The sequence below is a fragment of the Schistocerca nitens genome, chromosome 7 (genome assembly GCF_023898315.1).
Source record: "Schistocerca nitens isolate TAMUIC-IGC-003100 chromosome 7, iqSchNite1.1, whole genome shotgun sequence".
NCBI lineage: Eukaryota > Metazoa > Arthropoda > Insecta > Orthoptera > Acrididae > Schistocerca > Schistocerca nitens.
The window spans coordinates 357,077,061-357,365,418 of record NC_064620.1 but is presented as its reverse complement, the minus strand read 5'-3'; the positions used below and the strand labels follow the sequence as shown (position 1 = coordinate 357,365,418).

Here is a 288,358-nt window from a genome sequence, read left to right as displayed (position 1 = left end):
GAGAGGCTACAACCCTGTCTCACTCCCTTCCCAACCACTGCTTCCCTTTCATGTCCCTCGACTCAAGATAAAATAACCGAAGTATTTGTGGGTCTGACACAACAGCAGCACTCGTCTACCTTGAAAATTTATTCAAGAGACGCAACTGCCAGACAGTGCGCGGTGGAACACTAAGGAGGTACACAAAAAGTTTATCCTCGCTAGCTGGAGCGCACGCGAGGCTGTGCGGCAACGGTGCAGTGTCGCCAACCTCACGGCGTGGAGGCAGCGTGCTCGAATATCGTCCGTTGGCCCCTGAGCCGGTCACGGTGTTTGCGTCCAGGAGAGCACGATGCTGCACAGGGCAGCCACCCGCGACGGCTACGGAAGTCAGGCGCACTTTTCCCTTTAAATCGAGTGTTGTAGTACTACTCAGTCAAACAACTTCCCCAGAGATAGCACTTTTACAGTAAGCGATCTCCAGTCGTCAGGCTGCATTTGTTGGTTTGTTTCACGTATGACCGGTTTCGAGATATAATTGGTCACATTCGATACCTAAATAAAACTGCCCCCCCCCCCCCCACCTGAAACATGCACCGGTGACGTGCACACTCGCTCCAGTCTGAACATTTACGCGGTAACAAACAATTTCGATTATCCTCCGGTCGACAGTAGAGTCGAATTCACCTGCGCTGTTTTTATTACACACACATTCCGGTTAACCTGTACATTATGCCGTAACTTAATAGGCAATACTTAATTACTTAACAGGCAGTACTTCGATTTTCATTTTGAAATCGGGTCTCTCAAATTATTAATTTTACCGTTCATGTGCCAAACTGGACAGCATACAGCACTCGCAATAGGATATTTTCGTGTGTTAAAAACATAGTTTGAATTGTTGTTATTTTGATTGATTATAGCATTTAAATAGCATTTACGCTCAATATTCTCATAAAAAATTGTTATTTTTATGTAATTAGAGCATAAAAATCATTAAATATCAATATCTAGTCACGTGATCGAAAACGCTCTGTTAATGGCTGACGCTCTGGTGACGTCACTGGCTAGGAGTAAGACGAAGCTATACGTGTGATATAGAAGCCTTAGCTTAACTTACGAAGTTTTTACGTACCTTTTCTACCAGCAGTTTAGCTATTTAGTGATGAAAAAGGCAATTACAACTTTTAAGTAAAATAGAAAGGAATTTTATGAGTGCTGATAGTGGAAGCCTTGCGAAAGTTGATGCGTTTATGCTTCATCCATTTAGAGCGGAGATATGTGCAAAGACGGACATTCGTTTCCCTGCTCCCTGCAACATCATTAAGCTCGCTCAAAGATAAGAAATTCTAGAACAATGCAAATGGACCCGTATATTATAACTAGAGTGTCGACCTTCTGTCATGAGCTACGACCCAATGTACAATAAAATCATTCGTGACAACACTTAGTTCAGATTTCTTGTGTAGAACTCGCTTAGCATTTATCTGTCCCTAGTAGGCGATCGGTGGCGCAACCGATAACCCATGAGTGCAGCTAAATAGGTAATGTGTCCGAATACTGGTAGAGTCATGTATTTTTAAAAGTTTTACATGAAATACGAAAATAGCGTTACAAGGAACTGATTGTGGCAGTTGTTTCGATTATGGGATGTATTATATATGCCAACACATTAGTCTTGAGCTGAGAAATGGACAACAGAACATACATCCATGTACTTTGCGAACAAACAGTTCACTTTTTTCGAAAGCATTGCTAGTAGCGAATATATTACCATATCCCTACAGTACAACGAGGTGTCGGACGATGAGGTTATACGGAAAGATGTAAAGCGTGTACAACGTACATGTGACACAGACGTAAGGGCTGAGATGTTTGTGAATTAGCACATTTACTTCATCTTTATGTAAGATGATGAAACTGCAAATGTTTAAACAATAAGGGTCCTAGCTCGACAGTAAGAAGATAAAAATATTGTTTGTAATAAAGCAAAAAGTGCGTGGAGACATTAGCTAAAAAATATCGTTCATATGAGAGGACTGTCGAGTCCTTTTACAAATAAATTAACATTTTCTGTCGGGTTAGATTCGAACCAGCGATCTGTGGACACCGTATTATAAAATTCGACTCTACCACATTAACACCTGAGATGCCGAATAACCAAGGTGTAATTGGGTAAAACGACAATTTTCACTAAGAGTTTAAGTTCGTTGAATGACTCTATCACTCGTTTAACAGTGGGCGAGCGTATCTCGTAGGTAAGTTAATGTTAACTTCACAGTGCAACCTATTTTTAATTAAGTTAGTGAACTTGTTCGTCGACGTGGTGGCAGTTTCCCGGTACAGTGCAACCACATTTTATGCATCTTATCATACCCTGGAACACTCAAATACAACTTTTCAGGAGTCTTTATACACGTATTTGTACAGTATGATACTACACAAAATTTTGTAATCCATTTCCCGAAGAGTAAATTCGGAAACAAAACATTACTATGAATTAGCATTATGACAGTAGGAGTAGCGAGCTAGCCAGTGACGTCACAGGCATCACATGATCCGAATTGAGCGTTTTAGCGGGCTTTCAAATTATTTGAATTTCATTTCCATTTTCATATAAGAATACTGCCATTCGAGAGGAAAAAGCATGTTAGGAGCATAAAATGCCATAGTTAATCATTTAAGACAATTTTCAGAGAACAGTCAAATACCCTATTTTGGCGGTCTCATGTGAACAAAAAATACCTTGCCCTGTTTTAGAGGAAGCTCTCTGCTAGGATCCGGGCAACCACAGAGATGTGATTATTGGTAGTTGGGAGCTCCAATGTTAGGTGCGTAATGAAGCCCCTTAGGAACATGGCTGTCAAGGAGAGGAAGAAATCCAGTATGCATACTGGGAGAGTCATCCAAGATGTGGAACGGGTCCTCCCGGATGCCATGAAGAGCATAGTGTGGAGCAACTGCAGGTGGCGGCTCATGTCCATACTAATGATTTGTACCACTTTGGATCGGAAGAGACTGTCTCTGGTTTCGGGCGACTAGCTGAACTGCTGAAGATGCGACTTGCGTGGGAGATGAAGGCAGAGCTCACCATAAGCAGCATCGTCGACTGGGCCGATTGCAGACGTCTGGCACAGAACCGAGTGGAGGGTCTGAATCAGAAATTCTGTCTCGAAATCTGACAGAAAATTCGAAGAGATTCTGGTAGTGTGTGAAGTATATCAGCGGCAAGACAATCAGTACCCTCACTGCGCGATAACGATTGTATTGTTACCGATGACAGTGCTACTAAAGCGGAGTTTCTAAATACATGCGTTTTTCCGGACTCCTTCACCAAAGAAAATGAAGCAAATATTCCCGAATTCTCGGTGTAGAGAGCAGCTTAAATCACTTAATAAAGCTAAGGCCTCCGGTTCAGATTGTATACCAGTTATATTCTTTCAGAGTACGCTGTTATAATAGCTTCCTAATTAACAATCAGATACAACCGCTCGCATGACGAAAGATCCGTACCCAAAGACTGGAAAGTCGCACGAGCCACATCAATACTCAAGCAAGGAAACAGGACTAATCAGATGGGAAATGATCTTTTGACACATAGTCAGCACGTATTCGGTTTCTTATGAAACACGACTAGCTATTAATTCTCATGACGTTTCGAGTTTTATTGGCAAGGTATCTGAAACTGATTCCATATCTATAGGTTTCGAAAAGGCTTTTGATACTGTCCCTCAAACCGGCTTCTAAGCACATTGGTTGCTTGTGGAGTATCATCCCAGTTGTGCGACTAAACTCTTAATTTCCTGTCAGGTCACAGTTCTTCCTAACTGACGGAAAGTCATCGACTAAAATGATGGTGATACCTTGCGTTCCCCGAAGAAGTATTATAAGCCTCTGCTGTTCCTAATCTATATAAACGATTTAGGAGACAATCTAAGCAGCCCTCTAACATTGTTTGCAGATGACGGTGTCATCTATCGTCCAGTAAAGTCATCAGAAGATCAAAACCAATTGCAAAATTCTTTTCCAAGATATTTTTATGGCGCGAAAAAGCTGCAATTGACCATAAATAATGAAAATGGTGAGGTCATACACATGGGTAGTAAAAGGACTCTGTTAAATTTCGGTTACACAATACATCACGCAAATCTGAAGGCTGTCAATTCAACTAAATACCTAGGAATTACAATTACGAAAAACTTAAAACTAGGACGATCACGTAGATAATGTTGTAGGGAAGACAAACCAAAGACTACGGATTATTGGCAGAACATTCAGAAGATACAACAGGTCTAGTGAGGAGACTGCCTACACTACGCTCGTCCTCCGCATGCTAGAATATTGCCGTGCGGTATGGGATCCTTACCAGGTAGCATTGACCGAGGACATCGAAAAAGTTCAAACAAGGGTAGCTCGTTTTGTAGTATCGCGAAATAGGGAAGAGAGTGTCCCGGATGTGATACGCGAATTAAGGTGGCAGTCATCAAAATAAAGCCGTTTTTCATTGTGGTGAGATCTTTTCACGAACTTTCAAACTCAACACTCTCCTCCGAGTGCGAAAATATTTTTTTGAGATCCACCTACATAGGGCGAAATATGAGAAATCGCAGCTCGCACGGAATGATTAAAGTGTTCGTTTGTGCCACGCGTTAGAGAATGAACGGACAGAGAAACAGCTTAAAAGTTGATCGATGAACAATCAGCTAGGCACTTAAGAGCGAACTGCATAGTGAGCATGCACATAAAGATGTAGACACGGGCGAGTCTCACAAGGGAACCTCCCCATCGCACCCCCTCAGATTTAGTTATAAGTTGGCACAGTGGATAGGCCTTGAAAAACTGAACACAGATCAATCGAGAAAACAGGAAGAAGTTGTGTGGAACTATGAAAAAAATAAGCAAAATATACGAACTGAGTAGTCCATACGAAAGATACGCAACATCAAGGATAGTTTGAGCTTAGGAGCGCCGTGGTCCCGTGGTTAGCATGAGCAGCTGCGCAACGAGAGGTCCTTGGTTCAAGTCTTCCCTCGAGTGAAAAGTTTACTTTATTTATTTTCGCAAAGTTATGATCTGTCCGTTCGTTCATTGACGTCTCTGTTCACTGTAATAAGTTTAGTGTCTGTGTTTTGCGACCGCACCGCAATACCGTGCGATTAGTAGACGAAAGGACGTGCCTCTCCAATGGGAACCGTAAACATTTGATCGCAAGGTCATAGGTCAACCGATTCCTCCACAGGAAAACACGTCTGATATATTCTATACGACTCTGGCGACGGCATGTGCGTCACATGACAGGAATATGTCGTCGACCCACCTAACTTGTACACTTAGCGAATGGGTAAAAAGATTCTTCTATCTTGCCCGATTTAGGTTTTCTTGTGGATACATACTACGGCGCAGTTACCTCGCATCGGACGGACGGACGGACAGATAATAACTGTCTGAAAATAAAAAATTAAACTTTTCACTCGAGGGAAGACTTGAAACAAAGACCTCTCGCTCCGCAGCTGCTCACGCTAATCATGGGACCACGGCGCTCCTAAGCGCATACTGTCCATGATGTTGACTATCTTGCACATGGACTACTCAGTTTGTATATTTTGCTTATTTTTTCATAGTTCCACACAACTTCTTCCTGTTTTCTCGATTAATCTGTGTTCATTTTTTCAAGGCCTATCCACTGTGCCAACTTATAACTAAATCTGAGGGGGGGGGGGCGATGGGGAGGTTCCCTTGTCAGTGCAGAAAGAATACTCGAGGCGTGTTGCAGCAGGCTCAGTCGCAACGAGTTGTCGATCGAGACCAAAAGTAGCTCGTGTAAAAAGATCTTAAAGGCGAGGAAATCGGCGACAAACAGATCAGGATTCAGCAATTGGCCATTCGGGAAGGTTACAGTTTCCGGTTGCCTTAACGCCGGACGTTACGTGAGCCGCCGCCGGTGGCTGATCTCGCCAGTTAGCTGCGGCGAATCGATTGTGGCGGACAGCGGCAGCGGCAGTCGAGATGTCGCGCTCGCATTCCAGGTGTTCCACCAGCTCTGTCGCTTCCGGCCCGTTGTTGCTGGAAGCCCTTCCGCGTGGGGCGGGCTGCGTGTATTGCGTGTCCGCTGTCGCACAACGCTTCCACCAAACTATGCCACCCTCAGTCCAGCCCTGTTATTTTTCTGTAACGAAGCGGCTATCCGCCTATTAGCTCGCGGGAAGCACTGCCACAAAATTATTGATCACAGAGAACATCGGAAAGTGTGTGAACTAAATGAAATGCACGCATACGTTCTTCCTCTTTTATGTTCACTGAATCCCATGAAGAGACCTTTAAGCGTTATGGAAACAAACACGAAGTTGTAGTTGTCTTCAGTCCAGAGACTGGTTTGATGCGGCTCTACATGCTATTCTATCCCGTGCAAGCATCTTCATCTCCGAGTAGCTACTACAACCTACATCCTTCTGAATCTGCTTAGTGTATTCATCTGTTGGTCTCCCTCTACGATTTTTACCCTCCACGCTTCCCTCCAATACGAAACTGGTGATCCGTTGATGTCTCAGAACGTGTCCCTTCTTCTAGTCAAGTTTTGCCACAAATTCCTCTTCTCCCCTTTCTATTCAGTGCCTCCTCATTAGTTACGTGATATCGCCGTCTAACCTTCGACATTTCGAAAGCTTCTAGCTATGTTGTTCTCCGTTGAATGCATAGACAGAGTGCCCAGGGTGGTTTGAAACTTCAACACTTACAGCCAGTATGAACTTATCTGGCCACTCGTACAATTGTATCTGACTCAAATAACTTTCACTAGATTGCGCTACCGTACGACGGTGACTTTCGAAATGATACATATATTAAATGAAACAACAAGTTCACTGTTACCAGTCACCGTTTTATTTTTATTTCCACGACGCGTTTCGAAGGTTTAAACCTCCATCATCGGGTGGATTTACATTAGGAAGTATTATGTTTGTGTGTGTGTTGTGTTACGATTTTTTGGAGGAACTTGTGGCACTGCCTAGTGGAGAAACGAGACACTATTTCAGAATATGGTTTAGGATTACTTTTGACGAAAAATTAAACTGATATCTAATGGTAAACATTAAATAAGTAAACTACAGTACCTTCAGTAATCACAGGTTCCTTTTGCTATCGTAACACATCACATGCATACTGCCACATTTGTAAACAAATATGGCGTCTGGAATCAGCTGGGTGCAAGGTTCGTATAGCAGAAGTGAAGACATAATCGCAAAGTGCAAAGAATATACATCATAACAATATTATTACAGAATAATTGCTTTAAGCATTTGGCGGTGTTTGTTTTGAGGTGTCAAATATATGTGTGTGTACTTCAGGTGGTATATAAATCCAATTCTGACAATTATAGGCCTATGTCTAAACTGTTTATCGACCATATTTTACTTCCATACATGGCTACACTCCATACAAATACTTTTAGAAAGAACTTCCTGACACTTAAATACTCGACGTTAACAAATTTCTCTTCTTCAGAAACGCTTTCCTTGCCATTGCCAGTCTACATTTTATATCCTCTCTAATTCGACCATCATCAGTTATTTTCCTTCCCAGGTAGCAAGACTCATCTACTACGTGAAGTGTCTCATTTCCTAATCTAATTACCTCAGCGTCACCTGATTTAATTCGACTACATTCCATTATCCTCGTTTTGCTTCTGTTGATGTTCATCTTATTTTTTTCAAGGCACTATCCACCTCGTTCAACTACTCTTTCAGGTCCTTTACTGTCTCAGACAGAATTAGAAACCTCAAAGTTTTTAATTCTTCTCCATGGATTTTAATTTCTACTCCAAATTTTTCTTTTGTTTCCTTTACTGCTTGCTCAATATAAAGATTGAATAACATCGGCGATAGGCTACAACCCTGTCTCAATTCTTATTCACTGATACCCTTTCGTGAGCCTCGACTCTTATAACTGCCATCTTATTTCTGTACACATTGTAAGCAGCCTTACGCTCCCTTCAGAATATGAACGAGTGTATTCCAGTCAACGTTGTTAAAAGCTTTCTCTAAGTATGCAAATGGTAGAAAGTAGGTTTACCTTTTCTTAACCTATCTTCTAAGATAATTCGTAGGATCAGTATTGCCTCGCGTGTTGCAACATTTCTACGGAATCCAAACTGATCTTCTCCGAAGTTGGTTTCTACCAGTTTTTTCATTCGTCTGTAAACAATTCGTGTTAGTATTCTGCAAGCGTGATTTATTAAGCTGATAGTTCGGTAATTTTCACACCTGTCACCACTTGCTTTTTTTGGGATTTGAATTAGAATTATTATATTCTTCGTGAAGTCTGAGGGTATTAGGCCACGAAGACAAATTCAAAATAAACCCCGTCCTGTGACATATAATATTGAATGCCCCACCAAGCTCTGTCATCTGCAAGAACTATCTACACTGATTTTAATCGTACAAGAAAATGGTACCAGCAAAGAATGTTTAGTCCGAACTTCACAAAATGCAGAAAAGTTGTATACTATGACTACATTGCCAACTAATCACTATTAGAATCAGTCAAATCATGCAAATGCATAGTCCATTTAATAAATAACCGGAAAAGTTGTATACAAAATACAAAAATTAGACGAAGTTTGTGTTTTTTTGTGTCCTAGAACTATAGTCACTTGCCTCGTGAACGGGATGCCGGGGATCAGTGAAACAATATGGCCGATCAAAGCTGTTTACCGGAGCGTGACTCGAACTTGGGATCCTTAACTTGCGCGGGCGAGTGCTCTATCGACAAAGCAACCCAAGCAGAGAGCTTTACTTCGCCGATACCTCATGTCCTACCTTTTCGACTTCACAGATGAACTACATACATTAGAAGGTAGGAGATACGGCACTGGCGGAAGTAAAGCTGTGATAACGGGTCGTGAGTCGTGCTTCGATATCTCACTCGACAGATCAACTTCTCCGCTACAAGAATGTCTGAAGTAACTAGCTATGTTTTCTTGTACATCATAAACACTGTTAAAACATCACTACCCTCCTCACTGATTCTGCAAGTTTGTTCATAATTTGCGGTTAGTGGGAGCTATATGCCCCTGCACACTTCGTAGAGTGTAGAAAACATTGATAGGTGACATGTCAGAGCCATATCGAAGGTTTTTTGTTGAAAATCTGTCAGTGATATTTCGTGTTTTTTTGTTATGAGAATAAATTTGTTTTGGTAGTGATTTGTATACTTTTTCCATATTTGCCATTCAGATAAAGAGTCTACTATAAAAAAATTTAAATTTTACTTTCTTAGGTTCAACTGAAAACATCCTGGGACACATGTTTTTCCACCTTCCCGATTTTCAGACTCGGTTAACTAAAAAAAAAGTGTGGTAGTGGAAGTGTATTATTGATCATAACGGGAGATCGTTCTTTATCTTTTATTTCCTAGATATGTGTAAAATTTTAACTACGAAGGGGTTTAATGGGCTGTTCAATTTTTTCCTTCAGAATAGCATATCTGAATGAGACGAAACTGGTGATGTAACTCATTTGCAGATCTGACAAGAAACTTAGAAGTGAAAATATAATATATTCTAGCAAAAATATTCTTGTGCTTTATCGCAGTCATTTGAACGACACGCATCCCAAATCGAGTGTGGAATCAACAACACGTATCGCGTGGTTCAGTGGCGCTAGTTTACGTGGAGAGTGGTGTAGTCTGTTCCAACGGTCGCAACAGTGGAGTGGGCTACGCATCTGAACAGCTACGACCAATAACGGAAAGATAACCAGTTCATTGTCAAACAGCAAAGTGAGTCTTTAACAAGAAAATAATATATTTTATGCAACACTGTGTAGCCACTGGTGCTTCTCTTACGTGCCGAAACCTAACCACCTGGAACGTGAGGTAACGTAAAAGTACTTCATGGTTATTTTACGCTTGTAATTAAAAAAATAATTTTTTTCTTTTAAAAATACTCATAATTAGGAGAAAACGTGACAAACGTGGAATGTTTTTGTTATCTTTTTGAATTTGTGTAAATAATCAACGTCTCGTTTTATAAGGTAGAGTAGGAACCACTGCAAAGTGCATAAGCCTTCTTCCACTCTTTTTAAAGGTCATAAAGTGTTTGGAAAAATGTCTTTGTGACTTTTATGGTTACAGCGAATGTCATATAGGTCTGAAAAAAAATTGCGCAACTGACTATCGCACTCGAGATATATGGAGAAGAGAGCGTAACTTATCCAAAGCATATTGAAACGAACCAGGAATTCCATTGATCACTCTGACAGCTCGTTTGTGTAGAGCAAAATGCTTTGAACTATTGCGGCATTTTCTGAGAATATTATTCCGTTGCACAGCAGAGACTGAACGCGCGGACATGGAGACCGTGGAACAGTTGTTCTCCTCTGTCGCTGTAATGTGGGACTTTTCGACCTTGAATTTCACCATGCACCCCGAGGAATTGCTAGGATTTTAGAGCCAGCCTGCTCATCAGAGCGCAGATAATATTCTGATTTTTTTTTTTAATTTTTAGCATCATTGAAAAGACTGTGCTAGTTCGATACTGTACTGGTTGGCACAAAGTCGTCGGTATTCATTGTCGCAAGAACTCGGAACGATTGCGGGGCTGTTTACATAAGTCAGCGGCTGCTGACAATGCAGTTTGCCCGTCAGCAGTGCGACCAGAGTCAGCAAGACGCAAGTACTGCTACTGTACCCACGCCAGAAGTCGGAACAGCTTGAAGGCTTGTCAGCTGGCGACGACGCCACAGCCTGAACTACCAACACTGGTCACTTACCACGGTCACAACGAGGCGACTGGTGTTTGCATCTCGTGTGTATAGAATGCGCACAGGCCACCAGCCACTAACTTAAACCGTGCCCCTCGCGGCATACCCTGGCGTTATGACACTATACAGGATGGTCCATTGATCGTGACCGGGCCAAATATCTCACGAAATAAAAGTCAAACGAGAAAATTTCAAAGAACGAAACTTGTCTAGCTTGAAGGGGGAAACCAGATAGCGCTATGGTTGGCCAGCTAGATGGCGCTGCCATAGGTCAAACGGATATCAACTGCATTTTTAAAAATAGGAACCCCCATTTTTATAACATATTCGTGCAGTACGTAAAGAAATATGAGTGTTTTACTGGGACCACTTTTTTCGCTTTGTGATAGATGGCGCTGTAATAGTAACAAACATATTGCTCACAATTTTAGACGACCAGTTGGTAACAGGTAGGTTTTTTAAATTAAAATACAGAACGTAGGTACGTTTGAACATTTTATTTCGGTTGTTCCAATGTGATACATGTACCTTTGTGAACTTATCATTTCTGAGAAAGCATGCTGTTACAGCGTGATTACCTGTAAATACCACATTAATGCAATAAATGCTCAAAATGATGTCTGTCAACCTCAATGTATTTGGCAATACGTGTAACGATATTCCTCTCAACAGAGAGTAGTTCGCCTTCCGTAAAGTTCGCACATGCATTGACAATGCGCGGACGCATGTTGTCAGGCGTTGTCGGTGGATCACGATAGCAAATATCCTGCAACTTTCCCCACAGAAAGAAATCCCGGGACGTCAGATCCGGTGAACTTGCGGGCCATGGTATGGTGATTCGACAACCAGTCCACCTGTCTGAAATATGCTATTCAGTACCGCTTCAACCGCACGCTAGCTATGTGCCGGACATCCATCATGTGGGAAGTACGAGTACATCGCCATTCTGTCATGCAGTGAAACATCTTGTAGTAACATCGATAGAACATTACGTAGGAAATCAGCATACATTGCACCATTTAGATTGCCATCGATAAAGTGGGGGCCAATTATCCTTCCTCCCATAATGCCGCCAAGGTCGCTGATGTTCCTCTTGTCGCAGCCATCGTGGATTTTCCGTTGCCCAATAGTGCATATTATGCCGATTTACGTTACCCCTGTTGGTGAATAACGGTTCGTCGCTAAATAGAACGCGTGCAAAAAATCTATCATCGTCCCGTAATTTTTCTTGTGCCCAGTGGCACAACTGTACACGACGTTCAAAGTCGTCGCCATGCAATTCCTGGTGCATAGAAATATGGTACGGGTGCAATCGAAGTTGATGTAGCATTCTAAACACCGACGCTTTGGAGATTCCCGATTCTCGCGCAATTTGTCTGCTACTGATGTGCGGATTAGCTGCGACAGGAGCTAAAACACCTACTTGGGCATCATCATTTGTTGCAGGTCGTGGTTGACGTTTCACACGTGGCTGAACAGTTCCTGTTTCCTTAAATAACGTAACTACCCGGCAAACGGTCCTGACACTTGGATGATGTCGTCCAGGATACCGAGCAGCATTCATAGCACTCGCCCGTTGTGCATTTTGATCACAATATCCATACATCAACACGACATCGACCTTTTCCGCAATTGGTAAACGGTCCATTTTAACACGGGTAATGTATCACGAACGAAATACCGTCCACACAGGTGGAATGTTACGTGATACCACGTAGTTATACGTTTGTGACTATTACAGCGCCATCTATCACAAAGCGAAAAAAGTGGTCCAACCAAAACATTCATATTTCTTTACGTACTACACGAATATGTAATAAAAATGGGGGTTCCTATTTGAAAAAACGCAACTGATATCCGTTTGACCTATGGCAGCGCCATCTAGCCTGGCCAACCATAGCGCCATCTGGTTTCCCCCTTCAAGCTAGACGGGTTTCGTTCTTTGTAGTTTTTTCGTTTGACCCTTATTTCGTGAGATATTTGTCCCGGTCACTATCAATGGACCACCCTATATAAAACACAAATATGGAAACACCGCGATAAATGCGTGCTGGAACATAAATGAAGATTCTAGACAAGCCTGCAGGTTGCGCTGTTGTGTTTCACTACGAACGGCAGCTGTGCAATGTCCTCAACATATTGCAAGGGTCAGTCGCGGTCAGAACAGCGTCCTGTGTAGTTGTGAGTGCATAACGCCACAGCTAAGTGAATTCGAACGTGGGCAAATTGCTGGTGGTCTTGTGGTGGCTGCTTTCTCAACCAGACTAGCCGAAATGTTTGATGCTTCAGGAGGCAATGTATCGAAGGTTTATACTGCATGTAAGTAAAGCGAAATAACATCATCCGCTAAGTAACAACTCGGTTCAAAATGTGTGTTGAGCGATCGTGTCAGACGACCATTGAAGAGCATTGTGACGAAAAATAAGGGGACGACAGCTGCAAAAGCCACGACAGAACTGAATGTCGCATTCGCGAACCCTATCAGCACCGACAAAGCACGAAGTAAGTACAGAATTGCAGGGCGAGCTGGAATTCCAAAACTACTCATGAGTGATGCAAATGCCCGTAACAGGAAAACACGGCGCTGAAGACAAAAAAATGTGGACAGTGGAAGTAATGGAGCAATGGAACAAAGTCGTCTTGTCGGACGAGTGATATTTCATACTGTTTGCTACTTCAGACCTAGTTCATGTCCGAAGAGTGATACATGGCGGAGGTTCGACGTTTATTTGGACAGCCATGTCGTGGTCACGAGCCCCACGGTTAATGAGCATGGTCGAATATTTTTAATGATTTTGTCACTATTTTGACTGATTTGATCCATCCATTGCTACAGTGTTTGTTCCCTAATGGTGATGCTAAGTTCCAAGACGACAGGGCCCGTATTCACACAGCTCGCATCGTCCAGGACTAGTTTCGTGAACACATGGATGAATTGTCGCATCTCCACTGGCCACCAAAATCACCAGATCACTGTGGTATTGTGCTTTTGTGTCCTACTTTGGAGAGAGGTGTACGTGACTGGTATCCAGCTCCATCGTCGTAAACTGAAATTGCCAGTATTTTGTAGAAAGAGTAGCATGAGATTACCTTGAAAACCGTACAGTTCCTGTGTGTGTGTGTGTTGTGTGAGTTCTTAAGGGGCCAAACTTCAGAGTTCATCGGTCCCTAGACTTACACACTATTTAAACTAACTTAAACTAACCTATGCAAAGAACAACACACACACCCATGCCCGAGGAAGGACTCGAACCTCCGGCGGAAGGGGCCGCGCAGTCTGTGACATGGGGTCTCTAACCGCGCGGCCACTCCGCGCAGCGTACAGGTCCTGTATTTATCCATTGCGAGACGACTGGAATCTCGTTTGAACGTCAATGGGTTTCGTATACCGTATTAGGCATAGTAATATGTAGTGTTTCTGGTTCAAAAATGGCTAGGAGCACTATGGGACTTAACATCTGAGGTCATCAGTCCCCTAGAACTTAGAACTACTTAAACCTAACTAACCTAAGGACATCACACACATCCATGCCCGAGGCAGGATTCAAACCTGCGACCGTAGCGGTTGCGCGATTCCGGACTGAAGCACCTAGAACCGCTCGGCCACTCCGGCCGGCAGTGTTTCTGCTGTTTCCATATTCTCGTTCACCCCTTCTGCAATATAGACTTCTGGCCATTAAAACTGCGATACCTGGAAGGATAACAAATAACCAAATTTTAGTTAGTATCTGTATATAAACGATCTTGTCACATTAATGCGACCAACTCATTTGTTCAAAGTGCAATAACCACTCGCAGGTGGCAGCACTAGCAATCGAGGGTAAAGCGTGTCCCGGTGACGCGGAAAACAGTACAGTCGTTGTCGTGATTTGGAAACTGAGCGATTCATGTGAAGTTCAAAAGGACTTCATCATTGTCTTTCTGGCCAGGGGTGGAAGCACTTCCGAAACGGCTATGTTTGTAAACTGTTCGCGTGTCGCTGTGGTTAAAGTATGTCGTGTTTGGCGCTATCCAAAACCGGCGCTGAGTGGTGCATCAGGGGTCATAGATGACAAGGGTAAACGACAGCTGCGGAAACGTGCACGTGTGAAAACACGTGCAACTGTTAATTAAATGTCCACCCAGATGAACCAAGGGGAGTTCAGCGAATGTTGCTGTTTACCGGCATCCGCAGCTAGGTCTTAGTTCACGCACCATGCTGACTGTCGTATATATCGGCGACGAAATTGCACGCCACTACCGCGACTGGGCATCCATTGTGTGGCGACAGGTGGCCTTTTCAGATGAATTACATTTTATGCTCCATCGGATAGAGGGCCTTAGCGTATACGGAAGTGAAACGTTTGGAAGCAAACGCCCTGCAGTAACCGTCGGAAGCGTCCAGGCCAGAGAAGGGAGCGTGTGACCTGGCGAACGTTTTCGTAGTATTCCGTGGATGATCTCGTCATTCTGGAAGGCACAATGGATCAACACCAGTATGCATCTATCTTCAGGGACCCCGACCACTCCCAAATACAGCGTGTTTTTCGTCGGCAATATGGCATCTACCAGCCGGACAGTGCAACGTGCCACACGGCTCGCAGTGTACGCGCGTGGAACGAAGAGCACCAGGATTAGTTTACCATACCCTCTGGTGACAAGGTTGAAGTGAAGGGAGGTTCCCTATTTATCGAAAGTCGGACATGGAGCATATCTCTGTATGGAGTCTTGGAGGTAACCGCATCTTCACTGACCCACACGTATTAACGAGTGAGACTTGTCAATATATCACAGACACCGTCCACTCACATTTATGTGACCACCTGTCAAAAGCCTTAATAACCAAATTTGGCACCGCGGTCCGTTGCGAACGTGCAAAAAGAGAGCCAGTGAAGCTCTGGATGGTACCTACAGGGATATAGACCCATGCCGACCCAAGTGTTGTGGCCAGCTGCGTTAGATTTCCTGGTTGAGGATCCGTGGTGCGAACAGCCCGATCGAGTTCGTCCCGCAGATTCTCGAATATATTTAAATCCGGGGAGTTTGGTGGCTAGGAGAGTACGGTAAACAAACGTACACTGTGAGCTGTGTGACACGTAGCAATGTCCTACTGGTAGATGCCTTCTGCTGAGGAAAACCAAACTGCATGTTGGGGTGATCTACACTTCTATTGATACAGTTTGCCTCCCAGAATGACGAGATCACCAAGGCAATACCACGAAAACACCACTGGCCTGGAGCTTTCCAATTATTGTTGCAGCGCGTTCGTCTTCAGACATTTCACCGCGTTAACGCCAGTGGCCATCTGTCCGATGGAGTATAAAACATAATTCATCTGATAAGGCCACCTATCGCCACTCAGTGGACTTACAGATGCGGTACTGACGTACAAATTGCAGCCTTCGTCGCCGATAAACAGCAGCCAGCGTGTGTGCGTGCACCGCCTGCTGCGCAGACCCACCCACTAACAACGTCGCTGAACGATCGTTGACGGGACGCTGTTGGTAGCCCATTGGTTCATCTGGGCGGTCAGTTTCTCAGCATTTGCACACCCATTCCCCCGTACATATCTCTGCAGCCGTCGTTCACCCCTAACATCTATGACCCGTGGTGCACGAAAGTTGCCTTGCTGCCAGTCTTGGATAAGCGCCATTTTGCCATGCACGGTATACTTTGACCACGGCCTCCCACAAACATTTTCCAAACTTAGCCGTTTAGGAAATTCTTCCACCCTTGACCCGGCAGTGAATGATCATGCCCTTTTGGACGTCAGATAAATCCTTTCGTTTCCGAGTTATGAAAACGACGTTCCTGTGGCCCGCGTCCTCCTGAAACGCTCCACTGCTAGCACTGCCGCCAGCCGTCAGTGAGTGGTGATTGCATGTTGACGTCGAGCATATGCGGTGGTCACTTTCATGTGTCTGGGTCTGGATATTATTATTACATAGTATAAGCTAATTGCGCAACAACTGCTTTTAAACACAGTACTCTATTGACAAACAGTCAACATGGGTTTAGAAAACGTCGTTGCTGTGAAACACATCCAGTTCTTTATTCACATGAAGTGTTGAGTGCTATTGACAAGCGATTTCAGATCGATTCCGGACTTCTGGATTTCCGGAAGGCTTTTGACACTGTACCACACAAGCTACTTGTAGTGAAATTGCGTGGTTATGGAATATCGTCTCAGTTATGTGACTGGATTTGCGATTTCCTGTCAGAGAGGTCACAGTTCGTAGTAATTGACGGAAAGTCATCGAGTAAAACACAAGTGATTTCTGGCTTTCCCCAAGGTAGTGTTATAGGCCCTTTGCGGTTCCTTATCTGTATAAAAGATTGAGGAGACAATCTGAGTAGCCGTCTTCGGTTGTCTGCAGATGACGCTATCGTTTATCGACTAATAAAGTCATCAGAACATCAAAACACACTGCAAAACGATTTAGAAGAAATATCGGAATGGGGCGAAAAGTGGCAGTTGACCCTAAATAACGAGAAGTGTGAGGTCATCCACAGACCTACTAAGGAGACTGCCTACACTACGCTTCTCCGTCCTCTTTTAGAATACTGCTGCGCGGTGTGGGATCCTTATCAGATAGGACTGATGGAGTTCATCAAAAAAGTTCAAAGAAAGGCAGCACGTTTTGTATTATAGCGAAATATGGGAGAGAGTGTCACAGAAATGATACAGGATTTGGGCTGGAAATCGTTAAAAGAAAGGCATTTTTCGTTGCGACGGAATCTTCTCACGAAATTCGAATCACCAAATTTCTCCTCCGAATGGGAAAATATTTTGTTGACACCGACCTACATAGGGAGGAACGATCACAACGATAAAATAAGGGAAATCAGAGCTCGTACGGAAAGATATAGGTGTTCCATTCTTTCTGTGCGCTATACGAGATTGGAATAATAGAGAATTGTTCAAATGGTTCAAATGGCTCTGAGCACTATGGGACTTAACCTCTGAGGTCATCAGTGCCCTACAACTTAGAACTGCTTAAACCTAACCTAAGGACATCACATACATCCATGCCCGAGGCGGGAATCGAACCTGCGACTGTAGCAGTCGCGCGGTTCCGGACTGAAGCTCCTAGAACCGCTCGGCCACTTCGGCCGGCATAGAGAATTGTGAAGGTGTTTCGGTGAACTCTCTGCCTGGCACCTAAATATGATTTCCAGAGTATCCATGTAGATGTAGATGTAAAATGTAAAATGTTGTATTAGTTTCATCTAGTTCCATTTTTAGTTGTGTAGTGTTCAAGGTGCTGGGGGGTGGGGGGCTTATAAATAAAGCATAAAACGGCAGTGGACTGACTCGACAGCCAGCCTTGGGAGGCTATGTGGCCAGTAACTCGTATAAAGTGCCAGAGATGGACGTGTGAAGTACCACACTATAAGTAGGTTAGTTCAATAATACTAAAACAGCATTGTCTAGTAATACCAACAGATCACTGAAATTGTTGTTTAGATAGCTCTGCTTGGAACTTAGTGTAGGAAATGAACATGACCGTGTGGATTCTTACGTTATGTTCCAGACTCAAGGTGTGTGACGTGCATGTACGAGGTTGCTCGTTGTATCACTGATGGAGGCATTGTCGTCGGGTTTCATTCCACGTGCTGTGTGTCATCGTTTTATGCTCAGGAGTGTTGTCGGCTGGGCACGTTGGAACCGGCGATAAGCAATGGCACATTGTCCGTCGCGACCTTTGCGATGTTTCTCAAGTACATGCTTTGACGCGTTGGTATTCGGGAGAAAGTTCGTGGGAGTCCCATTCGCCTTCAGCTCAGCCACCGTCTTCATTGCACCAGTAAGATGAGCGTTACCACCTTGTATTGTTGCACTGTCGAGAGGCGATAGCACGCTTAACTAGTCAGATACGGCCTGGTGGATCTTATGTTTTAAGCCTGCTTCATACGAGCTACTTTCTGGTCGAAACTGACAACTCATGACTTGTGCGCCTCGCACGCCAGCGAGTAAACTGGCCGACACCCACGTTTCGAGTGGGTTGGTGACGTCAGTGACTGAGCCGAGTGTAAAGTTCTAAAATCCTGAGTATGTTGGAGGCTGCAAAAATTAAGAAACGGTGGATTATGGCGTTGTTTGCTGACATAGGGAGGTAACCAATTCTCACTCACCTTATTACAATGGATTTCATACTTTTGGAATTCTATTTCATTATTTACTAGCCGGCCGGGTTGGCCGAGCGGTTCTAGGCGCTACAGTCTGGAACCGCGTGACCGCTACGGTCGCACGTTCGAATCCTGTGATGTCCTTAGGTTAGTTAGGTTTAAGTAGTTCTGAGTTCTAGGGGACTGATGACCTCAGAAGTAAAAGTCCCATAATGCTCAAAGCCATTTGAACCATTTAGCCATTATTTACTTTGTTTTCGTGACACATTGATGTTTTTCTTAAGAGTGTTCCCCCACAAGAGAGATCAAGTACCTGAAGGCAAATATATGAATAAGAACAAAATATACAGAATACCTTTTTAATGACAATTGAACGTCATCTCTATTGAAGGGTGAAAATAGCTCTAGATTAGGAGGTCTCAAATTTTTCCTCTGACGGAAAACTTCGAGAATCCTGGTACTTTGCTGAACACAGTGTTTGTTCAGAAGGTCAGTAAAATTTTAAATCATAACAAAGTATGTAGGGCGTTCAGTAAGTAATGCAACACTTTTTTCTCGACCACATTCGACTGAAAAAAATGCAGGATTTTCATAGCCTTCAAAATGGCTTCTGTAATGGAGATGCGTTCCAAGCAGAGAGCTGTCATTGAGTTTCATTTCGCGGAAAACCAGAGCATCGCAGAATTTCATAGGCTCCTGAAGAATGTGTACGTAGAGCTGGCAGTGAACAAAAGCACGGCGAGTCGCTGTGCGAGTCTTCTCTCATCGCAACAAGGTAGCGTAAACCTTTCCGATCATCAGGCAGTTGTGAATTCTGCACTGTTGGAACGTGCGGACACTCTGATTCTAGGTGTTCGGCTGGTCACAAACACCTCACCTTGCTGCTCAATTGGACACCTCTGTTGGTAGTGCTGAAACACTCGTCCACCTTTTGGGGTGCTCAAAGGTGTATATCCGCGGGATTTCTCGTCGTCTGACAGAAGACCATAAAGAACAACGAAGGCTATCTGTGCGGAACTACTGACGCGGTACGAGGCTGATAGTGATACTTTTTTTGTCGAACATCGTCACAGGCGATGAAACATGGGTTCATCACTTCGAATCAGAAACAGAAACGGTAATCCATGGAGTGGTGGCACATCACCTCACCTCCGAAGAAAAGTTCAAAGACGCACCCTCGGCTAGTAAAGTCACGGCGACGGACTTCTGGAACTCCGAAGGGATTAATCTGTTTGACGTCCGCCCTCATGGTGCAACAATAAACTCTGAAGTGTATTGTTCTTACCTTCAGGAAACCGGAGCAACTGCAAGAAAAAATGCAAACGATCTTCTCCTCTGCGACAACGCAAGGCCGCACACAAGTCTGCGCGCGGGAGTAATACGGAACTCGCACCTTCCGATTTCCACCTGAGTGGCACAGTGAAGGACGCAGTACACGGGAAACAGAGCGGTGATGAAGGCGAGGTTACTTATGCGGCAATACGTTGGCTCCGACGTCGACCAATGCGGGGTACAGGCCATCCAAGTAAGGTGGCGTAAGGCCGTCGCATTGAACGGAGATTGTGTTGAAAAACATGTTTTTGTAGCCAAAAGAGTGGAGAATAATATGGTATTGGAATCCTGAATAAAACCAACCTGCTTTCAAAAGAAAAATGTGTTGCATTACTTACTGAACCACCTCTCGAAATAAGTATCGTCAAAATGTCGAGAGAAAGAAAACGCCATGTCAATAACAGATTTTCTCAGGCCACTTATTCACTTTCCACGGAACACCAGTGTTCCGCGAACACAGTTTGGGGCACCCTGCGTCTAAGCGTTATTGGCACTTGAAAATAAAACAAAACACAAAGAATAAAGTAAAAAAAAAAAGCATTTTGGTTTGTCTTATACACTGAAAAGCCAAAGAAACTGGTACACCTGCCTAATATCGTGTAGGGCCATCGCGAGCACGCAAAAGTGCGGCAACACGACGTGGTATGGACTCGACTAACGTCTGAAGTAGTGCTGGAGGGAAATGGCAACATGAATCCTGCAGAGCTGTCCGTAAATCCGTAATACTACGAGGGGTTGGAGATCTCTTCAAAACAGCACGTTGCGAGGCCATCCCAGGTATGCTCAATAATGTTCATGTCAGCAGAGTTTGGTGGCCAGAGGAAGTGTTTAAACTCAGAAGAGTGTTGCTGGACCACTCTGTAGCACTTGTGGACGTATGGGACGTCGCATTCTCCTGCTGGAATTGCCCAAGTCCGTCGGAATGCATAATGGACATCATGAATGGATGCAGGAGATCAGACAGGATGCTTACGTACGGGACACCTGTCAGAGTCGTATCTAGACGTATCAGGGGACCTGTACCACTCCAATTGTACACGCCCCACGCCATTATAGAGCTTCCACCGGCTTGAACAGTCCCCTGCTGACATGCAGTGTCCATGGAGTCATGATGTTATCTCCATACCCGTACACGCCCATCCGCTCGATACAATTTGAAACGAGACTCGTCCGACCAGGCAACATGTTTCCATTTATGAGCAGTCCATTGTCGGTGTTGATAGGCCCAGGGTCCATGGATTCATGTGGTTGTCTCCATACGCGTTCACATTCATCCGCTCGACCGACTAGGCAACATGTTTCCAGTCATCAACAATCCAATATCGGTGTTGACAGGCCCAGGCGAGGCGTAAAGCTTTGTGTCGTGCCGTCATCAAGGGTACACGAGTGGGTCTTCGGCTCCGGAAGCCCATATCGATGATATTTCATTGAATGGTTAGCACGCTGACGCTTGTTGATTGCCCAGCATTGAAATCTTCTGCAATTTGCGGAAGGGTTGCACCTAGGTCACATTGAACGATTCTCTTCAGTCGTTGTTGGTTCCGTTCTTGAAGCATCTTTTTCCGGCCGCGGCGATGTCGGAGATTTGATGTTTTACCGGATTCCTGATATTCACGGTACACTCGTGAAATGTCGAACGGGAGCGGCGGAGAGACTCGATTGGCCGGCCTACAGCCCCGATATTGCCACATCGGACTTTCACCTGCTTCCTGAATTGAAAGCTACACACTTGGGATGACACTTCCAAATCAGTGCTGAGATGGGGCAGGCTGTGCGACAATGCCTTGCTACGCAAGGGACCGAGTTCCATCTGACTGGTTTCTAAAAACTGATTGCAACCTACAACACATCTCAGAATTTCAATAGCGGCTATGTCGATAAATGGTGCTAGGTGTATATTTCATGACGCCATGGTGTATTTGTTTTTGGCAATAAAGTGTCTGTATGAAAAACATTTATTTCGCGAATAGGTGGTTGAGACAAGCAAGTCGCTTTTGTAAAAGAGGCATTAGGAGCCTGCTAGCGACGTGTGAGTGGACGCACAGAGCGTATAAGATGACACCGGACAGCGCACTTCCGCTAGAGGAAACAGCGGGGCTCTCTCTGCGGAACATGGCCGCTTTACTTAGTTTCGCCAGGCGACAAACCCACTGAACAGCACGACTGCGATGGTCTTTCCCACGGAGATTTACCGACCTGCCAGGTCAGTGGCATTGCTCTTTCTGGTTGAAATACTGTTCCAATTTAAACCTGCGGCCTCTTTAAAGACCTCGCAGACAGAGTACGCGGCAAGTGGAAAGAGAACTGTTAGGTCGGTGCATAAGTTCGTAGCGTTTTTGTTTTGCAAGCTGGTATTCCGGTTGTTAAGGGTTTATTTATGGACTGTCATCTTTTATTTGTAGTTCACTGTTGCTATTTGAGTTTACATATTGTCATTTTGTCATTTGGAGATACCGTGTGGAGCTGTGGACGCTGGAAAATGGAGTGCCAAGTGAAGATATTGGAACATTGCCGGAGTTCGAGAGAGGGTTGACATCAGGGGAGGCAGTCAGAAACCTTCGCGTCGTGACTGGGGATAATGCCATTGGACAGAGCACGACAAGAAATGGTTTGGTCGTGTTAATGAGGATCGTTTTGACATTAGTGACTCTCTAAGTTCAGGAAGACCTTCAGGGTTTGACGAAGATCGTTTAAGCGCATTAATCCACAGTGATCCACGTCAGTGGCAGATATTATGAACTATGGTCATACCACCATCCTGCTACGTTGGCAAGCAATGGGGAAGATTCAAAAATCGGGTATGTGGGTACCGCATACTCTAAGTCAAAATCACACAAATCAGAGGCTGGTCATGTGTACATCTCTACTTGCTCGTCATCAGTTGGCTCGTGAACATAGCCGACCATTCCTATCCTACATCGTTTCTGGTGACGAGGAATGGTGTCTTTATGCTAACATAAGGAAAACAAAGAACGGTTTAGCTCAAATAAAGCAGCAGCTTCTCGTACAAAGACCTGCGCACATCCACAAAAGATATTGCTATGCATTTGGTGGAACAGCAACGGTGTGTTGTGCAACGAATTGCTTCCCCGAGGTGTAACCATCACTGCTGGCATTTACTGTCAACAAATGACACGTCTTGCAGACGCAATCCAAGTGCAACGACCAGGACAATCCAAGAACAATGACCAGGAAGGCCGGCCGCAGTGGCCGCGCGGTTCTGGTGCTGCAGTCTGGAACCGCGAGACCGCTACGGTCGCAGGTTCGAATCCTGCCTCGGGCATGGATGTGGGTGGTGTCCTTAGGTTAGTTAGGTTTAACTAGTTCTAAGTTCTAGGGGACTAATGACCTCAGCAGTTGAGTCCCATAGTGCTCAGAGCCAACCATTTGACCAGGAAGTCTGCGGGAAGTGATGCTATTCCACGATAGTACCCGCTTTCATTCTGCTAGACTGACAAAAACTTTACACAGGGGTTGGGTTGGGAAGTCATTCCGCACCCACCTTATTCACCTGATCTTGCACGCTCAGATTTTCGCCTTTTTCGCTCTTTATCGAACAGTCTTCAAGGGAATTTCTTTCCGGGTGAAAATTCGCTCCGTACATGGCTCGACAAGTTCTGCGCCTTAAAACCACGTGATTTGTACAGTTGTGGAATCGGAAAGTTACTCCAGCTTTGTCAGAATGTTGTAAACACTGAAGGAGAACATATTATTGACGACTGAAGTCTCTGTTATGTGTATCTTTGTGTTTATTAAACTTATGGAAAAACGTTGTGAATTTATGCACCAGCCTAGTATTATTAGCAATGAGTAAGAAAATGAATAAACGCAAACTAAATCAAAGTGATGGTTACTGGTCAGTCTGGGTCAGTTAACAGAACGTATGTACTAGTCGATCTACAAATGCTGCTCCTCAAATTGTCTATTTTCATAACTAACAATAACGTACGTGGTGGTTCTTTTGGTTAAGTAATGCGAAGATATGCGGTTCGTATCTCGTTTATTCCCATTGAGTCCCTCGGGGTGGGGTGTTTGAGGGACAGGGGGGGGGGGCGGCAAGAGGGGGCACGTGTCCTCCCCCCCCCCCTCTCTCTCTCTGTGGAATCCTGGTACGGGATATGTTCGTTATATAATTCTCGCTAATACCTAACAATGATTGCCTACAAACCAACAAAACTTCCATTTATAGTGCGGAAGGTGCAGTCAACTCGGACCAATGATTTTGGCATGCTTGTAAAACGTGTAGCATGGAACCAAAATGAACGGCTATAGGTCTGAATTTAGCCCTCCGTTTCCGTTGCCAACGTAATTGGTATTGATATGATAGTCGGATGCTTCTATAGGCCACCTGCATCAGCAACCGTAGTAGTTGAGCGCCTCAGAGAGAACCTGCAGAACGTCGTGAAGAAGTTTCGTGATCATACTATTGTAATAGGGGGAGACTTCAATCTACCAGGTATAGAATGGGATAGTCACACAATCAGAACTGGAGCCAGGGACAGAGACTCTTGTGACATTATCCTGACTGCCTTGTCCGAGAATTACTTCGAGCAGATAGTTAGAGAACCAACTCGTGAAGCTAACGTTTTAGACCTCATAGCAACAAATAGACCGGAACTTTTCGACTCCGTGAATGTAGAAGAGGGTATCAGTGATCATAAGTCAGTGGTTGCATCAATGACTACAAGTGTAATAAGAAATGCCAAGAAAGGAAGGAAAATCTATTTGCTTAACAAGAGTGATAGGGCACAAATCGCAGAATATCTGAGTGACCACCATCAAACGTTCATTTCTGAGGAAGAGGATGTGGAACAAAAATGGAAAAAATTCAGAAACATCGTCCAGTACGCCTTAGATAAGTTCGTACCGACTAAGGTCCAAAGCGAGGGGAAAGATCCACCGTGGTATAACAATCATGTACGAAAGGTACTACGGAAACAAAGAAAGCTTCACCATAGGTTTAAGAGTAGTCGAATCATAGCTGATAAGGAAAAGCTGAACGAAGCGAAAAAGAGCGTAAAGAGAGCAATGAGAGAAGCATTCAACGAATTCGAACATAAAACATTGGCAAACAATCTAAACAAGAACCCTAAAAAGTTTTGGTCATATGTAAAATCGGTAAGCGGATCTAAATCCCCTATTCAGTCACTCGTTGACCACGATGGCACCGAAACAGAGGACGACCGAAGAAAGGCAGAAATACTGAATTCAGTGTTCCGAAACTGTTTCACTGCGGAAAATCGTAACACGGTCCCTGACTTCAGCCGTCGCACGGACGCCAAAATGGAAAATATTGAAATAAACGATATCGGAATTGAAAAACAACTGCTATCACTTAGTAGCGGAAAAGCATCCGGACCAGACGAGATACCCGTAAGATTCTACAGTGATTATGCTAAAGAACTTGCCCCCTTTCTATCAGCAATTTATCGTAGATCTCTGGAAGAACGTAAAGTACCTAGCGACTGGAAGAAAGCGCAGGTCGTTCCCATTTTCAAGAAGGGTCATAAATCAGATGCGAATAATTATAGGCCTATTTCACTTACGTCAATCTGTTGTAGAATAATGGAACATGTTTTGTGTTCTCGTATTATGACGTTCTTAGATAATACAAATCTCCTTCATCATAACCAACATGGATTCCGCAAACTGAGATCATGTGAAACCCAGCTCGCCCTATTTGCCCAAGAAATTCACAGTGCCGTAGACACTGGCGAGCAGATTGATGCCGTATTCCTGGACTTCAGGAAGGCATTTGATACGGTTCCGCACTTACGTTTAGTGAAAAAAATACGTGCTTACGGAATATCGGACCAGGTTTGTGATTGGATTCAGGATTTCCTAGAAGAAAGAACACAACATGTCATTCTTAACGGTTCAAAATCTGCAGATGTAGAGGTAATTTCGGGAGTACCGCAAGGAAGCGTGATAGGACCTTTATTGTTTACAATATACATAAATGACTTAGTTGACAACATCGGTAGCTCCGTGAGGCTATTTGCAGATGACACGGTTGTCTACAAGAAAGTAGCAACATCAGAAGACTCGTACGTACTCCAGGAAGACCTGCAGAGGATTAATGAATGGTGCGACAGCTGGCAGCTTTCCCTAAACGTAGATAAATGTAATATAATGCGCATACATAGGGGCAGAAATCCATTCCAGTACGATTATGCCATAGGTGGTAAATCATTGGAAGCGGTAACGACCGTAAAATACTTAGGAGTTACTATCCGGAGCGATCTGAAGTGGAATGATCACATAAAACAAATAGTGGGAAAAGCAGGCGCCAGGTTGAGATTCATAGGAAGAATTCTAAGAAAATGTGACTCATCGACGAAAGAAGTAGCTTACAAAACGCTTGTTCGTCCGATTCTTGAGTATTGCTCATCAGTATGGGACCCTTACCAGGTTGGATTAATAGAAGAGATAGACATGATCCAGCGAAAAGCAGCGCGATTCGTCATGGGGACATTTAGTCAGCGCGAGAGCGTTACGGAGATGCTGAACAAGCTCCAGTGGCGGACACTTCAAGAAAGGCGTTACGCAATACGGAGAGGTTTATTATCGAAATTACGAGAGAGCACATTCCGGGAAGAGATGGGCAACATATTACTACCGCCCACATATATCTCGCGTAATGATCACAACGAAAAGATCCGAGAAATTAGAGCAAATACGGAGACTTACAAGCAGTCGTTCTTCCCACGCACAATTCGTGAATGGAACAGGGAAGGGGGGATCAGATAGTGGTACAATAAGTACCCTCCGCCACACACCGTAAGGTGGCTCGCGGAGTATAGATGTAGATGTAGATGTAGATCCAGCACTACCTTTTACGCTACCCCGCACGTCCGATAGCGAACGAAGAGGAGGATTATACGGTACCAGGGTTTTCTTCGTCTGAGAGTTCACTTTATGTTTACTCTGAAAAGTTCCTTTGTGTCATCCTCCATTTGGTTCAGACCATTTTATTTGCCTCTTAGCTCTGCCATCCAGGTATTCACCTTGCAACTGATGGAGACAACCAGTGCAAACTTTATTTGGGACGGCTTTTGGTCGTATTACTCTTTTTATTAGCTATTATCATATGTGAATGTGTTAAGTCCTGGTTTGTATTTGTTTCTTTCGGTGTCGTAATTTTATGTTTACTGCTCAATTGCTGAATGTTTGTATCGTCGTACATAGGGTCATTTGCTGTGGCGTTGTGCAGTCTTCCAGCTATCCGTAAGTTCCGGCGGTTGAAAGACGCTTCTCTGTCATACTGGAATGATGACCAGAGACAAGCGCCATATTCCAATAGAGCCTGTACTAAGGCTTGATATTTATGGATCACAGATTCTAGGCTGGTGTCTCCGCATCGTGATCGTAGCATTTTGACTAGATTCATTCTCTGTTTTGCTTTGCTGATGGTTGCGTCTGTGCGCAGTTTCCAATAAAGGTTGTTGTCTGATACGACTGCCAGGTACTTGGCACTTTGTATTGGTTGCTCTCTTTGTTGCCAAAGTGTTACATTTAGGTTTCTGTGGTGAGCCTTGTGTGTTAGATTTGGTATCTGAACAATAGCATTTGACTCTTCGTTGGGTTCGGTTTTAGAGGCCATTTAGCCATCCATTGTTCTAGTTTTGTAATGCAATTACCTGCTGTTCTTTTCGCATCCTCGATCTATGGCGCCGTACGTACACCAGTAGGCGGTGCCATGCGCCTAGAGAACGAAACTTTCGCATTATTTTCCAGGTCGCGGTATTTCCGCCACGTAGAAGAGGTGAGAGGAAGTCTGGAAGCAACGAAAATTAAACACAAAGAAGCAAAACAAAGTTGATTTATCGTGCCCCCTTTAAATGGTTATTGGAATAAATAACTAAATAAATAACCAATTCTATTAATTTTCTTTCATTTAAAAGCAGTGAAAATCATAAAACGTTTTGTTATCAAAATTAAACAACTTTGTTCACAAAACTCGTCTGTAAAAAGTATGATTTTCGTCTTCTATGACAAATTTAAACAATTGTTTATTCGAGTAAGAATCACGCGCATTTTTGGGTGTTTTGAAAATGTCGTCATTTCACTTTCAATTTAGCGTCAGCATCGATGTTAATGATGCACTTTATCGATACCTCATAATATTTTTGCCATCTGTGTCTCGGGCTGTAGGCGCTGAAATGCAGGCCCGCCATACGCTTCCTCGAGACGCCCCACCACTGCTGCCGAAATCCTTCGAGGTCGCTGACCGCAACCACCTCCTGTGTGCGGAGTTCTTAGCCGACGCGACTGTTATTCTAAGAAATCTCGCTCTTGCCCTCGTAATGCGAGATATTCACATATTTGACGTGTTCCTCGAAGTTAGAATGCGTTCACTTTATCCGTTTCGTCAGTGATGCTTCCCTAAATACATAGAGGAATGCGTTTCATGCGGATAGAACGACGGGGGAAATCACTGGAACCTAAATAAACACCCTACAGAATGTGACGAGCGTGACGCAGTGTAACGGTGCTTTTTATCCGACGTGACGCTACTTCGGCGAATTGTGCATCAGTTTCACAGGTTTTACGCTGCAGCAGCTTTTCTTTCGGCCTCATGAGGCAGGGTGGATCTCCTTCCAGACCTTTCCACCAAAGAAAAATTTGAGATGGTCACTGGGAAACAAACCCGGAACAACCGCGTCACTAGGCAAAAATGCTAACCACTAGAGCACTTTTTTAGCTTTCATTATCATCTTATAACTTTATAGTTGATTATGCAGTAGAAATGTTCTGAGGCAGTGGCGACATAAAGGGATAATCAAAGAGATCTCACAAAATAAACATGATGGGTCGATTTCACTTATGAGCAGTCTTTCAAATTCCATGTTCAGTATCTTTGTCCGTTGGCGGACAGTGTTCCATTGTGGATGGGTGTTCGTGAGAAGCCGATTCCGCATAGAGCAGGAGTTTCCAAACTTTTTCTATGACGAAACACTGTGATAATCCTGGTACTTTGGTGGAATGCCTTCTTTATTTCGAAGGATAATAAAATTTTAAAAAGTGAGAAAAACTTGTTTTATTCAGTGATTATTTCAATTTTAAAACATAGCTAATAACATAGAAATCATAACATAATTTAATACTATAAAAACGCCACGTTACGAATAGTTTTTCGCGGAGCATTTATTCACCTCATGCGGACACACAAGTGTTCCGCAGAACACAGTTTGGGAACTCATGATATAGAAGTGTGCCTCGTTCGTCTGAGTAGTGCAACCTTCTTCCCAGGCCTTTACGCGCTGTGTTGCTGTGTTCTGGTGTTGATAGGAGCCCGTCGGTTTGGTATTGTTGTTAAACTGTTTGTTGGCCAGTGTGATTACTGTTATTCGACACAGTTTTTTTCAAGGCTGTGCTTAACGCTACGATTATGAAGTTTGGAATAATTCCTCACACTCGCGGACGCAGCGAGAGTAAGTACGAAAATATTGCAATTGGAATATGGAGTTAACTAAAATGAGTAATTTCCTGAAGAACAACAGGGATTTGTGTGAGCCATGAGCACGTACGTCTTGGAACACTACATGCGGATAAAGAACATTTGAACAGCATAAGCATGTGAAAATGGGGACGAATATAAAATGAAGGGATAAGTAATCGATAAAGCATGCTGCTGTGAGAACATGCTTCTAAAATTGGGTGAAGACTCGTGCAACGGCGAGGGAAATAAGTAAGATAAGAGTTTAACATCCGATCGGCAACGATACTAATAAATTCGTGTGATTCGTACGTGATGAACGACCGAGTAACAACAGTACGCGCACTCTAGAAAGACTGCCTGCGAGGAGAGTGATATGAGCATTTCCGTCTATAGATATCGATTATTACCAACCATTATTAATTGATTTTTGGTCGGTGCCATCGTTAGCTAGCATAAAACACTGATTTTAGTGCGTCTATGTCTACAAATACAAAAGTGACATGCTTAGTTAACGATCGCAGAAATGTTCTATGTAATTGAAATTTAAATAATCTTGTCCACGTGCCAGATGCTTTTAAGTACTGTTTCGTCTGCTAGCTAAAACTGTTAACGACCAGAAATGAATTCAATACCAGTCAATATGCTAAATGCTATACCAGTCAGTTTCTATCGATTCTGCAAATTCGAACAACCACCCCGCTTAGAGAGTTTTAGAGTCGGTTGCAAAAGGTATGGGAGCACGAGCGAAGAGTATTCGATCGTGTTCGGTTGACATTCAGGAATGCTTGCTGGTGTTCCGTTCTTTCGACAGATTACCTAAGAAGTTCGTGTGCTCTCAGCTTCGGCATTCGATTCGGTACGAAAAGCATAGAGAGCGCTTTCGCATTCTCCTGTTTTGCGCGCGAACTACTTTTGTACGGAACGGCATTGCGCGAGCGATAGAATGGTGAGACGAGAATGTAATTTTGCTAAGACAGGAATGTACGAGTAGACATAAAACATGGTTGTGGGATCCAATAATGATTACACCTGTCTGAATTTCCTGACGCTAAGTCGGATTAAATTTTGTTGGAAATAGGCCAAACTCTTATGCGAAATGGTGTGATCAAGATTTTTGAGCTTAGAATTAAAAATTCATCGGATCTGATCTCAGAAACTTTCTAATACAGCAGAGTAACACACTATCCAAACAGTTGCTGACACCGTGAAAATGTTAGTATGTTAATGTAAAAACATTTATGATACGGAACAACGTTGACGCCTAGGAAATATTTACACAGAAATATTTATTCTCACATTATGAAATATAATGCTGTGGATTTGCATTTCTCTGTTTCTTTTAATCGATCTATGTCTTTCAGAGCGTGAGTGGCTTTTTAGATGGTGTGCCGCTGTGTGAGTGTGTTGCTCCGTGAGCTCTACCCAAGATTTTTTTAATTTTTTATTTATTAAATGTAGGCGCAAAAATCCGCACCACACCGTGTCGTATTGGAATAAGATATATTAAATTTAATTTAAATTGAAATTAAACTTAAATTTAATCTGCCGATTTACAAATAAAGTAACACTGACATTTTTACTTTACAGGATCATTCAAAATAAAAGAATGGCAACTTTCTACTTCTTTATACATAAAAATTGTATATGAATTTTTATTGATGTTATTTACGAGAATGAAATGTAAAGAACACAATTTTTTTTAGCATATGTAAATTTACAATCTCAGTGTTTGTGCTTCACAGTTTTATGACTGTATCTAGCAGATAATATGCGGTTTATAAAATTCTTACCATTATTTTGTATAAATTTCGAGTAATTCAGTTCCAGTAAACAATCTCTCTGCTTGGGTTGGTTCAAATGGCTCTGAGCACTATGCGACTTAACTGCTGAGGTCATCAGTCGCCTACAACTTATTAGAACTAATTAAACCTAACTAACCTAAGGACCTCACACACACATCCATGCCCGAGGCAGGATTCGAACCTGCGACCGTAGCGGTCGCTCGGCTCCAGACTGTAGCGCCTAGAACCGCACGGCCACTCTGGCCGGCTCTCTGCTTGGGGGTTTGCAATGTTAAAAATAGTTCATTTCATCCAGGATAAAAATATGGAAACAAAACTTAGTATTTCGATTATAAAGATTTCCCTTCTTTGTGGAATGAATCAGACAAACATTATTGCAATAAGGATGCTGGGAATAAAGCTTTCGACAGACATAACAGCAAAAACGGAGGCAATTATGAACTAATAGAACCTGAAGCTAATGTGGCAGCAGGGTAAAGGAAATTGGAGACATTGAGTAAACCTCCACCCCCGACCTCATACGTGTAAAATAGCTTCAAGATCCTGATTACATCATAAATGGTTCAAATGGCTCTGAGCACTATTGAACTTAACATCTGTGGTCATCAGTCCCCTAGAACTTAGAACTACTTAAACCTAAGGACATCACACACATCCATGCCCGAGGCAGGATTCGAACCTGCGGCCGTAGGGGTCACCCGGTTCCAGACTGAAGCGCCTAGAACCGCACGGCCACACTGGCCGGTTTACTTCATAAATGAATTAATGTATTAAATACAATAAAAAATTTAAAAAAATACATCGACGCGCAGCGAAGGAATTGTCCAGATGGGGTGGAAATCTATAAATGTACATGTACAGATAAACAAATGATTACAATTTCAGAAAAATTGGATGATTAATTCAAGAAATGAACGTATGGTATTGATGGCCAGGCGTCTCCACCCGGGGATATTCGACTGCAGGTCTTTTCAGTTGACGCGACACTGAGCGACTTGTACGTCGATGATGATGAAATAATGAGGACAACACAGCACCCAGTCCCTGAACAGAAAAAAATCTCTGACCCGGTCGGGAATCGAACCCAGGCCCACTTCATAGCAGTTAAACGCACTGACCACACAGTTAATGGGCCGGTTATTCATTCTACAGGAAGAGCTCCACAAATTGAGCAAATCAATAAGGCGTTGCTCCACTTTTGGCCCTTATGCAAGCATTTATTCGGCTTGGCATTGATTGATGGAATTGTTGGATGTCTTCCTCAGGGATATCGTGCCAGTTCTGTCCTATTGGCGCGTTAGATCGTCAAAATCCCGAGATACTTGGATGGTCCTTCCCAAATGTTCTTATTTGGGGAGAGATCCGGAGACTTTGCTCGCCAAGGTAGGGTTTGGCGTGCACGAAAACAAGCGGTAGAAACTCTCGCTGTTTGCGGGCGGGTATTATCTTGCTGAAATGCAAGTCCAGGATGGTTTGTCATGAAGGACAACAAAACGCAGCATTGACTACTGTCACATACTGCCGTGCTGCAAGGGTGCGCGGATGACAACCAAAGGGGTCCTGCTATGAAAAGAAATGACACCCCAAATCATCACTCCTGATTGTTGGGAAGTATAGCGGACGCCAGTCTGGTTGATATCCCACCACTATCCAGGGCAGCTCCAGACACGTCCTAGGCTTGGAATCTCATTGACTGGAGTTGAATTGTCTTCAATTCCAAGGCAGCTCCAGACATGTCTTATGCCTGGAATCGCATTAACCGGAGTAGAATTGTCTTAATTGTTGAGCCCTTCTTCGAACTGAGCTCCAATGACCTGCAAAGACATGTCTGAAGACACCCCAGACAGCGGTGGGATAAACTGTAGTAAGCGATAAATTGTTTTCCTTTCATTGTTTTGTGGAGGTTGACAGCGAGAAAAAGTTTGAAATTATGAGCAAAGATTGCTGGAAGTGTCCAAGTGCTCCCATTCTCAAATATTGGATGAGTATAGTATGCGTGATTTTTGTGCGTTAGTTGCTCTGCCTCAAGACATATTGGGCGTTAGAGGGTATAAGTTTGGATATTTTTATTGGTGACTGAGGACAGTGTACGGAACACTGCTACATCAGTATTTACTCCATTTGCATACTAATAAGTTTAACTATTGGGATTAGTATGTTTTTAGGTTGGGTAGTACCTCAGAGTACATGTGGCAAGAGCAAGCCGTTAATGCTTATACTTCCACGGGCAGCAGGTAAGATGTTGAAGTGTGGACGTATTGACGCAAAACGGGTAGTCTATTATGACTTAGCGGTGTAACTACGACTGTACAGAAAACATCAGGTAATACATTATGTGTTGCTTTTACGGGAAGACTGTTAGATGCAGAGCAAAAATAACTAACACACTAAAGTGGGTACATATTAGTGTACCAGTGATCACAATATTTGCACTTACATACCTAACACCCTGTGTAAACAGTTTCTCACTTTTATATTTCACTTCTTGTGTTAAACCATTAGGATATTGTTGTGCCTCTTAATGAGTAGCTTATGACAGCATTTTCAATTTTTATATGTGATCACTAATTGTATGAAATACTGAGAATTAAATTTTTGTTGCTCCTGGAAGCCGAAGATAGGCAACCTGTAACTAGGTCTTACTCGATGAACGACGTTCGAGGTTTAGTACCGTTGATACAGTTTGCAGCATTTTCTATTCTGTTTCAGAATATTTTATTGTAAAACAGACAAAAGATTTTCGATACCTGCGTACAACATTCTCAGAAAGTTTTTAATCTGAGCGAAGTCTTCCAATTTTTCTTCATTCAATAGATTTTCTTGAGAATTTGAATAAGTGCGCCTATGCATCCATTTCTTCACCCAAACCATTCTTTCTTCTTAACCTTATGTTTTTCGTCACGATTTTCCATCATTAATAATAATACAACAGCGGCGGCTGCTCTGATTTTTAAGCAAGATACTGTTAACTTCCATTTGCGTGTCTCACAACGAAACTCTTATGGAAACACTTCTGCAAGTACTTGCAGCCAGCTCCTTGGGTTGACTTGCCCAAGGGACCTGCAGAAGTAAAGTTGCGCAAGTTTTTGTCGTGATGTACACACATCCTCAAGTGCTTGCAAAAGTTACTTGCGGGAAGTTACTCTCTAGTGGAAGCACACCTTTATGTACGTCTAGCAGTGATATCAGCGCGATTCTGATTCTCTTTTCTTTCCATAAAACACGAGGCATGGTCGCGTCTTTCTTTCACATAAAAAAAATAAGGCACTACAACTGCACGTCTGGCTGCCGCGTCAGACTGTGCCGACCAAAAAGTATGGACTGTAGGGCGCTTAAGGGTTGTCGTTGCCCATCAGCATCGCCACTGAAAAACTGGCGGGCCCGTCCGAAGTTTAGCCTACAACTGGGCAGAGCGCTGTGAACGAAACAATGGCAGACCAGCGCTGGGTGACAGCGGTTGCGTAAAACACAGCTGGCGGCCAGCTCAGAGGCGTGGCGCGTCAGCTAGCCAGCGTGTGAATCACGGCGTCTGCCGCAACTGTTTGCGTGTGCTCGCACCGTCCCAGCCACGCGGGTTCCGCGAAAAGCACTTGCTGCTCTGGCCGGAAGCGTACCCTGTCGCAGCACACTGCGTCACGACTGCACACAGCTCGTTCGATGCGCGCCACTAGCTGACAAGTTTCCTGAAGTCAAAATTGCCACATTTCTTAACCCGAATTCTCACCTTAGTCTCCAGTAAAAGAGGCATAACGGCACGGTCCACTGCTTACAACAGAATTCAATCACGGATCCATATCTACATGTTTACGAAAACCAAATAGCACTTTTCTCACGCCGGCCAATGTGGCCGAGCGGTTCGAGGTGCTTCAGTCCGGAGCCGCGCTGCTGCTACGGTCGCAGGTTCGAATCCTGCCTCGGGCATGGATGTGTGTGATGTCCTTAGTTAGGATTAATTAGTCTAAGTCTAGGGGACTGATGACCTCCGATGTTAAGTCCCATAGTGCTTGGAGCCATTTGATAGTGCTTGGAGCCATTTGAACCATTTCAACTTTTCTCACATGCCCTCCTGAAAGCCATGAATCAACGCAGGCGCATGCAGTACATATTCACAAAAAGCATTTGGCGCAGTACCACAGATATGCTTATCAGTGTAAAAATGGTTCAAATGGCTCTGAGCACATTGGGACTCAACTGCTGTGGTCATAAGTCCCCTAGAACTTAGAACTACTTAAACCTAACTAACCTGAGGACATCACACACATCCATGCCCGAGGCAGGATTCGAACCTGCGACCGTGGCAGTCGCACTGTTCCGGACTGCGCGCCTAGAACCGCGAGACCACCGCGGCCGGCTTATCAGTGTAAGTACAATCATATGGGATACCAATAAATTTTTTTTTACAGAGTAGGGAGAGCGCTACATTCTACGAGGGACGTTCCGATATTAAGTTTCGTCATTGTTTTTTATAAGGACACTTTTTGCCAAAAACAAATACACGATGGCGTCATGAACTATAGCAACGATTTTCGATATTAAGTTTCGTCATTGTTTTTTATAAGGACACTTTTTGCCAAAAACAAATACACGATGGCGTCATGAACTATAGCAACGATTTTCGACATAGTCGCCACTGACATTGTGACATTTGTCGTAGCTTGCAATCAGTTTTTAGAACCACTCAGATGAAACTCGGTGTCCTGCGCGGCAAGGAATTGTCGCACAGTCTGCTCCATCGCAGCATTGATTTGGAAGTGTCATACCGAGAATGCAGCTTTCAATTCATGGAGCATGTAAAAGTCCGATGTGGCAAGATCGGGGCTGTAGGCCGGGGGATCTAATCTCTCCTACCCGAAGGCACGGATCTGATTCTGTATGAGCCTTGCTCTGTGTGGTTTTGCGTTCTTGTCCAACAGCACAACACCTTCACTCATGAGCACTGGTCTCTTTCGTCGAATGGAGAACTTGAGTGTGGTGAGGGTTAGTATGCAGTGTGGACGCTACGCATGACGCCGTTATGTGCCTGTCCGCTAAACCTGTACTCTAGCAGTGTTGTAATTCGTGGATGTTGAGGGACGTCCATTTCGGTCTTCATCCTTCATACTCTGCCTTTCTTCTCTGAACATGCAACACCAGCTACCAACCATTTTACGAGACATGACCTCTTCACCATACACGGTCTGTAGGCTTTCATGAACGGACACACTAGTCCCACTTGCCCATTCTTACTGAATATCAGCACGTACTTCCATACAAGACCAAATTGTCAGTACACGTCTGTCTGCCATCGTGAGCCGGCCGGAGTGGCCGAGCGGTGCTAGGCGCTACGGTCTGGAACCGCGCGACCGCTACGGGCGCAGGTTCGAATCCTGGATGTGTGTGATGTCCGTAGGTTAGTTAGGTTTAAGTAGTTCTAAGTTCTAGGGGACTGATGACCTCAGAAGTTAAGTCCCATAGGGCTCAGAGCCATTTGAACCATTTTTTTAACATCGTGACGCGTACTCGGATGACATCGGGGACGTCAGTCTGCTGCTACTCTCAACTTCGGCGTTCTGTGCAAGCGTCATTCCTCGTTCAAGAGCAGTGACGAATCTTACTTTTGGAACTTCCTTCGTATTTTTGATGGAACGTCTTCTACTGATGTAGAAGTAGCTTCAGGTGTGCCTCAGTTGTATTGGGACCCTTGCTTTTCATGTTGTATACTGGCGATCTGGAAGACAACATTATTAGTTACCTCATATTTTTCGCAGATAAAGTAATTATCTACTACGAAGCATATGTGAAAATAGCAGCATATCTATAAATTCGTATCCTGAAATCATTTGAAATCGGGGCGAAGATTGATAATGCGTTTAAATCTTCAGAAATGTAAAACTGTGCACTTCACAAAAAGAAAAAATGTAGTCTCCCTTGACTACATATCAGTGAATCACAGTTGGAATGGTCAGCTGATATAAGTGTAAGGTGTCAGGCAAATCCAACACCTTCAAAAATGGTTCAAATGGCTCTGAGCACTATGGGACTTAACATCTATGGTCATCAGTCCCCTAGAACTTAGAACTACTTAAACCTAACTAACCTAAGGACATCACACAACACCCAGCCATCACGAGGCAGAGAAAATCCCTGACCCCGCCGGGAATCGAACCCGGGAACCCGGGCGTGGGAAGCGAGAACGCTACCGCACGACCACGAGATGCGGGCTCCAATACCTTCCATGAAAACCTTGACATGATAAGCAAATCCAGTAGTATGTCACATAGCTCCGAATAAATCGTGACATTAAATTAACCAACGTAATACGAGTAACGAGTGAGCAAATGGAATACCACAGACTAACACAAGAATGCCTAAATGCATGTCATACCTTCCCACCGTGAGACAGACGCAGTTCCAAGGGGAGAAACGAGAACAGAAGCCAAGAGCAGAACCGTGTTAAAGCTAGAAGGCCCTACGATAAGGGACAGACACCCACGTCGCCAGCGAACCACCAGGACCACCCCCAGCCCATGTTAAAAGCTAGAGCCCTCCAGAAGAACAGTATAGATCTTACTATAACACTATAAGGGCCACACCACCCGCAAGTTTTAGCGTGAGACTTTTTCGCGTCTCTGTTACGTTGCAAACTTTAAAAACATTGCCCCACCACGAAAAGTATAACGTTTCTCATTGGATAGACAGAATTTTTGTAGGCGGAGCTTAAGGTTAACATTGAGACCCTGATTGGTCAGATGAAAACACAGCCAGATAGTTTTTTTTTAAACCAACTTTGGTAAATTGTAGTAAGGAGAAGTTAGGAGTAGAGTTGCTTCCGAGACGGCGAGCTGTAGGGAGCTGCGCCGGCCGCCGCCCCCTGACGAACATCGACAAGGTAATGAACGCACGCGATGCCGCATTTTTGAGCGCATAAGGCTTCACTCAGAACTGCAGAAGTCTTATCTGTTACATCCCCTTTTTACGTAATACTAGTGTCGATCGTCAATTGAAGCTCATGGTATTCACATTTGCTACGTAAGTTAAAATCTGAAACGCGATGATTTTTCTGTTATATAATTATTGAGAAGCCACTGTAATTTACGACAAGTTAGATAAGTAATTAAAGATAATTGAGGGTCACTGTAGACCATTTTGATAGTTTTCTCTTTTGTGAAACTTAATTTAAACCTAGATTACAGATGTGATATGGCATAAGGTCACCCTTCGATCCATTGTAGAACTTGGAAACCCACTCATGGAATATTCGTTCACATTTTTGTTGAACGCAGTTGGTTTTTATCATCCTGTATTAAAACATTTCCTTCTATCAATAGTGCAATTTATAAACAATGTTTTGTGAGTAGAATAAAATTTCCAATGGTAAACTTAATTGCTTTTTCGACGTTATTTTACCAGCTAACTAAAAATAGGAAAGCCTTGAACCCCTTCCACTAAATTTAGTTAGTATTACGATTCTTTTACAGGGAGTGCAGTGGAGCTGACGCTGAAATCATTAAGTATTTGGTTATATCATCGCTAGTCTCACTGAACTCTTCTGAACTCTACATGTCATGTGTGGTCTGGCGTCTCCTTACCAGCAACAAGTCCCAGGTTCAAACTAGTCAATTCCCTAAAAAACACGCTCAGAGCATCGTTGCGCGAAAGTGGTAGGGAGACACGACATAGAAACCACGCAGAATGTTAGACAAGTACGTACTTGGGTATGAGAATTAGTAGGGAGATGAAATAGTATGGTCACATAGGCTCTCTCGTAGGTAAAACAGGTGGCAGACTTCGATTCATTGATAGTATATGGGGAAGATGCTATCTGACTACAAAGCAGACTAATTACAAAACATTCGTGTGACTCATCCTATAATATTTCTCAACTGCGTGGGATCTGTAGCAAATACAATCAACAGGGGATGTTCAACATGTACAAAGAAGGGTGGCACATATTGTCACATATTTGTCTGACAGAATGAAGTCTTCGCTTCCAACCACCTGGGCTCCTGAAAACATCTGTCGTGCGAAACTCAACTCGTGTTCTTCCAACAATTCTTCCTGAAAGATATGACATGGTCGAGACAGTGAGTTGGATGCAACATTTCTTGTCCTTCGATCATTGAACTCAGTTAGACAATATTAATTCACTTCATTGTAGTGCACTAAAATAAAAAAATGTTTTTGACTTGTTTCCGTATTCCAGAGACCGTTCTCAGCGGGAGTCGTGCAGTGACTAATGTAATGTGAGCGAATGGTACTGCCTTACGGCACATCAGCGATGCTTTCTGGGGACTAATAGCGAGCCTGTGAACGCTGGTTGTGCTCGTCTTTACCGCCTTTCCACAACGTGAGTGCGCTACCACCTGAATCACTGAACTTTTTAGAATCTTGTGCTCTTCAATGACCTTTTTATTTAGTACTACGCTACGGTATGGCTTCAGTCGATAGCGGTCGGATAAAACTGTTTACTCTAGTCGCGTACAGCGATAAAAGCAGGCACTCGTGCGGTGTGCTATCACAGGCTGGGATATAGCAGAGCTTATCAGGACAAACCTGGGCTGGAGTGATTCACCACCCGGCGCTACCTTATCGCAGTGATCCATCGATCCTTTCCCCGGAAAAGGTCTCGGTTGCCCAAGCACGGACTTGGCAGCTTTGTAGAAGGATTTTTCTTTTTTTATTCAGAAATACAGCTTTTGGCCTGTGGCTGACATCTTCTCTGTCTCCTTGGCTGGGTAGGAAGTCAACGGCGTGGCTTCCACTTCGTGGCCTAAGAAGCAGCTACTGTGCAAAATTGTACCAACCAAGGATCATGTGTCACCAAGTGCGCACGGGGATATTCCTTCCTTGTCTCGCTCGCTGTGTCAGTGATTGTAAACTATATTTACTAGCGGAAAAATGCTCTTATTGGAACACCAAACAAGGCGAATATGCTGCTGTGTAGAAGACTATCTGAAAAGTGGGGTACCAGCTGCCTCATTCTTCCCTACTCGGCGTCTTTAAAAGTTTTCTCGAAAAATTTGGCATTTGTATTCGCGCTCTTTTAAACATGCAACTCACCTCTAACTCGCACAATCTCCCGTAACTGTAACTCGCTCACACCCACTAGTCCACTGCTGTAAGTCGCTCATACCCAGCCACACCCTCTTGCCCGCACTCACTCACTCATTCAGCCCAACTCGTTGTCATTATCCCTTTGTGTCTCTATATGTGTCACTGCCTCCACTCTCACAGCCACAGTCTCCTTCGTTCTGTCCTACTACCCCTGTCTCTTCTCACTCTCATTGTCTCCCTCTTGCTCTCTCTTACTGCTACTGTCTCACTCATTCCTTCCCACTGCTATTGCTTCTGTCTTTTCCTACTGTCACTATCTCTCTCTTTCTCGTTGTCATTATCATAGACTCTTTCTTACTATCACTGGCTCTCGCCCACTTTCTCCTCCTCTTTATTCCTCTCCCACTGACACTGTCTCCTTCACCCTTTCCCTCGCACTGTTCTGCCAACTGTCAACTATGTTCAACTGCCACTGCGTCCCTTTCTTTTTCTCACGCTGCCATTGTCTTCTTCACTCTTTCTGTACCACTACTAGAGTCTACTATCGTGTATACCAGTATTTATCACTTCTCCATCTCCCATTGCCACTGTCTCCAGTTCTCTCAGCATAAAAAAGCGCGAGTATATTCGCATGCGAAAAATCTTCGAAACATTTTTAAAGGTTCTGAGGAAGGCAGAATGAAGCAACTGGTACCTCATTTTTCAGTCAGAGTCCCCCTCAGCATATTCGCCTTTTCTGTGCTTAAATATGAGCATTTTTTCGCTGGTTATCCTCTTTTCCCTACCGCAGCAGGGCATGTCAATCACATGAAAAGGACTTTATGGGTAAGAAAAATTGTGATAGGTTACTTAGGTGAAATTGAAATAATTCAAAACTAATTTTATACCTGAGAAAGGATTGTACGTGCACAAATATTTTACATGTGCTTCAGTACTACAACATTGCGTTCCTAGAATAATTCTGTTGATAACGGAGACACTTAACAGCACATTTCTACGGGCTACGTCTCTTCATGAACTGCGTTTTCGCTGCACACTGTATTTTACGTGCGTGTTTTACGCGTACAAGAAGTCTAACTTTGAACCTCTGTATCTCAAAAACGGATAAAGATATCAAGAAAATTTGACATGTTGTTCGAGATCGTGATCCTAGGATTACATCGGAAAAATTTCAGTCATTTGATGTGCAAAGGCGTCTTGGAATCCGCGGCTCGGTTTTGAGGTGTTTCTCGATAACGGATAAATATTTTTGAAAACGGGAAAATGGTACTTGTAAATAGATGCCTGCAGAATGCACCGTTAAAATTTCATCAATTTGCTGCTGTTATTTATTATTCAAATTTCGTCTAATACCGGATTTTACGTGCATATTTTACGTGTAGGTGTAGGGTAATGAGTGGGCGTCTGTATCATGGAAACGGATAAAGATATCAAGAATATTTTCAAGGTTGTTCAAGATCGGGATCTGAGAACTATATCGTAAAAATTACAGTCATTCACTATACGTAGCCCTCTTCGAATCAATCTACAGCTCGGTTTTAGTACCCAGAAGCAAAGGTTTTCGGATTTTCTCACGCAACATCGATGAACTAAATGGTGCCTCCGTAAGTCCCTTAAGGCGCACGACAGACCACATATAATGAAAAAAAAAAAAAAAAAAAACACTAACCGATCTGCTTCATTTGTCTAAGCTGGAGGAAGTGTGTAATATTCAAACTATTGCCCTGTACTGGAGGATAGTTACAGTAAGATGATAGTTCTGTTGGATATCCAAAACGACCCTGCCTTCTATTACCCGAGATATGAGCCCAGGAAATATCCCGGTTTTATGCGCGGCGTTTTGGAACATATTAGATAGCGCTAAATATATAATGCTAGCACGTGTACGACTGTGTGGTAGCGAATCAAAACGTCCGCACCACTACACCCGTACTCGTGTGCCGTCCGGAAGGAAGCGTTCCTTTCGGTTTCGCCTGACAGAGCGGTGAGTGTTGCGCGTGTGCTGGCAGTCCCTCCGGCGGCACTTTCCCCAGCTAACCTGGCGAAAGCACCGCTACCGTCCCCGCCTATTGGGTCAAGGATGCTGCGAGCCGCTAACGCTAACCTGTGCCATCGACACCCCACTGCCAAGTGCTGCACAGGTCGCAGTCTCTGAGAGAAGCGCCGACCAGCCACTTCTCAACACCATCGCCCAGACAGTACCTGTCACTGACGGTCACATTCTCTTCAGTGTCAACAGTACCAGCGTTTTAAGTAGCACTTGCACCTTGACGTTATTAATTATTTGTTGGATGTATTCCAATCCCTGTCGTCCCCCTGCAATAGCATTTAGTACCTGACGTCTTACCGCACGTTCTACCGTTGCATCTCACGTGTGTAACAGTTTGATGACAAGTGTTGTCGGAGAGCACAAAGAGCAAATGACAAACCTATAATAATCATGTAGGGGAAAATGGGTGGAAATACTGTATAGGGTGCTCAGTTTGCCTAAAGGCATTGAAATATCTCGAAAACTACACAGTCGGATCCAAACAATTTACAGTCAAAATTTGTTTCGTCTCGGAGGAGGACCTCCAATGATACCAAACTCGACTCGACTCCTGTGTGAGGATGGGTGGAAAATTTCCAAATCTTAAATGGAATCCCCCATTTTTATTAAAGATTCGTATTCTACAGAAAAATACATATGTTTTGTCTGAAAAATTTTTTTTTCCGTTCGCGACCAATGGCGCTGTAATCGAAAAAATGAAAATGGGTAGAAAATCGTATGTTTCAAAATGCTATCCTATGATACTTGAGTTAACCCCACCTCCACGCTGACAGGCATTATTTCGTAACTTTTAATGGGAAAACTCCATTATCCACGTTGTATTCCTCCGACAAAACGAAAAGGGGACCGCTTAACGCTTGACTGTGGCCGTACAGTGAACTACGACTTCCCTTAACAGGCAACGCAGTCACATTAAAAGTTGTGAAATAATTTCCTCTCCCACCCTCACAACATGGAGGTGGGAGATTTATATAAGTGTCATTGGGTAGCATTTTGAAACACGATTTTCCATCCATTTTGGTTTTTCAGATTACAGCGTCATCGTCACGAAACGAAAAAAATGTTGCAGACAAAACTTATGTATTTGTTTCTGTGGAATCCGAATTTTCAATAAAAAATGGAATTTTCCATTTAACATTTCAAAATTGCTCCCCCTCCCCGCCCCCACACACGAGGTGGGTTGCGGGAGGGGGGGGTTGTTTTGTAAACCCTCGTCGCCAGTCGTGCAAAGATCTCGTCGCCACTGCTGTGGAGGCCGAAATACCCTGTTGTTACGGTAGGCCGAGTTTGTGAGTTCGTGATGATTGGCTAGTGGAGCGTTCAACTGCGCGGTCATCAGCGTCCGTACAAAGTCCCAATTTTTTCACAATCCAATTTTTTTCACAGTCGAATCTAGCCACTGTCACGAATGAGCATGATGATGAAATGATGAGGACAACACAAACACCCAGCCTCCGGGCAGAGAAAAATCCCCAACCCGGCCGGGAATCGAACCCGGGACTCCTGCTCCAGAGGCAGCAACGCTAGCCTCTAGACCACGAGTTCGTGAAACGGCTTCTGGTCCAGTACACCGCTAAGACAATTCTCCCTGCTACTGTTACACAGCTACGCCCTAGCGTCAGGCAACAGGATAGGAGAACGAAGGTTCTAAAACATTCCAACAAATTAGTAATGAAGTCACTGAAATGAGTTACAAAGGTTTATTTATCTTTGTGACTTGTTGAATAATGAAGTCTGCAACACTGTAATATAACACAAAAAAGGCCCTCAGTGGCTAAGTGCAAATAAACGTAGGTAAACTTCACAGTTCATAGCTAATGCAATTTACAACAAGTGTCTGTTCACGTCTAAGAGTTCATTAAATGACGTTGCCTGTCTAAGTCAGTCCTGGACGATGATCTATAATCGAGTGGGCGAGAGCTGCTCTTTTATGTTCCGAGTAGGCTTTTGTTCTTTTGTCGTCCGGTCATTCCCGAATAGTACTCGGCCGGCAGTTGGCCGAGGCGAAGTCGATATCTTCATCCACAGCGCCGCCCGTGGCGCTGCTGTAACTCGCGCAAGTGGCGAGTCTCTATGGTACTGGCACCAGCTCGCATCTTTGAACCTGTGGTGCTTTTGCCCTGGCTGTGTCTTGTTTGGACTACACAGTAGGTTTGAGTGTCTCGAAGACTTCTTAAGTAACAGAACCCAGTACGTTGTCCTCGATGGTGAGTATTCATCGGAGGTGAGGGTATCATCTGGAGTGCCCCAGGGAAGTGTGGTAGGTCCGCTGTTGTTTTCTATCTACACAAATGATCTTTTGGATAGGGTGGATAGCAATGTGCGGCTGTTTGCTGATGATGTTGAAGTGTACGGGAAGGTGTCGTCGTTGAGTGACTGTAGGAGGATACAAGATGACTTGGACAGGATTTATGATTGGTGTAAAGAATGGCAGCTAACTCTAAATATAGATAAATGTAAATTAATGCAGATGAATAGGAAAAAGAATCCTGTAATGTTTGAATACTCCATTAGTAGTGTAGCACTTGACACAGTCACGTCGATTAAATATTTGGGCGTAACATTGCAGAGCGATATGAAGTGGGACAAGCATGTAATGGCAGTTGTGGGGAAGGCGGATAGTCGTCTTCGGTTCATTGGTAGAATTTTGGGAAGGTGTGGTTCATCTATAAAGGAGACCGCTTATAAAATACTAATACGACCTATTCTTGAGTACTGCTCGAGCGTTTGGGATCCCTATCCGGTCGGATTGAGGGAGGACATAGAAGCAATTCAGAGGCGAACTGCTAGATTTGTTACTGGTAGGTTTGATCATCATGCGAGTGTTACGGAAATGCTTCAGGAACTCGGGTGGGAGTCTCTAGAGGAAATTTAGAGAACCAGCATTTGAGGCTGACTGCAGTACAATTTTACTGTTGGCAAGTAACATTTCACGGAAAGACCACAAAGATAAGATAAGAGAGATTAGGGCTCGTACAGAGGCATATAGGCAGTCATTTTCCCCTCGTTCTGTTTGGGAGTGGAACAGGGAGAGAAGATTCTATTTGTGGTACGAGGTACCCTCCACCATGCACCTTATGGTGGATTGCGGAGCATGTATGTAGATGGTATAGATAGATGTCCCACTCCGTGATGAACAAATTTTAATTACATTTTTTTTGGATCCACTGTGTTTTTATCGAGATATTTTAATGTGTTCAGGTAAATTGAACACCCTATGTAATCCTGGCACAAATGTGACCGTAGACGAGCAAATGGAACCTAAATTTAAAATTGTAATAACTTAGATATTTATGAGTATTATGCATTTAAATACTAACCAGGTTATTATGACCGGGAAGAGCACTACATGTGTAGCTTTTTTAAGAAAAGGAACTGAGTGAGCAGCCAATGTTTCCTAATTGTCGAGAGCACAGCTGTCTTCAGACACTGCAGACTGCTGTGGCGGGCTGAGCTGACATTTTGTCGCGGTTAGCGCAGACCTGGTGTGTGGGAGCGCACCTCGTTACGTAAACTATCAGGGCGTGCGGGCAGCCATTGTCTTGGCGGGAGGCTGCAGCGAGCAGCACGTCCTTTCAGCGGATCGCGCGCTCTGGGTTGGGAGAAGCTATTTAAGACGTTCCAGCTTTTACAGACTATACGACTATATTCTATGAGTATCGAGATACATTCAAGTCCAAAGCCATGTCACTTTCTGCGAAAATGAATATCTGCAACGCCGTTATACGCCTCATTGTCTGTGGTTCAGAATACTGGTAGCTAAGAGGGAAACGCAAAAGCTCGCAATGAGAAGAATATGGGGTGCGGGGAGAGACAGAGACACTTGGAGACCAAGAAAGAATAATGAAATTTGTGGGATCATGAACCACTCCAGCGTTTAACGATATCAAGAGAGCAGACACCTCCAGTGGGCAGGTGATATAATCCGTATGCCAGAAACCCGACTTTCTCAGCCAGCTTTCACTGCCCACATTACAACAAAAAGACCCTTGGATAGGCCAGAATGCAGTGAAGACTGATTGTTGATGCAGCGCATGGTCTACATGTTTGAAGACCGCTGGATCAGTAAGTAAATAAGTAAGTATATGGCGATACTGAGATGTGACACAATTGTTTCAAAATTTATCATTTGTTATTGATAAAACAATGGCGGCTCGGATATTGGGCGAGTAATTTGTCTACGGTAAGCGTTTGAACAAACAGCCTTGTGAAAAAAAATTAAAATTTCACATAAAGATTTTCTTTGCATAATTTTTTATGGTTTTCATGAGGGCGTAGCTCATCTATAATCAATGGAATTGCTCCATTCAACTTTTGATAACCAAGCATCTTCAGAAAAAAAACTTTGCTATTGGTCTTGTAGAATTTCGTCTTAGCTGTGCTTCCGCCAGCAATGAATTTCGAGGACGTCGTCTAAAATGGTTTGTTGTGTACAACATGATCGAAGAGGACCGCCACGTGACTTTACCGTTACAGGCATCGTTAGACATTTTGAAGACTGCATGAAAGTTTAGCTGTGGGAAACAATTTGTAGAACTAATAGTTTGCGTTTTTCGAGCGAGAGAAAATGAAAATCTTGCGCATGATTTTTGAAAACGTAGTGGGTTACATAAAAGCCATATGGAGGGGCAGATGAATGAGTTTTCCAAGAGCAACGATTTTAAGTTAGATGTAAAACTTCCTTTGCTACCTGTCAGACATTTTATGTTGCTGAGTAAATGATCAAAAATGTTTGCTTCTGCATACTGAACTCCTTTCTGAGCCACTGACAGCTTTAATAAGAGTAATAAAGATCAGTTTACCGTCTAGTGTTGTAAATATGGACATTAATATTGTTCTGAAATTGTGGCGGATTATGACGAATTCTACTATGGAATAATATATGAAGACATGCGCGGGAAAACGGGCTAACCTCAAACGTAAAAGCTTAGAGGTAAGTGTTGCCATTTGTTGCTGTGTACGGGAACTGTGAAAATTGACATTGGTCTCACCCCTAAATATATAAGTGATATTTAGGGGTGAGACCAATGCTAATTTTCGTAGTACTCATACCCATCAACAGATCTCAACACTAATCTTTTACATTTGTGGGTTAGCCCGTTTTTCCGCGCATGTCTTCATATGTATTGTGGCGGCACAGTTAAAATACTCGGGTAGAAGAGGCACCTACTTGACGTCACGTTTACGGGAGTGAATACCACAATTTATTCTTACTGTTCGCTTCTTTGCAATCAATACTCTTTTTCTAAGTGATACAGATTTATTCCATAAAACATTATTGAGTGGAAATATGCAAAACATGACAGGATGTTGATTCGTCTGTTACCAAGTTTAGCAGTTTACGAAGAGCAAAGGTAGCTGAAATTAATTGTTTGAGAAGCTCCGTAATATGCTTCTCCCTGTTCCAATTATCATGGTATGTACACTCTATAATTTGTAGCCCATTAACCTATTTACTGACTCTTGTTCATGTGCTACGCAAATAGTTGGTAGACCCTATTTGTTGTACAGAGCTGAATATATTGTGGTTTTTCTCAAAATTTTGGGAGAGTCCATTTTATGAAAAACAGTTTATAATTCTTTGGAAAATATCATTTACCATGTAAAATAACTTCACGGAGACCTCGAAGACAGGACACAGCTACCGGTCTTCACACGTCAGAAATGTAACGGCTGATGCTCAAAATACCGACTATGCGAACCATAGGTGACAGTGTTGTGTAACCAACAGCAACTTACATCACGCCAGGTGCCGGGCAAGACGACGATGGCGAATGCACCGTGGCAACGTTCGTTCTCCTCGGAGCCTTCCCACGAGGATACCTCCAACTTTGGTCGTCTGAATAGAGAACGTCGTGATACTCCTGTGCAACATCGCACCTGTCGAGCTCCAATACATAGGTTAAATTTTATTTAGGTAAGAATTACATGTAGGTTAGAATCGACCCAGTCACACCTAGGATAATGACATACAATTTAACGAAGAAATTACATTAACTTTTCATAAGTAGACATAGACAAACCAAGCACATGCAATACAACCGGGCCGCTAGATAACATACGAATCAACCTCTAACTATGAATTAGAAAATTACTTCAAATGAAAGCTTGAGCAACCTAGATTCCATCCGGACCGGGGTTTCGGTGGTTTCCCCTAGCCGTAAGGTGAATACCGGAATGTGCAAGAGATACGAGGGTCACTCCAAAAGAAATGCACACTATTATTGTAAAAATACAGTTTTCATTCTGCATGTCTGAAAGTTTTACAGTGTGTAGATACATCCTTCCCTCTTATTTTCAAATTTAGTTCAACCTGTTCCCGTGAGTGGCGTCATCACAGCATGTCTTCAAGATGGCTGCTACACTTGACGTTCGTCAGAAGCAACGTGCTGTCATAGAATTCCTGTGCTGTGAAACCGAGACAGTGGGAAACATCCCCAAGAAGTTGAAAAATGTGTTTGGAGATGCTGCTATCGATCACAGTACAGTTAGTCGGTGGGCAAGCAGGTTACGTGATGAAAGCGGGCACGGCAATATTGAGGATTGTCCTCGCAGCGGCAGGCCTCGTAGTGCACGCACTCCAGACAATGTGCAGAGAGTTAACGAATTGGTGACTGCTGACAGACGCATCACAGTGAACGAATTGTCACGCTACGTTGGGATAGGGGAAGGAAGTGTTTGCAGAATACTGAAAGTGTTGGCGTTAAAAAAGGTTCGTGCGAAGTGGGTTCCCAGGATGTTGACAGTGGCTCACAAAGAAACAAGAAAAACGAGGTGCAATGAACTTTTGGAACAGTACGAGAATGGTGGGGATGAATTTCTTGGAAGAATTGTGACAGGTAATGAATCATGGCTCCTTCAGTTTTTACCAGAGACGAAGAGGCAATCAATGGAGTGGCATCATGCAAATTTACCCAAGAAAAAAAAATTCAAAACCACAACTTCTACTGGAAAAGTTATGGCTACGGTGTTTTTCGATTCCGAAGGACTCTTGCTTGTGGACATCATGCCAAGTGGAACCACCATAAATTCTGATGCATATGTGACGACACTGAAGAAACTTCAAGCTCGACTGAGTCGTGTTCGACCACATCGGCAAAAGCAGGATATTTTGCTGTTGCACGGCAATACATGGCCACATGTCAGTCAAAAAACCATGAAAGCGATCACAAAACTCGGATGGATAACACTGAAACACCCGCCTTACAGTCCTTGCCTGGCTCCATGTGACTAACATCTCTTTGGGAAACTGAAAGAATCTCTTCGTGGAACAAGGTTTGAACATGATGACTCCCTTGTGCACACTGCCAAACAGCGGCTCCAACAGATTGGTCCAGAATATTACCGTGCGGGTATACAGGCGCTGGTTCCAAGATGGCGTAAGGCAGTTGAGAGGGATGGAAATTATGTGGAGAAATGAAAATATTGTTCCTAAAGGATGTATCTACACACTGTAAAACTTTCAAACATGTAGAATAAAAGATGGGTTTAAAAAAAAATAGCATGCATTTATTTTGGAGTGACCCTCTTAGAAAACAAGTGAAATGGCTTGAGCCGAAACAGAGAAACAAATTATGCAGAATTTCCCCCTAATTGAAAAATAAATGGTGCCCAACAGGACACCGCCACCCCAGGCACACAAGGGCGTGAGAACTAAATAGCCGCCATCACCTGGCGTGGCAGTCCTAAGAAAAAAAGTGAAAGAAAATGGAGGGAGCACCAGTGCTGCCTGCCCCTCTCTCTGCTACCGCGTTAAAGGAAGCCGCAACTAAGAGGCCGGATCACCGGTTCCGAGAACTGCGGCTAACAGTCGGAAGGTCGCGTCTCCACACACGCACTGGCGGGGACTGCAGGTGTTGAAGGATCCGTTGGAAATATCTGTGGCCCCCCGCTGAAAGCCGCCCGTGTGTGGCCAGCTAATGGTCGCCGCACTAACAGTCTTTGTGTTGCAGACATAGTCGCACTGACCGTGTGGATGTTTTCCTTGCTGCAATCAACCCCATTTCTGACACAACTCACGTAACGTGACTCTAAGATCCTATAAAGGCGATCGAACAATGCCCTGTTCAGCGATAGCAAGCTGCTGTTGAGATCTTCCAAGATGCTATTCCAGGCGGGTGTAAAATGAATGTGCGCAACAGAGAATATTAAACGCTAAAATGAAGATTTGTCCCTGTCTGACTACCCCCTGAAGCAGATCAAAAAAAAAAAAAAATGGTTCAAATGGCTCTGAGCACTATGGGACTTAACTGCTGAGGTCATCAGTCCCCTAGAACTTAGAACTACTTGAACCTAACTAACCTAAGGACATCACACACATCCATGCCCTAGGCAGGATTCGAACCTGCGACCGTAGCGGCCACGCAGTTCCAGACTGAAGCGCCTAGAACCGCTCGGCCACATCGGCCGGCCTGAAGCAGATCTTAGGATCTCTTAATTCTATAAACGACAATCTAAACATTAATGAATGATGAAGGCAACTAATCCTACTAAATGATAAACGTTGTTCCTGCTTATATATTTATTGTAGATTAAAAAAAAAACTTATATTACAAAGTTTGAATTTCTTAAGTAAAATTACTGATCAATTGCCCAACTCTGCCCCTTATTATGACTGTGCTATCTAATATCAATAACGCGAAATGACTGACATCATCTACGTACCAAACACTAGAAGACACTACTTTCAAAGATGATCTACGGTAGTGTGGAACCTCTGTGGAAATAAACTAAAGTGATCACAGGTGTTTAGCTTTTATAGCCATAATAAGCCGAGGCAATTTGCGATATCGCTGTATGTACTGCGTCCGGTGCGTCGAAGTGATGATTCTCGTACTCGTCTGCAACGATGGAAGAACTGGAGCCACAAATAAACTCTGTCAAACAATAGGACGGCAGAAGGCGGCCCTCTGACTAATATATCCTAATACTGCCTTCTCCTCTTTGTATTCTACAGACGAGAAACGCGAACTGCCAATCACAAGATCGGAGTTCAGATAACGTCTCAACGTAACTGAAGAACCCGCTCCGTAATCTTTCCTTATATACAGAGTGTACAAGGTGGGCAAAATAAAACTGGCTTGGAAAAGATTTCATGTAACTCAAGTTAGGCAACCCAACGTACAACATTCGCACGTGGGTTGCCTATCTTAACATGTCCATGGGAATCTTTTCCGGGCCAGACTCATTAATGTGACCACCGCCTATGTTCGACGTCAACCAGAAAGAACCAATAACAGGCCGCAGGTGGCAGGGTATACAACACGTGTCGGGGGGATGCGGTAAGCAGTGCAGTCATTGTCGTAATGCGGACACGGAGCAATGCAACTGACGGCCAAAAGAACATGATCATTTCGGGACAAGAATGAAAGCATTTCTAGGCGCTACAGTCTGGAACCGCGCGACCGCTACGGTCGCAGGTTCGAATCCTGCCTCGGGCATGGATGTGTGTGCTGTCCTTAGGTTAGTTAGGTTTAAGTAGTTCTAAGTTCTAGGGGACTGATGACCTTAGAAGTTAAGTCCCATAGTGCTCACAGCCATTTGAACCATTTCCGAAACGGCTAAGTTTGTAAACAGTTGGCCACTGCATGCTTAAAGTATACCGTGCAGGGCAAAATGGCGCTATGCAAAACCGACGCCGATCAACTGTGGTGCACCATGGGCCATTGTTCATACGGTTGAACGAGGGCTGCGGAGATATGTACCGGCGAATAGACGTGTAACTGTTGAGCAAAGGACCGCCCAGAAGAAACCAAGAGGCTACCAGCAGTCTCTCCTCAACAACAGTTCGGCGGACGATGCAACGTATAGTCTCCGCAGTAGGTACTTTATTCATGCAAGCATGCTGACTACTGTTCATCGGCGACGACGGTACTGGAACTGGACGTCTGCTGTGCGGGGCAGACGAGCTTTTCAGATGAATCAGTTTGATGCTCCATCGGACATATGGCCGTTGCCGTGCGTGAAACGACTGAAAGCAAACAGGCTGTAACAGTCGTCGAAAGGGTCCAGGCTGGAGAAGGAAGCGTTATTATCTAGGGAATGTTTTCGTGGCATTCCCTATTCGACACAAACCCCTACACGGAGTTTGTTTTTCATCGGCACGATGGCATCTTCCAGCAGGACGATGCGACGTGTCACACAGCACCCTGGACCTCCAACTTCCCGGATGGAAAACATAGTCGAGCATGTGCTGGGCCACCTCCATCGGGTTGTATGCGACATGGATCCTCCACCGAGAAACGTATCGCATCTGGTCACAGCGCTGCAATAGGTACCTTCCAGAGCCTCAATGACTCTTTCCCTTGACGTCTCGCAGCGGTCCGCACTACAAAAGTTAATTGTTAAGGCTTTTGACAGGTGGTCACATTAGTGTTACGGGACCAGTATATTTTGCACAGTCTGTAGTTGGCTTAATTTCTACTTACTATGTGTAGTTGCACAGAAATGCCAATGATTTGCGTACCCAAGCATATAGTAGTACACTTCAAGCCAGTGTCACGTTTGTGGTATGTCGCTTTAAAGAGGTTGCAATTTTTATGCTTAATGGTGTACTACGTACCACCAATAGGTTTGGCGTTAACACTTTTTTCTGTCTTCGCCGCAGTTTATCGCTTCTTTTTCTCTTTTCTTGGCCTCTGTGCAATACAGGCTGTGCGCAGCTCGCTGTATGTGGGTTGTCCGCCCTGCCCCTCCCCCACCTCCACGCTTGGGATCAGCCGCCTCCAGTGGTCGCTTCCGACGCCCACACGGCGTGGCTCACGTGGATCTTAAAACAGCTGCGTCATATCGCTACTCCCAGCTTATGTTCTGAGTTCAAATGCGAACATTTTAGGTTAGCCTTCACCGTGACTGCTATTGACATTAAATGAAACAACAAGTTTAGTGTTACCAGTCGCTGTTTATTTATCTCCACGACGCGTTTCAAAGTTTTAAACCTCCATCATCAGGTGGATTTACACTGGTTAGTATGACGTGTGTGTGTGTGTGTGTGTGTGTGTGTGTGTGTGTGTGTGTGTGTGTGTGTTGTGTTATGATTTTGTGGAAGAACTTGTGGCACTGTCTAGTGGGAGAAATAAAACTATTTCAGAACATGGTTTTGGGTTTCTTCTGACAAAAAACCAAACGTATATCTAATGGTAAACATAAAATAAGTAAAGCTAGAATACCTCCAGTGGTCACAGGTTCCTTTCACTACCGTAACACATCACATGTATACTGTCATGTGTTGTAAACAAAGGATCATATAGCAGAAGATAAACAAAGAATGTACATCGTAACAACGTTATTACAGAATAAATTTTAAAGGATTTTGGAGATCCTTATTATGAATTGTCGAATAAATGCGGCGGAATAAATATTTCTGTTGTGAGACCTGTCACATGCTGATCAGGTCTGGAGTAAAAGTGAGTCGCCACCTACTGGCTTTCTGTAACGTGCACAGTAGAGCAGGGTTTTCTAAACTGTGTTCCGCGGTAAGTAAACAAATGCTCCGGCTCAAATGGCTCTGAGCACTATGGGACTCAACTGCTGAGGTCATTAGTCCCCCTAGAACTTAGAACTAGTTAAACCTAACTAACCTAAGGACATCACACACATCCATGCCCGAGGCAGGATTCGAACCTGCGACCGTAGCGGTCTCGCGGTTCCAGACTGCAGCGCCAGAACCGCGCGGCCACTTCGGCCGGCAAATGCTCCGGGAAAAACTATTTATGATAATCAATTCAATATTTTATGATGGGTTCTGTTTTATTAGTTATGAATTATAACTGGAGAAATCATTGAATAATACTAGTTTTCTCATTTTCTAAAATTTTATTGATCTTCAAAATTAAAAAGACGTTCCATCTAAGTACCAGGATTTCAAAGTGTAGCGTCAGGGGAAACTTTCGCGAATCCCTGTGCTGGTGGAAAATGAAAAATGAACACCTCCAAAGAAATGACACAGGAACACTGTAGTTTCACAGGAACGCTGACACAAGACAACAAAGGCACAAAACGAAATGCCCATACTGTGAACGGTGTGTGAACAACATACTGAGCACATAACGACTTCATCTGATAAGTTTTGCAACAGCTCATCATTATCATCAGTAACGATTCGACATTCCCTAATGGATAAAAGTCTCGTATAGACTTTTTTGATGCCATTTGCCCACTTTCCTGAGGGGAGGGGGATGCGGCGGGTGCTTGGGGAGAGTGCTTCTCCCTCGCCCCCCCCCCCCCTCCCCGAATAACATTTAACTAAAATCCCTTCTTTTTTTGCGTATAACAATTTAAAAATTTCTCAGCCAACATGCGGAGAATAAGGTATCGGAAATGGCAAGGATTCTACAATATTACAAACTGTGTTTAACCCAGGGTACTTTTTAGTTGCTTGCCTGAGGGCTAGCCACGTGGATGAGACTGTAGCTTGACTGCGTGTGGAAAACATTCCAGCTAGGAATGAGTGCCCGTTGAGAAGCTTACCATCACCGCTCCCAACAACAAATCCGAGACCGTTCGTGAAATCACAAGTAGAATCGACAAGTCGCAGGACGTTGAAGAAGTCTGACTTTTCCCAAACGGAAACGACAGAAACAAACAGCACTTCCCATCATTTACACGCTCGCATAACCACAGTATGCAGACCTGTGTTCACAATCCACTCGGTCCAGACTCATTAATGTGACCAAAGTTTATGTTCAACGTCAACGTACAATAACCAGGTGGCAGCACTAGCAGTGGAGGAGCCGGCCGGTGTGGCCGAGCGGTTCTAGCCGCTTCAGTCTGGAACCGTGCGACCGCTACGGTCACATGTTAGAATCCTGCCTCGGGCATGGATGTGTGTGATGTCCTTAGGTTTGTTAGGTTTAAGTAGTTCTAAGTTCTAGGGGACTGATGACCTCAGATGTTTAAGTCCCATAGTGCTCAGAGCCATTTGAACATCACCAGTGTCGTTACGTGATCAATAACAACCTCACTCGCGGATGTTGAGGACCTACATGAACGTGCTTCACTCTTCACTGACGGGCGGCCATCTTTGAAGCAATAGTACCACTCCTTTATCTTCGTGGTACCCATTTCTTCGTCCCCAAACACCAGTTGAGTCTTGGGGATTCACCGAGCTTAAAACAAGCCGTGAAAAAAATCAGGCATGCGCGCTACGTATGCCTACAAACGTAGAGAGGCCTCCCCCCCCCCCCCCCCCCCCGCCTAGATATCGTTGCTGGTTTCAATAAAAAATCAAGTCTGATATTTTTGAACAGTCCTCGTAGTAGTTCGCAAGGAGTAGAACGTCAGCGTAGTGTAGCTGGTAGGGACGCCAAGTCAAGAAAACGTGGGTAGTGTGTTCGTGTCCTACTGTATGTACTTTTTTTCCCTCCTCCTTCGCGTTTTCTAAAATGTCATTGGAGTTACTTATTAAATTAATATAAATAATTTCAGTAACATTTGATGTTATGTAAACATAAGCGCTCTCTCTCCCAGAAGTGAGTTTGTACCATTTTGTGACCTTTTATAAGCTGCTGTCCTTACTGACCGGACATCTTCCCTTTCTGACTTATTACATGTTCGTGGATGTTGAATCTGTTAGTCATGTATGCTACAGACAGAACAACGTGACCAGCAAATGAACAGGAAGTAAACGTGCGTTTTAGGAGAGCTAACGTAGGAATCTTACGCGCATCCATTCTCGTAAACAAACCGTGGTTTGCGAGACAAATGAAGCCGACAGCTGCCACTGGAGAGCGCTAAATCACTTAAATCAGCTCGTCTCGTGTGCCGACGGCTCTATGTCTCGTCGATGACCGATTTCCCGTCAACGTTAGCTGTCTCGTCTCGTGTGACGACGGCTCATGGACCGCCTGCCTTCTAGGTAGTGAAGGAGGGCCAGGCAGTGCCGGGGCGAGTTACGGCGTGGCGCTGCCGCGACCTCGGCGCGCTCAGGTCATGCGTGCCGGCCTGCTCCAGATGGACACTTCCGACGCCCACGCTGCGCTCCCTCCAGCCAGAACACGTGTCGTGATCCCACATACAGGCTGCCCTGTACCATTAGGACAAAAACTACACAGGCACTACAGGATCCGAAAATGAGTGACTATAAAGTTTATTTCAGTTCGTGCCCACAAAAAGTATCCCTTTCACCACATTTTATTTTCGTAGTGAAAGATATCAACATGTAGTTATATTAATTAATGCCACAGTCATGCTAAGCAGATAATAACAAAAGCTTATCAAGACAAATTAATTACATATGTCGAACAACATTACATGGAAAACAGAACTGTGCATACAGGGTGTTTCCATAAAAGAGTGCAAAAATGTAACAGGACATAGAGAATGCTCCACTGAACAATTTGAGGTAGGGAACCTGGGGTCGGAGAAACCAGCTTAAGGTGATATGAAAGTAAGCTTGCCTACCACTTTGTCTAGCATTACTGTTTTCCAGATTGTTTACAACTAACATCCGTACATGGTTACATGCACTGTGCTGTTTATTTACACGTACATTCTTTATTTCCTGCAAGAAAAAGTGGAAGACGAGTGTGATTATTATGGAGTACTCCCTGATCGCTGGATTGGAAGGGGAGATGCTATTCCAGCCTGCGAAGTCACTTGCCCTGAATCCCATTCATTATTTCCTATGGAGATATCTAAAGTCACTAGTGTGTGAAACCCCAGTGGATACGGAGATGGAATTACTTGCCAGAATTGTAGCTGCTGAGCTGATTTGAAACGCACCAGAGATATTTGTCAGGGTGCGTCAGAATCTTGATCGCCAATGTCATGCTTACATTGACGTTGATGGCCATCAGTTTCAGCACATTTTGTAAGGTACAGTACAAATGGTGCTTTGTTTGTGTAAATGATGGTATTCGTATTCAGCTGTAACTAATGTAAATAAAAAAGTACACAGTGCCGTGATTTTTTTCCTATTATCTCCTTAAACTGGCTTCTTCGACCCAGATTCCCTACCTCAAATTGTTCAGTGGAGCATTCCCTATATCCTGTTACATTTTTGCACGCTCTTAGGGGAACACCCTGCATAAATATTAAAGAATTTGAATCAGTTAGAAATAGAGTATGGTAGAATTAACGTAATTAATGAAGAAAAGTGGATACAACATTATAAGAATTTATTGTATCGTGCAACCGCTGCAATAAATACAAAATACCTAGCACTCAATTGTAACAAGACTGCAAAACCTTCGAAGTAATTTCTGTTCTCAAACATGGCCAAAGAAATACATGTGACAGTTACAGGGGTGCAAGTCTCAGGAATACAGTTTATAAAGTATACACAAAAATAGTAAACAATTGCTTCAAAGTAATAACAGACGCCTGTTTGACAGAAGAGCAAAGTGGGTTTGCCAAAGGACACTCATGCAGCGACAATATTTTTAACAGCAGGAGAATTTTAGAAAAACGACGAGAAACAGATGTTGCTTGCATAAGTGAGCAAACATTGTGGTCGCACTGCATTCCAAAGCCGTGTAATCACGTTCAGTGCGGGTGTAGCCCCACAATGTCCTTGAAACGTCCATTGGTGTTAGCAGTGTAATGGGTTGCCAAGAACGTTGCCCTATTACTTACTCATCGCACGTGAACTATCGTTATCGTCCGTGAAATGTATGAGAATCAACGCCCCAAGGAAAGAGGTGGTTTTATTGACGCCCTTAGTGCCATTCCTAGAGGCCTTCTCGTGTCTGTCCCGAACGGCGGTGTGTCTGGATGTTTTCCTAGCACATCCATAAGAAAACCACGTGATTTCAACGCTGGGCGTCGCGGTTCTGACCTCCATCGCAGAGGCGTCAAAAGAGGGGATGAAACGTGAGTAAGACGAGGTTTGACACGTTCACGGTGGTGTTGAGCAGAATTGCAGTGGAATTTGGAGCCGTTGTGACATCATTAACCGACCTTACACGTCACATGAACTGCTGCGCTCTGGATCTTTTTTCGCATGTGTCGACTCGTTGCAGTTCGAAACATCGTCGAGTCCGATGGTTACGTCGCAGGGCGTATGCTTTTGCAGCATTACAGAAGAATGTTGTAGCACCTCTGATTCAAATTTCAAACTTCCATGTCACAATGTGAGTTATCGAAAAAGTAATCCTTCAATCCTGTTGCGCTAACTCAAAAAGAAATCGGCAGGTGTGATATACATGTACAGACAAACAAATGATTACAAATTCAGAAAAAAATGGATGTTTTATTCAAGAGAAAGAGCTTCACAAATTGAGCTAATCAGTAACGCGTTGGATCACCTTTGGCCCTTATGCAAACAGCTATTCGGATTGGCATTTATTGATACAGGTGTTTGATGTCCTCCTGAGGGATATGATGCCGATTTATGACCAACTGGCGCGCCAGATCGCCAAAATGCCGAGATGGTTGGAGGGCCCTGTTCAAACGTTCTCAAATGGGGAGAGATCCGGTGATCTAACTGGCCAAGGTAGGGTTTGACAAGCACGAAGGCAAGCAGTAGAAACTCTTGTCGTGTGTGGGCGAGCATCATCTTACTGAAATGTAAGCCCAGGATGGCTAGGCATGAAGGGCAACAAAACAGGGTGTAGAATATCTTCGACGTACTGCTGTGCTGTAAGGGTGCCGCAGTTGACAACCAAAGGGGTCCTGCTATGAAGCGAAATGGCACCCCAGGTCACCACTCCTGGTTTTCGGGCTGTATGGCTCGCGACAGTCAGGCTGGTATCCCAGCGCTGTCTGGGGCGTCTCCAGACATGCCTTGGTCATCGGGAATGAGTTCGAAGTGGAGTTCATCACTGAAGACAATTGTGCTCCAGTCAATGAGATTCCAGGCCGAGGACGTGTCTGGAGACGCTCAGGGCAGCGGTGGACTACGAGCCTGTCTGTCACCCACCATACGGCTCGACAGTCAGAAGTGATGGTCTGGGATGCTTTTCTTTCATAGCAGGACCCCTTTGGTTCTCATCCGCCTTACAGCCCTTCCAGGCAAGCGATCCTGGACTTAAATTTCAACAAGATAACGCCCTCCCGCACACGGCTGTAGTTTCTACTGTTTGTTTTCGTACTTGTCACACCCTACCTTGCCAGCAGGGTCGCCAGATTTCTCACCGGTTGGGAGCATCTTGAACATTCTGGTCGGGGTCCTCCAATCACCTCGTGAGTTTGACGATCTAACGCGTCAGCTGGTACAATATCCCTGAGAAGGACATCAAACAACTGTATCCGTTGACAGCAAGCCGAATAACTGCTTGAATAAGGGCCAGAAGTGGACCAACGTATTATAACCTTGCTCAGTTTGTGAAGCTCTTCTCTTGAATACGTCACTCAATTTTTCTGAAATTGTAATCATTTGTTTGTATGTACATGGCCGGCTGGGGTGGCCGAGCGGTTCTAGGCGCTACAGTCTTGAACGGTGCGACCGCTACGGTCCCAGGTTCGAATCCTGCCTCCGGCATGGATGTGTGTGATGTCCTTAGGTTAGTTAGGTTTAAATAGGTCTAAGTTCTAGGGGACTGATGACCTCAGAAGTTAAGTCCCATAGTGCTCAGAGCCATTTGAACCATTTGTATGTACATGTAAATCACAGCTACCGATTTCTGTCCTATTCGGAGAATTCCTACGTGGTGCGTCGTTTTTTTTTTCTTAGAGTGTAATTCTGTCTCTCACTTTCTGTCACTTATCGCTTCCTTCGCCTCTGGCAATGATAAGAGTACGTGCATAATGAAGCGTCATAACGTTATTCGGACTCCACTTGAGACTGTAGATTCCTCCATAAATGGCTGAGTAAGTCATCTGGAACGTCAGCGGAAGAAAGGCAAGGGCATATCACCTGTAGCAGCACCGTGCCTAGCGTTCTGCCGCACAATAATTAACGGCAAATTTGATCACCTTATCGCACCGAATGGGAGCTGAAGGAAATATTGGTAAAAACTTGATCTTCGACCGGAAACAACAATGAAATAAATGTAAGAAGTGTACTATTGTGTTCAAATGGTTCAAATGGCTCTGAGCACTATGGGACTTAACTGCTGAGGTCATCAGTCCCCTAGAACTTAGAACTATTTAAACCTAACTAACCTAAGGACATCACACACATCCATGCCCGAGGCAGGATTCGAACCTGCGACCGTGGCGGTCGCGCAGCTCCAGACTGTAGCGCCTAGAACCGCTCGGCCACCCCGGCCGGCCTACTATTGTGTTCAAAATCTAAACTTGAAGTACGCCTTCGGGCTATGGTCAGGTTCACCTATCTGCTGCAGCCTCACTTCATGGTACTCATTACACTGGGAAAATTAATTTACAGACATAATTCGCGAAAGACATTTGACAGTTTTAAATTCAATGTTTTATTTAGCCAGTGAACTCGTTGTAGGCCACACAAGTAAATACGACGCCGATTATCGAAATTCGAGTTTCATCTTCCACAAGATCTCTTGTATGTGAGGGGACAGCCAGAGGCGACAATGTTTCGGTAAGCGGCAGCGGCGGCGCCTTGAGCAGGAAGGAGTAGGGCCGACTCAGCAGGGTCGGGTGTCGCGGTGTGGGTTAACTGCCGGGAGACCTCTGCTCCGCCCTCGCACGCACTCACCACGGAAATCCAGTTAACTCGACACTCTCTCTTTTTTGTGTTCCATCCTGTTGCCCTCTAAATCTGCCCACTGTGTAATGTGCTATCTCTTCGAACGCTGTTGGTAACGTCAACGGATTTCAGTGTTTCACTGTGAGAGAAAGGTGACCAGAACACAGAGACGCGAAGTAACACTGTAAACTCGAGAAGGAACTGACAGGAAATACAGGGTGATCCAGAAAGAATGCCCCTTATCAACTGTTTTAAAAAAATTATTAACACAAGTCTTAATGATTTACAAATTCGGATATGTTGGTGGGTCTTTAGACTTTCATACTTTATATAGAACTCACTTCTTAAAATCACGTCACTCAGATGAGCACTGCCTTTGTCGGAGCACTCATGTAGACGAGCTATGAAGCTGCTACGCAAAATTTGTCGTCTCTACGGCGTTTGGCCTCCAGCGCCTGGAGGTTTGCAGGATAATTTTCGAAAACTCTGGACTTAAGGTACCTCCAGAGGAAGAAATCGGGCTCCGTCGCATCGGGTGAACTGATGCTCGTACACAGACCATGTTTTCACCTGTTCTCACATATCGGATCATCCAGGAGGTTTGCTACCGTGCACTGACCCATCCCTGCGTCACCAAGCTATCCAACGCCATATGGTATGACCATCCGGGACGTGTCTGCCATGATATAGTCAGAGGAAAGCTGGTAGGATCGCTACTATTGACTTCGTTTCAATGGAAAGTGTGGTGTCACCGCCAGACACCACACTTGCTAGGTGGTAGCCTTTTAAATCGGCCGCGGTCCGGTTGTATACGTCGGACCCGCGTGACGCCACTGTCAGTGATAGCAGACCGAGCGCCACCACACGGCAGGTCTAGAGAGACGTCCTGGCACTCGCCCCAGTTGTACAGCCGACTTTGCTAGCGAAGCTACACTGACCAATACGCTCTCATTTGCCGAGACGATAGTTAGCATAGCCTTCAGCTAAGTCATTGGCTACGACCTAGCAAGGCGCCATTACCAGTGTATAGTGAAATGGAGATTATATCTGTACAAGAGCGATGTACACCGATTATGGATTAAAGTTAAGTATTACAAGATTTTCGTACTTTATTGCAATTCTCAAGACATTGTCCTGTTCCAGACCTCAAGCCGGTCTGCGTGTATTTAAACGTGTGCATTTCGGCCTCCTCTAACAACACAGTGTTGGCTCTTCTGCCAACACTACACAAAGCTCTACCACACGGACACGATCTCTCACACTACACTTCTCCATCGTAACTGAATTTCTCACTCCCTTCCAACGCTGCTAGCGCTTTACCGACTACTGAAGCGCTCATCCACAGTCACAAAAGCTAACTGAAGAAAAGGACGTTCTTTCCGACTCAGCCTGTACTTCGGTAAGCCAGAGAAGAAAAATACGAATATAAGATGGATGAACAGAACAGTGCCTCAGCCGGCCGAAGTGGCCGTGCGGTTCTGGCGCTGCAGTCTGGAACCGCGAGACCACTACGGTCGCAGGTTCGAATCCTGCCTTGGGCATGCATGTGTGTGTTGTCCTTAGGTTAGTTAGGTTTAACTAGTTCTAAGTTCTAGGGGACTGATGACCTCAGAAGTTGAGTCCCATAGTGCTCAGAGCCATTTGAACAGTGCCTCAGTCGTTTGCGACACTGCATAAAATAACGGAAAGGGTACAGTTCAACGTGAAATCCGTGCCAGGTGTCGTTCTCGGTGAATCTTCACATCAATGAGAGGTGAAAGCTAAGTCAATTTCCATGGTTCGACCGCATTTCGATCCCATGACCTCTCAGGTTCCAGGCGCACGTTTTACTACTAGACCACCAGGCCCGTCACAGTAATAATAATAGGTACACTTAATGTCTTGTGAAATATACGTTAAGGACTGTTTGATCATCAGTGACAGATACGTATGTTGTAGTAACTGCTGTTGTTTGCAGTCTAAAGACCGGTGAGATGCCGTTCTCCAAGCTAGTCAGTTCTGTACATCCACTTCTGTGCCATGCAAACCGTCTTACGGTGTGTGGCAGAGAATACTTCTGTTACCACTATCTTCCCCCCCCCCCCTTTCATCCTCCTACTCCCCTTTCCCCGTTCCTGTGGTAATTTCGCGAGACGTGTGCGAGAGATAGCAATTTGTTCCTCGGTTCTTCCTGGAGCCGCGTGGAGTGACCGCGCGGTTAGAAGCACCATGTCGCGGATTGCGCGGCCCCTCCCACCAGAGGTTCGAGTCCTTCCTCGGGCATGGGTGTGTGTGTTGTTCTTAGCCTAAGTTAGTTTAAGTAGTGTGTAAGTCTAGAGACCGATGACCTCAGCAGTTTGGTCCCTCAGGAATTCACACACATTTGAACATTTTCTTCCTGGAACGTACTCTTTGGAATTTCAGTAGGTGATGTTGACCATTGTCTTCCGACAAGGGAAAATTCTGATACCTTCAAAGATGGATCTGTCACGAGGTAGGAGTTCGTGACATCATGATTTTGCCAGAATAAATTGGTGTTGAAGTCGTTGAGTAGTTTGGCGACTGTTACAGGTGGATGTCTTGATTTTAGTGTCAGTTGCTGCCGTGTAAGGAAATCTGCATCGACATGAATGGGAATGGATGATTTCGCATTACATTTTTCAACTGCGATTTGAGGGGTGCCAAACGTCCAGCTTCGAGAGGTGCGATATTACTCAGTAATGGTAGCCATAGGAGCGGGGTGGTTTTAATAGTTCCAGTTATGGTTCGCATTGTCTTGTTTAGAATAAGGAAAGCTGTCCTTGTTATTGCGAGCCTGCATTTTTACACCCTCCTTACTTCGATCCACCCATCTAATTTGCAACATTCTTCTGTGACACCACATTTGAAAAAAATTGTTCAAATGGCTCTGAGCACTATGGGACTTAACATCTGAGCTCATCAGTCCCCTAGAACTTAGAACTACTTAAACCTAACTAATCTAAGGACATCACACACATCCATGCCCGAGGCAGGATTCGAACCTGCGACCGTAGCGGCCGCGTGGTTCCAGACTGAAGCGCCTAGAACAGCTCGACCACAACGACACCACATTTGAAAAGCTCCTACTGCCTTCTTGTCTGGACTGCTTATCGTCCAAGTTTCACTTTCGTACAGGTTGCTACACTCCATACAAACACCACCAGGAAAGATTACTGCTTGTATTTGTATGTAGTGTTAACAAACACACACTAAGACAAAACGAGACGACGCACCACGAAGAAATTACCTTAAAGGGACGGAAGGCGGTAGATGTTATATGCACGTATAGACAACGAAACGATTTCAATTTCTGAAAAACTGGATGATTTGTTCAAGACAAAGAGCTTCACAAATTGTTGTTGTTGTGGACTTCAGTCCTGCGACTGGTTTGATGCAGCTATTCATGCTACTCTATCCTGTGCAAGCTTCTTCATCTCCCAGTACCTACTGCAGCCTACATCCTTCTGAATCTGCTTAGTGTATTCATCTCTTGGTCTCCTTTTACGATTTTTACCCTCCACGCTGCCCTCCAGTACTAAATTGGTGATCCCTTGATGCCTCAGAACATGTCCTACCAACCGATCCCTTCTTCTAGTCAAATTGTGCCACAAACTCCTCTTTTCCCCAATTCTATTCAATACCTCCTCATTAGTTATGTGATCTACCCATCTAATCCTTAGCATTCTTCTGTAGCACCACATTTCGTAAGCTTCTATTCTCTTCTTGTCCAAACTAGTTATCGTCCATGTTTCACTTCCATACATGGCTACACTCCATACAAATACTTTCAGAAACGACTTCCTGACACTTAAATCTATACTCGATGTTAACAAATTTCTCTTCTTCAGAAACGCTTTCCTTGCCATTGCCAGTCTACATTTTATATCCTCTCTACTTCGACCATCATCAGTTATTTTGCTCCCCAAATAGCAAAACTCCTTTACTACTTTAAGTGTCTCATTTCCTAATCTAATTCCCTCAGCATCATCCGACTTAATTCGACTACAATACATTATCCTCGTTTTGCCTTTGTTTATGTTCATCTTATACCCTGCTTTCAAGTCACTGTCCATTCCGTTCAACTGCTCTTCCAAGTCCTTTGCTGTCTCTGACAGAGCCAATAACGTGATGGTCCATCTCTGCCCCTTAAGCAAGCAGTTATTCCGGTTGGCACTGATTGACAGAGTTGTTGGATGTCCACCTGAGGGATATCGTGCTAAATTATGTCCAACTGGAGTGTTAGATCGTCAAAATCCCGAAGTGGTTGGAGGGCCCTGCCCATAATGTTCCGCACGTTTTCAACTGGGGAGAGATCTGGAGACCTGGCTGACACGGTAGGGTCACGAAGACAAGCAGTAGAAACTGTTGCCGTGTGCGGGTGGACATTATCTTGCTGAAATGTAAGCCCAGGATGGCTTGCTATGAAGGGCGACCCAAGGGCGTATAATATCGCCGACATACCGCAATTCTGTTAAGGGTGCCACAAATAACAACCAAAGGGGTCCTGGAGAAAGGATGATCTTTACCCAAGGTTAAGTCTAACTTTGGCTCAGAAGGGGGTAAATTATGCTGCCACAAAAGTCTTTGGTCACTTACCTAATAGCATCAAAAGTCTGATAGATGGCCATATAGCATTTAAAAGGAAATTAAAAGAATTTCTTAATGGAAACTCCTTCTACTCATTAGATGAATTTTTGGATATAGTAAGTGGGTAATTTCCCCAACCTCCACAAAAAATATTAAAAATATTAAGTGTCATGTAATACCTTGTGCAATGTAATATCTTGTATAGAGACCTTTTATTAACCTGACACGTTCCCCATCATTACTAAGTGTCGTATTCATGATCTATGGAACAAGTACTAATCTAATCTAATCTAACCTGCTATGAAATGAAATGGCACCCCAGACCATCACTCCTGGTTGTCGGAGAAGACAATTCTACTCGTTTCAATGAGATTCCACGTAGAATGTGTCCGATACCTCTGCGCGCGGGCTTATTGATATACCGAGGTCAATGGTACCCGGTGCAAGAGGTGCAGTGAGCTCAGGTCCCTTTCTGTGAGCAGCTAATAACGGCCCTTGTGATCACTGAAACACCAGTTGCATATCGAATCGATGATAATGATGAATATAAGGCTGTGAGCGCCTATCTGACGACTGCTGGTTTGGTTGAGTATTTGACTGATTTGGAGGAGGCGACCAAACAGCGAGGTCATCGGTCCCATCGGATTAGTGGTGGGCAAGGAAGTCGGCCGTGCTCTTTGAAACGAACCACCCCGGCATTTGCCTGAAACGATTTAGGGAAATAACGGAAATCCTAAATCAGGATGACCAGATGCGGATTTGAACCATCGTCCTCGCTATTGCGCGTCCAGTGTGCTAACCACTGCGCCACCTCGTTCGGTGTCCTTATATTCTGTTGTCTCTCTTTGTCGGCCGCTTCCTTTTTTTGACGCAGTGTTCGGCCATGTTCATCCATTCCCGTCAACATCTTCGAATAGTGTCATCCTCCTGTTCAAATGTCGAGCGATTCGCCGATCACTTCTCTGAGCCCAATTACATGTCATCTCTCAAATGCCGACATCTGCGTACATTGTTTACGCGCCTGTCTGCGAGGCATAGTTACTATCCAGCTGAGTACACGGAATGAAATTCACAAAGAATTTGTGCTTTGGTATCGAACATGTGCCCCGTTTACTGTCCTTGCCAGCTGCGCGGTAAAATTGCGCGGCAGCGTCACACATTCATATATCGGCCGCGTAAGTTTACAATTTTGCATTTTTCTTCGATACCAGTGTGAATATCAACTTGTGACCAGTTTGAATAACTCATTCGTGCTGCGTCCTTTTTTTTCCCTTAGAGTGTAATATAAACCGCTTAAGTACTTTCGAATCACTGTAGTGTGCTTTTAGTACGTCATACTTGTCCAGAGGGGTAGTTCTTAATTACTAGATGAAATTCTTTTATGGAAGAGCAGTAGACCTCACTAACTCTAAATATGAAACATGCAGCAGCACGTGGATGCTGCTCGCTGAAGACCACAATACTGGTATGCGAAAGTCTTGAGGATCTGATAATGATGGTGACGTTGATAACATACTACCTACATGTATAACGCCTGAACGTGTGACAGATTGAATTTCATCCGAGACGGACTTGTGATTAGTATTTTCAGAGATGGATATTTTGTTAGGTTTCAGAATTAAGGTATTTGTTTGAAATCCGGACCCCTCTTTTTACCGACACGCAAGCGGTGAATGCGCAGGAATCCTTCCAGGAGGAACATCTGTCGGCCGACCTTGGACTACACAAGGAAGGACGAGAACGCCCGGTAACCCTGAACCTCAACTTCAGGAACAAGTAGAAGGCTCCGACTAAAAGTAGGCCCCACCTCACAGGGTTAAGACCATCGCTACTCGAGTAAAATCGTTAAAGAGCTGATACTGAGAAACAGTAAAATGGTAATGTCGGCAGAATGCGCAACAAGGACGTCAAGCCACAGCAAAACTGAAAAAAAACGGTAACTATATACTTGTAAAAACTACTAAACTGTCGGTGCATGCTAGATCTCTGAAAAGGTATGTCTACACGATGCCTTTCTCCTCGTGCTCAATCGCAAACAAAGGGAATAAAGGCGCATGCACAAGACTTAATAGTAAGACACATGTAGGCAAGCGTTTTTCCGGGTCCACACGTTTCCTCATTGTTCGAGGAGTCTGCTACGCAGCCATTTCCTTGCTCGACAATTTGTGATGCTTTCATTGTAATGAAAGGCAACAGAAAAAGAAAACACACGGCGACTATGGACAAAACGATATAAAATAACAAGATATACGAGAAATACAGAGTGGCGGGACGTTTTGTTTGCAACTTTAGGAAGAGTGTCACAGCGAGATTTTAGATTTTCTGCTTGGGAAAAAAACTGCAATAAGACTGGCAATAACATTTCCTTAGCTGGCAACAAGTTCGAAATATTTATTTCATATTTCAAAACAAAGCAGTTCAATGATTATTCCTGAAACTGAGAAATCCATAAGGAGGCTGTTAATCGTTATGTGGAGGTTATTGACTTTTAATACGTCAGTTGTATTTCATTTTGTAAAAAGTATTTACACAACTTCAGTCAAAAATGATCCTCAGACTCGACAAATTCGGGAATGCCATACACCCCAAAATCCATTAGAATGGAGGCTGTGTTTTCCAGTTTTGTTTATTTATTTATTTTTTTGCATCATTAGTGCCCGTCATTTCAGTTTCTAGTAGTTTTTCGAGGAGCTTCACCTATATCATCTTTTCTTTTGTTCAGATTTCAGGTTCCTCAATTGTGCTATTAAGTCGCCATAACACAAATATTTGTCCACAGCTTTCATACCCACTCTTCATAAATTTATTGGCTTGGTCTTTGTTTTCCTACTTCGAGACTTATATTATTCTTCATACTTAATATGATCGGAGACTTTTTATATTATACTGGACGCCGCGTGGTCTACGGCGCCTTGCAACGGTTCGCGCGGCTCCCGCCCCTCCCCCTCCCCCACCTTCAGAGGTTCGAGTCCTCCTTCGAGCATAGGTGTGTGTGTGTGTGTGTGTGTGTGTGTGTTGTTGTTGTCAGCGTAAGTTAAAGTTAGATGAAATAGTATGTAAGCCTAGGGACCGATGACCTCAGCTGCTTCGCCCCATAGGAACTTACCACAAATTTCCAAAAATTATACTGCACGCCCAGGGCCATCAATTCTCAAATTTATATTCAAATAATGTGTTGAACTGAATATGACTTCGCTTAGTCTGTAATCACTTTCAAATTTTCTTCGTTCTTTCATTGGAATCAACAAACATTATTGCACATAAATCGCTTCAAAGCATAAGCTAAACGAAGCACACCCTCGGGTTCCAGCTACTTGTCGTCTCAAGGGATTCCCAGCGAACCCGGGAAGCAACGCTCTATGACACACGCACGCCCTAAAGTTAGAAGAAATTACGCATGCGCAAAATTCATCTGAAAACAAGCATCTAAAGACCAATTACTGCGTTTTAAAATATCCTACTTACACTGTTTTTACAATAAATATGTCAATTTCCAGTCTCGAAATAAAATGAATTATCCTTTTTTCGGTGTTCCTAATATACAAACATTGACCAGTGGCGTACACGCAGTGCACTGTGTCCCGATATGAAGGTCTTCGTTCTCAAAGAGGAGTGGAGAAATGCAGTTCACCATATGCCGCAGGCTCGTCCACTGAATTGGCATCTCCCGTGCCGTCGATGTGGCGATGTGGAGTCTTTATTACTAATGAAAATGAGTAAATGTAGAATTGAAATTTTTCATCACCAGCAATGGACAATTGATTGGTCATTCAGTTCTTGAATCGAAATTCAAATGGCTCTGAGCACCATGGGGCTTAACATCTGAGGTCATCAGTTCCCTAGACTTAGAACTACTTAAACCTAACTAACCTAAGGACATCACACACATCTATGCCCGAGGCAGGATTCGAACCTGCGCCCGCGCAGCCGTGTGGTTCCATACTGAAGCGCCTAGAACCTCTCCGCCACCGCGGCCGGCTCTTGAGTCGAAATAATTTCTGAGGGAACATTGGCGTGATTCTTCATTCGCTTTTTTCTTACAATCTTTTTCCAGTTTTACGAACGTCTTGGTACAGAAATCAATATTTTTTCAGACAGCGCTCGATTCGAACCTATATCCATCGAATACAAAACCATTCTTATTTTCGTAATGGCAAAGAATAAATATCTCACGGAGCGTCTATAATGAATTCATTTATCTCTCCTCAGCAAGTAACTTCACACTAGTATGTAGGGTTTATCGTCCATGTTTCGCATACGTACAAGGCTACACTCCTCCTTCAGGAAACACGTAAATCTATGTTTGTTTTTTACCGTTTCAGAAACAATTTTCTTGCCATTGTCGGTCTACATTTTAGTACCCTGTCTATTCCGGCCGTCGTCAGTTATTTTGCTGCCCGCAATACTGTAGGATGGGTAGGCAATGTCCTTTGTCGACTGACCGCATTTTCCCAGCGTCCTACCAATAAACTGCATCTGCTACATGCCTTACGTACCCTTTGGTCTACTGTATATGATCATTCCCTTTCATACACCCACAAACTATTAAAGACAGGTATTTGTACTAGTTGACGAACATTGTGACTCAGTGATTTGTCAGGATGCCGCATTTTGGCGTATTTTGAAGTCCACAGTTTAACAGTTCTAAACGTTCGAATTAAACTGTCAGTCTTTGCGCCACTTCGAAATCATATCAAAGTCGGAGTGAATATTTTTGTAGCTTTTTTCAGATAGTACTTCATGGTAAATAACAGCATCGTATACAAAATGTTCGAGAGTAATATTAGTATTGACTGTCAGGTCATTACCCTCAACATGCAGAGCGAAGGTCCCAAGATGCAGGGTGGCGCACGAAAAAGTGGCCCCGAGAACAGACTACTCGCCAGTTTCTCACAAATTGCTGCCTGCCACGACAGATACAACAAAAAATAGATAAATATGTGATAATTAGATAATAAAGAAATAACAAGCTAATGCAAAGGTCTAGTTTTCTGAATATTTAATTGTCTTTTACATTACATTAGGTGCTGAAAACGACCTCCTTGTGCTTCAGCACACTTTTGCGCGCGCCCCAACATGTCAATATACACTTTGCGTAACCCTGCCTCATCAATCCTCAAAATTTCGTTACGAGTACTATCCTTCAAGTCATCTAACGTTACTATGTTATTTGCGTACACCTGTATACTGCCACACAGCAAAAGTCACAAGTGGTTTGGTCTGGCGAACGCTACGGCCACAATCCCTCACTGAGAGTCTTTCTTCCGTGAATCTTTCACGCATACTTGATGAGACTGACTCGCGTGAAGTGCGACAGGTCGCCCCGTCCTGTTGAAAGACATCATATGTACGTTCTTTGGGGGGGGGGGGGGGGTCAACTGTGCGTCAAATTCCTCGCAGATTCGCATATACATACACACAAGAGTGTTTGCTGTTGCTTCAGAAGAAGAGGTTCCTCATTAATTGTATAGGGGTTGTTTGTTGACCAGTATCTGGTGTTCTGGGAATTCATGTGTCCTGTCAGATGGAACCAGGCTCCATCACTCATGAAATACTGCAGCGGATCCAACATTCCACTCTCAGTTGTTTGACATAGCCACGTACAGTAATATACACGTTTTGCCTTATCTTCGTCCTTAATTCTTGGACATATATAATTTTGTAGGGCTTCATCGCTATATGGTGTGTAATACACGTTGACAAGACCTGCGGGAAAAGTTCACTTGTTGCGTCAACTTACATGTCGACTTCTTTGCACTGTGGATCATTTCAGCCCGAGTATCCGCGATCAGAGCAGGTGTAGGAACGAACGGGTCTCGATCCTCTTTTGCATTTGCAACTGACCCTGTAGGACGCCATTTCGTCACAAAATCCTGTATACTGCCCTTTGCTGGTATGGAAACGTCAGGTAACTTCTAGATGTCCCGCATGTCCTTAAATGAATCGGTAGACATGCCAAATTGCCAATCATTACGCCACTTCGAGATCTTATCAAGATCTGAGTAAATATTTCTGTAGTTTTTTTCAGACAGTGCCTCATTATAGATAAGTGCTTCATATGCAGGAAGTTTGAGGTGCCAAGATACTCTGCTATGCCACGCCTGATGTTACTTTTGCATCTATCAACGACTTCCTGTCCAGTCGTAGATTTCGTTTGACACACCATACGATAATGCTTTCGTCGATTGTCGTTGTTGTGTCCCGAGTCAAAAGATTTTTGGGAGTCAAGAGATCTGCATCTACCTGTTTGCCTAGACACGTCTTTGATTCCATTTGACGAGTGCGATTTAGGTTTCGCACGGACAGTGTTTTCGCAATCCGTGCAAGTTGGCATGCAGGAGATACCTCATTACATTTGAGCTCAGAATGTGTTCTAGGATTCTGTAACTAGCGACAGGAAAGAATCGTTTTATTTTATGGCCAAAGTCGGCGTTATTGTGTGTCAAATTCGATGTTTCTTGCCAGATTCGTTGTTATTTTTGCAAAGTTATTTTTTTTTCAAATTCATTGTTTTGCCGAATTCAGTGTCGTTTTGCCAAATTCGGTGTTATTTTTCCCAAATTCGGGGTTATTTTTTCCCAAATTCGGTGTTTTCTTACGAATTTGGTGTTTGTTTTTTGCCATATAAAATGGTATTTTTTTACGGAACTCGGTGTTATTTTTTGCTAAATCCAGTGCTATATTTTGATAATTTAGTATGTGTGCCAATTTCGACGTTATTTTTGTCTTCTTTGGTGTTATTTTTTGCCAAATGCGAAGTGGTTATTTGCTCAACTCGGCTTTATTGCCAAAGTCGATTTTTTTTTTTTTGCCAAATTCGATGTTGCTTTCTGCCATTTTGCTATTTCCATCATCACATCATAGTTTGTTACTCTGGAGTTGAATTGTTGCTTTGAGATTATCCACGAGCCTTGAGGAGATAAGAAGACAAAATGTAATTTAAACATTCAATAACAGTCAGTTACGATTAATAGTAAACTGCCGTCCTCAAATTATAACGTGTTTTAACGGCAAAATTACATGTTTCGTGACATTTCGTCAGAATCGCCGATTTCGGGTTATTTCGCCAAATCCGGTTATTTTTCGCTTTATCGTTTTCGCGAAATTTTCCTGTCGAAATCAGTAACGGATGGCTGTCAGTAACATTGTCGATCACAATGCTACCCTTCTTGTAGACGGAAGTGACCCGTGGTTTCGTCCAGCCACCGGGTACAGTTTTCTGTTCAAGGAGTATAATAGACATTGTTTGAGAAATGTTGACATTGTGTTGGTAATATGTTGGGCATATGCTGCAAGCCTATGCACAGAGGAGAGTACACGGCGCGAACTAATGGCTGCTTTGTTGGAATTGGAAGCTTCCAGCTTTTACCTGCTTCCTGGGCTGCTCTCACATCAGTAGCCCCCGGTCACGTGGTTCCTCTGGAATGTGTGGACACCTGGGCCCAGGCCGTGCTGGGGAACGACGTTCCCTGTAGCTCTTTGTCGCGGCGCCCTGACGTACACGTCACAGGATGGGCATTTTTGTGGAACTGGAGAAGTGCCAGATGCTCCATAAAGCTTGCATTGCGTTTTTCTGTCAGAATTTCACGTTACCAACAACCATTAACGCAGCAACTCATCATAGAGAAATACAAGCCGTCTTCGTTCACCTCATTATGCCAAATATGTGATGCAGGTGCTGGAGGCTGTTGAGGGGTACTGGTTTCCCATGGTATAGTCTGTCGGTAAACTGAAGAGCGAGCGAGCGAGTCCCCACTCTGCCAGCCCAGCTACGTCACGAGGCGCTTCTACAGGCCGTTTCACAACGCAGTACCGGCCCTGCCACGGTGCGCGATTTAAATCTGTGGCGACTCCGGGTACAGGTACGTCTCGGTGTATTCATTTTTGGACAAATGCATTAAGACTACAAGGAATAAAAAAACGATAGATTCTTCCGAAACACAACAAAATAGAGTAAATATTATTAACATAAGAACGGAAGTCAGGATTATCCTACAAACATAGAACCGAATGCCTGTTCATGGTCCTCTATTGCTATTCGTAAAACGAGCCCCATATAATGGAATCAGTGTGTAGAATTTAAGGCCTGTTCTTAATTTGTGTTTCTACTAAAAGGTACAAGTTTTCTTTCAAGGACTACATTGAAACTTAACAATTCTTGCAACACGAAGAGTGTTTAAAATGTAAGCAGAAATTTATAATTTTCTGTGTTGAATTAGTCCGATCTGCACTATTTTTTTGTCACTGTCTTTGTAAACATGCCTGAAAAGTATGTGTACAATGTTATGCGTATTGGGTATTTACTCTGTTGTCAGCTGTCAGAAAGGTTACATGTGTTTTGGTAGCATCAACGATTATTTGTTTTGTATAAAAATAAATTAAAGAATCTAATTAAATTTTGTTATAAGAATGGAATAAAGTGTATGAAATTTTTAGAACTGGTAAATATTGCTTTTGGTGAGCCTGTTATGAGTAAATCAAGGGTAGACAAGTGGTATAAACGTTTCAAAGCAGGCCTTAAAGGACAGTGGTTTTACAAGCATCGATAAGATTAAAAATGCACAGTTAAGAGACGTATAAACTGTCCTGAAGAAACAACTCCTAAAGTGTTTCGGGAATTGGAAAAAGCACTGGCATAAGTGTATAGTATGTATTGGGGAATATTTTGAAGGGGATAAAAGTGGTTCAAATGGCTCTGAGCACTATGAGACTCAACTTCTGAGGTCATAGGCACCGCTCGACCACTCCGGCCAGCTTTTCTCCCAAAATTATGAGTTTTCCTTCGTGGCGATTCCAGTAAACCATACGGCTTATTTTTCCGTTCCTTACTTATGTGTCCTATGGGTGAGGCTGACGTTTGCATAGTTGCAGCCCTTTAATTGGGCCTGGTAATATTAGCTAACAGTTCTTTTGGGCCGCCTCTTTAACACACGCTGTAATAACATTACAGACGATCGAACGATCGTTACTCCCCAAATACCTCCACTTCTTCGTATGCTGCATATTTTCTTGCAATGCTATACAATTATTCATCACTTCCGGATATCGAAGTGGCTCGGCTCTGAGCACTATGGGACTTAACATCTATGGTCATCAGTCCCCTAGAACTTAGAACTACTTAAACCTAACCAACCTAAGGACAGCACACAACACCCAGCCATCACGAGGCAGAGAAAATCCCTGACCCCGCCGGGAATCGAACCCGGGAACCCGGGCGTGGGAAGCGAGAACGCTACCGCACGACCACGAGATGCGGGCGATATCGAAGTACATCAGTAAGTATACAAAGTTAACTCACTGACACTGGCAACTAAGATCCCACGAACAGAAACGACGTATATCACTGCACTCCGATCTACGCCGCTAGACCGATAACGGGCAATAGATTTTGGGTGCCCCTGTAGGCCGGTGGCAACGTTCTTCCGGGAAAGGCCACTTCCCCCACCAAAAGCGCTGCTCGCTCTTGAGTTTACAGACAGACTATAGTCAGTAGAGAAAGAAGGTAGTCTGGGCACAAATTTCTTGAATCTATTTAGATCTTCTTGTTTCGGTTTACCTTCGTTTGTCACTTACTGGCAGTCATTCGCGAGAACAATGTCACAGCCCCTTGACTGTATCGCATTACGGCGTTGACCAAAAGCATGACACTCTCATACAGCATAAGCTGCAGTTCGTCCTACAAATCTTTCTACCTGGCTGGTAGCAACAGCATAGAGCGTCTCCATTTTTGTCCATCGAATGTTTAAGTGCAATTGTCAAATAGATTGTTCCCTAATGCTACCCATAACCAAGAAAATTCTCGACAATAATACGGACAGTTTCAGCAGAGAGTAAATGTGGCGAATAGTGAAAAATGTTGTAGAACATTGTTTAAAAAATGGGGACTACACAACCAAATTTGCACATTCACCTTTCAGAGAGATACGGTTCCGTTAAGAAACAGGCCAGAGAAAGAGGGTTGATTGTGCAGATCAACCTTTGCACGACCTCACGCCATAAAAGCTACGAACGCAGCGAAATCCTACAATGAAAAATTGAAAAATACGAAATAATCATATCTGCAGAAGCAGCTGATCTCTGAACTGTGATAAAAATTCTTCACTGAACAGTTGCCAAGAAAATACAATATTACGATTAGAATTTCCTAGTTTCATAACATCAATCTTTTATGCGCCAAAAGACAGTAGTCTCATTCACCTGTTTATTTAATAAATAATGAATCGAAGAATATGAAACACATACAGCTTTCGTCTCTATATTTATTCGGTGTTTACAGATGGGGATATAGCAGTAATTAAAAGTTACATAAAATGATTGAAAGTTAATATATTACATTAAATTTTTGAATCATATTCTAGTCTTTACAGATTCATAGGACATGAATAATATATTAAAATATTGATTGATGCCATGGCCAGTCATAAAGTAAGGATAAATGCACAAAAAATAAAACCAATGATGACAGATACAGGACGTCCTGGAGGAATCGTCAGTATTCACGGATATGACAGGTAACGATCATTCGGAGAAAAAAAAGTCTAGTGAACATGGACTATAAAATGCATATCTAAGGAGCGATGAGCACTTCTCGCCTTCAATACTGTAAAACAAACCTCTTCTCCTGCAATCTCTTTGCTTTCCGTATTCTGACAGACGGTAGTCCGGACGAAAAAAGAAAAAAAAGTCTAGTAACCAGTAGCTTAATAGCTATGAGCACTTGTTCATCTTGGCTACAGTATTGTGAAACACTTCTACTGAACAAATGCTCATAGGTCTTAAGGTATGTACTTTAGAGCCCAAATATACTAGGTATTTTTTTTTTATCCGTACAGCCACCTCTCAAAATATGGAGAGAGCTTGCAGTTGAAGAGTTTTGTTTCAAATTATCGAAGATGAAGGAAGTGCTCATAGCTCTTAAGATATGCATTTTAGAACCTATGTTTATTAGGTTTTTTTTTATGACCAGATGTGTCACATCCCTGAATGTTGGAAATTCCTCCTGCGACTCCCTGTGTGTAGAACAGGCTTGTGGCAATAAAAATTATAAGAAAGAGAACTCTGAAAGTAGTAAGCAAATTCTGCTGCTTCGATGGTACAGTAACTGGTCATAAGTCGATGTTAAAGGCAGTATTGCATGACCAAATTAGCCTTCACAAATAAAATTAATATCTTAAAAAACAGTCACCCTAATGGTGAAAGTAGTACGAAATTTGTGGAGGCATATATTTGGAGTACTTGCGAAAGCTGTACTCTCAGCGTAAAGCACAGGGAAAGAAATAGGATCAATAGAGTTTTAGATATCGGTAAGTCACATAAATATTGTAAATTGAAAGAAAATTCGATGAGGAAATATTACAAAAAAATGAAAGTCATTAATGAACACTATAGTTGAAATAAAAACTACAGATTAATTGGACAGCTGAAAGCTGCAACGACTTGATGAATAACGTCTTGGAAGGAACAGAGCTGAGTAGAACACAAAGGGGCAGCCTGGAAAATGCGCGCTGCAAAGCGTAATCAGTGTAATGAAATGTACCAATTCCAGATGTACACCAGACAAGGCAAGAGGCAGCAAGATGAAAACATAAACAAGACCTTGTTTTTAGTGGATGTTGATGGTACTGCCCTGAGAACGAAGTTCGTACACCTGCCTGTGGTATTGATTTTCCGCGATCGATAGTACATTCGGAATTCTGTGAGTCAGCTGGCACCAAATGAATTGGCGGAGAGGAGATACGTTTAATGTTGGCACATGCATTGACAATGCGCTGACGCATGTTGTCAGGCGTTGTCGGTGGAGCACGATAGCAAATATCCTTCAACTTTCCCCACAGAAAGAAATCCCGGGACGTCAGATCCGGTGAACGTGCGGGCCACGACATTTTATTTCGGTTGTTCCAATGTGATACATGTACCTTTGTGAACTTATCATTTCTCAGAACGCATGCTGTTACAGCGTGATTACCTTTGAATACCATATTAATGCAATAAACGCTCAAAAAGATGTCCGCCAACCTCTATGCATTTTGCAATACGTTTCTCTCAACAGCGAGTAGTTCGCCTTCCGTAATGTTGGCACATGCATTGACAATGCGCTGACGCATGTTGTCAGGCGTTGTCGGTGGATCACGATAGCAAATATCCTTCAACTTTCCCCACAGAAAGAAATCCCGGGACGTCAGATCCGGTGAACGTGCGGGCCACGACGACCAATCCACCTGTCATGAAATATGCTATTCAATACCGCTTCAACCGCACGAGAGCTATGTGCCGGACATCCATCATGGTGGAAGTACATGACATTCTGTCATGCAGTGAAACATCTTGTAGTAACATCGGTAGAACATTACGTACGAATTCAGTTTACATTGCACCATTTAGATTGCCATCGATAAAATGGTGGCCAAGGTCGCTGATGTTCCACTTGTCGCAGCCATCGTGGATTTTCCGTTGTCCAATAGTGCATATTAAGCCGGTTTACGTTATCGCTGTCGGTGAATGAAGCTTCGTCGCTAAATAGAACGCGTGCAAAAAATCTGTCATCGTCCCGTAATTTCTCTTGTACCCAGTGGCAGAACTGTACACGACGTTCAATGTCGTCGCCATGCAATTCCTGGTGCATAGAAATATGGTACGGATGGAATCGATGTTGATGTAGCACTCTCAACACCGACGTTTTTGAGATTCCCGATTCTCGCGCAATTTGTCTGCTACTGATGTGCGGATTAGCCGGGACAGCAGCTAAAACACCTACTTGGGCATCATCATTTGTTGCAGGTCGTGGTTGACGTTTCACATGTGGCTGAACACTTCCTGTTTCCTTAAATAACGTAACTATCCGGCAAACGGCCCGGACACTTGGATGATGTCGTCCATGATACCGAGCAGCATACATAGCACACGCCTGTTGGGCATTTTGATCACAATAGCCATACATCAACACGATATCGACCTTTCCCACACTTGGTAAACGGTCCGCTTTAACACGGGTAATGTATCACGAAGCAAATACCGTCCACACTGGCGAAATGTTACGTGATACCACGTACTCATACGTTTGTGACTATTATAGCGCCATCTAACACAAACCGAAGAAAGTGGTCCAACTAAAACATTCATATTTCCTTACGTACTACACGATTACGTAATAAAAAATGGGGGTTCCTATTTTAAAAAAATGCAGTTGATATCAGTTTGACCTATGGCAGCGCCATCTAGTGGGCCAACCGTAGCACCATATGGTTTCCCCCTTCAAGCTAGACGTGTCTCGTTCTTTGTAGTTTTTTCGTTTGATGCTTATTTCGTGAGATATTTGTTGGTCCGGTCACTATCAATGGACCACCCTGTATAAGCAAATAAACAATATTACCGTAGTTTACGTGGATCTACGTGACAGTGTGATAGCAGAAATGTTAAGGGCCACCCTTAACATTGCTTATGTGCTATAGTAAGGTGAGATTGAAATTAATTTTATATTGTGCTGAATCATAGATTAATTTTGTGAGGTGTTATACTTTATTATTGCAAAAATTGGTAATACAAATTTTAGTATAATAAACTGAAAAAATTTGGACTTTTTCAATTTTTTAAAAAAATTTGGTGGGTTTACAGTAATGTTTCGTTAACTTGGCTAGTAAGTAAACAATGGTAAAACAATGCAAACTAATGTTAACTGCATTCAGTTTCCAAGTAAACAATGTTAAGTACCCATTGACGAACTTTTAAGAATAAAATTTTGGATAGAATGAAAATCTGACAGTATACTGTACGACAGAAACCGAAGTATGTGAAACAGACTAACAACCACACGAAGTATCGGTGTTCCATTTCCGGTAACAGCAAAGAGAAGTACGGAGTAAACAAACATGGACTCGCAAATTTTCGAATAGCATTAACTTCTGAACCAGCTCTGTCTCTACGTGAGCCCCTTGGTCTTCCCAATCATGGCCTAAAATTACTGAGGTTTTCATGTCTTCGACGTAGCCACGTAGTGGGCGCTGGACAGTTGTCAGCCATCTCTCATAGAGTTGATATAGTCTTCTCAGTGCCTCTTATGTTCTGTGGAAGCTTCCTACTCACTTCAGTGGTTATCGTAAGTTTCTCAGTTACTTCTCAGATTTTGGGCAGTTTTGGAGGAGATTTTCTTGTGGATGTTAGGGAGCCTTTCACTTTTCTACATGTTTTATGTAGAGGCTTCTGCCATGCCAGTAATGCCCTGCGACACTGACCAGGCAAACGTAGTCAAAGAAAAGGGAAACGCTAAAGTAAAATAGGGTTAACAGGTGCATCCAGTTCTATAGTTTCAAGAAGAAATTAATATAAACTATATATTTTTCTTAAGGAAGATATTTTTTCGTGCACAACCATAATAAAATACACTATAAAAATTGACCAACAAAACCCGTCATTGGTGTATTACCGTAATCTGTTTTTTATACAGAAAAATACCAGTACGATTTTTTCGAATAAAATGAAATAAAATCCAGGAAGCAAAAATCAAGTACAAATAGAACGAATAGACAAGATGAATTCCTGCACGACCTCAGCTCATAAAGCCATCATAAGCCATCGAACTCCTGCTCTGAAAAAAAACACGAAAAAATTAGATCTATGAGGCATTTGGTATTCGTTTGTGCTAAAAATTCTCAAGAAAATTCAGCATTATTCATCGAATTTGCATTTTTCACGACCTCCAATACTTTATATGTTTTCATATTCTTCAATACTTTATATGTTAATTAAACAGGTGAGTGACAATATTGTTTTTCATCGCATAAAAGACTGAAGATATGAAACATGCAAGTTCTAAGAGTAGTACGGAATTTTCTTGGCAATTTTTTCAGTGAAGAATTTTTATCACAGTTCAGAGAGCAGCTGCTTCCGCAGATCTGATTATTTCGAATTTTTCATTTTTCATTGTAGGATTTCGTTCCTCTCGTAGTTTCTATGAAGTGAGGTCGTACAAAGGTTGATCTGGTCAATCTGTCGAAGATTTTTCGGTACTATGTTTTACGGTTGTACCCAGATAATATTATTTTTCTCAATGAAAGTGCATGGATATGGAAGTATCGGATTAGATGCGATTTTGCGGGTTAATTTTTGTAGAGAAATTTAATCTCTTACTAACAAAAACAGTATTAATGGGTGACTTTCATGAAATTTTTGAAAATGGTGGTGCCTGTAGTGAATGTTAATTTGTTGCCTTAAAAAAGAATCGTATTTTTCTTGTAAAAAAGGACTAATTTTGATGAAGTTCTTGAAAATGATCAGAAACAACACCAAAAATTCGAACAGGACTGAGTATTAGCAATAAGAGCGGGAGGTCGAAGTGCTCTGGTTGCCAAATGGCGACGCAAGCGGGAGGTAATGTTGGCCTCGAGCACTCCAAATCAAGCAGCCGGCGATGCTCGTTGCTTTCCTTCTGATTAGGTTGACCTCCGTTTAATGAGCACCACGGCACATCGGGAAGACCGTGACGATTCAGCACGTATTACTGGATGAGATGACTGTAAACTGAGGTTGGACAAATAACGTTAACGTACTAGAATTATCTATAAGATTGAACTGAGTAGCATTTGCTATTGATACGAGGTGTGTTTTGTAAGTAAGGTGCGTTTTATTGTAGACACTACTAGTTCGCGTGCGTACCGCAACGAGCGCGTGCATCGTGTACCGGCATGCCGCGGGAACAACTGTGCTCAGTTTCAGCTCTGTAGCTAACCTGTGTGGATCTGTTGTATGCTTTCAATATGTTTAAGACTATCAACTCGCCCGCCGCGTGTGAGGTTCGCTCAGTGATACGGTTTTTGTCAGCAAGGAACCTGTCTGCTTCAGAAATTCATCGACAGATTTGAGAAGTGTAGGTGATACTGTTATGAGTGAAAGCAAAGTGCGTAAGTGAGTACGAGAATTCAAAGATGACCGTGACAACGTCCATGATGAGGATCGCTCCAGTCGCCCTTCTTTGATTACAGATGATTTTGTGGCTTCATTTGAAGCGAGGATTCGTGAGAATGGGCACTTCACAATAACAGGTCTCTCAAAGGAATATCCTGACGTGTCGAGATCATTGCTTTACAACAATGTTCCTGAACACCTAAAGTTTAGGAAACTGTGTTCCCGTTCGGTCCCGAAACTTCTAACAGAGGACCACAAAAACCAAAGATCTTAGTGTGCGATGAGGTTCTTGACTCGTCATCACGAAGAAGGTGACGACTTCTTGAGTCAGATCGTAACTGGAGACGAAAGAGTTTTGCATATCGCTCCCAAATCGAAGTAACAGAGTGTAAAGGTGAAGGCAAAACAGACTGTCCCAGCACAAAATCATGGCGCCGGTGTTTTGGGATAGGCATGGTGTTTTCATGCAATGAGGAACCACTATTAATGCAGAAGCATACTGGCAAACCGTGAGATAGCTACGCAGAGCGATTAAAAACAAAAGACGCGGCATGCTGACAAAGGGAATTGCCCTTCTCCGTGACAATTACGACCTCACACTGCAGGTCAGACCAGAGATTTATTGGACAGTTCTCGCTGGGAAGTTTTGGACCACCCACCCTACAGCCCTGATCTTGCGCCGAGCGATTGCTATCTGTTCCTCCACCTCAAACTACACCGCAGTGGCAACCGTTACAGCGATCACGACGACGTGAAAACGGCAGTGAACTCTTGGTTATCGGAGCAGATGGAAAGTTTTTATGAAGAGGGTATTTTAAAATTGGTTGAGAGGTATGATACGTGTTTCAACAAACTTGGCAACTCTGTGGAAAAATAGACTGAAGTATGTACTTTCTGAAATAAATTTACTTTTTCGAAATAACCTTTTGTTGTGTACTTATGTTCAAACGGACCTTACTTAAAAAAACACACCTCGTATTATCGCGCCTATTTGTGAAAAAGAGGCAACCAGAGTGGCGTACTGCTGTTATTTCCATTCACTTACGATTTGCTACATTTTATTGTGGGTAATCAGCTTCAATCACAGAGAGCTTCAACTTTTCAAAAGAAGGTCACTAGAATCGTGATGAGAGAACATCCCAGGCTTTACTGCAGGGATTTATTCTAACAGTTGGCAAGCGACACAGTGCTGTGGCACACACACTCTTTTGCCAGTTCTTTTGTTGTAAAAGAATAAAACATATTACTGATAGATGAGTGCACATTATCAACACGATACACAAAATAATCTAGAGAGAAAGAAGCTGCCTCAGCATGAAACACAAAAGGGTACATTACTCAAGCCTTAAGATTCATACACTGTTACATTACATTAATGAGACTACCTGTCAAAAGCCTGAATAACCACCTTTTTGCAGCGCAGACCGCTGCGAGGCGTGCAGGAAAAGTGACAGTGAGGTTCCAGAAGGTACCAACAGTGGTGTGGAGCCTTGACAACTCCAGTGCCGTGGCCAGCTGCGCTAGGTTTCTCGATTGAGGATCCATGGTGCGTACAGTTCGATCGAGGCAGTCCACAGATTCTCGATTGGTTTTAAATCCTGGAAGACTGGCAACAGGAGGAGTACGACAAACTCATCCTGGTGCTCTTCGAACCACGCACATACACTGTGAACTGTGTGACACTTAGCATTGTCCTGCTGGTAGATGCCATCTTGTCGAGGAAAAACAAACTGCATGTACGGGTGGACATGGTCCCCAAGGATAAATACGTACTTGTTGTTGTGGTCTTCAGTCCAGAGACTGGTTTGATGCAGCTCTCCATGCTACTCTATCTTGTGCAAGCTTCTTCATCTCCCAGTACCTACTGCAACCCACATCCTTCTGAATCTGTTTAGTGTATTCATCTCTTGGTCTCCCTCTACGATTTTTACCCTCCCTGCTGCTCTCCAATATTAAATTGGTGAAACCTTGATGCCTCAGAATATGTCCTACCAACCGATCCCTTCTTCTAGTCAAGTTGTGCCACAAATTTCTCTTCTCCCCAATTCTATTCCATACCTCCTCATTAGTTATGTGATCTACCCATCTAATCTTCAGCATTCTCCTGTAGCACAACATTTCGAAAATTCTATTCTCTTCTTGTCTAAACTATTTATCGTCCCATGTTTCACTTCCATACATGGCTACACTCCATACAAATACTTTCAGAAATGACTTGCTGACACTTAAATCTATACTCGATGTTAACAAATTTCTCTTCTTCAGAAACGCTTTCCTTGCCATTGCCAGTCTACATTTTATATCCTCTCTACTTCGACCATCATCAGTCATTTTGCTCCCCAAATAGCAAAACTTCTTTACTACGTTAAGTGTCTCCTAATCTAATTCCCTCAGCATCACCCGACTTAATTCGATTACATTCCATTATCCTCGTCTTGCTTTTGTTTGTGTTCATCTTATATCCTCCTTTCAAGACACTGTCCATTCCGTTCAGCTGCTCTTCCAAGTCCTTTGCTGTCTCTGACAGAATTACAATGTCATCAGCGAACCTCAAAGTTTTTATTTCTTCTCCATGGATTTTAATTCCTACTCCGAATTTTTCTTTTGTTTCCTGTACTGCTTGCTCAATATACAGATTGAATAACATCAGCGATAGGCTACAACCCTGTCTCACTCCCTTCCCAATCACTGCTTCCCTTTCATGCCCCTCGACTCTTATAACTGTCATCTGGGTTCTGTACAAATTGTAAATAGCCTTTCGCTCCCTGTATTTTACCCCTGCCACCTTCAGAGTTTGAAAGAGAGTATTCCAGTTAACACTGACAATAGCTTTCTCCAAGTCCACAAATGCTAGAAACGTAGGTTTGCCTTTCCTTGTAGGGTCCGTATTGCCTCACGTGTTCCAGCATTTCTACAGAATCCAAACTGATCTTCTCTGAGGTCAGCTTCTACCAGTTTTTCCATTCGTCTGTAAAGAATTCGTGTTAGTATTTTGCAGCTGTGACTTATTAAACTGATAGTTCGGTAATTTTCACAACTGTCAACACCTGCTTTCTTTGGGATTGGAATTATTATATTCCTCTTAAAGTCTGAGGGTATTTCGCCTGTCTCATACGTCTTGCTCACCAGATGGTAGAGTTTTGTCAGGGATGGCTCTCCCAAGGCTGTCAGTAGTTCTAATGGAATGTTGTCTACTCCTGGGGCCTTGTTTCGACTCAGGTCTTTCAGTGCTCTGTCAAACTCTTCATGCAGTATCATATCTCCCATTTCATCTTCATCTACATCCTCTTCCATTTCCATAATATTGTCCTCAAGAACATCGCCCTTGTATAGACCTTCTGTACACTCCTTCCACCTTTCTGCTTTCCCTTCTTTGCCTGGAACTGGGTTTCTATCTGAGCTCTTGATATGTGTACTTATATTGATTCATTGTGTCTTTCAGAATGGTGAGAGTACCCAGGAATGCCACGAAAACATTTCCAACACTGTAACACTCCCTCCTGCGACGTGGACCCTTCCGATGATTGTTGCAGGGTTTTTGCACTCAGACGTTTCACGCCTTACGTGATGGAGTATAAAACATGAGTCATCTGAAAATTCTGGCGGTGGCTTATCAGTGGACGTCCAGTTTCGGTTTGTCGTACAAATTCCAGCCTTCGTCGCCGGTGAACAGCAGTCAGCATGGGTGCATGAACCAGACGCCTGCTGCGGATACGCATATGCATTAACGGTCGTTGAGGAGACACTGCTATTAGACCGCCGGTACATCGTGGCGGTTAGTTGCTCAACAGTTGCACGTCTTTTCGTCCGTACACACATCCGCAGCCGTCGTTCAGCCCTGTCATTTATGGTCCGTCAGTCCCTGGTGCAAATGGAGACGATGGTACAAACCTAACCGCGAACTCTAGGCTGTCCAGTAAGATCTTCAAAGCAGCCAACAAGAGTAAAGCAACTGGATCCCCGTGAAGCAAGTAAATAGATAAAAGCCTTGCAGAACATATCAGGCAGGACTAACAAGGGTGACTACCATTTAGGTATTGAAACCAAACCCTTCCTAACAGCCGTTACAGGAGTAAGCGACCATGAGATTAGGAAATGCTCTGCGGAAAATAAAGAAATGCCTGGCTAACAGCAAAGCTTAGAGCATTAAGAATAACAGCTAATAAACTTAATCAAGAACAACAGAAGTGGCAGACGACTGTAACACAGCAAAAACATAAGCACGGTGGTCCACAGATGGCCCGAAAGCGTTGAAAAAAATAATACCAAGAAAGTCCATGAAGACGCGTTTTGTAGTCAAAATACACAGAGTAATCGAAATACAAAGCGGGACAAGTCTGTAGCTGGATACTGAAGTATGTTATCTGTTTGTCTCCGCCTCCGTATAGTCGTAGTAGAAATGGGACCCTGCCGCTTCACATTCAGATCTGATTGACATCAGATCGTCGATCGCTCCATATGGCGAAGTGGAGACGACGAGACGTGTATCCTGTGCAGTGGTTTATAAGTGTAGAAACATTGTGTCTGCTGCAATTTTGAAGATGCACCCTAGACCTATGAACTGGAAGACCAAATTTTTGAATTACCTCCGTGTGTATTATCCCCCACACGTCGTGAATCGCTTACGATCCCCACCTTCATAGTCGACCAACTCGCGATGGAATGATAACTACACACCTATTCGTAGCATACTGTTACAGTAGCGCCGTACGCTGCATCTAGCTGAAACAATCCGGTGTCATCCGAATTGCGTTGGTCAAATGGGACAACCCTTCTCCATGACTTTCGGCCACTCAAGTTGCCTTTTATGAGGAACGCACATTTTGCATGTTTCGTCGACATGTACAAATAATGCACGATCGCGTGGTACGTGTTATAATTGTGCTGGAGGTTCGCCTATATCGGGAAGCAGGTTGCAGTTTGCTGACTGTCCGCTCTCTCCGCCTTCCAGAACCGTTAAGCCGATCGCTGCCCCTCCCTGTGGCAGAGGTCGCCTTTCTCCGTCTCAGCGATCACAGCACCTACGCGGGTGACTCCTCTGTAGCCACGGGCATTGCATACATATTACTGTGATATTACCGAATCAACGAAGTTCTTTGCCGCCGGATACTAAGCGAGAAAGTAACGGGAGAAAAGGTCTAATGGCAGTTAATATAATTTGTTCAAATGTGTGTGAAATCTTATGGGACTTAACTGCTAAGGTCATCAGTCCCTAAGCTTACACACTACTTAACCTAAATTATCCTAAGGACAAACACACACACCCATGCCCGAGGGAGGACTCGAACCTCCGCCGGGACCAGCCGCACAGTCCATGACTGTAGCGCCTTTTGAGACCGCTCGGCTAATCCCGCGCGGCAATATAATATGAAAGGACAACACGTATGCGATATTACTGAAGAGTCTAACGGGAGGACTAGAGGATGGTGGAAGTGGGCGGGTTATAGTTTAATGTCTCATCGCCAGCGCTGTCATTAGACATGTAGAGGACGGTGGATGACGTGATGAAAGGATGCTTCGGAGAGAAACAAATTCAGCTGTCTGTGTACTTGGGGTAGATTACAAATAAAAAACAAAGTATTACCACAATACGTTTGTATCCAGAGAAGTAATGCGGAAGAATGTTGGGCCAAGATTACAGCGTAACAGCGTAATTAAGTATTTTTAAGAAATGCACAGTCATCCTGCTAGGTGATTACCTAGCTTGACCAGGCTCTAGATGTATTGTTTAGTCTTTATACTTTTTGACGCGTGATTTATAATGCGCTGCAAAAGTTCCGCATAACATTGTTATCCCTGTACGATATCATTAAACATTAGGCACTATGTGTTCCTGTTACAGTTGTTGACGTGATTTAAGGTTCTCAATAGTTCCTCTAAATAAATATTGCGGTAATTACCGATTTTCCCAGACACAGTATGTTGTTTAGATTGGTCGGTTAATGTATGTTCTGGCACTACGAACTCCGTCGTAACTTTTAGCAATTACGTCGAATGCGATAAGCTGCAAACATCAGGAGACGATAAACCGATATCTGGACATTGCAATGATTTATAGTTTCAACTCTTGAAGGTTTTTTTTTCTTTTTTTTTTACCTATGACAGGATCGGACTTTGTTGAAAGCTAGTGAGTCTTCTTCGTGGATTTGGGCGTCATAAATGGCGGTCCGCATCAGTCTCAGCATCTAACGAAATGGCGATTTAGTAAGCCTAGTACATTTTTGAACGAGTAAGTGCGTACGTTTTTTCCTTTGTTTCTGAGCTCCTAATTTTGAATCACTAAAAACCGCCAGTTCTGTCGGCGCCGACAGTAGTTGCCATTGTTGCATCCCGTATTCTTTTCGCGGATACGACAGTGACTGTACCGTCATGTTACCGTGTAATGTGTTTCCAATTTCAGTTCAAAACGTGAAATATTCCTACAGCTATTGGATGCAGAGTGAATACTGAAAGAATGACTCCACAATTTTACTCATTATGATTCTTAAAATATTAAAGAGAAAAACATCTGCCATTAGTAAAAAACAGTGGTTTAGTATAATGTATTTAGTGTGTTAAAAAAGAATGAACATTTGCGATTAAATAAAAACCACGACTTTATTTATGCGTCGCCTGTGAGCTCTACCTGCCTTATGACAGCTTGAGAATATCCGATGCGTCATATAATTTTATGGACAGGCAGGTTACAGTATATTTCGATTCCATTTATCATTTAAAAACATATTGAAGCATAATTACAGTGAATCTAAATATAGGATCGTATTAAAAAAACTACAATAAAAGGGTTTATTTACATGATACATACGTTTTGTAACCATCTTACAGGTATGTCCCAGATTTAGTTACTGTACAAGTATTTGTAATGCATGTAATTTTTTTTATCAGATATACTTTTAATCTATTTCTCAAGAGCGTAATTTCTTTTCTTTCCTTTACTGAATTAGGCAGATAATTAGAAAAAGCCTCTGCACTTCCCATTATGTACCAGTTATCAGTCCGATATTGTGATGTTTTATATACTATTTTTTCCCATTTCGTGTTACTTGGTCATTTATCTTCTTATTAAGAATTAAATAAGATCCCCCGCAACCTCCCACCCTAATTCCCTTCTTCCAAGCATTGTTAAAGCAGTCATCAATAGAAAGATTGTTTTCATGACATCCAGTATGCGTAATGTACCAAAACACTTCCAAGGAAAAAAACATGGAATTTTGAGAGCTATATTCAAGCATAATAATTTTGGACCATTCTCTCATGCCAGTTACACTACTGATATAGTTTCCAACAGATTCCAGGCAATTTGTGTCTCTTTATTCATTCACTTTATCATTAATGATTTGCGAGAAATACATTTTACTGTATGAAATTCTAACATACTGTTTTGAGAAAAAAGGGCTGTTATGGAACATTATTGAACTGACAGTTCTCTCTTTTTTTTATTTGTTGGAAACAGTAGATCCTTTCCATCTAGTTTTGCCAGGCATGTCTTCTTGCACAGCACTTACAGTGAAATCTTTTTCAGTAGCTGTAGGATTTTCATCTGCACTAAACTATCATCAACTGACAGATCAGAATTGACTGATATTCAGTGTTATATAATTTTATCACTTACTGTTATGTTCTGTGCAGTGACACAGTATTTGTGAATAAATCATAGCTTTTAGATAAGTTTATTTCTGTACACAAAGAGTGCCAGCTAAAATGAAATGGTCATAGCTCCCATAATGTTTTAGTATTGTGTGGAATATTTTGCTGTATCTTTTGTATATAATAGACTGATTAAAAGACATTACAGCTGCAGTTTTGTCACATTGTTGTTGTATGTATCAGTCATTATGACTTGTCAAAAAACATGTCTTGGAAATCACTGTACATCATTTTTGTCCGAGTTTGCAACACCGTTAGATGGAGTGGAATTTATTAAAAGATGATGATTGTTTGCAAACTGTTGGGACTGTGATAACTTTTCTCATTAACCTTTAATTACTTAATGTTTATTTACTAAAATCATCTGTTATTAGGTATGCTGCAGTGCCTTATATTCTGTTTTGTTATTAACAGGGTACCTGGGACTCTCGCATAGTGCTTGAGGGCCCTGTACAAGATGCAGTGCCCTTTGGAGAGCCAGCTGCACTACGACTGGTGGATGGACCCACAACTGCTGTAGGGAGGGTGCAGGCCAAGCACGGCAACACATGGAGATCTGTCTGCACAAATTCACGCAAGTAAGTGCCATAAGAAAGTCATTGTATCTATGTGTAGTGACAACCCCTTGTACATTGACACACTGGTGGAGATTTTCAATGCACATTTGTGTGAACAAGGAAGGGAGGAAGAAAGTGAGGACTTATTGGTGGGGGTAGGGGCTAAGTGTACAAAAGAACAGTGGATGAGAGAAATAGAACCAATGTCTCTGACATACTTTTTTCTTAACTAAAATAAAAAGAGTTGAGGGTAGGAATAGTTATCAGTATTAAATTAATATTGAACAGAGTTTTTTTTTTTAAAAAAGGTGTCCACATCCTGCTGGTTAGTTTTGAACACCACAGTGCTTTAGTAATCATGGTACACTTGAAGGTGGTGCATCTTAACTTCCTCAGAGTTTTGGACTGACATTGGGAGTCCGTTAAATGGGAACCTATTGTTCTACATGGGCATTGATCCATGGTGAAATTCGGTATTTTTCAGATTCACAGTCATTATCTAAGGTGAAAGACGCAATAAGTGACCGAACAATATCATAGGGCCAACTCCTATAGTATGACACTTATACATTGAGCTACTGAGGCACAATATGAGCATAAAGCATTTCACTATTTCAACATGTAAATGGATTCCTCAGAATGGTGAATGACAGACTGCACAACAATGTATAGACATTTTGTTATTTGATCTATTTCATATTTGTATTAATTTTGGCTCTTATGGTTCTTTCATGTTGAATCGTTTTAGATAATTTCTCATATAATGAACCATTGTTCTGTGTGGCCACAGATAACAATTTCATACATATTTAAAATAAGTCTGAACCCCGTGAACATTTAAGTAGACCTATAAGGATTTTCATAACCTTGCTGAAGTAGCTTTTCAGATACATCATCACTGGTACTTTGCTGCTGCACTCTGAAGTACTTGAGACAATTTACCATAGCAACAAGAAGAACTGTGTTCTCTGTCTTTATAGTACTTCTTAAACTAAACATGCTCTGTGAGCATGTTTCTAACGGTGAACACCTTAGGTGGTTCTGCCAACAATGGTTGGATTTGAGTTTGGCAAACCTAGAATCCCTTTACTTGAGGCTAGTCAGCTCAGCCAGTGTTCTGTTATAATGTAGAAGGTTTGTTGAGAGATGTTATTGTGGTCTTCAGTCTGAATACTGGTTTGATGTAAGTCTCCTCACTAGTCTATCCTGTGCAAGCCTCTTCATATCTGCAACCTACATTCATTTGAACCTGCTTACTGTAAAACTGTGGTCTTCCACACTTCCCTCCATCACCAAACTGTCTACTCACTCACACCTCAGGACGTGTCTTAACAACTGATCTCTTCTTTTAGCCAAGTTGTCCCATAAATTCCTTTTCTCACCAATTTCATTAAGCACTACTTCGTTAGTTATATGATCTGTCATCTACCGATTTAATCTTGAGCAGTATTCTTTAGTACACTGTTTGCTTCTTGTCTGCACTGCTTAACGCTCATGTTTCGCATCCACACCACAAGACTACACTCCATATAAATGCTAACAGAGAAAAGACTTCCTGACACTAAAAATTCTAGAAATTGTATTAGACATTAACAAATTTCTCTGACACATATTTTTTCTTGCTGTTACCAGTGTGCATTTTATATTGTGTCTACTTTGGCCACCACCAGTTCCTTGTACCACCAAATAGCAAATATTGTCTTCCAGTGTCTCATTTTGTAATCTGATTCCCTCAGCATCACGTGATTCATTTTGACTACATTCTGAATTCTGTTATCCTTATTTTACTTTTGTTGATGTTCATCTTATAACACCTTTCCAATACAGTATCCAGTCTGTTCATTGTATTTCCATAGTTCTTTATTGTGCTTGACAGGATTACAGTGCCATTGAAAAATCGTAAAATTTTTATTCCTTTTCCATGAATTTTAATTTCCTTTCTATATTTCTCTTTGTTTTTATTTACTGCTTGCTCAGTGTATGACATGAATGAAATGGGGGATAGGTACAACCTAGTTCTCAATTACTACTTCCCTTTCATGTCCTGTGACTGCAGTCTGGCTTCTGTACAAGTTGTAGCCCATGTCACACTTCCTCTATTTCAATCCTGCTATCATTAGAATTTTAAAGAGTGTGTTACAGTCAACAAATCTATTTATAAATGTAAGAATGTTATAAACATAGGTTTGATTTTTTGTTTGTGTGTATATTTCTAAGATTAGTTGTAGGATCAGTATTTCCACACATGTTCCTTTATTACTCCAAAATTCAAACTGATCTTCACATAAATGAGCTTCTATCAGTATTTCCATAGTGCTGTAAATAATTTGCCTTAGTATTTTGCAGTCATGCTTTATTAAGCTGATAATTTGGTAATATTTACACTTGTCAGCACCTTTCTTCTTTGGAACTGGAGTTATTACATTCATGTTGGGAGTGTGTGGGTATTTTGCCTATCTGATATATTTTGCATACCAGGTGTAATAGCTTTGTCATTGTTGTCTTTCACGATATCTCAGTAATTTGGAATTAATTTCATGTACTCCAGAGGCCTTGTTTTAGTTTAAGTCTTTTGGTACTGTGTTAAATTCTTCTCACAGTTTCATATCTCCCATATGGCTCAGAAAGTGGCAAACCTTCACTTCTCTTTATTATTAAAAACCACCTATAAATGCATTTGTCAAGTTCACTGTCTTTTCCTAGTTTAGTCCGTTTTCTGTCCGTTCTCACATCACTTTCAACTGTGTTTCCAAAATTTCTAAGTCTGTTCTCTTCTTTCACCTGCACCATGATTGTTCCTTCAGGTTTACCACACTCATGTGATTAACTTGCTTTAGATTCACCATTCTTCACATAACCAATAAATTTAGTTTATCACCGACAGAATAAGCTTACTGTTTCTGTGACATAGTAACAAGTACACAGAAATCTAGAAAAAGAATGAATAGTCTATCATCCACGTGTTGGTTGTGCTCATTTCAACTGTTGCGAAGCACTGTTGCATAGTCCCTTTATTGATTGTGTCACAATGTTAATCATGAGATATGCATCGAAGCTTCAACCATCCTGATATGATGATAAGACAAACCAAGTGTTGAATTTAATTAAATCCATTTATTTTGGTTATTGTTTAGAAAGCTTGGAGGTTGCAGCAGTACATTACATGCAGAAAGGCAGAATGTAATAAGATCTTTTTCAAGTTCATAGAATATATTGACAATGCAAAAGTCATTCATAAATGATATTTTATTTTGAGGCTGTATTTTATACCACATTACATCCAAATCCGCGGTATATCGGATCACAGTATATAGGTCTTCTACCGCACGTCAAATAATGATGAGATTCACCGTATCCAAGAAATGAGAGTTGCTTTAATCTTGAGAATTAAGACCACCTCCATGGCTGAAAGGTTAGTATGATTGATTATTGTTATGGAAGCCCCCATGTTTGATCCTCAGTGGTCTCACTCTCAATTTCAGAATGACACAACATATTCAGTTCTGCACATCTAGAGGTACTACAACAATGACAAATGTAACACATGGCGAGGAAACAATAACTAGCATGGAAACTTAAAAAAAATTTAGCTGTCCATATTGATGAGAATTTAAAATGCAAAATTTTTAGGTCTCCATATTGATGAGAATTAAAATGGAAAAAACACATTTGGGAACTCCTTAAATAAAAAAAAATAAAAAAAAACATAACTTAGTTCAGCCACATTCTCACTTCAAATCATTGCAAATCTTGGGCAAGACAAATCAATACATTGGCATATTTTCCGTATTTTAATGTCATATAGAGTAATGTTTTGGGGTAACTCCTCTTTACCTACTGCCTCACATTATCTATTTTATTCCCTTATGAAGTCATTGTGAATAATCCATTGTAATGAACAATGATGCACACAATGACAATACCAGAAGAAAAAATGGCATTCATTATTCCACCTTATGCTTGTATTGAGCACAAAAATGGGTGCCCAATGCTGCCACCAAAATTTTTCATCACTTACCCAGTGATACAAAATGACCAACAGACAGCAAAGTTAAATTTGAAAACAAACTGAAAAAGTTTCCCCGTGACTACTCCTTCTGTACTGTTGAAGAATTTCTATTTTTGTAATATGTTAAAGGTAGTGAGCAGCAACTAGTAACTTGGACTGGTATTTAAAAAAAAATAGTTGGCTAGCATGTAGCCATATTTGTGTATGAATGTGTGATGTGAATGGAACTGCAGATAATTGATTCCTGTCAGTAAAACAGGGAGCAATGATGCAGTTCTTCAAAAGACACACCACTCATTTAGAGACCAAGCAATTGCTTATTGACCTCTCCTAGCCAGTGTAGATTTTCAGCTGACCAGTAGTGCATGTTGTGAAGATTCATTTTTCCATAGTTTTTAAATGATACTTCATCTGCAAACAAAATCCTATATAGCAATACCACATAACTTCACAGGTTTTGTAGACAACATTCAAAGACTTTAATTTATTTATTTAAATAAATAAATTATTTATTCTAATTAAAAGTCTTTGAATGTTGTCTACAGAATGTGAAAAGTTATGCCACATTTCTAAGCAAGATTCTGTCACAGATGAAATATCATTTTCAAATCATTGACAAATCATTCTTTACAGTATAAGGAAAAGGATAGACTGATACTCACCATAAAGATGACACAATGAGTTGCAGACAGGCACAATAAAAAAGACTGTTACACATTTAGCTTTCAGCCAAAGCCTTCTTCAGAAAAGGAAACACACACACACACACACACAGACACACACACACACACACACACACACACACACATATATATATATATATATATATATATATATATATACACACACATTCATTCACACAATCAAGCACTCCTCATGACCACACGGCTACCGTTTCCGGCAGCTCAGACCAGTCCGAGTGCCGGAGACTGCATTTGTGTGTGCGTTAGGCGTGCTTGCTTGTGTGAGTGAATGTGTGTGTGTTTCCTTTTCTGAAGAAGACTTTCATTGAAAGCTAAATGTGTAGCAATCTTTTCATTGTGCCTGTCTGCAACCCAGCATGTCATCTTCAAGGTGAGTAGCAGTCTATCCTTTTCCTTATATTGTTGATATTCCAACCTGGAGTTTTCATTTTTTGACAAATCAATCTTTGCAGTATGCAGTAATGGTCAGCGGAAAATCGATGCTGGCTGAGAGAACACAATCTTGGCCCATAAGCAAGTAGTCAGGCTCCATGTTTAATTGATGGGACTAAAGTATCTATAATTGATTTTGAAAGTAGTTGCCATGAAGCTGTTGATTGAGTGAAATGTGGAAAATGTGAAATGCATTGGACTGTAGTATCTGTAAAACACTTTTTTGACTGATTTCACTCACACATTCAAGCTGCCATGTCATAATGCATAGATTGTGTGTAATGCTGCTAAAATGTTGCATTGATAAATAATGCAGTCTCCGGCAATCTCTAATGAATGGTGACAAGAGAAGCGGTGCAAAACTGGATTGCGCACCTTCCTTTTCTCTTATTACAATTGACTTGCTTGAAATATTCAGCCGATCCTCTTCTCTGGATACATGGCTGCGTCGATCTCCACAACTTCTCCAAAGAAATAATGCTGGTTAGAGGGATTAAAAAAGAACTCTCTCGCTCGCTCTCTCTTTCTCTCTCGGCTGTTGAAATAATTAGGTACTCTCTTAATACTTTTGTTTCAGTTCTAGTATATTTCCATTTCCACAAGTCTCACATAAGTATACAAATTCTTGCAAGTCAATTGCGTCTTTAATCATCAGATACAATTAAGTATATTTACTATGTGGTGAGTTTAATAATACCTAGAAATTCAAAGACAGTTCTTGCGTCTAGCAAGTCTAACACCCAAATTAAGAGTCCTAGTCAAATCATATTTCATTTGTTCATAACAATTACAGTCATTAAACCGTCAAAGAATAACACATGCTTGCTCCTTGTACGTCACATACAGCTTCTATGTCGTGAGCGGCAAACACTTGTCAGTGCTGATCGACCGCCTCGATTGCAGTATTCTCCCAATTCACGTCCATCCTGCACACACAAAAACCGGTGGCATGGTAGACACATCTCCACTCTCCCACACTCATACTTAAAATATTGAGCGTTCGATACGGTGGAAGACTGAGTGTCCCTAGAATTTACCCCGAAATTCTCGAAGCACTACATATCCCAGCCCCTAGCTCGAACATGCAATATTTTATACATATTTATTATGTACATTAATATTTCCCATAACGCTAATTCACATTTTAATCAGTATTAATTATATTTCTTCTAGTAATTGTGTGCTTAATATCTAGCTCTTCTTTCTTCATTTTGATAATAACTATCTGAGCATTTCACCTACTATTGGAGTTAGTACTTTTGTATCTAGGAATCGTGTGGACAACATTCTTGATTTCCAGTCACAAACTCCAGGTGTCAAAGACACTTAATTATGTCATTCTTTACTCTACTTCTCTGTACGGTTTTTTCTTTAGTACGTATTAGTTTCGTTATCTACTGTAGCTTATAGTCTGGAGGAATTCTGGGAAAATGGAAGTGTTCTTTCTGACACTCATAAACATCAAACATAACAATGCTAGCGGAATAGAGAATCCAAACTTACCAGCATAATCTCTACAAAATTTTGTGACTTTTGTCACGATACTGTCCTTTCCCTTCTAGGAACAGTACCTATACCTTACATACGGGTTGATCCTATGAGTGCACTCCCTCCTGTTTTGGCAGGTACGCCCCTTTTTAATTCCTATTTTCCTATGGTACGGGTCAATCCCTTTCTTGGTGCCCCTGTCCGCACTGTATAGGTCAGCCTTTCTTAGGCCATCCTACCTGCCCTTTTATATCCAATACATGCTGGGTGCGCCCTCCTTATCCTTCCTGAGTAGGCCTCATGGTTCATTTCCCTAATATACATCTTTATCTACACTATAATTAAATACTGCCTGGAAACTAAATCAGTTTCACACCTAACACTCACTTCTTAATACTTCATTTAATCCCCTAGAGTCCTCCATTATGCTCCCACTCCTACACTTCCAATATACACCACATATATATTATATGATATATCATACCTTCACTTATGTTATACTTGGCCCACTATCCTACAAATAGTCAGAACAAATGTTTGACTGACGTTCCTGAGTAATTATCACAATTAGTTCCTCCCTGGCTTATACTCATAAGTTCCTCCTAGACTTATGCAATCCTTAACTACTCACACTTCCTTCGTATGTATTTACTCACACATCCTTCTTATGTATCCCTGATGTGAAATTATCATAGTTTTTATATCCTTATGTACATATGCGATACGGAATCGTCATTGCTCTTATACATATATTTCCTATATATACATATTAATAAATATTTACTTGATAGTTTTCTCATATAACTAGGCGATGTAGAACTGTCACAATAAACAGCCAAGTGTGCATATTTCTCTATGTGCACATTCTTTCCCCTTACAACACTAGACTGTTCTTACATCATTTTTATGTGTACTTTCATTGTTTGCGTCTTCATGTTTGGTTGTGTGTATGCGTAAGTGTGTGTGTGTATCCTGATTCGTCGGCCTACTTATATGAAATAAGTTGAAGGTTATTGGAAACCACGGAAAATAAGAAGGCTTCAGCGATAGAAGTATATGAATATGTAAAGAGGGAAAGATAGACCGGTAGTCCGATAAGAAGTAAGAAAGGAAAAAGTAGAATTGGTTGCTAAGATCAAAGAAGAGAAAGAAGATAGCCCCAGAGACAGGAAACCCTTCCCGCCCCCCTTCCCCAGGATCCCTACTTCGCCGGTACTTGAGTGAGAATCTGGAGGAGGTATGGTGTTAAACATCTCCTACAGAACGGACATTCTCATCTTCAACTGTGAAGTCCCCGAAGAAAATCTTAGCAACCCCTATGGAAGGGCAAATGGTGAAGAATCAGTCACACTTGTTTGCGAGGGTTGTGTGGAAGGTGTGGTGTGTGTTCTGTGTTAGCCATGTTTGTACTTACACTACCCACCCCTTCCAAAACTAATAAAAACCCTCCCCTTTACATCACATCTCATAAAAGGTGTAAAATGTTCTATAAAAATAGAAAATTATACAATACAATCAAATAGGTGTTCAGTTAATCAATTTACACTATATTTTATACACATGTAAAATACTCTGTTCGGTATTTTAAACATGGCTGCACAACAGCAACGGTTCCACGTAATAAAATTATAAACAGCCGACCAGTTGCAATGGATAAAGAATTCTTTACCTAGGTTTCGACTCAGTCGGTTGTGAGCTCTGCAAGATCCATGTACTAATTTATATTTACGTGACAAACCCTAATTCTAGGGCTATATTTCATTTTTGACAAATGGATCTATGCCGACATTTGTAAAAATGGCGATGGTACATTAGTCCTTACTAATGTAAAATTGCCACCTTCTGAAGAAGACAAATTTATATTTGTCGAAACCTAGGTAAAGAATTCTTCATCCATTGCAACTGGTCGGCTGTTTATAATTTTAATACTCCGTTCAGTTTATGTCGTCTAGACATCACACATTTTAAATAGTATCATCATATTATACCTTTCACTCAAATAATATTTTATTCGTTTCATTTCATGTCTATAGATTACTGTTCATCTGTGATTCTCTTAAGTTTTCTACTTTACCATCATATCCGGTTTTCTACATGCTAAAATTATAGGATAGTTTAAGAATTCAATAATAGATTACAGAATAGTTTAAGATTTGAAGGGAATTCAGTGCAGGAAAAAATAGCACAGAAGAAATACCGAAAACAACTAGGGATCTGACTGTCGTCACTCCACCCGTTAACACAGAACGTTAACGTCCCTGGGAGACAGACGTGACTCCGCCCGCGTCCCATTGATCTGACATTAACCTCACTCGATTACTTACGGACAAATACTTCTCGTTAAATTTTGTGTGAAAGCCTCTCGACATCAAAACAATTACCACTTTACTAGGTAACACAACATCAGGTAAAGTTATTCTATTTTCTACTCTGTCATGGACAAGTTTGAATTCTTCACACGAGTCGTCTATAACATTGCTACTATCATTAAGTTAGAAGAAAGCAACAGTCAAAACGTTTCCGGAGATTGTCCTCACGGCAACTTTTCGATCGATTATTTCCTCTACCTGTTCCTCAATATTACTTATATTTACTATGTCTGAAGTGGCTAGTTTCTCTTTAACATTTTGTTCCATGTCATCTGCTCGAATGCTCATGCCTGCAATTTGCAATTGTACCATAAGTATTAATTTATCCTGTTTGTCCAAACTCTCTTATAAGGTGTGCAACCTTTGCTTTGAAGCATCGAATGTGACATTGCATACACTTGGAAATGATCCTAACTTTTCGCTAAATTCAGTTTCTACATTATTACAATTATCTTCAATATCAAATTCTAGTTTTTTAGCTAAGTTCTGAAATTGGTTATTCTGTATATGACTAAAGTCAGTGAACAGTTGGTTTACATGGATAGTCAAGGAATTACTTAATTCATTCTTTAAATCTAATTGAAAACTCTCCACTTTATCATTTAAGGCATTGAACTTAGCATTTAAAAGCTCAACCTGTGCTTCTAGATTTTTACTTAAAGTAGCATTTAGTTCCTTTCTTATAGAAGTATTTTGAGCAGTAAATTCTTTACTTTGTGCATCTAATCTAGAATTTAATTGTAAACTCTGACCTTCTAGATTTTCACTTGAAGTAGTAATTTGAGTGTTTACAGCTGCTGAACCTGGCCACTGAGCTTTAATTAAATTCACTATTTCAGACCAGTCTGGCATTTCCCTAGTCACTTTAATAGCTGTGGATGGTTCTGCTAGTTGCAGTTCTTTATTCATATTCTTTATACTTTTAGATCTCGTGATCATTAACTCTTTAACTGCTCTGGACGCGTGCGTTAACACGCCCAGAGCAGTTAAAGGGTTAAAAAAATTCACCTGTGAGTGTAAAAATTATACTAAAAGTCTATTATTGAACAGTGTCCTTAACTTTACATTCAAATAATTATTGTCTTTCGCTCACCTGGTGTAGAGTCTTAGGCTGTGTCGGTGAGCAGGTGTGGAATCGGCACTGGTGAACAGCATGGGTGCCGGCAGCGTCGAAGGTTAGTTTCAGCGTCAGTGTCGGTAAAGAGATTTGTAGTCAGCGCCAGTGAGCAGCAGGTGGTGCCATTGGCCTCGGTTGCTGGTTACTGCGTCCATGCCCCCGCGATGTGTTTGAGGGCTGCTTACTCTCCACACTGGATCCTCGTTGTCGAATAGATCTCATCATAACTCTTCTTAGTCTAAACTGTTGAGATTTTCCTTACTTCTTCTTTTGTCGGGTATTCATCAACTTTCACCCTTTTTGCTGTTTATGCAGACTCCAACTCTGCTAAACAATGCAGTGAGTTTAATAATCACCAGAAATTCAAAGACAGTTCTTGCTTCTAGCAAGTCTAACACCCAAATTAAGAGTCCTAGTTAAACAATGTTTAATTTGTTCATAACAATTACAATCATTACACCGTCAAAGAATAACGCTTGCTTGCTCCTTGTACGTCACATACAGCTTCTATGTCGCAAGCTGCAAACACTTGTCTGCGCTGATCGACCACCACAATTGCAGTATTCTCCCAATACACGTCCATCCTGCACACATCTCCACCCTCCCACACTCGAACTCAAAATATTGAGTGTTTGAGATGGTGGAAGACTGAGTGTCTCTAGAATTTACCCCGAAATTCTCGAGGCACTACAAATCGGACTGGTCTGAGCTGCGGGAAACAGTAGTTATGTGGTCATGAGTTGCACTTGCTTGTGTGAATGAATGTGTGTGTTTCCTTTTCTGAAGATTGCTTTGGCTGAAAGCTAAATGTGTAACAGTCTTTTTCATTGTGCCTCTTATACACAGTGTGAAAGTGTGGATAGTTTCACTTGCAGGTCACAGAATAAAGACTGAAGCGTGTCAGACATACAAGTGAACACACAAACTGAATCTGAGTTATGTGCTCTCTTGCATTTGCCTCTTCTCTGGTTGACAGGTTGTGGTGCTGTTATCGTGTTACTGTTTGATCAAGTTCCACTCACATTATGCCACTTAAGTCCAGTTTGAAGACTCTTTCCAATATAACATCAAAAATAGAAAAAAAATTGCCACATTGTCTACTACAGTTGAATATATTTACTAATTCTTGATATATTTGGGATGGCTTGTCCTAGCTGCCTCACCTGCGTAAGGTGTAATGGCACTGGCACATTAACCTTTATGAAAGCCATTTGCAGTAGTGGCCAAAATATTGATCAACATAATTACATGATAACTTGACTACATACCTGGAAAAGTTTACTGATGATTCTAAAAATTCTATTTGTGTAATGTTTAAAGCAGAGGCTTCAGATGACACATGTAGGTGTGTGGTCTCTCACTTTTCATATGCAACTCATCTTTTGATTTGAGATATAATTAAAATGACCGTCTGTTTTCTAATTAGCTGGACAGCGGCAGATGTATCAGTTGCATGTCGACAACTGGGATTTAGTGATGGAGGTGCTTGGTGGAGATGGATGGAAGCAGAGCCGAGCTGGCTGCTGGGTCCTAGACCGAGGATGTTACTCGAGCAGCCTATGTGTGCAGGCACTGAGACACAGCTGCAAGACTGTGCGGGCTGGGCTCAGCGGCGCATTGGTGCTGGAACATGTGGTGAGTTGCGTACTAGTGAAATTAATTTAGGACTTGCTACCAATGTGGCACTTTAGAAGTGGTATTAATGCCTTTGAACAGAATGACCCTAGTAACCAGGAATTATAGAACTTATGCTGGTAAATATCAATGAGATAAAAGAGAGAGAGAGAGAGAAGGAAAGAAAGTGAAGAACATGGAATAGCCATCTGAAGATGTACTTTTCGAAATTAAAATGATTATGATGACATTTAAACAAACCATTAAAATTTCATTCTGGTTATTTGCTGCTTTTAATTAATAATTTTTATACTAGTATGCAGCCACATTTATTTCTGTATGTCTGTTTTAGATAAGATAGCTCAAAATTGCATTCCAGACTGGGCTCATAGCCGATGTTTACTTTTTGTAGACTGTGTGCTTCGAACTGCACAACCCAGCTACACCTTAGGGACTGATTCAAACCTTCAGCTTTCCACAAACAATTCTCTACTCCTTTAGAACACCAATGGAATCTCTGACATGATGATATGGGACTAGCATCTCCAAGAGAATAAATGCAACATGCATTGTGATTTCTCATTGGACCCTGGGTTGTTACTGATTGTAATCCTTTTACTCTTGTTTGAAACAATCTTTATGCTGATTATATGTGTCAGGTTGATACTCTGCACTGGCCTGAGACTAGAATAGGGATACCTGACTTTTGCAGGCAGTGTACTATCTGTTGTGCTACCTAGACCTGCTGCATTGACTGAGTAAAAGCTTTAACTTGCGTCAGGCTTTTCCACATTCATTCCTTCCTGCGTGGAGACTGTGCCACAGTGTGCCAAGACTAATATATATGGCCAAATGTGTACAATATGGAAATTGATTTGTCCACAGAAATGGATGACCATTGATGCTTTTTCTTCTGATTGGAACCAAGTCACTAACTTTTTTTGGCATTATGTGGTGCCTCATGTAGTGTGTTGGAGCTTTTAAGAGAGAATGAATCTCTGTATGTTTTAATTCATTCTGTTGAAGTGTGTGATCTGTTCACATTACTTAATTGTAGACTGCAATAATTATTTTCTCAGCAGCACGATTTCCATTGTTCAGTGCAACAACTAGTAAGATTGGTAGAGCCTTAAATCTGTAACGAATCCAGCATGTCTTCTGGCCACCCAGAAAACAAAAGAAACCCTATGATGAGGGAAGCAGCTGAAATTAGTCTACATCAACAACTTCAATAGAGACACTGGCTATGCACTTAGCAAGCACGGAAGTATGCAGTTGATAAAGAAAGAGCATAGAGGAAGACTTCTCGCAGTTTACCACTGTATGCCTGTATGCGAGGGATGGTGCTGCAGATAATGCTGGATAAAAAATTCAGACAAAATCTATGGACGTAGAAGGAACCCCCCCCCCTCCCCCTCCCCAGTATGTGCCATTTTCATGTAATCATCATGAAATAATCCTGCCAATCATATGCCATACTCTGGGCAGAAAAGTGAGAGCCTTGCCAGTTTTACAATAGACAGACTAGCTCCTGACAATGAAGATGGTGGCAATCATTGGAAACTTGGGATTTTATCTGAGTTTGGTGCGGCAGGTAAATCAAGAACTTTTTATGCAAGGACTCTGTCACAAAAGACTTGCAGTAAACAGTATTGTTGCACTGTAATGTTGATTACCTTTGTGATACTGATTTAGAAGGCTTGTTAATTTATTGATTCAAGTAGCCTATCTGTGTTTTATTCTGTTGTGAAGAAGCACCAATGTTAAGTCAACAAATGAGTGCACAAACTATAAAAAGATGTTGTTCCTAACAGTTTATGTTTCTTGAGTTTCAGAATATGTTAATGCACCAAATGTGAAATTATTAACGATATTGAAAGCCCCTGTAATTTGATTAATATTGCCATTTATCACTTTAGGGTTCATGTGTGACTCGGTATGTACACAAATATCAAAAACCAGCTTTGTAAAAGTATTGAAACAGTCGTATAGTAATGGCTTGCAATCTGTTGCAAATGTCTCAGTGAACTTTTCCATAGTTAAAAATGTAATATTTATTCTCACATTCATTACTGCTTTAGCTTATACGTTTATGAAGAGTCCTAGTGGTTCATAAATGTTCCTAAGAGTTCTCAGAAGGCAGTAACAAGAAAAGTCACTTTATTTTAATCGAAGGAAGATATGCACTACGAGATTTTTTAGTATGTAAATCTACAATTTCACTTGACTTCATTCATGGCTTGATAGATTGATAATATCAGTTTGACATTATTTTCAGATTTTCATCCGGACCTAGCAATAAGCTGTTCACCAGTGCTTGACCCAGCTGTAGTAACACAACATTGGGAAGGGCTGCACTTTGAATATGCCCTTGCCTCAAGAGTACTCACCCAAGAGAATACATTATATGTAATGCGATCGTCATCACAGCTGTCATATGTTGATATCAGGTTTGTATGCATAAATGTATTGTGTGATGAATTTTGTGGGTGATGGGGTTAAACAGGTGTCGCCAAATCTCAGTTTATGCACTTTATTTGCTTTTGAAGATCATTTGTAAATTGAAATGCTTGTAGAGAGAGCCTGATTTTCCACTAAGAATTGTTATAAAGTGAATTACAATAAGACCATGATTGTCTGGCACCCAATAATCCAGCAGACCTGATAGTCTGACACATTTCAGAAACTTTTCCGTATTTTTAGCTCAGTTTTGTTGCCAGTATAGAAGGACATCTTCGAGAACATTGGAACCATTTGGTTTTGTGCTTCATTGGTAACAAATTTATGTCTCACTGAGTAAAAATATTCTCTACAAGATACGGCAGTTGTATCGTTAGCTTTGAGCTAGTATCAACGATTCTTCATTCACTAGATCTAAATATGTAGTACTTATATTTGCATCAGTACTGAACAGTTTTTATTAAAGACATTGTACTGTATCAATATTCAGCAGTTTTAAGATTGAAGACTGTGTTTTCATGGGTACAGTTACTTTGATTTATGTGAAAAATACAATATTGCACAGGGTCTGGAGAAAACTGTGGCCTAAACTAGTCAAAGAAGCTGAGATCAGAAACAGTGTAAATGGTGATGAGTCAACAAATGATTGCTATGTAATTACAAGAGTGATAAATTCTGCATACACTAAGGAACAAAGTGCATTTTCAGCAGAAGAAGTTGATGAATGGATCGACATTGACACAACTTTAGCTGTTGAAGAACTGACTGATGATGTGATACTACAAAGTGTTTGTAACCCACAGGAGGCATCATAAACTGAGAGTGATGAAGAAGAAACGCCTACAGTTCACATCTCTTGGGCTGAGGCTTCAGAAGCCTTAAACGGTTTTTTGAAATTTATTGAGAGTACCCATCACACAAAATAATTTTTGTCAAAAAAGAATTGAATCTAAGAAACAAGTTAGCATTTCTGGAGGCTTCCTGAAAAAGAAAATTTCAGCTAAACCATCAGTGATGATACCGATCCAACATATTTCACACCCTGATCTTTCCAAGTCAGTGATGCTTATTTTATTGTGGAACTGTTGTACAAAAAATTATTTATGTATATTGAACTTTTCTAAAACTTTGATCCTTAAACTGATGTAATACAGTAGTACAGCATTCAGTTTTGTTTTTACAGAAAAGTAATACATCCTTTTGATTTTTTTATACTGTAATGTCTCCTGTTGTCTTTAACAAATAACCGTTACTTGCTTTTGTACATTAAAACTTTAGATTTTGCTTATATTCCTTTTTATAGATGGTTTTCCAAACCGGAAAATAAGGGAGAGACAGCCACTCATGTATAGCAGATCAATGTATGGACCACAGAAACACACAACAGAATACAGCATTCACACAAGCTTTCAAGTACTAGCTCTTTTTGTAGCAGTAGTACACAAATTCACACAGACAATCACAAAGACACACAAACATCCATTCCCATGATCACGGCATATTTGATACTCTGTAACTGACAGGACCCCGAGCATGCTGGATTGTCAAGGTCCTACTATAATACTATTTATTATCTACAATTTTACAGCAGTATTATGTGTGTAGGTTGTTAATGTGAAGTCTGTGGAAACTATTTAATCCAATAAGAAATATAATCACACCAAGAAAAGCAGGTTAAATTCAGGTATTTTTGCCGTGACTTTAGCAGGACAACCAGCAAATTGCCAATATTGTAGAAGAGATTTTGCTTCAACAGTTGTCCTCTCTACTCAACAGAGATTGCATTTGTAACCAACAATGTAGGACAGTCATCACCATTTCTAAGTGAAAGGCATTGATAATGATGGTGATGGCGTGCATTTTATTGGGAGTGGAAGGTGGAGGTGAAGTGAACTATTGTTTGGAAGGGGCTTCTTTACCATTTTACTGCCTCTTGGCACAACTGAGCTGATGTTTCACTTAAAAGTAGCCCAACTTTTTCTTCTTCTCCTACATTTTTTGTGATTGAAATTATTTCTAAAGTGACACGTGGCAAATCATTCATAATTATTTTGCGGTGGCTTGCTACTACTGTATTGGGATGATATCATTCTATGAAACTTTGCATTTCTACTTGTTTGCACAGAATAAAGAAGGAGGAACATCTTCTTTTCTTTCCACTTCATCTGAAAACATTCCTTTCAACTACTTTAGAATATTTGTTGTCAGCACCTGCAAATTCTATACTCCACCAACTTCTAGGAGCCATTTCCACCAAATTAGTATATCATTCTGTAAGTAATTTGTTCATCTTCATCAGTGAAGTAAAGCCACTGATTGTTAATTCTCTGTAAAAGTTTACTCTACAACACCTCTAAAAAGTACATTAGTGTAAAACTTTCTAAATCTTAAAATTAATTGCTGATCCATGGGCTTTGATGGATGGGGAATCACTCTGGACACACATTTCAAAGATTGAAAATATTAACTGTATCTCCCTTCTGTTTTAAAAGCCTGTCTTCACACAATGAAAAAGCAGCTAGAGACTTTAACATACAGATGTTCTATCCACAATTACAGATCAAGGAACATAAATAATATGATTTAGAATATACTTGATTGAGTAAGTCTGAAAATAGTTTTAGGTATACTTGCATAATAAACTAACTGTGGCAGTAAGAGATCAACCATACAATTCCTTTGAGAAGTACCTACAAAACACAATAATCAACAACTTTGTTTGTGAGGTAGAAAAATCCGGCTAGCATGGTATCCTAAACCTAATGCATTCTTTTTAAAGTAAAATCTGAATGTAATGTGTAGTTCTTAAGGTAACATCTTCTTATTGTATAAATTCTTCAGTGCAGTTATCAATGCTCACATCATGTCCATGATCATTTGTTGATGAATAATTTGCGACAAAAGAGAAATGCCGTTAAGAAAATGTAACTTCACTGTGAAAATATCTTAACTCCTTTATCAGCTTGTCTGCTGAGAAGAGGACTCAGGTAATTATTAATAGTGAAAAGGCACTTAAGGTACAAAATGCTTTCTTCCAAGTATCAATTCACATTACTCAAGTCTTAGTATTAGTTTTCGATAAAATTGATGATTTTCTCCTTGTCATCCGTGTTTTCTTAACTGTATTTGGATATTTTGTATAGGAAATGAGTACTAGTCCATCTCCATAACTGAACAATCGATGTCTCATGTTTTACTATGTGTGGCCCAATTCAAGGTGGTATAACTTGCCTTCTTCCGACCTTTGTACCAAATTATGTAGCCAATTATAGAGTAATTTCTTGGTGGTTTGCAGGGAGTAGATGTAGATGTAGATCCCTGTGCAGCTTGAAACTCCCCTTCTTTTTTTATATATGTCAAATTGGAGAGTGAAACAAGTAGCAAGTGATAGAAAAAAAATCCTGGGACTGACTGAGGATAAATGTTTGGACTTGTAGTCTGACATTTATCCACTGATCCAGCAAACCACACAAAAAATAAATACAAAAACACAAATCAGTAATAACATACCCTGTAAGGGAAAACAGCTAAAATGTTAGAGTTGCATATTTTGTTGACAATGATCTCATTGGAGATGGAACATTAAGTAAGATGGACAGGGAGGGAGGAACCTGCAGTTGGTTTGTTGAAGAAGAATTGCGCTAAAAGTATTTAGGGATCGTACGCATTCTAAATCTTGATGGCTGAATGGTATTTTGAAACTTGTTCCACAAATATACATGTCTGTTGGCATAACAAGTGTTCCACTTCTTTCTCATGTTTAGTTTATGGTGAAGGAAGAAACATGTCCAAATAATAGGTTTGCATCAAAGAGATGGAATTCAATAGGGAGGCTGCACTGTGACAGCTGTGAAGCAAGATGGATAACAGTCTGGCACACTTCCTTTAGTTAAAGCATAAACAGGGTGTAAAAAGTGCTTAGTATGGCAAAGTGATAGGTTTTCAAGAAGGAACCCATACCTGGAAATGTATGGTTTGGGCACTGGAAGTGTCAAAGTCTGAGAACAAATAGTTGTGTAGTTGTGATGGTTTCTTCCGATTCGTTTTGGTGTCTGAATACAATAGGTATGCAACCCTTTAGCCATCTGACTTGAGCCTAATGACATTCCTGCTCACGTGCTGCATTCCTCCACAACCATTGTGTGCATCTTACTGCTGATCTTGTGTGGGCTGTCAGAGCAGTAATGTTGTTAACTGCAGTGCGACATGTACCAGTACACAGCTGCGGAAATGACTGACTTTGTGCTTGCAAGTGCCAAAGCAGATTGTAGCGGGAGAGCTGCTGCGAGATTTTATGCAGAACAATTTCCAAACAGATGTACCCCACATAATTCCATGTTTGCAGTCGTGTGAGACGCCTCAGAGAATCAAGAAAGTTGTACGTATGTTGCCTGAGGTATGTACATTGTACAGTAAAGTAGTAGCACTTTGTGCTTGGTACTTGTGAATAGTATCCCCAGTCTACTGTTTATCCTGTGGTAGGTGCCAAAATGTGATGTGGGTAATCCAAGCTTGGCTCAAACACTACAGTTGGAGGTGGGTGTGCTGACAGTGTTCAGAGAGGACCCAGCCACCACCACTCAGCTGGTGACACAGGTGCTGCACATGGGTAGAAGTGTGGTGTGGTGTGTTGTCCATCCATGCCATCTGCAGAAAGTCCAGGTGTTACAGGAGGAGGACTAGCCATGATGAGTACAGTTTGCACTGATGTATGAATGCATGTTTACTAAAGATAGTGTATTGAACTTGCACAGCATGCATGTTTGACTGGGTGAAAATCTGCGTGTGCAGGTGAATCAAAATCACCAACACAGGGACAGTATTAACATCTGTGTTGGGATAATTGGTGACCACATCATTGGACAATATCTACTGCCAGACTAACAGGACTGATCCACCTCACATTTATTAGAGATGTTTTGCATATCCTGTTGGATGTAGTGTCACAAAATGTTTGGATGGACATGTGGCTGCAACACGAAGGAGCTCTGGCACACTTTGATGTCGATGTGTGGAATCATCTCAGCAGTATATCCCAGTTGTTGGATTGGTAAGTGTGGACCAGTCCCATTGCCAGCACAGTCACCTGATCTGATACCTCCTGACTGTTTTGTATGGGTTAGTGTGAAGAATATGGCGTATGACACACATGTAATTTCAGCAGAGGACCTTATAGCTTGAGTCCAGGGAATGAATGAAATAATTCAAAGACAACTGCAACTGTATGTGAGCCTCAGTACCAATGATCTGGGCTGTACATTAACGTAGGAGTCTTGAAGTCTGTTTGTAATGTAGACAGCGCAGTGAGCTACTACTCATGCTGGGTTTGTTGACGTCAGACTTTTACGCCCTCCAGTGCCTAAGCTGTACATTTTGGGACATTGTGTCCTTCTTGAAAACCGATCAGTTTGCCTCTTACATAACATACTAATCGTTGTCGGTATTCTTTTGGGATGCCCTAATGAGTGGTGTAAGACAGGAGGTAATAACAGCAAAACATGAAATTATAATTGATTGTAGAGTACAACTGCTTGACATATTTCATTTCTTCACAGTTCCAACAGCCTGTATATAAATAATGTAGTTCCAGACAATCATTTTTGTGAAGATGTGGTCTGGAAAATTCAGCTTAGGATCAGTTTTCACATACCAACACAAAAAAATAACAAATTGTGTAAGCGATGTGTATATTCACAACTTTTAGAGAACATGGAGTTCAGAGAGAAATGCAATTGCTTATTTTTAATTAAATTTTAAGTGTTAGGTGGTTAACACTCACTTAAATAATTGAAAAATATTGCTAAGTACAAGAGTTAAACCGGGAACCTCCAACTCACAGATCAGGAGCATTTTGCTCTAAGTCTCCCAACCAGTTGAATACCCAGTGAATTTTTGGTTTATCATTGTTTATGAGATTAATAACTGAGATCTTCCTTGTGTGATTATTTAAAGCATCTTTCTCTTGGGACAGTTTTTCATTTTCTTAGTATATATTTCCAGTTTTTAAAATACAAAGGGTTGCTATCTATATTTGTATTCCAAAAGTCAATATCGTAATCTAATTTTCACTTTGCCCATTGGACTTGACGTACATGGAATTAACATTATGATTTCAGGTTATGATTTAAAAGTGGAAATTATGAAATGCTTCATGATTTCAAGCAATATTAAGTGTGGAAAAGTTCTTCCTGGGGAGGGGGGGGGGGGGGAGGGGGGAATTACTAACAACTACGATTTGCAAAAAGTAATTGCTTAAAATAAATAAGATCATTGTTTTGTTTATGCGGTATATGTAATTAAATACTCTGTATACAGTAGGTATGATTTCAAAAACAGATAACATAATACTCGGCAGTTACATTCCTTACAAACTCTCTCCTTTTGAAATGGCTACAGGAAGACAAAACACTTGATGGCTGATAGAACATAGCAACAAAGAGGAGACAGATTTGAGGACGGATAGAACTGTTGGGTGCTAGACAGAAAAATCCATTTAGTGCATTTTAAATTTTATGGCAATGGTTATTGTAACACATGATTGCAAAAATGAATTTTATAACATAAGCTTAGCTATTAGAGTTCACCAGCTTATATGTATATGAAAATGCTGTATTCCCTATTTAGGTATGCTGGTGCGGGCCCTAGTGGTGCAGCATTCTTTGTGAATGGTGTCCCTCCACATATGACATCTGTTGCTGTTCTCTATTCAGCCCGTGATGGTATCAATGCTACAAGCTTGGAAGCTCCTCTGCAGCTCAACAACTGCACACTCCATGGTAACAAAGGTGAGCCACAACTTGTGCTTGGAAAAATAACTAGTCCAGTATTTTCTGCAAAGCCACACTTATAACTCGAAATGTGAACTGTGACAGGTTAGGGATTGATCTTACTCCTATGCTAGAAAATAGTAGAACAATTTTATGAGATATGCCACTTAAGGTCATAGTGATACTGTTAATGTTGTAGAGCCTGAAACATATTTTTTAGAATAACTGTTTGTCAGTTTCTGGTGGTAGTGATGGCTGTCAGGGGAAAATTAAATACAGAAGACCATGGTGTCAAACAGAAGACTTAAGGTACAGCATCTTGATGATACCACATTCTGTTGGAAGGCAGCAAAAATAAGCTACTGAATGGGCAATGTCTTCACATTTGGCAGAGTACAGTTTTACCCATGTGTCAGTGGTGAGGACTATTGCTTGTCACCTGTACACTCAGTATTTCACCTTGGCAATAAGTGTTCTTTGCTTGTCTTCCACAACAGTCGACATCATCATATGCATATGATAAGCAAGTACATACTGTGTTGAAATACTTCATAGTTTGAGCAACAGCATCCCAAGCAATGCCTAAGATCCTCTTGCAACAATTCTGTAAGGTGCCTTTGCTAATGTTTCAAACTCAGAACACAGAGTATGGGATGGAATTATGAATCTTAATCACATTTATCCTGTAATGATACAAAATTAAGGGGAATGTGTTGTGACTGAGCACTTTCTTATCCAGTGAGTTATGTGATCCGCATAGCTAGAATCATCTAGCTGATACTGTATTTTGTTAATGTTTTTGCAGTAATCCTTCATTGTACTGTACATATTGAAGTTTCTTCCTATGCACAGCATTGATGTTTGTTCTATTCCTCTGTCTTTCAATCTCTCTACTCTGTCTTTTGCTCTCCTTCTCTATCTGCACCCCTCTCTGCTCCTCTTCCCTTCTTGCAGTCTCCCTCTCTCTCTCTCTCTCTCTCTTTCTCATTTATGACTCTTTTCTGTAGCAGACCTGGCCCTGAATCTTACATTTGTTCTGCTTGTTTTTGTCAGCTGTTAGCTTCTCACTGTTCAGCAAAACACTCTCCCAACTTTTTCCATTGGTATCTGTCTCTCACAGTTGTTGGACAAGATCCCAGCTCGATATTGCCATCTTCTTCACTGTCTTCCCCTGGTGCCTTTTTTTCCAGGGGCAACCATTCTGTCAATGATTTGCTCCATCTCTCATCAGATCTTTTCATGACATTTCCGATCCATTTTGGTTTTAATGTTTTTGCTTGAGTCAGTGCGTCTTTTACATGTCCTACATTTCTTAAGTCTTTATTTCTGGCTTCATCTCTTTGTGTTGTAGTTAACATACTTAGTTCCAGTTCCCTCTGTCAGTTTGATTATGTTTCCTGTTTATATATTGGAGGCTAGGAACTGATAGATGGTGGAGGTGATACATGAATTCAAATTTTTTCTTTTCATGTTTACTGATAGGTCACCCACTACAAGAAACCTCAAGCTTCAGTACTTATTATTCTTAGTGCAGATATCAATTTCCACTTGCTGATTGTTGCTTGTTCAACTTTTCCAAGGATATATACTTTCTGTAATCAGGGTGAATGATATTTACCTGTATCAGCAGTTTTGAAGGTTATCAGTCATGCTTTCTGTTTTTGATGAATACTCAGGCTTGCTAGCATATTCTGCAGATCACTTTGGCTATCTGTGAAGAGCTCTGTGCCCTCTACAAGTCACAGGTTTAATTTCTTTCAAGCAATTATGATTCCTGTCTTCTCCCAGTGTAGTTTTCTGTAGGCATGTTCTAAAGTTGCTGTAAATTTTGGTGAAATTGGATCTCCTTTCTTGAGTCATATTCAAATGTTAAATTGCTCACCTATTTCTTCCTTTTAAATTAGGACTGTATTGTTCTCATTGTCATATATTGGGTGTATCAAAAAGGACTTTACAACTCTGAAAACTCATATTGATTTATTCATTTAACTTACAGACAGGATAGTGGTATAATTTTATAACAAAACACATCAAGGTTTTTACCTTATACCTAAACAGGTTCCATTTGACTTCCATTGGTTATGCAGCACACATTCCATGTGAAGGCAACTTCTTGACAAACTTGCCACAGCATACCAGGCATGACCTGTTCAGTTGTGAGGCAGATTCTAGTCTGAGCTCTGGTAGAGAAGCCAGTAAGGGTGGAACATAGATAGTATCTTTGATGAATCTCCAAAAGAAGAAGTCCGGAGGTGTCAGGTCCAATGAATGTGGCAGAGGGGGGGGGGGGGGGGGGAGATACAACTGGCACACCTTCGCCGATCCATTTAGTTGGGAAATGGACATTTAGGAAACACTGGACATCGGAGAGTTAGTGTGTGGTTTGCCATCTTGTATAAACTGTGTGCTGCGTTTTTGTCATGAACGTCAGTCTGGAGGATGAAAAAGTTTTCCAATATACCTAAGTACACTCTCCAAACCAGAACACACAGCGAGAATCGTTGGGACCAGTAAGGACAACCATCTTTGGTGCAGCTACAACTAGCACTGGCAGGGCGCATTCTGTACTAGTGTACCACATGAGACAAAACTTGATCAGTTTTCCTTCAGACAAAGTCTGCAAATCAAATGAATAAGCTCTTATGAATTTTCAGAGTTTGCAGCTTGTTTTGATACACCCTGTATTATTACATTACTGTAGTTAATAAGTATACCATGTTGTTTAAAGTTTTCAACAATGGTTTTATGAAACAGAGGATCAGAACTTTTTGCATACTCAGTGAAGGCTATAATGTTACGCTATATTCATTTTATTTCTGAGTTTTTTTTGTTCATTTTGAAGTTAATAATTTATTGAGAAATCTTTAATGAGTCATGCTTATTCTGCTCACTGGTTTTCATCTTCAAATTGTACTGTATTATGTAGATAAATAACTTATATTTTTTTGAGAACAGACTGGTAGGGTGGTAGTTTGTAATGGTAATCTCTTTCTCTTAATATTTCTCTTTTTCATCATTTTTCTGGTAGTCTCAAGCAGGCACATAATTTTTTAGGTCTTCTGAACATTTTTGCTCTTTTTGCAATAATTTTGTCAAAAGGATTTCATTACTAACTGCACTAAGTTGAAACTGATTTATTGTTTCTTGATTTCTTCATATTTTGATATTTGTGGTTAGGATATAATCTGTTTCATAGTTCATGTACCTGTCTGGAAATCTCCAGGTCCATTTTCTATCTGTTCATTTCTTATAGTAGATGTTCATAACTGATAGATTCTGGTAATCTTTGTTCTCAGTCATTTCTTGTCCTGCAGCCATATGCATCTACATTTTTTTGTTTGTCTTGATCTGTACCTTAGTTTTGTATTAACGTCACCCATTACTATAGTCCACATTGTCTTTCTTGTTGACAGTTGAATCCAGTTGGCTATAGGAATGTTCTGCTTCATCGTCCTCATGTCTTGATACACATAAATAATCTTGAAATATTATTGAGTCAGCTGTATTGTCTAGAATTAATTTCAGAAGAACTATCCTATCTTCAATGCCTTTAAATTTCTTAGTGTTGTTACTTTATTTCTTGTGAACCAGGAACCTGAACGCCTTCAGTCCTTTTCTAGGATAATGCCAACACTTCTGTAAGGCTGTGATCCAGAGAATTCATTGTGCATTTGCGAAGCTTGGGAAATCTGACTGATTACATTGGGTTGATTGGTGTTTAAGTAGTCATATGATGACAAAGAACAGATACAAAAAGTCTGTTCTTTTGCAATTTACCTAGGAAGTTTCATAATGTCTCCATGAAAAATAAAAATATTTGTCTTGGATCAAGTAAAACAACTGTCACAAAATTATTTACATGTAAAAATAAAAAAGGAAAATTGATGACCGGAAATTTATTCAAAAAAATTATTTTGATTTCATTGTCTGTCAGTAGATAAACAGCTGTTATCTGGTTGTCTTGTGTAAATGTGGAAAGGTGACATGGCGTATGTAGCTGGATATTTGTTGTTGGCCAGATTGAGAACACTTTCATTGAAATAAAAAGCATTGCCTTGTAATTCATTATGTCTTGTGAACTCATGAAAATTATATTCTTAAGTTTCTCTTTAGTACTCGTGATGTCAAATTTACTGTTGCACAACATACGTCTCTTTAACAACAGTGTATGTATTTGTGTATTTGCACTTGTGGGTGTAAATATTCCGCTTTTGCTATGTACAAAATATTTTGGCTCCTTTTCATTTCGCTTATCAGTGTATTTCTAACAGAAATGTTGCTGGCTAAACATCTGAGAACACAGTTTGAATACCGTTCTTATCATCTTCTCTTCCCCAGGTTATGGTTTGTTTGCAAATGTGACATCGGGCAGTGGTGGTCAAGTATTGCTGGAGAGCTGCACCATATCAGAAAATGGAGGAGACGGAGTACATTACGTCAGCCATGATCCCCGACCTGGCGTGCAGACAGAGGGTATGGCACAGCTGCAGGCCCAGCCAGACCCTCTCGCTGTAGCACTTGACTTCTGCACTTTGTCCACCACTACGTCACAGATATACCCACTTCTTGTACGCCTCGAACAGCCAAAAAATTCTGTCAGTCAGCGTGACTGCTCCAAGGTGAGGCTTGTCCTGGAACAGTAGATCCTTATCTGATCTGAGTTACCTATATTACAGCATTATTTAAGATAAAAAATAAAGGATTGTCTGAATTAATTTAAGTTTTCCTTGTAAAATATTGCTAGTGCCAGCTTCTTAAAGCCTTAATTTTTTATGACATATTGTGATTCCCTAACTAAAATAAAAGTCACTAAAACAACTTCAGAAAAGCAGTATGGTAGTATTTGTGAGCTTATTGTTGAAGTAACCTTTTATGCAGAAAAATATTGGTATTGTGTTTGTTTTGGATTCTCTTTGTGTAGGAAATACCTCATTACTCCTCCTCATTGTGGCTGCAATGGTATTAACAGCTAGTATACAATCCCCTTAATACTTTTCATGACACCAGAATTTATTATTATTGACAGTTTATAACTATTTTGAGAGCATGAATGCATGAGAAGTGATGGACAAGTTGTTGAAAGCATCAAGTGTAAGTAAAGCTTCTTCTTCTTCTCTGTGTGATATGTCCACAGGACCTCTTTATGTATGTCTAGGGCTCTCCACACCATTCTGTTTCATACACTTCTCCTCCATTTTACACATAGTCCAAGTTTTTGTAAGTCTACTCTGTTTATCTGTCTCTTCTTAGGTGCTAATATCTGTTGAATATGAAAATGAGTACTAACAAATCTCCTAATTTTTTTAGTGGAAGACTGTTTAAAAATCCATTGAAATAAAAGAAAAGTTAAAGCCTTAATCATCTTGAAGGTTAGTTTGGACACCACAATGCTTTAGTAAGCATGGCCCTGTTGGAGGTGGCATGCCTTTGTCCTCCTCTGACCTTTGAGGTGACTTACTCCAGAGGCGAAAGAAGTGATGTGTGATGGATAAAAATTCTTGCACTGACTCCAGATCAGCACCCAGAACTTTAGATCTGTAGCCTAGCACTTAGACACTGTATCCGTTAGCCTCTGTCCTGACTAGTTGGTGTCAGAAAATTTAGTAAGTGGGGAGTTCTCTACAATGCAGAGCCAGGGGATCTGCACAAGCAGCCCATCATTCGAAGATTGTTTAAGAGATGGATCTTAGAATGGAGTGCAAACTCAAGTACTACCTAGGGACTGCAAAAAGTAAGTCACACATGTCGTTCCGTGCTAAGACCATTATGCAACAAGAGTGACATGACAACTGGAAATATATTCCATAGTTGAGATACGTGGGACAGTATGATTCTTGTGTATAAAATATCTAAATTCACAAAAAATCACTGTGAAATTCTGGCTGTATGTAGACGAAATGCAGTGTAGCATCCAGCTGAAGTATAATGTTGACAACTCTCTGACGAAGGCCGCATAGATGTGGGTGATGCTGATCTGCCATACAGTCCATATCTTGCACCATGTGATTTCAATCTTTTTGGCAAGCTGAAAGAAGATTTGGAGGGAAAGTGATTTTACAGTGATGCTGATTTTCACACATTGGTTCTCAAATGGCTCTGTGGGTGACTAAGGAGCAGATTTCTATCATCGAGAAATTCAACTAGTGGCAGGGCATCCCAACCATTGTTTACATTGACTTGTTTACATAGACATAGACTATGTGAAAAAATAATGTCATTTTGATGTCTAATGCAGCAGTCAGTAAAAGTTACTGTACTTAGTCTGCCACAATAATGTGTAAATTGCATTTTGAAGGATTATAGAATTACTAAGAAAGTTGAATAATAAGGAACTTAAAATATTCCTGGAGTGCAATTTGTTTATATCAATTTTATGTATATATTTAGCACATTCATTTAGTTAGCTTTGCACATAATCACCACCATGTACATATGTTTTGTGACCAACCACTTTATCATACCTTCTTGAACTCCATCTTCATTTGGAAAAGTCTTTCTCCCTGGTATTCTTTCAATTTTGGAAACAAATGAAAGTCCCTAGAGCCGGCCGTGGTGGCCGAGCGGTTCTAGGCGCTTCAGTCCGGAACCACGCGACTGCTACGTTCGCAGGTTCGAATCCTGCCTCGGGCATGGATGTGTGTGATGTCCTTAGGTTAGTTAGGTTTAAGTAGTTCTAAGTTCTAGGGGACTGATGATCTCCGATGTTAAGTCCCATAGTGCTCAGAGCCATTTGAACCAAAGTCCCTAGATGTGCCAGAAATTCCATTTGTTGGAGTACAGAGATTGCTATATGCTACACATATTATTCAGATAGATATTAAAACATGTATGCTACACATATTGTGGAGACAGATATTGTCACATATTATTTATCTTGAATTGTCTGAAACATATTTTGACACTATTGGAGCAGATTCTTAGGTGTCAGTGGCAAACATTTCTACATCTACACTCTGTAAACACCGTGAAGTGCATGGCAGAGGGTGTGTCCCATTTTACCAGTTGTTAGGGTTTCTTCCCATTCCATTCATGTATGAAGTGCAGGAAGAATGACTGTCTAAATACTTCTGTACTTGCTGTAATTATTCTAATCTTACCCTCATGATCCCAATGTGAGGGATCTACAGTAGGTTACAGTTAGAAGAGGGGCTAACTCGGCTACAAATTCAGTATATAGTCTGATAGGGATGTCATTGGGCTCTGGAGCTTTGTTCCATTTTAACGATTTCAGTTGTATCTCGATACCACTGACACTAATACTTATTTTGGTCATCTTTTTAGGGGTACAAGAATTAAACTGGGGCACCTGTCCTGGATTTTCCTTTGTAAAGGAACATTTGAAAATGGATTTAATCATTTCAGCTTTTGCTTTGCTACCCTCAGTTTCAGTTCCTATCTCATTTGTTAGGGACTGGACACTAACTTTGGCATCACTATCAGCCTTTACATGCGACCAGAATTTCTTTGGGTTTTTTGAAAAATCATTTGATGATATTTTGCTGCAGTAGTAATTAAAGGCTTCATGCATTACTCTCTTGACAGCTAAATGTGTTTCATTCAGCATCTCTCTATCTGTAGCTCTATGCTTTATTTCTTTAGAAGTTTCTTTACAGTGACTGTATGCCATGGAGGTTCCTTCCCATTATTAATTGTTTTATTGGGTAAATATCTATGCAGTGCATGGTCAGTTGTTCTTTTAAACTTGAGCCATAGTTCCTGTACTTGCTCCTACCCTGTGCTGAAAGTTTCAAGTTGAGATATGACACTACTGATTTTTCGTTTAGTTTACTGAAAATATGTATCTTCCTGCTTGTTTTAGCTGTCCTTTGTAGTTTGGTAATCATTGTTGCCACAACCACGACATGGTCCTTGATACCAGTTTCAATGTAGACATCTTCAAACATGTCAGTCCATTTGTTGCCCTTAGGTCCAATATATTTCCATCATGAGTGGTGTTTCTATCTGTCCTAGGTAGTTTTCAGAGAAGCCATTTAGTAATGTTCCACAGGATGCCTTATCACACCCACCACTAACAAAACTGTAATTTTCCCAATTGAGTGTTGCATGATTCAAGTCTATACTGATGATTACAGTATGATTGAGAAACTTATGTACTAGCGAACTGAGGTTTCTCTAAAGTTTTCAGTTACATCAGGAGATGAGTCTGTTGGGTGATAGAAGGATCCAGTTATCATTTTATGCTCACCCCTGATACTGAGTCTTGCTCAAACAATCTCACATGCACCTTCAATTTCTATCTTGGTGTGGATTTGATTTCTTGTCTACTGCAACAAATATGCTACCTCCATTTGCCATTTGTCTATTCTTTCGATATACAGTTAAATTTTCCCTAAAAGTCTCAAAGCTATCAAATTCAGGTTTCAACTAGCTTTCCATATGTGCTCCAATCCTAATCTCTCAACACCTATAGCAACAAACACCTGTAGCAACAACCTCTTCATCTCCCACAACTATCCCATAAATCTTGTCCGCAAACAAATATATCGTGTAGTCTTCTTCTGTCAACGATCAATAAATACCATTTCCAATTCCAAAAAAGCAGAAGCACCTGATTTATTGCCCGGTACCTGCTAGGCCTTGTATGCTTTCCAGCTAGGCTTTGAATGCTTCAATAGATCACTCTGCCAAGTCTATGACTTTCAAGACAAACTTTAAAATAAGATTATCTTCCTCTGACATCCTTTCCACAGCGCCCACTCTTTATTTTCACCTTCTGTAGACATCTCAACCTCTGTAATGCCCTTCCCAAGCCATATGACATTTGTCAACTATTTTCTCTGCCCCAAGGTTCCTACTTCTTTAGTCATCCCTGCTGTATATCTTACTTGAGCCCCACAAATGGCAAATCCTAAAATATAAAAAGGCAGATAAACATGTGGATCTGACTGTGCTCTCCAGGCATACCTCATAGTGCTTTCTCAAAGTTTCACTTCTGCCAGTACTTCTGTCCTTTGTCCCAGGGGTTCTAATCCCACCAAGTATGCAGGAGGGCTTCTGTGAAGTTTAGAATGTAGGAGATGATGTACTGGCAGAAGTATAGCTGTGAGGACAGGTTGTGGCTCTTACCTGCATAAATCAGTCAGTAAGATCACAGCCTGTGAAAGGCACGGTTTTGGGTTCAAGTTGTGGTCTGGCAAACAGTTTTACTGTGGCAGTAAGTTTCAAAACTATGCTTACTGTGTTGCATAATTAAAGAGTCTTTCTGGACCACATATGTTGTGTACCAAGACTGTTCACTGAACAGCGTAATATACGGGAATAACAACACTAAACCGTTGAAGTGTATGAGTGGATAATAGGAGAACTGTCTGTTTTGGGGATGCGCAGTATTCATTTGCTGAGTATGCTCTAAAGAAATGTTTCCTAAACTGTGTTCTGCAGAACCATAGGGTTCCGTGGAGATTGTTCACGGGTTCCACATAACTTAAATGCCATTTTTAATAACATTAAAGAAAGTAACTTAAAAAAATCAACAATAATCAGTGCCTTTAAGAAGACCTGAAAGTTTTGAATGCAGCTTTTAAACAATATTTTCCAGATGTATAGCAGATTAAATACCATAATGAATTTTGGATTACAAAGCCATTTACAATGAATGCATGACGTCCAGTCATGTCAGCAGAAAAATGCGAACTTTTATTGCAGAAAAATATGAACTTTTATTGAACTGACTTATGATTCAGCACTGGAATAAAATTGTAAACTTTTGCTGTTAACGGAATTTTTGTGCAGATTAAAAGATGAAAATCCTCAATTCTTGCAAAAAGCTGTGTAATAATTTTTGACATTTGTGAATACCTGTATGTGCAAAACTGGGTTCTCAGCTCATATATTGAGAAAAACTAAATACCACAACATACTTGATGCAGAATCTACCTTCAGAATTCAACTGTCATGCATAAAGCCTAATATTAAATATGTCTGTGTAACCACTCATCTCATTAAAATTTAAATGTCTCGTTTTATTATGTTACTTTAATTATAAGTTACGTTAAATACTTTTAGTTTAATTTTGAAATTACTTTTTCAAGAAAATAAATATTATTCGAAGTAATTGTCATTTCTGTTGCAAATAATATATTTACAGAAAGTTGCATTAAAAACATACTGTAGAAACAAACCAGAGGTTCCACAAGAAAATTGGACATTGAAAGGGGTTCCACTTATCAAAAACATTTCGAAATACAGCTCTGTGGCATAATTCAAAGGACGTGACTACTTGCTACACCACTTAGGCCATTTGGATCTTCCCATTCAACACTAGTTTCTCTGAACTCATGAGATGGGAACTTACTCTCCAACATATTCTTGCATCACACTATCATTCCACTTCTCACTTCTCTTCCTCTCAGTCCATCTTTACTTGTCACTGTACGTCGTCATCTCTGGTTTGAAGCTGGCACAGAGATTACCAATGCACTATATTTCACCTCCACCCCATTATTTATGATGCCGTCCTTTCACTGTCGCCTCCCTTCATGTTTCCTCTCTAATGATAGGACTAACAATTCCAAAATTGACTTGAAACCAGAGTTAACAATGAGAAATGAAATGATCAGCAGTATACTGTCCAAACACGTGACAGATGTTTACGTACAAGGATATGGCATCAATAGTGAAAGGACAGAACTGAATAAAGTTCTGTTTCAGGTGGTCGAGAATGCAGTTAGCGCTGCAGAAAAAAAGAAAAAAAAAACATGGGAGATAAGACAGTGAATCATAGACGCTGCCTTTCAAGAATGTAAATATGATGTTCATTAGAGGCACAGAATAGTGACAGTGATCAACTCTGTACTTCTTGGGAAGAAGGAGAATATAATACATACACGTGTTTCCAATAGACTGAGAAGGTTGGTAGATTCAGAAGTTGGCATTTGGAATGCTTCAGTATGCACAAGAATGCCCTTAGGCTTACCTCTACAGTGGTTGTGGAGTTGTGCGTCATATATTGGGCTGTCTGACAACAGAGACTTATCACATACAATTTGTGATCTACCTCTCTTCTTGTATAATTGTTGTGCGCATTATAAATTTGAAAATGCCTTTGGGGATGCAATGAAAGTAGCTTCTGGAATATGAGCTGAAACTGGCCACCACAGGTATGGATGGTGTCTTTGTAAAATTGTTAAATCTATGTTCACCACAATTCCCACTACATCCCGAGAAATCTCTTAAGCAAATTTTCAGGTGTTTCTTACATCTGGTTGCTATAATACAGCATTGTTTCTTTCATGCCACCTAATTTTTGATAAAACTTGCTTTGATGTTTCCTTGCTTCCAGTTTTCTTGTATATTATTTTCATCTTCTCTGTCTATCTCCTTCTTTCAGTGTGTGTCTTGTCAGACCTGCTGCAGCAATACTGATAATATTGCAAGTTAATTTGTCACACAGTCTCACTGCCAGAGACTGTTTAGTAATTTATTAGCAAGGAATATGTGTCTTCTTATGGAAACTGTGGAAAACAGTTTTCTACAGAGATTTAGTTTAGCTTCAAAAAGCATAAATCAGGACGGGTAGACAGGAATTTGAAGCTAGTGGGTGTTTGTTACATATCTGTTTGCTTATTGTAAATGTGCAACTTGAAATACTAAACAGAGAAGTGAAAATGAGTTATAGTAATTTTTATGTTCTTGTGACAAATGGTAAATTCTGTTGATGATCAGTGTGTAATGACTTATGGGATTTATGTTATGAATAAAGATTTTGTAGCTGTTTTCTTGTACTTCTAATTTTGTACTCTATGTTTATTTTGAACTTTGTTTATTGTACAAACTGCTTTGCCCAACAGGCATTTTACACAAAGATGGGATATGTGCTGACTGCTGAAGTGGTTGCTGTGTCATCTGGCAGTGGGGCAGCACATATTTTCCTTCGAGATGGATCTGGCTCGGGAGACAACCTGCTAGCTGATACTTTGTTGCATCAAGGATCACTACCTCAGAGCACAGTCACTACTGGTAATCGCTTGTATGTCCAGTTTCGGGCTCCAACACGTGATCCAGTACCGACTGTTGCCTTCCTGAGAGTCACTGCTGGGCGAGGTATGACGTTGTTAGATTATGGTATTTACAATTTGATAGCACTTGGAGATTTACATGGACAATGTGCGACAATAAAGTAATGAGACTGACGTGAAAAAAAATGTTGCTTACCGTTTTAGTCAAGTTTAGTGTTGTCTCCTTCAAAGTAGTTCCCTTCTGATTGCGCCCCTTTTGACTCTTGGAAATACAAAAAAGTCGCACGGAGCGATATCTGGTGAATAAGGTGGCCGTGGTAGTACTTAAATTTGTTTTGAGGTTAAAAATTGCTGTACTGACAGAGCAGTATGGGATGGCGCATTATCGTGATGCAGAATCCAATTATCAGCAATGTTGGCATGGACACAAAGAACTCTTTTACGAAGTCTTTCTAAAATTTCTTTGTAGTCATATTGGTTAACTGTTTGTCCAGGAGGCACCCACTCTTTATGAACAATTCCCTTGGAATCAAAGAAACACACTTTGACATGCGAGCTTTTTTTGGTCTGGTGATCCCTTTGAGCACCATTGCGAACTTTGGTGTTTTGTCTCTGGATCGGACTGAAAAAAACAATTTTCATCACCAGTGATAACATGGCTCAACAATTTTGGATTGATTTCCGTTTGCTCTAACAGATCGGCTGCCACATTTTTCCGTGTTTCTTGCTGTTGTGGTGTGAGACTTTTGGGGACTATTTTTGCACAAATCTTTCTCATACCAAGATATTCAGTTATTATTAGACGAAGCATTTCTTGATTGATGTTCAGTTCTTCTGCAATCAGTTTCATGGATAATCTTCAATCAGATCGTACGAGTTCATGCACCCTGGCCAAGTTGACATCCGTCCGTGAGGTTGATTGTCATCCACTGCGGTCTTCATGTTCAACATTCGTTCTGCCTTCACTAAACATTTTATGCCAACGAAAAACTTGAGCTCTTTACATAACCTCCTCTCCAAAAGCCTTCTGAAGCTTACTGTAAGTTGGCGTCGCGTTTTCACCCAATTTAACGCAAAAAGAAATGGCATACCGTTGCACAATATTATGCAGTTCCATTTCCATGACGCGAGACACAAACACGTTTTAACTTATTACAGCACAACTCACGACTGAGCAGTTGCATTGATGTGCCGCTTGAACTAGAAGCAACTTACAGACCAAGGTCAAAGATATTGTGCCTACGCAAGCCTGCAGGATTGCCACATCTTGCAAAGAAAATCAGTCTCATTACTTTAATTGTCGCACCTCATAAAATGCAGCTAAAGGCTATGTGTCATGTATTTTTTGTACAAGTTTTTGAGCTTTATCAGCTGCTTTATTTGGTACAGATCAGTAGTACACTTCAGTATAGAATTCATATGTTGTGTTGCTAATACACTGACGGAAAAAACGAACTGCAGCACCAAAAAGTAGTTGTGTGAGATAAACTAAAGTTGGTAGTGGTAGGGGTGTTTCTACATCTGGAAGGTGATGTCTATTCAGATTTCATGCCAGTCGCATAAGAGTGGCACTAGTAGTGCCTCTATGTGGATGCAAATCAGGTTTGCTTTAAATACGTGCTGTAATGGTTGTGAGTGTTAGCTACTTTTGAGACTGAATGTGGTGAGATGATGTTGGCCAAGAATGCCTTTAAGGCAACAAAGATTCCATTATCAACAATTCACTGAGTTTGAACTAGATTGTGTAAGAGGGCTATGAGAATGTGGATGTTCCTTATGCGATATTGCGGAAAGACTTGGCAGGAATGTAGTCACTCTACATGATTGCTGGCAGCAGTGGTCACGGGAATCTGTGGTCACAAGAAGACTGGGCTCCAGACAGTCATGTGGCACTACTGACAGGAAAGCCCATGGTGTTTCAGATCATACTGCATCTGCAATAGCAATTTGAGGAGCATTTGGCACCACAGTGACACAGCGAACTGCTACAAGTCGGTTACTTCAAGGACAGCTCCAAGCCAGACACCCCATAGCGTGCATTTCACTGACCCCAAACTACTGCAGTTTGTGACTTCAATGTTGTCAAACAAGAGCTCATTGGAGGGCAAGGTTGAGGTCTGTTGTGTTTTCTGATGAAAACTGATTCTGCCTCAGTGCCAGTGGTGGCCCTGTGCCGGTTAGGAGGAGACCAGTTGAGGGCCTGCAACCAACATGTCTGCGTGCTAGACACACTAGACCTGCACCTGGACTTACGGTCTGGGATGTGATTATGTATGGTAGCTGGAACATTCTCATGGTTATCCCATGCACCCTGACTGCAAATTGTACATCAGTCTGGGGATTCGACCTGATGGGCTGCCATTCATGAACAGCATTCCATGGGGAACTTGTCCAAGAGGATAACTCTCAACCCACATACTGCTGTTGTAAGCCAACATGTTCTATAGAGTATTGGAATGTTGCCTTGGCCTGCTCAATCACCAGATATGTCTCAAATTGACCACATATGAGATGTCATCAGATGACAATTCCGACGTCATCCACAGCCAGCATTAACAGTCCCTGTATTGACCGACCGAATCCAACAGGCATGGAACTCCATCATGCAAACTGTTGTCTGGCACCTGTACAACACAAGGCCTGTATGTTTACATGCTTGCATTAAACATTTTGGCAGGTACACCGGTTATTAATGTACCAGCATTTCACATTTGCAGTGGCTTATCTGTGATCCTGCAGTGTTAATTGCTTAAATATGTCACCTAGACAAATGCATTCTCAACATTTCATTACTGTAGATTAATTATTGTATGGTGTTGTGATCTTTTTCCATCGGCGTACTCTGACAAATGTATTTTTGTCACTAACATAGGAAATACTTCTACAATTCTTCTGACAGTTAATACTTTTACAACTACTTAAAACTCAGTTGGGCTGTTTTATGTAACTAGGCTGGAATAAGCAGCAGTTATTGTTGTAATTCATCACATAATGTCATCAAATATCTTGAAAATTCCAGTTGGTTCTTGTATTTTGTGTGGTTATCTTCAGTTGGTTTGTTCGCTGAATAGGTGACACCACCATATTTGCATTTGTGTGAGAAATTTTATTGTATCAGTATAAAGATATGCCTTCTTATGATGATAACTGTCACCACTGTTGTACATGTGTTACACATTTTTTAATCCTTGCCTCTTCATATATAAAGGACTTAAACAAAAATTGCATATTGACATAAGTATAGTGGGCATTAAATTTCACATCACGGCATTTATTTTTTACTATATTCATTGTAGTAATTATTTGCAGACTGGTGGCTCCTTGAAAACTCATTGTTTCCGCATAGGGAAAAAATATTTCCCATAAGATCATGGCTGGTTAGAATTCTTCAAAAAACAATTATTTGTTCACATGATGTAGTATAGTTTACCTTCATGTTAAATTGTATGTCAGATTTACACAAAAAATTTGGCATTCTTTACACCGCTATCTGCCTGGTCTTTTGCTGGTCTCTGTTTCTGAACAAACACTCATTCAGGAGTCTTTATATTTACCTGTAGATTCTGTATGAGGCAACCAAAGGCGTTAAAAATTCACATTCATATTAAAAGGTATCAAATGAGTGCTTATAATATCCACCTGTGTAGTTGAGGCATTGAGAAACACATATAGAAGACTGAGAGCATTACTGAGCTTTGGGACTAATCCTTCCCCAGAGCTAACAGAATACACACATAGGGGTTGGAGAAAAATATGGAAACACTGCAAGAAATGGAGATGCTAGCCAATCCTGTAGATTGTGCTGTAGTATGTGACCACAAATGGAATCTGTGCAATGTCCTCTGTATGTTGCAAGTGTCAGTCATGGCCAGAACATTGTTTTGTGTAGTTGTGAGTGCATTCCGTTGGAAGTGAATTTAAACATGGTCAATTTGTTGGTGCTCATATGGTAGATGGTAGCCAAAGTGTTTGGTGTTTCAAGAGGCACCATATTGAATATTTATGGAAAAACATCATCCACTAAATCACAATGTGGATGAAAGTGCATGTTGAGCATTAGTAACAGGTAGCCGTTCAAGATGATTGTGACAAAAAATAAGAGGACAACAGCTGCAGAACTCACTGCAGACATAGGTGTCACACTTGCAAACCCTCTTGTCACCAAAACAACATGAAGCAGTGTTCAGAGCTGGAATTCCAAAACCACTCATCAGTGATGCAAATATCTCTAACAGGAAATCGTGGTACCAAAGCCATAATATCTGGACTATGAAGCAGTGGAAGAAACTCATTTGGTCAGATGAGTCTTATTTCATACTGTTTTCAACTTACGGCCGAATTTATATGCCAAGAGTGAAACTTGTCGGGGGTTCAGTGTTAATTTGGGCAGTCAAATTGTGGTATTCCATGGGCCCCATGATTACTATGCAAAGTCACATTATTGCCAACGATTACATGACCATTTTGGTTGATCATGTCCATCCTGTGGTACAATATTCATTTCCCAGTGGTGACGCTCTATCCCAAGATGGTGGGCCCCATGTTCACACAGCTCCCATTGTCCAGAACTGGTTTTATGAGGACGATGATGAATTGTCGTATCTCCCCTTTCCACTAGTCACCAGATCACAATATTATTGAGTCTTCGTGCTCTACTTTGGAGAAAAAGCTGTGTGATCGCTATACAGCTCCACTGTTGTTACCTAAACTAGTCACTGTTTTCCAGGAAAAATGGTATAAGACTCCCCGGAAACAACACAGGACCTGTATTTATCCATTCAGAGAAGACTGGAAGCTGTTTCGGATGCCAGCAAGTTTCCTACACCACATTAGGCATGATAATGTGATTTGTCTTTGGTGTTTCCATACTTTTGTTGTCAAAGAAGTCAGGAGATTAAAATCAGAAAGAATCAGTCAACAGTTATGAGGTTCAGATAATGTTTCAAAGACTTGCTGGTCAATTGTAAATAAAAACAGAAACAAAAGTAATAATGTACAATTAACTGCGAATAATGGAAATGTCTCTGATCCCCTTCTAGTCAGCAATATTTTTAATAAATAGTTCATAGATGCCGTCGAAAATGATGTCTCTATGAAACAGGATATACAGCACACATTTGAGTGCAGTAACAAACAGAACTGCAGTACACTACCCGCAGTAAGCACATGTGACATTCTGCAGCTTATTGATAGCATAAAAAAAATTTCTGCCTATCTATTGAAGACATGCAAACATGAACTAATGAAACCACTAGTTCATCTAATAAACTGTGTTCTCAAAGACGGTGTATTCTCTGACAAGTGGAAACTGACTGTAGTTAAACCAATACACAAAAAAGGAGGAAACAAAGTATGTACAGAACTACAGACCCATTGCCCTAATCTCAACTTTCAACAAACTTAATAGAGAAAATAATATTTAAAAAAAATCCTGGAACATTACAACAGTGCTGACATATTAAGTGATATCCAGCATGGTTTTGGAAGAGGTTGAAGTACCATGTCAACAGCAGTAGAAGTTGTCCATCATGTGCTTGAAAAAATGAATGAAAAATCCCAAGCAGCAGTATCATTCCTGAACCTCTCAAGGTCTTTTGGCAGAGTACATCATGATGTGCTCTTATCAAAAATTATGAAGAGTGGTGTCACTAGAAAACTCATGCAATTGCTAGAAACATATTTAAAGGGTAGACAACAATCCACAGAGATTATGTACTGTAATGGAGGAATTCTGGAGAGAAGAAGTTCAAGTATAAGAAATACACATTTTGGTGTTCCTCAGGGCTCCATTTTAGGCCCAGTCCTATTCATGTGCTATGTAAATGATTTCCCAAGTTCTCTTGACAATAAGCAATTTATCACTATGTATGCAGATGATACATTTGGTGTCTGCTATGCAGACAGTGAGCCCAGCCTAGTTGAAGAGATACATAGCTTTATTGAAAAAGCAAGAGCTCACTTTAAGAAAACCTAAAAGTAAACATAAAAAACTAATATTAATCATTTTAAACCAAGTGGTCCAAACAGACAAAATATTGTGACTGATGAAATTCTACCAAAAATCTGTATAGAGTCTAAATTCTTGGGTTTATGCACAGAAGATCAACTTTCATGGAAGCAGCAAGCTGATTATGTCTATAAAAAAATAATACCCAGCCTCTGTGTATTAAGAAGATTATCACTATATCTTAATTCTGAAACCCTAAGGACTGTATAGTATGGATTAGTGTATCCTTTATTGACTTATGGAATGATACTGTGGGGTGGGACATGCCAAACTAATATGAAAAGGGTTTTCATACTGCAGAAGTGAGCCTTGAGGATCATAGCAAAAGTAAAACCAAGAACTTCTTGCAAACCCCTATTTATTAGACTCAATATTCTCACAGTTTATGCCATGTATATAATAGAAACTATAATGCTAGTGAAAGAAGACATTAAGATCACAAAAATAAACATGGATAGCCACAATCATGAAACGAGGCCATATGGTTAACTGAAGATTAACTTTAACAGTGAAAAGCCCCCAGGCCTATATCAAAGGAGCTGTTTTTAATAACTTGTTGCCAAATGAAGTTAAGATATTGACAGGGGATACTTTTAAAAAGCAAGTCAAGCAGTGGCTTATCCAAAAATGTCCTTATACCTTAAATTTATCTCGAATTATAATGTAATAAGAAAAATGTAAACAAAAAAATTTAATTGTAAAAACTTTATGTTTTTGTTGTTGTTGTTGTTGTTGTCTTCAGTCCTGAGACTGGTTTGATGCAGCTCTCCATACTTCCCTATCCTGTGCAAGCTTCTTCATCTCCCAGTACTTTTTGCAACCTACATCCTTCTGAATCTGCTTAGTGTATTCATCAAAAACTTTATACTTATCTGAAAATGCACACGCATGTGAAATTACATTTTATGAGCAATAAATTGAATTGAATTAAACCATACCAAGTTCATCACCTGCTAATACAATACTGGAGGAAAAGCTAAACCTGGAGACAGGAACACATGAAATGCAATTGTCACTTCTCATAAGAAGAGCCCCTCCAGGACAATGACTACTTAATATGCATCTAAAGAATGCAGTGTCAGCAGAATCATTCTGACAAGGACTGCAGGAAGAAAACATTCATGGCATGCTTTTACTGGCAGACGTATTGTAAACCTTAAGATTAGAAGATGAGGTGTAGGGTACAAGAAACATGGACTACTGATCATTGGAAACGTGATGAAGTGTCAGTATATTTTAAGACTATTGCTCACTAAGGATGTGTTAATATATGGAGAACTCCAGAGGAACTGCACAATCCAGGTTGTTTCATAATACCTGTGACACATGGTTCGATAATGACTGTTGGTTTTAAATGGGTCCTATGCAACTGGTAAGGTTTATGAAACCATTTAAGGTGATCTTGTTCATTCAGTGATGTAAGTGAACTGTGTCCGGCAAGGAATTTTGTCATTCCAAGATGATGATGCACTGTTTATTATGAATATAAATGTTCAAGATTTATTTAATGCACATGGTGATGACTGGACTAGTCTTTCTTGGTATTCGCAATTACTAGATTTTAATTTTATCGAGTCATTGAAGTCCATTAACTTCTCCTAGTGTCTCTCAAGGAACTGTTACAATGCCTCTGGAATGGTGTAACATTTCATTCACCATTGTCTAGAATTTATTTATCTTAGCACAAACATGATTCATATAGTTCTGATTGTCAAAGGTGGCTCTGCACCATGTAAGGTGGGCATTTGTATCTTTTGCCCAACTCCTGTAAGAACTGCAGGTCTTCTTACAAAGATGAACACTTCTGTTGCAGAACGTCGAGCTGATCTTCTCATTACAAGCAGCACTGTTGCTGACAATGGAGGAAGTGGCATTGCAGTAGATGAAGCACGCTCTGCAGTCATACTGGGAAGTACCTCAGTGTCTGGTAATAGTGGCACAGCAGGCCTTCGCATTATTGGGGGTGCAGCTGCTGTTAATGTCTCAAACAGCCGTATTGCCTTCAATCGTGGTGATGGCGTGAATGTGTCACACTGTGGAGGCATTGTAAACATTTCGCGTTCATCCATATCATCTAACAGTCGTACTGGTCTTTCTGTGTGGCATGAAATGGATCCAGCCTTGAGCTATACAGGACTGCAACGTACTGTCATCCTTGAATATTCAGAAATCTTCAGAAACCAAGAGGTAAGTAGCTTTGAATATTACATTTATCAAGTAGGTTATACAGGAGAGATCATTTTGTGTAGCTTGCTAATCAACGTCAGTCAGAATAATATAAATATATGAAGCATTATAAAATGCATAGTGTGTCAAATTTTTGTAGGTATTTTTCATTTATATCACACAGTGTAAATAATTTTACAAGCAGATAATAGAATTTTTGAATGAGTTTTCAACAAACTAATGGATGTTAGTACATCTGTAGTGGTCTCTGCACCCCACACTCCCATGCCGGGGAACCAGCAACATCAGATTAAAAATGTCAGTGTCATACTTTATTGTTGTTCTAGCATAAAGACTGCCCACTAAAGATATTACTAACCGTTTCATTATATGTAGAAGCATGGGCATGAGTTTGAGACAGTTGAGTATTTACAGTTGGAAAGCCCTATATGCACAGTTATATTCCATGAACCATCATTTGCTGAAATTAAGTTCGTAGCATTGTTATTTACTTCTCTATGGGGTTTAATGATTGCCCGAAAAGCCAAAAACCTGTTCACAGTAAAATACAAAATAAATATTGTTATGGAACATTAATTCTGAGTATTTCATCTTTTTATATGTCTTATGTTCCAAAACTGCTGAAAAAAGTTTCTGACACATTCGTACTTGCAAAAGTGTGTGGGCTTAACCCCTCCAAGTGACACTTATATATCTATCGCCATAACTACGATGTATAACTTTTCTTCTCCTGATTAATTGGTGTGAATATTTACCACCCCATACTTCATGCTGGACATAGAAATAAATAATAAATTGACCAATTTTATTCATTATTATTCCCAGAGTACATACTGTCATTTATTTTATAGTTAAGGAAAAAAACATTTTGTCACTTAAAGGGTTGAATTCCAGGGGACCAAGTAATGAAAGAATAAGCCTTAGAGGGAAAAAAACGGCACTGTGAAATAAAAACAAAATGATAACCAAACTCAAGGCAGTCTGTTCAAAACCATTCATCGGTAATGTCAAGTGTGTGAGAAGGTTCGTGTAACAATGCACTTATGTTTCAACTGATCCCGAGCATTCTCAGTCAAGTTCATGTCAGCAGATACCACAGGCCATTCCATTTGTTTAATTCCTGCATTTGGGAGATGTGTTTACAGGATGGGGATTTTGTGCTCGCGTATTATCATCTTGAAAGACAACCGATTGCTGAAATGTTGACTATACGGTTGGATGGGAGATAGAAGGATCTTGTTTAGATAATACACAGCCCTCAAATTACCCAAAATAGTAGTTAGAGGTGATGGACAACTGTACACGATATTGGCCCAAAACATGACTGATCCACTTCCCTGCTGAACTCAAGGGACTGTCTACTTGAGAGGAGCATTGGTACCTAGCTGTTTCCATGCTCTTCGATGACATCATCAGGCATCAGAAAAATCCTGCACCCCACAATGAATGGAACTTAATGTCATTGATACAGGCTATATTCCAAATGCTTCCTTGCTCAGCTTTTTTGTGCTTGACAGTGCTGGGAGAATAAAGAACACTTAGAGGCCAAATTGACTGTGTGAAAATTGTAGCATATCGCCTAGCTCATCACAGTCCTCCTAGTTGCCTCCAAAAAGGCAGAACACAGTTGTTTTGCAGTCTCACCAGGATATATAGAAGCTATAATTTGTAGGAACAGTGATCAGCTCGGATTGTTGGCCACTGGTGACCCCTACGAAGCTGGTCTTTAATGTTTTGTGTCACATACTAGCAGCTGAATGTTCAGATACATCACTATGTGGTATACGTTCTCGGCAGGCAACATACTCTCCTTTCTACCATAAAGTGACAATGTGTGCATTAATGTAAACTTGAAATGACTCTCTGACACATGTCGCAAGACTGAATAGTGTACACCCTCATTGTGCTGTACACTATTGGAGACATAGGATGCTAACGTGAACTGCAGTGAGAATGCAAGTTTATTTTTAACACCAGTACACAGTTTCCTGTGGTCAAAAGAGTATTGGGAAATAGGTTTTCAGCTAGAAGTGTACAAACTGTGTGAATCATGAGGGTGGTCCAAAACTATTATTGAACATTTTATGCCTCTGTGATCCTTGTGTGACATATTTGTAAAGAGTCCTTTGGAAGTATATTATTAGAATCCTCTGTAGTTAGTGCCTGGAGAATTACAAGGTAGTTCACAGTGTGATGTATTTTACCCATGATGTATATTCTCTTCTTGGTTGATACATTATCTCAGTACCAGTTTCATACCAACCAAAGAAACCTTTTACAAATTGACAGACTGTGCCCTTTCTCTGAAGATATCAGTTTTTTATTCATTGTGAAAGTCCCAGAAAAATGTGTGAAAATTTCTGTGAGAAGCATTTTGTAAATGCCTTGTAAGTTATTTCTCCAATAGAAAAGTTATATCTCCTCAGATTTCTCACATGGCAATCCATCTGCCCCTTTTTCATTAAGGATCAGTCAGTGTTGCTAACTCCAGTGCATTTTCTCTAATACTGTTCTAAAATTTTAATTAGCTGTGCATATTTTGTGTTTACTGATCGCTGCACCAAACACTCACTTTTGTGGAAGTATTTTGAATTTGATAAAAATGGTTCTGGTGCACAACCTCTTCATAACTAAAGACATCATTTGTATGTGTAGAAAACTTCTGAAGAGTTGTGGTTCTGTAAAATGTCAGATTTTACATTCGTATTTGATGATTAATCTGCCCTCAGAAACAAAAATAAATGAAAAAACATTTGATATTATAATGTATGTGCAAGAATTCCACAGGAATGAAATCCTATTTATTGAACAATGCCCCTGAATTGTAGTAAAAGCTGTAGTAATGAAACATTAGAGCCACTTTTGTGTGCTGTACTGCCATTAAAAGCTGTAAAAAGGAAAATTCAAGTCATATAATTCTTAAAATCAAAAAGGAATAGAAAGGATATCGCCCAAGCCCTTTTTCCAACCTCCCATAGACAATTATCTGTAGCCTTCCACATGCCATGAATGATGCATGTGATCTAAATTTAATATGATGATTGTTTTTATAAACCATGCTTAATTAAAGAGATGAGTTGTTTAGCCTGTAAGGCAACCACCAAGTGTACAACTTGGGAGTATTAACTGCTCTTGCTTTCTGTAAACTTCGCAAATGTGAAAAGAGTTATGCTTGTGAGTCATTTGTCTTTTCTTTTGTTTTTCACAGGTTGGTGCTCTCATTGGAAACTTCTGCAGAGAGTCATTTGTAAACATAACAGGCAACTGGTTTAATGAAAGTAATACTGTTGCATTGGAAATTCTTTCGTGTTGGCAACAAACCAACGGTATGCTTTGGCTGCAGGTCGGGCACAACACATTTACTCATAATCGTCTTGGTTTCAGGTAATACTGCAAGTCTCTTTTTGACTACTGTAAGTGTCTTTTTGATTTTCTAACATTTCAGATGCAGTGAAAATAAATGAATATTATTTATAGAATTTTATCAGAACTAAGTCAAAACTACTATTTAATATTGTATAACAAATAGAAAACTCCATTGTAGAAATTCCTATAATACCTTATCTCATAAAAATTTTCTGTGAATGTTATATGGCAGGATTGGAAGAAAGATATATTAGTGCACATTCTGTCAGCGTTATAAAGATGGAGAGCTAACTTGGATGCAGAAGTATGAATGTAGGAATTAAAGTGCGCGTCATTTATGACGGCGGCCGAGTTTAGGTTCGTTCTGCGCATCTGACATCACAAAACACAGTCAGCCAATGAACAGAGGCCGACGTTGCCAGAGCTCGACTGCAGTGCAGAGCACGGATGAATGTCTTCAGTTTTAGAAATGTTCAGTCATCAACAAAGTGATTGAACAAAAGCAATTGATAGCAGACTTTCTTTCATAGAAAGTTTGGAAAAAGCATTCTTTATACCAATTGCTTCATATTCTATTAATTAATTAAACCAAACAAGCAATAAGCCTCCTAATTCAGGCGATAGCAAGGAAAGGTGTTTGTATCATTCTCACTAACCGCTTTTTCGCAATAAAGAACAGCGGTAATTGTTTATTTCCTATTGTACTTCGACGAAACGTGAGTAATTCATAAACATACCAACGGTGTTTATCGGTATTTTGCCTGATATTTTAAAGTCCTCCGGGAGGTATGTTTGATGACGAGCTGCATTAGCGTAATGGTTAAAGTGTATGGCTGCTAAGCGCAAGGTTCTGAGTTCAAACCTTGATCGATGCTTAATATTTTCTTTATTTAAAAACAATATTGAAGTATCTTACTTCATGAATTTTATTCGTTTGAATGTAATTTTTTGAAATTTCTAGTGGCAACTAAAATCGACCATACGGAAAGTATACGCTATGGACTTTTACCTCTGCAAACTCTTCAAAATTTCGTGCAATGGTTTACTACATCTAATGCTGCACAATAACTGCCTTGAACATCGAAACAAAATTAAGTCATTTATGGGGGGGAAGGTATCAGTCAAGAAGATGGGTAAAAATCAAATTTTTGGGCCAAATAGTTTTTGTGAAATTGAATGATAAAGTGTGTCAAAGCAGTTGAAACACCATGTGTCTGCACAGGCGAGCAGTGCAATGATGACAAAATCACGGAATGCGGGGAGCACATCTCTGCAGCAGCGAAAGGGTTAATGCGGCCGGGGTGGCTTTACTTCATAAACTGCACGCTCCCCCCTAAACGTAAGTTTGCGAACTGTGCTATGGCACTGCTTCTCTTGGTGCGTACAACTGGCAACGCGTCTGGGCGGGCATGCGCGAACCACCAAGATAAGAGAATTAAACTATAGTAATATCCTATTGAAGAAACAATCTTCAGATTGACCAAAATAAGTGTAGGGAAACCGTCGAAAAACTATGTTAGGATGAGGGGGGGGGGTATTTGAAAATTATTCACGTCACATACTATTCCACCTCGCCAGGTTTCATATTAGCAGTCACTTGTGACTTTAGGGTAATGGGGGGAGGGTTTCATGGTTCATTGTAATTTATTAGGAATTTAATGTGTGTGATATACTGGGATAGGTGTGTACACATTTAAAGATCAAGTTCTTTGGCAAGACCTTAAAAATATACTCAGCGATACAGTTTAAACCGTATACATAAAACTTAGTATACACAATTGTAACTGAGCCAGTTAAAATATATGAAGCAAGTAATCATGAAGTTTAACGCTACCGCTACACCACAGCTAGCTATTATTTCCAGTTATCAGTCTGTTTATTTATGTATGCATTTAGGATAGTTAGTCATGTAGTAAGTTATTCTTCCACTTTTATTGGCTGTTAAAAGTTCTTGATCATGTAAAAAACATTCGTATTTAATTTATTGATGAGATAGTTGAATGCTTCTCTGCTCATTCCTGTGTATTTGAAGAATTTGTCTGATGATCTTTGTAGTTGATGATATTTATGAAATTCTCCATGGAGATTCCTCCCTTTGTAAATTTCATGCGCAACATTCCTTTTCGCTTTATTTTCTTAAGTAAACCTAATTTTGTAGCCTTACTCTCCAGCTACAATATTCTACAGTTTAGGGGCGCGTTTTATAGGAACATCTGGTTGGCTCTAAGCAGCCATCTTGTAGCGTGACATGGTGACTCGCATGCATGACACCTAATTTTGTATCCTTACTCTCCAGCTACAATAATCTACAGTTTAGCAGTTTAGGGGCGTCGTTTTATAGAAACAGCTGGTTGGCTCTAAGCAGCCATCTTGTAGCGCGACATTGTGACTCGCACTCACGACACCCGAGCTTTTCACCCGATGTTGCTGCATGTCGCTGGAGTATCGCATATCCAGAAGTCGCTCACTATCGGTTGCTTCTGTCGCTCCATCTCCAGTGATCTCTATGTTTACAGAATATTATGAGGGGTACTGGAATTACTTTTTAAAAGCTATATATTTTCAAATAGTTTACAAAACAACCTTATCCCCATCAAAACCCTCTCCATTACAACTATTACATTAGCCCTACCAGTGCTTCCACTGTCAGAAACATTTTTTGTAGTCATCTTTAGAAATGGCTGATAGCTCCTCCCTCATTTTTTTCTTGACTTCTTTAATGTTGTCAAATCGGAGTCCTTTCATGACTCTTTTCATGCGTAGAAGTAAGAAGTTGCATGGAGCCAGGTCAGGTGAGTAAGGTGCATGGGTCAGTGGAATCAGGCCATTTTTACCCAAAAACTGTGTAACAGAGATGGCTGTGTGTGCAGGTGTGTTATCGTGGTGGAAGAACCAGTCTCCCGTTTGCCACAAATCGGGTCTTTTTTGATGAACATTGTTGTGCAATCTTCTTAAAACTTCCAAATAAAAGGTTTGTTTGATGGTCTGCCCTGAGGGAACAAACTCTGAATGATTTGGGGACTTGATAGACATCCAGAATGAGGTTTGTCCTCAGTCACAATGTTGCCATTTTTAAAATGAGCAAACCCTCGTACACTTGGGTTTTTCCCATAGCGTCATCTTGGTAAGCTTTTTTCAACATTGAAACAGTTTGATCAGCATGTTTACCAGGTAGAAGACAAAATTTCACAGCTGCACCTTGTTCACTTGTACTTGCCATCATAAAAAATAAAACAAGAACAGAACAGCACTAGTCAAAACAATCACTGCAGATGAATAGAACAAGCCAGATTAACAACACAGACAGCACTGAACTGGCAGTGAGTTGTGCTACAGTTTTCACATCAAACATCATCTTTTGAATGGGTTCATCATAGCAAAGGTGCATTTATATATTTTATAACGCATTACCCTTTTTCCTCCAACAGAATAAATCCACCAGCCAATATTGATGGTCGTATAGAGTACAACAACTTCCGGCAGCATGAGTTTGGTGCAATGTCACTGAGGATGTCAACTGCCGTACAAGAGCGTCTTGCCGCTCTGCCAGTCCGTCTTCTTGTGGCAAATAATTACTTTGAAGAAAACAGGGGAGTACGTATGTTAATTTTTCTCACATGGAATGTAATTTGTAAATAAGATCTTTGTGTAAGAATGTAAAGGCAAGGCCATAACTACACAAAATGGTAGCCACTGCTTTCTTTGCTAACACACAGGAAGATGGTAAGCTCACTGATTAACTGTGCATTCTGCCTCCAAAACTTGTTTCTTTCATTTTCATAGTTTTTTAAGCAGCTTGATTGCTTGTTGGTATCCATCATTAGTACATTTCATTGTTAAATGCATTGCTTGTTTGATGCACTAATTTATCATAATTAAAGTAGACATCTGAAGCTAAATGCTGATGCCCAAAATAATAGTTGATAATATGTATTTTCTGTTATGTTTGTAGATGTATGTTGCAAATTTGGGGCTCTCCCAGGACAGCATCAAGCAGCATCTTCTGTTCACGTGGAATTTCTTACGGAACAACCACATCACGGAGCCATGGGGGCTAGATCAACCACCTCGTGGATCTGCAGCTGCAGCTCTCACTGTTGCATCTGATAACATTGACATATTCCGCAACATCTTCCAGAATCCTGAATCAGCTTTTGAGATTGCTAGTCACTTATCTGATCAAAGTCGGTCTATAAACTGCACATATAATTGGCTTGGAAATGCTAGTGAAGATGTTATATTCTACCGTCTCTTTCACAGGTATGAGGTACTTTCCGTCTGTTATGTCTCGTAACATTACCATGTTTCTTTTTCTCATTTTCTTGCATTGCTGTCTGCTCTGTAACAGTCTGTTCATAGTTGTTCATAGTTGAGGACAACCATATATCCTGCTCCATCTGGCTTTGTAGTATTAATGTTTGCCCACATATTGAATCCAATCAGTGCAGAAATTATTCTCAATACAATGAAAGGTAAAAGCATATTAACACATTGTTCAAGGTTGCAGGACCGATGATTACTTCATCAAATAAGAAGAGACAGTAAAGTTTAATATTTGTAGTACTCTCCAAGGCTTTGTGTTGGCTGTTGTGATGTATAATCACTGTCTAATACATGCAGTCCTGACAGCTCTGTGCTCCAGAAATTGTTACTGTTTGACAGCTGGAGTGACATTAATGCTCCAAGCAGTAAGGAATGGGACAGCCACATGCATCTTAAGGATAATATTCGCTTTGTTACATGTTCAGTGTAATTTACATATATATTATGTTTTACTAGTTCCACATTCTAATACCTCACAAGTGCCTGAATGGATCTACTGAATATTTGTAAAAATAAATAACCACATACACAAAGGGCATGAGAATATAAAACACACACACACACACACACACACACACACACACACTCACACACACACACACACTGTGTGATTTGCAGCTGTACATTTGATTCGCAAAGAGGGAACCTGGAAATGGTGAGTGCGTTACAACTTCCTGTGAAACATTACTAAATGCCCTGTCTGAAAACTACATAGAACAGATAGTTACGAACACCACTCTTAATGGAAGTATATCTACAGTTCTAGAACAGTGATTTGCAGCTGTACATTTGATTGGCAAAGAGAGAACTTGGAAGTGGTGAGTGTGATACAACATCCTGTGAAACATTACTAAATGCCTGAAAACTACTTAGAACAGATAGTTAGGAACACCACTCCTGATGGAAATATATTGGATCTAATGGCAACAAATAGACCAGACCTCTTTGAAGATGTCCGCATCGAAACTAATATAAGGAGCACGACCTGGTTGTGGCAACCATGATTAAAGTACAAAGAACACCTAAACCCAGCAGAAAGTTATATATGTTCAGTAAACTAGACAAAAATATAAGTATTATCATATCTCACTGAGGAGCTTGAAACTTTTAGCACAGTCCAGGAGCTTGTAGAGGAACTATGGCTCAAGTTTAAAAGAATACTTGACCATGCACTGGATAGATATGTACCTAGTAGAACAGTTCATAATGGGAGGGAACCTCTGCAGTATATACTCACTGTAAAAAAACAGAGATTACTGCATAATAGGCTTAAAACAAAGCATAGAGCTATAGATAGAAAGATGCTGACTGAAATACATTTGGCTGTCAAGAGAGCAAAGCGTGATGCCTTCAGTGACTATCATAGCAGAGTATTGTCAAATGATATTTCACAAAACGCAAAGAAATCCTGACTACCATAGCAGAGTGTTGTCAAATGATATTTCACAAAACGCAAAGAAATCCTGGTCATATGTAAAGGCTGTTGGTGACACCAAAGTTAGTGTCCAGTCCCAAACAAATGAGAGAAAAGATGAATGAAACGGTTGCCAGTGGCATTCAGAAATAGTGTAGTCATTAAAGTGAACAGAGCTCCAGGGCCTGATGGAATCGCTGTCACATTCTATACTGGATTTGCAGCTGAGTTACCTCTCTTCCAACTGTAATCTATTGTAGATCTCTCGAACAAAAAACCATGGCCAGTTCTTGAAAAAAAGCACAGGTCACACCCATCTACAAGATGGGCAGTAGAAGTGATCCACAAAACTACTGTACAATATCCTTGAAATTGAATTGTTGTAGAGTCTTAGAATATATTCGGAGCTCAAACAATGAGGTATCTTGAGCAGAATGACCTCCTCAGTACCAGCCAGCATGGATTCTGAAAATGTCGATCATGTGAAACCCAACTTGCACTTTTCTCACAAAACATTCTGAAAGATTTGAATCAAGGGAGTCAGGTAGATGCTGTATTTCTTGATATTCAAAAAGCATTTGACTCCGTACCGCACCTTTGCATATTATCAGAAGTACGATCATATTGGGTATCAAGTGAAATTTGTGACTGGATTGAGGACTTTTTGATAGAGAGGACATAGCACATTATCTTGGAGAGTTATCGTCAGGTGTAGAAGTATTTCAGATACCCCAGAGAAGTGAGTTGGGACTCTTGCAGACAATTTTAATAGTAAATTCATACTTTTTGCAGATCATCCAACTATATATAATGAAGTACTGTCTGAAAGAAGCTGCATAAATGTTCAGTCAGATCCTGGTAAGGTTTCAAATTGGGGCAAAGATTGGCAACTTGATTTAAATGTTCAGAAATGTAAAATTGTGCACTTCACAAAATGAAAAAACATAGTTTTTGACTATAATTAACTATTGGAATTGGCCAACTCATAGAAATATCTGGTTGTAAAGCTTTGTAGGGATATGAAATGGAATGATCACTTAGGCTCAGTTGTGGGTAAATCATGTGGTAGACTTCAGTTTATTGGTAGAATATTGGGGAAGTGCAATCAGTCTACGAAGGAGATTGCTTACAAATCACTCCTCCAACCGGTTCTAGAATGTTGCTCAAGTGAGTGAGACATGTACGAAGTAAGACTAACAGAGGATACTGAACATATACAGAGAAGGGCAGTGTGAATGGTCACAGGTTTGTCTGATCCATGAGAAAGAGTCACAGACACATTGAAGAAACTGAACTGGCAGACTCTTGAAGATAAACGTAACTATCCCAAGAAAGTCTACTAGCAAAGTTTCAAGAATCAGCTGTAAATAATGCCTCAGAGGATATACGAGGGTTGGAACTTAAATAGTGGCAACTATTTTTTTTTAACCAGTAAAAAAGAGTTACATGTTTGCACCTGTTACTGTCCTTCAAAGTAGTCACCAGCGTTGTGTAGAACCCATTACCAGCGATGTGGAAAGCGTACTATACCGTTAGCAGAGCCTGTTCTGTTGATGGTGTGAATGGAGCAATCTACTTCCTGTCTAATCTCTGGAACAGTACTGAAGCGAATGCCACGAGTTGTTCCTTCATCTTTGGAATCAAATCAAAGTCACGAGAACTTAAGTTTGGGGAGTGTGGTGGATGGTGCAGTACTTCCCAGTCCCATCGACTGAACAGAGCAGCCACAGCAAGCGCTGTATGCATCCACGCATTGTCATGCAAAATGATGGGTGGGTTGTGCAAAAAATGTTGCCGCTTTTTTCGCAAAGATGGTCGCAGGTGATGCTCCAAAACAAACAGTAATACTGGCATATTCAATCTTGATCCAACTCCGTTGTTCCTGTTTCGAAAACATAGTGACACCGTTACATTAGACCGCTTGCTCACAACTGACTGTGTTTCCCTCGATTGTGCGCACGCCAGTGTCATGGGACGGGGGAGTCCATTTGCTCGGAGGTAAGTTGGGTATGTCAGCAACGTATGCTATCAGCGACAGTAGTAGAGTCCATTGCACAGTGTCTCCACAGCAGTGTTGCCACTATTTAACTCCCAACCTACTGCACACACGGTGGCATTCAAACATTCTTCCCACTCTCCTGGAATGGGATGAAACCATAATGACAGGTACAATGGGAAACACCCTCTGCCACCCACTTCTTGGTGGTTTGCATATTATAGATGTAGATCTAGATATAGGGAGGGGAGGACACCAGAGCATTATGCAGTCTACATCTGCATCTACGTTTATACTCCGCAAGCCACGATAGGATACATGGCCAAGGGTACCCTGTACTATACTCCTTATGCCGAGAGAAGAGCTCTGACAGCTGGCAGTGCAGTTGCCGGTATTCGACATGGACAGGCAGTGGGCCAGCAGCGGTTGCCCAGTACTACGGCAAAACTGGGGTGTTGCCACAGTATTGTAAACAAAAGCTCACAATCTGACTGGCTGTTGTGGATGCGCCAAGGCCACGTCGACTATCAGGGCTCTTCTCTTGCAGTGCACACAGTAGTCATTTCTTTTCCGGTTCCACTTGCAAACAGAGTGAGGGGAAAATGACTGACTGTATGGGGAAAATGACTGTCTGTATGCCTCCATATGTGCCCCAATTTTTCGTATTGTATCTTCATGGTCCATATGTGCAATTTTATGTTGGTGGCAGTAGAATCATTGTGCAGTCAGCTTCAAATGCCGTTTCTCTGCATTTTCTTAATAGTGTTCCTGGAAAAGAATGTCTCCTTCCCTCCAGGGATCCCCATTTAAGTTCCCAAAGCATCTCCTGAACATTTGGGTGTTGTTTGAACCTACTGGTAACATATCTAGAAGCCTGTCTCTGAACTGTGTCGAAGTCTTCCTTTAATCTGACATGGTACAGATACAAAACACTCTAGCAGCACTCAAGAACATGTCACACAATTATCCTATATGTGGTTTCCTTTACAGGTAAACCACACTTTCTTAAAATTCTCCCAATAAACCAAAGTCGACCATTTGCCTACCCTACCACAGTCCTCACAAACTATTTCCATTTCATATTGCTTTGCAATGTTACATGCAGATATTTAAATGAAGTGAGTGTGTCAAGCAGGACACTACTAATGCTGTGTTCAAACATTTGTGGTTTGTTTTTCCGAATCATCCACATTAACTTACATTTTTCTACATTAAGAGATAGCTACCATTCATCACAACAACTAGAAATTTTGTCTAAGTCATCTTGTATTCTCCTGCAGTCCCTCAACTTCGCCAACTTGCTGTACACCATAGCATCATCAGTAAACAACAGCAGATTGCTGTTCACCCTGTCTGCCAAATCATTTATGTATATGGAGAACAACACTGGTCTTATCACACTTCCTTGGGGCAATCATGTCTCTGATGAATACTTGCTATCAAGGACAGCATACCAGGTTCTATGACTTACAAAGCCTTCAAGTCACTCACATATCTGTGAACCTATTCCATATGCTTGTACCCCATTAACTATTGTTTGTTTTGATGTAATGTCTCAGATTCATAATGGTGACAATGCAATATGTCAGTCATGGATATGAGAAAGAAGTGTGTTTAGTTTCTGATGACCACACCAAATTGATTTTTCCAGAAATTCGTGCACATAACTTTTCCAAAACTTCTATTCCATTGATAATTGTTTTATTGTTGTCATTGACATCAAATACTTGCTGTAATTTGCAGGAATATAGCAATAAATATCATCTTCTGACTCATTTTCAATGATTAAATACCATCCTACAGTATGCTTTTTCAAACCTCCATTGTGTGATATTACTGTGTTTACTACATACAAATTCCAAGTTCACTTTGCTGATTGCCATGACTATATGTGGAGTGCAAGCATCAGAGCAACTGCTACTGGCCTGTGAAGCGTCACATCTAGACACATCCATTTTCTCAATGGAAAGGCTCATTCACCCTCAGATGATTTAGTTTTTTACTTTGTATATGCATGTGCATTTAATTTTATTGTAGTTGCCATGATGTGGCAAACATACCACGGAGTTATATTTAATATCAAATTGTTTCAGGAAGGACCGCTACAATCTCTCACGACTTCGCTACCTCCCATATCTTTTGCATCCAAGCAACCCTGCAGCAACTGCGTATGTCAGGCATCACACGTACATTGCACCTTTTATACGTTCAGCGGGCATTATTGGGGGAGAAGTGGATGGTCGTGAGGTCCTAGCAGCTGGGGAATATGAAGTGCGTGCTGATATCACAGTACGTCCGGGCGGGCTCTTAGAATTGCGACGTGGAGCCGTTCTACGATTCCCGCCAGCACTGGGTGTGATGGTTGCTGGACAGCTGGAGGCTCGTGGGACACGCCCAGGTGATATCAGACTAGGATTACTGGAAGTGGCAGACCCTGTAACTGGACCTGAGACAGACACGGATGCAGGAAACACACTTGGCACCATCACAGCTGAAGTAGATGAAAGTCCAGTTCGACTCCTCGGTGGCATGACTGAAACAGAAGGGAGGCTTCAGGTGAGTTCAACCTTAATGCTCTTGATTACTTCACATACTAGCTTTGGAAGTGAGTACTATTAAAAAATAATTAGGGAATTTACTGGAAACTGTAAAAAGTGATCATCTTAGGCAGAGTAACTACATGAGGGGTACTCATTAAAAAAATAGTTATGCAATCAAGTTTTTGTTTGTTTTCAAATACATGTCTACAGTGCTGGAACACAATGAAATACCCACACCAAAGTACAGTAGCATGCCGCAAAATGAGCCAAAATGAAATGCTACAGCCCACTGATAAAGTGGAGATGGGTCGCGACATTTTGTTTTCACTCTGTAGTGGCATGCTATAGTACTGTTGTGAGGTGATTTCAGTGTGTTTCGGGAGTGCACTCATGTACATGCAAAAATAATGACATAACTTCTTTTTTCATAGTGACAATTAAAATTTTATAGCTGTCCTTCATATACTGTGACAATTGCAGTTGTTAATGCCAAAACTCAGCAAAGCAGTTGGAGTGGATACAAGATGAGAAGTAATCACCACATGCGCTGAAGACCCTTACCCCATTGGGGGACGAGATGGTCAATGCCTTTTTTCATAGAATGTCGTTGGCTGCTGACGGATACACAACCACTCCCAGTCTTGCACTCCCTTGTTTGAATGAAACAGACATCCAAGACTGCTGTCGGACACACACACACACACACACACACACACATATTCCAAATCGGACGAAGGCTCCACTTCAGTGATTTTGTTGGGAAACACTGCAACATCCTCCATACAGCCCAGATTTTCACATCTTTGGCAAACTGAAGAAATATATGAAACAGTGGAAACTCCAGGGTGAATATCAACAATGTAAGGAAAAGATAGATTGCTACTTACTGTGAAGATGACACGCTAATTTCCAGACAGGCACAATTAAAATACACTTACAAATTAACTTTTGGCCATAGCCTTTGTCAGAAAAAGAAAGAGAAATACACACACACACACACACACACACACACACACACACACACACGTTCACACATTCACATAAGTAAGCACACCTCATGCACACATGACCGTTATCTCTGGCATCTCGGACCATTCTGGATGCCAGTTTCAGTCAGACGAGGAAGGAAAAGAGTGGGTGTAGTTGTGGACTCATCAGCAGATAACTGTGTTCTGCAAAACAGGAATTAACTGTCTCATCTCCCAGCAGGGCAAATGTTGTAATGTGTGTGGTGATTACTCTTGAATGGAGATGTTCCATGATTCTGTTGTGGTGGGTGTTCAGATTTCATTTGACTGCACCTTATATGTAAAAGATGTACTGATGCTTTTTTCTAGGTATTTTTTTCTCCAGTACATCACTTTATCATTCATTTGTTCATGTTTTGTAAAACATCATTGTAACATGAGGATAGAATTTACATTTTGCTTGAAGTGATCCTAGTTTCATAAACAACAGTAGTGAATGTACTTAACTGTAAGCACCTACACATTAAAGCATGTGTTTTCATTTTGACTCCCATTGCTTACCTGATTTGTCTGTCTTGACTAGGGTTGCCAACAGTCCCATATTTTAAGGTATTTTCTGTATTTGAGGATTAAAAAAATTAACCCATATGGACCTCATATGGGATGCAAAAATTCCATATTTACTGTATTTGCAGTAATTTATTTTATTCTTGTAACTCATTTGTTGAAATTACACCAATATTACACACATATATATACTGATCAATATAATGAAGATAATAAACTTATCTTGTAACACGTTTGTTGGAATCAAAGTATGGTACACCACATTACTTATTTATTGTTAGACAGTGCAGTTAAGTTCGAATGTTGTGTAAGCGTAAGTCACTTATCAAAGTAACTTACATAGTACATTCAGTGTATTACTGAATGATACAGTGGAACCTCACATAGTGAGCATAATTTGTTCCAGAATCTTACTTGCAGTGTGAAACACTCATTAAATGAAACAATTTATTCCATATAAAATAATGTAAAATACGATAATGTGTTCCAGGCCAATTATTGAAAGAAAATCATACATACAGTATTATGTACTTCATTATTCACGATAAATAACTAATTCTTTTTAATAGGAAGCTATGTATAATCATTTGTTTTTGCCAACGCTTCAACACTTGGCGAAAATGTGACACTGCATTATCGTCAAATAAATTTGTAGCGCACATAGCCACTGCTCTATTGGGCTGATGATTTTCAGTATACGATGCAACGGATTCCCATGCTTTCAGTATTTCTCTTATTGTGCCAGAAGATTGCCACTTTGCTGTTACCACCTCCTGCTGCTCCTCTGAAGAACTCCTCTCGACAATTTCGTGCTGTGAAACATACTGCAACTCCATAAGCTCTTTGGTGGTCATTTCTTGGCTGTGATCTTCCACAAGCTCCTCAATATCATTGTTATCCACTTCTAGTCCCATGCTCTTGGCCAAAGACATAATCTTGTTGACTAAGGTTCCACAGGTACTGATTCAGATGCCTTAAGAGTCACATTCAACAATGCACTCCGGGCAAAGCTGCTTCCAAGCAGAAGTCAGAGTTCTATTGCTAGTCCCTTCCCACGCCTTTTTGGACATCTTGACACAGGCACTGTGTTGAAGTGATATTTCCAAAACTCTATGAGAGTGAGATTGGTAGCTTCAGAGTCAACTCAAAGCAAAGCTCTAAGAGTGCTTTAGTGTAGAGATTCTTAAAGTTAGAAATAATCTGCTGATCCACAGGCTGAAGTAATGGAGTGGTGTTCAGAGGCAGAAATTGGATCTTGATGAACTGAAATTCTTCAAGGTGGTGGTCTTGCAGGCCTGGAGAATGGGCAGGAGCATTGTCCATAATAAGCAAGACATGGAGTGGTAGATTTATCTGAAGCAAATATTTTTTCACCGAAGGACCAAAAACTTCATTGATCTGATCAGAAAAGAGATCACATTTCTCCCAAGCCTTATTGCTGGACCTCCACATCACATTTAACTTGCTTTTCTGGACTCAACACTTCTTGAAGGCTCATGAAATTTCTGAATGTTGAACAGTCAACAGTTCATCGCTTGCATTGGCACAGATGGTCTTTCACTGGATTGTGACCAGGCAGTGTATTCTCCTATTCTGTTAAAAAGGTCTTTTTCCAGAATAGACCCATCTCATCACAATTAAAAACCTGTTGCGACAGATAACCCTCAGAATCTGTGAGCATCTTGAAGTTGTTCATGAAGTTCTCTGCTGCCTTTGAGTCAGAGGTGGCTACTTTGCCGTGTGTCACAACACTGTGGATGCTGGTTCTTAGCTTAAACTTCTTGAACCACTCACAGCTTTCCTTAATCACTTCTGTGAGCACAGAAGATTCTGGCATCTTCTTAATGAGGTCAGTGAAAATTGTTCTTGCCTTCTCACAAATGGTGTTCTCGCTAATAGTGTCACGTTTCAATTGCTTTTCATTTATCCATATAAAGAGCAACTTTTTGACATCATTGAGAATATGATACCATTGTTCAGGTACTCATGTCAGTCCTTTGAAACATCTATCTCCTTAATCATTTGCCTGTTCTTGAGTATAGAGCAAGTAGTTGATGTAGACAGATTGTATGTGCATGCTAAATCAGCAGTGCTCACACGACATTTGTGTTTTTCATTGATTTTATGTTTCATTTCTAAGGTACTTTTCTTTCTTTTATGGTCGTATTCTTGCAGTTTAATCTTCATAGGCATTTCTACGAGGGTTATTAAAATATGCACACAAAAAATCACAATGTGAACACAAGTTCAGAAAAATGTGTGGTCACAAACTGCTCCAAGATGGTAGCAGAAAGAACTCAGACTGCACTACGTGCTAAAGACATTGTTCATATGCCACTGTCGACTATGAAAGATGTTCATATTGTTGAATGTTTCCCCTGCTGTGTGTGAATGGCTGGTGACGTCTCACTAAATCATCGTCATTTGTTATGCGAAACATCACTCGTTAAGCAAGTCATTTTTTTTACAATTTGTTTTGCTCATTATGCGAATTGCATGGTATGGGAGGTGCTTGTTAATAAGGTTCCACTGTATTTCAAAGTTTAAAAACTTCTGACAAAAATAAATGGTGCTTTATTTAAACAAACCAGCTCTGGACCAGCGGCTATTATATGTAAACAACAAATGTCAATTTTAACAGTCAGTCTTGACACAAACTGTTCGTTGTATGAATATCATTAACATTGAAGTAATAATATCTAACTCGCTTCCTACATGAGTTAAATGGGTGTGTGTTTATTTAGAAAGATGAGAAAAGAAATACCCATGGCTATTACGTATCAAATTGCACAATGCTACCAATATGGACATGAGAAAAGTAATACATCACAGCTACTTAAAGTCAGTAATAAAGTATGGAATTTTATTTTGGTGTAACTCAAACCATGTGCGTCAAATATTAAAACTATAGAAAACCATATGTATCAATATCACCAATATCTATAACATCACATTTATCAAACTCTGAACATAGCTGTGTGATCTGGACTTTTCTTTTTTTTTTATTTATTTATTTTTTTTATTTATTTATCTTTTAATGCATGAACCTAACAAAATTTTGTTTGTGGGACATTGTAACAACAGTTGTACTTTTAGATTGGTTGTGTCGAAGAACGTAACAAAAGCATCTGCTTCATCACACGCCTCACTGTTCTAGCCACAATGTGATCAGTTGCTTGCAACATTATTTTACTTTGCGTGATGCCTTCTAGGACAACAGTTGTTTTTGCTCCAGTTTCATGATTCCAATAGCTGCATTGTCATTATTTATGTCATTTAATGCACTAGTTAATTTCCTGCCGGGACTGTCTGCGAAAACAGCACATTGTTTTTATTATCCTGTGGTTTTTATCTGAATTGCTGCTGTCCTTAGGTGGCAGTTTATTTTCTGTTGTCTAGAAAAGTATTTGTTGTCAATATTTTAGTCAGTATCTGTGCTACATTTGTAAACAAAATGTTTATTTGTGGCGTGCGAAGGTTGTTTGTTGCTGGAGAAATGCACATTATTCCTGGATTTCTTTTTGAAGCACTGGAATCATATGTTTGAAGGTACATTCGGTTCAGCTCTCCTCCACCTTTCCCTCCTTCAGTATTCCTCTTTCCTACTCTCTCCTCACAGCCAATCACACAATTATTCTGAGGCATCCAGAGTGTGTCGGCAACAATTCCTTTCTACTCTGTAGATGTATGAAAGTTTCCTGTCTCAGCGATAAACACTTCACTTCTCGTGCCTCTCTTGTAAGATAAATTTTGTTCTCTCCTCTCAGATATTATTGTAATTCAATTATACAAATTTGTGATAGCTGCTGTGCAGTATTGAGACTGATGGTACATTTACTTGGTGAAGAATTTCATATAAGTCCATGTTAAAACCTTCTACTGTTAAAATGTTTGAGCAGTTGTACGTGGGTCAAAAATTTTTATAATTTTCTGCAGATACGTGTAAATGGGACATGGGGCACTGTGTGCAGTTACGGGTGGACTCAGCGTAATTCAGTAATAGTATGCCGTCAGTTGGGGCTGGCACCGGATCCTGACGGTTGGCTCATGGCGCCTGCAGAGTTACCTCAGGCTGGGACTGGTGAAAACATATTAATGAGGTATGTAAAGTACACAGAACTTGCAGTTATTAATATTGTATTAAAGAGTACCACTACACCACTTGTTAAAGGTTTCCTTGTTGCTGAAGATTCAGTGTTGATCATGTGCTGAGAAAGGAATTAAGTTGGTGCTACATAAATAACTGAAAACTCGAGCAGAAAACTCTGGCTGTCATATAAGTATGTATTTTCCCAATTAATTACTTTAAGAAACTTGCAACCACCTCATAACAGACTGAGAAAATTGCAAATTCATAAAATTTATTTGAGGATTCCTCCCTTAGAAAAACACAATATTTTTCTTGATTACTCTTTCCACTTAGTACATATTTTGGACATTTAATTCTGAATACCTCTTTATGAACATATGGTAATGGAAGGCCTATGTTGAATACAAATAATGAAAGGAGTGCAAGTAAAACTCGTAGAGTTGAGATGTTGAGGATGCTCAGTGGCCATATAAACAAGATGGAAAATGGTTTTAACCTTTCAGAGAAGTTCTTCTTCACCGAAGAAGTACTCACCCAATAGCTGTAGCAATGTTTTCTGTCTTTTTTGTGTATCTATCGAGCAGTCAAATTCGTAACACTAGTATGTACGGCGGAGGTCAAAGGATAATTTTTTATTTTGAGACGCAAATGTATTTGGTGTTTAAAATAGTGTGTTTCTGTGAATTTATGACTTTTAATTGTTTTAGAGAAGGTCTGATTTGCCTAAATTGTTTTACTTTGTAATTGCAAACTTTTAAGATAATTGCTGACTTACCATTGGTTTCCAAAATTGGTCAGTTGACCGCTTCTCACAGAAATGCATTTTACCTGTTTTATTTGGCACTTTTTTTTTAGGCAACAATGATGAACTTTTGTGCATATGTTTGTCATCACTAGCAGTTGGGCTGGAAACTATAATGGACTGATATCACAGTTGTGGTCTTTCTGAAGCTGAAAAAGAAGCATTGGCTGCTCAAACATGCTAGATGTTTTGAATGATTTTCGTTATTTGGGAAAATTTAAAATGAGACATGCGGATTCTATCCTGGAAGAACGTATTACCCAATGTCTCATGAGTCTTACTTATGAAAGTGGAGAACTGTCATGTCAGATAGCTTCTTCACTTCTTTCAAGCTGGCAAAAGACCTGAAACATATGGATACAATCGTTGTTGGCACTTTGAACAGGAGCAGATGGGAAGTGCCACAATCTCTGAGAAAAGCAAAGTTGTGCTGCGTCCAAGTGTTACTGACAAGGTTGATGACGTTCCTCTAACATCTTACCAACAAGGGAAGACTAAGAAAAATGACATCTTACTAGAGCAAGACTAAAAAAGTTTGCTTGTTATTAGTTCTGTGCACTCCATTGTAACAGACGACTAGATAGCAGAAATAAAACCCCAGAAACAGTCAGTTGTTATAATAACACTGAATTTGATGTAGATGTGGTAGTGAAATGTCACACAAATGTAGTGTAAGAGTCATGACAAGGTGCTGACTTGTACATGTTTTGTATAACATTCTAAATATGGTTGTGATCAATCTCCATACCTTGTGCAAGTTGATAACTGGCTCTGCCATCTATTAATGGTCTTATATAGTGAAAACACAGACGAATTAGTGGTACCAATCAGGAATTCACACCTTCAGCAATTCCAGACTCCATTTATTTTGATTGCCGTCAGAGAAGGGGGAGAAAAAGTGTTAAACTGTATTGTTCAAGAAAAACAAAACCAGAGATAACTGTGAAATATGTAAAAATTTGCTTGCAGTTCATGTCTAAGCAAAAGGACATGCAAATAGTGCAGTTGTGACTCTTTGAGTGTACATAGTTCTCCATAAAAATGTGTCTAGTAAAACTCTACTTATTTGTTACAAGATAAATGCTTAATTAGTGGACAGCTAAGCAAATCTATGATAATAACACTTGTTACCTATTGTTACGTGATGTAAACCACGAACACTAGAAATATAAGTCATTTTATGTACCTCTAATACAGTGGCAATAATTTTTGTATGGTTTAACATAAAAGTAAAATTTAAGAGTTTCAAATAAAAATTTGGCACATTATTATTATACAAGAAAAAATAATAAAAACAATATTAAAAGCAGTAAATGTGAAATATTGTTACATTTTGTAAAAAAAAAGCCTAAAATGCAATAAAAACCATAGTGGTCAATGGACCTCCTTTGGGCATTCTAAGGAACAATACAAAGTTGGGCTTCTAGTGTTAGCTATATGGTGAGTTGTTACCCATAATCTCTCCATTATGTACACTCATACTTGTTTGTGTTGAACTGACGGGTAAGATATGTGTAACCAGTTGACATTACAAACTGTTTCATTTTGTTTCTGTGTCTTGAAAACAACATGCTGAAATAATGAATTATAGAAAAATCATGAGAGTAGTAAACACACATGGCTTTTATGGAAGGCACTGCAGGACACATTCTTGTAGAATGGAAACATTTGCTTTTGTGCAAATAGTGTACCAGGTCACTTGTCTGAGCTGACTAACTCAGAAAGACAATTATTTCTATTGATCTGAAGTAACTAGTTGTACATGCGACTCAAGTGATTGTGAATACCGTAATTATTTCCTGTTGAAGCATAGATGGAAAAGGAGATGAATATCAGGTAGCTCAGCTCTCCTCCCTTTTCCCAAAAAACACACACCCAATTTCTTGTAAACACACCTCTCAAACTTTCAGCTTCATATTAATTAACCAATAGTCCCTTTCTCACCTTTCTCAGATTGTTTGTCTTCATCATTGTTTGAGTTGTCTGATGTGCATTGTGTTATTATTGTTATCTTTTTATGATTTTATTATCCTACTCTATTTCTGTCTTAGAAAGTTTAATCCTAGATGTAATTTCATTGCAAAGTAAAAGCGACCCTTTAGAACAAATAAGTAGTAAAAATAACAGCAATTTCCCCGTTTTCACCACAGTAATGTGCGGTGTGGAGAAGAAGACGTAGACGTAACTCAATGCCGAGCAGAGCACACTGTTGCTGGAGACATGTACGGAGCATGTACCCATCAACAGGATGTAGGTCTGCGTTGCCTTCGGCCAGCGTGGGCTGGTGTGCGCCTGGCACCAACCGCTCGGCGCTCTGACCTTCAGTTTGTTACAATAGAACATGCGGGGTTGCTAGACTTCAATGGACCAACGCTGAAGCCAGGTAAAGGAACTTCTCTTTCTTTTAGGCAGTGTGCGTGTATTATCTGCACAGTGGCATCCACAGCAGAACAGTAACATTCAATCGTAGTTTGGAAAGGCCTATTTTTTATGAAGATTACCTGAAGGAGATATGTTGACATGTGAGATTCTGCCAAAGATTTTGTGAGTTTTAGATGTTTGGTCCCGCAGGTTTCTTTTCAATTATACATGGTATGTAATGAAATCATATAACACAGCCAAAAAAATGTATGATTCATCAGTCAACATTGTTCTGTGTTGTGATGTGGTGTAGTCTGAGAGAAGGGACTCTTGTTTTAACAGAAAATGCAGCTGTAATAATAATAATATCTTGTTGTTGGTTTTACTCTCTTTTGCAAAGAAGAAATACAAATGTGTAAAGGACAAATCTGTTGTTAGTTGACAGAAGATAATAATATACTATCAAAAAATACAATAACAGTGACACTAAAATGAACTCTTTCATTCTTGTTGACTGGTGACTTGTACAGTGGTATGCATACTGCTGTAATTCAGTACAAATTACTGGCCACATACTAACACTTCAATTGAAAATCGTAGTTGTTACCCTCAGGTGCATGCAGAGGGTCCACATGAAACCTTCCTGATTTCCATAGTCAGTTAAATAAATTTAAAAAATGCTATTTATGGTGTCATTTAAAGTAACTCAAAAAGTTTTGAGAAAAAAACTTAACACACTTGTACATGGGTTCATTTTTGTAACCAATAAAATGTCTAGATGGTACACCATCTCAGCCTGTATGTGCACAGGCATGTCCGGAAAGATGGGACACTATTGCAGCCACAATTCTTCTATTAACATTGCCAAGGTTATGTACAGATGAGCTATAGATATTGTCTTTCATATAATCCTACAGGAAGAAATCCAGAAGAGTTTAGTCGTAGATCCTGGTCAGTCACTTGGTTAGTCAATCACATTCTATGCATTGCTGTGGAAATGTTCAGTACAGAAAGTCCAAACTTGTAAACTCCTCTGCAGTGGTACAGCGTCTTGCTAAATCACATTTGGCTGAAAGTGAAGAACCTGAGGGACAGAAAATGGCTCACGTATGTCCAGATAAACAGTTCCTGTGACTGTTTGTCCAATTTACAGAAATAGTCCATTTATACTGTCTTTCATCTGCGCACACCACACAGTCACCTTTTCACTTTCTCTGACATGTTCCCAAAAAATGTGGAGGTTATCTGAGACCCAAATGTGACTGTTGTGCCAATTAACCTTGCAGTATCTGTGACAGTTTGATTTGTCAGAGAAAACAACATTTCATTGGTAGTTTGAGTTTTGCCCAATCTGTTCCAACACCTCGAAAACAAATTTGTGGCGAAGCTGCATGTCATTTCACTTCAGTGCTTGCACAATGTGAACTCTGTAAGCATGCAAGTGAAGAAGTTTGTGCAGCACCTTGTGAGGTGTTGAGTGTGGCATCTTTGGCTATCATGATGCTCAGTGAACTGACTTTGGCGGGCCTTTGTGGAAGGTGTCTCTGATCTGCTGTACAATTTCATCAGATGTGCATTTTCAGCCAGAGCCTGTCTATCTGTTTCTCTCAGTGGCTAGGGACTTGTGTATTAATGTCAGATTGCTCCCTTTGAAATTACAAAGCCACAGCCAATTTTCTTCCCAGTCCTTCCCTGATCTGAGGTTGAACTCCATGTCTTAACGACCTCATTATCGATGGAATGTTAAACACCAGTCTTCATTTTTCTTTACTTTGAAATTCATGTCAGAAATTTCTTTGGACAGCAATGGGTTATTTTGTTTCCGCTTACTACACCACACATTGGGCTCACTCTTGATGTGTTGTCATTTTTGATAATTATTTAGCACCTGAAATGAAACAAAAGGGATCATTTAGAAAAAAGCCACTCAAAATTTTTTATGTTGCATTGCTATGTTTCATAGTTTTTTTATTGCTTTTGGAAATTGGCTTCATGTGGATACCCTGTGCATTGCTTGCTCAGGTGATAAATTATGAAATCTTTTGGTTATCTTGTACGAAAATTGCACTCCATTTCTGTTAAGCATACGATGCAATTAGTATGTGACACAAAGTTGTATGGATCGTGTAGCTTCCTGTTATTATGATTTGGTGTTAAAAGTGAAGAATCTACTGTAGCAAAAAATCTCAGTCTTGTGTATATTAAGGAATGAAACCAAGTACTTACAGAGTTGAAAAGATCTACAAACAGAAATGTAATATAAAACAAACGCAAACTAATGAATGACGACTATATTTAGAAGTCTTGTAATAGTGCTGTACTGCACAAGTTTAGTATTAAGTTTTACAGGCCATGCAGTCAAAAGTACTGCACAATTGTCTCAGGTGTTTGTGTAATGCGTTGTTGATGAAATCAGGTGGAATAGCTAAGAGCCAACATTTGTCTAGTGAGATGAAGTGAAACATTGACAGCAAGCTTGAGACGGATCGATGTTGCAAGATAATTGTATGTTTGTCCTTTAGCAGTACATTCACATTGGAAGAAGTTCCTTTGATGAATGAAGGTAGTGCTTTTCTACACTGGAAGTGACTAATATGCAAGTGAAAAAGTATTTATTTGGGATGGCATCTTTCTTAGAGAACATGCAGAGACCTGTTGCACTCTCTAAAATGGTTTTAAAAATAGAGTTAAAAATTGTTTACAAAATTTCAGGATTGATGGAGAAGATAAAAGATTCATTATTCTGTGTGTCATTGGTTTGTTAGGTGCACCATTTCCCACTAAACGCCCTTTAATCCCTTAACTTAAAACTCTGAGTTATCTCATTTTTATTATTTTGAAAGAAACTTAAAATCCCGTGTATACCCAGGAAACTTAAGAAAAGACCTCTGAAAAAATAAAATCCCCTTATATATTATATCAGCACTGATAGTTAAGTGGTTGGTTGCTAGAAATACATGGTTTCACAGCTACACAGAAACTAAAAAATGACTTCAAGTTACTGGCTATTTTAGTTGAAGTCCTGAACTTTAAAAACTGTGTTGTACTTCTGTATGCAATGTCATTCATTATAGGATGTCATTTTTTAGTTAAAAAATATTATTTTTTGGAACATAATTTGAAAAAAAATTTAAAAAAGTTCAATTAAGGTGTTAATGGTGTGGCATTAGGTATTCTGCAGATTACTTCACACTTAATGGTGTGGCATTAGGTATTCTGCAGATTACTTCACACTTTAGTTTTTACTGCATCACACGTTGAAAGATATGTAGATTGACAGTTGCAAACTTTGCACTAACCAGTGTAAACCAGTTATTCATAATATCTTGATTGACAAGTGCTCACCAGTGGTACGAAATAAATAGATCCACTGTGCTCCAGCTAGTTCCTGCAAGATCTATGTTTAAAGCAAACCATTGTGAAATACACTGTTAGACTTCATAGCTACCCAGAAACTAAAAAATGATCTCAAGTTTCAGTACATTTTAGCCAAAGTCCAATGCACTAATATACTGCTATTCCCCTTGGTTTCCTCTCCCTAATATAGAGCTGCTCTGTTTGTTACTGAAGTGTGCTAGATTGCCATTCATGTGTCCTTTCTCATTTGTGTTTCAACACCTTTAAAACAGATTGGGGTACATCAGAACACAATTTAAACATAATATGGAAATATCACTTGTCAGTCCTTATCCCTGCAACAATAGTTTTCTGTCACCTAAAAAAATGTACCCTGAATAATTGTGACTGGACTTTGTTGACAGCCATCATAGAGTTATCATTCTATGGATTGAGGAGAAGGAATAATTCTGTGATAAGAAAAATGCTTGTCTGTAACAGAGCTCTTGAACTCAATACTTAAGGGATGGAATGTTCAACAAGGTCATAAGCCCTTATATTAATAACAACTTACACTATGCTAACCATTGATATCTGTGTAACATTATCACATAGTAATGACCCTACAAGTATTGAGAAATCTTCAAAGACAACAGATATGTGTATCAACCAACTTGGCTCATGTCCTCATGAAGTGTGTGTAACATTATTTTGAGGCTTATGTTGCAATTTGTTGTTAGAGTACTACTGACAATTTTATATTCAATTGTCATTTATTGATCTCTTCAGAAATCCACATCTAAAACATGGATTGCTCTGCAAAATACTGTTTTCTTCTTTTTTATACCACCACACCATATGTTTAGAATGTTTGTTCAGTTGCAAGTACATCACATATTCCAGGATTTGTTGTTTTCATTATGTGCATCATGTTGTTGTTGTTGTTGTGGTCATCAGTCCTGAGACTGGTTTGATGCAGCTCTCCATGCTACTCTATCCTGTGCAAGCTTCTTCATCTCCCAGTACCTACTGCAACCTACATCCTTCTGAATCTGCTTAGTGTATTGATCTCTTGGTCTCCCTCTACGATTTTTACCCTCCACGCTGCCCTCCAATGCTAAATTTGTGATCCCTTGATGCCTCAAAACATGTCCTACCAACCGATCCCTTCTTCTAGTCAAGTTGTGCCACAAACTTCTCTTCTCCCCAATCCTATTCAATACCTCCTCATTAGTTACGTGATCTACCCAGCTTATCTTCAGCATTCTTCTGTAGCACCACATTTCGAAAGCTTCTATTCTCTTCTTGTCCAAACTGGTTATCGTCCATGTTTCACTTCCATACATGGCTACACTCCATACAAATACTTTCAGAAACGACTTCCTGACACTTAAATCTATACTCGATGTTAACAAATTTCTCTTCTTCAGAAACGGTTTCCTTGCCATTGCCAGTCTACATTTTATATCCTCTCTACTTCGACCATCATCAGTTATTTTACTCCCTAAATAGCAAAACTCCTTTACTACTTTAAGTGTCTCATTTCCTAATCTAATCCCCTCAGCATCACCCAATTTAATTTGACTACATTCCATTATCCTCGTTTTGCTTTTGTTGATGTTCATCTTATATCCTCCTTTCAAGACACTGTCCATTCCATTCAACTGCTCTTCCAAGTCCTTTGGTGTCTCTGACAGAATTACAATGTCATTGGCGAACCTCAAAGTTTTTACTTCTTCTCCATGAATTTTAATACCTACTCCGAATTTTTCTTTTGTTTCCTTTACTGCTTGCTCAATATACAGATTGAATAACATCGGGGAGAGGCTACAACCCTGTCTCACTCCTTTCCCAACCACTGCTTCCCTTTCATGCCCCTCGACTCTTATAACTGCCATCTGGTTTCTGTACAAATTGTAAATAGCCTTTCGCTCCCTGTATTTTACCCCTGTCACCTTCAGAATTTGAAAGAGAGTATTCCAGTTAAAGTTGTCAAAAGCTTTCTCTAAGTCTACAAATGCTAGAAACGTAGGTTTGCCTTTTCTTAATCTTTCTTCTAAGATAAGTCGTAAGGTTAGTATTGCCTCACGTGTTCCAACATTTCTGCGGAATCCAAACTGATCTTCCCCGAGGTCCGCTTCTACCAGTTTTTCCATTCGTCTGTAAAGAATTCGCGTTAGTATTTTGCAGCTGTGACGTATTAAACTGATAGTTCGGTAATTTTCACATCTGTCAACACCTGCTTTCTTTGGTATTGGAATTATTATATTCTTCTTGAAGTCTGTGGGTATTTCGCCTGTCTCATACATCTTGCTCACCAGATGGTAGAGTTTTGTCATGACTGGCTCTCCCAAGGCCATCAGTAGTTCTAATGGAATGTTGTCTACTCCCGGGGCCTTGTTTCGACTCAGGTCTTTCAGTGCTCTGTCAAACTCTTCACGCAGTATCTTATCTCCCATTTCATCTTCATCTACATCCTCTCCCATTTCCATAATACTGTCCTCAAGTACATCGCCCTTGTATAAACCCTCTATATACTCCTTCCACCTTTCTTCTTCCCTTCTTTGCTTAGAACTGGGTTGCCATCTGAGCTCTTGATATTCATATAAGTGGTTCTCTTCTCTCCAAAGGTCTCGTTTAATTTTCCTGTAGGCAGTATCTATCTTACCCCTAGTGAGACAAGCCTCTACATCCTTACATTTGTCCTCTAGCCATCCCTGCTTAGCCATTTTGCACTTTCTGTCGATCTCATTTTTGAGACGTTTGTATTCCCTTTTGCCTGCTTCATTTACTGCATTTTTATATTTTCTCCTTTCATCAATTAAATTCAATATTTCTTCTGTTACCCAAGGATTTCTATTAGCCCTTGTCTTTTTACCTACTTGATCCTCTGCTGCCTTCACTACTTCATCCCTCAGAGCTACCCATTCTTCTTCTACTGTATTTCTTTCCCCCATTCCTGTCAATTGTTCCCTTATGCTCTCCCTGAAACTCTCTACAACCTCTGGTTCTTTCAGTTTATCCAGGTCCCATCTCCTTAAATTCCCACCTTTTTGCAGTTTCTTCAGTTTCAATCTGCAGTTCATAACCAATAGATTGTGGTCAGAATCCACATCTGCCCCTGGAAATGTCTTACAGTTTAAAACCTGGTTCCTAAATCTCTGCCTTACCATTATATAATCTATCTGATACCTATTAGTATCTCCAGGATTCTTCCAGGTATACAACCTTCTTTTATGATTCTTGAACCAAGTGTTAGCTATGATTAAGTTATGCTCTGTGCAAAATTCTACAAGGCGGCTTCCTCTTTCATTTCTTCCCCCCAATCCATATTCACCTACTATGTTTCCTTCTCTCCCTTTTCCTACTGACGAATTCCAGTCATCCATGACTATTAAATTTTCGTCTCCCTTCACTACCTGAATAATTTCTTTTATCTCGTCATACATTTCATCAATTTCTTCAACATCTACAGAGCTAGTTGGCATATAAACTTGTACTACTGTAGTAGGCATGGGCTTTGTGTCTATCTTGGCCACAATAATGCGTTCACTATGCTGTTTGTAGTAGCTAACCCGCACTCCTATTTTTTTATTCATTATGAAACCTACTCCTGCATTACCCCTATTTGATTTTGTATTTATAACCCTGTAATCACCTGACCAAAAGTCTTGTTCCTCCTGCCACCGAACTTCACTAATTCCCACTATATCTAACTTTAACCTATCCATTTCCCCTTTTAAATTTTCTAACCTACCTGCCCGATTAAGGGATCTGACATTCCACGCTCCGATCCATAGAATGCCAGTTTTCTTTCACCTGATAACGACGTCCTCTTGAGTAGTCCCCGCCCGGAGATCCGAATGGGGGACTATTTTACCTCCGGAATATTTTACCCAAGAGGACGCCATCATCATTTAATCATACAGTAAAGCTGCATGTCCTCGGGAAAAATTACGGCTGTAGTTTCCCCTTGCTTTCAGCCGTTCGCAGTACCAGCACAGCAAGGCCGTTTTGGTTATTGTTACAAGGCCAGATCAGTCAATGATCCAGACTGTTGCCCTTGCAACTACTGAAAAGGCTGCTGCCCCTCTTCAGGAACCACATGTTTGTCTGGCCTCTCAACAGATACCCCTCCGTTGTGGTTGCACCTACGGTACGGCCATCTGTATCGCTGAGGCACGCAAGCCTCCCCACCAACGGCAAGGTCCATGGTTCATGGGGGAAGATGTGCATCATAGCATGTACATTAATTAATTAATTCAGTCACCATTTTCTGCAAACCTCATCGTGTTTGAGTACTTTCAGTAACGTGATATGAGTCCAGTTATACATTAACAAGCCCAAGTTGCCACTAAAAATTACTTCACTAGAGCACACTAACGATCAGTTACAACGAGTGCTAATCTGCTAATACTGTGCTCGCACAGTAACTATCTACAGATGTACAGTACTGATTTTTTATTCACTGTTCATGGTGTGATTGCAGGACTGCAAGTGGATCTATGGCGCCATGCAATGGAGAGCATCCGGGTGGAGAATAGTTTGCAGGATGGCCTTGGTGTCATTTATTCTGATTTGTATTCAACAGGAGCTGCACGTACTGTGAAGAACAGTGAATTTCGTGCCAATCACGGAAATGGTATCAGTATTAGGCAATTTGGGCTTAAAGTCTCAGGTAAGGTTTTGATTTAATTGTGATTGTAACACGTTCGGCAGTAGTGAAATTTCCTTTTCCTCAAAATCTGCAACACTGTGGCACATATTGCAGATGTTTGTCATTATGTGATCTCCTTTTAGAGAATAATAGAAGTCTTACATAAACAGTGTTTGGAACAGGCCACATGAGGTGCATACTTCATTTGTAAGCTTTATTTCATCAACTATGTTTACTAATTGCCTTTCCCTGTTACCATTGGCACACTTTCAGTTTTTCCAGTTCACATAATTAGCTTAAGTTTACATGCTAAAATTTTATAGTATTCAATTCCTAGCGCAGAGATCTTGTACATTTTGTGCTCTGCCCCCCCCCCCCCCCCCTTCTGGTACTAATAGTGATAGACATTACTCATTCAAATTCTGGATATTGGTGATATTCCATTGTTCTGTTTTCAACATAACACAATTACTGTACTCTTGGTTATCATTGTGCCTGAAAACTCCTGTGATTACCATCTTTCTCTGTCTTATCTGATTTAAATAATTAGCTTAAGTTTATATGCTAAACTTTTGTAGCATTCAATTCCCAGCAACAAAGACCTTGAATATATTGCTCTCTTTTCCACCTGTGTGTTAATTTCTCAGCCAAACATCACACGCATTTATTTTCATACACTCCTCCCTGTTCCTATCTGTTTGTGTTATACATTCTGCAAGGGAGTTAACTTTTATTATTTTCTTTGATATTATTTAGCCTATCCAATATTTTCCTCTCCTTTCCCTCATCTCCTTCCTTTGTTTTATCTGTTGTTCTGTCCTCAGACACTCCAGTGTTTATCTATGACTTTTTGATTACTCTTTCAGACCTGCCAGCTTTTATGTTTTATTGCAGCATTTTATGGTTTACGGATCAGTGGTGTCATTTAATGATCTCGTGCACAAAAATTTGAAACATTAACATTTGATAATCACCCCATTTCTGTACAATTGATTGTTTATGTGGGTCAAAAATATGATAGTAGATAACTCATATTTTGATATGCTTGGTACTTTTAACTGTGTGATGTTTGTGTCATCATTGGAACTGAATTTAAAGCCAGGCTAACAGTTCTTCCATGAGCTTTGATATGTTTCAATGAATTGTTTGAGTGTCTTGAGTGTTTATGTTATCATATTCTGTTGATTTTCCGTGCATAGTAAAATCAAGAAAGGGAGAAAAATTTGCCTTTTGCACAGTATGTGGGTGTGATATTAATATTGCACATGATAGAAGAAAAAATTTAAGTATTCATGTGAAGTGTGGTAAATACATAAGTCATATTAAATCGAAGAAAGATAACAAGAAAATCAACAGCCTTTATGCCAGATCTGGAAATGTTGACACTGACGCAATTAGGGCTGAGTGTCTGTTTACTTCCTTTTTGGTGGAACACAATGTGCCCTTAAGTGTGGCTGATTAGCTGTAATACTATGTACCCAAACCATTTCCACACGCTTTACATCTTTCGGAACACCTAGAGTTGAACAAAGTGGATCCAAAGAGCATCATAAGAAGAGAATTATTGATTCTGCTACTACACATGCCCCTAAAAGAACAGCATATTCTTCCAGATGTGACAAACCCACCCTAAAAAGTAAGTCTTCGGCTACAACACACAAGGAAAAATTGTATATGTTCCTGTCCTCAAACTTGAACAAGGCCTTTTGCACTTTCCTTCATGTGACTATTCTTGTATTTAACAAATTGAATGTTGCCCTTCAGACTTTTCCCCCCACAAGCTCACTTTTTATTAGAACTTCTAATGGATTTGCTAAAGCAGTTGTTCACCAAGTTTGTTAAGACCAAAATTATCAAAAGCTCCTCAATTCTGGAATTTGAGTACAATTTGATTCAAAATCAAAGAAGTGATGATGAGTTAGTTATTGGCATTCAGACTTAGAACATAGTGAATGATCTCCAGGATACAGATAAATCACTTTTCTTTTCATCGGTGAGAAACTATTTTTGTACTGCCTGTGACTACATCATCAAGAAGTTTCCACTCAAGAATGATGTGCTAAAGCATGCTCATGTTGCTAGGTTAGAAAAAAAATTAAAGATACACAGTTTTCTTCCATTCATTTTTTCTTGGAAAAGTTTCCTGAAATGTTATGCAAGATGAGGTTTAAATGAGATTCAGAGGCAGTTCACAGCTCTTCAGGTAGATGACACTTTGGCTGCAAATCGAGATGCTGCAAGTGATTCCAGCTGGGCACAAACATCAAGAATTCGTGGAGCTGGTGGACTTCTTAACTGAATTTCTAGAGTAATGCTCTCTATTCTCACCATACCCCATAGCAATGCAGAATGTGAATGTCTTTTCAGTCTTGTGAAGAAAAATAGAACAGGATTCAGATCAACCATGTCCAATGAATCTCTGGAGTCTATTTCTGTTTTGAAGACCAGGAGTTCTGGTCCCTCTTACGACAAAACATTTTCTCAAGACTTTTTGCAGGAAGCCAAAAAGGGCACAACTGTGACTTCATAAAATCAAACTAGTATGTGATTTGCATTATGTACTATATTAATTCTTGCCTGTGTTACGTTAAACAAATTTTGTTATGTAAAGCATTTTTCAGTTATTGCATATCTGCTGAATTTATTAAGAAAGTCCTGGTATGTATGCTCATCATGCCTGCTGCTGTTTAACATGAATTTCTTCAAAATTGTTATGTTCTTCTACAAGTCATTGGCCTATGATATAAGTAGATGTGATTTCATTGAAGTATCCTGTTTGAAGCATGAATTATTATGTTTCGTAGCCCAGAAGTACTATTGTTTTTGTAAAGCCAGGGTATGTTGAAAATTATTGGATTTTCAAAAGTTGGCAGGTATGCTCTCTTTCTACTTATAACTTCCAGGTCTTGTAACTTTGTTTTTTCGAACATTTTGTTGTTGTTCCCCCTTCTTCTATCTTGCTACGTGTGAAGTATCTGTAACGTATTTTCCGCCAAGTCATTGTTCCTCTTGATACTTTTTTTTTTCTTTTCTTTTGCCCCCTCCCACCAGAAACAGGACAAGGTATTTGATTGTAGTACTTAATAAACTGTATTTGTTAGTTGTATTCATATTCTGGAGAAAATATCTGTTATGGAGATGAAATATACAAGTATGTACATTGTGCTGAGGGTCATTCATGTTTTGAAATTATGTTTACCTGTGCAGGGTGCACCTTAGAGAAGAATGATGCAGCAGGCCTTCGGCATGAACCCGTTGTGTCACTGCAAGATCGACGTGACCTTGCGGGTTGGCTGATGCCCCCTCAGCCTCCCCACCCAGACTATGCACCTATTGTTTTGCCTGCAGCAGCTCGCACCCACTTGCTGGAAAATGATGAAACAAAAGTTTTCGTTACAACAAAGGTGCCAGTTGGTGATTCTGTGGATGCAAATTTTACTATAAAAGTAAGTACTATTTGCCATAAAATATTGCTGCTTTACGAGTGCATTAAAAGAAACTGTTTTATTTCTTCATATTATTGTGATAAAACATTGGGAAATCCAGGTAGGAATATCAAAAATACTATGAAAATGAGAGATTGCTACTCACTGTAAAGATGAAATGCTGAGCTGCAGACAAGCACAGTGAAAAGACTGTTATACATTTAGCTTTCTGTCAAAGCCTTCTTGAGGAAAGAAAATGTACACATATTCACAGAAGCAACCACACCTAATGCACACGTCTGCTCTGGCCAGAAATAAAATCACGCTGAATGAAAGCAGCAACACAGAGTGGGGCAGGGAAGGGGAAGGGATAGCTAGTGACAGATAGGAGGAGAGAAGAACACTTGCTGGTGGAGGGTGCAGGGATTAGATTGTGGCTGCCAGGTGCAGTGTCGGGAGTCTATGGGGGAGGGAGGAGGGGGTTGGGTACGGTAAAGGAGAGGTGCGGAGAAGGGGAAAAGGACCAGTTGGTTCACTGACAGAGAGCAGTGTACAATAAGGGTGAAGGGATGTGAATTGGGAGAATGTATAGGACAGAGGGGGTGGAAACTGTTGGGTGAAAGGTTTGGGAACAATAGATTACTGTAGGTTGGGGCTGGGATAAATTTGGGAGCAGAGAATATGTTGAAAGGATAACTCTCATCTGTACAGTTCCGACAAGCTGGTGGTGGAGGAAAGGATCCAGATGTCCCGACTGTGAGGCATCTTTAAAATCAAACATGTTATATTCAGCTGGGTGTTGTGCCACAGGATGGCTCACTTTGTTTTGGCTGCAGTTCGGCAATGGCCATTCACCCTGGTAGATAGCTGGTTGTGTATAGTGTTCAATCACTCACCCAGCCTTCACAACATCCTAGTCCATCTTTATCCCATTCCCAATCCCTGTGGAAGACCCATGTGCAAGACCTGCCCAAACCATCCACCCAACACTTCCAATTCCTTTCATGTCACAGGATTTTCCTACCCCATCTGAGGCTGGGCCACCTGTGAAAGCTGCCATAGCTCTGCTGCAGCTGTTGCATAACTTTTTAGATTGGCGTGACTACCGCTGTGTCCAAGAGCAAAGTGGACCACCCTGTGGCACAACATGCAGCTGAACATAACATGATTGATTTTAATGGCTGCTTCATGACCTGTCTGGATACTCCCCACACAACTAGCTTTTCTGAACTGTGGAGATGGGATTTACCCTTACAACGTATTCTCCGTTCCAAAATTATTGCAGCCTGAACGCATAATAACATACTGTCCCCATATCCTCCACCCAACAGTTTCTGTCCCCTCTATCGTATAACATCCTCCCAATTCACATCCCCTCACCCACATAGTGCTCGCTCTGCCAAAACACCCACCAGTCTTTCTTGTGTCTCCCCGCCCATACTCTGCTATGTCTTCCCCTTCCCTGCTCCACTCCTGATTGCTGCCTTCGTTCAGCACAACAGTTGCAGTTTCTGGCTGAATTGGCCAGAGATAGCAATCATGTGCATGAAGAGTGCCTGCTTGTGTGACTGTGTGTGTATTTTCCTTTTTTTCTGAAGAAAACTTTGGCCAAATGCTTAGAGTGTAACAGTCTTTTTGTTGTGCCTGTCTGCAGCTCAACATGTCATCTTTATGATGAATAGAAATCTATCCTTTTAATAGTAGAGTATTTGATTGTTTTCTGGAAATTGTCTTAAATGATTAATTATGTCATTTTACGCTCCTAACATGCTTTTCTTCTTCTTGAATTTCAGTATTCTTTTATAAAAAAAGGAATGAAAATCAAATAATTTGAAAGCCTACTAAAATGCTCCATTTGAGTCGTGATACCTGTGATGTCACTGACCAGGTCATTGTTTATACTGTCATACAGCTAATTCACAGTGATGTCTTGTTTTGAAATTTATGTTTTGGAAAAGGGGTTACAAAAGGCTTGTGGTACCATACCGTACAAATACTTCTCCAAAAACTCCTGAAAAGTTGTTTTTGAGTGTCCCACAGAATGAGAAGATGTTTAAAATGTGGTTGCACTGTACCAGCAAATTGCCACCATGTCAATGCACAAGTTCATTAATGTAATCAAAAATAGGTTGCACTGTGAAGTTAAAATTAACTTACCTCTGAGATATGCTCTCCCCCTGTTACAACAAAGGATAGCATCATTCAATGAAATTAAACTCCTAGTGAAATTTGTCATTTTACCCAACTACACCTCATTTATTCGGTAGCTCAGTTATCAGAGCAATAGACTGTCAAATTTTATAAGATGAAAGAACATTTTAACTTATCTGTATAATGACTCGACAGTCCTCTCATATGAAAACCAAATCACAATTATAAAACAGAAACAGAATATTATTGTGTTTTCCTTACTGTTTACAATTGCATACATTTGCAACCACTGTTCACACATGTCACATTCAAAAAGGTATTTTCTAGCTACCGTATTTACTCGAATCTAAGCCGCACTTTTTTTCCGGTTTTTGTAATCCAAAAAACCGCCTGCGGCTTAGAATCGAGTGCAAAGCAAGCGGGAGTTCTGAAAAATGTTGGTAGGTGCCGCCACAACGAACTTCTGCTGTCGAATATATGTAGCGCTACACAGGCATGGTTTGTAGGCACAAAGATAAATACTGGCGCCAAAACCTCTGCGTCAGTAAATAATTTTTTTTTAAAAAAAAAAAGGTGGAAGACGAGCTTTTTTTTCTCCACCCCGAGTTTCGACCACTGCATTTTCATACATTATCCAACGAAGTAAATACAAACTCCGTATTGTTCATCTTCGAATGTAGCAGAATTTCAATGTACTACGAAAATCCGACTGGCAAGACTGTTTGGGATGTTTGTCAATATGGCCAACTCTACGTTCTGAAATTTTTCCTACCTGTGACAAGAGATGGTTGCTAATAGGAACTTTTATGAATTGTGAATCACATGCAGTATTCTCTTCACCATAAGAATAATACGAATATAAACATTTTGCCATGTTTTCTTTTGTGTTTGCTGCTATCTCATTTAAATCTTGCCTGCCTAATAAACTACGAAACTAGAGTGAGACAACAGCAAACGCAGAAGAATATATGTATCGTGTCATGTTTATATTCGTATTAAGTGATACAGTCAGAAATGAAGCACGGCAACTGACTAGATTTTCAAATCTAAGATGACTCTAATTTCTGTGCAGAATTTGATGTACTAAAGAAGCAGCCACAAAGATTTTCAAACGGAGAAAAATTTTCGCTAAACTCTCGTTCAGAACATGTCCTATCATACGCAGTCTATTATGTGGTTCTTGTTGATCATTAGCAAAGAAACAGCAGTGTAAGTAACAACAAATAGCAGTCTCTTGCCATTGTTTCGCTAATGAGACGATTCCTCTCTCTTTTTTTTTATTGTTAGCGGCAGTAGCGTGCACAATAGCAAGCCGTGCCACGAGCGGCGACAGTCCGTAAACACGCACTATCAGAATACGACAAACAATGCATGACACAGTACAGTAATGTGTTTTCAGCTTAGAGTGAAGTAAACACCTATAACAAAGAAAACAGCATTTATCAGATCGAAGCAAAATAAGCAATAGATTCAAACCAGACGAAGCACGTGAAAAAGGAAGAGTACCCGTATAAATACGGACGGAGCGCCTGACGCATAGCAATGGCTACCTGGTAAAGCTTAACTGCTAAGCTTACGACTCGAACCAAACTACTGTAGCTGTATCGTCATTCATTCGACTTAAATTGTGTCTCATATTACAATGGACCAACTTTGTTTCGATTTGGAGGTGCGGCCTAAACCTCTTCTCTCCCCTTGAATTTCGAGTCTCAAAGTTCAGGTGCGGCTTAGATTCGGGAATTTTTTTTTCTCTGATTTCGAGTCTCATTTTTCAGGTGCGGTTTAGATTCGAGTGCGGCTTATATTCGAGCAAATACGGTACTGTGAGTCCACACTTTTTTACTTTATCAGAAACAATGCGTTTATTTTTATACTATCCAGCTAGGACCCATATTGTTTAAATATTTGCAGTGTCATCACCTTACATAAAGATGAAGTAAGTATGCTTCAGACACTAATGTTAATTTTCACTCACAAACATCACAGCCCTTACGTTTGTGTCACCTGCATGTTGTACATGCTTTATATCTCTCCGTACAACCTCATCATTGTACACCTCATTGTACTGTGGGAGAATGGTGATATCTTCAGTACTAGCAATACTTCCCAAAAAAAGTGAATTGGTTATGTTTTGTATCCATTTCTCAGACTAAGATTAATGTGAAGCTATATATAATACACCGCATCATCGAAACAACTGCTGTAATCAGTTCTTATTAATACTGTATTCCGTGTAAAAGTTTTAAAAATATATGTCCCTTGCAGGATTTGAAGATGTGTATCTTCAGTTGGTTGCATAATTCATTGTGCCACCAAATGTCTACTGGATGCATTTTCTCTTCTGAGTGTCTTGTAGAAAGGAAAGCAGCACTAAGTTTTGCCAAGGATAATTTTATTGTGCTTTCGGTTGTAGCTCATGACCCATAGTCAACAATCTAGTTACAATATATGGACCCATTTGCAAAAGTTCTACAGTACCTTAGTTTTGAGTGCACATATCACTGCTCTAAATGGGTGGAGCAAAACACATCAACTTTCACAAGGCTTCCACTATCAGCATTCACAAAATTCCCTTCTATTGTTACTTAAAAGCTGTAATAGTGTGTTCCATCACTAAACAGGTTAACTGTTTGCAGAAAAAGTACGTAAAAACATCCTAGCTTCAGCTTACTCTCCTATAACACATGTATAGCTTTGTCTTACTCGTAGTCTGTGATTTTACCAGAGCATCAGCCAATAACAGAGCATTTTCGATCTTGATATTTAATAATTTTTAAGCCTCAATTACAAAAAAATAACAGGTATTTTGTGAGAATATTGACTGTAAATGCTATTTAAATGCTGTAATCAATCAGAATAACTACAGTCCAAACCATATTGTTGATTTTCTAACCTGGACTTATCATTGTTTAAGGTATTTGATCGCAGTTTCTTTTGGTTCATTTATTGTAATTGATGAAATGCCTCTTGAACATAAAGACAGTTGTTGTTGTAACTGCACCATAATTCTCTGAAGTAACTGCTTGACACTTTGAGATGCTAATGTGACTGTAGAGAGCTGTAATGGCAGTCCAGTTTATATGGTAGCTTGTTAAAAAAGCACATTCACATGTAAGAGGCGAGCAGTAGTAGTGTAGCCACAAGGGAAGTATATATCCAGACCCTCATGCTGAAGCGTGAATTGCCAACCATGTGCTACAGTGTATCCAAAACCAAACCGCTAGTAGAAGACAACAGGGAAAATATTTAGTGCCCAGCAAAGCTGTCCTCTCTTTGAGCTTTAGTCAGTGTGTTCTACCAGATGCATTGTTGTGTAACTGACTATGTCTTTCTGTTGCCAATGCTGTTCCTGCACTTGGTTGAGTTGGTGTCAGGATTCATAAAAAAGAAGATGGTTTGAATTGCAAATGAACACACATTCACCTGACGTCTTACTTCATCTCAATACTAGAGGGTATTGCAGGAGCACACTCTCAGAGCACGATCTGTATTAAATCCTGAAAGCTTGTTAACAGAGCTCAGCCATCTCTGTTCTAATTTTGTTCTGAATGGGTATTCTAGAAAGCAAAATTGCTGTACATTTTGTCGCCCATGCACTAGATGATATGAGCAGCCTGAAGATATGGTTGAACCTGATTACAATGGATTTCTTGCCCTATGTTGAATGTGTCTCATTAAATGCTAGGAAGAATTACAGGAAACACCAAATGGAATGTGTCTTTTAATCCAGTTTCCAAAAGAAGCCAGTCAAAATGTAAGAAAGCAAGGTGTATACAAGATTCCTCGTTAACACGGGAAGTCATACATTGACCACACATAGCATATGCTTAATGACAGTTGTCATGAATATTGACATCACATTATATTAGGTCACTGACAAAAATGTGCTGTTACTGACCAGTATCTAGATTGGGGGCAATGTCTGTAGTGTGAAGAAACCAAGATCGTAGCATATGGCTTAATGAACAGGAATGTTAGATATCAGCGTATTAAATAATGGGAACCAGGACTGACGGTGCTAAGACAACAGCAGTTGCAGAAACATGAATTTTCTGAGAACTTGCTAATGATGCTGAAAACCAGGACAGCTGGGTTAGGCAGTGACAATGCACTTTGCACATTCTCTCCACCACTCAATGTCCATCGTATGCGACTGGATTAATGACTTCTGTCAGAGAGATCGCAGTGTGTATTAATTGATGGAAAATCACTGAGTAAAACTGAAGTGATTTCTGGCATTCCCCAAGGTTACAGGCCCTCTGTTGTTCTTTATCTGTATAAAAAAAACTCAGCAGCTGTCCAGATGATGCTGTTATTTATCATCTAATTAAGTCATCAGAAGATCAAAACCAATTTAAATGATATATCTGTTTGATGCGAAAATTGGCTGTTGACCCTAAATACTGAAAAGTGTGAGGTCATCCATGTGATGGCTAAAAGAAATCCATTAAACTTCAGTTCCTGATAAATTAATTGAATTTAAAGGGTATAAATTCAACTAAATACCTGGGAATTACAATTACAAACAACTTGAATTGGAAAGCACATAGAATATGTCATGGGGAAGGTGCACCAAAGACCATTTTAGTGGCAGGACACTTGCAACGGATCTACTAAAGAGACTGCCTACACTACGCTTGGCTGTCCTCTTTTGGAGTATGGCTGCATGGCATGCGATCCTTACCATACAGGATTAATGGAGTACATAGAGAAAGTTCAAAGAATGGGAGCATGTTTTGTATTATTGAGAAAAAGAGTGTCACAGACATGCTGCAGGATATGTGGTACACGTCATTATAACAAGATTGGTGGGATCTTCTCACACAATTTCAATCGCCCATTTTCTCCTCTGAATGTGAAAATATTTTGTTGACACTGACCTACATAGGGAGAAACAATCATCGTGATAAAATAACAGAAATCAGAGCTGCATGGAAAGATATAGGAATTAGTTTCTTTCAAGCTCTAATTGAGAGTGGAATAACAGAGAATTATTGCGAAGGTGGTTTGGTGAACCCTCTGCCAGGTACTTAACTGTGATTTGCAGAGTAGCGATCTAGATGTAGATGTTTCTCCAGGAGGTGAGTCTGGATAGCTAATGAGCTAGCATATTTATTTAAATCTGTTCATCACAATGTCAACACTCTAAGACAAGGAGCAACTGGCTTGTAGAAGTATTGTGCAATTGCTATTAATTCTTTTGTTTCTCCCAAGGAGCATTTAAGTAGTTATTATGTCAAGAAAACCTAAGAATTCCTTGTAATTGTTATCCACCGAGTAACAGAATACAAAAAGAATGTGTACAATTCCATTACTTGCAAAGTTGTTGGAGATGAAGCATTAACTCAGTTCCAGAAGGCTGAAGGAACGATCTGTCTATGGTGTGGTAGAAGAATTCAGCTGAACATTCACTTGAGAGAGTTTAAGTGAATTACAAAAACTTAAGTCAAGGTAATTAGATATGGATTGGAAACCTGCTTTTCCCTAATACACATCCAGTGCCGTTTATCACTGCACCATCTTGCTCATTCCATATTTTATGATTGTAACACAGTTGTTTATGTTGTTCAAAGGTGGAGATGTCATTTGTGTGCTTGAATTTGGTACCAACTGTCATAAAACACATTATTTTGAAATTTTGATTTTAGGTCTTAGAGGGTTACGTATTAGGCCTACAGTTGCTGAACATGCCTTTAGAGCGCAGCACAGAACATCTATCTTTGGTGGATGGACCCAGTCGAGTACTGGCTGCTGATATTTTGGATCTGAGAGAAGACCGCACACACTTTCCCATGCTGTCATCGTCATCAGCCGTTGTTCTCGAGTATCGAAGTGGTGAAGCCGCTCTGGGAGGAATGGTCCTGGCAGTGTCAGCTGTGAGGGCGCCAGCTGCCACAGCTGTTAATCGTCGTGGCCCGCCACCGATGCTGACAGTTGTTGCCTCACGGATTCGTCACAATGCCAATGGATTACATCTATCATATTACAGCAGGTATTATGTGCACTCACATTTCTTTCTACAATGTCAGGGTCTTACCAATGAAGACAACATTTTTGTGCTTCTGTCACACTGCTTTGTAAAAGTGTTCAGCAATGGAGGTAGCTGTTGTTGTTTTTGTAAGGCGGAGTGTATAAACACGATTTCTGTCACTTATTTTTTGCGATGTTTCAGAGAGAAAACCGGGAAAAACCTGGGAATTGTTTAGAATTCTGGGAATTTTTCATTGTTTTAGTTTTCAGTTAAATTTTTGTGATTTTGACTGGTAAGAACCAATACTCTAACAAAGGATATTATTGTATCCCACTACTGCAGAATGATACTGCAGCAGCAAAACATGGGAAAAAAAAACCCTTAAGTTGCAAAGGAAATGTACTATATAGAACCACAGAACATTGCTTATACAAGCGTCTGCCAACAGTAAAGTGTGTCAAAGTCTTTAGGAACACTGCAATGCTTCATAACAACAAATTGCCTCCAATGAGCGTGACGTGACAACTGTTTAAATTAGATTCATTTGAGCAGTTGCGGGCGGGCTCTTACGCATGCGCAGTTGAGTCGTGTATGAGTAGTACCTTCTCCCGCTTCTGGTTACGGAAGTGTGGCTGGGCGCCACTACTTAATATTGTCCCAGTTCGGAAATATCGTAGATCCGGGGCTGATGCACAGAGCAGTTCGAGTTGTGGTAGGGAGTGAGTCGTCTCCACGTGACCTGTGTTTACATTCAGTGATTTTGTTGTTTCCTCTTCATTTATTGCTCTCATGTTAAATGATAACAAAATGGATTTTTATGGCCGGGAGCTATCTGAATTAAAATACGTTTGCATAATTATGGCAGGCTAAAATATTTATTTCATTTCCACCTTTGACAGTCAAGCATTAATCGCCTTACAGAACAATGAAGTTATTTTCGCTGGTTTGCTAAAGAGATTTGGCTTTTATTAATCCTTTCTACTGAGGCAGTCAATTTATTTGAAACGAAGTGTTTAATTTCACACTATTGGCCAGTTTCAACTGTTCGCTGCATTTCAAGTGCAGATATGGCATTACACTATAATAAAGAACCAAATATGAGTATTCGTACTCCAAGAAAATTTACATATGGATGTGCATTTTAAGCCGAATTATGCACTTTAGTATGGTTCGCGAAATCCTGATGCTCTTGAAGTATCCTTTGATGTCTTGTTTCTTTTATGACATAGTGTAAGATCTTTTAATGTTTTACACGTACGAACATATGGGCTTCCTGCGTAATCGTAGCTGCGCAAGCGTGGTGATGCCAGTTATCTGGTGCTTTCTTGCAACTGCTAAAAAGAACCTATTTCTAACGGGTCGTGGGAAAACATTGCAAATGGTGGTTTGAAAAGCGTTACATTCAAAGCAGATTTCCTTTTACGCAAGATGAATTATGTGCGAGAATGTACGATGAACTTCTTGAACCACAAAGCCTTTGACTCTCATTTAAAAATCAGCTCTTTGAGGACGACCATTTAGAAGTATTTCGAGCCCAGAAGAGGAGACATTTGTGTCGTTATTAAAAATTTTACTGGCACATTTGTGTGTGTATCTTAAAGTGCAACACGCGCAAAAAAGATCATCATTATATGGGGAAGCTTAGCTTCTCTTCCAACTTATTAACTTTAGAGACCAATATTATATGTGAATGCTATGTATATTAATTTAATTCATTACCTTTTCTTATTTGTGCATTCGTGCTACTTAAGAGTGATCTCGCTATTGGCTGACTACATCACGTGTCCTGTTGCTGTCATCAGCTGGCGAGATCACGTGAATGAGCTATGACGCTTACAAAAGCGCATCGCAATCTCAATTTCAATGCTTTGGAAAGTGACAAGCGTTATTTGGCGGAATTCAAATTTATACCTTCATAATACAAAAATATGCAGTGTAAATGTTGCTGCACATCAAAGGTCTTTCAAAACATGTTTTTCCCCTGAGTTTTGTTTTCTAAAGTGCTGGTAAATTCTACGTTGGTATATAAAACCATAAACATTCAAAGGATTGATGACTTTTACAGTGCCGAGGAAGAGTATACTGTCACTTAAAACGGAAAAAGTGTATTTTCATCTGGTAGAAAGTGTATTTTTAACCGGGAAATCCGGGAAAAATCTGGGATTTTTTTTTTCCTTGTCCACATATAAAACCTGAATGTGAAAGACGAGGTTGCATAAATGAAGGATTTGGGATGTTGTTCTTGTGTGTAACCTGTAGCAGTTCTCAATTCCACACCGTGTTATGTTTATAGTGACTGAAAAGGAAAGCTCTGTTTTATTCTCCCTCCAATCTGAAGGATTTTGAATTCACTAAGTATAGCACAGTGGAACTTACTGTCAGCCCTGGTTAGTGTATGTGCTGAACAGTGGTATATCTGGGTCCACAGAGATATCCACTTTTAAAGATGAGCCAGATCTCAAAATGTGAATAAAGTTAAGTTTAGCATGAAGCAGGTTCCTCGATTCTTGGGTTTGAAAACAAAGTCCACCCTCTAGCTTAAGCTGCGGAGACGAGAGTTCTTCACAGGAAAAGCACTATCAGTCAAACATTTTAGAAAAATTTCTAAGTCCAGCAAGGATGGAAGCATAAAGTCAAGTTTTGGCACTATCTTGTCACTGCAGAAAACAAACAGTAAAAATTATGCCGAGTCCCAGCTGCCATTTCGCCGATCACACTGAGAGTCCGTGCAGAGGAGGTGGCATGCTGTCCATGAAGGTGGTGGCAGAGTTCAGAGCAAGGCATAGCAGAGATCTTCTAGTCAGTTGCTCACTGCAATGGAACTGTTCTGATAAGTTCACATGCCAGCCTAACTAACTGCCTTGTGGAAGGATACATGCATGCCTATTATAGGCTCATGATCCTGCGGATGTAGGAGAAGGTACGGTACATCAACAACCCCTGCCGTCACCATGAACACCACTTGGTGGCGTGGCTGGAATGCTGTTGTTGTCACCTTCTGGTCTGGTTGTGGAGTTCAGAGTCCCTGTGGCGTCTGTTCCATAGGGGCGGAACTCACAGCAACCCAGATGATGTAGAAGTTATGCATGGTGCTGTCAGCACCTGATGTTTAGGACACCTTGGCAAACAGCAGTGAACATTCTCCTTCTCATTCCTAACATTAATCCTGTCTAATATGGGGTCACTTTACTCATTATTTGGGAAATTTACTTTATTTAACTTCGTGGCCTGATGCCCTTCCTGTAGCTGCTGTTGTCAGCTATCTGAGGGAGGGAAGTTGTGTGTGCCACCTGTCTGTGAATTGTGTGAACTTTGTTCTGTACTGTGTTTTAACCGTTTTGTTGTTGTGATTTCTGAGGTCAAAATTGGGGACAAGACCAGCATTTGCCTGAACAAGTGTGGGAAACTGCCTAAAAGCCACACTCAGGCTGGTCAGTGCACCACCCACAGTCATCAATCCACTGCACAGATTTGATCCAGTCCTGACTCACCAACCTGTCTCACAAGCTAGCGCACTGTGTGCTATGCTATACATGCTGGTCAACAACATGAGCATTTTTTGTGTAGCTATTTTCCAAAGCCTTATCGATGATAACTTTGTGAAGTAATTAGGAGCCACAGGCATCCCCGTCCTTGCACAACATTATTGTGAAGCACTTTTCTTTGTAGAAACTGTGTGCCACATGGTGCTGAAAACCTTTTACTAGGGCCAAAACTAATACATAGAAACGGTAAAGACATTTCCAATGAAGATCAAAACACATTCAGTTCTGAGTGTTAACAGATCCATTTCAACCTTCAGTACAGCCATTTCCAAGTAGCAATAGAACATGCTTGGCACAGACACCTTCGTCAAGAATGGAGTTGTTTGGTTCTTCATTATCGTTCTACAATTTTGTAGTAACTCACATCCTCATTATGGAGAAACTGGTTATTGAATTTTTGTTGCAGTCATATGATAACAATGAAGAGTTCTTGGGTATGATCATTACAGGCAGTGAAATGAAGATTAACTTGTATAACATACACATAGTTTTTCTCGAATGAAAAACTGGGGTCCTTTTATTAATTGTAATAAGGTTGGTACACTGCTCTGTCTTCAGGAATATCTCCCACTACTTTGGAGCAGTGTTGCGATCTTAGTCTGTGATGCATCAGTAGCACATTAGAAGCCAAGTATTAACTACATGTTAACTTGCTAATTATGTCTACAAATTATCATTGTTACTGATATGCAACTAAAGAAAATTTTTAAAAAAATTATTGAAGAAGCAGACAACATTGGAAACTGTGCAGTGAGAAGAATGTACTATGTGAGTGAGGGTTGTATTCGCGACTGACAAAAAAAATAAAAGATGGCTTCAAGAATGAACAGTAATTGCTGGGCATTTTGCAGCCAAAAATCAAAGCATCTAGTCCTCGAAAAGAAAGCTCTGCACTCACATACATGAGAAGTGACAATAGGTATGTGTGGTGACTAGTGAAATGTGCTCACTCAAAGCATTGGGTTTAGCAAAAGAACTAGGCATCACCAGCTTTGAAGCTAGCCAGAGCTGGCTATCAAGATTTTTCAGTTGAAACAGATTAGGTTCCCAGAGGAAAACTACCATCACTCAATGGCTTTCAGGCAATTACGAGGCAAAAGCAGTAAATTTTCATCACTATGTGATAAATTTGCACCATGGACATTCCTGTATATTATTGCAAAATTGGTAACGCAGCTCAAATGTCAGTCTATTTTGAGATGCCACTCAACAACACGGTGAACGGGAAAGGGGAATCCAGTGTCATCATAGAAACTGCTGGCAGTGAGAAGCAAAGGTGTACAGTGATGTTTGTAACTGGTGATGTGTGAAAGCTACCGTCTTACATGATATTTAAAAGGAAAATTATTCCGAAAATATCTGAGAAAAGCATTTTGGTGAGAGCAAACCAAAAGGGTTGGATGAACAATAAACTTGTGGTTGATTCGGTGGTACAGGTTTGGCAACGTCGCCCTGGTGCATTACTAAATTTACATAATATGTTGGTCCTGGATAGGTTCTGAAGACATACAACTGAGTAAGTGGAAGACAAGTTACCAAAAGAAGCAACTGACATGGTCATTATCCCTGGAGACCCAACATCCATCCTGCAAAAATTAGATGCATGTATAAATTGGCCATTCAGAGCTGCACTTAAACAGTGATACATGCAATGGATCGCTGATGAAAACTGTAAGTTCACACCGAGTGGAAAAATTAAATGGCTCGATTTGTCGCAGATTTGTGGATGGATAAAACATGCATGGGACTCCATTCTGCTGCCAGTGGTGGAAAAATCCTTCAAAAAAATGTGGTATCACAGATTCACTGTGTAACGATTCATATGAATGTTACTTAAGTTTCTTGTGCCTGGTCCATTGATGAATCAATGCGAAATTTTCATGCTTCACAAAATTACATATATAAAATGCACAAATAAGGCCTCAAATTCTGGAAATTGGGAAACTGTGAGATGTAAACAATTGGAGAGTTAATTGGAAATGTAATTACAAAGAATATTACTTATAGAGGAAGACATAAAAATATATAACAAATGAAAATACATCACTTGGTAATAATTTTTCAGCTGTTTCTCAAGATAGTGAAGATGATGTGACTTACCAAATGAAAGTGCTGGCAGGTCGATAGACACACAAACACAAACATACACACAAAATTCAAGCTTTCGCAACCAACAGTTGCTTTGTCAGGAAAGAGGGAAGGAGAGGGAAAGATGAAAGGATGTGGGTTTTAAGGGAGAGGGTAAGGAGTCATTCCAATCCCGGGAGCGGAAAGACTTACCCATATCTGCTTGTGTCTGTGTATGTGCGGATGGATATGTGTGTGTGTGCGAGTGTATACCTGTCCTTTTTTCCCCCAAGGTAAGTCATTCCGCTCCCGGGATTGGAATGACTCCTTACCCTCTCCCTTAAAACCCACATCCTTTCCTGACGAAGCAACCGTTGGTTGCGAAAGCTTGAGTTTTGTGTGTATGTTTGTGTTTGTTTCTGTGTCTATCGACCTGCCAGCACTTCGTTTGGTAAGTCACATCATCTTTGTTTTTAGATATATTTTTCCCACATGGAATGTTCCCCTCTCTCTCTCTCTCTCTCTCTCTCTCTCTCTCTCTCTATATATATATATATATATATATATATATATATATATATATATATATATATAACAGAGGGAAACATTCCACGTGGAATATATATAAAGAGGGAAGGAGAGGGAAAGACAAAAGGATGTGGGTTTTAAGGGAGAGGGTAAGAAGTAATTCCAATCCCGGGAGGGGAAAGACTTCATATATATATATATATATATATATATATATATATACAAAGATGATGTGACTTACCAAACGAAAGCGCTGGCACGTCGATAGACACACAAACAAACACACAAAATTCAAGCTTTCGCAACAAACAACCATGCAGAAGTTTGTTTGTGTGTCTATCGACGTGCCAGCGCTTTCGTTTGGTAAGTCACATCATCTTTGTTTTTAGATATATTTTTCCCACGTGGAATGTTTGCCTCTATATATATATATATATATATATATATATTTGAAGTCTTTCCCCTCCCGGGATTGGAATGACTTCTTACCCTCTCCCTTAAAACCCACATCCTTTCGTCTTTCCCTCTCCTTCCCTCTTTCCTGATGAGGCAACAGTTTGTTGGGAAAGCTTGAATTTTGTGTGTATGTTTGTGTTTGTTTGTGTGTCTGTCGACCTGCCAGCACTTTCATTTGGTAAGTCACATCATCTTTGTATATATATATATATATATATATATATAGTGGGAAACATTCCACGTGGGAAAAATATATCTAAAAACAAAGATGATGTGACTTACCAAATGAAAGCGCTGGCACGTCAATAGACACACAAAATTCAAGCTTTCGCAACAAACTGTTGCCTCATCAGGAAAGAGGGAAAGACGAAAGACGAAACCGACATCCTTTCGTCTTTCCCTCTCCTTCCCTCTTTCCTGATGAGGCAACAGTTTGTTGCGAAAGCTTGAATTTTGTGTGTATGTTTGTGTTTGTTTGTGTGTCTGTTGACGTGCCAGCGCTTTCGTTTGGTAAGTCACATCGAGGGAGGGAAACAAGACACACGTACAAGACCTTAGGAAGCACTGAATTGTCCAATAACTATCCGGATGCATATAAAAAAAAAGGTGGCATCAGACATTTCATATGAATCCTGGAGAAGGCTGTATCATTATAACCGGACAGAACCAAGGATGAAGTTCTATGTGGAGATGGCGACAACCACAATGATTCTTCCAACACACATTAAAGCCAACGTTTCTTTTTTTCCCCATCTTCCTTAAAATTAGGGCGTGCGGACTATTTGATGGTGCGGATTATTTGCATATATATGATGTTTACTTTCTCTCCCAACCATGCAGAAGTCAATAAATTGGCATCAGTCTACTCTTGTCATCATCATCATCTTGGACAGTTTCCAGCCACTGGTGGGTCTGTCGGGAACACAAGCCTCTCCATCGTGTTCTGTCTTTCCACCATTCCCCCTCTTCCACCTTCGTCCAGTTCTCTCCTCTTCTCGTCACACATTCCTTCACTCCCTTCACCCATCTATCTCTTGGTCTTCCTCTGGGCCTCTTCCCCTCCAGTTGCAGATCAAACATCCTCTTTGGAATTCTTCCCTCATCCATTCTCTTCATGTGTCCATACCACTGCAGTCTTGATTTTTCTATCCTGTCCTGTACTGGTTCCTCCTTTAGTCTTTCCGTCACATACACATTTCGCAATCTGTCTCGTCTTGTTACACTCAACCTGCTCCTCTGGAACTTCATTTCACTAGCCTGTATTCTACTTTTGTCACTTTTGTGCATTACCCATGTCTCACTTCCGTATGCCAATATGGGGACAAAGTAGGTTCGGTATATAATTCCCTTGGATTTCTGTGGCACCTCCTTGCTCCAAATAAGCCCCCTAATGCATTTGTAGAACTGCCCTGCTTTTCTGCACCTTTCATTTATTTCCATTGTGTTTCCCCCCTTACTTTCAATCATGCTTCCCAGGTACTTGAAGTTCTCTACCACTTGTAGTTTTTCCCCTCCACAAGTTATATCCACATTTGGCCTATTCTTCTTCCTTGTTGTGACAATTATTTCACTTTTCTTTGCAGAGAAATGCATTCCATATTGAGCTGCATGGATCACAGTCTACTCTTGTGCAAGACTAAATTCGGGCAGATTGTGTCAGTGGAGAATTGGATGTTTTACAGAATTCTGCGACAGAAAGGGAAACATTATCATTGACTTCCTGCATGAGGTGAAATGGTGAAAACTGGATGTGACACTTAATATTATCCTTATGAAATTGGTTGAATTCTGTAACTGTCTTAAAAAATTTACTAGTTATAGAATATTTCCTGTTTTAACCACTTTTTTATTTCCGATATTAGTTCAGTGCAGCTTGTTTTGTCAGCATGCTGCTATCTTCAGACATCCATATGTTATTAATATGGTGCATTATCTTGTGCAGTATACAATCCTTTCAAATATGGTTTTTATGGATACACCAGTTAGGTTAGGAGGCATACTGTAACCTCTGATCAGAAATATTTAATACAAATTAATTTACATCATCTTCCAGTTTGGATGATGTACGCACTATAAATTACACAATATGAGAGTGTTTCATCAACTTCTGGTACAGTGAACTCAAAAACAGAAACAAAAACATGTCTTCACAGTTATTTTTTTGCAATGATGTTTACACACCAGCAACTGGCTCCAGCCATATTATGCACCAGTTGACTTAAATTTATCACATTCTTCACATATCCAGCTGTTATTTAATCATATCATATAAATTAAATCATATAAATTAAATTGTCTTAAATTTTTTAGAAAAAGAAAATCCAACCAAACATTATGGGGACAGCAGAAAAAGGCATATTTGTCAGTACGCTTGGATGACTAGAACAAACCTCAATGAGCTGAAAGCATTGTTCCTTGCATTACTGTTTCTTCCTTCAGTTGTTACTTTGTCCCATATGTCTCCTATTCCTATCAGCCTTTCCCTCCTGGTGAGAGTTATATTTACGAATGTTCCAATGTAGTGCCACAACATACTTCTGTTTGTTTATTTTCAACATTGCTCTAGTTATGGATCTGGTGTTCTAAACCTCTTCTGCTGTTTCACATAATATTAATTTTACATTTATTTCATCTAGTAGACAAATTGAAAGAAAGCTGTGTTATGCATTTCTGCACAAAAAGTTAACACCACAACACGGTGATCCAAAGCAACATTCCAGCAAAGTAGCAGTCTAGAGCAGACATACATTATTGTCACTGCGGTGAGAGGTGGAAATGTATGGAGGTAATTTTATATGCAGTTTTGCCTAAATTGCAAGCAACTTATACTTAATGATATTTTTCAGACTTGTAGGTGATGCGGGAGAACTGTACTTACGCACAGGAAATGAAACCATGGAAGTTATGTCAAGTGAGGTGACCTTCAATAAACGTGAAGCTGTTTTGGTTGATTCTCCAAGGTTCTTGAGGAATAGTACTGCTGAGCAAACAGATACAGCACCTTTGGCAGAAGTCAACATCACCATTGATTCAACACTGTTGACTGATAATGGAGCAGGAATACACCAGCATGGCAAGTATGTAATTTAATATTAATCATATCTTTTTATGCCCAACAAGACAATGTGATTTGTATTTAAACTTTTTTTATTGTGTTCTTTTTCGTGATATTGAACATTAGTTTCTGAAAAAATCGTACCTAAAGTGAAGAAAGATAGGTTTGTGTGTCATAGCCCGATGACATCATCAGAGATGGAACACCAGCTTGTGAAGAATGAAGAAAAAAATCAACTGTAACCCTTTTTGGGAGCCTAAGTGACATGTGCCAGAAGTGATTTCAGGAAATGATAAAAAGCCTAAAGGGGTGGAGATTTGATAGGAAATTCATGTAGTGTTTCTTTATTATATCTCATGGAGAAAATATCAATAGCTTGTAATTTGTTAGATGTTCAGTACATTACTCTTGAGTGTCTGTAGTATTGGCTAACATTTTTTCTAGATCACTGTTATTTAAACACAGTGTAATTCTACTAATGTGGTGTATTAGGAAGTGCAGCACTTTTCATAACAGTAAGAAATAATAATAGCTTCAGCAGTTAACTGTGTGCTGATTTTATTTCAGAGACCTAAGAGGCTCGGCAAATTTATTCCACTGGCAAGTGAAGGACAGTTCAGTAGAACGCAATAAAGCTGGTGGTTTTGTTATTGAGCTGCCATATGTATGGCAATATAATGAAAACTTCACCCATTCTGTTGTGTTGATGAACAATACGTGGCGAAACAACTTTAATTTTGCTGTTGAAATTGGAGGTCATTTTGCCAGGTAAGAAGTTTTTTCTTCCCCTCTTCCTGGTTAAATTTTTTGGAGCATAGAATGAAATTAAATCTTAAACCTTTAGTCCCTGAAAGTAAATCAAATAGATGAAAAGTCAAAATATGTACATAAATGGTAACTGATGTGTCTTTCATTGTTTATTATTGCTATAATCTGTTTGATGCATATTAATCTCTTATTGTATCACTGATGTTTGCACATTCATGTAATGTTTACCTTTTACCGAAGATGATAGTTTTATGCACCAAGGGCTCTGGAGAGTTGTGCATGGACAATGGAAAAGGTTCTGAAGTTTCAACCTCATCATTACTTCTGGCACAGCTAAGGACAATGAGACATTATGTTCCTCATCATGCATACTAGAACATTTTGTCATTAAATTGCCTGTAGTGTCATATGATTATGGTGTCACTTGTCATGGGTCTCTGACAGTATCCATTCCTAACTGCCTAAGAGTATAATTGTGTCACATGTCCTTCAGGTGCTGGGAGGCTGTGATAAAGTTATCTATTATACGGATAAGTCTTCCTTTACAAAACTGCATCTGCACTGAATTAGCTTTACTTACCAAAATTTCCTGGTCATATTTACATTGTGCTCAAATCTCTAGTGATATGTAGGGTAATGATAACTCCTCATTTCCTCTTTTGAGTCTTAAACTGTAAATGGTACATCCTTTTGAAACTTTTAGATTGTAAGGTGAATTGTAATAAATGATATAAGAAGCAACAAAAAATTATGAACAGAATTTTTTGATGTAGATATGTTTTGGTAAGCAACAGACGTGTACTTTGGTTTTAATTGTTTTCAGGCTGAATGTATCCAAGAACGTGTTCCGTGAAAATGTATGTCATGCAAGTGAAGGACTCCTGTCAGTTAGAGGAATGGAAAAACTTATGCTGCTGAATCGTAACCTGATTGAGGGAAATCGCTGCCATTATCTGGTAGAATTTGGAGCTAATAGCCAGTCAGAGATTTTGGGCACTGTTCCAGCATTTTTTATATTCAATGAAGTTCGACGAAATACAGCACCACTGCAGCAGGTAATTTGAACTGCATCTACTTACAAGCAAATTACATAATCTGTTTTCATTTCTTGTACTAATCCATTTCTGTCTTTTTAGCACATCAGTTGCCTACACAGCTAATTTCTTGAATGAGACCAAAGTTGGATTAGCATACTTGTCACAACACATGACTATGAAACATAGCTTACACATTTGGAAATATATTTGCCACTGGTTATTGGAGCATAAATGTAAATTTTTGTGGTTGAAGCTGTCTGTATTGCTTAACCCTTAAGTGGGTATTTTTTTATCAGTGGATTATTTCCCCCTAGCTCTGGCTGATGCAGTTGCGCCACATGCCTTGCTCACTCATTAAAACATGTTTCTGTTCATTTTAGTTTTTGGACCAAAACTAAATTAGCTTGGGATAGAATAGAATGTATTACAGAAGAAAATGAAATTTTATTTTTCACATAGTTATTGCCAGAGACTAATCATGAATTCCAATTACTTTTTTTGCTGCCATGTTTTCTGTAAAGCAAGTGTGCTCTGAAGCATGTAACAGCTAATAAATTGTGAAAATCTTCTGATAATGTTTTTGCATTCTGCTCCTTACCATTTGGTAGCATTGCAATTGGGTATCACTCTTATCCATGCCTCCTGTATTCATCTTGTAGTCGATGAGAACACTTGGCATTTGTATGATGCCTTTCTCTGGATGTACTTCCTGAAATGTATATGCTGATTATCACAACACCTCACTTGTCCTTCCATTTCATTGATCTCTGCTTGTTTCTGTACACTGTGGCATATTTGCTCTTCTTCAGTTTTTTCTTTTTTATGAAATCAGGGAACTCCTTTCATCCAAGATGACGTTTCTAGAGCAACAGAGAATCATCAACAGTAATGTCCCTTTGTGACTGCAATTCCGTAATCTGCTGAGCTTCGAAAAGTTTTCCGTTCACGGTATCTAAGGGATCATATGATTTTTATCTACAAAATGGAGAAATTACAACAAAATATGTAATGTTCTTTAATTTGTAAATTTCTTAAACAGTGTGTGTACCAAGTGACTTCCTCTTTGAAAAGCACAGTTTGCATTCTGACTTGTGCAAAATTCCCTGAAGAATGAATATTCCAGTCAGTATTTTCACCTTATCATTTGTTGTGCCTTGCCATCAGTGATCCCCAGATATTGCTGCTAAATTGGAATGAGAAGCTGTGTACTAATGTGCATGTTTGTTTGGTCAGCTGTTGTTTTGCAAAAACAGTGCTCTACACAACATTGAAAACTATTCGTTTATGCCATTCTTACCAGTAAACAAAAAGTGCTAGTGGGCTGAACTGACACGCAAAAGCATCTGTTACAGTGCTGCATCATTCTCACATGATTCTGAATGAATGCATATCACCAGTGCTGTTTTTCTAGGGGGATGCTGGGCGACGCATATCCCTAAACTTTTTCTTTGACAAAGTAATTTTTTACGATGTTGAGAACTTGGAAGAGTGCCAAAGATTTATTTCACGGACGTAAACTTTTTATTTCATTTTTTCATGTTGGTAATTGCAATATGAACAATACCAGTGCAGTTTTTGGTTGGAAAAACGATGTCATTGACTGTTTCAAGCATTTCAAAGCTGCGGCAACCGTTCTCGACAATTGAATCACTGGCAGCCAGTTCGACAAGCATGCAGTGCCCTCACTTGCCAATAGTGGATGATGGTAGTGCTAAACGGATATGCGTACACTCAAATGCCGAGCTACCGATAGATGTCTCTACGGTCGCGCTACCATGATACTTTGCGATTCATTGCCACCTTTGTTTTGTTGTTCTTAATCCGTTTGCGTTTGCTGTTCTGTTCTTGTCGGTTGTGTGAAGTTTCATAGTGTGTCCTGTCTTTCGTTGCAACTTGTAAGTTAAGTTGGAGGTGAGAGATGAGCAGAAAACTAACAAACTATTTTACTTGTTCTCTTGCATCTAAAAAACCAAAAACTGTCAATAATTAATGTGCGAGCTGCATTATATCCAATATTGGAGTACCCTCAAACATTTTTTTAGAAAAAAAAGCACTGCATATCACTGTAATTTTTTTCATCATCTGTGTTTTGCCAAGTATCAGAGCCGTTAATAGTTACTATTACTAGCTAAAGGCAGCTGTTCTATTTATGATACCAACAGATGGCTTCTTTTTACCATTACAAAAGGTAACCAACTTGTAAACTCAAAGCTAACAGCACGAAAATGACGATTTTTTACTGTCAATTGACGCAAAAAATGCACTCATGAGACAGATGTTATAACTCTCCAAGAATACATTATTTTGGCTGATGAGGGATACCAACTATTGGAGGAAGCACTAACTAATAGCACTGTAACACCTGTTGGCCTGAAATTCATCATTCCCATTAGCTACAAGCCATGGAATGCTGCTGACAAATATATCCGTCAAATCCACTGAGAAAAATTGGACTGTGAACAGATATGTCTATCATGTCCACTTACAGAGTTAATATATATCTTTAACTCTAACAATATTTCAGTTGCTGCCATCAAAAGTAAAGGAAGAGTTATTAGTTATACATTAGCAGGTGACAAAAAGTTAAAAAAAAATTGCATACTCACTAATCAAAATTTAGAACTTGTACAAGTCAGTGGCGGTTTCACTGAAACCTATGCCTAAGGAGGGTGTCTGCTGACAACAGGCTCCAAAGCTTACAGAAATACAAGTGCTAGCAGACAGGTGGTGCTAATGGGAGATACATTGCTTTCATTTTTCAGATTGTATACATATAAAATGTCAACTCAGTGCTTCTATTTTTCAGTGAGTGGTCTCCTCTACTCCTGAAATGTTTACATTCTATCAGGACCTTCATACTATAATTTGGTGGATCTATGCTACCAGAGTAATTTTCTCCATGTACGTCTGTTAGATGTCTTGATGTGATTATTGTGGGATTGAGGAATTTGTCAAAGTGTTGGCACCATCTTTCACATATCTCATTCTCCTCACTTGCAATTTTTCCTGTTTCATCTTTTATCAGATTTGTTCACCACCAAAGTGTTTCTGTGCAGTATTTACTTGTCTGTAATATTTCCTTACCTTATCCTTATTCCTCAAAAGTTCCATTCCTCAATGTTTTCTTTCATCCACTGTATCTTGCTTCTTGGGTGGGTCCTCTTCTCAATCCACTGTTTTTTGATATAATCTTATACCATCCTTCTTGTACACTGTAATTGATGTCTCCTTTTATATGCTTTATTCTCTTCTTCCATTTCAATTTTGCACTCGGGGTCAAACCATGGAGATCTCATGTGCCTTACTTAACTTTGTTTCATTCCCTGATGTCACTGTGTTATCCTCTGCTCATACTGTTCTGTAATTTCAACTGATTCTAAAGCTGCTATATCATATTTAGGACTACTGGGTTGTGTTTCTTGCACTTTGTTGGAGATCCTAGCCCTCACTTATGCCTAGATGAGAAAGTGATTGATATCTGTATCTCTAAGGCTCCAGACATCCAGTAATTCTGATTTGTGCCTTGCATCTACAGCTTGCTCTCCCCCCCTCCACACCCCTTACCACCCCCGTCCCTGACGGGTCATGTGTGTGACCTGTTTGTGTGTGTGTGTGTGTGAGAGAGAGAGAGAGAGAGAGAGAGAGAGAGAGAGAGAGAGATAGTCTATATAAGAAGTAAGCCTTCTGGCTGAAAGTTCAATAGTATTTTTGCTGTGCCTGTGTGCGACTCAGAATCTCCCCTGTATGGTGAGCAGCAGTCTGTCCTTCTCAAAATATTGTCAATTTCATTTTTTAAGTTTCCGACTGGTGACGTCCATGTTTCTCTGTGTATGTCTTTATTTGGGAACAGTGTTGAACCCACCACCATATTTCTAGGTGTTGCAAATAATATAAGTCATATTCCATAATCATTGCTCATGATTTACTGTGAAATCCAATTGTTGATCTAAAGAACTGTTCTTTCCCCATTCTAGCATTTGGGTCACCAGCTATTATTTTAATCTTATGTTCTGGTCAACCATGGTATGTTCTTTCCGAAAGTTCATAGATTACTTATTTTCTCGTTCCTCAGATTCTTCCATTGATGCATGGGCATTAATTATAGAATAATTAAAGAATTTTTCCTTTATCCTGAGTGTTGATAATTTTGGAATAATACAGAGCTGGCCAAGATTTGCACTCCCAGAGTGCGCTCGCACTCTGCAAGTGCAGCAGGGTCTGCTCAGCATTCCAGCTTCTTCAACCACTTACTATTCCATGCACATGTGTGTGTGTGTCAGCTATATGCTGAAGGTTGCAGATGCAGGAAACTTAGGAAGATGTATTTGCAATGTAATCGAACTACTTTTAAGGGGCAAATATTGCAGCATATTTTGTAAGCAGCATTTTATCTCTACAGTTTATCTTCAACATTTTATTTTTCTACTAAATCAGCAACTTTACTTCTTAATGCAATAAGTACATTAGTAGAACTATGGTGTGTTATACAGTGAAACATGTGGACTTATGCAGATTAAAATCTTCCAGATATGAAGATTGGCAAGATCTTGTCAGTTTCTTAACAGAAAATACCTATTTGAACACATACGTTGAACAAAACATGAAATGACTATAGTGGCTTGTCTGTGCAGTCAAGAATATTACTCTTGGGGTAATATTTTATAAAAGCCTTGTAAATATATAGATTGGACAAAATGATCATTGAGCCAAGTGCTACACTGTATGTCTACCAGCTAAAGCTGGAGATAATATGGAGGTACTTCAGCAACCAAAAGCGAGAATGGTCTGACAAGTAAATCAGAATCGTTCTTCATCGTAGAAGCTCTTGAGAACCAATGATTAAATGTTTCAGTTATTGAAATACAGTCAGTCATGTCTTGTCCATAAATGACTGCCTCGTGTTCCATAAATGTTCCATGTCACGAACTTGAAGCTGATTTTTATTTAATAGCATCAATCTTGTCCATGATATCTGTTACCAAATGATATTCCCCTTGCATTAAAAGACATAATGAAATTAAATAATTTGTGATTTGTAACATAAAATATTATGCCACTGTTCTATATTTCCTAAACTCAGTTTGTTCCATAATGGCCACCTTAAGTTCAGCCAGCAATCACTATCATTCATCAAAAGGCAAGTGCATTATATCATCTGTGTGGCTGGTGTTTTAATGATGTTCTAATGAAAGTTTTTCCACTCATAACAGTGGAAGGACATATTAAGCCTTGAAACTACCATTCAGTGTTGAATGATGTGGTCTCTCCACAGTGGTATTCTTAATGTAGATCTCAAATATAATTTAACATAATTGGTCTTGTTAGTGAACTGTAACCAGCCGACTGTGTTGTTCTTGTGATGTCCAACTGTATCTGCTCCTCACCCCTTAGTACAAACTCACCACTACTCTCAGAGCACTAGGCAGGAGTGCGGCTGGAAAACTTTCACTTCCAGAGTGCTATTTGGCTGGGCCTGGACTACTAGGTCTAAACCTGATTACTAAATTTTTTTGTTGGTGATGTACCATGAAACCTGTGCCAAACTCGTGCTTCCTCCCACTGTAACTGTAAAATATGTTAACTTCTCTCTTTTCTATGTCTTCGCTTCCAGTCCACCTTACTTCTTGCAGCACTATGATGCTCTGCTCCAATCTCATTATTTGATCCAGCAGCACTCTCAAGACTCCTGGGAATCCAGTTGTCCACAGGACTACCTCAGCACCATGCAGACACTTCATAGAGGTATTTGCCATATGCAGATGAGCATTGTCATGTTGAAAAATGGCACCATGATACTGTCATGAGGACACAGGATGTCCTTGACCTTCATTGTGCTGTCAGATTTCCCTCAATGATACCAGCTGTGACTTGAAGCCATACCCAATGGCTCCCCACACAATGACACCCGGAGTAACACAGCTGTATCTCTCCAGACAGAAGAATGGGGCCTCTCCCCAGGACACTGCCATATTTACTGACAATTGCCATCTGAGGTAGGGCACAAACACACTTCATCGCTGAACACAGTGCGATGCCATTCATCAGCAATCCATGCTTCCTGGTCATGGCACCACTCTGAACATAGCTGTTTGTGTAGTAGTGTTAAAAGCAGCCTGCTCATGGGACTGCAGTTCCCAGGTCCAGCCTCTAGTAGTCTCTGACCATTGGTGTGGGATGACATGAATATTGCAGGCAGTCCAGTACTTGTCCTCATATGGGAAGTTTGGCTGTGAAGGGGTTACAGTGTGCTTGGTGTGCAATATGGCGATTCTCCTTTGTGGTGGTCAGACACGGTTGACCAGAACCTTGGTGACAAGTAAGCCTGCCCTCACATCCCCATGCAATCCAACTTCAAGGTGCTGTCACAACAGAATGTCCCACAAATCTGGATATTGCATTATTTGAATAGTTAGCCAAGTGGAGACTCACAATGAGACTTCTTTCAAACTTGTGTCACTTGCTGATAACTCTGTCTCACACAAGTAAACAAGTGGCATCTCTGTGTCCTATGCGGTGATCACTCGACATCTGACACTCTTCACTCCCGCTATATACCATACCAGGTCTGGTAACAGAACTGAACATGAACAACACTAATGCACTCTGGTGGCTGTTCTGCCTGTCGCAGAGAATTGCAACTTTCAATCATCACACACACACACACACACACACACATCTGAGGATAGCCGTTCACTGTAGATATTGTATCATAGACACAGTAGTCCCTTTGTTCAAAGATGTCACTAAACCCGCCCAAAGATGTAAACTACCATGCATGAGCAGTGTCTATTAGATGGAGGGGGTCCGACAGCCGATCAGTTCCAGTCATCCACCAGGAAGGAGGTACATGGGTCATGTCGTCTGTAGTTCAACCATGCCTATACGGTCAGTACCAGGGATCAATCATGTCTGGATTGTTACTTTGTGCCCGAAAGGGCTCACAACAAGTGAAGTGTCCGGGCACCTCAGAGTGAACCAAAGTGATGTTGGTTGGACATGCAGAAGATACAGAGAGACAGGAACTGTCAATGACACACCTCGCTCAGGCCGCCCAAGGGCTACTACTGCAGTGGATGACTGCTACCTATGGATTGTGGCTCGGAGGAACCCTGACAGCAACGCCACCATGTTGAATAATGCTTTTCATGCAGCCACAGGATGTCATGTTATGACTCAAACTGTGCACAATATGCTGGATGATGCGCAACTTCACTCCCGATGTCCATGGCGAGGTCCACCTTTGCAACCACAACACCATGCAGCACGGTACAGATGGGCCCAACAACATGCCGAATGGACCGCTCAGGATTGGCATCACGTTCTCTTTACTGATGAGTGTCACATATGCCTTCAACCAAACAATCATCGGAGACGTGTTTGGAGGCAACACAGTCAGGCTGAATGCCTTAGACACACTGTACAGTAAGTGCAGCAAGATGGAGGTTCCCTGCTGTTTTGGGGTGGCATTATGTGGGGCCGACTTACGCCATTGGTAGTCATGGAAGGTGCCACAACGGCTGTACGATACGTGAATGCCATCCTCTGACCGACAGTGCAACTATATTGGCAGCATATTAGCGAGGCATTCATCTTCATGGACGACAATTTGCATCCCCATCTTGCACATCTTGTGAATTACTTTCTTCAGGATAATGACATTGCTCGACTTGAGTGGCCAGCATGTTCTCAAGACAGGAACCCTATCGAACAAGCCTGGGATAAATTGAAAAGGGCTGTTTATGGATGACGTGACCAACCAACTACTCTGAGGGATCTAGGCCTAATTGCCGTTGAGGAGTGGGACAATCTGGTCCAACAGTGCCTTGATGAATTTGTGTATGGTATACCACGACGAAAACAGGCATTTATCAATGCAAGAGGATGTGCTATTTGGTATAGAGGTATCGGTGTGTACAGCAATCTGGACCACTACCTCTGAAGATCTTGCTGTATGGTGGTACAACATGCAATGTGTGGTCTTCATGAGCAATAAAAAGGGTGGAAATGATGTTTATGTTGATCTCTATTCCAATTTGGGGGCTCTGGAACTCTCGGAACCAAGGTGATGCAATTTTTTTTTGTTATGTGTATATTGCTGTGTCTTGCTGCTGTAATTGCAATAAAACTTGTTTTTGCGGCTTAAGTACATGCACCTAATACATGAAAACTGTGTCCAAGAAACTGAAATTTGGGCAAAAAAATGTACTAAAGTGTGTAAACTTTCTGATTATAAAGAGTGAAACAATTTTATTATTAAATTAATTCATTTTGGAAAGGCAGTTCCAGCTTCCAGACTTTGTAAATTACACTCTCTAATATATTTTTTTTATTAGATTTTCCTAAACAACAATGGCATTTTTTCTAACTAGTTATGTATGGACCCAGGCATTGCTACCAGATGCATGACAGAAATTTGTAATGGTGTTCCCGACATAGGATTGTACAGAATTCACACAGCAGCCAAATTTGGTTTGGTGCCAGGTGGAAGTACAAGTGATCTTCTACATGTGCTGAAACCTGAGTTCAGCTCCAGTAGAGATCTCTCAAAATATTACTACCACTATCGTGTAGCGGCATCTTTATCTCTGCCCAACTTCTGCATATAGCCTTCATAATGAGACAACCCTGGTGTGAACCCTGGTAGTTTCTGCATACCATCAGTCACCACTCGAACAGATAGCTCAATTAAGTATTGATGGAATTTACAGTGTGTAATCTTGCAGCAGTTCTGAGAGCCATATATTTAATGAATCTCCTCGGAAAGACTGAAGTGTACCACTTTAAAAATTGTGATTTTCTTTTCTCTTTGTTGTTGGACTGGACTATGTTACAGCACACAATAGTACAGTCTGTTAGTTGTTACTCAATTTATTTTTTTCTTGTTCTGCTTTAACTATTTTTTTTCCTTCATCATCCATTTTTCCTTTCTCTTCCTGATATTAAGTTAACAAACTATTCAAGCAGCTTAATTTTCTTTCCGCTTCTCACCTACATCCCTTCTCAGGACTTACGGTAACCGTAGGCTCTATTTCTCATGCTCATAATTTATGACATTTTGACTGATTTCTTTAAATGGAAATGCTGGTACTTACAGCTCTTGACATTAAAATGTTTTGAGCTGTTTCTTTGATTGCAACACAGAGATTCATTTGAACATGATCACGCCTCCCTCTGATCCTGAGAACTGGCTCGCACAGCCAGCTAGTGAGAGACTTACTACTGGATACGAAATCTGTATCATGGCACAACTTGGAGGTTTTCACTTACACATCAAGTTTCATGAGAGGTGTATATTATGATAGGTGTCCAAATCTTCATTATCTGTTTGGCAGTTATCCATCTATTAAGTAACATGTACATTACATAGCTATTAAAAAATATGCATTGTTAACATCAGCAGTAACTAAAAGAATAGAGGTTGAATATGTAGTCAGAAAGATTAATGAAGAAGGGGATGTTAATATTGAAACTCACAACCATTTATAATGGCGAAGAGTAAATAGGGATCTGGGGTTTGATTAACAAACATAAGATCTGATTTTGAGTCTTGGAATTAAATGAAAAATTTTTAGATCATCTGTTGTCTTCAACTGTGAGATAGTACCACATATTAATTTCTTGCAGTGATTATTATCAGACTATGCATGTATATTGGACTTGAGTTACCACAATATTTGTCAGTATTTGCATGTTTATATTGAATGTTATTTCAGAAGATTCAGCTTTAGTGACCCACAATCCCATTTTGTTTCCTGTACTCATCCAGATAATTTTTGTTGTCATTGTTCCATCGTCAGCAGAACCCAAAAATCTCACCGTAATTGGGGGAGAACAAAATAACAAAGCAAAGGAGCATCTTCACAATAAATTCAATACTGTTAACAGCATTATCAGCTCTTCACATATGGTGGTCTAACGGAGTCACACAGAACTAAAATTAGGTGCACATTTCACACCATGTGAATACAAATTATAGAAAAGGGTTGAAAATAAATATCTAAAAAATGAATGTACTTCAAAAACATCAATAAAATAAGCTTTATGATTTATTCGTAAAGCCTGTGTCTGCGTGAAATGGTATTCTGTGGACATATAATAGGATGTCTACCAAAATGCTGGAAATTTAAGAATTAAGCAATACTTTCCATTGTGTTATAATTGTGAGATATGAATATTAATATTAAAGGGTCAAAGGACAGTATGAATCTAGACATTTGTTAGAATTTCAGTGATAGAAAGAATTTCATTATTTTTTTACAGAACACTGATAGCAACCCATCGTTTGCTATTGGATTCCGTGGGGTGCAGAAGGTACAAGTGAGACGGAATTTACTTGGGGACAACACAGTGGACTTTGAGCTGGTTGCTGGAGTACAAACTGCTCATCTGGAAAGTGAAGTGGATGTGGCAGAGAACTGGTGGGGAACAACAAATGCTACTGAGATTCGAGAACGGATCTTTGATTTTGACGACTGGAACAACCATGCTCTTGCTCATTTTCTGTAAGTAATACTTTGTAATATTTCATTTCATGTAATCAAATACTAGTGATAATCCTTTGTACCAGGTGTTGATGTTGCCATCTTTTAATTTTTTTTATGTCTTGCCAAGTCAAAATACAAGAAATATTTCAGTTGATCCAACCTCCTTTTCTCTTTTTCTCTGAAGTATATCTAGTAGGAACAGGAATTTCTCAAGACTCTTTCTACTTATAAAAATAAGCAGATGTACACAGTTTCTTTTGCTTAACTTCACAATGTACACTCCTGGAAATTGAAATAAGAACACCGTGAATTCATTGTCCCAGGAAGGGGAAACTTTATTGACACATTCCTGGGGTCAGATACATCACATGACCACACTGACAGAACCACAGGCACATAGACACAGGCAACAGAGCATGCACAATGTCGGCACTAGTACAGTGTATATCCACCTTTCGCAGCAATGCAGGCTGCTATTCTCCCATGGAGACGATCGTAGAGATGCTGGATGTAGTCCTGTGGAACGGCTTGCCATGCCATTTCCACCTGGCGCCTCAGTTGGACCAGCGTTCGTGCTGGACGTGCAGACCACGTGAGACGACGCTTCATTCAGTCCCAAACATGCTCAATGGGGGACAGATCCGGAGATCTTGCTGGCCAGGGTAGTTGACTTACACCTTCTAGAGCACGTTGGGTGGCACGGGATACATGCGGACGTGCGTTGTCCTGTTGGAACAGCAAGTTCCCTTGCCGGTCTAGGAATGGTAGAACAATGGGTTCGATGACGGTTTGGATGTACCGTGCACTATTCAGTGTCCCCTCGACGATCACCAGTGGTGTACGGCCAGTGTAGGAGATCGCTCCCCACACCATGATGTCGGGTGTTGGCCCTGTGTGCCTCGGTCGTATGCAGTCCTGATTGTGGCGCTCACCTGCACGGCGCCAAAGACGCATACGACCATCATTGGCACCAAGGCAGAAGCGACTCTCATCGCTGAAGACGACACGTCTCCATTCGTCCCTCCATTCACGCCTGTCGCGACACCACTGGAGGCGGGCTGCACGATGTTGGGGCGTGAGCGGAAGACGGCCTAACGGTGTGCGGGACCGTAGCCCAGCTTCATGGAGACGGTTGCGAATGGTCCTCGCCGATACCCCAGGAGCAACAGTGTCCCTAATTTGCTGGGAAGTGGCGGTGCGGTCCCCTACGGCACTGCGTAGGATCCTACGGTCTTGGCGTGCATCCGTGTGTCGCTGCGGTCCGGTCCCAGGTCGACGGGCACGTGCACCTTCCGCCGACCACTGGCGACAACATCGATGTACTGTGGAGACCTCACGCCCCACGTGTTGAGCAATTCGGCGGTACGTCCACCCGGCCTCCCGCATGCCCACTATACGCCCTCGCTCAAAGTCCGTCAACTGCACATACGGTTCACGTCCACGCTGTCGCGGCATGCTACCAGTGTTAAAGACTGCGATGGAGCTCTGTATGCCACGGCAAACTGGCTGACACTGACGGCGGCGGTGCACAAATGCTGCGCAGCTAGCGCCATTCGACGGCCAACACCGCGGTTCCTGGTGTGTCCGCTGTGCCGTGCGTGTGATCATTGCTTGTACAGCCCTCTCGCAGTGTCCGGAGCAAGTATGGTGGGTCTGACACACCGGTGTCAATGTGTTCTTTTTTCCATTTCCAGGAGTGTATATTTGAACATCAAACTTTTACAAAACTCATTCTCCACATAAACAAACACTATCAAGTAAGTCTCTTCACATCTCTAAAGGTTAGAAACAAAGTTCATTTAGACATAAGGTAAGGTTAGCTTGATAACCATGTCCTTTTTGAATATGAATCTGAATACATGTATTACCCTTCCTAAGTCCAAAACAAGCATTAATTAACAATATCTCAACTGTTCTTTTTTTCCACTACAATTGTCAAAGCTATAAAACAGCACAGAATACATAAACACTCCTTGTTCTTTCAATATGGCTTCCATGCCGTGACCGGCAAACACTAGTCGGTACCGTTCGACTGCCACGTCTATAGTTGTCTCACGATAAACTACAAACCTGCACACACAGACAGGTGATGTGCAGTAAATAGGCTCTCTCACACTTCTATTTAAAATATCATGTGTTCGAGATGGTTGAAGGCTGAGTGGTTCTCGAATTTATGTGGAAATTCTCGAAACACTACACTATCCTGTTCTGAAGCAGTAATCCATTTGTAACAAATGATGTGTGTATGTTTCACAAATCACAGAATTATATTGTATAAAGATCGCCAACACAGTTGAGAGTGTGCCCTTGCTTGCAGAATAAATAAAATGTAGACATAGTGGAAAGAACAACAAACACATTCATAAAACAAGGAAAACAGGAAAACAATTATCATTGGAACACTTTAGAACTTTTTTACATCAAAGCAGAAAAAGATAGTTTCCAAATTTTTCAAAAGTTGATAAAAGCACAGACGAAAGTTAAAAATGAGCAACACGTGTATAAAATGAGGAAAAATAAACTGACAGTAGGAACACTCTTCTCAATATACACATTGACAGTGATTTTTTTGCGTTTCTTTTCTATTTTTAACATTAATTACAATTGGATTAAGTCATTTGACTACATCAAGAAAAGAATAGATTACTACTCATACCCTATAAAGCAGACGTTGAGTCGCAGATCAACAGAACAAATAGGCTGCTATGCATTTGAGCTTCCTACCCCCATGGACCATGGACCTTGCCATTGGTGGGGAGGCTTGCACGCCTCAGCGAAATAGATAGCCATACCGTAGGTGCAACCACAAAGGAGGGGTATTTGTTCAGAGGTCAGACAAACGTGTCGTTTCTGAAGAGGGAGGGGCAGCAGCCTTTTCAGTTGCTGCAGGGGTAACAGTCTGGATGATTGACTCATGTGGCCTTGTAACATCAACCAAAACAGCCTCGCTGTGCTGGTAACTGTGAACAGCTGAAAGCAAAGAATAAACCACAGCTGTACAGTATGGTTAAATGATGATGGCATCCTCTTGGGCAAAATATTCTGAGAGTAAAATAGTCCCCCATTCGGACTATTCAGGAGAACATCATTATCAGAAGAAAGAAAATTGGCATTCTGCAGATCAGAGCATGGAATGTCAGAGCCCTTTATTGGACAGGTAGATTAGAAAATTTAAAAAGGGAAATGGATAGGTTACAGTTAGATATAGTGGGAATTAGTGAAGTTCGGTGGTAGGAGGAACAAGACTTCTGGTCAGGTGAATACAGGGTTATTAATACAAAATCAAATAGGGGTAATGCAGGAGTTGGTTTAATAATGAATAAAAAATAGCAATGCGGATAAGATACTATGAACAGCATGTTGTTGTTGTGGTCTTCAGTCTAGAGACTGGTTTGATGCAGCTCTCCATGCTACTCTATCCTTTGCAAGCTTCTTCATTTCCATGTAACTACTGCACCCTACATCCTTCTGAATCTGTTTAGTGTATTCATCTCTTGGTCTCCCTCTATGATTTTTACCCTCCACGCTGCTCTCCAACGCTAAATTGGTGATCTCTTGATGAACATGTCCTACCAACTGATCCCTTCTTCTAGACAAGTTGGGCCCTAAATTCCTCTTCTCCCCAGTTCTGTTCAGTACCTCCTCATTAGTTACGTGGTCTACCCATCTAATCCTCAGCATTCTTCTGTAGCACCACATTTTGAAAGGTTCTATTCTCTTCTTGTCTAAACTATTTATTGTCCACATTTGATATCCATACATGGCTACACTCCATACAAATACTTTGAGAAAAGACTTCCTGACACTTAAATCTATACTTGATGATAACAAATTTCTCTTCTTCAGAAACGCTTTCCTTGCCACTGCCAGTCTACATTTTACATCCTCCGTACTTCGACCATCATCAGTTATTTTGCTCCCCAAATAGCAAAACTCATCGACTACTTTAAGTGTGAGCAAAATAACTGATGATGTGAGCAAAATAACTGATGATGGTTGAAATAGAGAGGATATAAAATGTAGACTGGCAATGGCAAGGAAAGCGTTTCTGAAGAAGAGAAATGTGTTAACATCGAGTATAGATTTAAGTGTCAGGAAGTCGTTTCTGAAAGTATTTGTATGGAGTGTAGCCATGTATCGAAGTGAAACATGGACGATGAATAGTTTGGACAAGAAGAGAATAGAAGCTTTCGAAATGTGGTGCTACAGAAGAATGTTGAAGATCAGGTGGGTAGATGATGTAACTAATGAGGAGGTATTGAACAGGATTGGAGAGAAGAGAAGTTTGTGGCACAACTTGACTAGAAGAAGGGATCGGTTGGTAGGACATGTTCTGAGGCAACCAGGAATCACAAATTTAGCATTGGAGGCAGCGTCGAGGGTAAAAATCGTAGAGGGAGACCAAGAGATGAATACACTAAGCAGATTGAGAAGGATGTTGGTTGCAGTAGGTACTGGGAGATGAAGGAGCTTGCACAGGATAGAGTAGCATGGAGAGCTGCATGAAACCAGTCTCAGGACTGAAGACCACCACAACAACAACAACAACGACTTTAAGTGTCTCATTTCCTAATTCAATTCCCTCAATATCACCTGTCTGATCACCTGCAGCCATTCATGACCATTTAGCATTCCTACTGACTTGGGCAATTCCAGCAGGACAATGCAACACTCCACACGTCCAGAACTGCTACAAAGTGGCTCCAGGAACACTCTTATGAGTTTAAACACCTCTGCTGTCCACCAAACTCACCATACATGAACATTATTGAGCATATCTGGGATGCCTTGTAGCGTGCTGTTCAGAAGAGATCTCCAACCCCTCGTACTCTTACTGATTTATGGACAGTCCGTTAGGATTCATGGTGTGAGTTCCCTCCAGCACTACTTCAGAAATTAGTCGAGTCCATGTCAAATCGTGTTGCGGCACTTTTGCATGCTTGCGGGGGTCCTACACGATAGTAGGTAGGTGTACCAGTTTCTTTGGCTCTTCAGCGTATATTGTCCTTCAATTCGAGCACCTGGATTTAAGGTTTACAGTAACAACATAGAAAAATGTAATGCCTGGGAGGAGTTGCATTATCCTCATTTTGCTTTTGTTGATGTTCATCTTATAGCCTCCTTTCAAGACACTGTCCATTCTGTTCAACTGCCAACTGCTCTTCCAGTTCCTTTGCTGTCTCTGACAGAATTACAACGTCACTGGAAAACCTCAAAGTTTTTATTTCTTCTCCATGGATTTTAATTCCTACTCCAAATTTTTCTTTTAGTTCCTTTACTGCTTGGTCAGTGTATAGATTGAGTAACATTGGGGATAGGCTACAACCCAGTCTCACTTCCCTCCAAACCACTGTTCGATTTAATGCTCCTCGACTATTATAACTGCATAGTGAACGCATTATTGTAGCCATGATATACACGAAGCCCATGCCTACCACAGTAGTACAAGTTTATATGCCAACTAGCTCCGCAGATAATTAATAGATTGAAGAAATGTATGATGCAATAAAAGAAATTATTCAGATAGGTAAGGGAGACGAAAATTTAATAGTCACAGGGGACTGGAATTCAATAGTAGGATAGTAGGAAAAGGATGAGAAAGAAAAGTAGTACGTGAATATGGACTTGGGGGCAAAGAATGAAAGAGGAAGCTGCCTGGTAGAATTTAGCACAGAGCATAACCTAATCATTGCTAACACTTGATTTAAGAATCATGAAAGAAGGTTGTATATGTGGAAGAGGCCTGGAGACACTGGAAGGTTTCAGATAGATTATATAATGGTAAGACAGACATTTAGGAACCAGGTTTTACATTGTAAGGCATTTCCAGGGACAAATGTGGACACTGACCACAATTTATTGGTTATGAATTGTAGATTAAAACTGAAGAAACTGCAAAAAGGTGAGAATTTAAGGAGGTGGGACCTGGATAAACTGGAAGAACCAGAGGTTCTAGAGAGTTTCAGGGAGAGCATTAGGGAACGATTGACAAGAACAGGGGAAAGAAATACTGTAGATGAAGAATGAGTAGCTTTGGGAGATGAAATAGTGAAGGTAGCAGAGGATCAAGTGTGTAGGGCTAGTAGAAATCCTTGGGTAACGGAAGAGATATTGAATTTAATTGATGAAAGGAGAAAATATAAAAATGCAGTAAATGAAGCAGATAAAAAGGAATACAAACATCTCAAAAATGAGATCAACAGGAAGTCCAAAATGGCTAAGCAGGGATGGTTAGAGGACAAATGCAAGGATGTAGAGGCATATATCACTAGGGATATGGTAGATACTGCCTACAGGAAAATTAAAGAGACCTTTGGAGAAAAGAGAACCACCTGTATGAATATCAAGAGCTTAGATGGAAAACCAATCCTAAGCAAAGAAGGGAAAGCAGAAAGTTGGAGAGAGTATATAGAGGGTCTATACAAGGGCGATGTACTTGAGAGCAATATTATAGAAATTGAACAGGATGTAGATGATACTGCATGAATAATTTGACAGAGCACTGAAAGACCTAAGTCAAAACAAGGCCCTGGGAGTAGACATCATTTCATTAAAAGTAGTGATAGCCTCGGAAGAGCCATCCATGACAAAACTCAACCATCTGGTGAGCAAGATGTATGAGACAGGTGAAATACCCTCAGACTTCAAGAAGAATATAATAATTCCAATACAAAAGAAAGCAGGTGTTGACAGATGTGAAAATTACTGAACTATCAGTTTAATAAGTCAGAGCTGCAAAATACTAACATGAATTCTTTACAGAAGCCCACACTTCTCACTCATGGTAAAATCTTACAGCCACTGGAAAAAACTATATGTCTATGTTACCTAAGTTCAGTTATACCAGTAGAACTATTTATAGAACTAACAATAGTGCTCTCAAAATTCTCTGTCTACTAAGAAAGCAACTACCTGTATTAATAATATTACACCACAGCTAATAACTATACCAACAAAACTTCAACAAAAAATTATTAGCTAAAACCAAAAATTCAACACTCATTGAAGTTAAAACACTGACTGAAAATTTTACTGAAATATTTCAATAGAAACAATAAGAAACGTCAACTGAAAACTAAAGCATGAAATTTACTAAACAACTTCCATGCACAGAAAACTCTAAAAAACATAGCGAGCAAACATTTCCAAAAGTTATTAAATCGTTATTTTGCCACAAACAGCACGAAACACTGCTGAATTCTATTAAATTTAATAACTGTGTAACAGTGCACAAATAACTTTGTCAGTGCTTAGCTTTATAACCACTAGAGCTGCAACTGCATGCTGCAAAATCTAAACACTCTACTGAGGTGTTAGGTTTGGAGGGTCTACTCTCCATAGGATAGTGGGCTAGCAGGTGCAGCACCTCAGGAGAGGGTTTTTTTTTGGGGGGGGGGGGGGGGGTTGCAAAAATGGAAAAATGGTGAGGAGAGAACTAGAGAAAGGGAAAGAGCTATGCAGGAGTGCTGCAAGGATGAAGGACTGTGTGTTTGGAGTGGGAGCAGGGAATGGGATAGAGGCAGGTAGTGGACAGAGACTAGTGAACATTGAGGCCAGGGGTTTACAGGAACTAAAGATGTGTTGCATCATGAGTTATTACACAAACAGTTCAGAAAAGCCAGTGTTGTTGGGAGGAATTCAGATGACATAGGCTGTGAAGTAGTCATTGAAATCAAGCACATCGTGTTGAGTGGCATGCTCAGCAACTGGATGGTCCATCTGTCTCTTGGCCAGAGTTTGGCAGTGGCCATGCAAATGGACAGACAACTTGTTATTGGCCATGCCCAATAAAATGCCACTCAGTGGTTTGGAGCTAAGTTAATAGATCTCATAGGTGCTTTCACAGGCAGCCATGCCTTACATGGGCTAGGAGATGCCTGTGATGGGACTGGAGTAGGTGATAGTGGGAGGATGTGTGGTACTGGTCTTACTGGAATGATATTGCATAAGTTGGATGGACAGCAGAATACCATTGTCGGGAGGGTAGTATTGGTTTGTGAAGGCCTTAGTGACACCACTGGCATATTGGAGAGGGACTGATCATCACTACAGTTGTGACAACAAATGGTGGCTATGCTGTATGGAAAGTGCTTCTTACTTTGGAATATGTGGCACATATCAAAGAGGAGATATTGTTGGTCGATTGTAGGCATAATGTGGATGGAGGTACCGATGTAGCAATCCTTGAGCTGGAGGTTGACATTTAGGAAAGCGGCTTGTTGGGCTGGGGAGCACAAGATGAAGCGAATGAAGGTGAAGGTATGGAGGTCCTCTGGGTGTCCTCATTCTTGGTCCAGACCATGAAGATGTCATCAGTGAATCTGAACCATATGAAGAATATCTGTATATTATTGACATGTCACATAATAATTATTAAATGGAACAATGTGGTGCCAGCCCAGCCCCCCCCCTCCGCCCCCCCTTTCCCCCCCCCCCCCCCCACACACACACACATACCTACAAGTCTCAGATTTTAATTGGCTTACCAAATGTGGAACAGAAAAAAATAACGCGAGGTTACTGAGCTCATTCAGCAGCATCACTGTCAAAACATTAGTAGAAGATAGTTGAAGAAATGACATTGCAAGTATCCAAAAAGTTTTGTGATATTTGATATACTCCATGAAAGCCTTCAATCTAAAGGTTCTTAAATTACCTTAATTTATATCTCAGTTTTTGTGAAACGATTTTTTTTTTTTTTTCAGACCATTTCTTACTGAAGACTCACTGGACTCATCGGTATCAGTGTCATGGGAAACACCAGTTCCTGTTGACCCTGACAACCTGCATGGTCGACTTGATAAATCAATGACGCTGAATTACAGAGAACAACCATACATTGTGCGATCCGATCTCACAATTTTACCACAGGTCAGTGACAGATTATACCTGTTTATTGATTATTCATTGTTTATGTTACATGTGGTATTCAAACCAATACACTGGTTAGTACAGAAAGTGAAAGGACAAGGACATACAGTCTATTTAGGGAGAGGAAAGATCATAGCAAAATTTATAGCAAAGTGCAGGTTATAACACATAAGATTAGTGGAATTTATATTTGTCCAAAAATATTGTAGCTTCATAAGAATACATTAAATGATTAGTTCTCTACATAAACTGAATAATAATGAAGTAAATTTGCTTACACTGACTGGAATAGCTTTGAAATTTTCATGCCACATTCATCCGTTTGTCATCCAGAGAAAAAGCCGACTCAGTTATATTTCTACCTCGTTCTACACATAGTCTAAAAGCTATCCGGCTTTTAAAACTAGATTGAAATAGCTCATGTAATTCTTTTACCAATATTTTAGCCAGTAGCAGAAGGTAAGGTGCTTATTAACTACTATTCAGTCACTTCTCAGATGTAAGTTACCATGAATATTAAAATAGCCCTGGTCATCATATTTTCATAGTTTACCTTGATTGTTTTATTTTTTCTCATGTGGTTTTGACTAACTCACATGGCAAAGCTCCAGGGACAAATGTAAGTTAATGATGTGCTCAGCTGAACTTGCCTATATTTCCTGAACTATATGTTGTGTTTTCATTTGGCTGCACATACATGAAAGTTTTTGGATAATCAATGTGGGCTCCTCTGGTTGCACCAGTAACATCTAGACCAGGGATTTCCAGACTATAGCTTGTTCACCTTCTAATGAATCCTGAGGTGGTGGAGGGGGGGGGGGGGGGTCTGCAAAATGCTGAGCAGTGACTGTTGCAGGAGTGAGGAATGATATCAGAGCAATAATTTTTGCCATCTTTGTCACTGTAATGTAACACCCAACAAAGCGACGATAACAACAAAAAATTGGTACACCACATTACACTTGCAGCAGTTGCAAAGTGGCACAAAAATTTTTGGATAAGCAACAAGACTTTATCAAAATATTGCCAACATCAAAAGAAGATTAATCATTCCCGTCCAAGGAAGTGATGGCTGGTGAAGGGAGGGGGTGAGGAGGGTACATTCAGATCTTCCTGTGTCCTGCATAAATCCAGAAAAAAACATTTTGCAGCAAATCCATTTTCTTTAACATTATATATATTCTACTCTTTATCAATCAGTTTTCTCACTATCATTTTAGTTTAAAAATTTCTCACTATCATTTTACTTTAAGAATAAAGTATGAGAAAAATTTACTTATATCAGTTCCATGTTTTGTTTACTTGTATGCTTATCACCTGAAATGTCCTTGTGCACCGTCAGTGGTACGTGTACCAGTGTCTGGGAACCCCTGATGCAGAAGGTAGCCGAATTTATCCAACACTAGATGATGACTGTCTTAGAGATCACCACAGCTGTGATATGTTTTCTGAGGTCTTTCAAATCTGTGGGAATAGATAGTATGTATGCTCCATCTTTCACAAACCGCAACAAGAAAAAATTTCAGGGTGTGAGATCAAGAGGCACCAGTGGCCAGAAGTGAAGTACTAAGTCTCCATTCCCTGTGAGACTTATCCAATGTTGAGGTACATATTCGTTCAGTAAAAATCGAACATTCAGATGCCAATGGGGTGGAGTTTCATCCTGCTCTAAAATTTAATCTCTTGAACCTTCATTCATTTGAGGAACAAGCTATGTTCCAAGCTCACTGGAATGTGTTCCACATGTTACTCCAATGCAGATGGTTGGCCTGGGCTTTTACCATTACATAGAGAACCAGTTTCATCAAATTGTTTATTCCAACAACCAGTGCTCTCTCTCACTGGAGGTACAACTTACGGCAAAATTCTCATTGCACTGCAGTCACAGACTTGCTGTTACTGAACACATGAATATAAAAATCCTGTGTTACATAGTAGCCATCTTGCTTTCAACTGATGCAGTATATGCTGCAGACAATATGGTGCTGAAGTGCTTCAGTGGTAGTATCTGAAACTTTACGATATCCTCTTTCAAATATAGAAATATACTTGGCAGAATTCAAGTACAGTATATAGTGCAGGAAATATAGCCAACTAAAATGGTGTCCATCTTTTTAAATCACCCTGTATTTTGATGGCCAGCTCAGACGTCTTCTTCAGGTCTGACAATTTTGCTGTTATGTGTAGTCAATGCATAGACTCCAACCAGTCTCATTGCTTGTGTTTCCAGGTGTTCAGCCAGGTTATTATTTCCATTTCATGCACAATATTTTGATGACTGAGCTAGTCATCTTCTTCAGGTATTGAGAATTGTGCTGTTACGTGTACCAGTCCAGCAATAAAAATGGCCTATCCTTGGGCTATGACAAATGAAATACCTCGATGAAGCAGTATGTAAAAATGAGGAAAAGGTAACCACTCACCTATAGTGGATTGATGCGCAGAGCAGAGTAACACAACAGAAAATAGCATTCACACTAGCTTTCAAGCAGTAGCTCTTTTTCTAACAATAGTACACACATTCACTCATATAACCATACACACCCAAATGCACACTCCTGTGGCCATGGCAGGATTTGACAGGTGTATGTGTTTGGGTGCCTGTATGAATGTGTTTACTATTGCTAGAAGAAGAGCTAGTGCTCGAAAGTGAGTGCAAATGCTGCTTTCTGTTATATGTTACTGTGATCCGTGGATTGATCTGCTACAGGTGAGTGGTTTCCTTTGCCTTATTTCACGCAAAAAAATGACAAGTATTATGTAGCTTCCTTTAATTTCATAAAGTACCAAACAAATTCTGTATATGTTTCATGTAGCACAATATGGCATTCTTGTATGACTGTATGATCAAATTCCTCCCTTTCATACATCTACATGAACTACACTACCAGAATCATTTCTAAACCATTCCTGACCTGTTCCTCTGATTTTCTACATTATATCGCAAATGTGTTCTCATCATCCACGTACCCAAGGTCTTTACTCACTCCAATCAGGCTGCAGCAACAGGGGACAAAGATGACTATGTGAATTTAGAAGGAAGGAAAAAACACTGTTAAATGGGTAGTTCCGTTTTGCTGAGCATTTTTTTGTGTAAATTTTGTTTATTTGCACATCTCTTCACTCTCCTCTCATGTAAAAGCTTTATCACTGTTATCTCTTTCTTGATCTGTTGTTAAAACATGTAAGTCCATTAGTAGACATACAACATTCCAATTCCCTGTTACTTTTGCTTTTCCAGTCTTTTGCTAATATCTTGCATTTACTCACATTGGTTTGTGTGTTATGGTGTCTCAGTAGGAAACATTTAATGTTATCAGATATATGAAGAAGTATAATTACCATCAATTATGTTCAAGTGTGATACGCATTTGTGTGAAAAGATGGAAAACTACTTTTTTTTTAATATAATTGTAATCACCCACACACATTGTGACAGTAGTGAAATGTTTCCCACACTGTGTAAGGGATTTAATAATGAAGCTGTTTCTGCTAGTATCTTTCCTTTAAATACCTTGTTTGTTCACAGGTAACCCTGTCACTATCTCCAGGTGTGGTGATTGAATTTGCACCAAATGTGGGGATACTGGTTCTGGGCTCACTTAAGGCAAATGGTAGACCAGGTCAAGAAGTTATACTGCGTCCTCTGACACATCAGGCTTCTTCAGACGTGAAAACTCAGATGGCTTCTGTGCTGGCACAAGGTCAGCCTACAGTTCGCCTGTGCACATTGCCAAATAATTGCACAGGGGAAGAAAATATGCAAGGTGAGCAAAACACAGTGGACGAAATAAGGAGGAAGCAGAAGTTGATAACTTCATGTGAAGACAACAGAGCTAACCGATACAGAAGGCACACACACACACACACACACACACACACACACACATATATATATATATATATATATATATATATATATATATATATATATATATATATATATATATATATATATAAAAACAAAGATAATGTGACTTACCAAATGAAAGTGCTGGCAGGTCGACAGACACACAAACAAACACAAACATACACACAAAATTCAAATATATATATATATTGGATGGATATGTGTGTGTGTGCGAGTGTATACCCGTCCTTTTTTCCCCCTAAGGTAAGTCTTTCCGCTCCCGGGATTGGAATGACTCCTTACCCTCTCCCTTAAAACCCACATCCTTTCGTCTTTCCCTCTCCTTCCCTCTTTCCTGATGAGGCAACAGTTTGTTGCGAAAGCTTGAATTTTGTGTGTATGTTTGTGTTTGTTTGTGTGTCTATCGACGTGCCAGCGCTTTCGTTTGGTAAGTCACATCATCTTTGTTTTTAGATACATTTTTCCCACGTGGAATGTTTCCCTCTATTAATATATATATATACACTGTCACAGCTAATGAAATTATACTGGTGCTGTTGTTCAATAAGAATGTAGTGTTGTGTCAAGTAGATTTGGTAAAAGAGAAAGGAGGTGGGTTGAAAGTGGGAGGGGTGGAGAGAGGGATGTATGGCAAATGGCAAAAAGAGCCAGAAAGGGGATAGAAATGTGGGACAGTGAGCTCACTCTGGTGCAGGCAGCTGGTGTATGTTGCACACAAGGACTGGAGGAATGAAGGTGGAGATACAACAGAGGAAGAAGGAAAATGAGGAGAGTAGAAGTGAGATGGGAGCCATGTGGATTGGTGTGGGTGTGGAACAGGGCCTACTGGAGATTGAAGACAATTGTGGGGTTAAAAAATGTTTTGTAAGTACAGTTCTCATCTACATAATTCAGAGAAGGTGCAGTTGGGAGGGGGAATATCCAGATGGCCCCTGTTCTGAAGAAGCCATTGAAGTTGAATGCTTACTGCTCAGCAGTGTGTTCAGCCTTTGTGTGGTCAACTGTGCTCTTTGTCACAGTTTGGCAGTGGCCATTCATTTGGGTAGATAGCTGGTTGGTGGTCATCCTGCCTCTAACAAGGGTTGTACCTTTGATGGGAGTGGGATGGGATGTGCTGACAGACAGATCTTGCCCTTAGGCCTTCCACCAAGAGGTGATTTGTGTGTAAAGACGTGTGGCAGAAGGGTGCACCAAGTTATTTCATAGACTGGGTGGGCAGCAGATTCAGAGAGTGGGGAAGGATTATGACTTTAGAAGTTTCTCATTTGTTGGATGAAGGTAGGCAGTTGAAGCCCTGATTGTTGTTCCAGTCCAGGATGATACTGGGCGGTGAGAGGACTGCTCATTCGCAAGTGACTGGAGGATTAGGAGCATGTGTGGATACGGCATGGGGCATCTCTTTGTGGATAAGGTTTGGAGGGTTGCCTCTGTGTGCAAAAGCCTTGGTAAGACCTTTTGTTCACCATGGTAAATGTGTGACCCGTGGATGGCCAGATTTTATGAAAGTGACTCTTTAATGTGAAAGAATGACAGTAATCAAAGTGTCGTTACTATTGGTGTTTATACTACAGAGCAATGAGACCGGCAGCTGGAACGGCAGATGTAGAAGGTAAACCTCTCCACATTTTCTGCACAATCCCCCCCCCAATTCCTATTCTCAGTGTATATTTCTTTCATCAAAGTTGCAAGCCTGGAGGTCTGCGCCAGTCGAATCATATCCAGCATACTGTGCCTTTGAAGAACCCTGTCAGACACCTGTGCATACAAGAGACTCACATGAAAATGACATGAGTGCCGAAATCTGTAGACAATACATTACAATAAAACTTTTACAGTTGGATGCAAACAATGGTTTTCTATAAACAATTTTTTATGACTGTAGTACCATATATCAAGAAAATGTTTGAATACACTATGGGGAAATAGCAGCCATAGCTCCCTTCTTGGGTCTTTCCATGTTAATGTATTCTCATGTGAATTATAATGTATATTGTAGCTAAATATGTTATTACTGCTCATTTGTTAAATTTCATGGATGCCAGCACAAATGCTGTATTCTTGGCGGCCATCCTGCCTTGTACTGAAAAGTTTTGGAAGGAGAGAGGAAAGGGGAAGTGACAGGAGAGAGTGCAAGAGAGGAAAGAGTGTTATGACAAGAAGCATACCAGGTAATGTTAATTTATTGCTCTCGACAGTCTAAAAGGACACATCACTATTCGTCGCTTCATGATAATCACTGGAAGTGAATTTTAGATGGAGCCATGTTCAGGTTATCCTGCATGGCTGACAACAAGTCTGTTTCTTTTGCTAGTCAGCACTTTCAAACCCCCATTGCCTTTCAAATCCTACCAGATGTGCTTCCTGGCATGAGTTATTGAGGTAAATATCAGGGTGGTGATGATTTTCTTCCTCAGTGATGTGAATTTTTCTCAGAAAAATTTCCCTAGTTGCTACAATGTCAGATCTCTCCATCAGAATTAGTCCTCAATCATTGCATTTTTTGTTCCTTAAACCCAAAAGATTAAGAAATGAATGGCAGTTCCCTATGAAACAATGCTAGTCACCTAATGCATCTGCAACTTTTTGTCTTGCTGGGTACTTGCCACAGTCATAAAATCTGATAACAGTATGATTTACCATGTCCTGCAAATTTTCCAAATCAGTGACTTCTTCTTTCACTAATATCTTTCCTCGGAGACTGTGACTTCATTACTTGACCACCTCTGCAATATTCTCTTTACTATTTGGAGTGAAACACCTCCCCTTTGCTGTTGCAGTCTGTAGTGCTGATAAGATTTTGCCTTTTTTTAAATTATATATAAGATCATGAAGAAATTCATATACCCTGTATATGATGCCCTTTGTTTGGCTCTTTATGTCTGGTAACTGAATGGTCTTAAATAGCAAACATGATTAGCAGTAGTGCACAGTAAAAATCAGGACTCTCTTTACAAATGTTCAACACTTCCGTAGAATGAATGCTTAAGTGAATGATTGGCAGCAACTCAGTTGCAAAGCTGTGGCAGAAGTGGCGCTATGGCAACACACTTAAGAATCACAGATCAAGCCAGACAAGGCCGGAGGCTTCTCATCATTCAAAGGGAAGACGAGGGGTGGGACAGATGACTTTCCCTCACAATCAGGTTTCTGCTTCCTAGTTATAGTGAGCTCCATACAGACAGAGGTTTTTATGAGGCCATTGGAAAGGTGGAGGTCGTTGTCGAGGAAGACGAACAGTGGGCTTGGGAAAATCACATGAAGCTGCTGGGAGAAAAGGCTATGGAGGAATGATGATAGACTGTTGTGGTCCTGGGCCAAGACCATGAACCCAAAGCAGATGAAGGGGCTCATAATCTGGGATTGCCTCTAGATGAGTCATGAAAAGGTTACTATATGAGGGTGTCATGCAACAGCTCACAGTCCACCTAACTAGCTGACTGGTCAGCATGGCTGGATATGGGTCCAATCTCCAGTCCTGCCAGTGATTTTTCTTTGGTAGGGGGACTGGAATGGTGTCCACTCAGGTTCATGATGTCTGTTGAGGAACTATTTCAATGAGAAATTGTGCAATCAAGGTCTGATAATTCAAGAGTGCAGTGTCCTGACCCCATGCTACTCCATACTGCATTCAGATTGACCATTTTGTGGTGAGAATGGCGATGCTTATCATTTGAATGTGAGAGCTCATGACTGTGCTTTGACTTTGTTGCTGTTTTTTCCCTTGAAGAAGAAGAAGAATTTACGGGTAATGATATAATTTATCGTTAGTATAAGGAATGATGATGTGGTGGGCACAGAATCAATAGGTAGAGATACTTTTTTTTATAAATGTAGGTTCAAGAACATGGAGAATGTTTGTGTACAGGGAAGTGGTGTCAATAGTGATGAGTAGGGATCCCACCGGTAATGGTGTGCAAATCATTGACAGATGGTTAAGGAAATGGTTTCCATCCTTAATGTGAGAGGTTAGGCTGTAGGCAACAGGTTTGATGTGTTGGTTAACAAGAGCCAAGATTCTTTCTGTGGGAGCATTGTAGCTAGCCATGGGAGCATTGTAGCTAGCCATCCACAGTGGAACATACAAGATGGTTAGGTTTAAGAATATTTGGTAGCATATAAAAGGCGAACATTTGGAGGAAGGTTCTGGGATGGTCCTGGGGATTAGAGTAGAGATCAGAGGTTTTGCTGGGTATACAATTTATATCCTGTCCAATAACATCTTCTCCTTCAAGCAGACTTTATAACTTACTGAATGAGAGCAATTCTGATATCGGAAATTTAAAATCTGAGTCAATTCCACTAGGCACTCAACTGACCAATCAGTTTGGCCATATGTGGTTCACATCTCTTCTGAAACACTATGACTAAGCAAAAATCTTCTGTAAATCTTATCTGCTGGCTCAGATTATCTGCTAAAATTAGTAATTTTTGCCTGAATAGATAATAAATTTCCCAGTGAAGTTGGAGAATGTTTCATCCTAGGTATAAAACTTGTGTCTTTAATAATTTCAAAATATTGTAAGATATATCTTTTCCGTCAGGTGTGTGTGTGTGTGTGTGTGTGTGTGTGTGTGTGTGTTTAAACTGGAAGAAAGTATTAGCTTGAAAGTTAATGAACAAATCTGTTATTTTATGTAAGTCTTCATACCACATATAATGCTGCCTACACATGAGTAATTGACTATTCTCATTTTTTATTATTTTTTCCAGGCTGTAATTTCAATTATTGTAATGTCATTATCTTTAATGTAGATTCTGCTTCATTACACAAAAGATACCATTAATCCAAATCATGTCTGATTGTTTTTTTTTTCTTCAGTCATATCGTGAAAGTTGTCGGTATAAACTTAATGAAAGTACAAGACTTCTTTAACAGCACTGGCATCATTGGAAATCTTAAAATGTTCATTTATGTTCATCACTGAGTGTTACACTAGCAGAGACCCCAAGAAACACTACCATTTAGTTCTGTTATGCAGAATAATAGATGAGAGTGCATGCACCAAAATAAAGGAACATGATTCTCTGTGTTCTTGCCAGTTTCATTTTTTAAATTATTGTTTCTCAGTTTTTTTCTGCAGAAATTTCTTTCTTGAAGCATGAGTAATGTTTCTAGGATATTGGTCACAGGTATATATTTGAGTTTCTATCACTGTATCTTTACATATCTCTTTTGTTACTATTTCATAACACTGGCTCTCTGCCCCCCTTTCCCCCTCCCATTATTCTTCACCTACCTGCTTAACTAATTAAAACACTGTTTTCAAAGATTTTAGTGTGATATTTATATTGCTTCTGTAGGATTAATTTCTCATCAGTGCAATTTATTCCTTACTTATAATATGAGGATAATCCCAAAAGTAAGGTCTCCTATTTTTTTATAAGCACATAGACCTGTTTATTTCTACAGTCGTTTACATCAGTTTACAGCTTGAACATTTAGCGATTTTTTGACATAATCACCATTTCTGTCGATGCATTTTTGTAAACACTGTGGCAGTTTTTGTATGCCCATGTCATACTAGCTTGCCGCCATGCTGTTCAGAAAGTTATGAACCTCTTCTTTCACCTCGTTGTCAGAGCTGAATCACTTTCTGGCCAAATGTTCTTTTAATGTAGGGAACAGGTAATAGTCACTGGGCACCAAGTCGGGACTATAGGGTGGGTCAGTGATTATGTTCCACTGAAATTGTTGCAGGAGAGCAACGGTTTGCCGAGCGATGTGTGAGCGAGCATTGTCATGGAGAATGTGTGCGCCCTTGCTCAGCATTCCTCTTCTCTGGTCCTGAATTGCCCATTTGAGTTTTTTCAGAGTCTCACAGTACCTGTCAGCATTGATTGTGGTCCCAGTGGGCATAAAGTCGACCAACAATACCCCTTTCCGATCCCAAAAAACGGTTGTCATGACTGTACCAGCAGACTGTGTTTGTTTGAATTTTCGTGACTTTGGCGAAGAAGGATGACGTCACTAGCTAGATTGTTGCTTGGTCTCAGGTGTACAGTGGTGTGGCCAGGTTTCGTCACGCATGACAATTGAGTCCAGAAAGTTGTCCTGTTCGGCTGCAAGGCGGTGAAGAAATGTGCGGGAAGCATCAACTCATTGCTGCATGTGGTCCTCAGTCAGCATGCGTGGCACCCATCTTGCGCACACCTTCCGGTAGTTCAATGTTTCCGTTAAAATTCTGTGAGCAGGGCTTCGGGAAACCTCAGGAACCAATATGCAGAGATCATCCAGGGTGATCCGCCGATTTTCACGCATGCTTTGCTCAAGCATCAACACTGTCTCCTCAGAAATTGATGGTCTCCCACTCCTTTGTTTGTCATGAATTTCGGTCCGACCAGCTCTCTCTACACCACTTACAAATATTTTTGACATCCATGCATGACTCGCTGTACACTTCTGTCAATTGGCGATGGATTTCAATCAGCGCAGTGCCCTTTGCGTCCAAAAACTGAATAACTGCACGCAATTCGCACTTGGCGGTAACATCCAGCAAGAGCTCCATTCTCAATGGCTGCCAAGCCAAGACTGAGCGCCTCAGCGTGGCGTTCGCATGTTTACACACAGTGCCTGAAGCATTCTTCATAACAGTGTGACCAACTGTCACACAAACAGAGTTCTGTACTTATAAAAAAATAGGAACCTTACTTTTGGGATTACCCTCGTACTTCTAAAAGTAAAACTAATGTTGTGGGAAAATAAATTTAAGAATATGAAAAATTATGCACATGCATACATGCACGTGTTTGCACTTCACACACACACACACACACACACACACACACACACACACACAGAAAATTTTTTTTAGCAGATTGCTTTGTTCTTAAACTGTAACCATTTTTATATAAATCTTTTTTAAAAACTAAATGCCAATAAACCTAGGCTCTTTCCTAAATGAGAAATTCATATGTATAATGAATCTTTTTTACAGGGTCAATGCAAGCAAGAACTGCAGAGGGCTTTTTGGAGCGTTATAATCGAACATCACTGCAATGGGTTCCTATATGTGATCCACATTTTTGTGAACGTGATGCACAGGTTGTGTGTCGAGAACTGGGATTTGACTCTAATGTGGTGTTTGTCAGTCATGGAAGACAATATAGCTATCATGCTGGTTCAGTAGCACACATCGCTGCCTGGCCTGAACCACTGCAGTGTCGAGGTATTCAATCATTTGCACTTTCTTTATGCACATGATATTTGCTTTTATATTGCAGTAGGCCGGTACAGTGGACCTTACAAAAGGTTAGAATTCTATGAACTTTTAGTGAGTTGTACGTAGGTGATGTGTAGTGCTTTTGATCTTGAGAATCATGTACTAACTTAGAGGAGCCAATAAACCATGAAATTTTGCCAGTCTTTTCCCTACAATTTTTTCTGTTGGATCCCCCAAAAATAAAAGTTTCTGCAGTTTTTACTGCTGAAACATATTTCTACAACATATATTTATCACGATACAGAGATCCAAATGAATGGTAGTATTATCAAATTATCAAAAGGCTGTAAGAACCTCAGGTTTTAACATTGTAATGTTATTTTACATCTTTTTCAAGAGGATAATGGTAATTGCCTTTAACAGTAAGTTCCACAAGTAAACTGCTCCCTACACTCAGTGGGGTGCACATTTCTGCTAAGGCTGTGTAAAAGTTGCAAAACAAATCGTGGTTTTTCATGGTAGGTGCATCTAAGTGTCAGTGCTTAACAACCAGCATGCCCCCATCTTCCCTGCCTTCAATGAGTACTTCATTCATTACAGGTATATAACCAGAAACAAAAATACAATTTTTTATCTGTACAATGTATATTTCATAAAAATTTCCCCATCATGTCTAATAGAATACCATTTTTTACAGGCTAAAGGTATATTTAAAAATAGAAAATTACTACAAATGAAAAAACATGTAACAGAATACAGAATCATACAAAGAAAGTTAACACCTTGACCTCTTTTGTCCATATGGTTAAGTTAAAGGCACCGGCTTCTTCCTCCTCAGTGATGATGTCATCAGTAAGGCTTTTCTCGTCATTGTAATCCACATTAGTATCCTCCTTCTTGAGGTTGGGAGAATTCTCATATGCATTGCCACAACAATTTATATAAATGACAGAGCACCGGAATCTTGTGTTTTGGAGCTGATCACCTCTGTGGTATGCCCTAGCATACATTAGCTGGAAATGAGTTTTAGTAAGGAGTTTGAATCTGTTTATTTATTTACATATGTGTTGGATTCACAGCATGCCCAAGATCTATCTACTTAGCACACTATCCATTATGCCGTGACTGTGAGGCTGTTGTCTATAACTCTTCACTGTTATAATTAGGAAATACTCTATGATCATGTCTGATTAGATGTCCAACCAGAATTTTTCAGTACCACAAGTAGTTAAATAGCCTTCAGCTGTGAATTTGTGAAATCCCTGGGGATCCATTTTGTGTTTTAGGCTGATCATGTCCTGGTAGTGCAGATGTACACTCTTAACCTGGTTAAAATGACCTGCTGCATGGAAGTAGGAAATCATTTCTTTGAAAGATTTCACATGTATGTTCCAAACACACATCCATTCAGCATTAACAAAATTTTTTGTTAGGGTACAATTGTGGGAGTACCAAATCCATAGCATAACAGTAAGACTGTAATAGCATGTGTAAAAATCTCATGTTCAAAACCTACCCAGGCAGACAGTGTTGGGGGGGGGGGGGGGCAACCACTTAGGGGTTTCCCAAGAACACCGGCTCACCTGGTCACTCAACTCCCCAACACTAGCGGAAACAAACATCCCATTTATGGGAGAACGGGCTTGTTGGAATTGATGAACATTGACGATTAGAGGAATGTACCATTATACTCTTAAAAATGCTGTAAAATTAAATTTATAATGCTAAAAGAAGCATTTTTTGCAATTTGTTATCTACATCTGTATCAACATGGCTCCTTTGCAATTCACACTTAACCACATGGCGAAGGGTTTGTCGAACTATCTTGAGACTATTTCTCTACTATTCCATTCACAAACAGTGAGTGTCTGGGAAAAATGAACACTTAAAATCTTTTCATGCAAGCTCTGATTTCTCTCATATTATTATAATGGTTATTACTCAGTGGGTGCCAACAAAATATTTTCATGTTTAGGGGACAATGTTGGCGATTGAAGTTTCATGAAGAGATCTTCCTGCAATGAAAAATGCTTTTGGTTTAATTAATGCCACCCCAACTCGCTAATCATTCCATGACACCTGTGCCACCCTCCTATTTCACAATAATACAAAAATGAGCTGCTCTTTTTTGAATTGATTTCATCTGTCAATCCTAACTGGTAAGGATACAACTGAAAGTTCAGTAAATCTGACCTTTTGTAAAATATCCTTTCCTTATATCTGAGTACCTACCAACTGAACTATTAGCTGTGTCAACCTAATCAAACAATATTTGTATGGAAAGCAGTGTCTACTACTAGCTACAAAATAGAATTTCTAACAATCAGATTTTTTAAAAATTCTTCATCAAGAGAACAGAAAGGTGGAAACAAAAACAACAGGATGATGTGATCAGGAACTGAAGGGGTGTATAAAGATACTCTGGACAAGGGCAGACACAGATTCAGAAATAGGAATGAACTACTGCAAGAAATGCAAGAAATGCAAGAAATAATAGGATGTGAGTGGAAACAGAATGTAAACAAAGGCAGAGAACAGATACATTAATTAGTTGAGTTAGACATCATATTATGCCGATTCAGTCATGAAGGAGACCTGTTAAAAGTGTGAAACAACAGAAGTTATACATCCGCTGCCACTTCCTTTCGCAGGCTGTACTAAGAACCATGCTACAGAAAAATGCTGAAGATTAGAGTGTTAGGTCAAATAACTAATGAAGAGGTACTGAATTACTGTGTGGAAAAAATTTATGGCACAGTTAGACCAAAAGAAGAATCAGATGATAGGGTACATCCGAAGCATCAAGGCGCCATCACTTTGGTAATCAAGGAGCCATCACTTTGGTAATGGCAAGAAGTGAGGGAAGAAGGGTGGTGGAATCCCAAGGGTTGAATACAGTATGCAAGTTCAAATTGATGCAGTGGTACTTGCACAGGATAGACTAGCATTTGAGCTGCATCAAGCTAATCTTAGAATTGAAGACCACAAAACAAGAAGTAACTAACTAACAGCTTATTATAAGTAGCCCTAATTATGGGAATTTCTTCTGGCTGTGGAAGGGGGCAAATAAAATCTAGCTTGGGTTACAGAAATGTAAAAATGTCTGGAAACAAATGACACTCAAGAACCATGAATAACAAAGAGAAATTTTAGAAACATAATACTATATTTATAAGGTGTCATAAAAAACGGAATTAAGAACCGTATAAGCTAGTGGCGGAAAAACAATTTGAAGAGGAAAATAAAAGAATATTGGAGAAACATAAAATAACAAGGAAAATTAAGGACTTGAAGTTGGAATGTAGTCCTTATTAGCTGATACAAAATAGATGAAGAAAGAAATAGTGTTAAGGAAATAACTGAAAGGAAAAGTAGAGCAATGGAAAGTCCAGGATGGAATAACAAGAGGGTACACTGCTACTCACCATGCCATGTAGAGGAGACATTGAGTCACAGACATGAACAACGAAAAAACTGCTATACATTTTAGCTTTTGGCCAAAAGGCCTTCTTCTGAAATACAACACACACACACACACACACACACACACACACACACACACACACACACAAGCACAGGATCACTGTGTCTGGTTGCTGTGGCCAGCTATAGACTGTGTGTGTGTGAGTTGTGAATGTGTTTGTGTTTTCCACTTCCGAAGAAGGCTGTTTGGCCAAAAGTTAAAATGTACAGAAGTCTTCTCATTTTGTCTGCCTATGACTCAACGTCTTCTCCATATAGTGAGTAGCAATTTATCCTTTCATATTGCTGAAAAGAAAAATAATGTAGTCAGAGAAAAACAGAGAATGATAATGCACAATATAAATGGAAAAGGGAAAAAGAAAGTAAGGTTTTTGAACGAACAAAAAATTAAAGAAGGAAAGGAAAGCTAGAGTTAAGACTATTTGGAAGAGATTAAGTGCTAAATCTGGCTCAAAACTAGTTTTCACAGTTTTTAATAATTTCTTAGAACTGACACCCAGAATCAGTAGAAAATTATTAAATGACATAATTTATCCTTAATTAAGCTGAATTTATTACACAAAACTCTAAATGTCTAACTCAGTCAGTGATTCTGGCCTCTGTGGTCATTATCATATGATCAGTATCCACAAATTAGTTATAAAAATGTATTTTAAGCCCAAATTTTATATTTGCTGTTGTGCCCTGTAATATTTTTGGAAATAGGGTATTGAATTTCCGAGTATAAACAACTTGTTTGTGGCCAATGATTTTGACTGATAGTTTGATAATAGTTCATCAGTTCAAAATGCTGCCATAATGATGAGATGCACTATGATTCATGAAAGTACAGCATTTATAAATCTCTCCACTTTTGGAGAAATCAAGTGTTGTCTTTCTTTTTTTATCTCTGTCAGTTAGTTAAGTTCTATCACTTATCACTTCATTTCTTCTATGTTTCATTGAGTTTGCACCCACAAGCCTACAGACAGGATGAAGAAACTAGAACAATTTTCAAGGTTTCCATAATGTTTTAAAAAGAAATATCAAGCTCTTATTTCACGAAATAAGGCTGTAGAGTGAATTAAAACAATAGAAATGTTTAAATGAAATTTTATGTTTTCCCTTTGTGTTTGTTAGGTGATGAACTTCACTATGAGGACTGTCGAATTCATTTGGATGGCAGAGCCCCAGGAGCTGCAGAACATCGCTGTAGCTGGGATGGTGACTTTGTGTTTCTACACTGTGGTCAGCGTAATTTGCAGGCAGGCCTGACATACTGGGGTGGCATCAGGTAGGATATTGGCATATAACTAGATACATGCAAAAGTACATCACTGTGTGTGGATGTTTTGTGGGTAATTTCCTTCTCTGAGACTATAAACTTGCCATTTAAAACAGTCCTGTTAATAGGACACTAGCAGTGTATAAATTCAAATATAATAGCAGCACAAATGGTTTTGCTGTTTTATTATGTCGAAGTATTATAATATGGAGGAGGAGGAGGAGGAGATTAGTGTTTAACGTCCCGTCGACAACGAGGTCATTAGAGACGGAGCGCAAGCTTGGTTGAGGGAAGGATGGGGAAGGAAATCGGCCGTGCCCTTTTCAAAGGAACCATCCCGGCATTTGCCTGAAGCGATTTAGGGAAATCACGGAAAACCTAAATCAGGATGGCCGGAGACGGGTTTGAACCGTCGTCCTACCGAATGCGAGTCCAGTGTGCTAACCACTGCGCCACCTCGCTCGGTTATTATAATATCTAACAATGGAAACTCCAGGTAGGAATACCAAAAATGTAGGAAAAATTGCTACTTACTGTGAAGATGACACATTAAGTTGCAGACAGGCACAATTAAAACACACTTACACAAAGCTTTCGGCGACAGCCTTAATCAGAAAAAGAGAAACACACACCACTCATACACACATGCAAGCAGACTTCGTACACACATGACGCCAACTCTGGCATTGTGGCTCGAGCTACCAGAGTAGGCGGTCATGAGTGCATGAGGAATGCTTACTTGTGTATATGAATGGTGTGTGTTTCCCTTTTTCTGATGAAGGCTGTGGCTGAAAGCTCTTTGTGTAAGTGTCATTTAATTGTGCCTGCTTGCAACTCAACATTTCATCTTTATTGTAAGCAGCAGTCTATCTTTTCCTACATTGTTATTTTAATATCTATAAATGTAATATTAAGGGTAAAGGTTGCATTTTGTTTAGGTGAAACGTTCATATACTTTTTCAAGAGACCTACCGTGCATGACATATGCCAAACTTTCTTCTGAAATCAAATCAAAACAATGTGTACACTGTAATTTCCCACATTTTGATTTTTAGGTGTAGTACTCCACATGTGTACAGCCCAAAGACTGGTTTGATGCAGCTCTTTTCACATTAGTGTATCTCATTAAAACATCTCCATTTTTGCACAAGTGCTGCATCCTATCCCCTTATGAACTTGCATGCTGTAGTCAAGCTGAATTTTCCCACATTTCAATCTTCAGCATTTTTCGGGAACACCACATTTCAAAAGTTTGTGTTCCCTTCTCATGCACAGTGTGTAGCATCCATGTTACAATTCCATTTAAGGCAAACTAACTGGGAAGAAACTGGATTGGTCTTGACTTCAGCTGTGGCTCATAACAGTGCTGTGATAGCTGACGCTATTGGGATGTTGAGATAGATGAGACAGAGCTTATATCTTAACACGACGGAGGGGCATCACCAATGGTAGAATTCTTTTGATTTCGAGATGTGAAAGGTAAGCTTTTTTAAGCTGAATACCTCACTCAAGTAGACTGCTTTGAAAGAAATCCAGGTACATGAAGTGGCTTACATTAAACAAATATTAGAAGAAGAAGGAGATTTCTTGCGGCTGCACACCCGAAACTTAATGGAACATTAAACAAACTTGTTTGAATAAGCTTATCATTATGCATCAAAACACTGGAGGGAGAGGGGGAGAAACAAACCAAAGTTAGTAAATTTCTTGTCTCATCACATGATCTATAATGTCAAAGGGAAGTGAATGAGAAATGTCTGTCCGAGTACCATTATAACTACTTGAATTGATACGTTAAACATACGGGAGTATAAATTAGCATCCTATTTCTGTAGGGAAAATATGGAGAAAAGATGATTTGTCATGTGTGTTAAGAATAATATCACATTCAAATCTACTAGAGCCAATAGTTTCTGCTGAGGTCAATAATTGGAAGCCTGTGCTTACAAACTGTTACTCACAGGAAAGTCATTTATGGTTATTATAGTATGTAGATCTCCACTGAGAAATTTTAAAATATTTTTAGAGCAGTTTGAGACATTATTATGCCACCGAGGTAACAAAAGAAAATAAATTGTGGTCTCTGGAGGGTTTAATATTAATTCCCTGAAAGAGTCTTACAAAAGAAGTGGTTTATAAATGATACTAAATACTTGCAAACTGGGTTCTGTTGTTTGTTTTCCCACCAGATTTACGCAGGTAAGCAGCACACTAATAGACATCACACTTATAGATAAACACTTCATCATTGATATAAATGCTTATCCAGCAGCGAATGCCTCTCCAGCTGTGATAGACAATTGGCCATATTTAATAACTTATGTGATTGCAGAGAAGCGGTATTATTGATTGCAGTGAAGTGATGTCATGGAAAACAGAGGGAAAGTCACTACTAAACAGGCAACTTAAAGTTCTACAGCAATGTTACAGGAAGCTGACTGAGGGAAGTACATAATGCAGCATGTGTCAATTCCAAATTTAATGTAATTATAGATGGTTTTCAATAAATCTTTAACAGCTGGTTCCCAAGAAAATGAAGACTGGTACTAATAAGGCACTGAAAAAATCATGGATTACAAAACGACTCAAAATATCATGTGCACAAAAGAAGATACATGAAATGGCTAGACCAGACAGAAAAGTAGCATTGAGTTCATTTTACAAGAAATACTGTGCTATCTTAAGGAAAGTGATTATAAATGAAAAAAGCTTTTGTATAATGTCTGAAATTAATAAATTCAACACTATGCCCGTAGGCCATACAGGCATGCATTTTTGGCCATGTGGACGGCGCTCGTATCCCATGCGGGTGCCACTTTCACGGTCCCTAAAAGGTGTTTTTCACCAAGCTACATAGCTGGCAGCTGTAAGATAACTCCAGTAGTTCATATTTTGTCCACTAGATGCAGCAGCAGTCGATGAGTTCTGCGTATCAGTTGTATGAGTAGAATGTCTGTCAGTATAATGATTGGTTCTTTGATGACATTTTCACTTGGCACTCAGCCATAAATCTGTGACTGTGTATGGGCATTTTGAGTGAAAATGACAGCTAGAGGCCTCTGGGAAAGTGAAATTCTGACATTTTATTCAGTGAAAATGACTCTGATATTGATGTCAGTGATGACAGCAGTAATTACAAACGAGAAAGTGTTTCAAGTGATGAATCAGGTAATAGTTTTTTTTCCTCAATTTTGTTGCTAATGTATATGGAGAATTTGTAAAGAAAACACACTATCTTTTTTTCTTTTTATCTAATTTGAATTATGGATGATGAGGATCTGCAACGATCAACAAATGTTACAGCAACAAATGTGATGGTAGGTCTTACTCAGCACAATGCTGATGACTGGCAGGAGCATGGCACACAGCCTCAGCTTCCATATTTCAGTCGGTGTATGGAGCCACTTGTTTGTGAACAGGAATTGATGTTTATGACTGTTTCTTGAACTTTTTTTAGTGACAGTGTTATCCAAAACATAAAGACTGAGACAAACAGATATGCAGATACAAAAATTGCCGCAATGGAACGGCAAAATGAAATAAAAAAGAACTCTATGTGGCACAAATGGGATCCAGTAAAACTACACAAAATATATTGGTTTTTTGAAACAGTTCTGCATATGTGTATCGTGAAGTTACCTAAGCTTAGTGACTATTGGTCAACTGATCCATTTTTATAAATAGGCTTTGCGAGTAGATTGCTGGACCATGATAGGTTTTCCAGTATTATGTTCATGCTGCATGCTAATGACAACTCAACGTACATAAAAAAAGAAGAGAAAAACCATGATCCTCTTCATAAAATAGGCCTGTGTACAACTTTTTTGCCGACAAATGTAGATCCAGTTTGATGCCATACGAAAATTTGACTATAGATGAAGCTATTTATCCATTTTGTGGATGTGTTGGCTTTAGGGTTTACAGGAAAAATAAACCCAATAAATATGGCATGAAGCTTTATGCACTTTGTGATGCTGCAACAGTCTATGTCCTGAACTGCAATGTTTACACATGATCAACAGGGAGGACTGTCAACCATATTCCAGCATTAGTAGACAGGCTCTATACGTAATGAAAAACAGAAAAGGCTTGCCAACAAGCTTCAAAACAAAGAAACTGAAGCAAAATGAAATGATATTTTGGAGGAATGGGACCATTCTAGTGCTGAAGTGGAAAAATAAACGTGATATATACTGTCTATCCACAAAACATCAGGCTACCACCAAAGACATCCCAGTGTGTTTAAAAGGTGGTATTACAACAGTAATGAAACCAGATGTTGTAATTGGCTACAATATGAACAAGACAATATGAACAATGTGCACCAGCTATACAGTTACTACCCATTCGCACCAAAAACAATGAAATGGTGGAGAAACTTTTCTTTCATGTTTTTGTAATGTCTGTCGTGAACAGTTTTATTTTGTGCAAAGATGTCAGTAAACAGAAAATCTCTCTTGTGGACTTTATAAAAAAGTTAGTTTGAAATTGGTAGTAATGGGAGGACCCTTTTGATCTTTGTAACCAGCCCCAAGCACTAGCCTGGACAGAAATTTTGGTTGTTACTTTCCAGAAAAAGTACCTTCCACTGCCAGCAAAGTAAGTACTATGCGTTATTGCAAAGTTTGCTCTGATAAAGGGAAGAAAGAGACCGGAAAGTGGATGAGAAAAGAAAGCAGATGGTGGTGCAAAGACTCCAACATAGGACTGTGTACCTCAGTGCTTTCAGGATTACCACTTGAAAGTGAATTATGTACAAAATATATGTAAACATTTTGGGTCATAAAATATTAAATAAAAAATCTCCTGAACCAAATTCTTTTTGTTATGGACACCTGAAGTCATGTTAGGAAATGTAAAAGTTTTTTTGCAGGTGAAGGTTTCTCATGATTTTGGGAAATTCTGGTACACCTCCACCGATGCAAGCATATGTATAAGCTTACATTTTCCCTAATCTATAAAGTATGGAGTTTCATGTGACGCTAGAAATGCACCTTCAAGGTCATTAGTTATTGTAATATTATTAATTAAAGTTGCTTGAAAATTGCCAGTGCACCTGCACACTTGAGGTGTATACATAGCAGTGTGGAGTGTGTTAATAATTCAAATAGTAAAATTAAATGTATATGGGCAGTAGTCAAAAGAGAAGTAGGGAAATCAGTTAAGGAATGTGAGGACTTTGTTATTAAAAGAAACAACCAAATAAAAAATAATAGCAGTCAGGTAGCCAAACTACACTAATAATAAAACTGTAAAACCATTGTGTATCTGTTTGAATACAACATTCTCCAAAACTACGTGATGACTTTCCATGGGGTTTTCACAGGTTACGTGAGCATAGCTTGGTGCAACAAACAGGCCTCATTTCATCAAAATTTGATCATGCTAAAATATATTATAATGTAAAGTTTTATAAATGCAAAAATGTGTTCAACTGTTTCCTTTTCATGACTAAACCGCGGTGCTGATTTTGATGAAATTAGCTATGGAATAGCTTGAGCACTAAGGAAGAATATAGACTACTTTAGAAAGTGGATAGTACGAGATATTTATTGACTTGAAGAATATTACGCGAACTGCAGAAGATATTTACTATTCCAAAATATATTTCTCTTCAACTTGTTGACTTTATCTTGTTTGTGAAAATGCTTTTATTGATTGATATACAGAGTGTGTACAAAGTCCAGGAACACTTTCAAGTACTTATTGCACAAGAACCAAACATTGTAGAGATATAATACATAAGTCATTTTGAAGAGAAACCATGAAAGTTTTTTTTCATGTGTACTGCCACAGCGTAATTTGGTAATTTGCCAATAGGCAGCGCTAGTCGCAAACATGGCGGGTTTAGGTGCAGAGTGAGCTTCCTGTGTGTTGGAGTTTGACAAAAACAAGTGTGCTACAGCTGTTCAGCGAATGTTTAGAACCAAGTACGGTAAGAAGCCACCAACGAGGAAGGCCATTTACCTCTGGCACAACAAATTCCCCAAAGGTAAATGTTTTTTGTGCCTTGTCATGTTGAAAACTGTACAGACCATTCTCCTTCGCTGAGAGCACTCTCACTGGATATTCCTACTTGGACATTTTGCAGCAATGGCTGATATCTCACTCCGTGTGACATTTTTCTGTGGGGACACATTTAAGGTCTGCTGTATGTACTGCCTTTACCGCGTGATGTAGCAGAGCTCTGGGAGAGAATACAGGAAGTGACTGCCACAGTTGACGATGCCATGCTGGGACGGGTATGACAAGAATTTGATTACCGTATTGACATCTGCCAGGTCACTCATGGTTTGCATATTGAATGTTTGTGAAAACAAACTTTCAGAGTTTCTCTTCAAAATGCGACATGTATTACATCTGTACAATGTTTAGTTCTTGCACAATAAATAATTGAAAGTGTTCCTGGACTTTATGTATACCCTGTATTCTACATACTACAATTTGACATAATGAATACAATCCTCATACAATGCTCAGTATATTTAATCCCTATTTCCATACTATAATATTGTGGCAATAGCTATTTCCACAAGTGAAATGCAATAGATACTCTTTAGAATATGTCAGTGATGAACTGTAATTGTTCTTTGATTACACGATCAGGTGCTTTGTGTTGACAATAAAGCTGAGGCATCTTATATGTGGGTATTGTTATTTGCCCACATAATAGGTGACCCTAAGACAAAAATAGTCCATGAACATAAAGCATGGTCGAGTTTTGTGCTATATTTTCATATTCAGGGAAGACACGGTGAAATTGTTATTTATGAGTGGCTGGGAGATCCAGCAGTTACAGAGGAATGATGACAGCACAGGTGCAGACAGCTTACCAGCTCCAGGTACCTTCAATGCTGTAATTGCATCCATACATTGTTTGCTGCCCGCCAGCTATCTCATTAGTGTCATCTGTGCCATGGTTACAATTAAGGGCCTTGCCATTTTCGTCAGCACAACTAGGGGTTTGGTTTGCGATTTTAGAAAGTTTTTTCTCCAATAAGAGGATCATAGAGCACCAGGAGCAATTTTTGTTGGCAGTCAGTAATTTAGACGAGAGAGCAACCATGTTGGTTATAGATATTATGCCACAACCTCTACACCAATCTATCTACCATGCACTCAAGATGGCGCTGATAATTTAAACTGAGTCATCTGAACAAACTCTTAAGCAGGCACTGTATCATGGACAAAGAGGTGATACGCGTCCGGCCATCTTGATTTAGGTTTTCTGTGATTTCCCTCAATCACTCCAGGCAAATGCCGGGATGGTTCCTCTGAAAGGGCACAGCCGACTTCCTTCCCCATCCTTCCCTAATCCGATGAGACCGATGACATCGCTGTCTGGTCTCCTTCCCCAAACAATCCAACCCAACAAAGAGGTGATAGAACCCCACTGTAAATCTGGAGACACTTACAGGCTATGGTGAAAGTTAGTGTGGTCTCCGAAGAATTGCTACTCCACATTTGGCAACACCAGCTATCTCCACAGGTGCAGTTAACTATGATAGTGCATGAGTGACAACCCCTGGATAAATTGTTGTCGGTAGCTGATTGCTCACACAGCACCGTAGACTCAGCAGTTGTAGCGGCTGTAATGCCAGTGCACATAAATGCCACATGTAGTATTGAGCCATTGGAGGTGCCAGAAGAACATACACAATGTTGTGTTACATTCTCATTTTGGCAAATGCCGAGTATAGGACCAGATTTACAAAACACGCTGCGAAAGATCGCTGATTGATTGCAAGCATTCGAGCTTTGGATGGGTTCAGACAGATGGCTACAGGCATGACTTTCTAGTAATCTGCCAGCTCTGGACTGCAATGCCCAAACTCAAGACACCATGTTGAGCACTATTGGTGTGAGCTGCTTTGGGTTGCTGACTAGCCACTTGCTGGTAAATTGTTGCGAAAAAAATTCACCCTAACATCCATTGCAGTTGTCAACAATACCTTGGATGTGGCAGGTCTTGCAACATAGCCAACTTTTCCGGCAATGGGGAGATTCCATCTTGTGAAACTGTATAATGGAGAAAGGTCACTTCACTTTTATCCATCATGCATTTGTCTTCATTCACAGGTCTTGCAACATAGCCAACTTTTCCGGCAATGTGATTACCCAAATGACAAAAGCGGTCCACAATAGGCACCACAGACCATGCCATCTCCAAGCAGTGCCAACAGTTCATGAAACGTTGACTTGCAGTAGTTCCCACGCTACAGTGCAATATTAATATACCCGTGGAGATGGTATAACCAACTGCCATCGCAAATCAATTGGCGGTTCAACAGAAATGTATGGGAATATCGAACTGGTTGCACATTGCCAACAGAAGATCTGCGTTAGTATTTCTGGTGGACACTGGTTCGGAAGTCAGCACTCTGACAACCTCGTACACAACAGACATGGCAGCTCCAGAGCCACTGGAGCTGTCAGCCATTAATAATTCTAGTATCAGGATACTGGGTCGTAAGGAGCTGGCAACTGACCTGGGTTGTGCTAGTTCTTCAAGTTGGTGTTGATACTGGCAGACATTTTCCCATCTATCTTAGGAGCAGATTTCCTTGTAAATTTTAGGCGGTATGTGGATTTGTCCAGTGGCTCCAGCAGCAGCAAAGTCGGATGGTAGGAATGTTGTGTTTGCAATATACATCAACAGCCTGTTCTACAGTTATCGACACCACTGCACAGTGTAAAGCACAAGATGTTATACTACATACATGAGATTCCAGGACTGCTGGTTGCACAGCACATTTGTAGAATTTTGCCAGATGAAATGCTGAAAATTAAAGCAGTTTTTGAAGAGATGTTGTTTTCCAGTATCATATGGATTTCAGACAATCACTGCGTGTCCCCACTACATTTGCTAAGGAAGACTGATGGCACATGGTGTCCTTGCAGGGTTTACTGGGGATTAAATAGCAGGACCATTCCAGACAATATCCTATTCCACATATTCAAGAATTCACATATTCTTTGGCTGGCGCAACAGTTTTTACTGTCCTGGATTGCCAGAAGGCCTATAACCAGGTTCCTGTAGCACCTATGGATGTTCCCAAGACAGCAGTTATCATGCCTTTCATCCTTTTTGAGGTCTTGCACATACCTTTCAGACTTCAAAATATGGCTCAGACGTGGTAAAGGTTCATCAATGAAGTGCTGCAGGGATTGCCATTTTGCGTTTACTGACCTCAAAGAAATTTTGTTATACTCTGCTGATGCACAATCACTTGTCAGGCATTTGGCTTAGGTACAGCAAAGGTTGCAAGACTACAGTGTGGTACTGAATGAAGACAAATGCATGATGGATAAAAGTGAAGTGACCTTTCTCCATTATAGAGTTTCACAAGATGGAATCTCCCCATTGCCGGAAAAGTTGGCTATGTTGCAAGACCTGCCACATCCAAGGTATTGTTGACAACTTCAATGGATGTTAGACAGGGTAATGGATGTTAGACAGGGTGAATTTTTTTCGCCACAATTTACCAGCAACAGTGGCTATTCAGACACCTCTTACAGACCCATTTGCTGGCCACTTCATTAAAGGGAAGCATGTACTGAAGTGGACTTCAGAGATGAATAAGGCCTTCCGCACTTTGCAGAACAGTCTCGATCAAGGAGCGTCACTTGCTCATCCAGTACCATCTGCACCATCATTGCCAGTCAGACTGCAATTGGAGCGACACTACACCAGACAGTCGACAATTGTGTCCTGCCATTAAGCTTTTTTCAAAGAAGCTACTGCCATTGCAAATGAACTGGAGCACCTATGATAGGGAATTGTTGACAATTTATGAGAGTGTGAAGCACTTCTGCCCTTATGTCAGAGCCCATCTAGTGACAATTTACATGAATCACAAGCCAGTTGTACCTGCATTTCAGAACCCAAGGGATAAGTGTTCACCTCAACAGTTCAGGTACATCAGAGTTTGTTAGACCATTCATGACGGATATTCGGCATATTTGAGGTACTGAAAACATAGTGGCCTTCTACCTCTCCTGTGGGTGTAGTGTGGTTTCCATTCAGAAGTATGAAGATCTCACTAAGGCACAAATGGCAGATCATCAGCTGCAAGACTTACTGGTGGATCAGTTTTCAAGTCTGTGATTCCAGCAGATTGAAGTATCAGGTTGCGGTGTAAAGTTGTGGTGCAACATCTCTCAGCACGTGCCACGGACCTTTATCACACCACAGTTTCATAAGATAAAGTTCCAACAGCAGGTACAGTCTGGCACATCCAGAGGTGAACACCACTGTCAAAATGATAATGGAACATTTTGTGTGGCCGACAGTTAAGAAAGATGCTCACAACTGGGCCTACACCTGTTTCCACTGTTAGTGATGTGAAGTGGGATATCACGTCCATGCTGAGGTTGGGCATTTCTCAGGTCTACCAGTGAAATTTGGACATATCCACCTTGATGTGACGGGTCCCCTACTGCCTTCTGATGCGTACAGATACTTACTCATATTGACATATAGGTGCTCAAGATGGGCACAGTCCGTACCACTGCCAAACATTTCACCTGAGACAGTTGCAGAGGAATTTGTCAGACACTGGCTGGAACACTTCAGCTGTCCCCTGGACATTATGACAGACCAAGGCAGGCAGTTTGAATCTACCCTGTTCAGTGAGCTGGCTAAACTATGCAGATTCCAGCATCGCCAAACTATCAGCTACCATCCAGACAACAGTGGTATGGTGGAAAAGTGGCATTGCACACCGAAAGGAGCCCTCATGTGCCACCAAGAACGTTGGACTGAAGTGCTGCCTGTGGTACTGTTGGAAGTTATGAACAGTTTACAAGATTGATATTGGCACCTCAGTGGCTGAGATGGTATACGGAGACTTGTTAAGGATCCCAGCAGAGTTTCTGACCTCTGTGCTGTTGCTAGACAAAACAGAGTTACCCTTGTTGGTACAGAGGATTCAGGATCACATGCCAAAGATTTGACAGGCTATCGCTGTGCATAGTGGTTCACACCCTGTTGTCTTGCACAAGACGCTAACAGATTGTTCGCATTTCTGCTGCGCACTGATTCCGCATGGACACCTCGTCAACACCGTATACTGGACCCTAATGGTTTTGTGGTGAAGTGAACATTTGCAACAGGGCATTCTTTACATCAGGTAAATTTACTAGTGCTCTCTTCTAGTTGCAACTCTTTGGTGAATTTACATTAAGCATTTTACTGTCTGTTCAGTATCAGACCAATATACAATCTAGAGAAGGAGACTTCCACACTTCAGGCAACATTCGATGTTGGCTTTGCAGAAAATGGGCTCAACAGTTGCTGGAAAATGACTTGACTTCTACCATTGCTGGAACTTCCCAGATATACCTGTCGATTTGAGTAATTTTTCAATAGTTTATATTGATTCTGATATTTGGATTGTCAAATGTGCTATGCATCTAGGTGAGCCTCCAAAATTGATCTCGATTTGTAGCGGTCACCTGTTGCATTTGTGGGCATGATTCTAATTTACCATAAATAAAACTTAAAGTGTCATTGATTGTTGACATTTATTGGAATCTGAAGTATCAACAGCACAGCACATCACGTGGAGCATGCGATTTAGCATCACCTTTAGTCATCACCAGTAGTTATGACTGTTACAAATTGTGGATGGTCCAACAGAAATTACTGAAAACTATTGGCACAAAATTCTGACTAGAAAACATCCAATTACACATATTCAGAATGCTCACACCTTTCACATTAGAAAATGCTTCTCCTACAACTTTAGCATTTGTGATATACATCAGCAAATGTACATGAGGAATTTGTAGCTACTTGGCAATGGTCAATCACTTTTCGTCAATAGAAATGTAGAGTTGTATTGAAGCAACTTTACAAGCAATACACCAGAGAGACATGAAACCTACCTTCGAGTTGATGTCATGACCTGTAAAAAAATTATTTCAACTCATCATATCTTCTCAAAATAGAGATTTTGTGACATTTATTTGGTTGAACAGGTATAAGTCATAACTTTGTCACCATTATTCATATGTGACACAAAATCCAAGCACTCTCGATGATTCCTGCAAAGTTCAAGTTTTTGATCCATCCATGGACAATGAAACACTCAGTGATCTTCCAAACACAACATGTGTGCTAAAAAATATGATGTATAGTTTCACTGCATGAAATCAGACCATTACCACAGAGAAATAGCATTTTTTCTTATGTACTATAAATTACTTTAATTGGATGGATAAAAAATCTACTCACAAAGTGACGGCAGAACACATACATAAAAGAAGGTTGTAATTAGGCAAGCTTTCAGAGCCAGTGGCTCCTTCTTCAGGCAGAAGGGTTGAAGGGGAGGAAAGAGGGGTGAAGGAAAAGGACTGGAGAGGTCTCGGAAAAGGGTTATATATTGGGAAAGTCACCAGAACTGAGGGTCAGGGGAGACTTACTGCACCATATGAAAAGGAAAGACTGATTGTTGGGGACTGCATCGGACAAGATTAGAAAACCTGGGAGCTTAAAGGTGGAAGACAGGGAAATATGCACGACAGAGATAACTGCTTAAACATCATGCATGAGTTAATAAGAGTGAGAGCGCCCTTAAACCCAAGCAAGTTAATAAGAGTGAAAAACCAAGTGCATTGTACGTAACAGAGGTGGAAGGGCGGTGGTAAAAAGTAGATGGAAAGACAATGAGAGATGTAGAAAACTAAAACAGAGTGAAGGAAAGAGTATTTACTGTGAAGAAATGCTGAGGCAGAAGAAATTAACATAAATTAAGGCCATATGGGTGGTGAGAACCAAGAATGTGTTGTAGCGCTAGATCCCATATGCGGAGTTCTGAGGAACTTGTATCTGGGGGAATAATCCAGATGGCGTGTGTGGTGAAACAGGCACCAAGGTCATGATTGTCATGTTGTAGAGCATGCTCTGCGACAGGATGTTTTGTGTTGCCAGTATACACCCTTTGCCTATGCCCATTCATCCTAATTGATAATTTGGTAGTAGTCATGCCAATGTAGAAGGCTGAACAGTATTTACAGAACAGCTGGTATATGCCATGTGTTGTTTCACAGTTGGCTCTCCCTTTGATAGTATATGTCTTGCCAGTTACAGGGCTGCTGTAGGTGGTGGTAGGAGGGTGCATAGGGCTAGTCTTGCAGCAGCGATGGTCACATGGATAGGAGCCATAGGGTAGGGAGATGGGTGCAGAAGGAGCATAGGGTCTGACAAAAATATTGCACTGGTTGGGACGGCGATGAAAAGCTATTCTAGGTGTGGTGAGAAAAATTTCAGACAGAATGGATCTCATTTCAGAGCACGATTTTAGGAAGTAGTGGCCATGTTGAAGTAGGAAGTCGTGGCCATGTTGAAGTAGCTGATTAATACATTCCAGACCAGGATAATACTGAGTCACCAATGGTGTCCTCCGAAGTTGTTGTTTTGGAGGTATCAGCAGTAAAAGGATTGGATGTGATGGCCTGGGAAATCTGCTTTGAGCTGGTGGGGTAATTACGTGCAGTGAAGGCTGAGGTGAGAATGGTGGTGTATTGCTGTAAAGTCTGCATCAGAACAAATATGTTTGCCTCGAATGCCCAGGCTGTACAGAAGGGAATGTTTGACATGGAAAGAATGGCAACTGTCAAAATGTAAGTACTGTTATTTGTTGGTAGGTTTAATGTGGACAGAAGTGTGTAGCTGACATTCGGTGAGGACGAGATCAACATCAAGGAAAGGGACATGGGATTCAGAATAGGATCATGTGAAATTTAGTTGGGTATTCAGAGATTCCAGGAATTTTAACAGGTCAGTCTCACCATGAGTCCATATGGTAAAGAGGTCATCAATGTATCTAAACCAAACCAGGGGCCAAAGGCTCACGGATCCCAGGAAAGCCGTCTCCAACCGACCCATGAAAAGGTTTGGATAGGAAGGAGACATGCTGGTTCCCATGGCCATACCCCTGATCTGCCTACCAAAGATGAAGTAGTTGTTGGTAAGTATAAAGTTGATTAAGCTGAGTAGGAAGGATGTCATAGGTTTGGAATCAGGTGGGTGCTGACTGAGGAAATATTCAGCAGGAGACACACCATGTACATGGGGATGTTGGTATAGAGGGAAATGGCATCAATGATGACAAGCAAGGTGTGTGGTGGGAGTGGGATGGGTATAGGTTTCTGATGATCAAGGAATTGTGGTATCTTTGATATAGGAGGTGAGTCTTTGCACTATGGGTTGCAGGTGCTGATCATGTTCGGTGGGTGCTTTGAAGCCAGCAACTATAGGACGGCCAGGATGATTGGGTTTGTGGATCTTAGGAATAAGGTAAAAGGTGGGGGTGCATGATTTGAGTGGGGTGAAAAGTTCTATGGATTGAGGTGTTAGGCCTGAAGAGCCTGAGGTTTTAAGGAGGGACTGCAGGTCAGTTTGAATCACAGGGATGGGATCTTGATGGCAGACGCTGTGTGTAGAGGTGTCAGACAGCTGGCGTAGACCTTCACTAACATACTCCGTTTGGTCAGGTACTACAGCTGTAGATCCTTTTTCTGCTGGGAGGATAATGATGGAGTCATCAGCTTTTAGGGAATGTAGAGCCTGGAGTTCTGCAGAGGACAGGTTAGGGTCATGTTATAGGGACCTGAGGAAGGGTTGTGAAGCAATGCTGTGTGTGAGGAATTCTTGGAAGGCTTGTAAGGTATGATTTTGAGGCAGTGGTGGTGGATCAAGTTGGGATTGTGGTTTGAGCTGTTCAAGGCAATGTCCAATGTCAGGTTTGCTGTTGGAAAGGTTTTGGGATGTGTTGCAAAGTGATATATCCAGTTGATATTACATGTGAAGAAAGTAGGTCCTTCACCAAAGCTGCATGACCAAATGCATGTTTAGGGCTGAAAGTGAGACCATTGTACAACACAGATACTTCAGGAGGGGAGAGTGCTTTAGATGAGAGGTTAAGAACACTGCACTGTTGTGACTGGTTCTTGTGATTATGGGTTATTCTTGGTCTGGGAGGCAGTGGTGAAGGATGTGGGATGTTAAGGAGGTTGGCCAAGCTCGGTTTGTAGGCTAGGAATGGTGGTTGATGGTATGGCTGTTTACGGAGCTGCAAAGGGACAGGAAGGGAAACACCACTGTTCAGATTGTTTACAAGAAGGTGGGATAGCTTTTTGAGGTGAAGTCTGGTACGTTGTTGCAGTTTGAAGTTGGCTTCGTGGGTGATACCATCCAAGAAAACATGAGGGTCAGATACAAGCAGGATTTTGTAGAAGGAGAGAAGTCTGATGGAGTGGAAATTGGCTGATGAGGCATATAGATCACAGATTAGTCAGGTAAGAGCAAGAGATTGCTGTATTTGAAACTGTAAAAGAGCCTGGTGTAGAGTAGGATTACATCCAGAAACAGGGACTTCCAATGTTAGGTCTTTTGGAGTAACTCCAAGGGACAAGCAGGTTCCAAGAAACCGAATGTGGGACCTTAGTTTTGATAATGCAAAAGCATGTTTTCAAAAAGAACGGATGTAATATGAGATAGGATTCATCATGGCAAGAGAGGGCTTTTGGAGAGTTAGGAATCAAGGGAGTGGCAAAAAAATAAATAAATAAGCAGAGGGTGGAAAAGACAGCAAAACAGAAGAAGAGCAAGGGAAAAGCTGGGAAAAAACATAAAAATTCAATTTACTCCAAAGTTACATGCTAGACGCAAGTTACATGTTACATCGCATTATTTACTCATGATATTGTGATTACAGAAAGATTTATTAAATACCTGCTGAATACAGGACAAAATTACATTGTACAAAGAATATGTGCAAAGGCTCTTTGATTCACCTTCATCATTTGTGATGCAGTTATGAGCCTAGTGGCTCATAAATCTATATATACTCATGTGCTAGATTGGTTTAATTAATATTGTTGTCAAGATTGTCCCTAGTGTTCATAACAGCAAACTTAAGTTCACAAAATAAAGGTATAATAACTACCTTTTCTTACCTTTGTCCATCATGGAAGTGATATGTGACAGAAGGTGGAGTGTGCTAATGACATCAGCACAGTACTGTGTGTGTAATAGTTGTTTTATATCAGTCCAGTGTGTGATGATTCCTTTATTAGTATCATTTACTCCAAGTTACATGCTAGATGCAAGTTACTTGTTATGTCTCATTATTACTTAAGATATTGTAATTACAGAAAGATTTAAAAAATACCTGCAGAATACAGAACAAAATTACGGTACACTATAGTTAAAAGTAGCAAGTAGGCAATAATACCCATGATTTTATGTGTCATGGCTCTTCATTGTGTGCCCTGCTGTATATTTTTAACTGGTGACGACATTCTATAGGCACTATATCTTTAACATTTATTTTCAGAAACGTAAATAGGTAGTTAGCATTTCGTTTAGTTCAAATGTTTTCAAGTCACAATATGATATAGAATATTAAATTTCATTTTGTGTGTCCTTTTCTTGTCTCATTTTGGCAACAAAATCTTTTTAATTCCTTACTTTTTTTAAAATTTATTTAAAGCTTTATTTTCAGAATTTAAAGAATGTTTATTCTCTTGTATGACTTGTTCAAAACTGTATAAAGTTCATAATTTTAATATAAACATTTAAATGGCTGGCTGTATGTTTCAGATTTGCAAATCCTGATTTAGAATGGACTCATTCACCACGTGAAGAGTCTTATTTAGAAGGTGTCAATTTGACTGGTGCAGGCTTGCTACATGGAGAATTATCACCTGCAATACTTGCCATTGGTAGAACACCTGCAATGGCACATGTCACAGTAGAGAGATCGGCTTCTGATGGAATTTCTTTGATTGCACCTGCCTCATCTGCTCGTCTTCAACATGCTACGTAAGTCATTAAATGAGCTCACCTAAGGATTTTGTAAATATGTCGTGAGTTTTGAGAGTGGCAGAATCATAGAAACTATTTGTGAGTATGTTTTCAAGGGCACATATGCTGTTTCCCTTTTTTTCCCATTTTGCTGGAAGGTCTGTTGATGTTATTATGAAAACATGTTAATACAGGACCTTTAGGTACATTTGAAATGTTTCCTTTGGCCATACAGATCATCATCCCTAACTAACTCCGAAAACTTCACAAATGGATTTAATGTTCTGGATTAACAAACAACGTTGTTTAACCTATAAAAGTAAAAGTGTGGTGAACAACTTCTGAAGTGGGGCAACTTAACATTTTCCAGGACTGATATCAAACTGATTCCCTGTAAAAGTATCTTGGTGCATTACAAGTGATCACTTCTTTGATAATAATTGTTTCCAATGATGTTTTGCAATGATTGTTATTTCCACTTCTCTTCGTAAAAATTACTTAAAATGCTCCTATAAGAAGTGCATCTTGTTGCATGCTAAGTATGTTATTAGTACTAGACAGGCTTCATATGTAATTTATATCCTAGTTCCTGCATAACACAGCTGTAACAGGTGGATTGAATGAGAACCCAGTTGTACAGCCAACCAGATTCTGCAATTCAAATTAGTTTGATTATTTTGCTTATATTTTTCAATAGTTACTTGTGATTAACCTGTACAATGTATTTTATGTGTTTCAATGTGTATTGTCTTTAACTAAGGTGTCTCGTGGTAAGTTGACTGTTTTCTTTCCCCTATACGTTTCATGTGAGAAAAAGCACTGGTGCATTTTCTGAGAATACTTTGGCTAAACTACACTTGTGGAGGATAGATACTCACTTTTGTTGTCTATGTGATTTTGGTTGCTTTCTGCACAAGTTTTTGAAGTTCCAGCACAGACATAAAGAGAAACAATAGTTTCATATCTGATTCTTCCTTGTGTCTAGTTGGGGCAAACTGGCCAGTCTTCAACAGTGACAATAGAATTCAGCAAAGTTTCATGTAGCTATTTTACTTAGACTGGAGATTTATTGTGACAGAGATGTTCATAAAAATGCTAATTTTGATACCGTGAGATTGAAATGGGTGAATACTTATGGAAAAGAGGTACATGAAAGTACAGCAGAGTCCCACCAATCTGAACCCCGGTAATCCAAATGTTTGGCTAATCCGAACATGAAAAATGTTAGTCTAAGTAAGGAAAACTGTGCAGTAAACTTCTGTATATACACACTGTTTTAATTTACACAGTCCAGTAAACATGTATTAGAAAAATTGCCAAGAAAACATTAGGTTTAAACAATGCATAACAAGCTGTCAAACTTACTAAAATACAGCGGATATTTTATCCATACATTTTATATGACAAAGACTCAGTCATTGTTTTTTGGTGTAATGGAGACAGTCCTTTGTTGCCTATAAGACGCATAGTTGTGCCATCGTCTCATAAACATCAAATCAGCAGGTGTAGCAGTGGGCTGTCGCTCCAAGTAACATAGCGTGAGGTCAAGGGCTTCTGTTGCGTCAGTGTATGACACCAGCTCTCCTTTGTCGCCTTCAGACTCATTGTCACTTCCATCACAGCAGTCCACTTCCTCCTGGTCTTGAGTCACAGCAGCAATTAAATCAGTGTCAGTAAGATTCTCCACATATGCCCCATCCACTGCCATTCACTAATTTACGTCTCCTTCAGATTTTCCAGTGAATTTTCCTCTTCATTTTCAACTAGGGTGTCCTGAAATTCAAGAGATATCCACAGTTTTCTCCATGATTTTCTGAGTATTTTCTGAAAGTTTCTGCCATGCCTCAGCGGCCCAATAAACAACATCCTTCACATTGATCTTTTTTATTTTGTCCACTAAAGGAATGCTATCATCTTGTATCAGCATTCTTAAAAATTGTTTCCTGTAAATCAGTTTTAATGTCTGCAGTGTGCCCTGGTCCATCAGCTGTAGAAGTGGTGTAACATTGGCAAAAACTTTGCCACAATTTGTCCATCACATAATTCCTCAGTGCTGGGGTGAGACGGCACGTTATCAATCAAAAGGATTGCACGGGGAAACAAATTATTTACCTTAGAAAACCATTGCACAGAGAGAACAAACTGGCCGACCATTCTTTGAACAGCTTACTATCCATCCTTGCTTTTTTCTGGTTGTGATAATATACAGGCAGGGACTTCATGTTGGAGTTTTTAAAAGCACTGGGCCTAGCAGATTTGCTGACCTGCATTACAGGCAGTTTGTGATTACCTGCAGCATTGTTGCACGCTAATAAAGTCACACGATCTTTGCACATTTCAAAACCACGAGCATGGTCTTCTGCTTTTGATGCCAAGCTTTTTGTTGGCAATGCCCTAAACTTAAGGTGAGTCTCATCAGTGTTATAAATTTATTGGGGAGAATACTCTTATCATTTCCTCAAACTCACCCAAGTATTCCTTCACTGCATCACGGTCAGAAGAAAGCTTCTCTCCATTAATTGTTAGCTGACGGATCCCATGACGTTTTTTGAATCTGTCCAACCAACCCATACTCGCACTAAAAGACTGATCACGATTCATTAACTTGTTCAGGTAAACAGCCTTCTCCTGAACCAGTGTTCCACTCAAAGGAGTTCCCCTTTCTCTTTCCCACGTAAACCAAAGGAAAAGAGCTTCATTCACTTGATCATACTGGGACTCTTTCAAAGTCTGCCAAATTTCAAGTGTTTTAACCGAAGACGTTGCACAGGACTGTTCAAGCTTCACTTGGCTCTTCTTCCAATCACAAATGGTTGTTTTACGAACACCTAGTTCCGTTGCCAGTTTAGATACATTCTCACCATTGTCTGTCTGCTTAAAGGCATTCAGTTTTTGTTTGAGGGTTAACTTTGTATGTTTTTCATTTACTCATGACAAAAATACGTACACCACTACACCTGAATGAATACAATACCACTGTTAGGCGTGCCGGCGATTGATAACTAACATAACCAAGTGCTCTGCGAGCCAACTGGCAGTGCAGTGACCTCAGACACTACAAAGGTCTCAACAATGCACAAGAACAAGGGCAGGGAGTGAGAGTGAGCCATTGTTCCCACACTTGTTCCCATTTGTTACCATGGTGTACCTATTTATCTGCTTGGTATACTTCAGTCTAAAAACTCGTCACCATAATTCCAGCTAATCCAAACAAATTGGTAATCCGAACAAGGTCCAGCCTCTATTAGTTCGGATTAACGGGACTTCACTGTACTGTACATTACAAATTAAAATAAAGTCATGGAGAAACAAAATAAATAGGGTGTAAGAGACCAAATTTTATCCTTCTTCTTGTTTCTTCCGCTCATTCTTCATTCCACAGCTTGTTCCAGAATTTTAATCCAAATATCAAGACTCTCATAAGACTAGTATTGATTATAATAATACTAAAATAAGAAGTAAAACAGCAACTTCCTGATTTATGGTGGCAAACAGCTGTTAAACTCGTAAAAAAAGGCAGTAATACAGAAAATGAAAAGAAGTATATGAACTTTTGAATTATACATTGCAGATTCCATTTAAGTTGAAACCTCAGTGGTTGTGCTATTTCTGGTAAAGACTGTTCAGTGAAAATAACAACATCCCAACCGCTAAGACTGAAAACTTTAGTAGCTTCACCTTTTATAATAAATGAATCAGTTGCAAATGGTTTTATATTTGAGACTCTCTTGCAACTTGAGACTTGAAAGATATTTTACTACATTATGAAGTCTTTTCCTTGTAAATGTTAGTAAATCAATACTGTGTCTATTCTTTCACCAGGACTGGGTTTGAAAGTATATCTTCTTGTTTATGCATATAGTTTTCTGTTTAAAAGAAAATGATGTAATATATATTTGTCATTTCACATTCCAGTTTTCAGCAATCTTTGTCCCATAAAGATATTAATTCAGCCATAACAGAATCAAACCAACAGTAAAAAAAAAAATGCTTTAATATTTATTGCGGGAGTGACAGTGCCAACAACCCTCTCTTTGAATGTCTGTGCTTGCTCAGCTTCACCATATTAATGATTTGGTGGTTTTTTGTGTGTGTGCATGTGTGTGTCTGTGTTAAAGGTGAGTTGTTTGCGAAAGAACAAGTCCAAATGGAAAGACCAACAAACACCTTTTAAGGAACAGTCATTCACAATTCCCTTATGGTAGGTCTCATTCCTGCCTTCTCCTTGTACGGTCAGTCTTATTCCGTATTCTGTTTCCACTGTCTTATTCCGTATTCTGTTTCCACTGTTGCTCATTCCTGCATTGGTCTCGTTTGGTTGGTCTTGTTCCAGTTCTGTTGTTCCCACCTTGACTTTGTTCATGCAGTCTCATTCTTTTTCATGCAGACACATGTTCCTTATTATCAGCTCCATCATTTTTCATTCAGTGGTAGTTTCTTTTGTTCATTGCATTCATCTGTTCTTGATCCATTTCATCTGTTCTTGTTCCGTTTCCAACTGTTGTGAAAATCTCTGTTTCTAGTTCTTTGCTTAGGCTTTTCAGCGTCCACAACCAGAAATTTATAACTTTGTAATAATTACAGATTAAAATTATCACAAGAAGGTTTGATTTGCTAGAACTCATTTTTTAATATGCTAGTGTTTGAGACCAAAGTGCCCGTAATTGCCGTGCCAACTTTCACAAATAACATTTATCAGTGGCAATATATAAGTTTTTGTATAAATATCTTCTAAAAGATGTTAAAAATAAAATTTAAAAATGAAACTAAATAAATTAATTGAACAGTTTCCTGCACTATTTTCACTTTTCAGCTTTTGAGGTATGGTTGGCAATCTTTTGAAGGTATTGAACAGCAGGTGGACTAGGTGGTGTTCATTATGATGTGTTTTGGTCACTCAAATCACCAACTTTTTTAGTTAAAGTTTTGAAAATTTCTGATACCATTGCAGTTTGACATATATACAGTATTTAACAAGGGGACCATACAACTGGCCATTTTCAATTTTTGTTCATCCTTATAGGATTTGAAGGTCAGTGCCTCGACATCAATTTCCTGAAGGAGCATAGTGCAATTCTCAGAAAAGCTCGATAATTTGACTTATTATCGGAAAACTTCTAAGCTATATTAAGTAGAAAACAATTCCACGTTTGTCAATAGCAGCAGAGTGTGTAGCTCAGTAGTTTTTTAACCAAAAGCTGCTGGTTCGAATTTCACTAGCAGCAACTATTTCTTTTTTTCCACGTATATTAACAAATACAGTCCCTTTTTGAGTTGTCAGTCTTATGATGATCGGATGCAGCCTGCCACAAATTCCTTTCCTGTGCAATCTTTGGTCTCAGAGTAGCAGCTGCAACCTACATCCTCAATTATTTGCTGGATATATTCCAATCTCTGTCTTCTTCTACAGCTTTTACCTTCTACGGCTCTGTCTAATACCATGGAAGTTATTACCCGATGTCTTAACAGATGTCCTATCATCCTGTCAGTGTTTTCTGTATGTTCCTTTCCTCACAGATTCTATGGAGAACCTCCCCATTCTTTACATTATCAGTCCACTTAATTTTCAACATTCTTATGTAGAACCACACCTCAAATGCCTCAGTTCTCTTCTGTTGTGGTTTTCCCACAGTCTGTGTCTCACCATCATACAATACTCTGCTCCAAACATAATTTCTCAGATATTTCTTTCTCAAATTAAGGCCTATGTTTGATACTAGCTGACTTACCTTGGCCAGGAATTCCCATTTTGCCAGTGCTAGTCTGCTTCTTATGTCCGCCTTGCTCCATCTGTCGTGGGTTATTTTGCTACCTGGGTAGCAGAAATCCTTAATCATTCCATGTAGGCTTTCACGGCCGGCGTCTTCATCAATAAACACTTCCGGGCTAAGTTGCCGTGGTCGATCTGTAGAACTTCTTCTCCCTGACGTTTCGTTCTCAACTACGGAGAACATCTTCAGAGGTGACTCAACGACTGGCTGCTAGGAGCTGGGGCCGCCGCTTATATGGATATCGTAGAGGGCGCCACGGCACGTCATGTGGCGTCGATGTGCAGCTATCTCTGGCTATCATCTGTTCTCTCGATTGCAGGCAATCGATTGTCACGTGATTGATGCAACGTCGACCGTCATATCTTATCCAATTTTAATCCTTCTTCTTTACGATTAAAATTGTATTGATGTTTGTGGATTGCAATTGCCTCTCTATACATACGTGTATAATAATGCGACGTCCTCGCTAGCACGCTTGTTTCACCAAATTTTATTTCGTGATCTCCATCCTTAAAAACATGTTCCGCTACTGCTGATTTGTCGATATGTCCCAAGCGACAGTTTCTTTTGTGCTCCGTCAACCGTGTATTGATGCTTCTTTTTGTAGTTCCTATGTAAACCCTGCCACAACTGCACGGAATTTTATATACCCCTGGGGTGGCTAGGGGGTGACGAGCATCTTTTGTTGATCTTAGGCATTCACTAATTTTCTTAGTAGGTCTGAAAATGGTCTCTACGTGAAACTTGGCTAGTACTTTCCCAATGCCATCCGTGATATTATGGATGAACGGAAGAAATACTTTTCCAGCTGATGGTTGTTGCTGTCTCCTATTTTTAGGCATTTTTTTATTTGGGTGAAGTGCTCGGTTAATCTCGTTTTTCGTATAACCATTTTTCACAAAGGCCATTCGTAAATGATGGTGAGGTAACATAATTGAAATCAAGTTTGAACACTCTAGGAAGAGACAGATTGCTACTTACTGTAAAGAAGACATGACAAGTTGCTTAAAAGACACCCACATATAGCTTTTGGCCGCAGCCTTTGTCAATAAAGACACACATACACGACTGCTAACTCAAGCATCTCGAGCTGGAATGCGACATCACATGGGATGCAAGCAGCCATCAGGAACGGGTGACGAAGTGGAAGGGATAGTAGTTTATGGGTGGGGAGAGAGATGAATAGTGTCTGGTAGAGTGTGCAGGAAGTAGACTGCCAACTGGTGCAGCATCAGAAGGTTGTGGGTCATCGAGGTGAGGAGAAATTGAACAAAAAAATAGAGGAGTGGGGAAAGACGGGCAGATGCATTGGCAGGGGGCTGCAAAAAAACAAGTTGGGAGACGAGAATGGGAAGGAGGTGATAGGACAGAGGGGGTGGAAGCTGTTGGGTGGAGTGTGTGGTGAGACACTCAGCTGTCCCCGTGTACCTGAAGACAATGTATCTGCAGTGGCAAAACCCCCTTGCTGAGCATGCTCAGGCCTTCACAGACAGGCACTATCCCCCAGACCTAGTCCACAAACAGATCTCCTACATCATTTCCCTTCACAACTGCAATCCTCCCACCACCCCCAAAAACTAGCCATAAAGAAGTGTCCCCTTCGCCACCCAGTACAACCCTGGAGTGGAACAACTGAACCACATCCTTTACCAGAGCTTTAATAATCTATCATTGTGCCCTGAAATGAGGGACATCCTACCTGAGTTACTTCCCACCCTTCCTAAAGTGGTGTTCTGTCCTCCACCCATCCTCCACAACATCTTAGTCCATCCCTATTCCACTCCCAATCCCAACCCCTTGCCACAAGGATCATATCCCTGTGGGAGACCAAGGTGCAAAACATGCCCATTCCACTCACCAAGCACTTCCTATTCCAGTCCTGTCACAGGTTTATCCTACCCCATCAGGGACTGGGCCACCTGTGAAAGCAGCCATGTTATTTACCAGCTCTGCTGCAATCATTGCACAGCTTTTTATATTGGTATGACTATCAACCAGCTGTCCACCAGGATGGCCACCGCCAATTTGTGGCCAAGGGTGAAGTGGACCACACTGTGGTACAACATGCAGCTGAACATAACACACTTGATTTCAATGGATACTTCACTATCCGAGCCATCTGGATCCTTCCCTCCACCACCAGCTTTTCTGAACTCCATAGATGGGAGTTATCACTACAACACATTCTCCATTCCCGAAACTATCTTGGCATCAACCTACGGTAACATACTGTCCCCACACCCTCATCTACATCCAAATCTACATCTACGTGATTACTCTGCTTCACAATAAAGTGCCTGGCAGAGGGTTCAATGAACCACCTTCAGGCTGTCTCTATACCATTCCACTCTCGAATGGCGCGCAGGAAAATTGAGCACTTAAATTTTTCTGTGCGAGCCCTGATTTCTCTTATTTTATCATGATGATCATTTTTCCATATGTGTGTGGGTGCCATCAGAATGTTTTTGTAATCAGAGGAGAAAACTGGTTATTGAAATTTCATTAGAAGATCCCTTCGCAATGAAAAACGCCTTTGTTTTAATGATGGCCACTCCAATTCACATATCATTTCTGTGGCACTACCTCCCCTACTTCATGATAAAACAAAACGAGCTGCTCTTCTTTGTACTTTTCCAGTGTCATCCATCAGTCTCATCTGATGTGGATCCCACACTGCTCAGCAATATTCCAGAAAAGGGCAGACAGGCGTGGTGTAAGCAGTCTAGTAGATTTGTTGCACCCTCTAAGTGTTCTGCCAATGAATTGCAGTCTTTGGTTTGCGCTACCCACTACATTATCTATGTGATCATTCCAGTTTAGGGTATTTGTAATTGTAATCCCTAAGTATTTAGTTGAATTTACAGCCTTCAGATTTGTGTGACTTATCGCGTAATTGAAATTTAGTGTGTATTTCTTTTAGTACTCATGTGAATAACTTCACACTTCTCTTTATTCAGGGTCAATTGCCACTTTTCGCACCATACGGATATCTTATCTAAATCATTTTGCAAGTCATTTTGATCATCTGATGACTTTACAAGACGGTAAATAGCAGCATCATCTGCAAACAATCGAAGACAGCTACTGAGATCTTCTCCCATGTTGTTAATATAGATCAGGAACAATAGAGGTACTATAACACTTCCTTGGGGAACGCCGGATATTACTTCTGCCTTACTTGATGACTTTCCATCTATTACTATGAACTGTGACCTTTCTAACAGGAAATCTTGTACCCAGTCGCACAACTGAGGTGATATTCCATAGGCACGCAGTTTGATTAGAAGATGCTCGTGAGAGACGATGAAGAAAGCCTTCTAGAAATCTAAAAATATGGAATCAATTAGACATCTACTGTTGATAGCACTCATTACTTCGTGAGTATAAAGAGCTAGTTGTGTTTTGCAAGAACGATATTTTCTGAATCCATGCTGACTATGTGTCAATAAATCGTTTTCTTCGAGGTACTTCATAATGTTCGAATACAGTCTATGTTCCAAAACCCTACTGCAAATCGATGTTAGTGATATGGTCCTGTATTTCAACCAATTACTCTTACTTCCTTTTTTGGGTATTGGTGTGACTTGAGGAATTTTCCAGTCTTTAGGTACGGATCTTCCTGTGAATGAGTGGTTGTATATAATTGCTAAATATGGAGCTATTGTGTCAGTGTACTCTGAGAGGAACCTGACTGGTATACAATTTGGACCGGAAGCCTTGCCTTTATTAAGTGATTTAAGCTGCTCTGTGATACCGATGATATCTGTTTCTATGTTTCTCATCTTGGCAGTTGTTCTTGATTGGAATTCAGGAATATTTACTTCATCTTCTTTGGTGAAGGAGTTTCGGAAATCCATGTTTAATAACTCAGCTTTAGTGGCACCGTTGTCATCATGAAGTGAAGGTATTGATTGCGTGTTGCCACTGATGTGCTTTATGTATGACCAGAATCTCTTTGGGTTTTCTGCCAGATTTCGAGACAGAGTTTCGTTGTGGAAATTATTAAAAGCATCTCGCATTGAAGTACGCGCTATATTTCAAACTTCTGCAAAACGTTGCCAGTCTTGGGGATGTTGCGTTCTTTTAAATTTGGCATGCTTTTTTCACTGCTTCTGCAACAGCGAACTGACCCGTTTTCTGTACCATGGGGGATCAGTACCATCACTTATTAATTTATGTGGTATATATCTCTCAAACTGCTGTCGATACTATCTCTTTGAAATCATTCCACAGCTTTTCTACGCTTACATGATCAGATCAGAAGGAGTGCAGACTGTCTCTTAAAATGGTGTTAAGACCATTTTAACAGCTTTTTTAAATAGATATACTTTGCGTTTCTTTTTGATGGTTGTAGGAGTTACAGTATTAAGCCTAGCTACTACTGCCTTGTGGTCACTAATCCCTGTATTCGTCACAATACTCACTATTTGTCCGGTTTTATTTCTTGCTAAGAAGTCAATTATGCTTCCGCAACAATTTACCCTTTGAGTGGGCTCATGAACTAATTGTTCAAAATATTTTCTAGAAAGCATTCACTACAATTTCAGATGACGTTTTATGCCTGCTGCCGGCTTTAATCGTACAATTTTTCCAGCGTATCGAGGGTAGGTTAAAGTCACCACCGACTATAATTGTATGAGTGGGGTACCTAATTGAAATGAGACTCAAGTTTTCTTTGAAGTGTTCAGCAGCTATATCTTCTGAGTCGAGGGGTTGGTAAAATGATTCAATTAATAGTTTAGTGTCTGCCGCAACAGCTGAGTGGTCAGAATGATGCATTGCCATCCTCCGGGCCCGGGTTTGATTCCCGGCTGGGTCGGGGATTTTCTTCACTCAGGGACTGGGTGTTGTGTTGTCTTCATCATCATTTCATCCCCATCCGGTGTGCAGGTCGCTCAATGTGGCATCAAATGTAATAAGACCTGCACTGAGGTGGCCAGACTTGCCCCGTCAGGGACCTCCTGGCCAATGACACCAAACGCTCATTTCATTTCCAATAGTTTAGTCCGATTGTCAAGTATAACTTCTATCACACTATTTTGCTGCAACTATCTACTTCAATTTCACTACAAGGCAAACTACTTCTGACAGCAATAAATATTCGACCACCAATTGTATTTAATCTATCCTTTCTGAACACTGTTAGATCGTCTGAAATAATTTCTGCTGAACTTATTTCCGGCTTCAACCAGCTTCCTGTACTTATAACTATTTGTGCTTCAGTACTTTCTATTAGGGCGAGTTCTGGTTCTTTCCCAACACTGCTATGACAATTTACAATACCAATTGTTTCTACAACTAACTTACTGTGTTTTACCTGCCCTCTTTTAGTCGGACACCCTTCCTGTGGTTCTTCGAGGCCCTCTAACCTAAAACCCACCCAGTTCCATCCACACAGACCCTGCTACCCTTGTAGCCACTTCCTGTGTGTAGTGGACTCCTGACCTATTAAGCAGAACCCAGAAACTCACCACCCAATGGTGCAAGTCAAGGAATCTGCAGCCTACATGGTCACAGAACTGCCCGAGCTTCTGATTCAAACCCTCCACTCTTCTCTGCACCAAAGGACCACAGTCGGTTCTATCAACGATGCTGCAGATGGTGAGCTTTGCCTTAACTTGCAAGCAAGACTGGCAGTCTTTACCATTTCTGCTAGTTGCCCAGAACCAGAGACAATCTCCTCTGATCCAAAGTGACATACCTCACTGGTACTGACACGAGCCACCACCTGTAGTTGGCTGCACCCTGTACTCTTCTTGGCATCTGGAAGCAGCCTTTCCACATCCCGAATGACTCTCTCTGGTACACATACGGAGTGCACGCTAACTTCCCTCCCCTCCTTGGCAGCCATGTTCCTAAGGGCCCCCATTATGTGCCTAACATTGGAGCTACCAACTACCAGCAAACCCACCCTCTGTGAACGCCCTGACCTTGCGGGCCGAGAATCTTCCTCTGGAACAGGGTGGATGACTGCAAGCGGCTCAAGACATCGTCAGCCACAGCCAACGCCCGAAACCTGTTCATCAAACGAACTGGGGAGGCCCTACAATTGGCCCCTCGGTACGTTTTTCGCTGCCTGCCAGACTTTGGAATTATCTCCCAACTGACCACGGGTGAGGGTCCAACTTCAGTGAAGGCCACAACAGTGGACCAAACGGGCGACATGTGGGATGTGCTTGACGTCCCTCGCATCCCCACATGTGACCCCCCACAGTGATGCCCCTTGGCAGCAGCCTAAAGCTGTGTGACAGAAGCCAACTCAGCCTGGAGCTGCCAGCAAAGGGTCGCCAACTCATCTCATGTCTGTACACAGCGATCACAGTTCCTATCCATTACTGCAGTCACTACCGTTTGAAGCTTGTAAAAATATGCAATTAAAAAAAAAAATGAAAACAGTGTACTCGTCTTCTTAGCAGCAGGAACACAAGGTGCTCTCTCACTGACAGACTACCCGACACTGATCTATACTAACCAAAACAAACAAAAGCCTGTACAATATGAGGGTGGATAGCAATGGCGATACTATACACTACACTGTTATTAAAATAAAAGCTTGTGCCTAGTAAGCACTCGAATACACAAGAAATTACAGAAATAATCTAGTAACTACACAGTTATCTGTAAATAAGTCTCTCCTGTTGGAAGCTCATAAAAATATGTAAAAAACGAACGACGTACTCACCTTCTAGGCACCAGGAACACGAGGTGCTCTCTCACTGACCCTCTGTCTGATCATCTCCTCCCCATTCTTGTCTACCATCTTGTTTATTTGCAGCTCTCTGCTAATTAATGCATCCACCTGCCTTTCCTTGCTCCTCTCTTTTTATGTTCTGTTTTGCTCACCACTCTGCTCCACAACCTCCTGATGCTGCACCTGGTGGCAGCCTAGTCCCTGCACACTCCACCAGACAGCGTTCATCTCTCTCCCCACCTGTACTCTACTGTCCCTTTCCCCTCCCCTTCCCCTTCCCCACCCTCTCCAGATCGCTGCTTGCATCCCACATGATGTTGCATTCTGGCTCGAGATACTGAAGATGGTAGTCTTGTGTGGATGTATTTAAAATTTGTGGAGATGTACAGTATTATATAATTAGAAAACGGAAAAGCAATGGCGAATGAGTAAAAGTGAATGGGTCCCAAAAAGGGACAGTCAACAGTGAACTAGTTCTCAAAGTGAATGAGTTTGCTGGTCTCTAGTGTGTGCATATGTGTGTGTGTGTGGGGGGGGGGGGGGGGGGGGGTTATCTTTAAACTTTGACGGTTAGGTAATTGCTATGATGTAATTTTCACGCAAGGCATTACATTCTATGGAGGAATTCTGTACAGACACACTTTCTTTTTGGGGCCCTTTCAGAAAGATAAGGAGCCAAGAGCTTCAGCTACACATTTGCAGAAAAACATTGATTTTAACAGTTGACTTCAGGTTTTATTGAATTCATTTATTCTTTTGTTACATTTCAGAGTGAATAATGTCCTTGGAGTGGGTGTCACAGTGTTGTCCTTGACTGGAGAGGCCCGAGATGAAGGTGCAAGTTCCTTCGCTCCACTTGCCGATGCCTCATCTCTACCACGACATCTTTTTGGTGCTATTGATGTCTGTGGACCAGACAAGCATATCACAGTGGAAGAGCGTGTACTTGTATACTTCAAGTACGACAACAGACCAGTCAGTTGTGTTAAGGTCTTTTCCAGTGTTTACTACTCAAAACCGTTTGGTTTCAGGTGTGTTTTATTTTATATACCTATGGAGTATAAGAAAGACAAGTAAGAAATATATGTGCAAGGGTGTTTGTTATTTTATGCATCTGCTCTGATAATAGAAAAGAGAGTACTTCTTCATAAATTACTCATCCATACAATCTGTGCAGTAGATATGCCACAATAATTACAAGGGGTTGTCTACCATAACATTTGATAAAATTTCTTGTTCAGGTTTTTGGAGCTGAATTTACAAAATGGATCTGTGGTCCGGCCCGACTCTCTGACTCTTTTTGAGGGATATGTTAATGGAACTGCACCATTAGCAACTTTGTTGGCTACAATGGAGCCCTCAACGTGGCGTCATTTGTATCGCACCAGAGGAGCTGTTCTAGGGTTGCACATGATATCAGCAGGTGGTGGAGGCGACTATGGATTCATTGCTGAAATTATCACATTGCCAGTTTCAGCAGTTGGTTTTGGTAAGTTTGAGAAAAATTATCTGACACAGTACCTAGCACTGATTGCAAATTACATTTTGTGTATTCAGAATCATATTCGAAGAAAACTTTTAACAAACCCATAACTAACAGAGGCCACAGGGAATAATCTGTCCCAAATAATAAATCAGTCTACCATTTTTTTATATTCTGATAACATATAGTTTTCACAATCACACTTGTGCCCATCCATTTGTTAGTGTGAGACAAAAAACTCATAATTGTGAATGAGACATCCACCCCTTTATTGTCCAGGCCTTGAGAAACTTCATGACATCCATTGCCAGATCTTTAGCTACATCTTTTAATGCCCTGAAATTAGGAATATTCTGTAACAATTCTGCCCTCGCCATTCAAAGAAATATTCTATCAACATCATAACCTATACAATATATTGATACACCATTCTGTCAGATCTTCTCCTAACCCAGTGCCCCACAGTTCATCACGATGGAAGGTACAGGTGCAATACATACCCCACACAACAAGCCACCACCTGCTTCTTTGTTTCACCCAGAGGCTGTTCCTATTAGGGCTGTTGATAAAATATGAATATATCGATATTTTTCCCAAAAATAATTTTACTTTCACTGTGTGAAGGAGTCTTACTACTTTTTGAGCTTTCACCACATCCAGTCTTTCTCTTTGACTGTGTGAAGCAAGTACAGGTGGCATGAAGAAGTCCGACTACACTGGGAGGTGACAGTGTGAATGGAATAACAAGATTTCCAATGTGAAGAAATAGCACACCAGTTGCATTACAAAACAATTTTTAACACAACAGGTGTGCTATTTCTACACATTGGCATTCTTCAAAAACAGTTGCGAAAAATGATAAATAAAAATCTAAATGACAAGATTGGTTTTTGTGATGGGGGGGGAGACGTATGAGGGGAAATGCTAATGTAATTGGCGCTATCAACAGAAACTGCAATGTTTAACTTCACCATGCATGCTGATGTAATCAGCGCTATCAACAAAAACTGTAACATTTAACTTTAGCATGCAATTTTGATACTACAGTTGGTAGTTTGCTGGCATTTGAAAAAATGATGAAACAGGGAGTAGACATGAAGTGTTCTGGACAAATCCGATAAGTGACGAAACAGAACGACAGGCCCATCGGACACCTTTTATTGTGCCACTTACATGCAGTTACAATTATTAGTAAAGTGGTTATCACCAAGTGTGAATATGCATTGCTTTCCTTCCAATTCTTGCTCTAAGGGGGATAAGCAGGCTGCTGGCTTGTTGATGTACAGAGTATCTAATAATAAATCAGTATACTTAAATATACAACTCTAAAACTGCGATATTTTGGATTCTTGATATTTTTAAAAATGTCAACAGCCCTACTTCCTATCCAATCAAATTTAGGACAGTGTTTGAAAGCAGTGGTGTCATATACCAGCTGTGTTACAGTTACTTTGGAGTTTTCTACATGGCTACAAAAGCTAATCAATTGTCTACAAGCATGAATGGCAACTGTCACAACCTGTTGACAACTGAAGACTTAGACAACTGTTTACTTACATGAAGCACATCACACTACAGCTCTAGCAGTAGCCTCTCTGATCTATGCAGATGGCAACTGTCCCTCTAGGCATTGCCACATTACCACAGAATTCTCTTATCTCTAGTTCTTTTATGATATCCTTATTTATTTTGTAGTCTATGTTGGAGCAGCCCTTATTTTCACACAGGAATCTCATTTCTGTTGTTTTGATCTGAGACTAATTTCTGTGGTTTTCATCTGTGTCTCACTGCCTTACAACAGAGATGGGGAGCCATTGTTTCTCTTCTGTAGTTCTTCCAGCATTCAGTACATTACGTCTTGCACCATAGATTTTATAAAAAATCACAACTTTATTTTCAGAGTCTCAGTCATACTTTGTATGACTGTTCTATCTATAACATATTATTGATACAGATTTTTAATCTGATGTAGTTTTCTCCATGAAATGTCATAAAGTTAGGCTCCCATCAGAAATTGCATTTATATGTTCCAGAAATTTTGTTTAGCATGTAAAGGGATTTCTATATGTTGCTATTGCTCAATTGTCTGCAGATAAGATGGTATTGGTTGATATAGCTGAATCCCAGCAAATAGTTCTGCTTTCCACACTGACTGTATTGCTTATTTATAAAGTGGCTTGGATCGCCCTTGTCAGAAAGTATTTGCTGTAGCTTTTGTCTTATAAATCTATTGAATGCTTTTGTCTAAGTCAGTGACTGCAATGTCTGTCTTGAAAGTATATTCTCGGCACTTATTGACTATCTGTTGCATGCTAAATACATCATATAAATGAACGATCAGTATTATGATAATACTAGAAAAATTGACTTTCGGATGAATAATGCTCCCACTAAAATCTTTGATCACTTACCTAATTCCATGAAATGTAAGCGCATAACAGAGATAAATACTAAAGTGTATTGTGAACATTTCTTAAGGGCTACTCTTACTCCAATGTATATTTAAAACTCATAGCATGCATAATGTAGAAGAATTACAGTTTACCTGTTCTTTAACTCATGCTAATACCTCTTACTTATTGTTGTTTTTGTTTGGATCGCCCTTGTCAGAAAGTATTTGCTGTAGCTTTTGTCTTATAAATCTATTGAATGCTTTTGTCTAAGTCAGTGACTGCAATGTCTGTCTTGAAAGTATATTCTCGGCAGCTATTGACTATCTGTTGCATGCTAAATACATCATATAAATGAACGATCAGTATTATGATAATACTAGAAAAATTGACTTTCGGATGAATAATGCTCCCACTAAAATCTTTGATCACTTACCTAATTCCATGAAATGTAAGCACATAACTAAAGTGTATTGTGAACATTTCTTAAGGGCTACTCTTACTCCAATGTATATTTAAAACTCATAGCATGCATAATGTAGAAGAATTACAGTTTACCTGTTCTTTAACTCATGCTAATACCTCTTACTTATTGTTGTTTTTGTAGTAGAAAAATTCAAAGGAAGTTTCCACAAGAAAAATATCATTCAGGAAATACGTAATGGGTAGCTTATTTTGATAAATATGTTGTACCACAGTTGTAATCACTGTTGCTTGAATGAACTCTAAACATATTTTAAATGTTACAGACCGTGATGCACAGCACAACATAACAGGATCAGTTTTGGCAGGCTGCCGATTAGGAGCAATACGTTACCAGAGTGCTGGTGAAGTCAATCCACTTCTGGCAATAGACAAGTGTCGTATTCTGAACAATTGCTTGCAACTTTATGGGAATTTCTCTACTTGTCAGTCTGCTGTTGAAATTGATGTGCAAAATATGGAAGGCCTATATTTTAAGGTAAGAACTAATTCATATCAGGGTAAGCAGCTACAAATTCTGCTTCTTCTTTTGTCAAACCTCCAATACAAACAGCAGCTTCATTACAGGCCACATCATTTATACCAGTTATACAGATAATGAAGTTACTTCCATGCAAAATCTTGCCTTCTAATTCCAAGAGTTCAATTATGATTTTTGCTCTAGTTTGACTCTTCAATACTTTGCCAATGTGAATATTATTGTTCATTTTCATTGTGTACAAGTGAACCCACATATCAGTATTAATTTTCTATGTAGTAGCAGTTTTCTTCACACTGTTCATGAAGTTTACTATCAGTAGGCTTTTTTTCCGTTAGCTTGTAGAAGACTTTTATTTTTTCATTGTGTTTTGCTTTTGTTTTTGTCCACAAGCTGTTTGCAAATTTCATTATCCTTCTTAGAGTAGACGTTACTATTATTTATTGACAATAAGCTGTTGGCCTATCTTTTTTCATCTACTTTTTTCCCCATTATCATTCCATATGTATTTAACTGTTTAACAATGCTGTACTAATGTTCACAGAACAATGCAGTCCTTGGCAATGTGGGTGGCCTGTCAGTTAGTGCAGACTCTCGTGGCTCTGCAACAGCACTGCGTGGTTTTGTGGGTCACAACGCCTTTGCACACAACAAGCAACAACCAACTCTGAGAGCGGAGGGCAGGCAGAGTAGTCCGTACCAGCAACTCACAATTTATAGAAACTATTTTTCCCGTAATGAAGTGCCTTATAGGGATTTCATCCTTCTCCGCCAGGTGAGACCCTCATTACCTATCTGTGCAGAACTTACTGTTGCAAATAATGGCTACAAACTTTCAGATTTTCTTGAAATAGATTTATTTTTGTCAGGTAAAAAATTATAGCGAGGAAGTGAAGCCTTGAAATTTACATAGCACATCATAAATGGGTTTTGTACAAAACCACAGACTTTCTTTGATTGTAAAGGTATTAAATCTACATGTCTTAATTTAAGTCCCTGCATATTAATATTTATATACTGGTTCCATTCTTGTTATTGGGCTACATAATCAGGAAATCAGAATCTTTAATTAATGTTGCCACAGGGCATGTATTATTTGATATATTTGATTAGTTCCACTCATTAGATCCTGTGCATACCTCTCTGTGTTGACAATGGTGCGGAGCAGTGTTTTAAACCTCTAACTTGTTGCCACCAAGGCAATGAAGATCTGAGGATGTTTACATCTGACAAGTGAAACAGGTCAAATAAATCAAATTATATGTGATTTGTAGCAGTTTATCTGTACATTAATTACAACAGTCTCTGTAGACCTCGTAATTAGTGAATGGATAAACTGCTACAAGAAACATATAAAAACAGAGACTGTTGCAATCAGGGTACAGATAAACTACTGTAAGTTGCACATAAGTTGATTTATTTCACCAGTTTCCCTATGGGCATTGCTTGTGTTTGCTATGGATCGTTAATTATTTGAACAACATAAGCTAAAGACTGTTCGCTATTAACTTCATACTTAGCAAAATTGTTTAGCTAAATACTACAATGTTTGTATGTATTGTATGTAATGATGATAAAGACAGCATTCTTAGTTTTTTTCTGAAGAAGAAGGAGGAGGAGGGAAAAGAGAGAAAGAGTGTACATAGAGGTTATCCACAAAAGATGGAAAATGGAATAGTATGCAGGGTTCCACCTTCCAAATCATTAGCAGGACACTGCAAGATACTCTTGATTTTTACACTGACACATTCACCCATTGATTGCACTAACACGATCGTGCTGGCATTGATAATTATGTTTCTTGCTGTGAGGTGGCAAGCATATTCATACTTTCCTTCATCTGGTAGCACTGCTTTTCCTGTTTCTCTATGTGGGCCGGCAGACATTTCAAATGCCTTTGGGTACTGTTGGTTGACTTCATCTCAAATCATACAGGTCATGTCAACTTGTGGTCATGCAAGTCTCTGGAAAAAATATATATTAGACCTCTATATCATAAGTGTTAATTTAACTTACAGGCTCCCTTTAATGTGAATATTTAAGATGAATATATTAAATTTAAGTTAATTTTCCCACTTATTTTTTTTCCTAATTTGGAAATTCACAGAACACTATCTTTTCTGTTATATTACCAGATACTACTTATGTAATTATAAACAGTATCTTCTTTGCTCCAGCTGTCTGTATTACGTATATATTTATTACTAAAAATGTAGGAAAGTGCACTTTTATGAGTTTTTATGAATCATTTATTCTGTTGGTCAGAAATCAAACCCACATATACTTAGAAACATTTATTTACTTGGAGTAACATCGGAAGGGCAGCTCTAAACAAAAACAAAAAGCAAAGAATAAACATCAAACTCACCTACTCGTCCAAGGAACAAACAATGCACTTCACTGGTCGGTCTCTTGTTTTCACACAGCCCCCCCCCCCCCCCTTTAAAGTGCAAAACACCTGAGATGTAGGGGTACCTGAATTTGACTTGTCATCCAGCTCTTGTACGGACGACTGGTTGATGTGCCAGTGTGAGCACATGTGTGACTGGCTGTTCTATAGTCATCTGGCATCTTGATGTTGCCTCTTCAGTTCGACTAGGTGTATGCTCGTCTGACCCTCAATCATCCTGAACTGGAAGAGTGCTTTTGTGCCTCGGTGATGGTAAGGTCCATGCTGGTTTCACTCTTTCAATGGACACGCTGACAGTTTTCCCATTTTGCAAGATATGTATAGTATGGGCATTACATCACAGTACTTGGCAGGGCCCAGTATAAGGAGGTTGTAGGGGAGCCTGTATGATGTCTGTGCACAACATGACGTGCAAGCAATCCGCCAACGCTTTGTGCACGAAGACCAGATGTTTACCATGGCGGGATGCCGATATTCTCAGTGGTTCTCCATAAACCATCTCCGACACTGATGTGCCAATATCCGCCTTATACGCAGTCCGTGAACCTAGAACTACTAGTGATAGCGCCTCTGTCCAACTCTCTCGCTGACACATGAGGGCCGCCTTCAGTGCTCTATGCCACCTTTCCACCATCCCGTTGCTTGCCGGGTGATAACTGGTTGTGTGGTGACGCTGGAATCCACATAGTCTAGCCAGTTCATTGAACAGATTGGATTCAAGTTGTTGACCCTGATCTGATATAATATGAAGGGGGCATCCAGAAAGTGCTAACCTGCTATATCTGTCACTGGTATAGCCTCTGCCCATCTTGTGCATCTGTCTACTGCCGTGAGCAAGTATTTATAACCCTCTGAGGGTGGAAATGGATCCACTATGTCGAGGTGAATGTGACCAGACCTTGTGGGTGAACCTGCAAAATTTCCGACCTCTGCATGAACATGTTGTCCTACTTTACAATACTGGCATTGAAAGCATGAGCGACTCCAATTCCTGACATCCTTTTTAATCAATGGCCACACAAACCACTCAGTTAGCAACTTGATAGTGGTGTTTGCACCTGGGTGTGCTAAGTTGTGGACACTGTCAAAAGCCACTTTGCGGAATCGCTGTGTAATGTTTGACCGACAATAGTTTTCGATGTGATTCCCCCATCAGCAAGCATACCTCACCCTGAAGACTTCACTAATCGCTCACTGCATAAAGCTACCCGAGCAGAGGCATTCACAAGTGCTTTACCAGGAGAAATGTGGGGACAGAAACGCGTCAGAATTTTGGAGACATTTGCGAGCGATAGTGGTTCGCAGAGTAATATCTAATGAGTTGCTGCTACATATCTGGTGACAACAGCTTCCGTCTCAAGTACAGTTGACATTAATAGCATATGAAGGACATCACTGGATAAATTCCTGCAAGTAGCTGATAGAGCATGTGCCACATTGAGTCAACCACTGTGACAGGCGTAGCGGCCACAAATACAAGCCTCACAATAGACGGTGACAAACACACATCGCAGTTTTTTGTGGAGCCGATGCTGAATTGTGCCACTACATCTTGTCAATAACCACCAGGCATCACTGGGGAACTCCAAGAGTTACGGACCACAATGAGATGAAGTATCACACATTTCAAGAACTTGGAGCTACAGACAGTCGGTGATAAGGGGATGCAGTGACCTCATTCATCCAATCTACAGCCATCAGACACCATTCGAAGTCAAACTACTGCCAATGATATCTGCTAGTACCACAGATGGCTCGGCGCCCGTGCTGCAAAGTGCATGAAACCATGTAAATGCCCAAATGGCAGCAAGGGCAGTTCGAATTAGGAGCCATGGGCTGTGGCACTTACAAACAGCGCCCTTGACGTAACTAGAGTCAAATTGCAACAATGCACAGATGGACACATGGGAAAGGTAAGGCCCATGATAGCATGCTTACTATTTTTGTGATGAGTCATGGCATGACATCACATCGGTTGCACATGATTGATAAGATTTCATTCTTAAGATTTTTAATAGACAATGTTTCAGAGGTCAGCACCCTTCTAGTCATGGGCACAGCTAAAACGACAATGCAGGAGCCCTTACGGTTCATAGCCGTGAACAACTCCAGCATCTGTTGTGATATGTTGCACCATATTTTGATCTTGCTTCCTGGCACTTCTATTTGTTCCAGCCGCAATCCTGCGTGTCAGTCTGTTAGTGCAACTCTTGATCTCTCTCTTGTGCTGTAGCGAGGTTGTCGTAATTTAAGATGGTGACTAAGCTGCATACTTGAGAAAAATAATCGGCTACTATGTTCTCTGCACCTCCAATATACCATATGTCCATAGTGAATTGGCTGACAAACTCTATGTGCCATGGTGAACATTTGTTGCTGATGTTGTGGAATGCTGAAGTGATACGTTTATGATCCGTAAAAATTGTCACGGGTCGGGATTCAATGTAAGGCCGAAAATGTCTCACACTCTCATGTATCACCAGTGACTCCCTATCACAAGCAGTCTATTTTGTCTGTCTGTGCAGTAGCTTCTATGGGGGGTGGGGAACCTCAAAGACAGCCAATGTCCATTCAATTCTTGGTGTAGTGCTGCTCCAATTGTGACCTGGCTGGCATCGACCACAATATTCAGTGGTGCACCCGGGACAGGGTGGGCAAGCAACACTGCATCTTCAAGGCTGGTTTGTAATTGACTGAAAGAGTTACTCATTTCCGGTGTCCATTGTAATAGTCTCTTGCCCTTGGCATTCTTACCCATAAGTACGCCCGTTGGTGGTACGTAGGTGACAGCTGTTACCGGCAAATTATAGCGGTAAAAATTTACCATGCCTAAAAATTGTCTGAGTTGCTTATAGTCTGTTTGCTTTGGTAGATTACACAATGTGGCAAACTTTTGAGGCCGAGACTCCGTTGCCTAGGAAAGTTACCTTGCTTTTACGCATGACAGACTTGTTATCATTTAGCGCCACTTCATACGTACACAACATCTGTTGCACTTCACATATATGCTTGGCATGAACTTGTGCATCAGCTGAATATATTAATATGTCATCTAAATATGCAAAGCAAATTGGCAAGCCTTGTAACACTTCATCAATGAATCTCTGCCTGATTTGGGCTGCATTTTTAAAACCAAATGGCATAAACAAAAATTCAAACAGGCCAAAAGGTGTTATAAGTGCTGTCTTTGCAACATTGGTATGTGCCACTGAGATCTGACTGTAAGCTTTCCAGCAATCCAACACTGAGAAAACTTTTGCACTGGACAGAGAATAGGTAAAAAATGGAAATGAGCGTTTGGCGTCATTGGCCAGGAGGCCCCTTACGGGGCAGGTCTGGTCGCCGTGGTGCAGGTCTTACTACAGTCGATGCCACATTGGGCGACTTGCGCGCCAGATGGGGATGAAATGATGAAGACAACACACCACCCAGTCCGTGAGCAGAGAAAATCCCCGACCCAGCTGGGAATCGAACCCGGGCCCCTTAGGACAGCAGTCTATCACGCTGACCATTCAGCTATCGGGGCAGACAGAGAATAGGTAAATTCCCAGATATTAGGAATCGGGTACTTATCTGGGACTGTTCTTGCATTCAGCCTATGGTAATTGCCACAGGGGCACAATGTGCCACCCTTTTTGTGCACTAGGTGTAACGGGAATGACCGTGGGCTGTCTGGACTTCGTATAACAGCAGCACGGAGCACATCCTCAAATATTGCCTTAGTCTCAGCCAACCATTGTGGAGCTATTCTACGAATGCGTTGTGAAACCGGTGGACCTGGTGTTGTGCGTATATAATGCACTGTATGATGCCTAACACTGTTCCCTACACCAACGTATGCGGACTCCACTGTTTACTTGCATCATTAATTACTCCTATTACATTGTCCAAAGAACCTCTCTTAATTACCTTTACCCTTTCATATTGTGTACCACTTATAAGGCAGGCATTTGCAAAGTCAACAGCCAGTGCGAAGTGTGACAGAAAATCAGCACCTAATATGGGTTGCGTAATGTTTGCCACCTTGAAATTCCAATTGTATGGAGTAGGAAAACCAATGTCTATCATTATATCTTTGTGCCCATACATTTTGATGCTGGAGTTGTTCACAGCTATGAACTGTAAGGGCTCCAGCATTGTTGTCTTAGCTGTTCCCCTGACCGGAAGGGTGGTGACCTCTGAACCAGTGTCTATTAAAAATCTTAAGCCTGAAATCTTATCAATCATGTGCAACCGATGCGATGTCATACTATGACTCATCGGAAAAGTAGTAACCATGCCATAATGGGCCTTACCTTTCCCATGTGTCCATCTGTGCATTGCTGCAATTTGACCCTAGTTATGTCGACAGCACTGTTTGTGAGTGCTACAGCCCGTGACGCCTAATTCTAACTGCCCTTGCTGCCATTTGGGCATTTACATGGTTTCATGCGCTTTGTAGCACGGGCGCCGAGCCATCTGTGGTTCCAGCAGATATCATGGGCAGTAGTTTGACTTCGAATGGTGTCTGATGGCTGTAGATTGGATGAACGAGATCACTACGTCCTCTTATCAGCGACCGTCTGTAACTCCAAGTTCTTTAACTGCGTGATAGTTCGTCCCATTGTGGTCCGTAACTCTCGGAGTTCCCCAATGATGTCTGGTGATTATTGACAAGATGTCGTGGCATGATTCAGCATCAGCTCCACAAAAAACTGCAATGCGTGTTTGTCACCTTCTGTTGTGATGCTTGTATTTGTGGCCGCTACGCCTGTCACAGTGGTTGACTCCAATGTGGCACATGCTGTATCAGCAACTTGCAGGAATTTATCCATTGATTGTCCTTCATATGCTATTAATGTCAACTGTACTTGAGACAGAAGCTGTTGTCACCAGATATGTGGCAGCAACTTATCAGATATTACTCTGCAGTTCACTATCACATGCAAATGTCTCCAAAATTCTGACAGGTTCCCGTCCCAACATTTCTCCTGATAAAGCACTTGTGAAAGCCTCTGCTCGGGTAGCTTCATGCAGTGAGTGATTAGTGAAGTCTTCAGTATGCTTGTTGATGGGGGAATCACATTGAAAACTATTGTCGTTGCTCTCTGGTCCAAATTGCTAATTGCCAGCGTAAACTGTTCATGGTCCTCTGTGATCCGTTGTTGTGCGAAAATGCTTTCCAAAATCACAAACTGTATGTCTGGTTGTGCGGGTGTAAATGGAGGTGCCCACAGTTGTAGGTGCGGTGCAGTTGGTACGAATGAATCTGCATGCAGAAAATTTTTATCACGGGTGTGTGCTCTCAGCGCTATAGTTATCGCAGGAGTTTGTGATCTCGTTGTGTCCATCTTGCTGTCATTTCTCAGTGCCGACTGTTCTAAAACTTCAATCTCTTGTTGCAGCTGCAGGATCTCATCACCAATGGCTTGTAAAAAATTATTTACGCCTTCCATGAGTAGCTAATGTAATAAAAAAAAAATGTTGTTGTAGCAAATGTAATCCAAAAAAATGTTGTTGCAACTTAAACTGGTCTTGTTTTTGGGGTCACCAATTATGTAGGTCAGAAATCAAACCCATATATACTAAGAGACATTTATATACTTGAAGTAACACCGGAACAAAAATGAAGAACAAAGAATAAACGTCAAACCATTGAAATCAGCTACTCATCCAAGGAACAAACAATGCACGTCACTGGTCAGTCTCTTGTTCCCACAATTCAAAAACCCCCATTCAAAAACTTTTGAGAATTACAAAAAATATTGTTTGGTTAATCTGTTATAGTTGAATTCTTTTATCTTGGCGGCTCGCGCATGCCCGCCCAGACGCGGGAGATTGCTGCATTGCCAGTTGCACACGACGCACGCGCCAAGAGAAACAGCGCCATAGTACAGTATAGTTCGCAAGCTTACGTTTAGGGGGGAGTGCGCAGTTTATGAAGTAAAGCCACCACGGCCGCATTAACCCTTTCGCTGCTACAGAGACGTGCTCCTCGCATTCCGCGCTGTGCGCGATTTTGTCACTGCACTGATCGCCTGTGCTGACACATGGTGTTTCCGACTGCTTTGACACACTTATCATTCGATTCCACAACAACTATTTGGCCCCAAAATTAGATTTTTACACATCTTCTTGACTGATACCTTCCCCCCACTTCCTTTGACTGACTGAAGTGCTTTAAAATAAAGCCAAACGCGCCCGGTGTAAATAAAACTTTTATTACAGTCGCGAAAGACGGAATATTTCTCAATATTACATACGACACCTATGTGGTACTTAAATTAAATGAGATATTGTTATACAGTAAATTTTATATGAAATTTAGGTACCTTGTCCACATTTCATTCTCAACATTGTGGCAACTAAAATCGACCATACGGAAAGTATACGCTATGGACTTTTACCTCTGCAAACTCTTCAAAATTTCGTGCAATGGTTTACTACATTTAATGCTGCACAATAACTGGGTTGAACATCGAAACAAAATTAAGTCATTTATGGGGGAAAGGTATCAGTCAAGAAGATGTGTAAAAATCTAATTTTTGGGCCAAATAGTTTTTGTGAAATCGAATGATAAGTGTGTCAAAGCAGTGGAAACACCATGTGTCTGCACAGGCGAGCAGTGCAGTGATGACAAAATCGCGCTCAGCGCGGAATGCGGGGAGCACGTGACTGCAGCAGCGAAAGGGTTAATGAAGAGACAAAGCACTAGAAATTTCAAAAAACTGCATTCAAACAAATAAAATTCGTGAAGTAAGACACTTCGATATTGTTTTAAAATAAAAAAAATATTTAGCAGCACACAAGGTTTGAACTCGTTACCTATCGCCTTCTAATCCAACGCCTTAACCATTACGCTAATGCAGCTCGTCTTGCAATATCTCTCCATCAGGACTCTAACACGTCACGCAAAATTCTGACAAACACTGTTGGTATGCCTATGAATTACTCGCACTTCGTCGAAGTACAATAGGAAATAAACAATTACCGCTGTTCTTTATTGCGAAAAAGCGGTTCGTGAAATTGATACAAACACCTTTCCTTGCTATCGCCTGAATTAAGAGTCTTATTGCTTGTTTGGTTTAATTAATTAATAGAAAATGAAGCAATTGGCATAAAGAATGGTTTTTACAAACTTTCAAAAAACAAAGTCTGCTATCAAGACATTGCTTTTGTTCTATTACTTTATTTATGACTGAACATTTCTAAAACTGAAGACACTCGTCCGTGCTCTGTACTACAGTCGAGATCTGGCAACGTCGTTCTCTGTTCATTGGCTGACTGTATGTTTTGACGTCAGATGCGCAGAACGAACCTAAACTCGGCCGCCAAGATATATGACGCGTACTTTAGTAGTCAGTGCAAACACAGTGGGCAATATTTTTCTGTGTAAAGTGTTAAAAATTTTTCAACATTCTGCATATTTCATGTCACTGAATTACTAGTGCAAAATATACATGTTGGCAACACTGTTCGCAGCACTCTTCTGTTTATAACAAATGACTGAGAACTTGCACATAAACTACTCTGCATTGAGTTTTGTGTTTGGTTTGAACTTTTTTTAGATACAATGCCAGTAATTAAATAACAGTAATGAAAGAGTGAAGTGGGTGGGGGGGGGAACAAGAAGTGGTGTTTAAGAGGAGTAAGAAACACTTCACAGTTGTTGGAAATTGTCAGAGGTATTGCAGAAATATATCGGTCCTTAAGTAACGGTATTAGCATCACATCCATTGTGCAGAAATTGCTGGACTCACTACAAGAAGAACTTCAGTGACAACCCACCTGAACGATCTCCATCACCCATATGTGAAACAACAAGACAGTGCATATGTTTATATTCCTGGGTGTGAAGTTGTTGATGTGTTGAATGTTAGCATTTCTGCTGTAGCCTCTACTATATCCCACCTTACACATCCAGGAAAGGTAAAAAGCACAAGAAGAAGACAGTATGTAAAAAGAAAAGTGGAAGAAATTGAAACAAATTTTCCATAAGCAACATCTTCAAAAGTTTGTGAAGTGTATAATGTAGATGCACTTGGTGCAGAATCTGAAGATAGTGATATGCGCATGAAATGTGATGTGTGGTTTCAAAACCTAAATACTGCTATCTCAGCAACCACCTATACTGAGAAGGCACATTAACGGACACTGATACCAGGTAGCTACTCTAAGCAGCAGATACAGAAATACATACCCACTTCCTCATGTTATTCAATTTCAAAAGCTCATAAAATATAGAATGAGAAAGGTAAAAATCAAACAATGGAAAATCCGGGATGGAAATGTATTTGGGCGTGCCCAGATTCTTACTGTGGGCATCTGTTGCAAGATGATACACTTACTGTTGTTCTGGAATATTACTTATTTGACGACAAAGATTGCAGCAGGCAAAGTCCTAATCAGACTGATATTATCTCTATTAGTGAAAATGATGAAAAAGTTAAAAAGGGAAACGATATATGACAAGATCAATAAGAGAAGCATATCTCATAATGAAAAAGGAGAACCCAAATTTAAAAATTGGTCTCACAAAATTATACTCCTTATGACCAAAATGAGTAAAATGCCAGCCATTGAAGGAAGTATGCACATGTATTTACTGCACTAATTTGAAACTTGTTTGTTTTGCCATAAGCAGTGTCACAGTACACAGAAATGAACCTGATGTTTTTGAGTATATGTCAAGAGCCAAGATAAATGTTGGTTGCAGGAATGTGCGATGTGTCCTGGTGCTGAAGTGATGACTGTGGAAGCATGGCATCTTCAGGATACTGACAGTGATGTAACCTAAGTGTTGGGGGAGGGAGGAAAGTTGGTTATGAAGACAGTAGAGCCAGAGAAGTTTGTTACAGAGGTTAGGCTTTGGGTCATGAAAGGAATAGCTCATCATCGTATCCAAAGGATTGAGAGACAGGCCATAGCAGAAGTAAAATCAACCCCATTAGTTCTTCATTTAGACTTTGCTGAGACCTGGTCTGTTGCTTTGCAGAACAAAATTCAAAATTTACCACTGACACCCACAACAAATATCAATATTCACATGTGTTTCTCACTTCCTTGGGACATCACACTGTTTTGCTATTGGCAATGATGATCTCATTCATGGCAGTGCACATGCATGCTATACTGTCAGCATGATAATTGATGACATAGGCCTAGCATCTAAAGGCCATGCATTTCCTAGACTTGTGTATGTGACTGATGGAGCAGCATCTCACTTTAAAAACAACTTCCAGCTTTCTGAACTTGGTTAAAACTGTAGTACAGGAAAAAATGGATATTTTCAGCAACAGGTCATGGAAAAATTGCATGTGATGGGGTAGGAGACCTCCGTAAACAACTTGCAACAAGATTTAATCTCCGGCATGAACCAGTTGATGCTATAAGAGATGCTACTGGATTTGTACACACCATATCACCATTAGTAACAAATGTGAAACTCTTAATTAAGGGAATTCTGCTTAAAAAAGAGAGAAAAGTGGTCTGCTATGATGTGGTAGGAATTCAATCAAGTCACTACTGGGTTGCATCCCAGAGTGGCACATACATTGCAAGAACAGTTCTCCACGAAATGCAGCCTATTACTGTGTGTGAAATGCAGAGACCACAGTATACATTAGAAGACTTTTTAGTGAGCCACTTCATTTCTTGTGTGTATGACAATCAGTGGTGGGTGGGACAGATAATAAGTGTCACTCATGAGTTGCAAGATATACCCATCTCCTTTAGGACACCTCATGGTCCTGCTAATGCTTTCAGATGGCCATCATCAAAAGACCAGTGTGCAATTCCCATTTCCCAAGTACTGCTGTTGTTGCATCATCCTTGTCCATGTGCAAATTCAGCTCACTTATACAAGTTCAATGAGAGCAGATGGGAAAAAAGGGTATAAATATTCTATATCTCATTTTTGTTATAAAATAGTTTTGAACAAAATTATGAATTGTTTTCCAATTCATGTATAGTGTTGCATAGTAATTATTTTGATTCAGAAATATCAGTTTTGCATGACATTTACTTAAAATAAGCAATCAATTTAAATATTTAAGTGTCCATGATTTTTTTGACCTTGAGAGTACAGTTAGGTCTATCTAAAAAATTTGTCGCATTTTGTACAGACAAGTATTGCCCACTCTGATTGTACATTCCCTAAGTACAGTGACCAACTAACATACCATGAAATTTTTAGAACATTTAGGGTGGAGGTTTTGGAGAAAATAATTTCTAAATAACCAAAAAATTTCAGATTTTTTTTAGCTTTATCAGGGTGTATTTGGGAAAAACCCGGGAAATTTTTCACCCAAGAGAAAACTGGGAAAAACCCGGAAATTTTTAAGAATTTTGAGTATTTTTTATTGTTTTAGTTTTCAGTTAAATTTTTGTGTTTTTGACTGGTAAAAACTGATACTCTGATAAAGAATATTACTGTATCCCACTACTGCAGAATAATATTGCAGCAATAAAACATAAACAAGAGAAAAAAACCAAAATAAAACTTGAGTTGCAAAGGAAATGCATACCATGCACACACAAGACTATGCAATACTTCGTAACAATAAACTGCTATTAGCATGACATCAAAACTGTTTACGTTAGGTTCGTTTGAGCAGTTGCCAGCCGACTCATGTGCATGTGCAGCTGAGTCGCATAGGAGCTGTACCTTCTACATCAGCATTAGCAGCAAGCAGTCAGATGCAACGAGAAAAATTTTTCTGGCATACCCTAGCTGCCAGATTCACGCATGTGCCGAGATGTCTGAGTTGTAGTGGGGAGGGGAGTAGTCTCCAAATGACCCGTGTTTATGTTTAGTGATTTCACTGTTTCCTCTTCGTTTACGGCTCCCATGTCAAATGAAAACAAAACGGACTTCTGTAGCTGGGAGCTATCAAGTGAATTAAAATACATTCACATAATTACAGAAGGCAAGACTATATTACTAGTTTCAGTTTTCTGATTTTATTTTATTTCCTCATTTTTGGCAGTCAGGCATTAATCGCCTTGCAGAACAATGAAGTTATTTTTGTTGGTTTGCTAAAGAAATTTGGCTTTTATTAATCTTTTACACTGAGGCAGTCAATTTATTTGAAACAAAGTGCTTCATTTCACAGTTTGGCTAGGTCCAGTTGTTCACTTACTTTCAAGTGCACGTTTTCATTTTCTGGCATATGTATGGCATAATGCCATAATAAACAACCACACATGAGATAGTACAGTACCGGTACTTCAAGAAAATTTGCACCCCAAAAACCACATAGAAAAGCTTAATATCAGGTGGGACTTACTTCATTGTGAATATGGACAAGCCAGTGTACACTTCAAGCTGAATTGTGAATTTTGGTATGGTTTACAAAATTCCAATGTTCTTGGAGTATCCTCTGATGTCCTGTTTCTTTTATGATGTAAAGTAAGATCTCTTAAAGCTTTATACAGATGAACATATGGGCTTCTTACATCATCGTAGCAATGCATGCGCAATAATGCCTGTTTTCTGGCACTCTCTGGCACCTGCTAAAATGAACCCATTTCCAACAGGCCACGGGGAAATATTGCGAATGATGGTTTGAAAAGCATGACTTCAAAATAAATTTCTTTTTACACAAGATGAATTATATTACCTGTGAAAATGTGGGATGAATTTATTAAATCACAGAGCATTTGACTCTCATTTAAAACTTAACACTTTGAGGACCAGTCCCACAGAAGAATCTCGAGCCCAGAAGACCATACATTTAAGTCATTATTTTAAGTTTTACTGGCATGTTTGTGTGATGTGTCGTAAAGTGTAACATATGCAAAAAAAGACCAATATTTCATATGAAAACTTAACTTCTCTTGTAGCTTATTAATCTTTGATACCAATACTATATGTATAAGCTTATCTTTTCTTGTAGCTACACTATGTATATTACTGTAAACCACAACTTTTCCTCTTTGTGTGTTCATGCTACTTAACAGTGATCTTGCTACTGGCTGAATACATCATGTGTACTATGCTCTGAATATCTGCTGTCATTAGCTGGCGAGATCACGTGACATGAGCTATGATTGGCTAACAAACGGGCATCGCAATTTCGATGTCAATGCTTCAGAATCTAATGTGGTGTGTTTCGTGGAATTTGAATTTATACTTTCATAATATGAAAATATCCAGCATATATGTTGCTGCACATCAAAGGTCTTTCCAACCGTTTTTTTTTTTAAGTGCCGGGAAATTTGACGCAGGGAAACAAAACATCAACCATTCAAAAGATTGACAAGTTTTACAGTTCCGAGGGAAAAATCTACTGCCACTTAACATGGAAAAAGTGTATTTTCACACGGGAAAGGGACTATTTTTTAACCGGGATATCCGGAAGTTTTTTTTCCTTGTTCGCGTATACACTCTGTTTATGTACAAGAATTTTGACAGTTTAAGAATTTCATGCATTAATGTCATAGCTGACAGTTAGCAGTCCTTCCACTTTATCATTTCTCAAGACAGTTAACATCCTGTGACCATTCCTGTTTTCAAAACATAATTATGAAATTCGCATAAAGCTACAAATTTACACAGTTTATTTAAAAAAAAATGGAAAAGAGCTCAGAAGTGTGTATGTATTAATCATGTCTCATAGTATTGGGAACAAATATTTCGTGAAAATAAATTCAGATCTGTCACTTTCAGTTTCCTTATTACAATTTTTCAGTTTTCCCTTTCGTCATGACATTTTCACATATACTCTCATTTAGAGAGCATTTTTAACAAATCATCAGAAAATCAAAATATTGTAGTTTTGGAGAAGTATCAGCGGAAAGACTTACCTTAGGGGGAAAAAAGGACAGGTATACACTCGCACACACACACATATCCATCCGCACATACACAGACACAAGCATATATATATATATATATATATATATATATATATATATATATATATATATATATATATATACAAAGATGATGTGACTTACAGAACGAAAGCGCTGGCAGGTCGATAGACACACAAACAAACACAAACACACACACAAAATTCAAGCTTTCCCAACAAACTGTTGCCTCATCAGGAAAGAGGGAAGGAGAGGGAAAGACGAAAGGATGTGGGTTTTAAGGGAGAGGGTAAGGAGTCATTCCAATCCCGGGAGCGGAAAGACTTACCTTAGGGGGAAAAAAGGACGGGTATACACTCGCACACACACACATATCCATCCACACATATACAGACACAAGCAGACATCTCACAAGCAGACTTCCCCTCAACAACAGTTTGTTGCGAAAGCTTGAATTTTGTGTGTATGTTTGTGTTTGTTTGTGTGTCTATCGACGTGCCAGCGCTTTCACTCTTGACCTGTATGATTTGAGATGAAGTCGACCTGTTTTAATATATCAGCCTTTTATTTTGTAATTGGTGTACATCACTTCTTTTAAGAAATAAGAGATCACTTAAAATGATCTCTAATTATGTGATATCTCATTTGTTAAGAAAGATCCCAGCATGAACATGTCATCACACACACACACACACACACACACACACACACACAAGAACGTTTCCTTTTCAAATGTTTATTTCTTTTATGTGGCTTTTTTGTATTGTGTTCACCACCAGCATATTATCATCTTACATATACTCTTAGTGAATGTGATTTGCGGTCATGAAAGCTGTTTGTGATACATGTTGAATAATTATTTGTGTTTGTCATTTGTAATAAATTTGGTAGTTACTATTTGTATTTCTTGCAGGTTGTGACAAACTTCTCATATAACTTTGTGCAAAATAATATTGGCTGTCATATATTAGAAGTGTCTGGTTTTGAGAAGGTCCGACTTCCAATTTATCAGATAACATACAATAACAGCTTTTATTGGTAAGTGTGTACTCTCTCCTTCTTGCTACCAAATTCCTGGCTATACAGATACATTTGACTTTTGATATTAAATGTTATTTTTGAAGGCATTAATAATTAAAAAACTACTTCTTTGGCAAGAATTTTCATTTCTGATATGCTTAGAAATGTTTACACAAATTCATTCCATATTGTAGGTGACAGATAAAAATGCAGTTGTATATGATGAATCACCGTGATTAGAAACCATGCTTTCCTTATACAAGCCCGTAATACCTCAGTATTTCATACAAGATACTAATAGCTTAATATTCCATAGTTGGTTCTGCATTTCTGATGCATTTGGACAGTGAAATTTTGTAAACATGTTGTTTGAAAATGTTTTGAAAACATTTTGTTTGAAAATTTAATAAAGTGAGATATTTGAGTGTAAATGAAAAGTACACTAACAGTTATTACTTACAGAATTAACGATAGCTCATGAGAATTCTGTGCAATGTAGGCCAGATTTTTGCCCCTCACTAATAGTTCTCCAGCTGTCAGGATAATGGTGTTATTTCTTTGCTTGCTGTTAATGACACATAAAAACGTACAACATGTATGTTATTTTGATGAGCTTTTCACCTCTTGCTTTAACTGTTTTCTTAAGCTCAAGTTGCTGACCCACTGTCCCATAAGTATTTGTTGAAAATACATCAACACAGGCATAATTAAAGTTTAAAACTCATACAGCCTGGAATAGAAATGTTTTCATATTGTTAGAACTTATTGGATCTTCTAAATTTACACCTAGAACTGCATCTAAAGTAGTAGAAGTTCAGACTGATGGAATCTTTTCATTTGTTAGTGGTGCCTGAAAGTCTGTGTAGGATGGGCAGACACTTCTTCCTCAAGAGCCAAAACCAGAGATGGTAGGGATGTCGGGCAACAGATTCTGATATGATATCAACTTTGTAACTCATCACAAATGTGTTTCATTGAGTTCAGATTGGGGCTCCGGGCAGAACAGTCCATTTCAGAAATGATATTGTTCACTAGCCATTGCCTCAGTGATGCTCCTTTTATGACAGGAGGCATTGTCATAATGATACGGTCATTATCTCCTAACTGCTCCTTTATTGTACACAGTACACATTGCTGTGCAATGTGTTCATATCCTTCCGCATTTAGCATTTCCTTAAGCACAAAAGGAAACCACACACTAACTGAAGAACAATCAATGTCAAAATTTCTTCAAAAGGTTTGTCACAAAACCTAAGAATCACTGTTTGTCTTTTCCAACAAATAATAACACAAGATTGGCAGGTTGAAAGTCACTGGCTGAAAGCCATAGTTTAGAAACAAACAAATTGGACACACATAATGGTAGGTCTCATTGAGACTGTCTTGAAGCAAAGTTCAACTAAACATTAGTTCTTCCATCAGTGCACAGAGTTAAAATTTCACAGAAGGTTTAAGTTCTTCAATCTAGGTATGGAATTAAAGTCCTCTTGGTACAGTCTATGGTAAATGTACTACAAGAATAATTTAGGCAAAGTTTATGTCTTCCACACTACTGAGACAGAACCGTCATGGCAATGTGGTGCCCCAGGGCATTGTCCGTAGTGGCAGCGGCGTGAGCTGCATGTCTGAATTGGAGCCCTGGCTCAGAGTGAACAGCAGATGGATGACAGAGTGCTGGCCTAAATACTGTCTGGCAACAGGACACCTTATCACCTGTTTTCAGTCATGTGTATTACAGAGTCCATTGTAATTAGAGTGGAATAAAGTAGCAAAAGGTTAAGAACAACAGGAAATTCAGGAATGTTAAAATCTCACACACACATTTTTAAAGAGTGGAACACTATAAATTTAGAAAGCATAGCCACTGTAGCCTTTAATAACAAAGTGTAATGTGCAGGCAATGTTTGGATAATAGTTCCTTTGAAACGTGCTTTGAGGAAAACAGAAAAGTTGCCCAATAGATATAGGGATCTTGCGACATACTTTTAGTGCCTCACTTTTTTATTGTTTTGTTGCAGCATTTTTACTTCTGTCAGGTATGGGAAATAGTGCCTCTGGAGGAAACTAGACAGAGATCGTAACATGTAAAAATGGCATTAACGAATGACAGTTATTCCTCTACGAAGTTACACAAGAGATTGCACACCATAGATATAAACAGTACTCTAAAATGGAAAATGAAGCATACATATCAAATTTTATGTCTTTCAGACTCAAGGGATCTTGTGGAAGAAAATGAATGAAATGACTGCAGAGATAGGAAATAAAGGACAAGCAGATCAGAAGATAACATTACAAAAGTTACAAGTTGACTGTGATAAAATCACTAAGAACTGCGCACTCGAATCAGAAAATGGGGAGAGATCATATTTTCCTGAGTATAAGATGACCCTGAATATAAGACAACCCCCCTTTTTTTTAAGAGGCTCCTTGAGAAAATTTATTTTTTAACATATTCTGACTCATTAAAATTACAAACTTTCATTGATGTAAGGGATCTGTCTAAGAAGTTAAAATTACATCTATTCTAAATTTATGCTGTTTATTGGTTGCCTCATTTTGATAATGCAAGGAGAAATAAAATAAACAAAAAGAAACTGTTTACATCAATTTTTGTTTCACTGCCTTCTTTGTTTACTTAGCTTGTTGTCTGTTGTATCACCACCACTTTTGACCTTTGTCTTTCATCCTAACAGGAAAACTGTGAAACTTTTATCTCTGTTGTCGCAAATATTTGGCTGTTTCTTCTGAATGTGTTACGAGTTCTGAAGTGCTGGTCACCGTAGGGCCCGAGAACACAGGTGTGTGTTTTGTCTGCCTGCCGCTCCCTCACTGCCTGTCGCCCCCCCCCCCCCCCCCCCACCTCCCCAAAAAAAATCATTCCTGTTATACGTCAAAGAGTAAATGTCAACAATGTTGTTGCACTAAATGGAAGTACACTACTGGCCCTCATCTAGGCTTTTAACATCTCCTGCAGAAATGTATGCTATTGTTGAGTATTTGTCCAATTTTTAAGTCTATTTGATTCCGATTGCAAATGGATTCAGATAAACAGCGGTTTAAACATGGTAGATGTTCATAAAGAGCCAAAGTACGCAGTATACATTCCCGTGGTTGGCTGCACGGTGAAATTTATGCCTGCACAACACTGTCCTCTCCAAACTCATGGTATTTATCAGCCAAGCTGGGTCACTGTTCCCTCTCCAACTTTCCATAGTTCTGCACTTGAGCAACAGTGAAAAATGGACAGCAATATCTTATAGAGTGCAGGTCATATGTATCAACAGCAACTAATATATAAATAAAAGATTGCAGTCACTATTCAGTCCAGTTCTTGAACTTTCTCCCGCAATCTAGTGACGTCTGTACTGTCTCCACATTGGGGTCTTTCCACTGTGCTTTATTCTCACGACAACAGCTACAGTCAGTTTAATATGATTTATTTTGTTAGAGATTTCATTCTAGATTAATTTTCCTTCTCGTTTCATCTGAATGTGTCGTCATTTTGTTCTAAAGCTGATTAAAAGCTGGTAATGATTTTCTCTGATATTCTAATACATTTACAGTGACCGAATTTCTCATTTGCAGCTGACTTGGTAAATCATTAGTTTCTCATAACCAAAGAAAATATTGCCTTGCATTCATAATCAAGTACTGGTTTTTGAAGGATAAGATTTTCACCTTTGTATGTTGTCTTTACTTAAAAAGCAGCAGAATTGTAGGTATATGGTGTCCATTCATTTATGAGAACTTTTATTGAAAATCCTTTGAAATACAACAAAAGTTTGCAAGTTGATAGAATTTAATGTTATTTGCTCGTGTGTTTCACACAACTGTCAATTTTTAAGCACAGCATTAAACACGTGTAGTGGCTAGTTCATATTCCTCATGTATCCCTTGCCCTAGTGTCATGAGTCAAACGTCATGTGACTGCTCAACCGAGGTTGATACTGTATCGAGAGTGCTTTGGTGTATCGGGAAATCTCGAGCCTATCCAAATGCAAGTAAAACCAAGTTTTGTTTGGCACAACCTAACTAAATTCCTCTCGCACAGACCATGAAGGCCCAAAGGTACCCACTGGCCGCCATGTCATCCTCAGCCCACAGGTGTTGTCTCTGGATGCGGATATGGAGGGGCATGTGGTCAGCACACTGCTCTTCCAGCTATATGACAGTTTGCGAGACCGGAACCACTACTTCTCAATCAAGTAGTTCCTTAGTTTGCCTCACAAGGTCTGAGTGCACCCCGCTTGCCAACAGCGCTCAGCAGACTGGATGGTCACCCATCCAAATGCTAGTCCAGCCCGACAGCATTTAACTTTGGTGATCTGACGGGAACTGGTGTTACCACTGCAGCAAGGCCGATGGCTTGGCATGACCTACCTTTCAGGATTGTTCAAAATAAATTTGTACCAAACCTTAATAGCCAAAGCTTCATTGTGAATGTAAGACAACCTCTATAATAATGTATTAAACAATAAAAACATTGACCTCACAGTTTAATCTGTGAATATAAGATGGTCTCGTATTTTTCGAATGATGAATTTGGGAAAAAACCTTGTGTCATAATTGGGTAAATATGGTATATTTAATTTGAATTTTTCTCACAGTTATTAATCACACTGTTTCTTAAAACACATTTAATTTAAAGAAAGTACGATTCAGAGGGGAAAAATACTAATGCATCAAGTGAACAAAGTGAAGTGGCAAATTCGTTGATAGATGTAGTGTTACTTTTCACATGCCTGCCATCACACAGCAGTCATAAATAAAGCCAAAAATTATTTGAAAAGTTCATGAGGTATAAAAACATTCAAGAGTTAGAAATAGTGAAAAAAACCTTTTATCAACTGATCAAGCATGTCCTATGGGCATTTCAACACATGAATTACAAATTAGCCAGTGATAGGAAAAAAAGGGTAAGTTTCAATTTTTGCTCTGAAGAATGAGAAACTAATATTTTTTTGTAAATAACTTCCACTTTTACGAGTTCATTACGGGTTTCATTAATCATATTACACTACAAGAGCTTTTTCCTTCATGGGAGGACTGGATTGGGGTGTATCCATCTTTGTGATGTCAAGTGAGGAGCTACTTGAATGAAAAGTAGCATTTCCAAGGTATGGAAAGCTGATAATGGGTTAGGATGACACATGCTCTTCCATATCACATCCAAATGACTCCATTGGCAGAGGAAGACATGGCAGCCAGTTAGCATTACTTGGCCCTTAGGTCTGGAATGCATAGTATCTGCTATGGTAGGTGTAGTAGAAACTACACCCCCTGAAAATAAATACTGACAATACTGTCACTTTGTCAATTTTACAAACTGACACAACACCTATTGATTTGGGGCACTGAATTAAGAAAATGGTAAAAGCATTAATAATGACATTTCATAGTAATAGAAACATGGGTAATAAGAATGGTGAGAGGATATAAACCAAATTACTACTAAGATTTAGAGATTAAAAGAAAAATTTCATGGTTAGTGACTAATTATATTTATGCTGTAGGATTAAGGAACTCAAGACAAAGAACAAGATAAGGTAAGAGAATGCAGGAAGAGAAAAGAAACCAGTTCAGATCACACAAACCAGTTATTAGCAACTACTTGGTGCCTGATTGTAGTTAATGTACTGTGTGTATGGTTTCTTTCATTATAAATGTTTTTATTGCAGGAATGCTGCTACAAAACGAGAATCAAGAAGTACAGTTGTTGCTGCAACTGCTGGACAGCATTACATCGACAATGTATTCTGGAATCCTGACAATGATTACGAGCTTATTACTGTTAACAGATCATTGTGAGTATTGTTTAAACCACATAACTGGCTTTGTTACAGTGACTTCGTTGGTTGAAATTGGAGGTATTGTGTTTGCATATATTCACTTTCCAAGTAAAATTTACTTCATATGTAAATTGGAGAGGGGAGAAAAGAAAGGAAAGGGGGATCACTGCTGTCAATTGCATCGGGACATTACGTGGAATTGGCGGCAATGAGTGAAAACGTGTACTGGGTCAGCATTCAAACCTGGAATCTCCTGCTTATTTGGCAGGTGCATTAACCACTGTGCCATCTGGGACACAGCACCATTGCAATTGCAAGTACTATCTTGGCAGGCCTCACAGCCAATCCACATTTCCATCAAGCGCCACAAATCTGTCCATTTCCTCCATGTTCACTACTCTGAGATTCTCACAGGAGGTCGGACGTATTTGTGCATCTGCCTATTGTCCAGATAGGTCAGTCACTTATATGAATGTGTGGTTTCTGTTCTTTCAGACATGGAGCACTGAATTGAGAAAATTCTGACATGTCCGAAAGAACAGACACCATGCATTCATATAAAATTTGCTTCATTGTACTGTAAGCACCTCACTGTGTCTTAAAATATCATCTCCATCTTAAAATATCATCTCCATGTTAACAGCAATCATCATATTACTAAATGTAACAAATTGGATGAACACAGCAATATATTTATTTTTAGTGAATATAGAATAATACTTCTGATTCACAGATGTCAGTACATTTAATGTATGTGTCTTCTAATGTGTGAAATGCAGAAATTTTGTAATTCTCATTTTATCATAGCTCCGTTGTTGAGATTCCTTTGTATATAGAATACTATTATCAGTATCATGCTATATGATTTGTCCTGAGACAAAAATCTCTAAACTAAAACACTGCCACTGCCAGTGCCTTTGTCCACTATTATTACATCACCCTTTGGGTAATGGATTTATTGTCTACATATCTCATGATTATAATATAACAGAGGGAAACATTCCACGTGGGAAAAATATATCTAAAAACAAAGACGATGTGACTTACCGAACGAAAGCGCTGGCAGGTCGATAGACACACAAACATACACACAAAATTCAAGCTTTCGCAACAAACTGTTGCCTCATCAGGAAAGAGGGAAGGAGAGGGAAAGACGAAAGGATGTGGGTTTTAAGGGAGAGGGTAAGGAGTCATTCCAATCCCAGGAGCGGAAAGACTTACCTTAGGGGGGAAAAAGGAAAAAAGGACAGGTATACACTTGCACACACACACACATATCCATCCGCACATACACAGACACAAGCCAACCTTGTCGTGTAGAATGTATATTAATACCAGTATTACAGGTGAAACCTTGTCGTGTAGAATGTATATTAATTTAAACCATTTATGTCCCCTGTTTGTCCATTGTGCTACTTAACAGTGATGTTGCTATTGGCTGACTATATCACAAGTCCTATACTCTGAATACCTGATGTCGTTGGCTGGTGAATCATATATCATGAGCTATGATTGGCTGACAAACGCGCATCACAATCTTGATGTCAGTGCTATGAAAACTACTGTTGCGTTATTTGTGGAATTCCTGTTTATACTTTTGTAATACAAAATATGCAGTGTACATGTTGCTGCGCGTCAAAGATCTTTACAAAATGCATTGTTTATTGCTGGGTTTCGTTCCCTGAAGTGCTGGTAAGTTCTATGCTGGCAGCTAAAATACAGAATCACATATAATTAATAAACTCTTAATTTAATAGGTGTTGGAACTATAACTGAAGGAGATAACACCGTGAGATGCTACAGTTTTCACCACTATAGTGATGAAAAATATATGAATAACAATTTTGAAAATGATTGAAAGCCCCAATACTGACAATTACAGAGGAAATAACCAAAGAAAATATATCAAAAAAATGCCATTCAGAACATTGTTGATGCTGATTAATCACCAAACATGTCATGCAATGGAATAGAAAATGCAATTAAATGATAAAAATAATAATGGAAAGTTGTGGTGGAATGTAAATAATTTAAGGAATGAAGATAACAACTCACCAAACAGTAGAGGACTGAACCACCAAGAGACACATAAACAAATTGAATAAGCTTTCTTTTTTTTCTTTTTTTTTTCTTTTAGCTGTAGTTAGAAGGAGCTGTAGAGGGTAAAAACTGTAGGGGAAGACAGAGCTGAAATACATGCAACAATAATTGAGAATGTAATGTGCAGGAGCTACTCGCAGATGAAGAGGTTGGCTTAGGAGAGGAATCCATGGTAGGCTGCATCAAACCAGTCAGATGATGGAGAAACTTGTGCTAGCACTGCAGTTGATTTATAACTCTTACATGAAACGTGCAATGAAAGCAACAGATTATTGTAACATCTATCACTAATTAAAATTGTAATTTATAATCCAATTTTTATTATTTATGTTCATCCAATTTCTTTCTCTGTTTAACAGAACAAGTGATGTACAAGATTTTCCTGGAGACATACGTCCCAACAACTGGTGGGAAGCACCGATTGATGCTCGTTATAATTGGTGGGGAACAAATGTGAGTGCAGCTGTCAGTGCTCGTATCAAGGACATCCAGGATGACCCGCAGCTGATACAGGTTGACTACCAGCCCTTCTACACCAGTAATACGAGCCTTCTGGGTGGTGGCAAGTGTCCTCCAGGATGGGGGCTGCATGCAACAACATGCCTTGCATATATTGGAGCCCCACTCACATTCCAGGAGGCTCGCTCATTCTGCAAGGTGAGTTCTCCCCTATTAATTTCTGGAGTTATGTGTTACTGTTGTTTGCAGTTCATATTTTGAAAATTAGAAACGTCATTACACCCATCCTTAGTCACATAATATATAGCCCTGTACATAATTTATTTTGTAGTTGGTCCAGAGAAATGTGCTTGCACACATACAAGGACAATAGTTGTACTTTTTGAACTGATTTTGTGAAAATCAGTGTCTGAAGGAAATGGATTTCTTTTGTTCTCTGAATGTTGCTCTTTCATTAGAAATGCTAGCTGGTAGAGATGGGTTGTTTGTGAAGTAACGGGTTCAAATGAACTTTTCATTAACCTGAACAGAAAGACCAAGGAATGACTTCTAAGGAACTGTCATTCACCATTCCCATCACGTCGGCCTCATTCACACCTCAGTCTCATTCAGTTAATTTTGTTCTTTTGCAGATGGTCACTCATTTTTCATTACAGCTCCACTGCTCTTCATTTAGTTGTTTTGTTCATTATGTTCACCTTTCTTGTTCAGTTGCAAGCTTTTCTTGAAACCTCAACTTGTGGTTGCTTGTGTATGGCGTTCAAAATCCACAACCAGTAATTTAATTTTGTTATAATTATATATTTAAATTAATACAAGAAGTCCTGATTCAGTGAATCTCCTTTTTTTATTTGCTAGTGCATGTTTGTGAAAAGAAAGTTCCCATAATACCCACTTAAGCTTTTGAGAAAAAAAAAATAAATTAAATTAAATTAAATTATTAAAACAGTTCCCTGCACCATTTTCACATTTCTGCTTCTGAGGTACAGTTGGTAGTCCTTTGAAGTGATTAAACAGCAGTTGGACTACTTGGAGTCCATTTTAATCTTGTTTTGTTTGGCCAATAGTTTTATATCATTGTGAAACCTGGGTGACATCAGCAAGATTAGATTAGATTAGATTTACTTTCATTCCAATTGATCCGTAGTGAGGAGCTCCTCCAGGATGTGGAACATGTCAGAAAAACAACAATACATGACAAATATTTACAACTAAAACAAATAAGCTAATGTACCATTCCACAGGTCCCAAGTGGAATGATCGTCATTTTTTAATGAACACTAAGAGTCATTTTACAAATACTAATGCACTGAATTTAAAATAAAAAAGTTTATTTATTTATTTATAAGGTAATACAACTACTGTAATACTTATTTACAATGAACACATTACTGCACTGAAATGGTGCAGAAGTTAGATTATACTAACACACACACACACACACACACACACACAAATTTTCAATGAACACATTACTGCACTGAAATTGTGCAGAAGTTATGTTGTACTTATATACAAATCAGTTGGTTTTACTAAGAAATTCATCAATGGAGTAGAAGGAGTTGGCCATCAACAAATCCTTTAGGCTTCTCTTAAACTGAATTTCAACTGAAGGAGCAATCTGTGCCTTAGAGAGGAAAGTATTTTGAAAGATCTGTGGTCCCATTTACAATATCATGGAAGGTAAATGGGAATGAAGAACGAAAGAAGACCTATACTAGTGGTTTAGAAAGCCACACATTGGCCGAGTATCAGAGCAGAAAGAAGCTACAGTGGTTTGGCCACATCTTTTGATCTGATGGATCCCTCCCTGACTCCTCCATTCTCAACCTTCTGGAAAATGCCCAAGGGGATCAAGTATTAACAACCCTTAAACAATTGAAGCTGACAAGGATGGAAGGTGAAGCTAGAGACTGGCAATGATTAACTTCCATCTGCAATCGATGCCTCCTCTGTTGTGACTAACTGATTTCCCCTTTTTATTGTGCTTTTTGATTGTGTTTCTTTATAATATTTTTTATAGTCTGCTGTTTTTGTATTTTCTTTGTGTAGCGTGGTTTTTCTTTTCTTTTCTGATGTAGGCCGTAAAAGCTTTTTAATGCAATAAATGATGACGATGATGATGGCTGGTGGATTGGCTTATCTGATATACTGTTGATAAATATTCACAGTCTCCTTGGAGTTACTAGAAATTATTCTGTTGCAGCTGCTGAATGCTTCCATGCCCTATATTTCGGGCGACTACTTTTCATTGTACCAATTCATAAGATCACAGCAGCCAACGTTCCAGTACTATGACAGAGCATGGGTGCAGCATCTTGACAGCATTGGAAAATGCACAGTTTTTGCCTTCCAGCGTGTGACAGTAGATGACTGTGATTATTCCAGTCCGTTTCTTTGTGAGATCGGTACGTAACTAAATTTTTCATCTTCTCGTACAACAGAAATTTGTAGCACAATGCAGTATTGTTGTTTTAATTGGTTGCCGCAATTACCTTACATTCAGTTTGAATTAATGTACTGTTACTATCAGTGTAATTATTTTTGAAGAAATGTTTCCATTGCACTACTATCCAGTTTCATGTACGATGCCCCTCATATCTTCAGCTAGAACTCAGTGTTCTGGAAACATATGATATTGAAATAAGAGAATTGACAGGCTTAATTTTGTAACATTTGGATTCATAGATAAAGCTTCCTTAGTTCTGTTAATTTCAGTAACAATGTCAGGCATAAATTCCATACGTAATCAGTGCTCCTACCTATTATTAATTCCAATCTCTATGCATATATATTTTTTATAAGATCCCATTATTGTGTTACAAAATGAAATTTGATATTAATTTCTAATTAAAATTTGTGATTTTTTTTGTAACAGATCCAAAGGTTCATGTAGACCCTTTAAGCTGGCGACGTGATGCACTAGCTGTATCTGTCCTGGGTGCTGTGTGTGTAGCATTGCTGTTGGTAATGCTGGCAGCTGCATGCTGGTGGGCCAAATCTCGCCATCGCCGGGTCGAACGCCTGGAACGTCGCAACTCCATCCGGCAGTCTCTTAGGTCCTTACGATCTGTTGGCATGTCCTCCACTACTGAGCTTGATCCAAGACCAGCCATTGTACGTATCAGCACTGCTTGTAAAATGAATATATGTGTATAAATAATTCAGTAGCAATTAATTTCTCTGTAAGTACTAAACTACGTCATTTCCATTCATTTCTTCAAATTGTCTTTTACACTTTTGATTTGAGTTGACTTTATTTATCTCCTTTCCAAGTTTTGTCTTGTTTCATTAATCTATTTCTCACAAAGGTGATCATTACAGCTCTCTTTTCCCTGTTTCTGTTGCTTCAGTTTTCATCAGTGCTACATGTCAGGCATTAAATGCCCAGATACTAAAACTTCAAGTATCAATTTCCTCGTGATAATTCTGGAAGACGTAAAGGACAGAAAATGCTTAGCTGTTGTGTAAATTCCTCTGTCAGTGTTTACAAGTACACGTACACAATTAACAGATGTCATACAAACATTAATTTCCCTTTTGTCTTGTATAGTTTGTTTGTGAACACTTTCCTTGGTAAAAAGCGAACTTGCTGTACTTAACCCTTTCAGACCTGGTGGTCACAATTGTGTACATAAAGTTTGTTCGCTAATATTTCGCTGACAAGAAATGTCAGGTGCATCCAAACCCACTGTGGACATCTGTGTATGTTTCTTTTAGCCATGCTCCAGCAGCTGCTGCTCTCTTGTGAGCAGTCTGTGAACCAAATAGTAAAATATACTCTCTGGTGTTGTCTCTCTGTGGGAAGCCATTACTCATTGACTTTATTGCTATTATAGTCACTTTGTGGGTTTTGTCTATGAATGTTTTGTGTGGTTTCCTTCTTTTGGAAACATTAGCCGATCTTTCAGTGGAATTTTCAGCAATTTCATTCAATTCATATTTGTGTTATGTGTCAGGTAAGATTAATGTACACATTTGTGTACAACAGGTCCTTAATGGTGTAAAATAGGAAAAATAACCCAAAATGTGTCTCAGCTATATTTGCATAGCTATGGTAGTTATGTGTGGTAATTTTTCCATTAATTTTGGTACCAGCAGCAAGTAGGAGAATAAGTGACCTGTACATATGATTTTATTTTATATTGCTGGCTTCTGACTTACAAATATGGATAAGGAATATCTTTATGTGGAGAAAGATTGGGACTTGATTATGGACATAATGGTGGCATTTCTGACATTAGTTTGAGTGGAGATGAGGATGACAGTGTACGACTTATTGAAAGGCAAGCTCCAGAAATAGTAAAACGTGTTGGAGCAAATAAAGTGGGCGTGAATGATGTGTGTAGAGACACCATATCTGAAGATGATGAGGATGGAGAGGTGGTGGATGCTGAAATGAACTTTTTATGCAGTGAGAACAACCCAGAATTGCATAACCTGTGTGACAACATAATGATGACACCTAAAGAATCCATAAAATGGAAATGAAAGCCTCTAAGTACCATTGCAGAAACATACAAATCTCCAAATTATGAAGAATCTCTCTTGTGTTCTCCAATGCAGTTCTAAAAAAGATATATACCAGATGATTTGTTCACTAGCATGGCAGCACACACTCATATTTATGCATTACAACGAGGCAAATCCTCATTCAAGCAGACAACTCCTCAAGCACTAGAGATGCTATTTGGTTTGCATATATTGACTGGTACCTTGAAATTTCCCAGATTATGAATGTATTGGGATACAAGCCTGAAGGTAAATGTGTTTTGGGAAAACATGTCAAGAGACAGATTTTTAGAATTATAAACAAATTTACTCTTGATGAACAATCTGGAAAAGCCATCTGAAAATAAAGATAAATTTTACAAAGTCAGGCCAATTTACTCAGGCATTTGAAAACGCTGCAGTCAACTTCCTATAGAAGAGAATGTTAGTGTCAGTGAAGGAATTATTCCTTTCACTGGGAAGTTTTCTGCAAAGCAGTACGTCAAGCAGAAACCAAGTCCATGGGGAATCAAAGTCTTCATGTGAAAAGAGTGGAATAGTGCATGAGTTTCTTTTGTATCAAGGTGCTACAACTGAACTAAATACCGCATACTATAAAAAAATTTGCTGTTGGTTTAGAATTTTCTGTTCCACTATGAAAAAGTAAAGGTCATAAATTATACTTTGACAACTTCTTTTACCTTATCACTTGTTTCAAGTTCTGAAATCTCAAGGCATCAGTGCAGCAGGTACTGTCCGTCAAAACAGATTTGGAAAGAACTTGCCTTTTTTAGATGATAAAACAATAATGAAACAAACCAGAGGTTACTGAGAATAATCACTAGTGCTGATGACATTACCATGTGTAAGTGTTCAGACTATAGGACAGTTGTATTGTGTTCAAAGTTTGGTGGTATAGGCTCAGTGGATGAAGTTGAGTGTTGGGACAAAAAACACCATAAATGGGTGAAAGTAGAAAGACCTGAAATATTGAGAAGATATAATCATGCAATGGATCATGTGGAACTATTTGATCAATTGATAAGCTACTACAGAGTTTTCATCAGATCTCAAAAATGGCCTTTCCGTATGATTTTTCACGCTGTTGACTTTGCCAGCATGCAGAGTTGGTTGGCATACAGATGAGATGCAGACAACCTGTCTATCCCAAAGAAGAAGCAAATGGACCTTCTTTCCTTTCGTATCAGGGCAGCAGATGGATTGATACTGTGCCAGAAGAAAGTGACTGAAAAGAAGAGGGAGCGTCTGTTTGATGAAGGACTGGCTTCAGACATGAGAGTCATACCAAGAAAAAGAGGATAATTATGACCAGCTAGGGAGATACAGTTTGATTCCATTGACGATTTACCTTTGCATGATGTAGGAGCTCCAATTCACTGCAAATTTCCAATTTCTAGAATTCAGTGCAGAAAATGTAAAGTACACTTATGTCTCCAAAAGGACAGATTTTTTTTTACAGTTTCATACAAAACCTTAAAATCAGTGTTTTGATCATTGTTGTTTAAATAATAACTGTAATTTGGAATTATTTTTATTGTTTCTTCTGTTTTAAAGTGAAATAAAGAGTGGCATACTCGATCCACAGTGTTAACCTCCGTAATGTATGACATGAAGCTCGAGACCTGATGAACACAATTGTGTACATTAAATATCTAGAAAACTAGAGATCATATGAAATTTTTTCTTAGAAAAATGTTGTCAGGAGACTCACCTGAATGTAAAAATGATGTCAGATATTTTTTTAATAAGTAAATAAAAAATCAGGTCTGAAAGGGTTAAAAAAGTCCCAAGTTCAACAGTTCAAATTTAAATATAGAATTTCAGAAAAAAGAAATCATCATGAATTTGTATATTTAATGAAACCATTTCATTTTATAGGTTCCTGCAGCTGAATATCACAAGATGCAAGAAGACAGTGGCAGCCTCGATTCTGTTGAAAAATCTCGACTAGAGTCTTCAGTTGATGACTCACGCAGTTACAGTTATGACATTTATGAAGCTAGCAATCCTAGCCTTGCATTCCTAAATCACTCAAATAATGGCCCCGGTGGCCTCATGTACCGTAATGAAGGCTTCCATGACAGATCACTACCTCCTTTCCGGGCAGCAGACCATGACTCGGACTCCAGTGGCTTTCCCCTGTCAACACCAGAGCCCCTGCCCCGACAAGATCCACAGCTTGTGACACTATCACAGCCAAAACTGACACCAGTGTCAGAGCTACATTCACTGCCATATTCAGAAACAGCAACTTTACCACTTTCACGTTCACCGACCTTACCATTATCAGAAGTGCACAGCACACAGCCGGCTAATACAGAACAATTACCCTTACCACATACACAGTCTCTTCCACTGGAACCTGTAAAAGTACTGCCTATTTCAGAACCACGCCCTCTGCCATTACACACGCAAACTCTACCACTGCCACATACATACACAGTCCAGCCAACTCCTCTACTTCTTGAAACAGATTTAGATGCAGTCTTGCCACCACCACCACCGCGTTCACGCAGTGAGGCTGCACTCCTTGAAGAAGTGCCACAGTACACAGAATCGCTGGCACGCGCCCACAGCCAGCCACTGGAGACGGCAATGTGAAGACATGTTCAGCAAGAATATTCAGCAATGGTTTCTTCTTCTTCATGAAAATGGGTGTTTGTCCCACAAGTGAAAAATAGTGTGCCTACTTCTCTCTCTTTCTTCAGGATTTCATATCACTGCCATGTGTACTTCCATATGTTCTACATCATTGCCTTTAGTTTTTTAACTTGGTTGTTCATGGTCATGTATATCAGTACCTAGCCTGAACAACCATTTGTGTTTATAAGTACACAAATATGTTTAATACAGATTGAGAGAGAGACTGAAATTTATAAATGATATACAGAGGTTTTCCAGAATTTCAGAAAGCGCACCAGAGGAGGTTATGTTCCCTTGCTAGTCATCATAGCTGATATTCTTGTGTAATAAGGTAACATTTTGCTCACACTGGTATTGTGCTTGGTGGACTCCACAATTTTTTCAGCTTCTGTTGTGAATGTGATTAATTGATAGATTTTTAATGAATGAGTTTTGAGAAGACTGTATCAGATCACCGTGATTACTGTGTAAATACTCTAAATGCGTATTTAGAAGGAGAACAGTGATGTGAGACAGCTTTCTGTTACAACATATGTTGTTGATGGAGGATCATACTTTTTTAAATTAAAATTATTTTCATATACTTATGTACCAAAGAACATCTATTGTAAGCCAACTATCTTGGCTTTTACAAATATAATATTTTACATGCTCAGTCCCTTTATTGTAAGGCAAGAAATCAGAAAATCGTTTAATATACTTTATATTAAAGTGGAAATAATTGTAACTGTCTCCTGACTAGTGATTATCAGGAAAGACATGATTTTTTATTATGTCAATAGTATTAGTTAATAGTGGCTAATGTGGAATTCTATGCTACAACTGTGACATGCAATATAAAATTAATTTTGCATGAAGTGGAAGTTCTAATGAATACAAATTTAATGAAATTGTCCTTGCATGGAAGTACCCATACAACAAGTGTTTTCTGTGTTCAAGAACTTTTAATGACGATTTAACTGGACAACATTTAAAAATAAAGTACACCTGGAAAGGAGAAACTACATTGATCATCAAGTAAGAAATATATGTTTCTCGTGTGATTTCAATTGTTATGAAAGAAATATATTTTTCTAATGTGATTTCAATTCTGTCCATATTTTCAGTTAAACTTACTACAGGCTTTATCAGTATTCTTGTAATGCAGTAGAAAGGACTGTGATAATATTTACATGTCTATTGATGTAGTATTCCTAATGTAACATCACAAGTGTTTGTGTGTAAATGATTAGTTGTTAAGAATATAACAGAGGGAAACATTCCACGTGGAAAAAATATATATCTAAAAAGAAAGATGATGAGACTTACCAAACAAAAGCGCTGGCAGGTCGATAGACACACAAACAAACACAAATATACACACAAAATTCAAGCTTTCGCAACAAACTGTTGCCTCTTTCCTGATGAGGCAACAGTTTGTTGCGAAAGCTTGAATTTTGTGTGTATATTTGTGTTTGTTTGTGTGTCTATCGACCTGCCAGCGCTTTTGTTTGGTAAGTCTCATCATCTTTCTTTTTAGATATATATGATTAGTTGTTAAAAGTGACAGACATGTACATAACAAAGTGGATTGACTATTTCCGTCCGTGTATTGCCGGTGCCAAGCATTCCCTTATTGCCCCCCCCCCCCCCCCCAATTCCCCCCTCCCAAACTATGTGAAATCTGTAGTGGGATATGTGTGATACAAATTCAGTAGAATGTGTGTGAAACAAATTCCAGCTGTTTTATTGTTGGTATTTTACAGCATTATGTGTCCATCAACAGGCTGTGACTGTATTAAAAGACAATTTCTCATGTGACTGCAGTGTCATGTGTGTAGGTCCCCAGAATCGTTTTATGATTCAAATTGTAATCAATTGACCTGTCCTTATTGTTGATGTTATTTCAATTTACTTACTGTGTTCGTGTTCGGTAAAGAACATTTTGTGCTACAAATGACGTAGTGTATATTATAGCAGTAAGAATCGTTTTATTTTTGCACTAAGTATTGAAATGTTATTATTCAGAACAATTTATAGTAGTGGCTCTTTGATGATAAGACTGTGTCTCACAAATTAAATTTTATGTATGTGTTATCGTTGTAAACACCTTTTTGATTACACCAACAGCACACAATTTTGTGTTCTGTGTAATATTAAAACTGATTTTATATAACCAGTTTTATTAGATATGATACTGCCATGTTTATGACAGAAAAAATGTTGGTTCAGTGCCCTTTTCCTCTCCATTTCATACAAACAGTTAATGACAGTAGTATCTTCAACAAAGATAATGAACATAAGTTTGTGAAGATTTACATCAAGATAATTATTCATGAATAAAATTGTGCCAAAAAATGTGAATGAAATTTGAAAATGACTTGTAACAGGCATATAAACAGATGAGCCAAGACATTATGACCACCTGCTTAATAGCTTGTTTGTTCATCTTTGGAACGAAACACATCACTGATTCTGCTTATCAGGGATCTAACAGTTTGTTAATAGATTTGTGGAGGTATGTGGCAGTAGATGTCTACACACAGGTTATGTAATCTGCATAAATAATGGGCCACTAATTTGCATATGCGGCGATGGCATCCGACAGTGACCCAGCTGGGTTCCATAAGATTTACTTCAGGCAAATTTGGTCACCAAGACATCAACATGTGTTCACTATAGTGGTTTCCAAACCGCTGCAGCATGGTTCTGGCTCCAAGACCGAGTTGCACCATGGTTTGGAATCTGTAACAAACTGTAGGTCCCCTATAACTGGCTTGGTAAGTCAGTTCAAAGGTCGGAGGAAGGCAACAGCATCCCACGTACAACAGGACCATTCCTAGTAAAGCATTGTGATATTCAAAACAATCTTTACTTTATTAGTAAATTGTATATAGCAGATAAATGTATTATTAATTATTCTAAACTTCCTGTTGAAGTCTCATGTTTCTTTATGCATTACTCATAAGACGTGAAAAGTTCATTAAGAGAGTCCTAAACATAAATTTTGCTTATACTTTAAACACAATAAACACAGACAGTGTCTTTAAATTTTTGCTCATTCCTGACTATGTAAGGCTTATCGTGTTATTACCTAGTATTGTGAACTGCGGCT

The 288,358-nt window shown here is 40.2% G+C and overlaps 1 protein-coding gene across 1 annotated transcript; it reads left to right on the top strand.

The window, feature by feature from the left end:
• Nucleotides 1–89,384: 89,384 nt before the first annotated feature.
• LOC126195620 (protein bark beetle) lies at nt 89,385–286,613 on the top strand. Its single transcript, XM_049934246.1, has 36 exons — nt 89,385–89,432; nt 89,594–89,757; nt 101,282–101,490; nt 103,748–103,919; nt 110,554–110,714; nt 115,035–115,315; nt 122,507–122,759; nt 130,495–130,868; nt 134,077–134,252; nt 137,663–137,828; nt 138,187–138,494; nt 144,061–144,523; nt 149,979–150,142; nt 153,085–153,317; nt 161,121–161,309; nt 164,496–164,734; nt 172,513–172,856; nt 182,278–182,508; nt 183,054–183,254; nt 184,078–184,309; nt 194,552–194,793; nt 203,481–203,646; nt 207,176–207,413; nt 214,453–214,683; nt 219,280–219,433; nt 236,034–236,255; nt 249,470–249,730; nt 249,941–250,188; nt 253,322–253,533; nt 254,078–254,308; nt 269,652–269,776; nt 275,440–275,565; nt 278,010–278,307; nt 280,316–280,517; nt 280,988–281,226; nt 284,500–286,613. Exons 1-36 carry the CDS (start codon nt 89,385–89,387, stop codon nt 285,220–285,222), a joined length of 8,526 nt encoding a protein of 2,841 aa, XP_049790203.1. The 3' UTR covers nt 285,223–286,613.
• Nucleotides 286,614–288,358: the final 1,745 nt, after the last annotated feature.

Coding starts and splice junctions, on each gene's coding strand:
- LOC126195620 (XM_049934246.1), top strand. CDS start 89,385: ATGTCTTGGAAATCACTGTACATCATTTTTGTCCGAGTTTGCAACACC. Junction 89,433..89,593: donor TTGTCCGAGTTTGCAACACC/GTTAGATGGAGT, acceptor TGTTATTAACAG/GGTACCTGGGACTCTCGCAT. Junction 101,491..103,747: donor CATTGGTGCTGGAACATGTG/GTGAGTTGCGTA, acceptor CATTATTTTCAG/ATTTTCATCCGGACCTAGCA.